The following is a 288,358-nucleotide window of genomic DNA, read 5'->3' on the forward strand; positions in this document are numbered from 1 at the left end:
TCATTGCCCTCTACAACTACCTGAAAGGAGGGTGGAGAGAGGTGGGTGTTGGCCTCTTCTCCCAGGTGAATAATGACAGGACCAGAGGAAATGGTCTGAAGCTGCAGCAGGGGAGGTTTAGGTTAGATATTAGGAGGAATTACTTTACTGCAAGAGTGGTCAGGCACTGGAACAGCCTGCCCAGGGAGGTGGTTGAGTCACCATCCCTAGAGGTGTTTAAGAAACGTCTAGATGTGGCACTTCAGGGCATGCTCCAGTGGCAGAGATTGTAGGTTGTTTGGTTGGACTCGATGATCTTAAGGGTCCTTTCCAACCATGAAGATTCTGTGATTCTGTGAGTTTGAGCTTAGTTATCTTCCCTGTTTTTAATGAGATACAGAATTTATTACTATTCTCAAGTTAAAGGATTTCTGCGAGAACATTAGGTTCACAACAAATGCTTGAAAATTTGAGGAAAATTTCTAGTAGTAAAAGATTCAGTCTGGAAAGAGCACAAATATGCATTCCAACAAGTCGGTTATCCATACTATCCATCTTTTCAAACTCCCTTACAGCTGATACAAAACAGAAAGATGTCCCAGTAAGAAACACAAAGTCTGCAAGTTGGATTCAATTTAGGTAGTTCACCCAGGGAACTAAGTAATCAGTTACTTAGCTGGCTAACTTAGTGAACTTAACTCCCTTTGTTACCTTAATCTTTAAACTAGGCAAAAGTGAACTTTAAAATAGGTAAACATATCTTGCTCTAGATACAGTAGCTGAGCATTTTTTTTGTCTCATTGGATAATCATTCTCCAAAGGGCATTTATTAATCTTAAGACACAGGCAGAGCTTTCTTGTTTTGCTATGCCAATGGCTTCAGCGTAAGGCTCCTGTTTACAAAATGCAACTACACTAATTTTTCCAGATGATCACGCCCGGAGAGGACTTTGGGAGAGCGGCTGAGGGCAGCACCAGAGTTTATCGACTTTTTTGCAGAAGTTATTCGACTATTTTGCAACTAGCGTACGTTCCGGAAATCCTCTTGCCCGACGCTTCTCCTCAGCCGCAGCAGGGCTGACGCCCGGCCTGCTTTGAAACAGCCGCCCCTGCCGCGAGCGCGCCCCAGGAGGCGGAGGAGGCGGCGGAGGAGGCGGCGGCGGAGGCGAGGCCGGCCACAGCCCTCTCCCTCACGGCCCGCCCCAGAGGAAGATGGCGGCGAGGGGCTCGCCGCGCGCGCCCGGCTAACGGCCGCCCTACCCGCCACGGCCCGCCCCGCCGCCAGCGCGCGGAGACGAGCGCGCGCACACCCCCCCACCCCCCCGTCTCTCCGATCACCGACTTTCTCGCGAGACTGGGAGCGGCACTCGCGCCTAGTTTGAAGCTGGGCGCGCGGGCGCGGCGGCCGTTGCTGGCGCGCGCGGCGTCGGCGGGCGGAGGACGGTGTGTGGCGGCGGCCCCGCGGCTGGAGCGGGAGGCGAGGAGCGGCTGGGCTCAGCTCGGCTGTGGGGTGGTCGGCTTGCGGCTCTGCCGCCGTTAGGAGCGGCCTTGCCGCTGTGGGGAGCAGTAGCTCTCCGCTTTCCCACGGCGGCTCTCTGCGACGCGAGTCTGGAGCGAAGCGGGAGGGGTGACCGTCCCCTTTCCCTATAGCCATGGGGGTGAAAAAGAGAGTTCTGCAAATCAAAGAAGCCTTTCAACTGGCCCAGAAATCTCACCAGAACCAGGCGAAACTTGTCGTGGATTTGAAGAGCACCTATAACCAGGTAGGGCCGCCCTCGGGGCGTGCCAGCGGCGGGGCGGAGCGGTCAGCCGCCGGGCTGAGGGGACAATGAGGGCGCTCAGGGTCTGCTCGGCTTTTCCTTCGGAGGGTAGGGGGCCTCTTCGGTCTTTTTTTTCCCCCCTAAAACAGGCGTTGAGGCCAGTATGACTAAGAAAAGCCCTGCGACTTAAAAAAACAAGACTCAACCCACACGCTAAACTACTATACACTCTTGTCTCCTGCGATCATGGGTGTAAGAACGGCCTATGGCAGGTATGAATGATGCTGGAAGGTGTTTGGGTACCCGACAAGTAGGTGTGACACAGGTGATAACGGACGAGAGTGTCGATTGCCGTTCTGAAACCTGTTAGCAGGTAAATGTAAACTCCATAGCGGAGCCCAGCGGCCAAGAGATACGCCTGCTGTGGAGTTAAAGCAAAATATTCAGTGAAGAGTGCACAACAGCGGGTGTGCCCTAGCTGCTGGCTTTAGCGCTTTAAAAATTTAAATGGAAGCAGTCAGTTATAAAACAATTTATTTTATTTTTCTGTGGTACTGCTTTAGAAAGATGAACCAGGTAGTTATCGCTTGTTGTGGTTTGATTTTTACTTTTTTTCAGTTGGAAGATACGGAAGATTTTAATGAAAAATTCATTCATTTCCTTAAGTATGCTATGATAATCTACAGACGGGAACCAGCAGTGGAACAAGTGATCGATTTTGTGGCTAAATTTGTTACTTCATTTTATCAAATGGAGAAAGAGGATGGTAGTGAGGAAGAAGAAGATGATAATTTGCTCCTGAATTATGTGCTTAACTTTCTGCTTAAGGTATAGCAACACTTACTGTTAAAGCTTTAACATAATAAATGGAAACTTCATGCAGCAGAAACTTACTGGCGCTGGAGATGATACCAACAAACTGGAACTTAAAAAGTGAAAGCAAGGCGAAGCTAGGGCTTTACGAGTAATACCTTCCCCCCCACCCCCGGCCCGCTGCCCCAACAACTGGATTTCAAAAGTTAGGCCCGTGAGAAAATGTTAATTGCTTTTTTATTTGGCTGTCAGACACGTTAGATGCTTTACTATAGGTGCATTTATAAATGTGAAATTCTGGAAGTGTCATGAAAATAAATTTATACTCTTTCTTTGATAAGTGAAAATACTAAAAGGTCTTTCATATGATTGGCATATGTATTATTCATTTCTGCCTATTGCAAGTGTTATATAAAAAGGAGATGGACAGTTCCAATAGCATGAAAACACAAGTAGAATTATATTTTCTTAAACTAGTGTTTTGATATGGAAAAATTATTGGTCAGGCCAAGATCACAATCATCATGTCTAGCACCTTTTTTTATTCCTTCTAATGGTTTATGGAGGGATAAGTTAGCTAATGTACTGTAGTCTGCATTGAGTGGTAAGCATGTTTCTTCCTTTGTGAAGATATGGCTAATTATGTAAAGTGCCACTGATATAAGTGATGGACTGTGTTTTCCTTAAATAGGAAGAGCTTTTGAAATACATATTTCATGTACTGTATAGAGTATTAACTACTTTAGCCTGGAGAAGAGAAGGCTGAGGGGAGACCTTATTAATGTTTACAAGTATCTAAAGGGTGGGTTTAAGGAGGATGGAGTCAGACTCTTTTCAGTGGTTCCCAGTAACAGGACGAGGGGTAACAGGCACAAGCTGGAACATAGGAAGAACATATGAGAAAAAACTTCTTTACGGTGAGGGTGACAGAGCACTGGAACAGGCTGCCCAGGGAGGTTGTGGAGTCCCCTTCTCTGGAGACTTTCAAGACCCGCCTGGATGCAGTGCTGAGTGATGTGCTCTAGGCAATCCTGCTTTAGCAGGGGAGTTGGACTAGATGATCTCTAGAGGTCCCTTCCAACTCTGAAAAATTCCGTGATTCTGTGACACTTATGTGTGCATGTTAATAGCCTTATGTTGTAAATGAGAAAAGTGTGATTATAAGAATGCTTTTGTTTTTTCTTTCCCTAAGTCTCACGATGCGAACAGCCATGCAGTTAGGTTTCGAACATGCCAGCTTGTTAATAAGATTTTGGGAAATATGCCAGAGAATGCCCAGATTGATGATGATTTATTTGATAAAATTAATGAAGCTATGCTGATTAGACTTAAAGATAAATTTTCAAATGTGAGAATTCAAGCTGTCTTGGCCCTGTCGAGACTTCAAGATCCTAAGGATGAAAACTGTCCTGTTATTAATAGTAAGTAGTATTGGATTTTTCTTTTGTTTAAGAACAACATTTGTTGCTTTACATTATTTTAAAACATTTTAAGCATTTTCTTAAGCATTGAGTAAACAAACTTAGAGGGTATTGTTGTAATAATTCATGAACTGTGGAGCTTCTTGCCAGAGGAGGTTATAGATGCAAGAGTTGTGTATGTTTAAGGGGAAAAGACAGAACTGCTTGAAGGAGAGATCCACTGTTGATTAAATGACAGACAAATCATATTGGGCTCGGGCTATTCTATGAACTGAATGTAACGGAGGGATGGTGAGAATAATGCCATGGGGATATGATACGTGCTTGCTCAGTTATTACCCTCTTAAGGACCCTTTTGTACTATTAATTGAAATGAACTTCTACAAAAACACTTAGAGGAGTGAAGGTGATAATAGAAAAACTAATTTTGTCTCAAACAAGGGCTGTTTGCTACATGAGAGGCAAACTGGTTATCGACATTGTTGACTTATAACTTTTTTGGGCCTTCTCCAGCCACCCCTCTCCCCGTCCCGAGTCTCATCTTGTTCATGGATCACTTCCTTTAAGAGGTTGGCACCTCTGTAAACCATGTTTCTTGATGCTGTTTTTGTGCCGATTGTGGGTTTCTTTGTGTATGGTATGACTCTTGACTAAGCCTCTACTTCCATTGCCTCAGGGTAGAGGGTCTGCAGGTTTGTGCCAGCACAGCTGTTATGTAAATTGTGCCCTGATTAAACTTTACGTACTTTCTTTTGTGAAGAGAGTAAGTTAGTTGAGGTTCTTTTGTTGTTAAGCAACCTTCTTTGAAATTATATGTTCTAAGTGTTTGTTTACAAGTTCCTTATTTAGGAGCACTTAAATTTCATAGTTAATCATTGTCTCACAGAGCAAGAAGGTGAATTCAAGTGTTCTCTTAAATTGTTTTTGTTGTTGCTGTTAATTAGGGTCAAGAACATAACAAAAAGCATTACATGAGATTGACTATTTGAGTTTTGGTAGGAGATTGCAGTTTTCCATCTATAGGAAAATTTGAGAATCTACCCCAAAGGTAATGAGGATGTATAGCCAGTGAATAGAGGTCTTAAGGAGCTGACATTTGGAAGCATTTTATTTTTTATTTTTATTTTTTTTGCCCCAAAAATGACAAAGTGGCTATTTATAGGTGGAGTCTAGGGTAGCAATTTTTGGAGTTATTAACTGAGGATCCTACTTATTGTTGCAAATATTATTTTTCCTAGTTGAATTTTTTTTGAGATCATAGCTCAGCATGTAATTGCTGTGAAATCTTCGGGTTGTGACCCTAAACTCTTCCCTAAATTTTTATGAGCTATGCAGGGGCAGAGGAGGGGTTTTAATAATAACTGCTGATTTTTTTTTTTTTTTTTAGTATTTTCTGGTTTTTTGTAATGTTTCAAACTCTTATGAAACTTTACTTTCAGTCTACAACATATTACTTGAAAATGATTCAAATTCAGAAGTGAGGCGTGCAGTGCTGTCGTGTATTGCTCCATCAGCAAGGACTTTGCCAAAAATTGTAGGCCGCACTATGGATGTAAAGGAAGCTGTCAGAAAGCTGGCATATGAGGTAAATTGGATCACTTAATATTCATTTGAAAGACTGACTTAGGAAAAAGGCTTTAAAACTTTTATTATATGTCATTGGCTAGACACTAAGAATGGTTAAATAATTTATTTTCACTTGCCATAATTTTGAGGGGGATTAATTTAATACAAGTTTTCAAGTTAAAATCCCTGAACTTGACCACAGAAATTGCTTGATAGAAATTACTTTCATGATAGAACTTGGATCTTCAGAATCAGACATTAAAAGTATATATTTTGTATACGATCTCTTTTTTCTATCTATGCATGTTGTGATGTTTGTGAAGTATTTTTTTCTTCTCTGTTATTACATATTAGATAATTCAGTAAAGTTAATATCACAGCAATACTAGTGTAAAAATTTACATATTTTGGTATTCCAATTTTGAGAAGCATCAGCCATTACTTATGCTTATGTGTGCTTATGTGTAGGTGTAGGGGCAAGAAGGTATGCTGCCATGTATATTTCTTGTACAGGCATCTTCAAACAAAATGTTTGGTTTTTTCACACAGACCCATCTTCTGTGCTTTCGTAATTTTGATTAAATTCTAATTTTTAACTGAATCTGTGTGTTAGTAGACTTTGAGAAAAGTACATACTTTAGTTGTTTCATTGCAGGTATTCATTGTTCTTGGAGCTTTAAAGAGAATAATTTTCATATCCAGGTGTTGCATTCAAGTGGAGCTGCCGAGCTCCTAAGCTCTTTGTTAACTTTATTCTTACTTTATTTTACATTTGCTTCCATGTGCAAGAATCTGCTTGCTAATGTATTGGTATGATGCCGATGGTATAGGTATTACAGGGTTTTGTTGACTTACGGTTTCTATGGATGGATAAAATTGAGAGTTTAAACCCACAGGTAGTTAATGAAAACAGTTGTTATAATTTGTAGAAATGTATTTAATGTCTTAATTTTTTTTAAGGTTTTGGCAGAAAAAGTTCACATGAGAGCTCTGTCAATAGCACAGAGAGTAAAGTTATTGCAACAAGGACTTAATGACAGATCTGGTAAGAGATCATCTTTCTCAACATCTTAATATAAATGCTTGAGAGAATACTTTCTAATGTTCTGGGGATGATTTATGTCTAAGCTGTAATGGCAATAATGGAAATGTTTATGCAGAAGAAATTCTGCTTGCTGCTTTGGTTTTCCAGTCCTTTTATAGTGGACAAACCAGAAAAGTTTTGCACTTTCAAAAAACTTGAAAGACACTGAGCTCTAAAATAGGACCAAATGCTATTAAAATTAAAAAGCAACAATGTAATTTAACACAGAAGTAGAAAAATGTAATTATTTAATCAATGTATTTTGAAATATGTTTCATTACAGTATTTTTGTAACTAATATATTTAATAATTGAAATATAAACATTAATATAATTTTGATAATTGTTTGAAAATGTTTCCTGTGTGTCTTCGGAGAGAAATCTTCTCAGCTGTTTAGTTTTTCATTTAACTAGCTTAAATTTTTTTTAATGAATTTTTTATTTGACCCTCATCATGAAGCAGCTTTATTGTTTTTGATGTCTTCTGTACTGTATCACTTTTATATAAAGAGCCATTCAGAATATATCCATAATTGTATGTGGTGGTGTTGCCAAAAGATCAAAAGGTCACATGCATCTGAGTGAGACAATTCTGGCCTGCCTACATAGAACATGGCTTTTTTTTTTTTTTTGCATGAATTTCACAATAAAAGCTGCCAGTTTTACTAAATGTGCTACAGTGTTATCCACATACTTTGTTTGGAAAATCTGTACTAAGCCCTGTTGAATTTTACTCTGAGAATTTTCTTGGCTTAGTGGTGTACTGCTTGTGAACTGTGAGAAATACGACCTATGCGGATATTCACTTAAAACACAAAAGTACTGTGTTCATTGGTAACTGGAGCTCTTACAGGTGTGTCTTGTATGCATGGGGTTTTTTTGATCTGCCTTTCTTTTTGGCTAGTTGGGGATCATGTTAGCAAAGGAAGAGAGGATCAGCTGAGTGCTGTCTTATGCAGTATCGAACTACAGTTAAAAGGAAGTCTTCCTTCTGTATAATAAGTTTTAATTAGCATTGTTCCCCACCTACCTTGAATTGTTCTGTACTAGTCTAATGAAGTTTGTCAGGTTTTGTTTTTGAAGTCCAGCACTGAAAAACTCATGTTTTGAATTACTATTTCTTATCAATAAACTAGTTTGCTGTTTGATGAAATAGCTGCTTCTTGTCTACTGGCTGCATCATTCTTAGGACCTTAGTTTACCTCTTTCAAGGCCTTTTTACAGTTCTCTTTGAACTCTTGATTATATTTAAGTCTTTATTATCGTAAGTTACATGTAAGAGGAAAGATGAATGTTGTCCAGTGTGTGTGTACTTTGTTTCCATTATATTGGATATTATTTTCTAAAAGGTTCTAAGAGCATACTTGTATTGCTCCCTAGTTATTATGGTTTTTTCATACACCAGAGTATTAGCCTTTCTACTTCCCTGCTTAAATCTGTGTGTATGTGTGAATGACATATGTATTCTAGATATTCCCATAAATACTTTTTTCCTTGATTAAATAGTACCCTACTGATCCAGAAACTGTTCATTGTGGCAGTGGGGAGGAGAGACTTAATGTATCTTTATGTAAATTTTATAATCTAGTTAAATAATTGAATTAACACAGGAATTCTGTGTGGCAATTCAGACTAAAGGTCTGTAGAGTAGTATCCTGCCTCCAAAAGCAACCAATTCCTAAATACCCGAAACAGAATAAGTATATAACAATGCTTCCCCAGAATATTTCCTGCTCTACAAGAGTTCATGGTTTGTATATTTTCTGGGTTGAGGTGCTTTCTTTAGATGTAACAGTTTTTGGATAGAGGTTGGTTGTTTTTTTTTTTTATTTTTTTTTATTCCCTGTGGGGAAGAATACTGCCTCAAAAATGTAGTAGTGCTCCATAGGTAGTTCTTGTTTAACTGTTGGTTTTCTTTCTTTTTTTTTTTTAAGGTAGTGTTAAGTTCAACTATATAATAACTTCTTTCCCAAAAGCTTTCTCTAGAAAAATGATTTATGAAAGTAAGTTGAAAACTTGGTATTTTTTGACATTTAATGTTTTAAAACATTTAAATTCCTGTATTATTAGATGCTGTTAAGGAGGTAGTGAAGAAGAAGCTGCTTCAAGCCTGGTTACAATTGACTGAAGGGGATGTTTTAGAATTGCTTCATCGACTGGATGTGGAAAACTGCCCAGAAGTGGCCATCTCAGTACTAAATGCTATGTTTTCATTATCTCCACTTCATGACTTTGTTCAGAAATGTAAAAACCTTGACAGCAGGTATGCAGATAGGTTTTCATTTCCAAAAGATGAATATTTTGTATAAGAATATTAAATTAAAGGCTATATCTAAATGGGGAGCAGAGCAACTATTACCTGTGATAAAAGGCTGATATTGTGGTTTAAGCCATGATGTCTCTGGTGTTTCTGTACATAAGTGCTTTGGATATGCTTTTTTTCTTCTTTAAAAGATCTGTGTTCACCAGCTGGAAACAATTGTGCCAGATAAGCAGGAGGAAAAAATGAAAAATATCTGACTTCTTGTCTCCTGAACACCCTAAAAACCACACTCTTAGAGTTTAAGAGGAGGCAGTAAATGAATCAACTAAACAAGCATTTGTTTTATTTCCTGTATTGTCTGTACAGCTTACAATAAAGGCAATGCTCTAGTTTACCCCCACAACTGTAATTTCCTCTCTTCTTTTAACCTGTGGGACTGAAAAGCTCCTTTTCTCCTGTTCCTCCTTCCTCTCAGTAGTGCTTCTGTTTTTTCTCACGCGTTTCCTAGTTCTCGTTGGCTTCCCTCTGTCCTTTTTGCTGAGATAAAGGCACCACAATTTGAGGCTGGTTCAGTTATCCATGAACTGTTTGGAGAATCAATCAGAATGGAATTATTGGGCTTGTGTTTCAGTCATCTTTTGGAGGTTTTTTATTTGTATTAACAGAGCTTGACATAAGCTGGTATCTTAGAAGCTTCTTTTCCTGTGTTAATATTTGGTAGAATTTGACTAAGTGAGTTCCTAAGCTACAAAGAAGATGGTGTGATGAATATTAAGCTCCATAAAGCAAAAATGAAGGGCAAAAGAAAAAATGAAATTAGAAGTTGTAGGAAATTGCTAAGGGAGGCAAAAAGGTGTGAGAAGAAATGGCTCCAGTTAATTGAGGCAACCAGAGTACCGTGATTATTAGCAGTTGTAGGAGTCTAATCTCAGATGATAAACTTAAATGACAAATTGTCACCGATTAAAAAGTGATAACAAAATTTTATTCTGTGTTTTTGGGGGAAAATGTGTAATGTCATTGTATGGAGTGTCTTGCATTCCAGTGGTAGCTTATGACAGATGTTTTGAAATCAGTAGATGCTACATGCATTGCACTCCAGAGCTATAGATGTGGGCCTGTGGCTTTAAAAAGCAGCAGTAACGGTGAAATAACTTTATTATAGCCTCTGGAAATGTGCCAATATCTTAAGAGGTTCAAAGGAAACATTTATATGGTTACAGACTTGTCCATATATTTGTATTATTTATGTATGTCCATATATTTTTATATATATAGTTAAGAGCTTTGATTCTGCACAAAATGAAGCTTTTTTGTTTTCTTTGTTTGCGTGTGTATGAAGGACCTAAAAGAAAACCATAATTGTTATTGATAGTTTGCAACTAAAGTGGGATTCAAGGGAATGAAGAGTGATACTCTCTTCTGTCTTGAGGTAGAATTAATGCACAACTTGATGTTCTGCTTCTGAAAACAAAGATTATATGCCATACTTAGGATGGAAAAGACTATGATTATAAAAAGGAGTGGGGGGTGTATGACAGGTAGACAGAGGAAGAGCTTACAGAGATGCTGGGAAGCAGTTCTATTACTTTTTGCATTTGACATACTATGATTCCTACTTAAATATTGTGTGAAGGTCTTGTATTAAGAACGGAAGAAACAATTCATAATCAGGAGCTGAAAAACAGTTTAATGCAGTTGTTGCATTTCTGCAGATTAATGGAGTTCAGTTTTCCAGACCTGTACAGTAATAACAGTGTTTCATGGAGTTGAAGTACTTGGGTGGTTGTGCTAGGAGGTCTGAAGGGCTGAACATAACCTTTCTGCGAACTGATATAAGCAGCCTTGATTTAAAATACTGAAAAGTGCAATGTAGTGAGAGGCTCAGGGAGCTCCGTGTCCTCACTTAAGGAAGAGGAAGTTATTTTTGTCGGTCTTTAAGTATTTCTGTGGGGAATAGCTTTGACAGGATTTTATTTTCATTTTAGGAAATAGTCTATTTCTGTGCATTTGTTGTCTTTGACCTTATTTTATTTAGCTCTATTTATTTTTGTTTAGAAAACTGATTCCACTGGAAGACTTAACAGCTGAGAATGTGTTGTACTGGAGATGTCTTTGTGAATATCTAAAATCAAAAGGTGAAGAAGGTGAAGATTTACTAGAACAGATGTTGCCAGAACCAGCTATATATGCAGATTATTTATTAAGGTACATCGCATTTAAAAATAAATCTAAAAATAGATTTATTTTTTTAGAGAAGAGAATATTTCTTTTATTCGACTATTCAGGTTTCCTCCAAAGCCAAAGTTGTGCTTGAACAGTGATTTTTTTTAATTTTATTTTTTTTTAAAACTTTTTAACATTTTTCAGAGGATTTACTTTGTTTAAACAAAAACTGTAAAAAGCAAATTTATAACTTGAAAACAATTTTTGGAATGTCCTTTCTCATGAATTATCAGCAAGATGGACTTCTAGAACAATAGCATATAATACTTTGCCATTTAAGGCAATAGAATAATTGCTCTGTAGTATGCAGCTATCCTTTGTCCATCTGTTACTATGTAGCTTGCTGTGTGTTTGCAAAGAGTTTGCAGAAAGAGGTTTTTAAAGGTTGCAGAAACCAATACATTTTTCAGTGTTGTAATTTGTGAATATAAAGTAAAATTCGGCTGCTGTCCCCAAGAGAAGTGCTTTTGAAACTGAAAGTTCATTCCCCTCGCTTTCCCCTGCTCAGGCAGGCATGCTTCCCAAAAAGTTATATTTGAAGGCAGTGTCAGCGCTGTTAAATGAGCCAATTACAGAACACTTAATAGGGGGAAAAAAAAGGAATGTTTTCTTAAGTCAATCTTTTTACCAAAGTGAAGAAAGGTAATTTTTTTTTGTCTTAGTGGGATATTTTACTCTCAACATAAAATTTTAACAGAATTTATGTTTGTGAGCATGGAGAATGCTGAGAAATCTTAACTAAGGTATTGTACTTGCAAAATGTAGCGTGAAGCTTCCTGAAATGGTTGTAAATCAGATCTGCTGAAAAATGCATTTTTTGATAGATGTTTCCAATTAAAAATATGTGTATTTTTTTCTCAATTCAGTGGGTGTAGTATTATAGTAGTACTTAGAGAAATCATTGCTACTTTTCAATGTAGAATGAGCTAACATGTTTCATAAATTTTTAATAAATGAAGCATCTGTGCTTCCTTAATTTTGAAATGTGGATTCAGTCTGGTGGGTGTAAATTTATTCGTTCATACTTAATTTAAGAATCCATAAAACATTTGTTCTCCAAAAAAAAGATTTTCTTTTTTCCATCCGATCTTACTCAAAATGCCTTCAGTTATCTTCCCCTTCAGGAAGAGGGAGAGTAAGATTGATTAGGTTTGCTGGTACTTTTCAGTATCAACTGTTAAACTATTCATTGGTGAGCTGTGCCACCAGTTGTTTCAGGTAAGATTTACAATTGTACAATCCGAGTCTCTGTTTGCACTGTGAGAGTATCAGTTAGGAGGAGCAAGAAATTGCAAGTCATTGATACTTAAGAAAAAATGTAACATTGTAAGCTTCATGTAGGTATTTCACTGTTATCTGGTGCAGGTAACATTGTTAAATGATCGGAAACAGCTGCCTACAGTATTGTAATTTCAGATGTTCTTAAATAGTAGCTACATTTTTTTCCTAACTTTGAAGAATTTTTTAAATTTTGCTAAATTTAATGAGCTGCTGATGAAAAGTATCTGGAAAGCTGTGGTGAAAATAAACATCTTTTTCACAGCTCATATCAGTATTTGAATTTTATATATTACATTATATTCAGTATTGAATGTTGTACACAATATATTTCACTCCAGATTTTCTGAACATGCATGTTCTCACTGATGGATAAAAGAACGATGACTCTAGGAAAAAAAAAAAAGGAGCAAACTGATTACAGTTTCCATGTGATGTGTCTGAGTGTATCTGACAACAGATTGTTGTTCTTCTGTGATAGCATACTTGATTAGATAAAGAATTATAAATTCACTGCACACTTTAATGATTTTCTTGTATTTTGTCTTATAGGCAATATAACACTTCTGAACATGTAGAAGAATAAATAGTACCTAAATACACAGAAAAATTCTAGTTGTAAATATGAAAAATGGTACATGTATACATTTATTCCTAAGATGCCGTCTTTATGCAGGCGTGCAGAACTGAAAACACATGTACAAGCATAACTTGTTATTTTCTGTTTCTTACTGTTTTGCATTCTCAAACAAGGAATTTTTTTAAAGAAGTGCATTATTTTTAAACTGTTCATTATTTGGTAAAAATAACTTTCTGGAAAAAGAGAACACAAATGTTAATTTTAAAGGTTTGTAGCTAAGGTAACCACTTGTTTATGCAGGACAGGAAAGTGGTAGGGGTTTGCAGTTGTGTGTTTTGGGGTGGGGGGATTGTTTGGTTTTTTTTGTTTTGGGGGCTTTTTGTTTTGTTTCTTTCCAACAATGATTCTGAATGTAATTATATCTGTTCTATTTGGATTCAGTTACCTTCAAAATATGCCACTTCTTAGTGAGGAAGAAAGGGAAGACTTCACTTGTTTTGAAAACCTGATGACAAAAGAATTTATAGGCCAGCAACTGATTCTTATCATAGGCTGCATGGATACCATGGAAGAGGGAGGAAGGTAAACTCAAATATAAAATTTGTGTTATTAAGCTTATGGCATTCATGCCTGTGGATAGACATAGAGTCTCTGTTGGGAAAATAACCTGATCAAACGGACAAAATACGGTTCTATTGCTAGCTGGAAAAAAAAAGACACAGTCTCTCTAATGGAATTGTTCCCAAAAGTGTGCCAAATGTATTGTCTGCTTACTTTTATGGAAAAATGAGTTTTAATGCAGATACAACATTGTGTGGGGAGAACAAATTCAGTTTTTTTCATAACGTATTTTTGAGATTATGAAGTTACAGGACTGTTCGTTTGGAACATAGTATATAAAAAAAAAAGGAGATAAATGGAGTAATTCTCAGCAGATGACTTGTAGTAAGTAGCATGTGTGTTTCTTATGTTTTTAAGTCCAGTCTGCTGAAGCCTAAAAGGTTACAGATGTTTTAGATACCAAGCTGAATTGCACTGTGTTAACTGTGTCATTCCTATAATTTGAACAGCCTTTTGACATGAAGAAATAAGAGTGAATAAATATGGAAGTTCATACCATCAAAGGCATTTTGTGAAAAATAGCAGTTATGCTAGTACAAACACAGCAATAATTTCTAACTCTCATTGGCATGCATTATATGTATGCCAAGCTGGCAGGATAGTTTAACTTGTAATTTCTTTTTTAGTTTCCAGACAGAGAATGTCTAGGAAAGCATTCTACAGTACTGATATTCTGACTGTTTTCTGCTGGTATGACCTTTCATTGGACAGTAGTGACACCTGATTAAAAGAGTCAGCATTTTATATTCAAGAGAAATCAGGTAAAATTAGGAAAAGACAAAACACTGCTAAGTAAGAAAATCCATTCAGCAGTTAATATAGCTATAGAGAAGTTTTCTTATAATGTATTATAAAGTCTTCAGCACACTAACTCAAAGTAGGTAAAATATTAACTCTTATGTCTTCCACTTTCTTGAATAAGCAAACAGATTGATTGGGTTTTTTTTCTCTTCGATGCAGAAAACATCTCTTAGTTACTTTACAAAAGACTCTCATTTTACCTGCAACTTCAACAGCCCTTGTATCCCTGCTTGCGGAAAGATTACTCGGTATCGTTAAGGATGATGACAGGAGGATTCAAATTGTAAGTAATTCTAAACGCTCATTGTTTTCTAGGCTCTGCCCTCCCCAAATATCAAACAGCCTTTATGAGACGTTCTAACAGAAATATCAGGAGTTAAAATATTAAAGTATATAAATTAAAAATATTTTATCTTGGAAAAGCATTTATGTTCTGTCCCCCCCCCCTTTTTTTTTTTCATAGCTGCATTTTGTGGTTATCTAAAGATCTTTATCTTTAGGAATTTGGCTGGTGTTGTAAATATAATTCTCAAATTAAGAAAGTATTGCACTTCGACCGCCTGTTTTAGAATCCTTTGTCATATTAGATCCAAACAGTTTTCACTAGAACAGAACATTCAAAGTGAGGATAATATATATTTCCAGGTTTTAGATTTCTCTTCATTCCTTTTAGCTGAGATAGGTACTAAAAACCTTTACAAGAAAAGTATTTTATATAGTAGAGTCTTTATATATAGCATAATTATTTAAACTTGACTCCTGAAAAATAGACACTTGGTTTTGCTCAAATATTTTAAAAGAACCCTGGACCTAAGAACAGAGACCACTTTTGTAAAACCTCAATCCAGTTGGTAGAGCTAGGGTATAGGTTTGTTACATGATCATGATGGAAGAGCTGTGGTAATCTTAGCATTATAGTACAATAGTATAGTAAATTGTGCATTTCTATTCTAGTAAAATACACTGATTCAATGCATTCTGTTGATTTGGTACAGCTTGAGAGGAAATTAAACTGAGGTGATCTGATACAAGATAAATCAAATTAAGGCAATCCTGTCTCATTCAGTCTTTCATTTTACTCATGTTTCATCTCATTTTTTATTAATGTAATGGGTCTGACTTTAAAGAAAACCCCTAACCAACAGAAAAACTCTCAGCCTAGTTCTGCTTCTAGTTCTATGCGTGTATTTGGCTTCAAATTAAATTACTTGCATGGCTTCTTATACTACACATGGTGGTTTATAGACCTTAAATGATAGTGTTCTTAGTTGTATTTTGATTGAAGTAGTAGCAGATGAAAAACTGCACTCTCATTATCAGTAATTCTTTTTAAAGCACGTGTTCAGATCTAGAGGAGATGGTGCCTGTGAACTGTTGGCATAGAAACTGCTTAACTTATTCATGGGTGTAGAGTCTTCTGTTTTCTCGCTTACCTAGCTAAATGGTAGAAAACACTAGACTCTATTGTCAAATTGAGAATTTATTTGCATTGAATTAGCTGTTAAGGGAAACTGCACAAACGTTCAATACTTTTTCAGAAGGATGGTATTTTAAATTTGGAAAAGATAAATGCTTAGTATCTGACATCTGAGCTGAAATTAATCACACTAATATAACGTTTGTAACAATAGATTGCAGAAATTATATCAGAAATTCGTGAGCCAATTATTACAGTCGACCAGCCTATTGATGCTGCTGAAATAAGAAAGCGGGAACTTAAGGTAAGCAGATTTTAGTTAATGAGAAAAATATTTTTTAAGCATATTCACCTAGTAAGAGTTTTATATAGTAGTGTATTATTGGCTAGTGTCAATAGTGTATTGTTGGCTAATACCATGAAGGTTATGGTATTATATTAATTCTCTTTTTACTTTGTATTTCAGTTGGCTGAAATAAAAGTGAAACTTTTTGAAGCAAAAGAAGCTTTGGAAGAATGCATTACTCTGCAGGATTTTAATAAAGCATCAGTATTAAAAGAGAAAATAACTGAGTTGGAACACAATAAAAGCGATCTGATAAAAGAAGCAGAGCAACCTGAAATTAAAGAAATGCGTGTGGAGAAGGTCTGTTCCCTTCCTGTATTCCCAAGTGCTGGTTATGTTTTGTTGTTTATTCATAGTTTTAAAAGAACTGTAGTTTGGCCTTGTATCATCTAAATTTTTAAAATTGAAAATGAACACTTATGATATTAGTATTCTCTTTTGTTATGTATAGAAGCTGATGGTATGCTCTAGCAAAAAATTAATTGCAGTTAAACTGCTCTTTTGTCCTTGAGTAACTAACGAATTCTTCAAGGGTCTTGTTTTTACTAATTTTACTCTTAACTGAAAACATGAACCTGAATCTCTTCATCATAGTTTATAGACAGATTTTGATTAATATTCTTGCACAACAAATGTGTAGTGGACAGGAAATGTTTATTTGGGTAGGGAAAAATTATTAATGTCCCCATTCTCCTTAACTCAGCCACCATTTGTATTAATAACATTTTTCTCTTTTCCCTGACCCACTTGAAGAACGATCCTGAAACACTGTTGAAGTGTCTGATGCTGTGTTATGAGCTTCTGAAGATCATGTCCCTTTCTAAAGGAATCGGTCCAACCATTAGAGAAATCATCGAATCTCTGGTATGTCGGAATAAATACTATTTACATTATAATAAAAATGGATACATCATAGCTAGGCCTTGGGTGCTGGTAGGCTGGTTTGTGATTATTTCACTCTCACTTTGCTGTATCTGTAGTGCTGTGGCTGGTGCTTTTAAGCCTTCCCAGAACCTAGTGTCTTGGAGGTGCAGTCCAGATATGCTGTTCTGAGCTCCTATGCCAGAACTGGTTGTGACAGAGAGATACTAAAATAAAACAGGAATATGGTAAATATTTGACTAATGTATGACACTGTTGGACAGTGCTGAATTATGCTGTTCTAATTGTGGTGCTTAGGCATCTGCTGACTGCCCTTGCTGGTACTTTAGTTACTTGCATTTGCTATCAGCTGAAGTTATAAGATTGCTAATAGAGAACTTTAAGATTTATTTTTTTTCGTTGATAGTCAAAAACTTTTCGTCTAGGAAAGACTGGAACTCATATAGACCTTTCTTTCACCCCTTCCATGTGCAAGGAAAGGTGGGAGCAGCAGTCAGGGACTCTGGGGCACAGGTAGTTTTTTCATCAGTCCTCCTGGTCAAAGGGAAGGGGTTTGATAGGGCCAGTCGAATCTGGCAAATCAAGAAATGGTGACAGGACTGGTGCCACAGCCAGGGGTTTGGCTTCTTAGACCATGGGACTTGCCCTGAGAAACTAGGTCTACTGGGGCCTGATGGGGTCCACCTGTCAGAGAAGGGGAGGAGCATCTTTGGTCAGAGGCTTGCCAAGCTTGTTAAGAGGACTTTAAACAAGAGTTGCTGGAGGAGCAGAACTGCAGTCCATCCCACTCCTACCAATATGATGCCAATACAAGTAACAGATGCCCAGAACGTGGAGAAGAGTTGCAGGTCATCAGGAGAGCACCCAGAGTGCAGCATAAAGGAAAACTAGCCACTCCATCCAGTAAGTTAGTTTCATCGAGGGCCCAACTTAAATATCTCTCTACAAATGCAGGTAGCATGGGGAATAAACAAAAAGGAGTCAGAGATGTGTGCATATCTGGTCTTACTGGCATCACGGAGCCGTGGTGGGATGGCTCCTATGACTGGAGTGTTTGAATTGAAGGATACAGGCTCTTCAGGAAGGACAGGCCAGGGAGATGAGAAGCGGGTGTTGCCCTCTATGTCAAGGACCAGCTGGAGTGCATGGAGCTCTACCTGGGAACGGATGAGGAGCTGACTGAGAGCTTATTGGTCAGCATTAAAGGTAGGGCAGGGACAGGTGACATTACAGTGGGGGTCACCCTGCGGGGGGCATCACAGGCCACCCAACCAGGAAGACAGAGCAGATGAGGCCCTCTATAGACAGACAGGAGCAGCCTCACTCCTGGAATGGCTTCCTGGAATGCATTGATGAGAACTTCCTTCTCCAAGTGATAGAAGAGCTAAAGAGGAGAGGTGCCATGCTAGGCCTTGTTCTCACCAACAAGGAAAGGCTGGTGGGGAATGTGAAGCCCAAGAGCAGCCTTGGCTGCAGTGACCATGATATGGTGGAGTTCAAGATCCTTAGGGTGACGAGGAGGGCGCACAGTAAGCTTGCTACCCTGGACTTCAGGAGAGCAGACTTTGGCCTCTTCAGGGATCTCCTTGGCAGAGTACTGTGGGATAAAGCCTTGGAGGGATGAGGGGGTCAAGAAAGCTGGCTAATATTCAAGCATCACCTCCTCCAAGCTCAGGAGCGATGCATTATAATGAAGAGGAAGTCAGGCAAAAATGCCAGGAGGTCTGCATGGATGAACAAGGAGCTCCTGAACAGAAGAAGGAAGCCTACAGAGGATGGAAGCAAGGACAGATAGCCTGGGAGGAATACAAAGAAATTGTCCAAGCAGCCAGGGATCAGGTTAGGAAAGCTAAAGGCTAGATAGAGTTAAATCTGGCCAGGGACGTCAAGGGCAAGAAGAAAAGCTTCTATAGGTACGTCTGTGACAAAAGGAAGACTAGGGAAAATGTGGGCCCTCTCTGGAAGGAAACAGGAGACCTGGTCACCTGGGACATGGACAAGGCTGAGGTACTCAATGAATTTTTTGTCTTGGTCTCCACTGGCCAGGGGCTCTAGCCCTTGGAACTTGAAACTGGGTGGTGTTTCTCTGCAAGAATGCTCATACCTTTTATGAAGAAATGCGTAGGTTTGTTGTGTTTGTTGTTGGGTGTTTGTTTTTTTATTTCACAAATTTCATAATGAGTGGTCAGTTCAATTTTGTTTGAAAACAAATATTTATTAAAAACAAACACAAAGCAAAACACTCGTGTAATTTTTGCCATTATTTTACTACTGCTTTGAAACGGCCTACTCAATCTGCTTCTGTTTGTATCTAGATAAACAGAGTATATAGTATCTATCACTTTCCAATCTTGTATCAAAACTAGGTTCTTTTTAGTTTCAGTAAGCACATCTTAGTAGTTGGTTTCTTATTTTTGACTTATGTATTTCAACTGTAAAGTCTAATACTGTTGTTTCCAGATACTTCCTGGCATAACTAATGTCCATCCAGCTGTGAGAAATATGTCAGTTCTGTGTTTGGGTTGCTGTGCCCTTCAGAACAAAGAATTTGCCCGACAACAGCTTGCATTGCTGTTACAGGTAAAAAGTCTGATGGGGAATGGAAGGGTGATCTGTGTGACTAAGTAAATAAAACTAGTCTTGTATCTGTAACAAGCTATTCTATGTAGTTATGTTATTTGAGCACCAATAATTCCTGATTTCCTAAAGATCTGGATCTGGAGACTGGTTTTATGTGGGTTTTTCTGATGTCTAATAATATTCAAGCTTATATGGTGTCTTGGTAGTAGCATGCCTTTCCTTTGTTGTCTTGAAAGTTTGTAGGAATTCTTTTCCTGTAAGGTCTCACTTTGTCTTATGGATTTGGATGAAAACTGTCATGTATTTATGTTATTAACATGGAAAAGAGAAGCTGTAGGATTCTGTAAGCCTTCCTTCCTTGGGAAACCAAACTAAAAATATGACTGTGATGGTTTGTTTTTAATTTCTGTTACATACTTACCTGTGATCTTGTGTGTCCAATTTAATTTCTGAATTATTAATTTTGTATGGATTAAGTAAGAGTTGTTAATTAGAGGATAAAGCAATATTCAAACCAACAAACAATAGCATGGCCAAACATCTATGAATATGGAACACATTGTGTGCTGTAATACCCACATCTCCCACCTTTTCGGTAAATGTTCTGATGCTGAGCTAATTATATAAAGGATGACACTACTGTTAACTTTTCAGACCCTGGCTTTAAAAGAAGTTCAGGGGGCCATTGTGCTTTATTAAGAATGTGTTCATGTACACGTTCAAGAGAACGGATAGCAGGCCTTGAGATTATATACTGGGCTCAGACAAGATGATAGAGCTGTCAGTCACCATAGCAGGAGAACTTCAGCTTCCTAAAAAGTTAGCAAATCCTACTGTTTTTAATCTGCCTTTGAGTATATCTCATCAAAAATCAGTTTGTTTAGGGAGGATTTCAGTTGTTTTAGCAGCTTAGTTTAGACTTAAGTAATTAATTTCTGTAGGTACTAAAAGCCATATTCTTTGTGTAGGCTGCCATCAAAAGCAGGGTGTTGGGCTGAACACATCTAGGATCTCATAGATCACTATGTATGGCTTTATTTGAACGTTAATTTGAACTATAATACATATAGTAACTTATGCAACTTTGACGTTTATCACTATCTTGCTCCCTGCTGTCTTTTTATATACTCTTTATTTTAATTAAGCTATACAGTATTTCAGTGCAGGGATTGTCTTATGTATTTTTTTCTGTAGTGCCTAGCACTATGAAGCTACTATAGGCAAATAGACTTTCTATTTGTCCAATGTCTGTTTAGAAGTTTGAACGATAAAATTATATCTCATACATGCACGCTCACTCTGTGAGTGAGAGTCAATTGATTTTATGTAATGGAAATTGCATAGGTGACTCGATAAATTCTTTCACAGACTGTATTATAAATCTAGGTTTAAACACATATCACACCTTCCTAAAGTCTGAAATTTGTCCAAAGTATTATAAAAAGCTTCCCAAATTAAACAATCCTACTAAAGCAAAAAATTTTATTATGCTTAATGTTAATGATGATTGGTGATCTACTGTAAGATGATGTATGTATTTTCCTTATTAAACCTAGGTTTTACAAATAGATAATATAAAGGTAAAGCTCAGTGCTTTAAAGGCAATCTTTGATCAACTAATGCTGTTTGGGATTGAGCCATTTAAAGCTAGAAGAGGCAATGACTCTCAAAGTGAAGATGCACACATTACAGCTGAAAATTGTGAGGAAAAAAGTAAAACAATAGAGGAGGAAGAAGAAGAAGAGACGGCCACGGTTCACAACCTCCTGCAGCTTCTTTCAGGTTTCTTAGACAGTGAGGTAAGAAATACTATAAAATTTGCTTTACTTCTGTTTTAAAGCAACTTTTGCAGAAGGTTTGCCATCCCATTAAGTTGCATGTGAACGTTACATGATGTGTAATTGATTAATGGTTTAATGTTAAAATAGTTGTCCTAGAAAATGACCAGAACTTTTTCACCGGTAAAGACTAATGTTAATCTTGAGTTAGCTTTGAATTCTGTTCAGGTGCAAATTTGTGAATGTAGGGAACTGATTGGCAAAATAGGATGTAGACTATTACTATGAAGTATTAGTGAAAAATGCTGTTGTTGCTGTGTTGTGTATATCATCATCAGTTCTTTCTTCAGTTTTCAGAGCTTAGGACAGAAGCTGCAGAAGGGATAGCCAAACTGATGTTCTCTGGGAGGCTGATTAGTGCCAAGCTTCTTTCTCGTCTTGTTTTGTTGTGGTATAATCCTGTGACTGAAGAGGATACTCGGCTTAGACATTGTCTGGGAGTTTTCTTCCCTTTATTTGCTTACGCAAATAGGTATGGCCTTTGTAGATTATGTGAAAATATACATTGGTCTAGCAGCTTTAGGAACCTCTTTTGATCTTGCGCAAGTAGAAATAGCACAAATGCAAATTAGACCTAATGCTGTAGTTCTCCCTCCTGGGCGTATTACTTTTGAACGTATATAATCTCAACCTATGACTATTCTGAAGACTTTCCATTAATTCCCTCTTACCCCTGTGGCCTTCCACTTTTTTTCTTTCCTAAGCCTGTAATTGAAACTGTTCTTCAAGATGCTGAATAAAAGATTAATTTAAAAAGATGTGCTTTACTTATTTATGCTGTTGAGCACTACAGGTAGACTTTGAAGTGTTACTAAAAAGTAGCTAGCAAGAATGCTTCAAAAGAAAATAATCGGTGCACAGCAGATATCAAAGCAGCAGGCTGGTTGGTTGTGGTTTGGGTTTTGTTTTTGTTTGGTTTTTAATGAAATAGTATTCCAGTCTAAATTCACAGGAGATTCAAAATCTCCTGTTTATTTTGGTAGTGGACAAAGGAGGTAGAGAGGTTATGTAAGGGGATAGGAGTTTAAATAGTAATTCTCATCTCCTTTTACTTGCTCAAAGGCAAAAAAATGTTTAACTTGCTTTTGTTGATAGTGGGTTTAGCTAGTCTGAACTACCTGAGTTTTTATCTGCTTTTTTATGGTTAAGATTTAATTTAGGTGTATTACATACTACCTTTTCTATTTTTCCAAAACAAATTGAATTACATTTTTTGTGGCTTATAAATTGCTCTGTTAAGAGGAGTAGTTCAAAGAGGAGTTGGTTTGGAGAGGAAAAAAGACCAAACAAATGTGGATTTTGATGTTGTCAGGAAAAAAAAAAAAGGAGGAAAATACCCAGTCTCCTACAGAATGGGGTTTTCCTTACTTAAATGCTTTTGAAAATAAGTAACAGAAAAACTAATTTTGTATGATTCCAGTATCTCTGATATCAAGTAATGAATTTAAGCTTTTATTTAACATTGATATTATTTTACCTATGAATGTTGTCTTCTGACCCAGTGAGTATATATTTTATTATTATTTTTTTTTAATTATAAGTCCTAATGATTGCTCATCTGAGTAATTCTATGTATTTCAAAATCACTTGCAAATGAGGGAACTCCTTCTGGCACTTCATTAGATTATCTTTTTCTTGAAAAGAAAAACAAGGTGTATGCTTTCAGCAAAAATCAGAAAAATGGTGAAAAAAAATCCTAAATCTTAGTCTGGCCCATTGATTTGGAGTCTCTGTTTAGTTAGGAAACCTCATTGATTTTTCTCTCTCAAAACATTATCCGCGTTCTGGATCACAAACGATTCATTTTAAGATGAATCATGGAGTGTCTTTGGTTACCAATGCTGTATTTTCAGACAAGAATTATTAATTACCATGTGTAATTCAGAACTGTCTGCAAAGTTGACATTTAGAAAAGGAAAACTCGGGTTATGATTGAGATTTTGCAGAGTTTCATACCTAATTTTGGTGCTGATCTCTCACCGAATTTTAAAATTCTGTTTGTTTTCTGAGTGTTGCTCTGTTAACCTCTTCATCTGGTCACAGATATAATCAAGAGGCTTACTTTTTAAAATTAAGTATTTGAACTCTGTGAGGGGAAAAAATGTTGATGGTGACTTCTATAGATAATCTGTCATGTCAGTGCAGTGGCATGGCACACTAACAACAGGGACAGGATCCTGTAACCAGGGAAAAATTCTTATTCATGGAGGGTTTTCTGAAGAGTAATAAACTTTGGCAGCTTAAGAGGAGAAACTTCTGCCTTCTTCCTGTGCCTATATGCTGATAGACTTCTATTTATTTATTTAATTTACAGGAAATAATCTGAATGATGCTTCAGTTATGCTTGAGCCAATCTAAAGCCTTAAAGCTGCTGAAGGGGAGAGTTCTTGGTCCCATTCTTTCTTGCCCCAGTTTTAGTGCTCAAAAGGTCTTTTTGTCAGCTGATCTGGCTCAATAATCCAGCAGTGATCAGTCTGCTTTTTTGAAGTCATTTACTTTCTTAGTTTTTTCCTGAATCTGTTTGGGTTCCAATAGAAGGTTAACAAGTATCAGAAACAAAAAAGGCTTAACTTCAGCAACTAGTACCTTGTACTTTTTGTTTTTAGACAACTTGCTGCAGAACCAAGTGTAACATGATTTTTAGACTTGCTTGGCAGGAGTTATTAACTCTTCTGAGAAAAGAAAGCACAAGTATTTCTTCCAAAAATTTTAGCCACTGTATTTTTTTTTTTTGCCAGGCTTCCTTGCTTTCTTACACAATGAGAAGTATCCCTAAAGAAAAATGCTAGCAGGAAGGAGGAATGAGCAGAAGAAGATTAATCTAAATAAAAGATTCATAGCAAATGTATTTCTGTCCCTTAAGAGACAATATATCTATATAGGTCGGTTAGATTTTCAGTAGTAAGGGTGAACTTTCAAACTGTTCAGAGGCAGTTAGTGTTATTTAGAACTTACTTGAAACACTGTGTGCTAAAACTTAAAAAAATTGGTTCTGTGAAGCAGTTTTGATGTCTTGTTCCTGCTGGCTGTCTCTACCTAGGTGGCTGCTCCCACTTTGCTTTGACTGATGTGTTGTAATGGGTTTCTGAACTTTCATCATAGAATAGAAAATTTAGAGGTGAATTGAGGTTTAATTTTGTCTCATTATGCTACTTACGTTTGACTCAATTGAAACAGGTCTAACCAGGAATGCTTTGAAGAAGCTTATCTTCCAACTCTGCAAACACTGTTAAATGCTCCTGCAACTTCACCTTTGGCTGAAATAGATGTCAATAATGTTTCTGAACTGTTAGTGGACCTGACCAGACCAAGTGGACTGAAACCTCAGTCTAAAAAGTCTCAGGACTACCAGGTACAGTGTGTTAAACTGGAGGAAAACAGTATTTTTGTCTAGAGATTAAAAACTAACCCCTTTCACTTACTGCTAACTATCTGAGATCCTGTGACTGTTCAGGTAATTAAATCTTTTATCTTGAACTCTTCCCACCACCCACCCGCAATTTCCCCTCCCTCCTACAATTAAAAAATGCTAGTAGAAACTTGCATAATGCCTAATTGTCTATATTTGGAACAGTATTTATAGTATTTATAAAAATCTGTTGGTGTATATACTCAAAATACTGCATTTTAAGAAAATGTTTACTCTCTGAAATTAGTCATTAGATGCTTAAATCAGAATTATCTCATTGTTGTCTTTTATAAATAGTTCCCAGCAAAATTTCTGATATCTGATTTCTTTCCTTTACAGGACTTAACAGTGCATGATAGTTTAGCAATGAAAATTTGCAATGAAATCTTGATGGACCCAACTGCACCAGATGTTCGTATTTATGCAAAAGCTTTAAACTCACTAGAACTCAGTAGTTCATCCACAGAAAATCTTCTGGTTCTCCTCAATGAGATTCTACAGGTAGTACATAAATAACATGTTTACTGTTTTAATCACTAGCAATCTAATATTCTGATAAGCTTAACGATTAAGTGCCTTTTGTTTACTGTGGCAACGTGACTGGAATTTCTCTCTTAACCAGTCTTTGAAAATTAATTTTCGATGAGTCATTTACAAAAATCTGAGCTGATATTACTGGGTGATTTATGTATTTCAGCTACCATAGATAGTAAAACCAGCATAAAACAGTGTGCCTAACTTGATACATTTCAGTAGAGTTAAGTTCTTTTGGTAGCTGTGGTGTAGTTAATTTTACTATGTTAAAACTAAATTCAATATTAAGTCTTTTTACAGTTTGGATAGCTTATCTTCAGTTAATTATTAACAGCTGAATTTTTATGCCTAAACTTACATAACTGTAAGATCATTAGGCAACATGAAAAGGGTGCTCGATTTAAGATAAGTGGGAAGGGATTACAAGGCTGATGTGAAAGTTTTTACATTGATGCTTTTATTAATATGAAAAAAATAAAGTAAAATTTGGGAGTGTGACGGAGGAAGGCAATGGTATATTGAAATGAATGCTGATCCACTATGGGCATATCATCCAGAGGAAGCAATGCTCTAGGAGTCAGCTGGAAATGTCCAGTTGCTTTAATGTTTTTTACGTTTCCTTTAAAAAAGAAAACCAAAACTTATTTTGGGTTTTTAGTGCCTGGTGTTGATGGGGAAAGTGTTTCTCCTTTCAGCTTGACTAATCATTTTCATGTCACACATTGTGTTCTTCATACAGTAAATTTAACTAATCCTATCAGTGGGTAAATTTAATGTATAAAAGAAATAGCTGTAAAATTAAGTAGCATTAAATGTTTCTTCTCCAGAAAGTGAAAGATAAACTGTGTCAAAGAGCTATTGAGAAGATCAAGATGAACTTGACCAAAGACCCTGATGTGTGCAAAGACCACTCTGAAAGGACACAGGAAACTGACATCACGTTGTCTGAAAATACTTTTCAAAATGAAGAAGGTAAGTCAGGACAGGTGTAGTTTAGTAGAAGGTATACAGTTGAGTGACTTGTTTAGATGTGTATGAAAATAAGTTTTAGTTTTCCTCTGTTACATTAATCTACTTTTTGAAAAAAACGGGGAAGGTAACTTCTAGTAAATATGCATACAGTTTAAAATATTTGTACTGTTCTTGTTCTCGATATTGCTGTAGTATAACCAGTGCTGTATTTTGAGTCTTAAGGTCTGCTCTGCAGCTCTTTCTTTTTAACAAAGATAGTATTAAAATGGGCTGGTTTTTTCAGCTGTTTAGCACACTCACGTGCCTGCTAAATGCTATTGCTGAATACCTCATCTTTAGAATATGACTCGCTATCTTGGAAGAAGAAACAAGTACTTTGTGGGGTTTTTAGACTTTGGAGTTACCTGGAGTTTGCCCGTGCTTCTTCCAGACTGTATTAAAGCAGTATGTAGCTGTTATCTTTAGTGTTGACACCGGTCTGTCCTTGTACCAGCTTATATGTTGGAGCCAGATTTGGTTTTATTGCTACTTAAGAGCTTGAAGTGGAAGTAGCTGGAAGACTTTCCACCACCTGCACAGTTTATGCAGCTGCACATGCCTTTGCAGTGTACATTACACTGGTGGCACAGAAAGCCTAACATTTTTCAGCAGAAAAGCAATTGGATGAAACTTAGTTCAGTTTGCTTGCAGCAGTAAAGCAAAGATATTAACATGCAACTGTTTCAAGCAATCACCTTTTCTTTTAACATTTCTTTTAATTGTTTATATTTTACAGTGGATTATTTCAGGGCTTTAGTCTGTTTCTGGATCTTCTATGTTTATATCTTCAAATATTGATTGGATGGGAAGTTGGAAGTATGCTTTTGAGAAAATAGTTGTACTGTTTTCTGTACACTGCTGACTCCTGTGGAGCCCGCTGTCAACCAGCACCCCCAGATCCCTTTCTGCAGGGCTGATCTTGTGCCCAGCATTACTCCATCCCAGGTGCAGAATCTGCCATTTGGTCTTGTTAAATTTCATGCTGTTAGTGATTGTCCAGTGCTCCAATCTATGTAGATCCTGCTGTGAGGCATCTTGGCCCTCAAGAGAGTCAACAGCACCTCCCAGTTTGGTATCTCAGCAAACTTGCTAATGGTGCATTCAACTCCTGCATCCAGATCATCGATAAATATTGAACACAACTGGCCCTAGAATTGAACCCTGAGGACCACTGCTGGTGACCAGTCACCAGCCAGATGTAACCCCAGCCCTTTGAGCCCTGTCCTTTAGCCAGTTCTTCACCCAGCGCACTGTGAAGCTGTTCATCCCACAGCTGGACAGCTTGTCCAGAAGGCTGCTGTGAGGGATAGCATCAAAAGTCATCCAGAAAAACTACATCTGCCGCTTCCCTTCATCCACTTGGTGGGTGATATAGAAGGATATCAGATTAGTTAAGCAGGAATTTCCCTTTGTGAAGCCATGTTGACTGTGCCTGATGATTGCATTATTCTTTAAATGCCTTTCAATAGCACCCAGTATAATCTTCTCCATAATCTTTTCAGGAACTGAGGTCAGACTAACCTGTCGGTAATCCAGGTCCGTAGTTCCCTGGATCTTCCCTCACACTGTTCTTGTAGATGGGAATAACACTGGCTAGCTTCCAGTCAGTGGGGACCTCCCCAGACTCCCAAGACCTTTGGTAGATGATTGAGAGGGGTCTTGTCATAACATCCACTAGCTCCTTTGGTACTCTGGGATGAATCCTCTCAGGCCTCATGGACTTAGAATCATAGAATCATTTAGGTTGGAAAAGACCCTTAAGATCAATTGTAAACCTGACATTGCCAAGTCACTAAACCGTGCCCCCAAATACTACATGTACATGTCTTTTAAATACGTCCAGGGATGGTGATTCAGCCACTTCCCTGGGCAGCCTGTTCCAGTGCTTGATAACCCTTTTGGTGAAGATATTTTCCTATTATCCAATCTAAACCTCCCCTGGCACAACTTGAGGCTGTTTCCTCTTGTCCTACTGCTTGTTACTTGGGAGAAAAGGCCGATCTCCACCTCTCTACAACCTCCTTTCAGGTAGTTGTAAACAGCAATAAATGTCTTTCCTGAGCTTCCTTTTCTCCAGGCTAAACAACCCCAGTTCCCTCAGCTGTTCCTCATAAGACTTGTTCTCTAGACCCCTGACCAGCTTCATTGCTGGTACTCATGGTACTCTGCTTTTTCTTCATTCTTATTAGTCAAGTGACTATCTTCAACAATTATCAGTCCAATGTTTGGGTTTGTTTTGGGGTTTTTTTTTTTTTTTTTAGATCTCCTCTTACTTTTAACATACTTTAGAAAGCCCTTCTTCCTATCTGACAACACTGGCCAGTTTCAATTCTAATTGACCTTTTGCCTTTCATGTCATCTCCCTGTGTACGTGAACCACAGCTCTGTAATCTTTCTCTGAAGGCTGACCTTGCTTCCAGAGATGGTACAACTTTTTCCTCTTGAGCTCCATGAGGAATTAGCTGTTCAGCCAAGCTTGTCTTCCACCCCTCTGGCTTGACTTCTGACACAGGGGAAGGGGCTCAACAATTGGCAGGAATAGTTTACATGTCACTGACCCATGTTGAAGGCAGGGTTATAGCCGCGTGGTGACATTTTAAGCTTCCTTCTAGCCTTAAGTTAAAGGAAAAAGTGGGGTTAAAACTGTGTCTTCTTTATGTAACAGCTAAAATTTTAATTACGGGTACTTAAGAGAAATTAAAAGTTGATTATGACTTCTGCATGTGCTGTTCTGTTTGACAGAAAATAATAAAGATGCTTTTCATACTCCAGTTAATGAAGTTAAAAGTAAAGCAACTGCAAAATCAAAATCCACAAGAAACAAAGCTGGCAAAGGTATGCACTAGCTTTCTCTGGCCATGATACTAGTTGGTTTTAATAAAATAATTTCATACTAACTTTCTGTGAACATATAGATATAAAAACCATTCAGTCTTCATACTCTGTAGTTTTTAAAATTTTATTTGTTAAAAGATTAAAATAGTTTATTTTGTCGAAATTTTGGGGCTATTAGCCTCTCCCAACAACACAGATTTAAAAAAGAAAAAAAAAGTTCCAACTACAGGATTTCAAGATAATTTGGCCACAGTCATTTACAGTAACGTACAGGTGTTTATGGGAGAAGTGATACATTGCACGTTTTTTGTTGTTGGTTTTGTTTTGTCACCACATTCTGTCTGTGGTGACTGCGTATTTATATGTTTCAATGCAATATCAAACACTGAAGACAGATACAAAACTAGTTTAAGAAAAGAAATGGTATCATGATATGAAAAGAGACTTTTGCTTATACTTAGGACCACAGAAAGCAGCAGCAGAACTGAGGTCTGTGAGCAGAAGAAAAACTGGCACAACTGTAAAATACGGTAGTGAAAGGTAAATCCTTTTCTCTCCACTATCAGAATCATGATGTCTGTTCTAGCAAGGAAATTTAATTCAAATGTTTTTCCTTCCCAAAACCTGCATCTTTAATATTCTGTATTGCTAATACACAGATAGATGTTTAAGGATAAAAAATATTATTTGAATTGGTACTTCTGAAACAATAGCAGGTTTGACAGCTTCACATTTTATCATTGCCTAAGAGCCTGTAATTCTTTTCTCTTTTTTTTCACATACCATTTGTGCGTAGAGTTAACATACGTTCTAGCCGACAAAAGTTAGGTTTTTGGCTTACATTATTACTCTTCCAGTCACTTTTTCCTGCTTTTTTAATAACTGTTCTGTGGAGGAATCAAACTCTTTATTTTTTATTTCTTTTTCCCCTTCCACGTTTTTGTTGCTTGTTTTTCAACATGCAGTTGATAAGCTTCTAGAAATGACTGATAAGTGAATATACGCAATGCATTCCTTCCCTTATGATCTTGTAGGATATAAGCGTTAAAATCACATTATCTTTGTAATTTTCAGCTGTGCTCACTCTTTCTCAAGCAAGTAATCCACAGACTTTAGGGAGACCAGGGTCAGTTGTTCCTGTTTGCCTATTGGGTGTGTTTGCTTTGGTACCACCTAATCTTTTGGGGGTTTTGTTTATTTTGCAACTACTAACACTTACTGATACCGCTATATCACTTGGAAAACATTTAATATATTCTTCTCAAAAAATAAGGAGTTTATAACTATTAAGAAGTACTTTTGCTTTTTAAGACCATGTTTCAAGTTTTTGGCCTTACTTTAATTTTTTTACGTTTCAGTGGTGATGAAATTCCAGAATCAGTCCCAATGTCAAGTTCAAGGCCTTCAAGACGAGCAAAAACAGCGGCACTTACAAGACTGAATCTTTCAGGACTTTTGAACAGGGAAGCAGATCAATGAAGACAAAAGGAGAGAAAGTGTCCTTTGCTAATGCTGGTAGTTCACATTAGACTTGAAAAATAAGATTTGGTTTTTTGTTATTCACATTTAACTTTTCTTATATTGCGATAATTTATAATTCTAGAATTTTTTTTAAGGAACTTTTACTTTTTTTAAATAGATGCTTTTGATGATTTTACTGATATGAAGTCCATCATTCATGTAATACATCATTCATGTAATTAAAATATTACCTGAACAAAACTTGTTGGTGGTAGGTACTTAATAGTTAAAGCTGTTTTGTTGCTTAACATTATTTGGACAGAATGTTTGACCTGGAGTGGTTGCTTGTGATGGCAGCAATTTTGAATGTGCCTATCTTTAATGCACCTCCTTTCTTCATTTATTAGCCTGTGCATCTGCTGACCAGGTTTTATTGCTCATGTTAATGTAAAATAGAATTCACAATTAAAATTAATTCTGCTTCCTGCAGGTATGTATCCATTTTATTTTAAGTAATGTCAAAATGGTAAAACTGAGTCACTGATTTTACAAACCTAAGTCTGCTACTGATCTTGACACTATTATATAAAATCAGTAACCTGCTTTTAGAAAAGCATAAAAATATTTGTGGTACCAAGTAAAATCCAATAAGGAAAGGAATACTTAAGTACAGAAAGGGCAAAAGATTAAATACTTTAAGGTTTGTGTGTACTGTCTTTTTAAGGTGACATATAATGTGATTTCTTTGTAGCTTTGAAGTTCACAACACTTTTTTTTAGACAGAGCTAGGAATAGTCATGAGTTTTACAAATAAAAGATCAACTTTAAACTGCATGCAGTAGTTGGTGACTGAGCAGATTCACTTTGGAAATGCTAGTTTTTTGGTTTGGAAACACTTCGTCAATCAATCTGTCAATTGTGTCTGTCTCTTACAACACAGGTAATTTCCAAGGCAGCCAGAGAAAACTCGTGTTGATTGCTTGACATGCGCATCTCAGCTACTGGTGCCAATGTAGCTTTCTAAGGAACTCGAATTTAAAATAGGTAAATGTACTGTAAATGATCTTTGGTAATTCTCAGAAATGGCTTAGGGCCTTTTCTTTCGCTTATGAAAAGTAGCCCTCCCAAAGTGTAATGCCCAAACTATTATACTGTTTTCAAGCTTGCGTATAGAAAACAGACAGGATTGTGTTGCTTTTCCTCCCTTTCAGTTTTTGTTGGTAACTTGTCAACCCACAAAATGCCGTGACACACTTTTCTGCTGATATTTGCTATTCAGAAGCTTATGTAACTGTGGTGAATTATTTTTATTCATCATTTTAAGCAGAATTTTGAAGCCGTGAGCTCCCTCTCTTGATAATTCTTTTCTTCGGATCACCAACTTGTGTTCTAGTGTGTTTGCGTACACGCAACCATTTGAGATCAGAGACACTGTCTGTTCCCTTGAATGCAGCCTGAACATAGTTCTAAAGGGTGAAGTATGTATTTCAGTTTTTCCGAGTTGATTGTCAATCAGAGCGTCCCTTGTGCTTTAAAGTTGTTTGGTTTGTTGCTTTTATTATTTCAGTTACAGGTTCCCCTTCACCCTCACTTTCATTAATAGTTTGCTTTTTCTGCCACTAATACACTTTCAACAACTGCTGCTAGTCCACTCTTATTTTTGGTTAAAATGAGTTCTAGGAAAAGCAAGAGCAATAAAATTTTATAAAGATTTCTCTGGGAATGCCTTCCTGAAAAAATTGAAGACCTTCAGTTTTGTCTTCTTGCTGGTCTGTCGTGCCTTGCCACACGTGCACATTCTGTCTCTGGCATCTCTTCAGGAATGCTGTACTGAAAAGATCAGGTTTCTGAAGTCACCTCTCTATCAGTGGATGTCTCTGCTGTGGATGTGGCTTCACTGGTGTGTATTAATCAAAGCCAGACACAGACAAACTGGAGTGAGTTCCGTGGAGGCCCCCAGGCTGGCCAGGGGGCTGGAGTGCTTGCACTATGGGAAGAGGCTGAGGGCGCTGGGAGCCTGCAGGTTTTGGGAGGAGCCCCACTTACCTACAAGGAGTTTGTTGAGGAGATGGAACCAGGCTCTTTGTTGTTGTGCATGATGGGAGGATGGAAAACGATGGGTGTAAGTTGAAACTCAGACCAGAATATAAGGAGAAAGGGGCAGCGGAAGAGGTTGAGAACAGTTGGAACAGGCTGCCCGGACAGGCTGTGCAGGCTCTGTCCTAGGAGGTTTTTAAGACCTGACAAGGTAAAGTCCTGAACAACCTGCTCTGACCTCACAGCTGGCCTGCCTTTGAGCACGATGTGGACCTGTGGGCCTCCTGAGGTCCTTCTGTGCCTGAATTACCCTGTGATCCTCTTTCAGGCTAGAAACATCCGAAGGTGATAAGGAGCCAAGTCTGGAAGTATCTTACTATCTGCAGTGAAAAATCTTGACTTAGTAGGCATTATTCTTTCTAGCTAATATAATGTTGCTGACTTTTATTGACTTCAGTTCTATCGGTTGAAAGTACCTAACTTCCTGGCTCCTTAATTAAGGAATAAAACTTTAATCCCTAAAATATTCTAACTGACTTAAAAACAGTCTCTTTGTTGCTCTAAACCAATTACCGTGCATCCTCTCTTTTTGCTGTCTAAACACAACAGGATGTCCAGAGTGCATGAGCCAAACAAGACCTAGACTAGATGACTTGATTCCGTATTAAATAATGACAAAATAGCAGTGGTCATTTGTTGTCGAACTTAAAATCATCTGGTGCATGTTCCTACACTATTTTTGTTTATTAAAACCAGTTTTGTGGTGATTTTTGTTTGCTTGCCTAACTGGTCTCTTCAGGCTATAAATGAAAAGATTTTTCTCTTGCTAAGAGTCTCCTTTGGCTGGTCGCTATCTCCAGATGAAGGGTGAGTGCTGCACCAAAACCATTTCTTTTTCTAGTTTTGTTGTCTGTTGTGTGACTTAGGGAAGTTGTTGGTAAGCTTGGGTTATGCCTGTGTCTGACTCCCATCTGAAAACTTTTGAACTCCTCGGCCAATTGAAACTCAATATGACACAAAGGAAGGGATCCTAATTGTTAAAAGCTAATGAAAACAGGCAGCTGCCTGGAGGTGAGACATGCCTGTAACAGAATTCTGGTATTTAAACCATCTGAAATGAGAAAATCCACATGGCATCTCCTCTTTCAGGCACACAAACAAGATACCAGCTGCATTAGTTCCACTGTTTGTAAGACTGTTTTTCTGTCCCTTTTTGGATAGCCCCGACTCCTAACCATTCCTTGTGCTTTGGTGGGGCTCCACTGAAGTAAATGTCAGTCCCTCTTCCCCAGGAAGCTTAATTATCTTTTTGGCTTTCTTGCCCTATAAAATCCAAATGCATTAAATTGTTGAGATACATAAAGACCCTCTAGGCAGTGTGGAGTGATGATGAATGTTCATTCTTTAATCATGTTCTGCGCTGTCTGACACTTCAGTGACTCAAAATCCTTGTGGGATCTTGTGAAACTTTGTGGAATTCACAACAGTCTTTTATTTCAGTTACTGGATTGCACCTGCAAACCAACAAACTTCTTTACAGAAGAACTGCATCTTCATTTTGTTAAGTAAGATGATAATTTTAAGTGAACCCTTAAAACCTTTCTTTTATAAAATACAGTATTCTAAGGACATTTCCTTCTGGAAAATTAGCTCTAGGCAAGTAAAGGACAGATACCATCTTAAGAAGTTGAATTAAGAAGCCTCTACTCTAGCTATCGAATGTATGACTCCAGAAAAGAGAAACAGATCATACGGTTTTATTCTAACAATTTTGTTATAGCTCTATTAATAATAAAGTTTTGATGACGTACATGAACCTTGCTAAAGCCGATCTCAGCATGGAATGTCTACAATGGAGTCAGCTACAACCGTTTACTACTTCTTTGAGTAGAGTTTAAAATTTTGATGTTTACATTGAATTTCCAAAGTACACGTAAAAAAAAAAAGAAATAGGAAGAGCATTTACATCCATTTTAATTGGTGTCAGGCATAAATTCATAAAAACAAAAGGGGAAGAAAGACCATTTAGCAGAAACCTCAAAAAGTGCAGATACAGGTTCATTGAATGACAATCTTTCAAGAGATTCTCCTGTAGGCTTGGCCTTTCTTTTAGACATTACGGTCATTAAACACTGTCACACAAAAGTTCTCAAGATAAATGAAGATGAAAGCATACTGCAGAAACAAACTGCTTGTTCAATACATTTCAATCCGTTTGTGAAGATCTCCTCAGATAATTTACCTTTTTACTGCTTTGCTTCGAGGTAGTCGGTCTCCACCTGTTACAGATTCGTTTGAATTGTTATTACCATAAATCTTTACATGGTGACCTATGCCACAAATTACATAGTATATTAACTTTCGTGCACAAAAATAAAATTGGGAAATAATAATTAAACTTAAAGAACATAGTAAAATCACAATACTATTAAAGGGGAACATCTGAATCTGATGTAAATTTGTACTGCAAGAATTTAATGATGGTCAGATGTGAAACTTTAAAAAAAAAAAAGAAAAAGTACATCAAAATGAATAATGCTAGTAGTAATATAAAGCCAAATCACACAAGATCATTTCAAGATCAATGTAATAAATGCTTATTGTTCAGCAGAAAAAAAAAATCAGGAACAATGTACAAAATAATAGTGCAAGAACAGCTGCAACCTATTTGTTCTCATCAGTTTTGAGATTTTGGTTAAAAACTTTACAGCTGGCGAGAGATGCTGCTGAAAAACTCAGATTCCACTCAGTGGGCTGATTAAGGCACATCTTTATGGACTTCAAATGTTCATTTTCTGTGTTCATGTCTATTGAATTCTGCGGCTCCGAGACTTTCACTTGTAGCGTGCTGTGAGAAAAGAAGGTGGGGGTGGGAGAGGGAAAAAAAATGAGAAAAAGTTTAGTACACTTCTCTCTTCCCCTGCAAGCAAGCAAACTGGTAAGAGGCAAGATGAGGTGGTGGCAGATTGTGTACGCTGTTGGGGTTTTTTGTTGTTTTACTGCGCTGTGTTCCAGAAACACCAAGATCAGAACCTGGCTGTGCTGCACTCCGTGCTGTAAAAGTCGATGGAGCTGAGGTCCTGGTGAGGCGCAGAGACTGTCCCAGGTCCCTCTCCTGCTGGCGCTATGGCTCTGCACAGGAAGAGGTGTGTTCTGCGGGCTGGCCTTTCTTAATTTGCGTCTAGCTGACTACTGTAAAAACATAGAGCAGGAACTGGGCAAGAATTTGAGGTTGGGTTTTTTGCTGACACTGTTAATTCAGTACAGCCATGAAAGGACTAATATATAGACAGTTTTTATTTTGTTTCAACTCAAGGAAAGTAAGTAATACAAGAAGGGAAGGAAACTCAGCCCTTTGTGGGGATCACTAAACAGACTAGGACGGAAGCGTGGATTGAATCATACTCTCATTGTCGCCATGTAGAATCACAGAATGATAAGGATTGGAAGGGACGCTTAAAGGTCATCTAGTCCAACCCCTCTGCACTGAGCAGGGACATCTTCAACTAGATCAGGTCGCTCAGAGCCCCGTCCAGCCCAACCCTGAATGTTTCCAGGGATGGGGCATCTACCACCTCTCTGGGCAACCTGTGCCACAGTTTCACCACCTTCAGCATTAAAAATTTCTTCCTTAATATAAAAAGCACTGTGATTGCACACACTCGGAAGACAAGAAGGTAGAGTTTGGAAATCCTAATTTCAAACCTCTCCATCCCTGCTAATGGTTTGATTGTTGCTTTTTTTAACTGCCTACCTCCTGCAGTGATCTGTGTCCTATGTGCAATTCATTGTTTCTCACCATCCTTTTTAAAGATTTTAAGAACTGCAAGAATGATACAAAGTTGGAAATATTTCTAATTACTGAGATAAAAAAAAATTGTTCTGTGTATTGTAACTAAGGGTAGGAGGTAACCATCATGCAATAAACTACCTCCACACAATTTCTTCTATAAAAGGGATGCTTAAGTAGCAAAAATCTCTCTTAATGGTTCTGACTTGCTGCATTTCAGGAAACCAGGTCCACCACAGGACTTGGGTGCAAATTCTCAAGGACTGAATCTGCTGAAGTGGGTGAACAGTCTAGCTGAGGACATTCAGTAACTATAAGACTATAACCTAAAACACATTAGCTTGTGTTACTGAAATACTATTGACTGACTTTGATTAAACCTTCCAATGTCATGGCAAGAGGGAAAGAGCTTGTGTAACACTGAAGTGACAATTCATTGTTACTTTTCGCAGAGCATCTGAAACACAATTGTCATTCTTTTACATTTTTATGCAAGCTCTGTAGAAGACAGTGTGCCTTTCTGACATGGTAGTAAAATGCATTTCTAACTTAGTGACCCTAGTTCCTAACCTGCAGTAACAGAGGTGCTGCTTCCATAACCTGCATTTCCTTGTGTCCTTATTCTTCTGCCTCTATCTTTTATCTTGTTTTTGCCTTGTACCCTTTTCCTTCATTCTCTTCTTGTTTGCACACACTCTTGTTGCTCAGATCTTTTCCTTCCCGTAGGAAACACAGTGCAAGTGGAAGTGACAGCAAGGTTACTTTCTGGAATTTACAGCCTCTTTAGACTTGAACCTTTGCCCTCACTTGCTGCGAGGAAAGTCAAAGCCTTTTCCTATGACCATGGGATGAAGTGTGGATATGAGATGGTGCTAGGGCTGACTCCTGAGGTCTTGCAGCTTTCCTCACCCCTGCTGCTTACGTGCTTTCCAGGCATGGCCAGGCAGCAAAACTTAAACTCTTGTCAAAGAACAGAAATAATCAACAGCTAAATGAAGAGATAGGGCTGGAATGTTGTTTTGTTTGGGGGTTTGTTGTTTGGGGTTTTTTGTTGTTGTTATCTGAAAGGAACGTAAATGCCTTGGGAATCAAGAAATTCCAAGCTATAAAGTAGTATATACCTGCAAAGTACTTTAAAGAACAGTACTTCTGCTGCATTTAAAGCAGTAGATACATAAACTGTGTTTAATGCTGGGCAAGTGCCAGACAGAAAAACCTAAAGGTTCAGGCTTCTGGAGTGATTTGGCATGTTGCTCCTGTATATAAACTAGGAATTGTACTAAATGGTTATGGCCCATTTTCCAAACACTGCTACTGGTAACAGAGTGTGTACTAGGATTTGCTGTAGTTTTCTGTACAAGGCAGGACTGAATTTGCAAAACTAGAACTGAAATCTTTGCTGGTAATTGTCATGTAGCAATCTACCTCTTAGAGAAGAACTCTAGGAGACTCGAGAGTTTGGCATGTTGAGAATGCATAAAAACAGGAATAGAAAAATGTTAAATTAATGTTTTTTTTCAACTCCTGAGCATGAGTAACATCAACATAAAAAGCCTAAGAATCTTAGGAAATTTTACCTTGATAAAAATCATAGAATGGTTTGGGTTGGAAGGGGCCTTAAAGATCATCTAGTTCCAACCCCCTGCCATGGGCAGGGACACCTCCCACGAGACCGGGCTGCTCAAAGCCCCATCCAGCCTGGCCTTGAACACTTCTGCATTAATATATTTGTTAACCAAGAAGAACCACCTAGTCTTTAATCTCACTTTTAATTCTTTTACCTGCAGTGATTTATTTTCTAGCTGTTAATGTAACAAGGTATGCAAATGGCGTATTTAAATAGTATTTTTAAAGCAGAGAATGTAATTAAGGTGTAAAATTAAATAGAAGCAGTTGAATTTCTCCACCCAGATGCATCAATAGATTCTACTCTAGATTTTGTTCCGCTCTGCTTACAAAAGGTGCACTGTGCATTAAGCATTCCTACGAAAGAGAGATGTTCCATACAACAACCCTCCTGTCAGGAAGAACTGCCGGCTACAGCCTGATGCTACCAGAAGCCATGAACTCTCTTTCGGTAGAGCTTGGAATTAAGCTGTCGAGTATCTGTACTCCACATCTTCCCAGAGTGCACCAGTAAGAGGACGGCGGTGCCTTTAACTTCCCAGACAACAGGCATTTACTCATCTTATATAATGGTCTCTAAAAAGGTTAAAATTTCCAATTCTCAAGCCATCTGTTTACTATTCCACAATTATAATCTATTTTGTTTTTATTCATTTGGGATTGATGCAGTTAAGCAGCTTCCGTGCATGTGATTTGTGGAAGTCAGCTACAGGTGCTTCTGTAACACGGGATATTCAATAGTTGTGCTTTCACTAGTGAATTTGAAGACAGACTAACACTGCTAAAAGCCTAGTAAAAAAGAATGAAGTAGTCTTTATTTTTTTTAACTTCTTTGTATCATAAACTAGTGCTATTTCTTCAAAATTCAAATGATTTTCTTCATCTTTAATTACACTACCCTCTATGCCCTTGTCCTCTTAACTGCTCTTCAAGTGCTTGAAGAATATTTACTGCTTAATTTAAAAGATTTCATATTTCAGAGTGTACAATAACTGGATTAACCATAACATGCATAACCGAGGCTATGGACACACTAAGGTCCTGTACAGCGCCAGGACACGCTGTTTTGTCAGTGCAAACTGAGGATGTCCTCGTGTGCTCTTGGCTTTCTTCGGATGCTGCTGCACCAAAACCAACGTGTCTGGACAACTGTCAGCGATGGCTCCAGGATTTTTTTCATGTGTCAACTCTCAATTCCCAAATCACCGTTACTGAATCATCTCTCAATTTACTATCTTTCAACAGCGTAGGAAGAAGAGGCAATTGCATATGTTATTCTAACAAATCATAGCAGCCCACTCAGAATAATGCTGATGGATGCTGAAGTCCTATCTAGTCTCCCCTGGCTAAGCAGACAACCCTATGTGTGGTAAAGTCTCCAGGCCTGCTAGGGCCTAAAAGGATCATCTCTCTTCATAAAATTTTCCTCGTGTCATTAAAGCAAAGGGAATTAAATACAAAGTTCTTTGAATTCAATCATCTTCTACTAAAACAAGCAACAAGGGCCCTTCCCATGCTCCAAAGAGCTAAAGCAAACCCTGCTCTTTTCCACACTTCCAGTTAAAACTGCTTGAATACAAGTATTGCTTTGTGTCATTTTGTGTGCGTTTCTGTAGTTTTACCCCAATCATTGTTATGATAACAGAAATACTGCTTTTTAATAGGAGGATGCGAGAGCAATACTGGATAAGTCGATAGGCTGCCAAGCACAAAAAGAAAACAACATGCTTTGAGCGTCTTGTTTTCTGTACAGTTTGAAACTGTATTCTTCAGGAAAAAGAGGAATTTGACACCTGTTTTATGAAAAGTACAAAGTTAAAAAAAATGTGGCTCTTTTGCTGAGTTAATCTGTGTCTACAACATGTCAAGGCCATGCAGAAAAAGTAGGAATAGGGATAAATGTTTCTTATCTGTCACCTACCAAAGTGATTGCCATCAAACATCGTGTGTTTGTATGCTGTAAAATTACTATGAAAGTACCACTGTCAGGTTTCTCTAAACCTTTTGCAACACTTATTTCATAGATAAAAACGTCTCCTTCCCAACCAGCTGAGAACTTGGTCAAACTGCTTTTTACCCCTCTGTCTGATAAAAATTCTGCAAACTGCACTTGTTAACCACCACCATCAATGATGTGCTAATGGATAGCTCAGAAAGCACAAGAGCATTCGTGATATATAGCACTGATTTAAGGCTTTTACAGAAAGGTTTCAAAAAAATACTGAGAAGAAATAATAAAACTTCAGCATCATAAAAAATTTTTTTCTGTACAAATTACTCGAACATTTCCCAGGAAGGGAAATAGTGGAATATATTAGGTTAAAGTCTACGGTGACTATAGTAGCCTCAGCATGCTTTCCACCAGAGATTGATTTGATAATGCAACATACATCGTTGAAATTAAAGCAAACCAAGCACGCACAGAAAGATATATTGTCTCTCAAATTTAAACTCATCTTTCCACAATGCCAAAATGCAACAACAAAGAAATCTACAAAGAAAGGTCTCACTTCCATTTATCAAATAGATTCTCTCTTCATAATAAGAAATAATATTTTTCAGATGAGTGGGTGGAATCCCATTTGGGAATCAGAGAGAAAAAAAGAAATGCCCTGGAAGTAGATGGCGTACTCAACTAGATCAAAGCAGCTGGGGAGATAAGCTATATTCAGGGAGTCTTTTAAAAATTAGACATAAGAGCTGGGATTAACACAGCTGGAACAGTAAAACAAATAAAACAGTCTGCAAGACGGAACCAAGAGAGGAGGTGGACTGAATGGAGACAAAAAGACAGGGTGAGGAGTCAGAATCAGCCACAGTCCCAGACTGAAATTATGGTGGAAAAGTTTCTTTTGCTCTTCACACTGACTCAGAAATGTTTTCCTGGGTTGAGGGGGAAAAAAAAAGGGTGGGAAGAAACAAGGATATAGGAATGAAATACATACATACAAAACACATGAGAAATGTGACTAAAAGAGGCTAGTAGGAATTTGCTGAGCACTTGTGGCACATCAGTGAAAGAGGATTACTTACTGGTCGCTATTTCCTGAAACTACATATTGAAATAGCCACACGCTGTTGAAGCTTTAAGCGTAACTTGCACAGAGACAAAATTATATAGCGGTGGATGCTTGTTGCACCTTTTACATCAGTAATTCCTTGTTGAAGAACACAGCAGTAAAACCAAACAGCACATAGCACGCATTTTCAGGTAAAGCTTTGGCAAGTGGAACAGATGACGACAGTTTCAGAGTCCAGTCACAGAAATAACATGACTTTCTCCCCCAAACCAGTCAGCTACAGAAAATGTTTTCGCTCCCTTATATATAACAGATCATAGGCAACATAAAAGGTTTAAATTGCAACTTCACTGCAGAAATGAGGAATTGAAACAAGTACTAAAAAAAGAAATTAATCAATCAATCAGACTTGTGCAGCCACAAAGTACAGAGTTCAGTGCTGATGGCTCCCCAGAATACGGGACAGATTTGAACGTATGTTGACAAGTTGAAGTATAGACAATGTTCCTGCCCCCTTTTAAAGTTACAATTATTTAAAGCAGCTTGACTTCAAAAGTTTTGAAGAACTGTGATCTTTTTGACAAATATCACTATGTTTCGTGGCAATAGAGATTATTTAGCAGTCCATAGAAGGCACAGGGTTCTTCAAGAACAAGGAAGCAAAATATTAATGTGGATGTGATAAAATTTTAGGGCATAATTTACTAGTGACACTAGTATTATACCTGTTAAATAAAAATATAGCCCTGTGATCTCAAATCGTTCATAGCATGCTGTCTTTAAAGATCTTGGAAACAAAAAAACAGCTAAGAATCTATCAGTTAAAAGGAAGCATCATTAATTTTATGATGAACATCATAATTAATTCTTAACATCTAGGCACCACCGTGAAACAGGTCTGCCTCTGACCATCAGTTCCATGAAAGAAAACTCCCTAATTTCTACCCATTATTAGAAGCTAGTAGCATGCAAATAAATTAAAAAAAACCCCCTAAACACCTGTTGTGCAGATGAGAAGTGTCGCATTTGCCTTAGAAACATTCTGTAACAGAAACTTTTTTTTTGCTATTTTTATTCTATTTATTCATAATTAAAAATGGTTTTCAATGAGGTACGGCTTGGAGGTTCAGAACCAAGTATGCTGGTTCGGGCTGTTCTCAGAGGAAACAGAATGCCACCGTCTCAATACTGTGCTGAAGACAGCCACGTAAATCTTGTCATTTGAGCTGAATTAATCTCAAATCTTCAATTCATAATAGTTTTTTGACATTACAAATGCAATCATATTATGGAGGGAGATCATCTCAGAAAAATGATGAGACAGTCCCTGGGAGGTTTATAAGCCACCAGACTTCTGAATTAAGGAAGGTCAAACAATAATTTGCAAATAAGTCATTTCCTTTTCTGAAATTTCTAATACTCAAATATAATTTAACAACAGCTGTGAGTAGTAAACTGATAAATATGAAATGTCTCAGGAACAAAGATGATATACAAAAGAATTTCTTCAAACACACAGGTCTCGAACTTTAAACTAGAAAGATGGGTAAGAAACACCACCACAATTTTAAGAATGGATACCTTAAGTATAGCTTTTAAATTTATATTTGTATTGTAAATAAATTTATTATAATTTAAAAATAAATGATTGGTACTGAATGTTTTGAAATTTATGCTAAGTAAGTGCCCCAATAAGAACATTGAAACGTAACTTTACTCTTTTTCTCCAAAATTTAGGCTCCATTCCAAATGGAAAACATGACACAGATAAAAAAGAACCAGCTGAGTGAGAATAAGACAATATTTTTGGGGATTAAGAAAAACATAAGTACACAATGACAAATATACAGTAAAAAACAAAAAAGAGAGTGGAACTGCGCTGCCCTCATTCCGCAGGGCTCCGAGAGCATACTTTGGCACGCACAAACACACAGCTTGGAAAAAAGAAAGCTGATGCGTGATCGAGTTTGATACTAAAGGAGAACAAAGTCTGAAGAGAGGATGCAGAGACGAGGATGTGGAACAAACAGAGCCTAATGGTCTGAATGGTGGTTCAGACATGGCTCTGAATAAAATAAATGCATAAAAGCAATGGTGTGAAATAAACAGTTCGGCAGGGACCATGGCAAAGGACGGATGCAGGTCAGGCAGTTCTGTAACAAAGGTGTAGGTGGCTGTAGTGGATCACATACGAAGCAAAAATCAGTGCTATACTGCTGGGATAGCTACTAACATTGGAAGACGTAGCCAATGACAACGGTGTAACTTTTATTGTGGGAGCTCAAGTGTTATGAGAAGTTAGACATCCTGTTTGAGCTCATCAGCCTCCCTGAGAACTTTCTAGGCTTCTGTGAGAGACCTGCTCTGGCAAGGGGGTTGGGCTAGATGATCTCCAGAGGTCCCTTCCAACCCCCATCATTCTGTGATTCTGTGTGAAAAAAAGGTAGAAAGGAAAACAGGTGGTCTGCCTTACTAAAGTAAGCATTTACATAAGAAAAGAAGTCGGTCAGATGAAAGCTGGCAATCCGATAAAGAGGAAAAAGAAATAACAGACGGAAGAGATACGAAAACTGAAGTAATTCAAGATGATACCTTAGGCATGGAAAGGAGAAGATGGAGAGAGATGTGTCTCAAGAACAGCATTATTTTATCGAGGTACACTGCAACCAATCAAAACATAATTTTGAGTCATAACCTGGTTAGGAACTTGATAAAAACGTGTGGAGTACATTTTAATTACTGCTCAGTTACAATAACTTCAATATTTTATTTGACTAGCACTGAAATAATTTATATTTTCTTTTCTATCTTTTTAATAAGGCGCTATGAAAATAGTAACTAAATAGTAATTAAAAATGCCAATTAAATTCTAAATTAGGACCTCAATCTAGGTTCTGTTTGCAGTATTTCAAAGAAGTGTTTTTCTCTTAAAATGGTACATTAGAAATGTTCTCGGTTCATAGGTAGCAGATACCCCTATACAAATACACATAGGTATAGGTCCATAAATCATACATTTCTATATACTTGTATTTGTTAAAAAACATAACTTGGGTTTCCAAACATTTTCTTCTGATTTATTTTAAAATATCTCATAATATCTTTTAAATAACAAGGAAGTAAACTTTGTTAATGAGGACCCCATAACCTTTCTTTGCTGGATGACACCCCCGAGAACACCACCATGTTTCCCATTTGACTGAGGCCACAGAGCGTGACACCACCTCAGTTACCACTGAGAGCAAAAGCGCCAGGCCAGGACGGTGCAGTGGTGCGTGCACGTGAATGCAAAATGCTGCTCTAAAAATCTTGGGCTTCCCAGATAAAACAATGTCCATTCAGATACATCCATCTAATTAGGTGTTGATCGTTGTAAAAACATCTGGCTTAATTGCAACCTGAAGGCTGTCGACAGCTTTCAGAAAGGCTGAGCGTGCCAGGGAACACCCAAGAGTCAAGGCTGTTTTGAAGGGCAGAGTGTCCTTCATGTTGACCATAGGAAACACCAGAGAAAAAAAAAAAAAGCCTTATGATAAGAAAATTCTCTTCTTATGGCAAAAATCTCATTTGTATTGAATTAATATCCTACTACCAAATGAATACAAGGAAGAAGGAACATAAAAAATGAAATATAATTTCTAACAGCTGCCAAATATTTACCTACATTTGAAACAAAATTTTTGGGTAAGTTCATAAGATTTAAGATTTAACACCACTCTGCAAAGCCCTACAAACAAATGTGTAGACTTTGTCCTGAAATACTTTAAAATAATGAAAACACGTCTATTAGTCTCAAATCTTATTTAAAGAATTACTCTAAGGCACAGCTGTGTAAGTATAGCAAAACAAACGGACACCGCAATCAAAAGGATAAACAGTGAATAAATGCGGCATTATATTTGGCTTGACAATCTGAAGGAGGTGTCAAATCATCAAAGGACAGGCTATAACTACCTTTTGATTGACTGAAAGAGGAATTAGGGAAGGAAATTTGGTGAACATCCGCCCCTTACTACTAGCTTTAGCAGATAGCAATAGAGGAACACAAAGTGAGGCAGAGTACACGCGCCTCTAGGAATTAAAGCATCTTCCTTGAGCAGGAATACTTTCCCAGAGCTCAACACCAAAATGTGGAATATTTCATAGTATAACTATAGTTATATAGTTATATATATAGTGTATATATATATACTATATATATATATATAGTATAACTAACCTGCTTTGTGCTGGTCAGACTACGTGAATACTTTATTTACAAGTTACAACACAGGCTGTATTGATCGACCTCTATCCTTTTCTATCTAACATCAATCAAAGCTCCTCTTTAAGGCAATAAACTCTTAACAGAAGAGAGGATTTTAAAAAGGATATGTACTTGTCGTATTTTCAAAAGCACTAGGCAGGCCTGGGAAAACTACCATTTTCTCTTCTAGAGAAAGGCTTAAGCAAAAAGACAGAAGCCTACATTTATATAGTATTATCAGTTCCCTAAAGAAAGCTGAAAAAATTAACCACGTCCTCAGGACTGAGAACAAATAGGAAAGCAATGAATATGAGTTTCTCAGTTTTTGAGGAAAAAAAATGAAAAAGAGATAACTAAACAATACTTAATTAAATGATGAAAAAACCCACCCCAGTTATGTATAAAACACAAAGGCAAAATGATCATGACACTACGCTACAGAAATTTCCTTGCAGGTAGAGAAAATGAAAGACTTCAGGGTTGAGTTCTTTGAAAGAAGTCTACTATTCAAAAAAGCAAAAGTTCCTTAGCTCAGAACCCCCAAAGAACACGAGGAACAGCATACCCACGGCAATATGTAAATGGCCACAGTTTAAAACAAAACAGCACCCAAAAGAGCGAAAGACAAGGGAAGGACAGACTACAGAACTGCGTTCGGCAAGTGGAATTCCAGAGTGTAACCAAGATGGAGTATCAGACTGTGGTACTGGGGCTGCTCTTGGGGCATTAAGGGGAATGAGGCAGAGACCATGAAGTTCATTAAATGGCTCAGGATTTATTATGCACGTATAGTCAACTATATATCAAGTTTACCTTTCTGCTTTTATACTTCTGCGTTACAAATGGCCCACTTACTGAGAACAGTCATTCATTTCAATATCATTTCTACATTTTCTATTAATTTTCTTACTTTGTTTTATGACTGTCTGTGAAAAAATAACTTCTTGTCTGGCAATTACAGTTATGAAAATTTCAATCTGCTTATTCTGCATCACAGGTGAAACTTACTCTGAACCCAAGTAACCTTCTGATGAAAAGCCTTTGCGAAAAGAGCTAAGACGTGGCTGTTGAAAAGGATTTCTCAGAATCAACAGATACAATGACTTACAGTATGTCTCTCTCGCATTTTACCTAACCCAATATTTTAAATCTGTTTCACGTTAGGAGTGTAGAAAGTGCTCCTTCAAGAAAGACAGAGGTGGAGACTTGCTAAAACCAATCTTTTTTTGTCACTAGGTCATTGGTGTGAGACTAACGTCTTCCACAGGAGTAGGAAAGCGATTCCTATTGTGTAGCCTTATCGCCACTGGATTGCAACAATACTGGAATATTAATGCCATATTAATGCCATACTAATAGCGATATGTAAAAAGAGATCGTAAAATTTTCCCTTACGATTTTAAGAAAATTTATGGTAACAGAAGTCAAGTTTAAGAAAAGTTTTGTCTGTTGTATTAACATAGGTGTTATTTTCCACGCACAACTGAGAGACCAATTAGACTCATAAAAATACCAACTTTTCAGTTAGATTCGTAACTCTTGTAGTAGTCAACTTTGAAATTATTACAAAGATTAGCAAATTCTCATTTTAAGACCTGCACTAATTTGATCTCATTAAGATAGCATTTAAAAACAGCATTCAAACAGAATGAAAATTTAAAATTGAATTTATATTCCCTGCCAACAAATACAATAGATTTTCTTCTAAAACTCCAGACTACTTGAAGAAAAGCCAAATTGTAAGGAAGAAAATGGAAAAGTTAATCTTAGATGAAGAAAATATCCTAGCTTCAAGTGATCGGAATTGATTGTTATTTTTAAAAGCTTTTCAATGGGAACTCCCACCCTGATACAAAGGAATGTCACGTCATCACAGCACGCAGTACTGCCTGCTACTGTAGTAGGCGCACAGCATCCTTTGCATCTCTGATAAATCCACACCCCTGAAGAAGATTGTTAAAACACTCATTACATTGTAAATTCCTAAAATGGAGTCTTCAATTGTGTCACATTTTATTGTTGGATAATTTCTTTTATTTTAGCTTGGGTCTTTGGAAGCCTTTTTGGATCTAGTTTGGCCAAGTCCAAAGCACGTGAATGTGATCTTCAGTCTTGTGAGGAAACACACTGAACCACCCTCATGGAGAGAAATACGCTTTCCTGAAAACACGTTTACGTAATTTTCTTTGACACCACAGACAGTAATAATGTTTCGGTGTTGCTAAAGAAATTAAAATGGTCAGAACAATGGTTTACAATAAAAGGGAACCGCCCCAACACATCAAATGCATTGTTGAAGCAACAGCTCAGAAGTCAAGTATTAACAAACAGCATACAGACCAACGGATCTACCATCCACCTTATCTTGAATAAAACAGGCAATAGGAAAAGGCAACTAACTCTCTTCTCTCGCTACAATGAGCACGACTAGTTTGAGTTGCTTGATACTACCTTGAGCTGTAAAAACTCAAATGCTTTATTCCCACTTGCACATTCTAACAAAAATTGAGTATACATGAAAATTCAATAACAACGTTCTGCCTACCTGCCACAACGCTTTACAATGAAACAGCATCACAACACCTCTCTCTTTGAAGAATATTTGATAAGACACCAAGATCAGTAAAACTTGAAGAAAAACTTTAAATATTGACCATAAATGTATATATAAGAACATCTCAAGCATGACAACAGAACAATGATATAATTTATGATACCACATCAACAAAAATACAGTCCAAAGAACATATGAATGAATAATGATGTTTTCATGTGCATTAAACTTCCAGATGCAAGAATTATGTTTGAAAATGCATGCATGCACAGCTAGAAATCATGTTCCTTCTTTTTAGCCAGTAGCTACACTGTAGACTAAAAATGTTTATATGATTTCCTTGGCTAGTGCAGACACTACACGACGTTGAATCAACCTGCCAAAACAAGATATCCTTTTCTATTTCAATCTCCCGATAGTGCAACAGCACCCCTAAAAAAGATTTGGGGTTACAAGTGCGGAGAAAATTCCAGAACCATCATCCTTTGTCTTTTAACATTTCCTTTATCAATGAATTTTTTGTCATATCTTTTCTAAAGACAACGACTGATATGAGAAACTATGAGTAAAAGGGAAAATAACAAAAATTATAAATGAAGTAATGTAAAACAGCAAAACAGTTATCAGATTTCCTAAGGATCCAAAACTAAAGGAGGAAAGTTATCAGGTAAATAAAACTGAGTCCCAATTAAAACTAACATGAGACCGTATCACAGTAATAGGTCTTAGATTGCCATAGCAAGAAAAAGCTTAAAGGTAAATATAATTTGAATGCAAAATTTTCTCAACTACAGTCAAAATTATGAAATAGAAGTATGAGAGAGCTCTTTCTTCATTTGCAAAAAAGAAACAGATAGATGTTACCCTTTCCTTTTCTAGTTCTGGCTTTTTTACAGCAATCTTGTGTCAAGTTTTGAACTCCTTAAAAACAAGCTTTTTATACTGAGCGTGGCCCCAAATCAGTGAATTTAAACACAAAATAATAGCCTAAAGATAAAAAACAGTGTATTGCAGAAAAGCAGGGTTACAGTGAATGAGCTTAATATGAAGAATTTCATATATCACATAAAGCACAAAAGAAATAAAGTATACAAGAGCCATAATATTGTTTATATTACAACTTAAATTAACTCTTCAGTTTATTATTAGGGATAGTTTTCCACAATATAGAATACAAAGGGGGACATAAGATTTTGCTCTGATAATTTGAATATTTTTTTTATTCTTCAGGCAATATAACCAGATTAGCTAATACAATATTGTTTCTAAAAATGAATACTTCTGCAGTAATTTAATTCCTATTGCAGAACTTTTTTTTTTTTTACTTGGTGAGTATTTCACACCTTAGTTATTTTATTGAAACGAATTGAGACTTCTGTTTTAGGAGACCGCTTCACCCAACAGAAGAAATAATTCCAAAAGTGTACCCTCTTTGTAAGTAATATAATGGCCTTTCTGAGATCACAGTTGTATTACAATGTATTATAAATATCTACCTTTAAAAATTGATTTAATTTCACACTAGCCTAAAAAGATTCCAAGCCAATGCACTTAGCATAGTAACCGTATATTGTACTTGTCTAGAATAATTTTGTATTTTAAATTGTTCCGTAAGGATTCAATGCACAAACCCTTTAGAGTCAGCAGATTTCATTTGGCATTGAATGGATACTAAAACGGATCTCTGAATAAATACTTCTCAGAAGTTCGTATTTTTTACTATAGAATTACAAAAGCATTACAGATTTACATTAGAAATCATTCAATGACCATTTATTTTTAAACAACTATATGTTAATACACTGATTTTCTGTTTCATTTTATAATTTATCCTTCCTCACAATATGAGAAACTACACAGTGGAATGAAATTCTTCCTTTTGAAGTCAATGACCAGCAGCAACTGACTTCAGATATGTCAGAACTTGATTTGTTGTCTGTCTGTTCTATATTAGTTAGCTCTTTTTCCTTCATTTTGGTGTGTTATAGCCATAATAGAACGTAACACACCCATTGCAGGCAAAAAATTTGTGTAAAATGTTATATATGTTTTGAAATGGCACTTTCTGCATTATTCTGATGTTATACAATGTTTAATTTCATGACTTCTCTGAAATTAAAATGAGTATCATGCAATTAAAAAAAAATAAAAAAATCCAAAGTGCTTAGTTGTTCGACTTCTCCAATTTTTTTAGGATTGCAATTTTAAGATGAAGGTGGAAACAGGAACTTACCTACTTGGTACTTTGGGTAATAAGTTGCCATTTGTCCACTACTGCATGATTGTCTCTTTAGCCTTTTTCTTATATTTGTATCAGTGGTCTCCCATTGTGGACTTTTTCTTTTGTTTATTCTGATAAGAACTTCAGAACTACCAGCAGGATTATCATCATGGTTTACACCACTACTTAATTTTCTGCCGTGGTCCAGCCTTTCAGTCACTTTAGAAGAATTAGATCCTTTAGATGTTTCCATTTCATTTTCTTGTTTCTTTAATGCATTTTGCTTAGAAGAATGGGACCTTAAAAGAGGATGTCTTTTTTCTTCCGTATAGGCCTGACTGCTTTTACTTTCAACAGCTTCAGGAGAATAAATGGCATTATTTAACTTAAATGAATTGTGCTGCTCAATATGGTTGATTTTTCTCAGAAATATTCTACAATCTTTAAAGGTTTTGGCTTTCCAAGTATTTTGAAACAGTTTATCTTGGCTTTGTTCTTTCCTAATGTTTTGTTGGCAACAAATTGTTCCATTTGTCTCTGCATGTGACTTAAGTATACTTGCTAAACCAGGATGTGGGTTAAAGTCAGAAGATCCCATCATCTGTTGAACAAATGCATCTCTGGCTTCATTTTCAGTTGGCAAGAGGCTACTCTGAGATTCTACCAAAGTCTGAGTGGGCTGGACTTCTACTGTATTTTTTTCCTGGAGCTTGAGTATTTCATCATTGGTTTCCCCACTTGTACTTTTAAACAACTGGCTTTGGCAAAAGAACTGTAAGTTTTTCTTTTTTGATTTCCAGCCTCCGGGAGCCTGATTATAGAGCTTTTTCGTTTGTCCCCACCTATCACGCGGTAACTTCTTAAACTCGTTTCTTTTTAATCTGGCTAACGAGAAATTGCTTTTCATATTTAAGACTGGAGACCTCACCATGTTATGCAATATTTGTAATTTCCCTGCTGGTTTTGAAGGAGAGGATAGTGCAAACTTTTTAAAGTGCTTTCTGAAAGGGCAAGTACTAAGGTCAGATTGTTTAGTTTCCATCTTTATCTCTCTCGTACTAACTACTTCTAAAGGATTGCGAGCATTTGCCTTCCTCACTAGAGAGAGAGACTGTGTTTCTGTAGTTTGCATAAACCAGGTGCAGAGTTCATTCATATTACACTTTTTCTGAAAAAGCATTTTTATAGGTGATGTTTCAAATTCTACAAGGCAGGAGTCTAAAGGGTTTGACATTTCAGTATTACAGTCTTGTTCAATGGGATCCCTTTTTTCACATATACATTTATCGAACTCATTTCCCCCCACTCGCAACCACGTATTAGTTATCCGTTCAAATCTATTATTTAGTTCTTCCAACAAAGTGTCACTTGAAGCGGAAGTAGCCCACCACCTGAGCGAGGGATTCGAGGAAAAAATGGGATCTGATGATACTTCATTGATGGGCCCAAGTTCACCATCCTTAAGATCCTTTTTTGCATTTCCTGAATTTCTCAGTTCTGAGGTATCTTGGGATGCTGTGCTCCGATTTGATTGCCTGCGTTTTTCCTTTCGATCTTTAGCTTTTTTCAAATGGAGTTTGTAAGATTTATGTAGTAAGGCACTTCTACAAGTTAATGCACTAGACGATGCTAATGAGTGTAAAAAATGCAGTGAGGGTTTTCTGTCTCTAGCAGAATGTCTCAATGGAATTTCACGTTTTCTTGACACTGTTGTCATAACATTGTTTGTTCCATCCTCTCTAGAATCTTTCTGCATGCTCTTTACTTGACCCATATTATTGCACAGTTGATTTTTTCTCTCCTGTGGTATGTTTTTGTCTAACACATTCTGCTGTTGTAAAGGAGCCAAGCAGTCGCTAATACTCACTTTTCTCTCCTGAGGTGAAACTCTATTAACAGTCACTGATATGCCAGAGATTTTTACTTTTGCTGGTCTACCAGGTTTTCGAATGGTGGTTAACGGTTTCTTAATTGGCCGTATGATATTACTGCAAGGATGTGGTGATGCCAGGTTACTCTTGATAGGTCTGACATAGTCATAACCAGAGACCTCGCTTTCAGTAGAAGAATTCTGTAAGGCTTTTACTATTTCATTCAAAGCATTTTCAGTTTCTGCATTGTGCCTCACTTTGCTGTGGTCATTGGCAAAATTAGAATTAATGTGTTGTGCGGGCAGAATGCCGATTACATTTAGATTACCTTCAGAAACATGTCTCTTAGTTCTTCTTGACCTTCCAAAAACTACTGTCACAGTAATGTTTTTGTTGCTGTTAACTTCTTCCATTACCGCTGCACCAGATTTGGTACCTTTACCATCACTGCTAAGTCCAGATCTACATTCTGTGCTTTCAGTCACATCTATTTTTGGTTTTGGAGGCCGTCCAATAGGTCTCTTAACCTGTTTAACAACTTGAGGACCTATTTTCTTTGGTCTGCCAGGTTTTCTTTTCAAAACCGATTCACTGCTGCTGCTTGATTTCTCCACAACTTTGTCATTTTGTTTCGAGTCAGTTAAGTTAGTTTCACCAACCGGACAAGAGCTTGTAATTGCTTCCGCATAAACACAACTCGACTCTTCCTTGGTATCATTTTCATTGTAATCACAATCTTTGACACAGATTGCACGAGGAGGATCTCCTGTGGCCTGCTTGTCTAACAAAGTGTTTGCATGCCTCTGAAACAAACAAATATCTGTGCTTCCTTTCGAAGATGCAGCTGCAGATGTCAAAGTATATTTGACTCCTTCACTACTACTAACCTCTGAAACAAACATAAGCTTAATAGGACTAGAGTAGTTTAAGGGAGATGAGATCTCCTCAGCTTCTGAAGTTGTATGCAAGTCCCCATTATTGGAAGTTGAACTGGATGAACCAAAGGTTAGAGATTTTAGAAGGCCATCATTAATTTCTTGATCTATAACCATTTCTTGTTTGTTTGTTGTCACACACACAGTTTTGGTTTTACTGCCACTTGGCACATGTGAATGCGGAAGGAAGTTTTGTCCTGTATATCCCATTTCACTCAGAGTGAAAGGTAAGCCTCTTCTAGCAGCTGGGTTCATAACCTGCTCATAAGCATTATCTTTTAATTTTTGGCTTATTTTGTAACTATCCAGCAATGAGTTATTAGTCTTTCTGGCTAAGTTTATTGTATCTTCTAAACGCTCTACAACAACTTGCAGATTTGTGTCTCTCACAATTTTGCTTATATTTATATCACTGCATCTTTCAGCATGAAGTTCTTTATTTATTCTCATTTTTTCCAAACTTTCTAAAGACTTCTTTGCATTGGATGACTTTCTAAATACAATATTGTTTGTTACATACACTGAGTACCACCCAGGAGGCACAATGTTACGTTTAGTTCTGCTCAAGATTCCATTACTCTCATCCTTTAGAGGAATCTGATCAGTCTCTTTTAAGGTTGCACAATCTCCTTGTGTTTTTGTGAGTTTCGGCTGGCTGGCTGCAACAGCACTGTTTTCTGAAAGAACTAGAAAGCCGGAGCTGGTTGGAAAATTAGTAAGAGGTAGTTTGAAAGACTCTGTTTGGCGTACTGGAAAGCACATTGGTTTGGTTTGGCAATTCAAGCATGGATTACTTTCAAGATGTTGCAAAGCCTCATCTTCTACCACAGTACAGCTGTGTCTTTTGCTTGGATATATTTTATCAAGATGTTTTGTAGATTTCTTTGCATTTCTCTCAGAAATTGACTTTTTTCTCACAAGAGTTTCATCAAGGCTTGCAAGCTCCCTCTTGATTTGCAAAGACTGTCGCCGAATGAATGGTGAATCAGGAGAATTATACATTGCAAATAAAGTTTCCTGACGCTTGCGAAATCTTGTTTGGATAATGTTATTTTCCATTTGTTTATCATGTTGGCGAAGTAATTCCATAAAGCTGTAATCACTTGCCTTAGCATTATGCAAAAGAGAGGTTATGAAGTCTCCTAATTTGACATCATTTTCTGGTGCCCTGTCACTGCTAGAAAGTTTTACAAGATTTGTTGCTATATCTGTAGTGTCTATTGATTTTAACTTTTCGTTAATGCGGTCCATTAAATCTTGAAAAATGGCAGAATGTTCACCTTTCTCAGACATCTCAGAATTTATATAGTAATTGTTGCTTTCTAGGTCTGTAGATAGCAACGTTCCATCTGAATGTTCGGTTTCTCTTCCTCTGCATGTTTTACCTGCATATTCCAATTCTCCTTCGCTTCCTTCAGCTGGCAAGAGGGATGGAGGCTGGTTGATGGATATTTCAAGCTTGTTATTGTCTAAAGTTGGAAAATCTATAACTGATCCATCCGATGATTCAAATTCTTTACTCTGTACAGGTGATAGTGGAGGCGGTGATGGGCTGCGAGATCTATTTGAATTTTTAATGCTGTTCAAGAGATCACAATCCTTAGTTGAATAAGTACCTGCTGCTGCTTTCCCAGAATGCCTGTTACAATTTTGCGACTGTTCAGCACAATACTTATGAGAACTACATGCTTTGTTCACCATTGTCTTAATACATCCAATTGCTACAGCTTGGCATGACAAAGAATGGAAATCTTTAATACAGACAGACAGAGGTGGTAAACAAGTGTTTGGTCTTTGATTTTGTAAACAGCACCTTTTTGTCAGCATATGTCCATTGCAATTGCAAAATGAAATGTTAACATCCTCTTCAGTAAGGGAACTGGGAGGTTCAGAGTGGACCAAATGTGTTTGCTTGCAACTGCAAACTATAGGAACGTTTTCATCTTGTATTAAAAATTTTAACATAGCCAAAGTCTGTTGCCAGTGATATGAACAAAAAGACTCCAAAACCTTGTTTAAGGTTGATTTTCCTTTTTCCAAATTAGCTGTTTCCTCTGAATTTGCATCAGTTGTTGAGCTTGAACTGAAAATGAAAACAAATCAAAACAAAATATAAATTACAGTAAAACACCATATCTAATGTTTGTTACAATGGTTAAACTCAAGCCTAAAAATCTGAAGTTTGCAAAACAGTTCTGTTCTATTTGCACTATTCAATCATACTTGCCAGTGTCACTAACAATGATGTGCATCTTATTTATAGAAGCGATAGTCCTACCATAAGAAAAATAATTACGAAGAAATTAAGGGACAAAAAGAATAGTCTGAAACAGCTTCTTGTATCTAAATGCAATTACAATAACGTTAACTTTCTGATATTTCAAACTACCTTAGTAATGAACGAAGGAAAACCTCACCGTGAACCTGGTACGCTTAGTGTTACTCCCATTTCACACACTGAGGCACAGAGAGGGTAAGTGCCTTGCCTGAGGTCACAATTCAAGGTTGTGGCAGAGGCAAGAATGGATCCAGCTCTCCTGAATCCCACCCTAAGATATTCATATACCAAAGTGTATCGAATGCTCTTCAGGATACTCTTAAAGATCCTTCTGAAGACATTTTTATTTAAATATTTATTTTTTAAAAATACTTAATAGGCTAACAGAAAATGGAAAAAATAGCCACTTACTACTGTTACTGTTCTTTGCAGATAAGTTTCCCTTCTAGTATTTAAATAAAATGCAGTGGTGCATCACAGGCTCTTCATTGCAATATATTACACACACATACACACACACGTGCGCACGCACATACACACACACACACACACAGATTCCCTCATTAAACAGAAACAGAGGTAATCACCACTGGAATAAATAACTTCTGTGATAAAGATTAATATTCTTTAAATCTCAAATACAGGGTAGGCCTATATCTAAATAAGACTTCTGAGCAGTTGTTCTCAAAGATATTAATTCAAAATAAAGGAACTTATAAAATACTACCTTAACTATTTAATTCTTATAAGTTATTAAAACTAATGTCACTACTTACCTAATCAATCATTTATATTGAAAAGCTGAAAATTTCCCATGGTAGAAATTAATACAGATATTTCTTCAATTAAATACAAAATCCTTATGCTGGATAGCAACTATCAACAGATAGTTAACATTTCAAATGTTTTACTGAAACCAATTGCATGCGCAGAAAATGTTACAAGAATTCTGTTTTAGAAAAGTATGTATTGTTTAAACATATCACCAAACTCTGAACATGACACTAACTTTTTGCCCTACTATTATCTCCTATAATTTTTTTGCATTTAAGCCTGTACTTTGGAGAAATTTCATTTTGATTTGGTTTACAACTGTATTGATCAAGGAACAAATTTAAAATTTAATATGTTGTATTTATATGAAGTCATCTATTCATTAATTAGATCATACCCAATGTTATTAGCATCAATAATAACTTTCAGATTCAGGTTTCTTACTGGAAGTTATACATTCAAATTTGTATTTTTGTTGTCCCACGCAGATTTTAAAGTTTAGAGCTTAAAACCAGCCAACTATGCTTAATAATTCCTTATGTTTTCTCCTTCTCCTCTAATATTTAGTATGAAATGGTATCTATTAAAAATCTAGCATCTAGATGATATTAATTCACAAAAGAGCAAGATAATTATATGATGGCGCTAGTTGAAACTGCAATTGTTTAAACTGAAATAACTGAAGCCTTAATAAGAAAAATACCCCCTTTTACTTGCAATTTACTTGCCATTTAAAGTAAAACCAGCTTTATTCAAGGGCATGTCATTGTCAGGATTTAACTGTTTTTGAAATGCCACTACACTGAGAAGAATCGGAGTGTTACTCAGTCCAACAAACTCAGGAGTCACAAAGTGTCGAAATGTATCGCTACACTTGTGAAAACAAAGCTTATCCTAGTAACACAGTTATGGGTAAAAACTAATTATCCTCCCTGCTACCACAACTTTAAATAAATAATGTTTTGAAAGGCTAGACAGAGAAAAAATGAACATGGCACTAGGTTTTCAATATTTTGTTTGTAAATCACAGTAAATTTGTTAAAATACTGACTTGCTAAAAAGATTAATATAGTACAGTCTTTTTAGACTGAATCTTAGACAGCTGCTGTTTAGACTTACGAGGTACGTCTAATGGAGCTTCACTGGAGAGCTTTAATTGTAGAGAACCTGTATCCATAACGCTATTTAAAATATGCTCACTGCTGGAAGAAACTTCCAGAGACTAAGAGCCTTCCTGAAGTCAGTTACCAAAATTTCCAAAGGCCTCAAAACTGCTTTGAATTTGCTATGTGGAGATCAACCTGCTGTATGAAGTGATATGCTGGTTATCACAGACATACTGGATGTTCTTCTAACACAATTTCTTTCCTGGTTATCTACCCTTGTGTAACATCTATAATCTGCTTTCCTTAGTGTGGGTTAGTTTCTAAACCTGACAGACAACTTAACTTCATCTATGCTATTGTAATAATACCACGCTCCAAATGATCTTCCAAGTTTGTGAAAATACATCAACCCTTTACTCGGTCGCCATTTGGGAACAGAACTTACTAGGCAAAAAAATTAAAGCGTTAAAGCAACATATTTTCTTTAAAGTGTCTCCCTATAGAGATGTTTATTTAAACAAACTACATTTTAGTAGCTTTTCAATACAATTATGGAATTATATTTAAGTTTTCTGTGACTCCTTCCTATAGAAAGCCCTTTAAATTTGTGTTGTCACACAGTAGTTCAGACTATCCTCAAAATAAAAGGCTTAAACAATAATTCCATAGAAGGAAGAGTTATCACTTTCACAACTGCATACTTCCTTCACAGAGCAGTCTTTCACTTCCTACAAATCACACACAAAGAGATGGCTAGAGTGCATGGGTAGGAAATGGAGGGGTTGAGAGGTGAGAGGATCAACGCGCTGCTCCCCCAGTACCTTTTGTGCACACTATCTCTGGAGACACAAGTTAAGCATGGAATGACATTATTTCCCTGCTGGAGAGCAGGGGCAGTTAATACCATGGAGCCGGGATTGACTGGAGTCCAAAATCGTCAAAAAGGCTAAGATGTGATAAAGTTACGTACTAGCCTTTCAGCATACCATTTTATGTCTAAAAAAGTAAACCTTTGCCTCCTCCACAAATCAAAAAAAACCAAAACACCACACACCAAAAACCAAAAAACCCCAACAAACTATCAGGAAAGAGCTCTATCAGAGGACTCCCAAAAGATTTCCTTCCCTAACATTCTACCCTCTGTTGCCTCAGGCACAGACAAGACAGATCAATCCAGCAACTTCTTTGCAGACTGGGAACAGGAACAAAACTGGGAACAGAACATCCTTTCAAGTACTCATATGAACAGCATAGAACTATTACAGAAATATGAATTTAGCTTATAGAAATGTTTGTTTTCTGAAGTTACTAAGTAAATAAACCCTTCAAAAAAGCTATTATGATCTGTAATATATAATAGATAATTTTTAGCTGCAAACTGAAGGATGTAACTGTTGTAAAATTAGTTTTCCAAATTTCTTCGCATTTATGAGTAATGCATCAATTCTGAGAAATCATCCTTCCTTAAAGCTGCTGTTTCTGATATATAAAATTCTCATAGTAACTTAATTGTTACGTGCTTAATTTGTACAGTTCTCGATCTTATGCCACTGCTAATGAACTTATGCCTCAGGAGTAAGTCAAATGAGTCAGTGTACAGGTTTTTGTTTCTTTCTTTTTTTTTTTACTGAATGAGCAAATCAATCACACATCAGTGTTGTAAATTTATGTGCAAAAGCATTGAAGTGCTTTACTACAAATTACAACGTAGAAACACGTTAACTAAACAATTAAATTCATACAATCAGATTTAGGAATATAACAACACAAAGAAGAAACAGAATTACAGTACATTTACAACACAAGACAAATACATGGAATTCATTAGAAAATATTGTAATAAATAATTCATGAATTATAGTGCAATTGATTTATGCATAAATATAACTAATTGCCTAAAAATCAGTTGTTAACAAAAATCTGTCAAAAATCAAGGCAGCCACAGAGTTTTACTAAATTACTGCGACAATGGAAATACTGCAATTAAAAAACAAATACAAGTATTTGTACTGTAAACAACTAAAAAAATCAGTCTCACTAAAGTTAATATACAATTTAATATAAAATTGTCGTTAGCTACCAGAAATGGTTTAAACAGCTTTACTGAGCAGTAGTTCTAAAAACAGAGGCACTGTTTTTTAATATAAAATACTTGAGAAACATTCAAATAAGTAGAAAGCATGTAGGGCTTGCTTTCGCCTTCATTTAAAATTCTGCTGAAACAGGAATTTTCAGAAATTGTCAATTACTAAGTAGTGACTGGCAACTGAATTTATAAAACAGTTCAAAATGTGTAATTTAAATGACATTTAATGGAATACATAGGGGTTGGGGAAGGAGAATCTACACATTTCCCTGCCTTTCCTTAGTTGTGTAATCAAAGGTTAGCCTAATAATTAGAAACAAATAATTCTGTTCCTTTAAACACTTACAGGTTGAGTATCATCTATAAACTATCAAAAAATATTTTAATATACTATTTCTGACCAAAAAATAAATACAAGTACTAAAATGTTGAAAATTAATTATAATATTACATACAAAACTACTGAGTACTGTTAAGTCAATAGTAAAATGATCCCTGATTTTATGAATCCTGTTAACTTTTTGGTCAGGTCATCTTTTAAATGATATAAAAAGAGTACTGTAACTTGCCTTCAGTATAAACTTCTGACTCAAATTTATAACATTGTCTGAGGAGTAGAAAACATCAGTATGGTACAAATATTAGGCAATGTATTGAAGCCCAAAATTTTTGCAAGTAAAACTGTATAAAGACAGATCTTGAAACATTTGAAGTTTTCTCAACTTCATTTTTCAGAGGGGGTATATTCATAAATTAATCCTTCTGGCCTTCACAAAATATGGCTTAATTCTTTTAAAATGAAAGATGACCCTGACATCTGCTGTTTTGTGACCTCCTTGTTATCAGGTACAGTTCTGCTTAAAAAAAGGATTCATTCTGTAATATGCAAGTAAACCTTAATCACTGAAGAAGATTCAGTATAGATCTGAGAGACCAAAGAACTGAGACACTGGTTGTGCAGTTTCAAAGGACTATTCCGTTTTAAAATGGAAGTTGTTATTTTTCAGTAGAGTTAATAAATACAGGCTAGATTTTGCCATCAGTATTGGAGTATGCTCTCCACTGAATTTAATGGCAAATTTACTTATGAATGAAATTACCCGATGTAGCCCATATGAATCTAATGTCCCGTTTCCTTTAGATAATTAACCTATATACATGCAAATTTAAGTGGGGGAAAAAAAAATGTCTTTTTCTATGCCAAATTAGATGCATACAGAAAAAATTACATTTTGAGAGGAAAAGGGCGTTGATGTTCAGTATTGAATGTATGAAGCAAGCCCCCATTCTTCATATGTAGACATATGCTTTGTGATATTAGACAAAAAAATTAAGTATGATATAAAGTCCAATGTGAATACTTTAAAATCACGTAAAAACTGCAATATGAAGGTAATTGGTCTCCCTTAAGTTCTATTAAAAGTTACGTATTTAAAGTGAACTGCCTAACTTCTAACTACCAAATTTATAAAGAATTTATATTATCGAAAGTTCAAAACAGCTTCATTGTTTAATATTTGTATTTCTATCAAGACCCTGAACTGCAAATTTGGTTATTAGCAAAATGATAATGTAACTTGGTATTCATTTTGATAAACTGAAAATGTTTTGAAATGTCACAGCAGCAAATACATTACAGTTACAGTGAGGTTTTTCAATAGGAGTGTGACACAATCCTTAAATAAATTTTAAGTAGTCATAACATCAACTAACCAGCACGTTTAAACAAAAAAACCCAAACAAACCCAAACCATTCTCAAGCTCATTCTGTGCATATTATGAACATGCTCTAAGTTGCATTCCAACTCTCTTTTTAAACCTTACAAGTCACCTTATTTGTCAAACTAAAAAGGAAAATTATGTTAAAGTTTAAATTATTTTATGCTCTTAGTACTCCATCTTATTTCATATTTAATAATTCTATAACTACAGTAATTTCTCAGATTTCATAAGTGTACACTTTGTAAACACCAATTTCTTTCTAAAACCAACAACAAAATTTTCTTAAAATGATAAAAAATGCAGTTTATGCCTGCTAAACACACATTTTTAGTAATGAAATGTTTTTCTTACTTGTATTGGATATTTAAGTAATGATGAACTCTTTTTTCTTTCACAGAATGTACTATATCCTACTAATACTTCACAAATCCACTTCCTCGTGAGGAACTAGCTTTTCAAAAAAATCCCTTGACTTGTATGATCTGAGTTACTTACAATTTATGGCAAGTATTCTGTGAAGTATAAAAGTCTGCTAACCCTTGGTTGTGTATTTCCATAATAAGATGGATTATTGAATGGGTACAGTGGTTCTTCACCAATTAAAAATTATGCTTCACATGACAAATACTTGTTTTCCCAAAACATCTTTATGCTATTGACTACTAAATAAAACCTGAATCTTTTCACCTATTTATACAAGGATTATATTAAATACACACTATCAGAATTAAGTGAGCAATTCTATAATTCTGTCCACAGTGAAAACCCTGAATAAAACTATTTTTCAAAAGGCATGTATGTGGTTTTTGAACTGTATAATTTCACGTCTTCTGTCAGAGTGAGCATATGTATTTCTCACACAGTGTGTGTATATAGACATACATACACACACACAAAACAATTCGCTAACAATTATTCTACACAGGCTTGCTACTATTTTTGCAGCTGCCAGTCCCTGAATCTGTCATATTAAATAAGCCAGTATCTGGTAATCGGAGTTTCTTCTTCGGCGGAGTCTTCAATGTTCCAGATCTTTCTTTTACTTTATATTCTAAAGTGCTGTGAGGTACCCCATAAATTCCTTGTGCTTTGGAAACACTCATTTTCCCACTCATTACCATTGCAATTGCTTCTTCCATTATTTCATGATCGTACTGCCGATAGCGGCCACGTTTTTTTCTTGGTTGCTTATTATCTTTACGATCCAAACTATCTTCTGTATTTTCTGAGGTTCCATCTACTGTCCCATTCTTAGCATTAAGACACAAAGGAGAGAGGTCCCCATGCAGAAAGTAGGAGTCAACACTTGAGTGAGTTACAGGTCCAGAACATTCAATTTTGTTCTGTTTAGGGAGTATATTTTTCAATTTTTGAAGAGCTGATCCTTCTAAGACTGAGGAGGTTTTAGAAACGTGGTACATAACATCCAGAAGACCGGCAGTATCAGACTGTGGTTTGGCCACAGAACTTATTCTTAGCTGAGGAATTTTTAATTGTACAGTAGGACTTGAAGTTTCATATTGTAGATTTTCACTTTTTTCTTTAAACTGAGTGACCATTCTCTGTAGAGTTAACTGGTGGAGGTAACTGGAAGCTGTTGGGAATTTTAATTCTGAGGTTTCAAGTAGACTGAGTTTACTTTTTTCTGTGCGCTCTGCTTGAGCTCTTGCCCACAAGGCTACTTTTTGTAGGACTGCACAAGTTTCTTTACTGTCTTTAAATGAATAACTATCATTGAAATCTCGAGTTTTGTTTTTAAAAGGTGCAGGCTTTCCTGCTGGTAAGGCTTCTAAGTGGAGAAGTAAAGTTTTTTGAGGTATGCCATAAAGTATGCCTGCTTTATTTATGTCCAGTGCTCCAGACTGAATGTCTTTCAAAGCTTTTGAGAGCAAACCATCTGCAAACTCAGCACTTCTTTCCACATAGTCCTCTCTGTGTCTGTGTAGTCTCCTGGATGGATGGAATGAAACGATGGTAAACTGATGTATGAGAGACTCTCACACAGCTATGGAAGGGAAGGGTCCACTCCTTTATTATACTCCTTGCTTCGGTAACATCACTGCTTCTGATACTTTTAAGCCTTTGAGATGTGGTAGTTAATGATTATCCTAGCAAAATGTTACAGTTCTGGTAGGACAGCGCGTCAAAAATCATACGGTGGCTTCTACAGCAGCCCTTCCAAGAACTTTATATCCTAGCTCAGTATTTGATAATATTCTCATGTGCTTGCTATATTCCCTTGTTCACATGCTTGCAGAGCAACACTGTTATAATTTTAATTATACAATTAACGTTCCATTAAATACCCAAATCCTGAAGGAGTTTTTGTTAGTAGAAACGTGACGTTACCGCTAAACAAGTAATAAAAGAGTCAACCCCCTCATAGAAAATTTGCAGCAATAAGTACATAACTACACACAAACATCCCAGACTTACACAAAACTAGGCTTACTACAACAATATGATAAAGTGCTGTAGTTAACAAGTCCATTTCAGCAAAATAAAACACAGTTTTAAAAACTTCTAGCCACTAATTCCATCTCTCTACTTACAAAGTCGTATTCATTTTAAAACTTCTTCAGATCAGCAAATTAGTGAAATGCAATTTTACATCATTCAACAAATACTGCTATTGTAGTCCTATTCATAAGAAGTTATTCGGTGAGACGTACAGGTGACAAAAAGGATCCTGCTATGGCTAGTGGATGGGAGGATGCCAAGATCATAACAAAATCCAACAAAACAATGCGTTTCACTAGTTTTGTGGTAGCTTTCAGCAGCTGCAATAACGTTTTTCTTGCTGAATAGAGAAATTTAACCATTTGCCACCACACACCATAGTCAGAACCATGATGTAAGTATAAGTGTGATGATTAAGAGCTCTCTCTCACGCGCGTTTGCTCGCTCTCTCTCATATTAAGGAATATTATAGATAATAGTCATTTAACTTGTTCATGTTAGTTGAAGAATATTTTAAATCTAAATATTAACATGGTCTTTTTTGTCCAAAATTGAAGTTTCCTAAATAAGCTCTGAAAGAATATATTTACATTTTCTTCTACTATCCTATTACTTTTAATGTGTTATGTAATCAATTTTCAGTTCATTTTTAGTAACATGAACTAAAGTTTGGTGATTGTTCTGATAACTTTTCTTTAAACAGAAAAAAAAGGAAAAAGACAAATGAAACATATGATATATACATAGACACACACTTATGAGTGACAAAAATTCTTTCAAAAGCAAAATAGGAACCACACGTGTGTGCCAGTATATACAAATATGTTATGAACATAAAATCTGACTTCAGAGAAGAGAAACCTGGATTGTTTTTTAGATAAGCCGAAGAGAGTCCTAAACGTTGCTTACCCAGACACTGAGTTTTCAGAACACAATGGATCGTATTTTGGTTCGTCCAACCTTGCGCTTTTCTTTGTAGAGAGATCTAGCACTCCATCCCCTGCAAAGAACGAGTAGGGATGACAGCAGTTGCTTAAAGATGATCTCAGAAATTTTGTTAGCAAATGTTTGTACCTGTGGCACAATTTTTAAGCAGTTACTTTATCTTGTAAAATTTCTGACATCTTATTCCTTTAACAATGTCAGCAAATGGTTTTATATATTTGATTTGTAACAAAAATTTTAGAATTAGAATCAAAAATAAACCCATCAGAAATAATAAAATTTAAAAGAAGAATCTGTCTTAAACAGAAACATGCATCTGCTGTCCTAAAAATCACATAAGCATATATATTGCACTGTTTACTTTCAAGGCAACCAACACAAAGTACTTCACATTATTATTAATATTACTATAAGTGTATTCATATTTACATACTGTAAACAAATAAGCCTGATACTGAAGTTAAAACTGACATAACTAAATCATAGGCCTAAAGGATAATTTGGACTACTAGGGATCTCAGGATGTCTCTAGACCAACCTCCTGGTCAAAGCAGGGTCAGCTATGAGACCAGACCAGGTTACTGGATGAGAAAGTAGTACCACAATAACTGGGAAGAGAGCTTGAGCCCAATACAGATTTTTAAGCATGAGACCTATGTCATTAAACGTTCTAACAGTATCTTTACACATATGCCCCTGCCGTCCCCACATATATGTAATAACAAAACTAGAGAAATAGAAAGACCTAAACTGAGGTGGGAGTCTGCTTTGTTAACTTGCTGGCAAATGTTAAATTCAAGATTTACAATTGGCTGTTGAAATCTATGGAGTACTGGAAATAGAAAACCATGTTTTTTTAAAATCCATATTTAAGAAAGTTGAAAATTAAAGAAACTAATTAGCACCTGAAATACTCCTTCTAGTTAAATTTTTTTCTTTTTTTAAAAAAAATCACATTTAAGTTATAGATAAAACCCCTAAATATATTTGATTTCATACCTTTCTTCCTTGGTTCTCTGTTTCAAACTTGGACTGTTTTGTGTGTCTGAGCTCTGTGAATCCAATTTTGAGTTTCAACATCTAGATCAACATTCAACTCTACAAATAACCTTATGCTAGCCCTTTTTACATTAGTGTCATTTTCATCTTAGTGTGTGTTATTTCTAAAACAGCAATCAACTGTACGTATTTTCCCACAGCCTCAGATGCAAACATAAAGCATTGGCTGAATAGTCCCAATGCCAACACTCAAGTAAGTCGTCAGAAAAATTGTTAGGATAGCTCTCCTTTATACCAATACTCCAAAGAAAGAGAGTTTTGTGCAATAATCAAATCCAGCTATTTGCTTTGGACTGTTTATAACAATTTTTGGCTGGTTTTCCCCAACTATGTTTTATTATTTAAAGAAGGGCAAAGAGAGAAAAAGTAGCATTATAAGTCAGCATAATGGGAAAAAATACTTTAAATATGCCACTTGTCAAAAATGCTCCTTTTCTCCTGAATATGTTCCTTTAAAAGTCTTCCTTAACCCTAAGAAAGTTAAAGGAAGGACTAGTTAATGCTAATCAACCTTTCTGATGCAGTGATGTTCCAGAAGGAAAAGACAATTAAAAACACTACAGAAATATTCCACAGGGACTATTTGGCCTACCCAGCTGTTAGGTATTCTGAATCCCTAAGCTCACAATGTCCCCGAGTCCTGTGCAGACAGATTTTGTCTGCTGTGTTCTGTCAGTCATACAAAGTACATCTCCCTTTCTTAAGTGTTTGTGTGTTCCCTTTCACAATAGTTTCTCCATCTTCAGTTGATATTCATAGGCACTATGATAAAAAAAAGTTTATAAGAGATCACTGGACAAAGTCACAGGAGAAAAAAAACACTTTAAAGTTCACAACTCATCAAGTTATGAAGAGCTAATCATCTTTCTGTATTCCATCTACAAAAAAATTGAAGCTAACTAGATTTTTAGGAAAAAAACCTCCCAACAAACAAACAAACCCCGAAGACTCTCACAAGATTCTCTAATAGAATCTAACTAAAATAATTTTCATTTCTAATATTTGAGAATTGACTTTGACAACACAAGGCCACCAATAAGTTGAAAAATTACTAAAAAGAACACAGAACGGGAAATGCTGTCTCCTGAAACAAAATAATTAGATACACTTTAGGCCTCTAAAGGGTAAGCAGAACTGAAGAGTCATTTCAGGTTCAAGACAGTTGGTGCTTCCAACACAGTAAATGTATTCATTCAGTAAGTATATGACGCTTCCCTAAAGACAATGCTTTATGGCAAGATGATCCTCAGTAAAGAGAGTGAAAGAGAACCATGCAAGAAATTTGATGTACATACAAAATACCATATAAAGTCAGAACACACCAAGCTTTTACTCAGTGATTTCACTCAAATTAAAAAAAACAAACAAAAAACAAAAAACCCCACACAACCCAAAACCCCAAACAAAACAACACAAAATTGATGCAGGAAGGGCTGATAAATTAAAAAGATTAATTAAAAATACACAGTAGTTCCTGGGTTTGGTAGATCTTCCTGCTTTGTAGTTAGTATCAATTGTTATTATTATAACAAAGGAGCAGTGGGAAAGTGAGAACATTTGCTATAAAACTTTAAGACATAATGAAATGCTACCTAATGAAATGAACATATGTATATATACACAGCAGAGACATTCACTTTGGTTCATTAGGTACAAGATGAAAAAGTTTGCAAAGAAGCATCCTACAGGTGGACAATGAACCTTGAAAAACTGTTACTTGCAAAGTATGAATAGTTTCTGTTAAACTGAGACAGAACTTTCTATTACTTCTATCAAATCACTCAAAATAGGTATTAAGAACTGAATGACATCAGGAACAGAAAAACCACTCTGTAAGGTGGTTTTAATAAAAGACGTGGAATTACTTCCCTTCTTCAGCTGAACCCATGACTACTAAGATGACAGTCTTCATAAACAATACTACCCAACATTGAATAACACAGAAAAAAATATTAGAAGTTTTTCAGGCCTGCTGCTTGATGGCCTCCTAATGAAGTTATTTCTGTGCAAATTAAATAATTTTCATCTTCAAAGAAATGGCTCAACCTCTGGCCTTTGCTTCGCAGCACCAGATCATCAGGTGCAGCAATACCAAGATATAACTAAGCGTAATCAAAGGTCATCTTCAAAATAATCAGGACCACAATCACTTGAAACTGCTCCAGAGTACTGATGGTAGAGAAGCAGGGACAGAAGAAAAAGTAACAGAAACTGTATGGGTCACCCTTGAGTTCCTACAACTGGTATTTCTGTACCTATTCTAGCAAACTTTTCAGGTTTTTTTCTGGGTTTCCGGAAACCTCTCACTATGAGAGGCTATTATGAACCGCCTTACTAGGTCAGACAATCCCCTCTACCCAGTCCGCAGTTTCCAGGCATGGGCAAAACTCCATTCCTAGCACAGGAGAGCACATCAGCCTGCACGCTACCTGCAGCTCATTCCCCTCCTGCTCCCCCAGTACTGGTATCATTGGATTAGGGATCTCAGAGATATATCCTTGCCTACTCTAGCTTTAGTTCTGGCCTTAGTTCTGTTAGCTGGGAAGTTGTGCAAGACCTATTTTGAACCTAGCGACACTGTCCATCTCCACAACTTCCTGTCACAGCAGTTTCTGATGTTCACAAACTGCTGTGCAAAAGCTGCCCCATATCTATTTTTCCCTTCCAAGAAGTTTCAGTGAGCCCTGCCTGGTTCTAATTTTGTGAGATTCAGTAAATAACAAATCTTCCTTTGCCTTATCCATAATACTGTGGTAAACCTTGATAAGATTTTTCATAGTAAAAAAATGACACTGTCTTGCCTTCAACAACTTTCCTGATGATGCCTTGCCTTTTGCTGGTTATTTCCTGTGCTGCTGCACACGGAAACAATATTTTCAGAAAACTGTTGGAAAGAATGACAAAACCTTTTATTAATTCTTAACTACTGCTTTGACTAGCCCCCTTTTGCTGACCAGATGTACTATTTTGTAAAATGAAAAACTGCCAGATGAAAAGTATATAGCTATATATACTATCTGGACTTCTGTAAGACCTTTGACACAGTCCCCCACAACATCCTGCTCTGTAAATTGGAGGGATGGACTTGATGGGTGGACTGTTTGGTGGATGAGGAATTAGTTGGATGGTTGCATCCAGAGGGTAGCAGTCAATGGCTCAATGTTCAGATGGAGATCGGTGACAAGTGTTGTCCCACAGGGGTCCTTATTGGGACCAGTACTGTTCAGTATTTTCATCAATGACATAGACAATGGGATCAAGTGCACCCTCAGCAAGTTTGCAGATGACACCAAGTTGAGCAGCGCAGTTGTTACACCTGAAGGGCAGGATGCCATCCAGAATACCTGGACAAGCTTGAGAAGTGGCCCTCTACTCTGCTCTGGTGAGAGCCCACCTGGAGTACTGCATCCAGCTCTGGAGTTCTCAGCACAGGAAAGACATGAACCTGTTGGAGCAAGTCCAGAGGAGGGCCACAAAAATGATCAAAGGGATCAAACACCTCTCCTATGAGGACAGGATGAGAGAACTGGGGTTGTTCAGCCTAGAGAAGAGAAAGCTCCAGAGAGACTTTACTGTGGCCTTTCAGTACTTAAAGGGGGCTTATAAGAAAGATGAGGACAAACATTTTTGCAGGGCCTGTTGTAATAGGACAAGGGGTAATGGCTTTAAGCTAAATCAGGGAAGATATAAAGATATAGACTACATGTAAGAAATTTTTTACTATGAGGATGGTGAAACACTGGAGCAGGTTTGCCCAGAGAGGTGGTAGATGCCCCATCCCTGGAAACATTCAAGGTCAGGCTGGACAGGGTTCTGAGCAACCTGATCTAGCTGAAGATGTCCCTGCTCATTGCAGAGCGGTCATACTTGATGACCTTTAGAAGTCCCTTCCAACCCAAACTATTCTATGATTCTATGTATTGGGTACCCATGGCAAGGTCTTGGCAGCATCTGTGAGGAGAGGCCAGGGGCTGCCCTGTGCTGGACACAGACATTTCTAGGCAGTTCCAACAGACCCACTGCAAGGCACCGCTAAGTCCAGCAGACATTTGGGGGGAACCTAGTCAAGAATGGGCAAAAAGTGCTGGATGTAGAGAGAAAGGGAAGGGAAAAAAAAAAAGGAATGAGAAAACAGCAGAGAGAAGCCCAATGGCAGAGAGAAACCATTAGGTACAGACTGTCGACACTCCACACTCCTTCCCCTTGGACCACAGAGGGGGTGGTGGTCACAAGGGAATGTGGAGTGAAGCTGAGCCTGGGGAAGGGGGGAAGGAAAGGTGGTGTTGTACTCTTTTTGTTTCTACACTATCTGAACTAATAATTAAATATTTATATTAATAGGCAATAATTTAAGTTAATTTTCTGCAAGCAGAGTCTGTTTTGCCCACAATAGCAAGCAGTAAGCAATGACCATGTCCTCATCTCAACTCACAAGCTCTCTTTCCTGTTCTTCCCACTTGCTCCCCATGCCATTGAGGGGGAAGCAAGCGAGCATCTGACAAGGAGCTTGGCTGTTAGCCACCATGGCAGCCAAGGAGGAAATAAACACCTTCAAGGAGGTAGCCTTGAACACCTCCAGGGATTGGGCATCTACAACTTCTTCAGTCACAGTGACAAAACTACAAGATAGCTGTAGAAAGTTCATGCAGCAAAATGTCACAAATTGCCATCTACCTTCTGATGTCTTCAAGTCTGTAACAGATCAATGAAACAAGAAAATCTACGCAAATTCTCTTGCATTTTTCTGCTATGTTTACACACTGTCATTGTTCCTAGAAGACAGAGCAACAAGAATAAGCTTGTGTAGCTAAACTAACAGATTATTTATTTGTACAGCCTATACTTCTGCCTCTTGTAAGTCACTTTGCTCAGCAGCTTGAGAGTGATCAACTGTCCCATATCTATCAGCGGAAAGAAGCCTCTGCACCTAAGTTAGCTGCTGCTGAGAACGCTCTCCAAAGATCTAGCATCATGACTGCACAAGAAAATAGTAAGTTGCTGCAGGATACTCCAAGACTGTTCCTCTCTCAATGTTTTATTTTGCAAGGATGCTGCTTTTCCATTGGCTTAGTTTAGAGGACAGGTAATGTTGCAAAAATACACAATACCACCCTTTTTTTGTTAAATGCAGTGCACACAAAATAATTTTTCTTTCACTAGACAGAGTGACCTTTTCAAAGTCTGAAAAGTCTTAAAGTTACATGGGTTAGGAAAAAAGAGTAAGATAAAAGCATTACTGGAGACAGTTGCTTCTAAGTGACTGACAGTGAAGTAACTGTCTGATTAGTTACCAGCAAGGTGCACAGGAATTAAAGCACCCTGCTAAGTTACCATACTTCCACATGTAGAAGAAAGCAGAACATAATTTGGGACTCTGCTATCAGTCAGATGCCAGCTAGACCTACCTGGATGCCAGTGCTTAAATACTCAGTACTAAATGATTCAGTACCAGGGGTGCCAGCAGCTAAACTCCCACCCAGCCCCTCTCTCACTCCTGCCTCAACAGGGGTGGGGAGAAATTAGATAAGGGTCATCAAGATATATACAGGGAGATCACTTACTAGTTACCATCACAGGCAGAACAGACTTGGAGAAAATTAATTTATTGCAAATTAAGAGAAAATTGGATAATGAGAAAGGAACAAAAATTAAGCACCTCCCCACCCCACCTTTTCTCAGGCTCAACTTCACTCCCAACTCCTCCACCTCTCTCCCCAGTTGTACAGTCAGTACAATTCCTCTCTACAGCTCCTTCCTCCTCACACTTTTCCCCTGCTCCATTGTGGGTTCTCCACAAGTCACGTTTCCTTCAGGAAATACCCAGCTGCTCCAATGTGGGGTCTTCCATGGGCTGCAGTGTGAACATGTGTTCCAGGAGCTGTACAGGAATACCTGCTCCACCATGGTCCTCTCCATGTGCTGCAGGGAAATACTTGCTCTGGTGCCTGGAGCACCTCCTTCCCCCTCCTTCTCTGACCTTGTTGTTTGCTCTGCTGTTTCTCACTCCTCTGCATGTCTGTCATTTTTGCTCTTTCTGAAATCTGCTTTCACAGAGGCACCACAAACCTCACTGATGTGCTCCACTTCGGCCTGTTGTGGGTCTGTTCCAGAGCTGGCTGTGCCTAGCTCAGGGCGGCCCCTGACCTCTTCTATAGATAGCCACCCCTGCAGACCTCCCCAACTACCAAAACCTTACCATGTAAGCCCATTACACAGGGGTACCAGGTCTGGAAGTGTCAGACCAGAAAATTTTGGGAGTACTTCAGAGATGTCCCACAGATACTGGAAGAAAGTAAGAAGCTTTCTTAAATGAAGTCAAGATCATTTGGACATCTTCAGTGGCAGAATCTTTTTCCAGTATAGAGCTAGTAGTACTTAGCTCGGATCTGCTCCATGCAAAAAAACGGTTCTAGTGATCTGAAAAGTAAAGCTTACTCCTTCCTCTCAACTTAGAGTCCAAGAATCATTGCCATAGCAAAGGAACAAGACTGTCTATTTTATTATTTAGATCATTCATTTTAAAGACTAATACTGTAAATACAAAGCACCTACCTAAACAGAAAATGAGCCTGAAGTATTTATATTTAGGTCATTATCTACTTCAAAGGATTTGAATTAAAAAGATTTCAACTTCAAGGATCCATCAGAGCAATGTACAAATTTGAACTTCCTACTCCGTTACTGCCACTTCATTTGGAAATTGTAACAGGAATTATAAACAGCAATTAATAAAAAGAGTTGCACGACAGTTAAAAGACTACTAAGAAGGGAACCACGGCATAGCTTTTATGAGTCTCCAGACTCTTAGACACAGCATAATGTATTTTTAAAAATTATCTAATTTAAAAATTTCACAATTTCCCACTGTAAGCATGTAACACTTCAATATACGCAACATTTTTTTTGGAAAAGGACAAAAGTGAAGGGCAGGTAGAATAATAATACATTTTCCCTGACAACAGCTAATTGAAAGAACTTTTAATGAATCACTGCACCTAGAACACAATGCAAATAAAAAGAGCAGGCTGACTTTTTCCATCTTGATCTTATTTGCTTGTGTTGCTACCACTACAGTAGAAAGTGAAGATAGCTCAAAATTGCTACGTTCGTGGGAAACAGGAAGTGCCATACAGCTTCCCTGGTAGATTAGAAATCTTTCTCCAGCTACAGTCTTGTTTCAATACTTCCTCTCAATTCAGTAGCTCTAAACTTCACAGTAAGACTAGTATCTACCACGCACTCCAGCAAACATGGCAGTGCAAGTTTTGAGAATCTACAGTATCTTGCACAGTATACAAGTTTTACATAGTAAACTATTATTTTAGCCTCAGATGTTCTGATGAAGACACACAGTTCTAAACTTGCCGTCTACCCTCATTGTAAGAACAATTCAAGTGATAAAAAAAAAAAGACTGAAATACCTAAATCTCTCTATACTTCAAGGTTTTTTTTGGACAAAAGATCAATGGATTTTTAAATAGCTGAGGGTGGCAGCAGAACTTTCTTCCGGTCCCTGCCCTATTCACCCTCTGCCTTGCCTTTCATTCCTCAAGGATTTATTTGGGTTCAATGAGGACCAGAACCTGTCTTTGGGGACTTTGCTCCCTTAGGAACATTTTAAACTAGTTCCTCTTTATAACCAGCTGTTGAAGTAAGCAACAGGCTACAGTGCTGATATCAGTAAAGTACTTTTTATTACCCTCGCAAAAAAAAACCAAACCTGCTTCAACCTGGCCTATTAGAAATCTCTAAAATCTGTAATTCATCCACAGCAGAGGAATGTCAAAGCACAACAGATATTTTCTCAGGATTTAATCTGCACAAGGTATTCGCTAAACCCAGGCATGAACTGGTTTCTGCTGACCACAAAGAATAAAAGCAGGAATTCCACAATTTCTTAATGCTTTTGCTGTCAAAGAGAACAAATGTTTAAAATTTAATCTAGAATAGGTATGTTTAGCAAGGTAAATCCATGCCAGAATTGTTAATTACACACATACAAAATCTGCTTTCTTCTGACCAAGGCACATTTTTTAAAAAGAGTAATTCTGCAGTTCTACCGTCTTTTAACTTTTTTAGTATGGTACATGACATAAATGTAAACTTTTCCCTTTGGTCTGCAGTATTACTGGATTAACATGGATCCTTGTATCTGTGAAAGACAAAAGCTTTTGCCACTGCTTTTAGTTGTGCATGACAGTCATAATCCTTCCTGAAAATTGCTGCTACTCCAAATCAAGTTCAAAGTTCAAAACGCTCTCGTGATTATAGTGTTATCAATTTTAGATAGCAATATTCTTCGAGGCAAAGAAATTATTTCCTTTTTGTAATTGATAGTGAAACAGGCTTTATTTTTCTTTTTCTAGTTTTACTCTCAATTAAGAAACTTGCACCGATCTATAATGACATGAGGTATGGAAATTTCCTCCCAAATTTATTTTCTCTTTCCATCATTCTAATCAGTCTGTATTTAAAGAATCAGTGTCCATGAATTGACACAGACAGAATGACCTTTGCTCTCTGAAATTCCAGTATCTTTCTCTTTTCTCAGAAGGCTTCTTAACAGCCATTTCTTCAACAAAATCTTGAACCACTGTTACCCGTGACAGAGACAGGTGAGGTTGCTTAGATTCAGTATTCTAAAGCTGAGAAATTCCAATGCCACTTATTTAACAGAGGCACTCAGAAATTAGAATATTTATCCACTAACACATAATATGAAAAGTTTTTTAATAAAGAATGTGAGGGTTTTTTGTGTGTGGTGGTTTGTGCGGAGGTTTTTTTGTTTATTTTTTTTTAACAGTTATAACATTTTTATTGGTGTTTAAATGAAAATGTGTGAGTTTATAAAACGTATTAAGTGTTAACCTGATGCAATGCCAATTTTCCTTCAACCTTATTTTAATCACATGGGATAGTTTTCTTTCCTATATACCGATAACTACTTTGGAAAGACAAAACATATAGATATTTGACACAGAATTTTTTTTTTTTTTAAGGGAATAAGATGTAATAAATGGCAACAAAACACATAAAGCAGATACAGAAGTTTACCTTGCTGAGTATTCTGTTCTTGAGTTCGATTCACAGTGAGGTCTAGAGGGCTATCCTGTTCTTCCTGAAGGGAGTTTTCCGTTTGGTTCATTTGGATGCTTTTACATATCAGACTTGGTTCAAACGATGAACCGTTTCTGTTCTCTTGAATTTTGCTACTTTTTGAAATGTACTCAATCGCAAACTGACGGATCATTTTTTTCATTAATTCCTGAGCAACTAGGGGAATGTTAGGATCACAGTTCTGAGGAAGATCTAGGAATAAAAAACAACAACACAGGCAACAACTGTATTAAAAAAAACCCACAAACTTAATTATTTTCTTCAAATAAATGTCTCCTATAAGCACAATAAATGTGTGTAATAAATACACGTGTAATGAACATATTAATTCAGATGTCTAGTAAGTTTTTTCTTGTGAGCATTCTTAACTGGACATCACTTGGAAGAACATGTTTAGCATCCATCAGTAATTTTTACCTTATTCCTCTGTCATAGCATGCAGTCAAACTATGTGGGTAGATAAATAACGCAAGTATGGGAGTCAGAATTTGTATTTATTGTTGGTAAATAAGTTGAATTTTCATTTGCAGACTGTTCATAAAAAAATGAAAGTTAAATAAAGCTATCCATTAATAAAGAAGTTACTTTCAAAGAACAACTGTAACAAAAATAATTAAAGTGCAGTTCTACAGATCAGTCCTGTTCATAACATAGAAGAGTTGGACTTTGGAGGAGCTAATGTTAAAAAAAAAAAAAAAAAAAAAGAAGAGAGAAAACATTTGTTTCACCTACATATTACATTATAATCCCCATCGTAGATTCAGGATTGCAATGTCAAAACTGATATGATGCTACTTGAAATGTCCCATACAAACTGTACTAATACAAGCCATTGAATTTTACAATAAAGTTCTAAATTTTTATTATAAAATCTTACAGGATTTTCAGGACATTTTCAAAGTTCTACCAATGAAAACAGCTGAGAGAAAAGCTTTATTTCCTATTCTAAACAGTACGTATCCTATTTTTTGTTTGTGTATGTAACAGTCCCATGAAAAGAAGCGTTTAATTTTAAAAACACAAAAATAATAGAAGTATCAAGCATGAGATATCTCTGACTTTATTTTACTATATTATCTGTCAGTTAGAAAAAAGTTAAACCTCTTATTAACAAGCATAGCTGAAACTACATTTGTGAATCACTAAAAAAAGAATCCTAACATAAACAGAAGTACCAGAAAGATCAACAAAATAAAGACATGTAACTTAGTATAAATAACAATGCAATTAAGAAACTCACTTAAAGTAAGCTGTGTTACTCATTAATGCAATACTGCATTAATGACTGCAATACCTCATTTCACAAGACAAGCACAAATGGCCCATACTCAAAGATCTATGTTCTTCCTTAAAGTGGCAGCACTAGTACTCATTTCACTATCCCACTCTTCCTTCTTTCCTTCAACTCTACACATACACACACACACACAACACAAAAATACCCTTTTCAGTGTTTTAACCACTGCCCATCCTTGAGTTCACAGGTAATGAGTGAAGCAGATTTCATCAGGAAGGGACAGAGATTTAAAGATTTAAAGTAAGCATGAAAGTGATACAAAAGAATCATCTTTTAGGTCAGCCTTGATTACCTGAAAGAAATGCCAAAGGACATAGTGGCAGGTACTTAAATTAGCCTGAAATGAGAAGACAGACAACAAATCGAGTTTTGCTTTCATGGAAGTGGAGAAACTAAAAGGACAGTATCAGGCAGATGTTTGCATGTAAAGTGTAAATTCCCTAATAGGTAATTTGCAGGATCACACAGCATATCTGCTCGAGCATTTTATGTCAATGAAGCTTTATCCATCTACTGGCAAGAGAGTGACCACTGAGACAGATCAAAGAACGCTGCTCAAGTTTAGGATGAATGCATATAAGATTTTTTTGTTTGTTTCATGTTTGTTCAAAACCTATTCTATTTTGAGAATTCATTTTCACCAACAGAGTATTGCAAGGAATTGCAAACACTCACATATACGATCTGCTGTCTAAAGCATACGAGAGGGCTTCAGATATCAGACTGTTCAGATGCTTCTTGTCAATACCTTTTGGTTGGCCTTTCAGTAATGCTTTATGAGATAAGGGGAAGTTCCAACATTTTCAAAGACTGACTATATGCTAGACATCTTGGCTTCAAGAGACCTTATGCAAGGCCTGACAAAATAAGCCTGCTTATGGTTGAAGCTCTATCTTCTGAAATATTTTTCAATGGGATCTCTACCAAAATTTCTAAAATTGATAGGAGTTTCTAGAAGAGACATACGAGGTGAAATTCTAAATGATGGAGGATACCCACGAAGGTATCCAACATGTAACACCCAGACACAGATATTCTTTGTTTATTGGTATTTCTCGATTTTTAAAGAATGGATCCAATAAATGTCCAACTGGAATTTTATCATCCTAGAGACCCACTTACAAAGAAAGTTAAAATTCAACAAAAGATATTGAGGCTGTAACGCAATAGGTGTAAAAATGCTAATGTATATGCAAAAATGACAGGAGAAGAAGGAAAGTTTAGAGATGGATTGAAAAACTGAATTATCTAGCAACAAAAGTAAATGTCTGCATGACAGAGAAATTGTATCTTTAGACAACAGAAACTAGTGATCAATATCTTAGCTTAAAAAAAACTAAAACAAACCCAAACACAAACAAACAAAAATCTGACAGCCAGTAATCAAGAAACTCATACAAAACAAAATACCTGGTAGACTGTTCAGAGTTGATTTGTGTATCTGGCCCGGAGGGACCCTGCTTATACAGAGAAATCAGTTTGTTGCATGTACCTATGAAAAGCTTCCTTAGAAGATTATTGGAAAACAGGTGATGGGAAAGATGGTTATTTTACATCCTGGTATGATCTACACCTTTAAAAAGCAAAAGATCACAGAGCACAGGGGAGGCTGTTTTCCATTTGCTGGAAAACACAACAGCCTGCAATAAATTTCTGCTTATTAATCTCCATCCCCAGCATCAATTATTATAAACTGCAAGACAGAACACCTTCAGAACTGCCAAGTTTCTATTGCCTTTCTATTCCATTTTAGACTCTTCACACTGGTAATATCCAAGCATGAATTGCTTTTAGACACTTGCAGGTGAAGCTTGCTTTTCCATTAGGAGCAAAGTCATCTTTTGACCTAGCTGGAATAACAAAGGATTTATTTTTTTGCTCTTATAATATTTTTTTTAGTATTAGTTTTAATTTTTTCCTCATAATTTCTAAGTGCTCCCTATGGAAGAATAAATGCAGCAAAATTTCTCACATATTCAACTGCTACAGCTACTGGCAGTTTACAGATTTTAAGTTCATTTACTCTGAAAAGCTAATACTAGGGAAAAATAAAAAAGGTATTTTGGAGCACATAATCTGGAAGATGTGCTCCAGGAGCGCATCTGAAGTGCTCTTGCTGCTAACGCATATTCAATCTACAGGGCTAGACCACAGTAAAGTCTAATTTTAACTGCCATAAATGCAAATAGTGACACTATCACATCTTCAATATCGACTGTTCTATTGTCTAAGTCATTAAATCTTAATTCGTGTTGGAAGGACCTTGAGAGGTCTCTAATAGAACTGCTTGCTTAAAGCATGGTTGACCGAGATCAAATCAGGTTGCCCTGGGTTTTATCCAGTTAGGTCTTGAATACTTCCATGGATTGAGACTGTACAACCTTTCTGGGTAGGCTGTTCTACTGCTTGCCTTTCCTCATTTTTTCTCACATGAAAAAGTGCCTCTCTTCTATGATGAGGAAAAAGTAATTTAGAGTACTTTGAAGTTAGAAATAATTCCCTACAGCTCTCCAAATGACATACGGAACAGAAATGAGAGATGTTACATAGTCAAAGGAAAGAAGAAAGAGTTATATAGTTTCATATACAATTTTCTTTTTGCACACTGTAGATTTTTGAAAGAAAATAAATTTTAAGGGTAAACGCAACTTTCATATAATGCTGTATCAATATAAGACTCCTCAGTGATCAGAATAGGGTACGCACACTTGAAGTGCATTATATAAAGTCCGATTACTTACATTCAATGGCTGTCAATCTGTATTATTATACAAGTATGCAATGAAAACATCTAGAGACCTGTAATTTTAAGTTCACGGTGCTAAAATTTCACTACACATGGAAATTTATAATTAATCATATAAAATTTTTAAATGTAATTTAATGCACTTTGGGGTAAGAAAAGTATTAGGTTTCCTCGATTAGCATCACTAGCAAATATTTCTTAATTATTATCAGCAGATGGCACCAGATATACTTTGTATGACCTAAAAAATTTTTATTCTAAGATGTTTTATTAGGAGTTATGACTATAGCTACTCACAGTTTTAAATCTACATGCTTATATCTGTTTAAATTTCTATTTTTCACATAGTTGATTTACAGCACAAGGCAGCTGTATTTACTCCATGGATCATGTACATATATACATACTACTTCAAACCCAGCAGAACAGTCTCTTGGGATTTGAAGTAAAGGTGGCTCTGATGTTCCTCTAGTTCCTCTCTGATCACTGTAGACCTCCTGATATTATTAGGATAAGAGAAGGCTAAATTACACGTTTATAGGATGTAATCTGATATTTTCTGCTTGTGATTGTGAAATTTCAGTCAGAATGCAAGAGAAGGCAGTAATAAAGATGATGTATAATCATGACTAATTGCAATAATTTATTTTCATTCAAAGTTAACATTCAGGATTAAGACTTCCTCAGTTTATGCACTGCACCACCTTGTAACTATTCAAATCCGTATTCTTAACTATTCTGCACATCAACACTATGTGTGATTGTTAGACTGCAATGCACAAAGTAACGACTGATTTAACTGATAGTTCAGACTTACACGTATATTTGTCCGGACATTGGACGAGGAGTTAAAAGCTCCCAAAATAGTGCTCCGCAATATTCTATTTCTTGAACAACAGAATTTTTTTAATTAAAAAGTGAAAAAAATAACTTCATTTCTCTTCTGATACAATTCCAAAAGGCAGTGGAAATCAATAGGGAATCACAACCCCCCTTGTACCTTACATGTATGAGTTGGCATGAGCAGAACTAAGAACACCCAGTTGCTTATCAGCATGTTTCCTGTAGTCACTCCAGCTCTTCTTGCCTCTTCACAAAAAAGCCACACGTTTTCTACAACGACCCCACCTCAACAGCCACCAAACTGTCACAGCAATATTCTTAGCTCTATGCATAAACTTGTCCAGCTCACCATCCAATCACCAGCAAGTTAAAAGCAGAATACAGCAATTTATTCTGAACCACGTATCATGATTAGTTTAGTTAACTTGACTGATCAACAAACAGAAGGAATAAGGGCCAAGTTCATTCTAGTTTTCTGTTCTTGTAAACATTCAATATTTTTCTTTTCTCTACTCAGATGGTAATGTGATTACCCTATATACAGTAATATCTCTAAGGATTTTCTTAAATGTAGTTGAAAATGGCCAAAAAATTCAGAAGTCAGCGAAGACAGTAATACTAGCAGGCAGGCAGTCAACACAAGAAGTATGTTTTATTTCCTTAAGAAAGCAGCTGAAATCCTAAACATTCTTTCCTGATGAACTTGAGGAAGAAGGATAGCAAGGATGTCATACAAGTTTACTGCACAAGCTTTGACAGAGTTCTCTGTTCTTACAGAAAATCTTTCAGATTTTGAAAGGATAAATTAGATTTCTTAAAATTATTACTAAAAAGGAACTGCATGTATTGGACCAAGTAGTTTGTACACCTCAAAACTACACCTCAGAAAATACCACCTTTTTTTTTTTTGTAGTCCGACATTATGCGTGCAAGATTACATTTTCATAGGTTGCCAAGTTATACATACACTGTCCAAGTAGCATAACCAGCTCATGATATAACTAAGCAAAGAACAGGAGAACTCAGAGAGTTACATGCAGGTATATGGTACGGTGTAAGAAAACCAGTTATGAACGTAGGTGTTTTAGAATACGAGACATACCTAGAAACAAGGAAGAACGTCAAAAAGGCTCACAGGGAAATTATTTTGGTATGGAAAACATGGCACTGAAGAAACTTGACAGAGCTGCACAGAGAAACTGGAAAGATTTGAGTCATTCTGACCCATTTTACTCCCTCTAATTTTGTGCCTCAATGCCTTAATTTCTACAAAAGCTTTACAGGTTTCTGTCTTCTCCTGGTGGATCATGTCCTGAAGATAGAACTTGATCACGGTTTACAACCGCGAATGTATTTAAATGACCTTTCATTTTGTTTTTGCTTAAAGAGGTCCCATTAGTATTGCATGGGGAAAAAAACCAAAACACACTTCAAGAACATACAATGTAGATCACTAGAAACCCAGAAAGTTAATAATCCATGATCAAAATGTCTGATCAAGCTCTCAAAAACCCCTACGGTTTTGCCATGTAATCATGATCACATATGCCACATTCTATAATATTCATAGTAAAAAAAAAAAAAAAAAAAAGAAAAGAAGACTAATGTATTTTTTTAAAGCACATCACTGTTTTTCCTTGTAACAACTTCTTTGACAAAAGAAAATTGATGTATTTTAATGTTATGTAGGTGGAAAAGTCTACTCTGCTTACAACACCAAATGGGTAAAAAGAGATGTCATATCTAGGAAGAAAGCATCTGTTTTTCAGAGATATTTTTTAATAGAAAGAATCAACGTTTGAGGACCAAAATTACTTTGAATTTACTGAGGTATCTGTCAAGGATAGTACTTTCCTACAGACAACCTACCAAACCGGTCATTCACTAACACTTTGTTACTTATAGGCTCTCAAGAGTTTACCCATCTTGGCAGTAATTCTATCATCCTCTTAAAAGGAAAGAGAAGTCATCTTTGTCTAATATTCTACAGACAAATCCTCACTGATGAATGCCTGAAGGTTGTATGCTGTAGACAATATAACATGGCTGCATGTTTCAAAATCTTCTGAACTAATTTCCTGATGTCAGAAAAAAACCAAACCACCAACCCTCAAAATCAGTCTGCAAATTAAAAAACCCAGTCATATACTAACTTGTTCTAAAATAAAAGGATAACAAGACCAATAAACACAACTCTCAAATGGGCTTGCTAGTCTTAGAAGTTGTTCACAGAGGCCCTAAATGAAACTGTGTTAATTACCATAGTAAGAGACCGTATATGATCTTGAGGAGTTTGCAATCAGAACAAGCAAAACAAGTGTTATTTACATTTTAAAGACAAACAACAAAGAATTCTAAATTTTTTTTGACAACAAAAGGGCATCTGTTTTAGTACCAGGTATAAGAACTGTTCCTTAGCTAAACAATTTCTTGAAAATTTTTGATTCCTTTTTTCCAAAGCTGATAACTGATCTCAAAAACTTACAAAAATTCAGAGAGCAGACTTCGTACTTTCCTAGTAAAAACCTCTTCACCTTGCTCCTACAAAGCCAATACCTCATCAATTGGTTTCACATGCCCTTTGCAGATAATTTTTTCCTTTTCGCTTCCCTTAATTTGCACAACTTAAGAGACTTAGCTGGAACCTGAACTGAAGCAATATTCTTAGAAAACTCTTCAGCAAAGTACCACTTACCCAAGTCCTTCAGAGAATCACAAAAACAATCGGAAGAGACTTTATTTTTGTTTTTCAATAGACAAAACCTTTTTAACCTAGCCTTACTGATTTGGCAGATCAAAAAGTCTAAGGAAGATGCTAAAAGCCAAATGCTCTTTGTGAGAAACTTCACAGAAGTCAGTCACGTTGGTAAGGTGAGGTCATGCCAAGTTTCACTGCTCCCATGATAAAAGTTCCTCTCAAGGAGAATCAAAAGACTGCATCTCTAGCAGAAACATAAAGCAGGTGAATGTTGAAAAACACTGCACATCAAGACCAAGAAAAGATCTGAGAAACTAGACATCCGAAGGAATTAAAATACCTGTCTAGGAAGATGCCATGTAACTGGGCCTATGACGAAAATATAGTAAGAATTTTAGAAGTGATGAGGTGGCAACTTCACTGGACATTTTATTTCGAAGGGAAAATACTTGGTTTTAAAGAAAGCTGAGAAAGAAAGATGGACTCAAAATGCTGTTGCACTCCATTCAAAGTTCTTTAAAGCCTCAAGCAAGAGGTAGGCTGAACAGACAAATGCCAGAAACAGAAAAAGATTCCACCTACTGGGTTCAAGGGCATAGTAATCTCTTCCTGCTATATCAAGGTAAAGGAGTGAAAATTAATTTTGTTTTCCTCCTAGCTATGCAAAGAGAATGTATCTGACTCTCTAATTCTTTGTTAGAACAAGAGAGCACTGTCACCCTAGTCATCCTCTGCTATTTTGACAGTCAAGTACATCTAGTAAACCCAAGAAAAACCTGTGGAAGTTGAAGTTACTGAATAGAGCTGCATTCATATTCCTTACACAGAAATTTAATGAGGAAAATGAGTATTTTTGCTGCTGTTGACAGTGACTGGCTAAGTAACTTATAAGAACCAAGCTGGCTTGTCAGTCACTCATGTACTGCTATAACTTGCTGAGTGCCAAAGAACAACGATACTGAAAGAATGAATGAGTTACTAAATCCTATATTTTGACAAGAAGTTTCAACCTCTGACTGGGATGTATTTGAAGTAGTACCATTTGTGCAAAAAGATACCAAATCCCATTTTGTAATGTGTAAGACACATTCTCTCACCTAAAATGGTCTTCCTGCTGAAAACTAAAAGTGAAAGTTTTGGAACATAAAATGTCTAAAAGCTTAAAATTCCACAGAATGGCACCTGAAGGTGGCATGAAAACAAAACAGCAGCTCATGGTAAAAAACCAAACAATAAAGTATAATGAATAGGGATTTAAGAGAACACACAACACAATAGCATTAACAGCAATGGCAAGTAGGAAGAATAGTGCTTCATTTGGCAATTCAAGCAAGCAAAGAAAGAGATTAAGGAAAACAAAAGGAATAAAGAGAAGCAGCATTCAGTAGATAAATAAAACCTACTTAAGAATCAAAATCAACCCTAAATCATTTGATTCTTCTAGATTTGTGTCAGATCTCTTAATATAAAAGACATGCTTTTATTACCTTTCTTTCGAAAGAGTGCATTTAGATAGTTTTCTGCTTGGCATTCAATCTTATCAGTGTTGGACTGGCCCTGAGATGACAGTTCCTCTGTAGGCGTTGACTGTGAAGAACCGATGACTGATGCACGATCCTAGAAGACATATGAAGATTATAACATCTTTCAGAAGTTAGTCTACTGGTAGTACTATATACAATTAAGTTACTGAGCGAAAAAGAACCACTAAAAATACATTTACTATAAAGCCAAACCACCTCATTCCCTCTCGTAGCCAAACCATCTTAAGTCAAAAAGCAGTATTAACCTATGTGCAAAATTCAGTTCTCTGATTCTTACTTTCATACCAAAAATTGGGTGTTGGGGAGTCATACTTGGTATCACGTTCATACTTACACTGACTGTTTCTTTGTGTAAATTACAAAAGGAACATTTCTCATCCATAGACCAGTCAGTTAGCTCTTCTGGCTCACAGTCTTAAAAGAAGAAAAAAAGCTAGATGTTTTAAACAAGTAAAAATGGATTTTGAGAACAAAATACACATCCTACAAGTCTCTTAAATAACTTCCATCATAATCCAATAAGCATTTATTAGTACAACGTAGTCAGCAGTATTCAATTCTTCAGATATTTCTAAAGTCGTCTGGCACACGTGGCTCAAATTACAAATAGCAGAGGGCACCTTTCTTAAAAGGAAAGGTAAACTCATACATTTCAGTTGATTACTTATCGCAGTTACTGGGGGCATCTGAATACTGTAAATCAAGCTCTGAATTCTGGTCATCATTCCTTTTAACAAAGGTGCACAAACTTGTAGCAAACTAAGCTAGGAATTAGTATACAGACTCCTCGCCGTTTGAGCTACATGTGTTGTACTTAGAATACTTTAATTTATTTTATAGCATCACTACAAGTTAACTAAAAACCTATACTCACTTGTAAAACTTCATTTTTTTAGAAAACTTTAAAATAACTTTATATGTTTTATCAGAAGACATAATTTGGTGTTGAGGGAATACAGGATTTCAACAGATTGCCTACATCAAATCTGGTCTTCTCCTAGTGAATGGAGACACGCCATAATGTCATTATCTCTCCTTTACGCTTCATTTTGCTAGGCTAATCTAGGCCACCCAGTTTTCTCTAATGAGATTCAACTCCACCTTTTCTGTACCATTCTCATTTGAACACCCGTTTCCTGAGCGCAGACAACTGAGATCTCAAGATGATGCCTTACTTTTACAATTACATCAGACTTCCTTAAACTGTAGACAGTACTTTTCCTACAGTTTCCTAGTTGTGCATGAGTCTATCACAGCTGCAGCATTTTGGCAGGTGAATATGAACCCCCGATTAACTACAACACCAAGGTCTTTCTCCATCCCATTCATTTCCAGTTCATGCACTTACAGCCCAAACAACTTCTTCCCCCCACTTAATAACCGCCAAACATATTTCCTCCTTTTCTCTGTCCCACTAAATTACAATCGCAGCTCCATTAAGAAGGTTCTTGAGGTTATCTGCTTTCAATAACACACTGTGGTGGGTTGACCTCGGCTGGCTGTCAACCCCCACCCAGCCTCTCTGTCACTCCCCCCTACTCAACAGGGTAGGGGGAAAAAATAAAATGGAAAAACTTGTGGGTCAAGATAAAGACAGGGAGATCACTTACCAATTACTGTCACAGGCAACCCAGACTCAACTTGGGGAAAATTTATTTCATTTATTGCTAATAAAAATTGATTTGCATAATGAGAAAGGCAAAACTAAAGCTACCTTACCACCCCTTCTTCCCTGGCTTCAACTTCACTCCTTCATTCCTGACTCTTCTACCTCCTCCCCCATCCCAAACGGTGCAAGGAGAATGGGGAACAGGGGCTGTCCTCAGTTTATAACAGTTCCTCTCTGCTGTTCCTTCCTCCTCATGTTTTTCCCCTGCTCCAGCGTGGGGTCCTTCCCGTGGGCTACAGGCCTTCATGAACTGCTCCAGCGTGGGTCCTTCCCACAGCTGCAGTTCTTCACGAACTGCTCTAGCATGTGTCTTTTCCACAGGGCACAGTCCTTCAGGAAGGCCACAGTTCCTGCCAGAAAACCTGCTCCTGTGTGGGATCTCCATAGGTTGTAGCTTCCTGCAGGGCATCTCCACCTGCTCCACTGTGGGGTCCTCCATAAACTGCAGCGTGGTTATCTGTTCCAACGTGGTCCTCCATGGGCTTCAGATTCTACCTACTTCACCACGGTCCTCTCCATGAGCTGCAGGGGAATCTCTCCCTCCAATGCCTGGATCACCAACATCTCCCCTCTTCCTTCTCTGACCTTGCTGTCTGCGGGGTGGTTTCCCACTCCTCCCCCCAAAACTGCTGAGCTTTTACTCTTTCTTAAATATATTAGCACAGAGGCACCACCAGAAATAAAACGAATCTGAAAAAAAATTAGGTTCTTGAGCATGAACATAAACCAAGTAACTCTGTATTATTACTTAAATCTATTTTACTCAGCTCTAAAATGCTAATTTGGAACGGAATCCTGCATTAACAATGTGTTAATATTGCTTCCAGGGATGCAAACCAGCAGTTTTGACAGGTTGGGCAACTGATGATCAAAAACAACAGGGGATTTTCCTTGACTGGACAAAAAAAAAAAATTAGTTATTTTTGCTGAATTAATCTAGCTGTCCCAGCCTGTTTGAGCTATTCCTTTAAGATGTCCACAGATGAAAAAAACCCACACTATTCTTTCATAGAAAGTTCATGTTTTCATAGTTTTCCTTGCAACCAAAATAAATCTACTTATGAATGCTGGCATTCTGCACATAACTACAAGACAGGTTTTATATTTTCAGAGAAATTCTTCTGCCTTGGAATCCCAAAGTTCCACTGTTAAAAGTCTAGCTAGAGAGCAATCCTTGTGTGTCACCAAAAAAGCAAACCTTGAGAAACATCATCTCTAAGTAACACCAAATTTATTCAAAGTATAAACCACGTAGAACTTAACATATTAAGTATGCCAGTGAGCTAAGCAAAACTGTCATCAGATAGCAGATATATACCAGATACATCAAATGCCAGGCATCCAACAGTTTCACCTCACCACCACAGGAAACATACCAAGACCAGTATTAAGTTTTTAACTACAGATAGACAACCATACTCTCAGAAAGATCAAAGGCACGGATGGCACTTTAAGCAGGACAAGCTTTTTCTTAGCTGCACTCAATTTAGGATCACGATCATCTCCCCTCCTGGTTTTATCTTCCTTGTGGTCAGCTGATGAAAGATGTGCTGACAACCTGCAACACTAGCCAGCCCATGAGGAAAAAGTTGTTAAGACTGTGCAAAGTGCATTTAAATACAAAGCATGGTACAGATTATTACTTGAAAACAGTCATCCACTTAGTACAAAGCTGTTAAACCTATTTCCACCTTTTAAGAATAAAACAGTGAACTTTGACAAAAACTACTACCTTTTTTAATTTCTTAAGCCATTCAAATCTTCATTTCCCCAAACCATTTTTCCCAGAGTCATGCTGAATTAAGCAAATTAATAGACATCTGTAGTACTGAACACTCTTAAAGTGTGAAATAACTGCCTAGTAAATCTAAGTAAGAGATCACTTAAAAAATTGAACCCTTACTTTCCAGTATTTTCTGCATTATTATGATAATGTCCTAATAAATTTTCCAGCTATTTGTCGCAATTTTGAGCAAATAATCCCCTTCCATTTTATATGGCATCACTGCTTCCTAATAAGTACATCAAAATACCTAAGGTGTTTTTCATGTTCCTTCATTTTTTTTAACTTCATAAAAACTTGAACAATATAGAGATTCATGTTTCTAATACAAGTTTTCACCCAATTACTTTATATATGAATAAATATTCCAGAACAACCTAAAGAAAAATAGAAAACACCTGAAGTAAACCTTTCATCCTGTATGAAGAGGCTTTTTTGCTGGCAAAGAAAGAATGAGAGCTCCTTTTCTCTCAAAAGACACTGTCTTCCTTCTGTCCACACAGAACCAGTGTGTAATCCCCCCCCAAAATACACACATACCAGATGATTAGAGGAAAAGTTTTCTACCAGTTTAGCTAAATATCTGTAAGTAGAATGTAAAGAGTAACAATTTAAATGTGAATCTACTTAACTGAAAACGGGTATAAGTAAAGGATTAGAAAGCCCTAAGGATGCAATGACACAAGAAGCCTCCAGCTTGTTCAGAGCATGACCAAGGTCAAATGCCAAGCTACAGAACTTGACACCTTCACAACCAGAAGCTGCACCATCGAAGCAGTCGGGGAAAAAAAACCTGGTGCTGAATAACAGAGATGATGAGAACCATTTAAGCAAGCCCAAGGTAAGTCCTACATATGCATCATATAAGAATTTCAAGATAATGAAAAAAATCTTGCCATCTTCAGGTAACTGTTGTTTGTGGGCGGCTATTATAAGTTAATTAGTTTGGCTTCTCAGCAAGATCATTTCTGAGGTTTACAAGAGATCTTCTTTGAAAAGTAAAAAACGTAGTAAGACTGAAGCGTACCTTTTACCATTTACATTTGTTATTACCATTTATTATTCTCTCAAGCAACTTTGAGAGAATACAATACAATAATTTAATCTATACTTCAAATACTATTTCAAGACAGAAATAAGGAGGAAATATATCAATTAACACACTCTTGTTACATTTTTTGCACATTTTTTTTTTCTACAAACAATACATAAAACCAACAATGTAAGAGAAAAAACGGTATTGTAGCTAAGTGGCATGTACATCAGCAGAATCTCACACATTTCTGGGTAACAAAGCCATATAATTTCTTGAGCTATGTTCAAAGAAATATACACTCCTCCTAATGATGCATAACACTGCATGTTGACAATACTGGTTCAGTGGTTACGATGGGAAAAATGGACACCTTACAAGATGCAGTGATTTAGGCATGTTGCTAGTCTCAAAATTTGGGTTCTCATTCTACCAACTTCATATTTTGTTAACTAAGGCAGATTATTTACTTTGTATCTTAGTTTCATTATCCTTAAAGTAAAAGTAGCACTTCAATTCAGACCCAAATTAGAAACAGCCTTGCATACTATAAGATCTACCTCTACCATTGCACAAAACATGGCAAATTCAAACAGGATTATTTAAGTTACAGGTACTATATCTATAAAAATTAACCAAAAATAGTAAGGTAAGGTGGGCATCCCAACCTAACCCTCCTTCATTTCTTCTGCAGTTGCTCCAGAAGTCAAATCAATTTTATAGATGTGTCAAACATGGAAATATGCTTTAGCCGTTGAAAAATTCAGGCACATGACTGACAGATATTCTTGCAAGTTTGAAAAAAATTAGGTTTAAAACTTTACATTTTATATAAACACAGATTTAATTTGCAGGATAAAGTCACTGGGGCATCAGATATCAAAGACCTTCTGCAAGCAATGGAAATCGCAGATCTTAACAAGTTTACAAGAAATCTTCACTTGCATGAGGCAAATAAGCTAAAAATTTTCTTGTAATACAGCTCAAATATACAATGCAGGAACTCTAAAGAAGCAATATAACACCTTATTGTGAACTATCAGGTTCCTTTAACTGTAACACGTATTCTGGTCATTAGCTCAGTACTTTCTGCCTCCTTAAACAAAACAAAGTGTCCTGAATTCTCTTTTGAAATGTAAACCCTTTGATGCAAAGGAATAATAAAGCTGTAATTGCTGATCAGTGTAAAGCCCAATACATAGCAATCCAAAAAAACAAACAAACAAAAAAAAGATACTGTACACTACCATAACAATGCCCCATTCCCTTTCCAGACCAGTAATGTGCTTGTATATCACATCCGATTCACTACTCATGAAAATAAGCTTTAACCCAGATTTACACATTTCTTAAATGTTTTTAAGCCTCACTAGTAGCATGCTGAGCTTTATAAGCGTCAAAAAAATATTCCTAAAACACCAGTAAAGTACTATTTCAAGTTCTCTCCCTTTCCCTTGAAAATATTGTGTTATGCCTATGGTACAGGCCAAGGAACTTGCACAATATTAATAAGACAAAACCATAACCAAGTTAAAGCAATCATTCCAAACCTATTCTAAGCAAACATAAACATCTTATGACGCTCTGCCTCATGTACTACCAGTATATAAGTTACAAATTTTACAAATTATACTGTCAGATAATAAATTGTAAATAAGTTAAATGAAGCATTTTGAAGGTTCGATAACAGAAAGAACATTTTTTTAAAGCCATGAAAATTAACTCGATAGAACACTTCAAAGCAATTTTGTGCTGGATTTTCCTCCTTTGCTTTCGCTAAAGACAGATGAATCATTTCTTACTTAAACAATTAAAGACTCGGGTGTTATTGACAGTTATTCCAGCAAAATCAAACCCATTTGGAATAAGGCTAGGTCTTATAAGGGTAACGGGAAAAAAATAATTTTTATATATATATATATATACACACACACACTCTCTTAAAACATAGATATATTTTTTATATATATATACACACACTTATATAATAAATATATAAAAATAAAAAGCTTAATTTACATACATAAAGATGTAAAAAAAAAGAATAATAAAAAGCTTAAGTTTTCTTGACAACTGCAAGAAAACCAAACTAGCAATCATTACCTTCCTTTTCCCAATTAATGTCGATAGGAAGCTGAGCAGCTTGTCTTCCCTTTCTAATGTCCAAAAAATTAAGTAGGAGATGCAGTATTGCAGAAAAGTAAATCTTTCTCACGAGAGTTCCCCAGGAAAGCCTAAGTAATCCAAAATTTCCCTGCATAGGAACAAAATCTATGTACCATTTTACCTAGTGTTTTGCCTATATTGACAGTATTGACAAGAACACGATGAGATTAATGTTAGAAAGAAAAAACAATTGATTATTTCCTTTTTAGAATTCAATATATACTTTAAACTACCTTTAAAAACTAGTAAATTAAGGTCATTGCACTAAAAGCTGGCTCGTTTACCTTCAAATAAACTGAGGTCTCTTCGTAGCCTTGGTCCATAAAGCCCTTCTAAAATACTTTCAAAACCTGGAGACAAAAGAAACATTTAAAACAGTAAATCAAAAGTTTCTTAAAAGAAATCAAATTGGAGAACACTGGCAACAAGTATTCCCAAATTCTGAGAGCAATTCCAAGAATTGTTACATTTATCACACAAATATTTACTCCTTCCACTATAGTACTATTCAACAGAATCAGAAGATAAAAATAAAACAAGGCAACTGCCATCTGCACACAATCAGCCTATTAAGCCATGGCCCAACAACCTCATTAGACTTAAAATAACTACCACAGTATCTTAAAGGTGGGAGGATTAGCCTCATAGCTCTACACAAGTGTAGTCTCTCTTACGCTGAGAATTAGAATCGTGTATGGAGGGCAAAAAAGATAAAAACAGAAGGAAACCTTCAAAATCAGAAACTTCTCATTTATGAGCACCTGAAGTTACATAATCTGCGTAGGCTAGTATTCCTACAAACATAAAGAAGAAAGCTTACTTTGCTTCTGATATCATAACAGTTCTCTCTAGCTCTCCGTATCTGTACAAAAACGTTTTAAAACTGAGGATTAGATAAATCCAATTATTTTCCAGATTTACCAGCTAGTCTGTTTACGTTTTTGGTAAAATCACTTACTGTAACAAGGGAGAAGAGACACAGAGCAAACCAAATGATTAAGAAAACCCCAAATCCCCCAAAAACCCAAACAAAAAAAAAACCAAAACAGAACAGGAAATGCATGACAACTGATGAAATATGGTAATTTACATCCTCATCAATATAACAGAAGTTTTGTTCAACACAGAAACAGTTTCCAAGTGCCCCCTCTTTTCTCCTTACAAATAATAAGCTTATTTTCAACTAAGAGGATAATTCAAAGCAGCATTTGAAGATCCTCATTCTTCATACTCGAGACCTGCCTATATTAAAGATGTAGCTATTTTACAGTACTTTGCAGAGACTATTTTATCATCATGCCACGTAAAAGATACCAGTATCTTCAGGAAACAACTATCATCACCGAAGAACATTTAGAATCAAAAGTTTGCTCATCAGCTGTGATGCTCTCTAAGACAATAAAACATACTGCTCTCTCATCAAAAATGACACATACTTTTTAGAGCGTATGTACACTAGTATAAGGAAGAATAAATATGTACCATATCTTAAGTAGCATGTTAAATAACACTGGAATCCTAATGTAGACTAGAGAAGCTATCTTAACACACAGAGCTGTTCAGCTTGACAGGTCACATTTTGCTAAAATTTACCTTTCAATTTTGTATTATTTTATAACTTTAAGATATGAATTATATTTATATTATCAAACACAATTGATTATAATTATACTTGCTATAAAACTATGCTTTGAGCTATAAATGTATTTATATCTGTTTTAATTTTCCACTTTTCTTTGTAATAAATACAGTCCTATATGAGAACACAAATTAAGGGACAAAACCACCGTCCTCTCACAAATACATATATACACACATGTTTTAAACACAGTCTACAAAACCTAGAAAGCAAAAATCCAAGGCCCAAGCATACCATAAAAATTACCTTAAAGCATTATCCACCGACTCTTAGATTCAGTGTAATATAAACTCACATCATATTAGCATTGTCCAAATTCCCAGTTCTTTTGGCTTCAAAGAGTTGTGGACAGAAAAAGCAAGAGAGATGAAGAAGTCTGAAGTTAAGACAGCAATTCCCCAAACACAACAGTCTAGAAATATAACACACACTGTGTGTACTACTATGATCATTAATGTTATAAACTGCAAGCCACCTTATCTCAGCAGCTAGCAAATACATAGGTTCTTGCAAGTTATGGTCACTGGGTAAAGACAAGAATGGAATGAAGTATCTCTTGGAGACAGCTGTACTTATTCCAAAAGAACAAATACTTATCTCCCCTTTCTTAGCACTTTGTAAATCAAACAACAGGACGCTTCTTTACCATTCTAGTCAGTACCCAAAACTACCTTCTTTTTTGGACACCTACCTCCCCCCAGGGCATGGAAGGCATTACTGGTTTCTGTCTTTACATTTGTGCTTACACATATCTCCTTGCCCTAGTGCCTGCTCCTGCCTATGCAAAAACGTGAGCACAGAAAACCCAGCTCTGTGAAACAGCAGCTTGTTAAGAATGCAATTTCCAAACAGACTTCTATACAGCTTGTATTAAAGATGTCAAATAGCACATTGTGGGTTTTTTTCCCCTGAACCCTGGGCACACCAACCCACTTCTCTGCTAATCCTTCAAACTTAGTTCCATCCCACCCATTCAAAGTGACACTTACAAGTCCTCCAAGAACTTCCCCATGGATCCACAATTTAGACTTACTCAATGTGATCACTTCCTTCCTCACCTTTGGATACTGGATCTCTTTCTTTTAAAAGGTTTACTTGTACAACCTAACAACATAGAGAGGATCTTTTTCCAGCCCCTATTCTACTGTTTTCCCAGAAAACACATGTACTACTTCCACTTTGTGCAGTTTTTTTTTTACAAAGTTGTTCTGCCCCTTTTCAGCAGGATTGATACAATTTTAATTTAGCCTAAACAGGAAGATACACTTCAGTTTCCATTACAGCTACTGATAAATACGTGCTGGCACTGTTTCATAAAATATAACCACCTGAACCCAGGCATTTCAATAAACCTTTGTTTTATTTTATGAGATAGTATGCATAAACAAATAGTAGTAGTAGTTTTGGAACTCTTAAGAACCTGAAAAGCCTACAGATACCAGTCAGAAATATATTTGCTTATACCTCTTGTGATTCACCAATAAAAAAAAGTTTGCTCTAAATTCATTTTACAGAATTTTTCATGTCTCTTGGCAGCTGATTACCTCCTTGATTCCAAACTACCTTTCAAAACTACTTCAGCAGTCTTCCAAAGCAGAAAATTATGATACAGCTAGTCTCTTAACCCAGTTTAAAATTTCCACAGTTTGCTTTCCTGAACAAAGTTGGGAACAGTTCTTTTGCCCACTTCAACACTCACCATCCCCACAACCACCCTCTACCATATCTATTGCTTTCCTCACTTAGGGCTTGGATGAGGACTCCCAGACAGGACAGGCTGGAAGTTGTGACCTCCTGCAAGAGGAAGGAGGCCATCTTTCTCCACTGCTAACCATTCCAGTGCTGAAATGGCATGCAACCCAGGAAACAGGTGAGGAGGAACAAATTCTGTCATGTTTGGCACCTAAGCCTGATCCATGGGTCACAGCAATGTCGCTAAAAGGAAGCAACGGGTGACAATAATTGCAGGCTCCCAGGGCAATAAAGGCTTCTGCACAGCAGCCAGACTGGCTGTCTTAAAAGCTCTGCTGCCCATCTCTGCCATCCATCTTCATGGACACCATGATATCACCAAAAGAGATCTTCAGCAGATCAAAGCTAACTACAGGAGTTCAGGGACAGTGGTGAATGACACCAGAGCCCACGTGTTGATTCAGGGGAAAAGCTTTGACAGGAGCAAACACATCCTGTGGATCAACATCTGACTACATAGCAGGCAGGACTTCAGCTCTTAAGACATTAAGATCCTCTGAGAAACAAAGAGTGCTTGAGAGAGACAGGATCTATTTGATAATGCAAATCACCATTGCTAACAGGCTTCCCTCATGAAGAGGGCTGCAAAGAGAGGGACAACACAACAGTGAGGAACTTACTGTCATCCTGGAAAAGTGGCATAAGCAGGGACACATGTTAAGTAGCTGTACGTGAATGCATTCAGCACAGGAAGCAAGCACAGGGGATTAGAAACCAGAGCACATAACAATCTCACTGGGAATATGTGTTATGGTGAGATAGTTCACACAACTGGAGAACTGCAGTGGATGGATACTGGCTTTTAAAAACGCAGAAGTGAGAAAGTTAAGGAGGACAGTGCTTAGACTTTATGCAAAGAACTTGAAGAAATGGAGATTTAGTGTGGAATGGGATACAGAACAGCTGAAAATCCATGGGTCAAGATTCAACCAGGGGAACATCATGGTGAGCATCTGTTACAGACTGCCCAATGAAGGGTAAATAGATGAAGACTTAAAAAAGAAAAAAAAAAAAAAAAGAAAACATGCACAATCACAGGCCTTAGCTCTCATGAAAAGTATTCGTTAACCTGACAGCTGATGGAATGCAACATGGCAGCGCACAAGCAACCCAGGAGATTACTACGGTGCTTGAAGGACAAACCCGATTGAGGTGGTGGGACAAGCTCAATAGGGAAGGCACTCTGCTAGACCTACTACTCATTAAGGACGAACTGATTGGTGGTGTCACAGTTAACAGCGGTCTTGGCAACAGCGGCCATAAGATGGAATTTAAGATCCCAAGGGAAGCAAGGAACTTGAGTAGCTGAATAATGACCCTGGGCTTAGCAGTCACTGATTTACAGGGGCACAGTGTAATGAAGCTAGGACTGCTGTACTACTGTCTTGTCAAAACCAGGTAAGTCTCAAACAGTCCAAGGCCCTATGGCAAGATTTTTAGAAAGAGTTAGCAGGATAGCTCACCAAAGTCAAGGAAATTGAAAAGGTAAGAGTAGTTACCACTACTGAGCAATTGGGAAACCATTACTTTGTGAATTATTTCCAGTATGTTATTTAAGTGTCTCTACAAGTTTACTCATATTTAGAAGAGTACTACAACAGGATTATTAAATACAAAATAAGTCTTTAGACTGCCTTCACAACTTTTAGTTAAAGTCTTCTTAAAGAAAAACTACCCTTCAAGTGCTCATAGAACTTTATGATTTAAGTTTTCTGTAACATCTTATCACTGTGAACTGCATAGTGTCTGTCACACCTTAAAAGCCTATCTACATTAGAAAGTGTATGTTGCCAACTATCAACAGTACAGGCTGTAAAAGTCTTTGTTATGAATAAAACAGAATAAAGATTAAATGGATACATTCCATGGAAGCTTCCCAGGTTGGGCACTTTATACAGACTTACAGAGGTATTCAAGGAACACACGAGGACTCTTCCTCACTGCGTGACCAAATACAGCCATTTTTCATCTACTTTTCAGCAATAGTGTGGCCATATATTATGACGGCCTCTTCCATCCAGAAACTAATAAATTGCTAAGCTGGACCTGCCACTGTGAAAGCTATCTATAGAGTAGATTCTATGTTGCACCAAGCCTAGAGAAAAATCACAAGGTGCAGACTTAGAACTTTTAATACAAGGTTGGCCTAGGTTAACTTTGGACAGATGTAACTGAACAACTGTACAATACAGATTGAGGTCAAACAGGTTTAGTTATAGATTGGCTATGGTTTTTCCAAAAGCTGCACCTCCATAATATTTCCAAGAGGAAATAAGTTATTTCAGCCTCACAGTTGATCCCAATTCAGTACCTTCACAAACCACCCCTGCCCTCCTTCCCCCCCCACATTCTCTAGGTGATCACAACTGAGACTGCAAGGAGGTTTTCAACAAATTTGTCTGAATGACTCAGGCTACAGGTAAGGAGAATAGCCAAAAAAGAATAAATATAATGTATTAAATGGAAACTGACATTTGAGTACTGCTTTCAAATGTACTACTTGGCAAGTTTGAAGATAGGAGAGGTAATTACTATACAGTTGGGAAAGAGAACAGTATTATATGCACAGGTTATATGAAAATGTTTTTGATAGGTTTAGCACATTCTACATCATACCAATTTCTTGATTACCCTAGTCTTGTTTACAGCCATATTAACTGCAGTATTTGTATCTTCTTTTGAAAAGAAAGTCCATTTGATAAAAGCAGATATATTTCCATTCACCCTTGACCTTTTTTTTTTCCATTTACATGTTTCTGTTTCAGGAGTAATCCAATTCTAGGGCTTTAGCTACAAGTCTTTTTTCCCCCCTTTGTTAAAGTCACTGTATTTGAGACCTTTTACTAAAATTTAATCCTTTTTAGTAAAATAAATAAATCACTTTTTCTTTGCGCTCTTCCTGAGTGCTAAAACACAAAACCACTAAATCTCAAGAAGGGGTCTCACAAGACTTAGGCAAACTATGATAATTACAGTTGATGCAGAGGCATATTGAGGTACTCGTCTAGCCACTCGTAGCAGGACAACTGGGAATCCACGTAACTAGCTACCACACTGTAGCCACTGAGTTAAAAAAAAAATTGGTGAAGAAAAACCCTATAACTCAATTTCTCATCACACCTATGGTCTCACAATAAGCCACCTAGAAAACCCTTCACTTATACTTGCTTCCCTCTCCCCTGATCTCCTGCAGCTTTTTTCAGTTTAGGAAGGTATGAGCTGATGAACTGATAAAAAGCTTTCAGTGGAAATATTTCTAAATAAATTCACTTTTTGGTTTGATATTTTTCCAAGCCATGAAGACTGTTTTATTCATATCTCTGGATACATACCAGAAACGGCAGATGAATGTTCCTTACATAGATAGACAAAATTTAAATGGAAGAGGGAAATCTTAATAATACTGCTCATCTGATTCATATTTACTGCTCTATTTTTCATCTTAATGCTGAAAGGCTCCCATTAGAAGGGATCACATTGTTCTCTCCAACTATGTGTTAAGGAATTTGGAAAATAACGGGTGCATGCAAATTAAGTTCTGCTTTTTCCCTTCTTCTCCAGCATATCCTCAGTTAGTCACAGGGTAAGACCGCTGCACAATACTTTAAAAGGACGGGGCATGCATGTGTATTTTTACTACAATGAAATGAAACTTTCAGCTTAAAGCACTACAGTCTGTGGAGGCACTGCAGGAAAAAAAAAAGAATCTTGAGGCTCTGTAAAACATACCTTTGTCAACCCACCTAACAAAGTTAGCAGAACCAGGTATCAGAATCTTCACAACTTCCACATGCCTAAAAATTAACTTATCACAGGGACTTCCATCACCCTCCACGTTGTGGCCTACTATACCTAGAATTACATCTGAATTATGGTAGTTCAAATTGTTTTACTTAAGTCCAAATCACTTGTTATTAATTTATTCTTAAGTAAAATCAGGCCTCACCCCTCCTATTTAAGAAAAAGATGCTGTTAATTAACATACATCAGCAAGGAAGATTCATGTCTCCTTGTTTTTTGCAGTTATTCAATATTCTAAGCAGAGCAAATGGAACGAAAAGTTACAGTAGTAAAAAACTGCACATTCTAAGCCCTGTGGAGTCTAGACCATTAGTGCTGCTTTTTAAATCAAAACTGACGTGAAAGTAGGTTCGGAATTGCTGATTTCAATTCTTAGAGAATTGTAAACTTTAAAAAATGGTCTTTAAAATGTAATTAGGAAAGTCCAAAGAATAGGATTACATTTAATGAGATTGGGCATAGTACTGCCAAGACATGGCATTAAAATGAAACTTCCTTCTTTTATTTTTTGGTGTTCTGTAATAGTAGTTAGTGTTACTTTACCTCATTGTTAAAGAGACTTGCGTACGAGTTCAGTTCCTGCTTCTGCATTTTCCTTTGACCACAGGAACATTGTTACCTAGTTTTCGTATAGATTCTGCTCCCATTCTGAAGTCACGCAACCCATATTTTGAGGTGGTGTTTCTTAATTTATGTAATTCTATCACATTGTATGAGGAGTCTCAGAAACTAAAAAGTCACAATGGAAAGAAGTTATGGACAAGTAAGGACCAAAATACAGATCCTGCCCGCACCAGTTTATTGCCCTAACCAACAGGCTAATCTCTGTAACTGCTAGTCTCCTTTGTCCCATACACTTTTATTTAAATAGCAGTAACTCCATGGCAAGGTACAACACACAAACATGCAGTTCAGAGCTAAAACTCAACAATGTAACTGACATTACCATGAGAAGTAAAAGTTTCCCTTTGTATGAGAAAGAATATATAAGCAGCTAAAAACTAAGCTTTGTTCTTCCACACCAGACCAATGACTTAAAGGATATATTTTTCCCCTTCTTTGCCCTCTTTCACTGAACTAAAAAGTGATCTCTTCTGAAAACTACGTGTAATTCGATAAAGTATTATATATAAATGGCAAACTTCAGTTCTACTTCTCCCCATCTATACGGTTTCACAACTGCATTATTTAGTTTGGCTCAGTACAGAAGTATATCTGAAGGAAGTTTTGTGGTTTGCATTACTAAGTCAGCTATCTTGGATTTAAACAATCATACCACAGACAGAATTCAGCTTCATTAGTTTCATCAAGCATTAGAACCGCTTTTAGTGTTTTGGTTTTGTTTTTTAACAAGTAACCCAGGCAGACAAAGCACCAAGCCCCTAATTTCTCTGAAAAAAACCCTTCTGCTTCTCTTCGTATTGTCTCTCAGTAGTACTTCAATATTTATTTTAAAATACAGGTGCAGAAGTTGGAAGCAGTATTTTGTTTAGGCTTAATTAAGAAGGCAAAGAAGTCACTTGCCTTTCTCACAAATTATCCCTTTCTAAAGAAAGGAGCTCACGTTCAGTCACCTTTTATTTTCTGATAATATAAACTTAGAACCTTCTGAAGTATATGCCCCCATTTTACAGGTGCAGCTTGCACTCTGTGTTCCACCACGTTTGACACTGTAAAAGGTTACCGGTTCCCCTGAAAAACGGCTATCTGCTTGTAAGTTTTGCAGTTTTTTGTCTCCAGATAAAGAAATGGTCTCCTGCTTCCAAGTGACAAGAAAAAAAATTAGTTGCACCAGAAACTCAATCCCCTTTATACTATCTGTGTTTATTACTCAGCCATCACCAAGTTTCTTTGATATGTCAGACCACTCTCCATTGATTTAGAAAGCATCTTAGAAGTTTTTTTGTAGCACTAATTCAAAATTTTGAAAAGCATTAAGTAGTTATCTCAATCTTTTTATTACACCTAGCTACACTTATCCCACCACTACGATACAAGCAGCAACTCCCTCACAACTTCTTAAAGGAGACTATTCTGTAGAGAAGGCAGTTATTTTCTTATTTATCAGAGTAGAACAGAGCGCTTAACAGAATAACTTGAATTATGCGTTAACTTCTCCGTCTGTTTCTTCTGCTGCTCCCTTCATTCCACAGGTCAGCAGCTGTCCTCTCTGCCCCTGTCGTCCTGTCCCCCCCACCTCAGCCATAGACAGATTCATAATTCATTAGTCTTGTTTATATATTGGCATCATTCTCAAAGTCCCAGGGATTTTGTTTTTGCTGTTGGTTTGTTGTTGGGGTTTTTGGGTGTTGTTTTTTTGTTTGGTTGGTTGGGGTTTTTTGTTTGTTTTTGGTTTGTTTTTTTGTTTGTTTTTTTTTAAATCTACTGTAACAACAATTTGGAAAGGATAGACCAGGTTATGAAACCTCTGAAGCACCGAGTTAAAAACCAAACAAACACTCAAACAATCACCTTTTTGCCATTTATACAAATGGTAAGAAAAAATAAACTAGCTAGCTGGGCAGAATACTCAAGATATGGAACATGACAACAGAAGCAAAAATTAATAAATCTTTATCCAATTGTTATCTTTTTCCTGTTTGTAATGTCACTACAGAATATCTATTCAGTAAAATTCATTATTTGATAAAATGCCGGCCAGATTATCAGGTGAAAAACTGGTCCATTTTTCTTGGAGAAAAAAATCTTGCGACATAATTTAGAACAGAGTTCACATATGGGCAGGGTAGGTAGGGGGCTTCTGTTGATTATCTTGTCTAGCTTGAATCTACTTTTTGCTTATAAGACTCAAAAAAAAAAGTATTCTCATAACAGAAAGTTCTAAACATTTAACTTAATACACTCATTTTCTTTACCATATTAATTCAGATGCCTGAGCAAAGAGGAACGAACATACCAGAGATTCCAATGTGAAAGGGAGGAAATCCTCTATTTAGACTCCAGTGCAAATTCTGAGACATAGCTAAAAAAGATTCTTGTCCTGCCCTAATGCAAATCTCGAGTCCAAGAATTAATGTAGTTGAGGACACTGCTGCTGCCACTGAGAAGAGACAGGGTGACCAAAAATTGAAAGGAGACTACAGAAGAGCTTCAGTTCTAATTGACTGCTTTTCACTTAGGATAAAAATCTGTGCTTTCAACTCTCTACGCTGTGCTTTATTGAAGGGATGCAGACAGCAATGAAATATATTTTCCAAAACGAACGTATACATCAAAAGAACTAGCTATAACATTAAGCAGTTATAAGCATTAAGCAGAATACAAAGAGGGAGTAATATTCCAGTGCTAGGAAGACCAAAATTGGCAATACCTCAGTGGCAAAACAAAAAGAGGAAATATCCTGCCTCCCCCCCAAATTGTTTAACAATTTTAAAGAAAAGGGTGGCAGCCAACAGGGAAAAAAAATAAAAAAATAAGATTTGTAGGTTAAGTAAAGACTGAGGTTAGCACCAACTCAGAGTTCAGGTCTATTTTTTCACGTACTTATTTATATAAGTAACAGTATGAAAAATAAAGCTCAATAAGAAAGGAAGTATCTCACACTCCAAAGTAATCTTCTATGCCAGTAAGAATCCGTCCTTATAGACTTGTAAAAAGGAGAGCCCATGTGACATCTTTTACCGCAGCTTCCAGACACTGTCAAAATTAAAATTAGATTTCTAATGTAGTAGCAAGATATTTTGAGAGATTTGTGTTATTTATAATTTAAAAGGCATAAGGAAAACAATTCAGAAGTGACTGTGCTGCTCTGTGGATAGGGGGAGAGAAAAATGCTTCTAAGTGACAGTTACTAGAACTAAATTTCTGTTCTCTCTAAAAATTTCTGTCTTTGAACAGTGATGTAATCCCAGCTGTCACACAGGGACATTTAGATATGGAATTGGTGTGAATATTGGTGTTCTTCAGACAATGAAGTTTATCCTACTGCCTTTCTTTTTCAAGATACTACATCAAAAAGTTACCTAGATACCAACTGTTACTCAGAACAGTTCTGGCTATAATTTGGGCTAATTTATAGTTTGTATCCTTACAGAAGAAAATTCAGAGGGAGTAAGTCACTGTAAAGGAAGATAACATCCAGCTTGGAAAAATGCTTGCAAGTTCCTCACATGGTATCAATTTACCATTTTACAACATGAGTAGAATAATGCCCAAGACGAAAACATAGAAACAACTGTCACTTTCAGAAGACCATGTGCCTGAACCATATTCTTGTTTCTTAACTATAATTTTAAGATGTACAAGAGGACTGAAAAGTTTGGCTATTTTACCTAAAAAGTTTGGGATTGCTAGACAAAGGCTGCTTTTCTACATGAAGCCCTAGTCAGATGTTCACTAAATCATGGCAGAAAAGTGAAGTCCACAGCAAATCTGTAACAATTAATAGATCACAATATTGATTTACTATTCTGTAGTCTCACACACTTAACCAGCACCTAGGAGAAAGTCTAGCAGTCAACTAATGAATAAACAGGACTGGCACACTTCACAGATTATCAGAATCAAAGAACATGAAGTTTTCTGATAAGAAGGGAGAACTAGCTGAAAGATATTAGAGAAAAATACTGTTATCAGAAAATGCCAGTTCACTGACCCAAAAGAACATTTAATTCAAAACATTCCTAGCCTGATGGGCTTTTAGGAAACTGAAGCTTAGGATTCCGTAGTACTGTGCGTCTACTACAAGCTAATGAAGTTGCAAGCCTTCAGGAGAGTTCCATGAAACTAATGCCCGACAGTAAGTTTAACAAGTAAGTGGAATTTCCTAAGAGATTCAAAGTTTCATGGGAATTTTCAAGAGGTTTCTTTTCAATTATCATTTCTGTGTCATTCAAACAACCTGTCTATTTCCCGGAAACTGGAAACTGTTTTGAAATGATGAACAAGAGAAAAGTCATTCTTATCTCCCAGTGGATCCAACTCCTTCATATTCAGAAACTGTTGGTTTCTATTATTTTTTTAAAAACATTTGAAATTGAATTAAATCCTGCATCTAGACTGCACTAATACAGTGGTTCCCTGAGACCATTTGACATTTCTCTCTTACCTGCTGAAACTACAGAACAAAAGGCATCTTGTGTGTAGATGCCAAATTATAACACAGTAAGTGAACTATCAACCCAATAAACCTCAGTGCTGCATTCTTCACAGTACTTATTTCCAAACACGTTAACACAAATGCTGAAACCAGTTCACTAAAAAAAATTTTAATAATCCCAGGTATATCCCAATTTTACCAAGAAATGTGTGCAACATACCTTTAAACTATCAGTTAATTATTTAAGTTTGTTTTAAGTTTACTTTTCTGCATTTTATAATACTTATGCCATGTAGTTTCACCTTTAACTTACAGCTTATTTTTATAAATACCTCATTTTAAAGAAATAAACCGACAAAACCAAGACACCCAAAAAACATCCAGACAGACATAATTTTTGTATCCAGCCAAAACTTGGCTTGGCAAATCAGACCAAAGTTAGAGCTGGCAACATATCAACTAGGTCAACAAGAACTGGATACTCTTATCTATGTAAAAACTTCACTTGAAATAAGAAGTATTAACCATGCCTCCTTTCTCTAAAAGATTTTCTGGAATTCAAGATTAAAATTGCAAGTAGCTCAGATGCTCCAGTTGGGTTCAAAGAACTCTAAATTCAGCTGAACTATGATTTCAAATCAGTTTGTAAGCATGCTCGGTGCATGAAAGAAAAGATTACATTGTTCGAAGTAGGCAGGTAGTGTATCTCAACTTATATGTCACAGACAACCAACCTGTATATCTACATGTTCTAAGCATACTTCTATTGAATTTGCATAATATACTGAAAAGAACACACATAAATTTCTAATCTAATCCAATCCTTTGATTAAGAGGGTTGAATTCTCTCATTTCCCACTAGAAATTGAAAAAGCAGAAATATAGAAACAGAGACTTTGAATACAAATTTTAGCTTCAAATTAGGCACTCTCATCAGATAAAAGATGTCAAATATAAGAAAAAAGTTAATTAGTCTCTTGTTTTTGCTTTTAACAATTGACACAATTCAAAGATTAATCAGCTGTGTTCGGGTGGGTTTTTTTTTTTTGTTTGTTTTGTGTTTGATTGTTGGTGGGTTTTTTTAAAGTGATTAGCACATATCTGTACAAACTTTTGAAAAACTTCCTCCCAATCATTAAATGGCAAAAGACAAGGGACAAAATAGTAAGATTCTAAGTGTGGGACTCAGACTCTTATCTGCTGTAGAACAGAATTCATATATTACTCAAATGAAGCCATATACCAGCTCTGAGAATTTATTAGGAGATAATAAATTTTTGTAATAATTCTGTAATTAATTTCTGAGTAATGTCAGTTTTATAGAACATAATAACAACCTGACTTGGGGAGCAGGAGCTGGAACACCAGAAAGGAAAAACAGGTATGTATTTCAAGCCCCTAGTGGCAAGATTCTGAACACATTAGTCACATGTAGAAAAGACAAGAGCTCTTACACAAGACAGACAGGTTTGAACAGAGGGCTATCCTGTCTTAGAAACACTCTGTTCCTTTTGTATTCCAGCACTGGCGCTTCCTTAGCGAACATTCATTATTTCCAGACAGACATTGATTTTCAGTTCTAAATTTGTTAGCCTGCTTTAAAAATAACGAGAAGAGATACCTCTTCATTTTATTTTTACCATTTCATTTTCAAAAAAAGAAAAAGGAAAAAAGTTATGCCCCCATTTCAATCCTTAAAACAAACAAAAACTCGGCACAAATTCTGTCCTGAGTTTACACAGATAAAAAAGAAAACATTTGAATCAGATAGGTTTTTGTTGGCTTTTCCCCCCCCCGCAGAAGAACCATGAATTTTAAGATAAATAGAAAACGGTAGAATCTTTACCAGACTTCACTATTCCATTCACAATCTAGTGAGTTTCTTTGATCCAAGACAGCCATATCCTATTGCTTCCCACAAGTCTCAAGGAAGGCAAAACAGGAAACTTCAGTACTTTGAGCCGATCTGTAAGTAGGGCACCTTTTCCCCTCTTAATGAAACAATTCAGAAAGACAACAGCAACCACTTAGGGAAGCCAATGGAACTACAAGGTCAAGAATACAGGAATAGTATTTCTTAAAAGAAAGGTGTGATTACAGTCTGCATTTCCAGCAAGAGGGAAACTCCTGCAGGAACCAGATAAAATCTTGCTTCCAGCGTTCTGGAGAACTTCATATGAAGTTACTTACCTGGTACCAAACTTTTTAATCAGTCTCATAGGTCAATGTCACTCATACCCCACACAAAGAGCATAACAGCCTTTATTCCTAATCTGCAAGGTTGAGAATGAAGGAGGGAAAAATGCCAGAGTACCACTAGAGATGTACAACTGACGGAAGCTGTTGAGTATCCAGTTCGTAGTTGTTCTGTATGCCACATAATCAGGTCAGCTGGTTGTTAAAGGGCAGGTGGAGAAGTACAGCAGCACACAGAACAAAGGACAGTTCACAACTCTTCACCACCCAAATCACTACCAAGTAGCTACTCTTGCAGGCAACAGTAGATGAGGCTGCTCTGGCTCTTTTGAGTTTGCAATGCTGGTGGTCAAATGAGGCAGCCAAGGTGTGCAGAAGGTGTGCAATCCATTGTTCCTACCTAGGAAATTAACAGCAAGGCCTAGAGAAAACAAGCAGTTACATGAAGTACTCAAAATGCTACTGTATTTGACAAACTGAAGCAAGGGCCTTACAAAAACCCCTTTCTGAACCACCAGACAAGTATTCTTAAAGTCACCAATTAAGAGGCATATTCATCAAGTAAGACCACAGGTTTCAATAACTGACATTATCACACTAAATAAGCAAGTTTCCTCAGGACACAGTGCAGTGGGTTTCCCTCATGGCTTTTTCTCCTGCAGAGTCACTGCAGAAAGCAGACTAGTTAAATAGGAAATCCATGATCCCTTGAATTTTCAGTTCACTCCCTAAAGGTCTGTGGGACGAAGAGTGCTTGCCAGAGATCGCAAGAACAATTCAGACATGACCAATTTACAAATGCTTCCTCAAGAACTCTGGTATCTGTAGGATTTATTAAACAGTTTCTCTCTAATGTGAATTCTTCAGTGAAACCCTCGTGTTTTGTTGAGAAGCCCTAGTTTTAAGAAAACATCCCGCTCTGTGCAAGTTGTGAGGTACTAAACACTGAAGTATCCAGTAATCTACGATTGTTTCTGAGGACTGCGCACAAAAGTTGATCTACGGTCAGTGCTGAAGTGCAGTTCTTCACAGCAGCACTAAGCTCAGAGCACTCCGGACACTTCCAACATTTCAAGATAAGAACTCCTGATGCCACAAGTTATAAATGGAGCATTTCTTACTAAATCTCATTTCCCTAGGGTAGAACAGACTTGTTCAGGAGACAGTAGACTTAGGCAATAGTGCAGACATGAAATAAAACTACTTTCTGATATATCCTAACCAGTCTGGTGGTCTTGCTGAAGAAATTCTCTCCAAGAAGGTATAACATTTGGCATTCCAACAGAGAAGGCCAGTATAATTTTTGGAGTTTTTTGGATGTTGCCGCTTAAAAAGTGGTAAGAAATAAAAATAAACTATGGTAAGGCACCTAGTGAAAAAGGGAAAATCAAGAGCCACCTCACATCTCTCAGCTCCATGTTAAGACAGCCGAGAGGAGCTGATGACATGGAAGAGGAGTGCATGTTTTTGGAAACCGCTATAGCGGACTGGTATCAAGTGCCTATGGCGTATACATCAGTTAGAGTTAAGACAGACATATGAATTGTCATCTCAAGAGAAAGCTTTGTCAAGCCCGAGGGGAATTTGCACAACACATGTAAAACAGTCATGGAACTGACCAAAAAGGAAGAAAACAACAAGCAACGCTGAAGCAGATGGTCCAGCCTAGAAAAGGGTTATTAGATCATTACCTTAGGAGTAAGTTTTACCTTGCTAAATGCATTTTACCAACAATCAAAAGAAGCGTACCACTATACCTGAATTTCTGACTGATTGCATCAGCGCAGAATGTGATGTGGCCTTCAAAGTTAAACACATGACATTTCATTTCACATCTGATTACATGAATTGTAGGAACATACACCTGGAAATAAGTAGAGAACCTACTAAGAGCTACACAGTTGAAATTACTTTGACCAAAGGCTCTTGTTTACTGATAGAGCACAGGACAGTTATAAGTCATCAGTCAGACAATTGCTCAGATTTAGGCATGAACAGAAAAAGGTGTAGCAAGACCTTAATCAGGAGAGATTTGAAACAAAGCCTTCTGAACGTCTTCCTTATAGCAAAACTCTCTATACGTCACCAGAAGATCTCTGACCTCAAAAGCCAGGTACCACAACAAAGTAGAACACACAACTTAATGGGTGGCAGAATTCCGAAGCGAACAGGAAACATGTTTCGCCAGCAGACATTGTACTATATCACTTCCAAGCTTGTTTTCAGTCAGCTAAATATTACCTGCGAGTTCTGTACAGCCTCACCTACAGAAGTTCTCATTTTCAACTCCTCAGGCCAAGCAGCCAAACCTTCTTTCTCTCCAATCCTTTTCCACCGTCCCCATTTAACTTGCTTGTTGCCGTGATCATCTGCTACATCTTATAGCCACTAGGACTTTCCCTCTGCCAAGCAAGTTCAGTTGATGCCAGGGAAGGAGCAGCCTCTCCTGCTCCTTGGAGGGCCTACCCGATTTAGTCATACTCAACACCAAAGGACAGGAAAGGGACAACACAACAATCGACAAAAAACAATCAGCAACTGTGTATTCCTATCTTGTAGTGGCCTGTACATGCCTACCAGACAGATGCCTGCTTAGAATATATGCCAGCAAAAGCATACATAGACTCATTTAGGTTGGAAGACCCTTAGAGATCATCGAGTCCAACTGCAAATCTAACACTGCCAATTCCACCACTAAACCATGTCCCTAAGCGCCACGTCTACACCCCTTTTAAATACCCCCAGGGATGGTGACTCAACCACTTCCCTGGGCAGCTTATTCCAATGCTTGACAACCCTTTTGGTGAAGGTATTTTTCCTAATATCCAATCTAAACCTCCCCTAGTGCAACTTGAGGCCATTTCATGAGCCAGCAAGTCAAATGTTCATAACTGGGCAAATAAAATCCACAGAATAAAATTCCAGATGCATAAAGAATTGTAATGTATTACTGAAGATCCAATACAACTTCTGTGAAGGGGGAGTCATACTTCAAACATGACTGAGTTATTTGAAGATGTCAGCAGGCATGTAGACGTGGGACACTAATAATAAATCAAGATTTCAAAAGAGACACCTATTGACATCCATCTCCAAAAGCTTTAAAAACTTCACATGCAACAGAGAAGTCCTTCCATAGATAAGTAACTGGTTAAAACACAGAAGTAAATGGTTAGTTTTCACAGCCGAAAGTCGCAAACAACAATGTCCTAGGGCTACCTCTGCTCTTCCATTCAAAGAGGTTATCTAATAAAGTGACAATCCACTGCCCAGTACAGTCTAGTATTAGCAAATAAAATCACGAGAACATCAAGGGAACTTCAAAATATTGAAGGTGGTAAAATTGAAGTTGATTACCAAAAGCAAGTAAATACTAAGCTAAATAGTGAAGAAAGCACATCTTCATATTACAGAGCCAACAATGGGCTCTGAATTGATTTATCACTCAAATTTTATTTTGGGGTTAAAATACATAGCTCTGTGAGAGGATGAGCTCAGTAAAGTGCATCTCAAACTCTTTGACTTCTTAAAGGAAGATCTTCTGTGTTGTTCCCTGGTCTGCCACCACATAAATCCACACTAATGTGATCTTGAATACGTGTAGTTCTAGTTTCCCATCTCAAGAACAAAGCAGAATTAAGAAAATACAAGAAAGGACAAAAGAATGATCAAATTTAACAAACACCCTTTCCACAGGTAACACATAAGAACTCTTCAGCTTGAGGGATGGCCAAAGGAAGATAGGTCAGGTCTTTTGAAAAAAAGAAAACTGGAAAACCCCCACAACCACATGAATAGGAAACACCTTTGCCATCCCTTGCCTTTTTTAAGTAATGGTTTCATATGGTGCTTTCAATTCTTGTTTTAAGACAAACAAAAGAGTGACGTAACACAATATAACCAGGGGACACCAGAGACCCACTGAAGTTTATGTTGCTTCAAAATCACTCACTCACACAAAATCAACAATAACATAGTAGAATAATCTAGTAAATTAATTATAAAAAGCAAGAACACTGTTTTTCTCCCAAGGATCAAGACAGGTGTCACTGAAGGCTGGAAGATATTTCAGAAACAAACATCATTATGTATTAATATTTTTTCCCTAGCAGTCCATCAACTGGCTGCAGACAATACATCCCAGACTAGACAAACCTCCTCTGATCTAATAGAGCTGTTCTTATCTGATGATGCAAGGACAGATTATTATGACCCTCATTCAACACGGTCCGTTGTTTGAAATACTTTGTTTGAAATACTCTTTAACATGACTGTGTAAAACCCATTCAAACTGGAACAGGAGGAAAGGAAAATACAGATCACAAGAACAGAGAGCTTACTATAGCGTCTACACTGTAACTGGGATTGTACCACAGTGCAGATAGTAAACTTTGCACAATAACTGCTATTAACTGTTTGCACTAGCTTGTGCATTTGTAGATACATTTTTTCCCCCACTTGTCTGTGAACCACTTGTTTAAAATTCAAATCCACTACAGCAACTTTTGAGCCGTTAGTGCTCATTATCCATTAACACTCAGTTTTTACTACATTAAATAAGCAATAATATCTGAATAGGAATAAACATAGAAGGGGAAAACATAAGGAAAAACCCTAAATGACAGTGTTGGCACAATATATAAACACTGTGGATAAATTAAGGCTATAAATTAGGACACTTCTAGCCAGACTGAGTTTGGGATACATTTCCAAAGAAGAACAGTTAATGGCTACGGATTGTCCAAACGGCTACTGATTAGCATGTGAAAGTCTGATAACAAGGTAGTAGACTTCTTGATCTAGCAAGACTGTTGGAGACAGGAGACAGACATTTCCTGAATAAGGTGATAGAAAGACACATACACCCCCCCTTTTCCTCAAGCACCATGAGAGGGGATACCTAGCAGCAGTACATGTAGAAAGATGGGATTAGACACTGAGGAAGACAGCACACAAGTCTCCCGGAGCGAAAGATGGAAAGTATAATTTGCCTTGGTGAGCATGTTTGTGATGTAATGCAAGTCAATTGTGAAGACACTCCATATAGAAAACATATAAAAATCAAAAACTAAGAGAAAACTATTTGTGGGCACAGATAAGGTTGTCAATATTGCTTTAACATCACTGACAATAAATAAAAATAAAGGTTTGAAACCAAAGACAAATGGGTGGTTATAAGGAGAATTCAAAGACAGAAAATGACCGCTTATGAATGTTGAAGGATGGAGAGGATAGGGTGGTCCATAAAGAGTAAGAAAATTGAAGGAGCATGAAGCAGAACACAGGTAAATCCATAGTCACCACATTGTTCAGCTGGTAGTACAGGAAACTTTTGAGACAGTTTGACACAGTTAGCACTAGAGCCCTTATACAGAGCAGTCTAAGGCAGCAGTAGACCTTAAGCAGATCCTATTTTTCTTCCCCCTCATCAGATGGCTAACACCAGAATGACCTGCAGCTGAACTACAGGTCACAAAGCAGTAGCCATTTGATAATCCTCCCCCATACTCAGATTAGGAGGCTTAATAGCTACACTTAGGTGAAGTCAAATGCTCACATTTAACTGGGCCTTGCCGTGGCACACTTTCTGTTCTGTGAGCCAAACAGCTGCAATCTCAAATTGGAGTCCTTTAAAGCAGTCTTCTATAATCTACATCATGTACAGCAGCAAAATTCATTATTAATCAAAACATGTGCAGCAGTTTTGCACCAGTATTTTAACCTGACATTATAAACTTGTGTAGTGCTTTCAGAATGAAAAATAACACTTTTAAATAATATGCACAAAGCTTTTTGACAGTAGTTATGAAAAGCAGCAGCATATTCAACCCTAGATCAATTGCACTGCCCTCTGACCTATTAGTGGCTCAGCAGACTAGAAATGCACTAAAGCTAGTTTATAAGGCAGTGGAATTATGATGGTGAGAACTATTATTCATACATAAGATTTTAACTAGCCTTTAATTAAGATGAAGAAGCTGGGAATTGTGGAATGAGGAAGATAAATATTTATAATCTGAAAATTAAGCAGTTTTAAAAGCAGTTGGTAGCATTTTAGAATAAAACACATTGCAAAACAACAAATATTTCCACAGAACAGCTCTTTAAACAGGAGTGATCAATTCCCCAGGTGCCACAAAAGCTAAGATGTCTCATTGGAAAGCAGGACCCTACCAAGTTATACAAAAACTGAAAGCTGAGGAACATAGTTAAAGAGGTCACAAATTCAGTGAGCTTCCATTTACCAACAGACATTAAAAAAAAAAAATTAAAAAATTCACATGTAGTGACATTTACCCAACTCTCACTCCTACAAAAACAACACATGCTGCTATGGAGATGCAAGCCGGGATGGATGTTGAGAACCAAACACAATTAAAAGCAGCAGCTGAGACTCCAAAAGAATTTTGCAAAGAACAGAATGTTTATCTAAGAAGGAGTTAATCCAGCTTCTCAAAATACTACACAGGAACCTAGCCTGTGCCAGAAGTGAAAACAAAAAGAAAGATGACAACCTGACACATGGGTCTTTGATCTGCATGCTGCTGACCACACCCCAAAAAAAGGAAGTGTACCTCTCAATGCATTTCTACAGATTCTAAGACCCTTTCTCTGCAATACATCTTCTACCCCTTCACAGGCTCAAACAGATGAGCCACGACCATCCATCTTCCCTTCCCTTCCTACTCTCTCCTCCCTTCTTCCTGGCTTCTCCATGCCTCTAGTGGACGGAGGATAAAGTGATAGATTAGCAGTGGAAAAAAAATTTTTATCTATCTCACATAATAACTTCACACCCTCAAACAAAGTTGGTTTGGTTTGATTTTTTTTTTGTTTGTTTGTTTTAATGTATGGTAGCTAAATTTGTAATGCCATCTATTTTTCAGGAGGTCATGCTAGACATGAGAATCACACAAATTCAGTTCCATTCCAGCCTCTATCAGTGTTCCAAGCTATCTTATCAGAGTTCCCTCCAAGCACATCAAAGAGAACAAGGTTCAAGAATAACACAAAAGACAGTGGTCCTAACTTGGACAAAAAATATTAAGTTAGTGAAGTCTATAAAGCTCTGGCTGACCTCTACACTTTACCATAAACACACTGAACTCTAAAGGTTAGAATAACAACCTTGTTTGAAGCCCTAATACTTGAGTCATATTCAAGAAGAAGGGATCCGTTGGAACTATCTATTCAAAACACCCATATAATACAGACAAAAAATAAAAGAGGCAAGGGCGGATAAGGGGAAGAGGTACTAATTTTTCCCATTTTAGCTGTAGGCAGTACAAGCCCTGGCTACTTGCTGCTATTGGAGTACAGCTCCTCAAAAGCATACACTGATCTAATAAATTGATCAGCACACCACATTCCTATTACTCTTTTCCTTACACAACTACTAGTACTTATTATCTCATCAAGACAGTTCAGGAGACTCAACTAACAGAAAACCAACACAGAGCAACAACAACAAAAAAAACACAGTAGGCCCCCCAGACTAAATTAAAAAGGGCAGTTCACTGTTACATCACACAAGTTCCACTACAAAGGGAGAACAAGTGGAAAGATGTTTTGTTATTCTTACTCTTGTCAACAATCTTGTTGATTAGGATGCTGTTCAGCCAACTTAGTTTCCAGCTCACTTAGAACCCCCCAAAAAACTGTTCTTAAAATAGGCAGTTACTAAAAATCAGAAGCCTTGTTCTCTCCAGTAAAGCTACTTACACTTGACTGAGGAGAAAAAGCAGGTATGTAGTAAACCTGATTAGGAAACTGATCCAAGTTAAACTAGATCTGACCTTTTCTTTCCTATTCTTCCTCTTGCCACGTTCCCCCTGCTGTTTTCTAGGTTAGTTTTCAGCTAGATTAGTTTTACAGTCTAGTTTGTTGAACTGTTTAATAATAAATGAATGCTCATACCAGTCCACAGAAATCATCAGGGTAGCTACAGCGAGTCCAGAAATAAAAAAGAACAAAATTATATTATGTATCAACAAAAAAACTAAAAGTTACCAACCTCAACCATTAGTACAGTTACTGAATGCCAATTCAAGGGAAGAACTGAGACTGAGTTGCCGTGACAATATCTCTACTCATGGTTTTGGTTTACACAAGCTCCAGCTTAAGTAACTCCTAGTGCCTACAAACTATCAGAGTTTAAGCTTCTCAACTCACTATCAGCCACATAAAAAGTAAACAGCTACCATATAAGAACATACAATAAGAAAGTTCAAGCTATGCCTAAAAACATTAACAAAGATTACAGTAGTTCCTGGAACACTTATAAATTGAACTACTTCCATATACCAGTATCTAGACATAAAGAGCACCAAAAACAATCACAGATTTTATCAACACTGCTGAAGATACGCATATCTACTTGTATGCTCTGCAACATGTTTCTGTTCTGATTGCAAAGAATTCAAACACAGTATTGCTTGCATCCCACACGGTCCATGAATTAGTCTGTGTAGCAGGTAGTTTTATCTTTCATAAAATTACACTACATGCATGCTTACAATTGCAGATTCACAAGAGAACAGTGAACTAGTACTGCATCTAGGGCTAGACACACAAAACTTCCTCCTTCTGCCTTTTAAACTAAGTCTCTGAGTGTCATTACTCTAACTTTTCTTACACTGTTTTCCCAAGTAAAAATTTCTCTCAGGAGTCAAACATAAGATATCCCTTCAAAAATACATAATAACAGCAGTAGGCAATTACTTCGTGGAGAAAAGCTGATGAGTTGAAACGGATTGTGAGAGGACACGGAAAAGAAGCTGATTTAACACTAAGTATTTGAAACAAAGACAGTCCAACATAAGCAAAACAAACCCCATGTGTTTTCTCTTATTTCAATCTAAAGACAGTTAATGTGATACATACACCGCAGCAACTTCCAATGACACATACTAACACACTGACCATTTTTTCCTCTTTTCTTAACCCGCTTAGTTCAGGGGAGATCAGGATGGTATGTTTAGGGCTGCGTTCCATTCCTGGCAGCTGACAGTGCCATAGGCAGCTAAACCAATCCAATGGCTTATTTCTGCTAATACCCATCCTGCTTCTGTCATGCAGTCCCACCCCCGTCCTTGTGCTAGTACCAGCATCCACTAGATTTTTTTTTTTTTTTTTTTTTGCAAGACCCTACCTCTTTTCAACAGACAAGTGACCAGCTACCGAGTTAAAGCAGATCAGAGAAGGGTCTGATCAGTGCTGATGCAAGCATATGAGCAGCAGGAGCATGCAGTTATGATTGTGAATTCTCTATTCTGGTAATAGCTCTGTGAGACTTGATGATGCAATACGGCACTTCACTGTTTTCTTAGATTGTTGGTTTCATATTAAGTGTTCAGTGCTAATGCCAAGTTGAACACCTGCCTCTGTAATGCTAGTTTGAGCTATTCCCTTACACTATACCATCTTTCCCCATTGCAGCAAAAACCACCTGTGAACCCGTGCTGTGATTCTGATCTAGATTTAATTTCTGTTCTTCTTCCAACATTTACAGTAACACAGCGATTACTTCCCTGATCTGTTTTACACTGGAATCACACCAAGATTTTCACATCACAGCTCAAAGCATGACAGATCCACAAGAACACATTACACCAGTATTACTGCCCATCATATTGGATGACGGCACTATGGCGATAGCAAGCTTGTTTGCCGTTTAAAAAAGCTGGAGTGCCTAGGAAGCAAAAGACTTCAAAGCATGTATAATTTTGAAATCATTCTTGCATACAGTCTATTAGTGGCTTGACAGGTAACAGAGCAGAGACATCAAAACAATCACAGACAGACAAGAACACTATAGACGTACAGTAAAATAACTAGTGCTGACACTACTACTGTGCGACTATAGAAAAATCACCTAAACCAGCACCAGTACTACAAAAAATGTGACACTAACGTACTGCAAAGTACTTACAGCCACAGTGAAAGTGATAACACTTCTGCATATTGTGGGAATAAAGATACGAAGTAGTTAACGCAGGAGCATTGCAAGCCTGGGGATAACACCAAATGCAGTAGCTACAAATCTTCTGTTTGGAGGGGAATTCCTCTTCCTGGAAAAGTGCACTTGAGAGACAGATGGTTCAAAAATAGTAAGCTGGAGCAGGAGTTCAAATACTTAAAAATAAAACTGAAAGTCTAGATCCAACAAAACAGAATTAGATGCCCCAATGTATCCTAGTTTAGCGGGAAAAATGCCAGAAAAAAATATAACACAAGTAAAGGAGTATTTGTACACTAGATCTCACAAGCATACAAAAACGGATTTTCACTTTGATGAAATTTCAGTTTTCATAAGAAAGCCATACTGAAGCTATTTCCTGTCAAATACGTGCCCTTGAGCTGCAGCAGAGGAACAGTAAAACTTCTACTCTTCCCCTCCCCCAAAATAGCAATGCATTTATTTTTTTTAAAAGTAGTTGAGATAATATTTTAAACTTTCATTTTCACAGCAAAAGATTTATTCAGAGTCTTTTATATTTTCACAATATAATGCAAGGTCCTAGCAAGAAGATTTCAACTTCCACAACTGGAGTTACCTGGCACTTCCCACTAAAAAGCCTCAAGTTACTGCTCCAAACTTTACCCTAAGGATACCATCATAACATAGTAAAAAGCACCACCTCATGCTGAAGCTTTTTCTTGCACCCAAGCAACTACTAGGTCTCTCCTCTGTGCCTATTCATGAAAGTTATGCGGACTCAAGGTACTTGCCAACACTCTACCTGTAAAGTTCAAATGAAATTGGTCAGTGGGATCAATGACTGCTTGGAAAAACTACATAAAACCTGTTTCTTAAGGCTGACCACAGTATGAATCTGGACTTTTATAGCTCCATACTACCAAAGCTGCTCAATCCAATGGAATGCATTTAATAAATTCACATTACAAAGTTTTAATCAGAGAACCAAAGAACCAATTTTCAACCATTCTAATATTCACCTCTATAAAATAACTTCAGTTTAAACCACCACAGAACTCAGTTGCTGGCTAAGGTACTTCAACTCTGAGCTTTCTGCCACTTTCCCATAAACACAGAATTTAGAATTAGGGTATTTTGTTTGTTAGTTGTGTCACAAAGACTATCCCTAGGACAAAACATACCAGTAAGTGCTGCTGTAAACAGTAGTTGTTAGCACGTATTATGCATGCTGTAAGAACAACAACAGAATCAAGATCTTCAGGTGCCTTCTAAGAGCATCTAGTTTTGAACACTGATTGAGTCATGCAAGAGTTAGGTACATCCATAAGCACAAGTCTAGGCATCTTAGGAATATTAGCGCTCAACATAACACACACAAAGATTACCATCTGAACAGCGATTTTGTGCTGAACACCTATTCAGAAATTCTGTGAATATATTCCATTCATTTACAATGCAAAGTCTTTCATACCTTCAAATATGTTTAGATAACAAATAAGAGAATTCTCAGTAATGCCAGTGAAATTTTATCGCTGTTTTTCTTCTCAAATTCTTTAAATGCTTGAACATTTTGACACGAGACTTTAAATTATATTCCACAGGTCACAAATTAACGTAACAGGCTGGCAAAACCCCAGCTTTTAATTCTAAAGCCCATGCAAATATTCAAGTCTGCAACCAGGTTTTGACAAACAATTCAGCAATCAAGCCCTCTGAGCAGAAGTCCCTAACCATCACCGACCCTCAAGAAAACAGTACACTGCAGGCAACTGAGTGTTATTTCTGTCTCAATATTGAGGATATGAACAATCTATTAACTAGAAGCCTCAAGCTGGACAATCACTGTCTTGGAGGTACTATCTCTGTCTCAGTTTACCATTTCCATAAAATAAAGTGAGTGAGAAATCCTTTACAGATAAAGGATTTTAAAGTGCTCAAGTGATTATACTACAGAAATGCAAATATCAAATCTAGTATCAACACAGTGATACAATACAAGATATCAAAATAAAGTTATTAATCTGAAAGGTTTAGCAGAAACCATATAACATGTTCAAGGAGTCTGTACTTTCCCAGTTGACGCTCTGAACATAATGCTTGACAAACGATAGTCCACAGAACCATATCACCTTTCAAAAAAATTTTTTTTCTTAATTAAAAAATGCTAAGGGTAGAATGATACAAGTTTTTTGTCAGTGGTGGTTTTTTTGTTTGTTTTAGGTTTGACAGCAAGCTAGTTCAAAAATTGGGGTGCTACTACTTTACCACATGGTTTTCCTCACTTCACTGCAAATGTATGATTCTTGGGAAGGGCAGAGAAAGAAAAAATAAGTTGTGCCTACTCCATCATATTCACTACTCCTCCCTCCCACCACGTTGCTGTTTCAGCCATCAACCGGACAATTGCTCAGGCCTTCCAGTTAATAATAACTTTGTTAGACTCTTTGAATCCTTAGGAATACTCTTCCAAATGAGAACAATTAACCATTTTTACTTTGGAAGTTAATTTCAGCTAATGTAGGAGGCTATTTTACAGAAGTTAATGCTAAGAATTTAAAAAAAAAATAAAATCAACTAACAACAACAAAAAAAACCAAAACCCAAGCCAAACCTGTTAAGCGCACTCTATTGTCATTATCCAGACTACTCACTTTCTTGACACTTTGTTTACACTTTCTCTCAGATAAGGGCTGCTCAACAGGCATGCCAAGTAACAGTTCTTAACTCCTGACTATTAAACCAATGTCTTTCCTCCTCAGCAGTTGCTAATCATTTCATGGCTCCTTTCTATTAACTGAATTTTGCCTCATGAACACATAAAGAAATCATATCCTAAATAATTTTTATTCCAAGGGAAAGAAAACTGAGCATGAAGCAACACCACAGCGCAATCAGTGTAAAATATAAGTCGTATCTTATGGTTTTACACTTTGAGACTCTCAGTGAAAAAGCAACCCAAAAAACAACTTTGAAGAAGTGGAATTTAAGTGAAATTTTGTCTTACGGAGCATTCATTACATTTCCTTGCAGTCCGTGTCAGCATTTGTCATGCTGCGCAACTGTGTTTCCAGAACACATCTGGCAGCATATCATTACCACCTGTACGTCCTTTCAGCTATTAACTGTCAAGCAAATGTTTAGGATTTTAGTTTAAATTTAACACTTAAATACCATTAAATAACAGGTAACCAGAGGAACAGCCATTTATATCTTTTGAGTGATATCTGTCAATCGGACTTAACAGTTTAACACAGCATCTATGCCAATGAACTAGTTCTCCCTATATATTCTAATTAAACTGCATTCTTTCCACAAGAAGTGTTACATGGTGTATTAGTGTATGGAAATCCATAATATTGTTTAGGAAAACAACGTTTATAACTTGAAGGATTAAAAAGACAGCGCAAGCATACAGAGGTATCGCAATATATACACAGGTGTTACAACAGATGTTTCAAAGTGTTATTGGGGCAACACCGCAAGAACAAGAAGTCTGTGTGCACAAAGAAGCTACAAGGCTACTGAAAATATGTAAACACCCTGCAAATCCGGACAAAGCCAATCGCCTGTAATTATAAGCGCACCTACTTGTCCGATATTTACTCCTCACTGCGATCTCGCCTCAAGCAGAGGCAAAAACACTGAATGAACAGCTGCTGATGCTGCTCAGCCTCCCCGTTACACCTGGATGCGCTTCCAGCGCTCAGCCATCAGGGCGGGCAGGCACCGACCCCACCGCGCTACTTGAAGATCGAGGATTTGATCTCTTTCCCCGAGAAGGGAAACGTCTGTTGAAACGATACAAAACGAGCGGCTCCCGACAGCAAAGCGTTCTCCCCCCCACACCCCGCGAACAACAACAAAAAACGCCCCCGAGCCCAAGCGTCCCCCGCCCTGAGGTGGCAGCGCGGCGGCGCACGGTACGGAATGCCAGCGCTGGGAGCGGGCACGGCCGGGAAGGGGCCGGGAGGGAAGGAGGGAGGCCGGGCAGAGACGCGGGCCGCTGGCGCGGCTCCCCACCCGCCCGGAGCGGCCCCGTCCCCCTTCCCTCCCCAAGGTCCCCCCTCCCCCGGGCGGGAAGGCCGCCGGGGACCGCGCTCCCCCGCACCGGTACGCGGGGAAGTCACGTGACCCACCCCCCCCCCCCCCCCCAGGAGTGGGAGGGGGAACCCTCGCGGCACGCGAGACACCGGGGCAGCCCCGGAGGGGGGAGCGCGAGGGGAGAACTGCCGTCGCCATGACAACTTCCGCGCGGGGGGGCGGGGGGGGGGGAGGGAAAACTTCAAATCCCAACCGTCAGTGCAGGAGCGGCTCCCTCTTAAAGGCGCAGACACACACATACACGCACAGGCGGGCTCCCTCCCCCCCACCCCCCTCCGCCCCCCAGGCGCTGGCGATGGAGGAGGAGAGGAGGGGGGCAGCCACCGGCACTCGCCGCGCCAACGGCGAGAAGCCGAGACAAAAGGACCCCAAGCCCAGAACGGGGCTCGGTCGGCGGCGCGGGGAAGGGACCGGGCGGCTCCAACCGAAGCCCCGAACGCCCACCCTCCGCTGCCCGCGGGCGGCTGGGCACCTTCGCTCTTCCCCTCACAGACCCCTCTCCGCTTCCGCCCTCCAAGAAAGCCGCCCCCCACCTCCCCACCCCATCCGCCCACCCGAGAGACCCGGGCTCGGGGCGCCTCAGACCGCTCCCCCGCCGCCGACACCCCGCTCCCCTCAAGGACCCCGCTGCCCCTCGGTTCCCCCCCTGCTACAGCCGCCGTGTCCCCCGTTTCCCCCGCCTCACCACTACCACCACGACCTCCTCTCTCTTACCCACACAGTGCATGAGCCGGTGCCGCCAGGAGTCGAGTTCTCGGCGGACTCCCCTGCGCTCCGCCGTGCAGCGGGGGCTCCGGCACTGAGAGGCAGAGGCGGCGGCGGCGGCAGGAGGAGCGGGAGCCGCGGCGGCCATTCTGTCTGTTCCCTTTTCCATCTGCCTCTGACCTCACGCCCGCTCATTTACATACGGGCGCGCGCGCCACCCAGCACCGCCGCGCGCGTTTCCCCCCCCCCCCCCGCCCTTTGCCTCGTCGAGCGCGTGCACGCGCACATCCCCCCCGCCGCCCCCCCTCTCCATCAGCATCCGGGGCGGGGGCGACGCGGGGAGCGGGGACACGTGTCAATCACCCCGCTGATTGACACGTGTCCCCGCTCCCCGCGTCGCCCCCGCCCCCATGGACTACAAATCCCATAGGGCAACGCGCTACCTCGCCCCGGGCCTGCCAGGGGCCGGCGGCAGCAATGCACGCCGGGAGTTGTAGTTCGCCGTGGGGAAGGCGGCCTTCCGACGGCCCCAAACGGCGTACCTCGAAGGTAAGAGCATTTACATTTAAAAATAAATAAATAAATAAAAAATTGACGTCTCGCCCTCACCCCCGTGGGGCTGCTGGGAGCAGGGCTCCCTCACAGCCCTCCTGCTCCCCTGCCTCCGCTCCCAGCCTTCTCACCCACACCTGAGCCCCCATCATAGAACCACAGAATGGTTTGGGTTGGAAGGGACCTTAAAGATCACCAAGTCCCAACCCCCCTGCCCTGGGCAGGGACAGCTTCCACTACACCGGGCTGCTCAAAGCCTCATCCAGCCTGGCCTTGAACACTTCCAGGGATGGGGCATCCACAGCTTCCCTGGGCAACCTGTTCCAGTGCCTCACCACCCTCACAGGAAAGAATTTCTTCCTAATATCCAATCTAAATCTACCCTGCTTCAGTTTAAAACTGTTACCCCTCGTCTTATTGCTCCACTCCCTCATAAAGAATCCCCATTATGGCAGCCCATTCCCCACTTCCACCCCTTTTTCCATCACCGGCCATCACACAAGAGAAGGCGCAATGCCTTCCTAATTAGCTCACCAAATCAATTTTCAGAGTTCTCCTTAGCTACTGCTCAGTTCACCAGACTCTTTCTAATGGCTTTGCCTTCAGCCTACTTTTCTATAAGGGCATTGATCCCATGGAGTTAGACATGGAGGTGACCTGGGAGCTGGCCTCACACAAAACACAGTGTTGTCTCCCACCCAGCCCACCCTTTGGAAGCGGCTGGCCTGGAAAACAGGAGCACAGTCGGTTCAGTTCAGTATCAGGGCACGCGCCTGAGAAAGCTTACTCTTGTACTGCGAAGGGCTTTGGAACTAAAGTCAGATTCAAATCCCACCGAGAAAGTTAACACAGACGCACACGCACGTCAGACGGGATTACGCGGAGCCCATGGCGCTGCTCGGCCCACACAGTCACCCCCGAGCTGTGCCCCCGCGCTCCAGCACAACACAGACATCCCTCAGCACCCGCCTAACGTGACAGTCGCTACCCGGGCCTTGCAAGAGAGCAATTAGTAGTCTTGAATTCCCCAGACAGAAAAAAAAATAAATTATGAAGATCTGGCAGTTTTCTCAGATCCTGGTGTGTCTTTGAGGGCTTCCTCCTCCCCCACAGCCCCCACCTCCCAACAGTCTTTGTGTGCAGCGTTACTTCAGCAAGAAATGGCATTTTCTGTCCCTATTTGCAGGTCGTGATAGAAAACATCATTTAATAAGGCTGTAGAAAAGACACCCTTGTTTCTTTCCTCCCTCCCCAAAAGAGCTGAAGGAGCAATACTGGAAAGAGTCGTGTCACCCCGATCTAGACACAATTTTTTTTTCTTGTGCTAGAGGATGAGCAGAGCTAGGAACAGCGATACTGTATCAAAGCTGCAGAGGGGCTTCAACTTGAACAAAGAATGGGAAGCCATTCTCCACTCATTCATCCCTCTCCATATCTGTGCAGAGCGTCAGTGCAACCAGACGCAGGGCTATTTGGGAATAGAGCCCTTACCACCATTCAGCGGAGCATTTCAGGAGAATGGCAAGACTGGAAGTGCAGGTGAACAGGCTTCCTCTAGCTCTTCATCGCAGCAGCCAGCACTACGTAGCAAGCAGCAGCTTCTCAGCCTCCTGGCTTCCTCCTTCTTCACCTCAGATCTACTGTGAGTACCTTGGCTCTCTTATTTGCACTCGACTTCCAAAAAGCAATAAAGATTACCTGCCTTATCTCAGAGAAACAGCAAAAACCAAGGCAACTCCAGTAAGGCATTGTCAGAGCCCACACAAAATAAAATGGAACCTTATTTGGATAGAAGGCATCTGTTTTGAACTAGTAATAGACTCCATTAAAAATATTTCTTTTTTGCCACAAAATAGGCTTAAAAAAATAAAATCATGGAATGGTTTGGGTTGGAAAGGACCTTAAAGATCATCTAGTTCCAACCCCCCGCCCTGGGCAGGGACACCTCCCACTAGACCAGGCTGCTCAAAGCCCCATCCAGCCTGGCCTTGAACACTTCCAGGGATGGGGCATCCACAGCTTCCCTGGGCAACCTGTTCCAGTGCCTCACCACCCTTACAGTGAAGAATTTCTTCCTAATATCTAATCTAGATTTCCTCTCTTTCAGTTTAAAACTGTTACCCCTCGTCCTATTGCTCCACACCCTGAAAAAGAGTCCCTCCCCATCTTTCCTGTAGGCCCCCTTTAGGTACTGGAAGGCTGCAATAAGGTCTCCCTGGAGCCTTCTCTTCTCCAGGCTGAACAACCTCAACTCTTTCGGCCTGTCTTCATAGGAGAGGTGCTCCAGCCCTCTGATCATCTCCATGGCCCTCCTCTGGACTCGCTCCAATAGATCCATGTCCTGTCATGTGTTTGTTTCTCCTGAAAACCTTCCATGGTGGATATTTCCTTCTGACATTCTTAAAGATATTCTTTTTTTGTGGGTGAAGGACATACTCAGGGACTGCCTGTAGAGCACAGCCCTGAAAATCAGTTCTTTATTTTCATAAAATAAACTTTGTCACTTCTGTAAAACAGCTAATTGAATTCAACGAATTCAACACACAGGAATTTTAAACACTATAAATTTAACTGAATCACTGAGGTTATCTGACGTGAATCAGTTTTGTAGGGACACAAATGCCCTGCATCGGAAGAGTTTTGAGATGTCTTTGATTAAATAAAGAGAAGAAACTACACCACCCCTTCATTTTGTTTATTTAACACACTTTTTTTTGTAGTTTCAAGGTTCCTTACATTTGAAAGACTTCTCCATGCATGAAAGAAAAAATAAGTAAACCTGGTGAACAAAGTTGGTGTGCAGATTTCAGGGAGCAGGAGGAGGAAAGGGGAAAGAAAGAATTTCAAACTGAATTTTTATAGTTGCTTAGAATTTGAACTCCTAAGCCTTCTGAAAATACTGCCTAGACATCAGATGCGCTCTAGAGACTAGGTTTTGAACCACTCTCTCCGTTTGAGATTTTTTCATTCTTCTAAACTTAAAACTGAACCAGGCAACCCAAGGATCCTCCTTTGTAAACCACTGGGGTATTATTTTTACATTAACTTTACTGGTTTTTCTTTATGAAAATGACTTTCCAGCCAAGAGGTCACTTCTTCTGTGGATTTGTACTTGATTTTATAGAAGCGATTCCACTTTTCTGAACAAGGGTTGGATCAAAACTCCAAGGCTGATTGAGGGCAGAACCTGGAGCAGTGAGAGATAACTTCGATTTAGTTAATTTTAGCTGCCTCTCCTAGCTAATTTTTATGGGATCAGAGATTCAGTTACTTAGAAATGGCTCTGGAGGCAAAGTCCAGTACAATTTTGTTTGAAGCTACAGGAATTATTACTGCTGTTCTTTCTGTATGTTTCATCTCTTATTAATTTTGAGGTAAAGAGAAATTCAAATAGTCACAGATGCTTAAGGTTTGATACCACAGCCCCATCAAAATCTGACATTTTGAATTAATTTTTTTGAACACACATTGGGGAGATTTAACTATCTTATTGAAACATTGCAAAATTGTTCATCACCAAAACCTCTTTATAATTAATCCCCAAAGGTGAAATTCAGTCCTGTACAGACAGCTTTGCACAGTTCTTTGTCGCATAAGTACTGCTGTGCGGAAACTGGGGGTAAGGATGAAGTGTAATTAAAACAGTCTAACTCAAACAGTCAAAACCCTGTAGTAAGCTTTTTGCAGATGCTATCTTTAAGTGAATACATCCTAAAGTGGTGAGCAGCTCCCTGTCTCACATGAACAGTTTCTAAACCTGGAAATTGTCACTGTTCTTGGTAAAACAGAAAGATTTAAATGATGAACTGTGTGATAGCTTTATGAGTGAATATTGCAGAGAATCATTCATACCTGAAAGAGATACCACGGCAGAAAATAGAAGGGTAAAAAAAATAACACTAGAGGAGATTTCACTGTAAACACTAACATGATCATTTAGATAGAACATGTAGCCAAACTGAATAAGGGTTATTTAGTAATCGGTGTGAATACTGGATTGCCAATATATGGCTACTTAAACTTATTTGCAATATCCATTTTCTAACAATTTTTCACATTATAAAGAATTTAGAGCTCATGCTCATAAGATATACCACTTTCTTTTGGAGTGTCAGATGTAGGAAAAATGTCATTTTAAGCAATCCATTATATAGGCCATTTTCCCATTTGAAAAAAAATAAATTAATTTTTCCTCACTGATCACTGAGGACTTAATCTTAAAAAATGCTAGGGGACTTAGCACATAGCTTCCATAGAAGAAGCTCCGAGAAGCAAACCCTCCAGTTGTGTTCAGCGATCTGCATACGCTTTTATTCCTGCTTTGAAGGCAGAATCCCTGTTGTCACTCCTAAAGGTGCATTCATACAAAGTATTTAAGTTGCTCTAGAGTTGCCTGCATAAAGTGATCTTCAAAGTCAGGAGCTGGGAAAGTACACCTATTCAAAAGCAACAGGATTTTTCAGGCACAATCTCACCCTTAGATTCAGGCCGTGATGAGTGGACAGCCAGCATACATAGCAGTTCTGTGAGAGCCTGGCAAGATGCAAAAGAGCACAATCCCATCAGCTAGAATACCGTGAATTTCAGAGATTTAAATGGATACACTGTACTGTAAAATGCTGTGGCTGAACAGGTTGGCAACCTCTAAAAGAGAGGTAAGCACAGAGAGCTATGGAATGATAATTATTTTGCCACTGCAGCTGGATTTTTACGGTTTGAGGCATTACTGCTCCACCTACTATTTCACCTGCTGCCAGCAGATACCTCCACTGTTCCAAGTTTGATATACAGCCTATTCTTTTTCCTCCAGTGGAGGAGGAAGGTAACCTCCAGCAGAAGCTGGAGTAGCAGATGTAGTGCAGTACAGCAAGAGAGCTCTAAGAGCGGTGCCATCCTGCTATGTACTTCTTCCCCACCCATGGTGGCAAGTAACACAGCCCAGCCGAAAAGATTATGCCTAATCAAATAGTTTTGACTTTGAATTTTCATAACGGCCTCAATCAATGTTTTGTTTTGTTACACTAAAATACCTTTAAAAAACAGAATTATTTTAAAAATGGCTAAAATCCTTCACAGTTAGTTGCAAACATCTGGGTTAAGGGCTCTGTGAGCCTTGAAACTTAAACCCAAAACATTTCCTTGCATTGTCATCAGTTCTAGCAAGGAAAATGAAAGCTCAAGCTCAAATAAGAACAATTGGAGAAGTTTCCATTTCACACACAGGTGAAAGAATGATCTTTTTAACAGGGCAGAAAAGTCAGGCAACTTCAGGTCTACTCATTGGCTTTTAGATCACCAGGAAGAAGTAAGATTTGCAAATGTTCCAGGTTCCTGAGTTTTAGGCCTTTTATCTCCCTGTGCTCCTATAAAATTCAAAATAGCTCACAAATGGTGATGTGTGAAGTTGCTATAATTTAATACCAAATATCTTACAGATGAAGAAAGAAAGGTCACTTTTTTACATCTGAAATCTTGGGGTATAACATTTGGTGTTCAGTGACTGCGTATTTCAGCAATATCTGCAATGAAAAGTACTCCTGTCTCTTAATTACAGGGTCTGCTTTTGTGAATCTCATCAGCATTAGTTGATATCACTGTCTTTCAACATATGTGCACAACTGTATCTATGCACAGGTTAACAGAAAGCTAGCCAAAGTGAATTTCTAAGTAAGTGCACAATAACATTTTTTTTTAGCCAAACCCTGCTCCTTAAATCTCTACCTAGAGAAAAGTACCAGGAAATTAATGAAGTTTTCCACAAGTAGAAAGGCAGCACTAAGCCAATCAAGTCAGCACTGTATTTGCATCCCTGTTATCGACCTAATTCTAAGTACATGAAACATATTATGGCAGGCACATGACCATTTCCCACAAATATCTTTATCCCTTGTACAGGAAGGTAAAAAATGGGAGAATGCTTCTTACCATATGTTCTAGCAGTAGTGTTCTTAAAGATGTGAGGATCTAAATAAGCAGAACAAAGTTTTTATCCAAGGGGATGTTTTCTTATCAGACCATCTAATTAATTTAGCAAAAAGCAGCCAAGCTTTCAAGAACACCAATATTCTTCATGTCCTGTCTACATTAACGATACTAGATGATTTAATAGAGATGTCACTTCCATGTATCAAACTAGCCTTGTTTGTAGCAAGCAAACATTATAATAAAACTCTACAGTAAATGTTTATAAAACAGATGCACTCTGTTTTACATGGGTAACTAAAACGTGCATAGAGCTTTCAGTTCATGCCATTTTAGGATACACAGTGAAATTTTCATAGGTTATTTTCAGATCTTTGTTTATCACTGCTCTTTAGAGATTAAGGGTCTGCTGATACTGTGGCCAAAGGGCCGTGGTCTCAACACACACATGATCTGCAACACAAGAGCGCACATGTATGAAGGCTCCATTACATTTAGACAAAACTCTAGGCTAGAAGAAAAAAAAATAAATCATGCAACTTTTATGGTGGGCTGAGCACATTTGATCAGGTGGAATCCAAAATGTTACTTTACAGAGTCACTCCACAAGGCAGAGCTACATTTCAGTGCACGGTAAGGTAGAGAAAATACAGCTTAAACAATACAGGCTTGTAAGCTGAAATCAAATGCTAAACTGCAAACTACAGGAAAGACTCTATGGTTTTAGCTTATAAAACCAATATTTTTCAACTAGAAATAGAGAAACTTTTGTTCAGTAGTAATTTAAAACATTTATTATTCTTAAAATGTTCTTATGAGGATGATACATCCTATGTTTCAGTACTAGCCAGGCAGAAAAAGGTGCGTAAGTGAAAGGAGCCAGCTTGAAATGCCAAAATATAACAAATTAGTCTTCTATAGATTAGACTGCTGTTTTAACATGTCATTATTTGACTATTAAATTTAAATTTAGAGGGAAGGTAAAATCCAATATATACTCCTAAGTGATGTCTCCATGGCCCTATCTGTCAAATATGGCTGTTTTTTCCTTCCATTTAAACTGTTATCCTATGTTCCACACAGCTGAATAATGTCACTCACTCTCTCTAAAGTTTCCCAAGTGGCCAAGGAATTTAAGTATGCCATCACCAGAGCAACTCTGCAGCTGAAAATATACTGCTATTAAACCCAGAGAGAATAGATCACTAATTGCAGCTTAATATTAGAGATAGACATGAAATACCGAGCCAGCCATCAGAGCATGCGCTGGTAATCCAAACTTACTCTATTATTGAAAAGACAAAGAACTGTTTACTGTCTTCATGAATGACTTTCACAATTACACTAGCTAAGTACTTGCTGAGCTAAGTAATACAAGGGCTGCTAGTTCTGCTATAGACCACAGATTAATTACCATGTAAGCTAAAGAAGAAATTTTTCCCCCCAGTACTGCTCCTCCTTGTGTGGAATGCCACACTGGGTGGGTTTCCCTGCATGACAGTAGTGCCAATAGAGCATGTGACAAGATACAGCCCACATGGAGCATCAGAGGATGTGGTTCCTTCTCCCAGAAGGACTGCAATCTAAATAGAGAGGGAGACTATCGCATAAGTAACACCCAGTTCACAAGCTGACTGCTCCAATTGAGTCATTGCCCGGGAAGCAGAGCACAGGGTACCACCTCCTGGGTCTCTAGCATCTCCCCAGGAGGGGATGTGTGTGTGATCCTGGGAGGAGGAACGTGTATGCCTGTAGCAGGTTTGGGGGGGGGGGGAGCAGGGGTTGTCTTTACTCCAGAAATTCATGTTTTGGACTCCTTGGCAACTGTTTCCAGCTGTGGTTTCCAGCATAGGCTGGAATTTTATTGCCAACCTAACCAACATCCACCATGGAAGGGCGGTAGGAAATGAGACTGAATGGCTCATCGGTCACTTGAGCAAAACAGTTTATTTCCTGTAACATCACTTGCAGAATTATTGCCTCTTGAACTAGAGCTCTTCATGGTTTGGTTTAGAACAACCATTTTTATTACATCTATAAGCTTCATTTTATCAATTTTATCTATAACCTTTCTTTTAGCAGAGTTGTCTGTGGTTTAGGTTATGTTATTTTCTGAACCCCCCACTCAACACCCTTCTACCTCCTCTCCCACCAGTTCCATCTCTTCCATTTTCAAGCTAAACATCTTGAATCAGGAAAAAAAAAAAAAGGAGAAGGAAAAGAAAGGAGGAATACTGTGGATGAAATTCACCACCCTTTTAGCAAAATAAGTGAAGAGCAACAGGATTTCCCAGACACAAAATAATTTGAAAATAAGGACCTGGTTATGTTTGAAATGCAGCTATTTTGCTAGATCAGTGCTGGGGGGTTTAGTTTGCCATGGCCTTCTATCGCTTCACATAACTGCATTCTTGAAATGTTTGGGGTTTTTTTTTTCTGCTGGTTCTCAATAGGTATCTTTTCATGTGGTTTTAATCAATCTCAGTAGTGCTGCAAAAGGACAGAAAATAACATTTCTATTTTGCAAAGGCAGTTAATTCAACATAACCAAGATATTTTCTTATTGTACCTTTTTTCATACTTAAGTTTTAAAATCAACCACATGGAATGATTTTTTGGTTCATGTTATTTCTCAAGTAGCTTTTTTAAAACTTGATTTTATTATTTTCTTACACTGTCTGACCATTTTCACATTGTTTTTTGACTATGTATTAGGTTAATGCAGACAAATTAACAGAATAATTATAGATTCTTGTAAAGCATTCCTTTTTGGGGCTACATGAAGTAATCCCCTCAGCTAATAAAAAAGAAATTAAGTCACAGTAGGCTGAATACGACAGACTGAACAGTTCCTCATTGGATTCCTGCTGAGAAAAGCAGACGGCAGTGTAGATCTACTGCAGATCATCATAAGAAAAAAATGTAACATTACTGTTGTCCTTTCCCATAATTTGATCATCCCTGGAAAGGCCTTTTTCATTCCAAGTATTCATGGGTCCAGATGCAAGCAGAATTAATCTTCTCCTTCTGTACCTTTCTTAAGCAAGTCCACTTCCTCTAAACCCCCAAATATTTGTTTCTTCCCTTTCCTCCCCTTGTTTAAAATTTAAGTGGTTAAGGTCCCACCATTTGCCTTGAAGGATGCTTTCACAGCAAGCTAGCTAGCCATATACCCTGGCAATGCCTCCCCACAGCGCAGAGCAAGATGGCTAAGAAACTGGTGTGGATCTAAAAGTGCTGTAACCACTTCAGAGCAATGCTGGGATCCTGCTCCTTCAAGTTTGGGCACGGTGCCACAGTGATTCAAATATATTCCTTCCCTATCCCGTCTCTCTATTGTATTACTTAACCATTGTGCAATTTTTCTTGCCTTTCTGCGTAGGGTTGAATCAAGGTATGTTTTCAACCTTTTCTGCACTATTATATGCGTAATTTCTTTCAAAGGAAAGCCAAGAGGCTCCTGTTTTCACTGATTCTACAGTCTTGCGCTTAAAGAAACAATAGAATTTATAATACAAGTGTGAGAGCGGACAATGTTTTGTTCTTTAAGGTAGGGACTTTATCTTAACTGTAGTGTTTTACTATTAAAAATGAAAAATTAACCATAGACTTAAGTTTTATACAAATATTGTTACAAGCCAAGGCTGTACCACCACTTCATCAGATTTGGTTGACAAGGTTTCATACTGAGTACTTTTCATACCCTATAACGAGCCCTCCCCACTTAGATTATTTCTCATCTTCTTAGGCTTTAGGCATTCTCACAATCAGCTTTTCTCAACATTTATCAACCAGGTGTTGCTGCCATAAAACAGATTGCAGTGTGATTCAACTAGTCATTCACACTGGAGAATCAAAGGAGGTGCTAGGAATGGCTTAAACCAACATCGGTTGCTGATGATTAAAGCAGGCTCTAATCTTTTATCATTATATCTACAGGACTATGAAACTGGAATAGATTTAGCTACAAACTCATTGTAGAAAGCACATAAGCTTTTAAAATCTAAGGCAATTTTGATCTTGATTTTTGCCTCTTTTAAAATTTTATTTATTTTGAAGATAGCAAATCTCTAGGGATGCTATCTCCAGTCCTCAGATTCAGAAAAGCTGTGAGGTCATACACTTCCACTAGTAATTCAGCTATTTCAATCTGGAATTCTTTTGGAACTCTAGTGGTTACTGAAGTCTTGGTGATTTATTTTTAGTGTTTATTTCAGCAACTTGTTCCACAGCTCTTGCATAGCCACTTTGATTTCAAACAACTCCTCTACCAAGTTCCCTCCTCCCAGAAATAAAAGGTCCAGCGTAAGGATCTCCCTAGCTTCTCCCACCTCCAACACTGATGCAAAGAACTCATTAAGCTCCTCAGCAGTGGCCTTGTCCCCTGTGAGTTCTCCTTTTATACATGGAGTGCTACTTCTAAAATAAATCTCAGCTCCATTTCCACATTGACCTTGTACAACTGTTTTGCATGATTATTGGCAACAGATTATTGGAAATAGCATCATTTCACTGCTCGGATCAATATTTCTTATCAGTGAAAATATTATATTTTAAAACATCATGCATGTCTTTTGTAGAAAAGGAAAGGATAGGAAGAACATACTAGCTGGAATATAAATAGCGTCTAAGTAACAGAATTTTCACTGTGCTTTCAGGGATATTAGGACTTTCAGTGGAGATGTGCTTCTGTTTGGTGTAGCCTTACCAGGTGTGGCCTGCAAGAGAGGAGCTTGGTCTGCTGCTGGGGAATTCCTCTGTAGCTCTGTATAGATCTGTAGGTCGCTAGACAGGAGCTTGTGCGTATGTGAAAAATGATCTCCCCAAAACTACCTGATGAGCCAAGACAGAACTTGACTTGTCAGGTAGAAACCAGTCAAGGTCAGCATAACTTGCTGTGACGCGCAAGTAACTTTACGTGTAAAGTGCTACGTAAGTGTACAAGTTCATCAGTGCAAAATCCCCGCTCCCTGGTATTCTAGTGCTTATGAGGTTTCCCTTACCACAGCTTATCATGCTTAACCCTGGCTATCACCATCCTCCCCACAAAGGGTCCCTGGCTAGATATGTCAGAGCTTCAACAAGGTTTGCACACTCCAGCACTAGAAAGGTTGTGCAAGTAGAAACTAAAACTCCTCTCCCCTTATTTGCATATGCAGGCAATCAGTTGGTAGGGGAAACTGATAGAACATGTTATCTCCCAAACATTTAAGCTAATTCTGTGCTCAGTGAGGGGATAACAATAACGAGTTTCCTACCTCTGTGCAGTTACAAAACATTTCTCAAATTTGAGCAAACATGCCAATTCTAATCTTGCTGTTTCTTGTCTCTGCAGAGATAAATTCAGCCACAGCATTCTGTTTTTTTTCCTATGACACATGCTCTCCTGTTATTCTCAGCTGCTGAAAGCATTTGCTCAAAACCCCCATACTTTCTCATGTTAAAGATACCTGAGAGCACTGTGCTTAATGTTTAAACAGCTCAATGTGTACCCAATTATGAAAGCAATTAATTTAGACAAAGACTAGATTAACTGCCATCTGTGGCCTTATTGTTTGTTAAATTTGAGTACTTTTGATCAAAACTGCCACAAACTAAGTCTTATATAGCATGTGACCCAGTGACAAATCAATGTTGCCCAAGGACATCTTGATATGGAGAATCCTTGTATTAAATTATATAAATTAAATAAATTTATAAAAATATAAATTAAGTGTTAAGTATTATTATACCACTTCTATCACCAATTTGTACAGGGCATATTACTTGGGATGCATTTTATTTGTTTCACAGAAGTGAAACCTTGGAGTTTCCTAATAAAATAATGCTGATGTTAGTGATGTGATAGATGATACAAGAACCATGTCTACAATAAGATGAGAAACATATACACGGTAGAGGACAAAAAGCTGAGGGGAAGGTATGAAACAAAACCAAGCTGGAGAAACAAATGAAGCAGAAGCCTGAACTAAGATCAGCCCTCATGATAGGACCTTACACGGATATACAGCTAGTCACCAAAGTGGTCAGCTGTAAAAAGAAAGAGCACAAGAGCCAGCAGACAAAGCAAGCTTTGCCCCAAGCCCTCGGTGATACGCTAGCCATTAGGCTCTTCTCAGTACTCAGATATGTCTACTCTAACTTCCTAGGGCGGAGGATAACGTGCTTTGTGTCTCCCGTGATCTGGGTGAACATCATAGACTATTTAGGAGGGAAAATATGACCAAATGACAGAGCTGCCCTTTCCCCTCCTACCCCCTTGGACCAGCCTTTGTTAAAAGTGCACAAAGATGTCATTTCAGGAACAAAATTATTCAGTAAAGATTCCCTATTAACCACTATATTGTCAAATGCTTCACATCTTCAAATGAGGATTAAAAAAAAATATGCTATGTTTCTAATAAAACAATGTAACTCAAGATAAAATCAAATACAAAAGTATAAAGTGTCACAATTTATAAATTGCTCCCTTCTTATTTCAACAGTCAATAACTTTATCTGTGGTTTAATGTAGAGAGAATAGTAGTTAAGTAAGTAGAGCATTAAATAGTTTTCAAAATGTAAAAGACAAAAATGCTTTAGTGTAAAACACATGAAATTTCACTCACCATTGCAAGTCTGGGCTTCTGGACTTAATAATACTATGAGGTAAATAAATTCAATATCTGTTAAGACCTTCTCCTTTAAAGGTATGTGAAGTTTCTTCTCCCCTTTATTTTATCTCTCATTTGTCAAAAACTTTTGATGTACTCGAGATGTTTAAGGCATCACATCTGATTTGATTTTGTTTTTCTCTTGTGCACTTCACAGTGACCCTTTGTACAGTGTCTGATGCAACTGTTTTAGCCAACACAGGAAGTGGCTATACCATCTACAGCTAGAATTTACTCTTGGAAGCACAGCTATGCTTCCACTAGAAACAGAAATGATGATGTAGTAGGTCTATCTAAAGATAAAAATTTAAGTAATGGTGGCGACTCTGGATATGGGAAACAGTCATCCTTTTGGTCATACGTAAAGACATTTCCTCTGAGTTACAGAGGTATTCAGTCAAGCAATAACATGCCTTAGAGCAGGGAAATGCATTTAAAATAAATCTTCAAGAGCCAATATGCGTCCTTAAAATGCTAGTTTGTAACATTAAAAACAAACAAACAAAACAACCATAATGGTGAAGAAACATTTCAGCTCCATGCAGAATCCAGGTGACCTGTAACACATTTTTCTCTTTCAGAAATAAAGCCATATACACATATATACACACACACATCCCTATGTACACACACATAAACCAGTAGCAATCCCTCATCATGCAAGCAAAGTTCAGTGTGAAAACAAAAGTCAAGAGAAAGGAATATTGAAACATATTATTAAACAGTTTTTCCACTTTCACATTACTTCTTATAAATACGACAGAATTAGAGAGAGAAGGGAATATGCTCTTACCAATTCAGCAAAAGTATATAAAGAAAGGGTCATTATGACAACTTTTTTTCCTTCTGTATATCGAGAACAAATTTTGCTTCTTTGTGTGACAGGCAAGAGTAGATAGAGGAAGAGGTTGTAAGGTTTCCTGGTTTGAGGTAGAACAGAATCAGTTTTTGGTTCAGTAATTTTACTTTTCAGTTAAGCCTAAACCACAACATAAGGAAATTGTCTTGGTACAAGCTACACAAGCCTCCTAGCTATATAAGCTTCTTGAGATTTCATTTTAGTGAACTTTTTATTTCATTTTGATATAGCTTGCTTGAGGAATGACGACTTAATAATCATCTTTCCTCAAAACATTAAGTGATCTGGTAGCTATCTTGCTTCTTTCCCTGAGGAGGGGTAATGATCCTGGAGTATATGGAAAGGTTGCTTGAGGATCTGCCAACTTGCCTCTAACATATCCAATGCTCCTATCTCCAGCACATGCTGTCTGCCCTGTAGGCCATACCAGATCTTTGTTAAAATTAAAAAATAATAATACAGAATCAAAAAATTTTAATGTGCTATCTTCAAAGGAAAAAATATTAAAATACTCACCCAGTATGTGCACAGAATAATGCAAAACACAAGCTAATCACTCCCTAAACGAGGCCTATAAATCAGCACCTCTTTTTCTCTGAGATACGTTTCACAGCAGAAGACAGGACACAAAGGTTATTTTTATCTAACCTGCTCACCAAAACTTAGAGTTATAACCAGTCCTATTACGAGAGTCAATTGAACTTTCAGTTCACAGCTTATTGTGTGTTGTGTTTTGTTAATAAGTCCGTGGCTGGGCACAAAGACAGTAGCTGCCTACCTGTACTGCTCTGGCTGTTGCACTCTGAGCAGGTGATGCCCACAGGGGAGAGGGAGATAGTTCCCTTGGGAGCAGTTAACTGTGTTCACCTGGGAGAAGGTTTAGGTGTGAAAGAATAGGTTCATTACAATAAATGATTTCTTTACTACACAATGAGAAAAAAATCATGCCTTTTCTAGGAGTGTGAGAAGGAGTCTGAGGAAGAAGACACAGTGAATTTGCAACTGGAAAGAAATTTGTGAAAGAGTTAGGGTTAAGTTACGGTAATGTGAATGCTCAAAGAGTTAAGTCTTGGAAGGAATAGAAAGAGGTTGGCTTTCTTAAGGAGATCATGCAGAGTTTATTCAGTTTGGGAAACTTCTGTGTAAGAAAAATGGCCTGCAAGAAAGGTCATAGCCTCTAGGGGCTCAGCAGGTAGGGGACAGATTTGTTCTCAAACCATTTTTTAAACACATGTCTCAATATTTCTGAATTTGCTCTAGTTACAGGATTAGTTTGTTCTGCTTCATTATTATTTGTCCAATGGAACCTCTTTTTAGGGATTATAAATCTATAACATCTTTGGGTGAATTTATCTTTAAAAAACTGAAATTGAGCTTCTGGCTGAATTTGGGCTCATTTTTTGAATAAGTTTAGGCCTTGATCCTGATAGACAATTTATGTTGATAAGTGTTTGCACTTATACCATCTTCAAAAAATTCCATCCTAGTTTACTGGACCACAAATTGATGGATATACACATAGCTGAAAAATAAAGATATTTGTATTCTCATTTCATTACTCAGATCTGTATCTGCAAAATAATTATTTCTTTTGTCATTCTGTAGCCTTTTTTGTGACTTTTTCACAGGTGAATTTTTAGTAAAGCTTGGTTTAAAAGATGCAAGGCTGAGGCTATCTATGGTATCTTTTGTTCTGGAGAAACGAGTAACACCAAATGTGAAATATAATCTGCACAGGGATGGTTTTCCTATCCCTGAAATGAAACGCAGTGAGTATTTTACAACCTGAACAACAATTTTGGAGAATGAAGATCAAACTTTGGACTAACAGGTACCCTTGCTGAGGTTAGAACTGCATCTGGCTTGATTCTGGTGTGAGCAGAATAAACTGTGTTTTACTGAAACCTGTGATTTTTTCAGAATAGCTAACTAATGTTGTCTACTAAACATTCCCCACCATACCTCATAAAAAGCGGAAAGACAAAGGTGTGGACGGGGTTTTGTATGAATTCAGTGAACATAAAATATTCTGTACTGAATGATTATTTTCAAGAATAAATGTTCTGTTGTTTACAGCGATCAATAGGATTATACTAACTCTGGCTCATGTTTTCTTATTTGTTTTGCTTTTTTCATTTTATTTAATCATATCATCTTTATATATTTCTCATTCTTTAAAATTAACATTTTAATTAAACTGTACTGAAATTATTTCTTTGTAAATATTTACTCAGAAAGCTGCTTCACCAGGATGAGGGACAGGAAACAGCACTCTGCCATATACACTGAACAGTTACGGTTGGAATTATTGCAAACCTAACAACGGTATCTATTTATGAATAGAAGTAAGAAATGGTACAAATTGTTATAATTTGAGGGAAAAAAAACCCAGAGGGGGAAAGGAAGAAATGTTTTTCTTTCCAGAAATAGTCTATTGCTTAGAAACATATCAATCTCAAATGAGAAAAATCAGATTTTTAAATAAAGGTCAAACTGGTGTGACAGCATTAAGAAAGCCAACAAAACTAGCACACGTAGAATTTACTCAGCTTCATTCCCCTTCCTTTAATCTGAATACTTTCCTTCTCTGCTTCTGTATAGAATTATAAAATGGAGTCTACATAAAGATACAGTTATCGGTTATACCAGTGTATGGCTGTAATTCAGGAAAGCACTTAAGTAGGTGATTAACTTCAAGCATCCACTTACCCACTTTCCTAATTAGAAATGAACTTAAGCGCATACCAAAAGTTCTTTCCTTGATCGATTTTTAGGCTCTGCCTGTTGATTGCAGCAGAGCAGGTAGCTATCTGAGCTAGTTTGAAAGCAGCTTGCTCAGGTGCTGGGAAGAGTCTCTAACCACAGCTGCCTGGCGCTTGGGGGGATTTCACTGACTTGCTTGCAGAGCTCAAGCTGCCTTGGTAAAGCCTGTTAAATTCAGGAGCTTGCAGTGTGCACCTCCTTCTGTTGGTCTGCTCTGCTTTCTCCAAAGCCGTTGCCTCTCTTTGTTTTCCTAAGATCCTGCTATTTCTTTCGTAGGGAAAGTACTAATAGACTTCAAAATCAGAGGAAGCATAGTAGCTCAGATAAAAGGCTTATGATCATGAATCCTAAAATATGACACCAAAAGACCTCACTCAGTAGGTGTTTCACTCTAGATGCGCTTGAATGTCTGTCTTTGCTTCTTTGCCTTTAAATGTGCAAATGTGTCTAAACTTTTGTTTCTGTGCATGTCCAAGAGTGCTGGGGGCTTGCCCGTGTTCTACCTCAGCCTGGCAGCAATCTGGGAACTGTTTCTCTCCCAAATCCTCTAAGCAGCTTGATCTGGGAGGCATTCTCAGAGCATACCTAATACTCCTCTACGGGATTAGGCCCTTAGTAAAATGCAGTTGTAATGTTTTTTCAAAATCAGTTCTAGGGATCGCTTTCTGTAATGGCAGCTACAACTGTCTGCAGACTGTCACCGAGTATTCCTGTCTGTAACAGAAACGTCCTATTCAGTAAGTTAGAGTTGAGCTCTCTCTTTCCTGTCCAATTTATCAGAAATTCCTTTCTGCGTGATGTCACAGTGTCAGTAGGATGGATAGAGAGCACCTTCTCCCCCAGGTTGCCCACCAGTTTGTGGTTATACATCTTTCTTGAGAGGGAGAGGTTTAAATCGCTGCAGATGGAGGCAGGAGTAGAGTTTGGATCACCTTGTTTGGTTTGTTATTCAAGAGGTGAAGATGCATTGACAAGAAGGATTTGTCACAGATAACCTGGAAGCTTAAGTCTCTGGGATGGCTTATCGCTGGATATTTTGGGAAACCCATGGAGTTAGAAGCCGAACCATTGGCAAGGGAGGACATGATATTGCACTGAATTGTCATATACCTCTTAAAAAGAGAAAAACTTGCTGCTAGCTGTTTTACTCACCATAATGCTTATGATTTCTCTGAAAAATCTTGTTTTTCAGTGATTTATACATTTAAGCATCAAACCTCCCTGTGGCGTTTTTCTGGACCGAATGGCTATGTTCATATCAGCAAGTGGCTTCGCCCATTGAACCTGTTGGAGATACAGACTGGCGATCAGGTCTGATGTCCCCATTATTTATATTTTTGGAGGTTTAACTTTGGACTTGCTGTAGTCTGGCCCCATGGACTAGTTGTCTGGTCAGGAGTGGACACTATTGGGTGTGCTTCTGGAACATACCTTCTAGCTTGGTTTCATCTGAAAGTAGTGCAGTTTTTGCACTCTAAAAGAACTCTGTAATGTGAAGCAGAGCGTAGTACATGGCAATGAGTGGGAGGCGTGCTTGAAAACGTGCTTGAAAAAACTAACTTTTGATTGAACTAAAATGCTAATGTAGGTGGTCCGAATATAATTCTCCTTCAGTAAAGATAATGTTACAATTCTGATTTATTAATAGCAAAATAACTTGTCTGACAGTGTTGAAACATGAGTGTGATTTTACTTATAACCTCAGGCATCACTTTGATATGTCTGATGGTAACTCCATGCTATCTCAGAGCAAGTCGTGAATGAAATGACTAGAACATTGTTTTTTTTATTAGATGGGTGCTTATTTTCTAACGAAATGAAGAGACAGTCTTTTAGCATCTTTCAACGCACAAATACAAAAATATTTTTTTCTAGTAGATGTTCCTGCAAAAAAACCCCCACTCATAAAACTTTTGGAAAGCCTTTTTAAAGGCTTGTTTATGGCACTTAATGGTTATTTGGTTTATTCTTTGTTTTTTAATACTACACCACAATGGAGTACAATGTCAGCTGATTACATTTCAAACTAAATGACTCTGTCCCCTCAGAATTTGTGCCTGAAAATGAACAGTTGAATAAGATGTTCTGGATAATCTTTTCCCAGTTCCAGTGATCTGTCACCGTCTTCATGCTTGGCAATACTTACAAGTAGAAGGAAAAGCAAATTCAGGGCCATGTATTACTGCACTCATTATAAGTGGGTGCTTAAATCTACATTGGATTCAGCTGCACAAAGCATATACTTAAATACTCTCTTGAACGGGGATGTATTTAGCACAGTTAGTTTAGATGCCTGGCCAAACAGCAGCTAAAATGAAGTAGTAGGATTTTTGACTTCAATAGGATCAATAGGGTCAATGATGCTTGCACCAATCTTATATTAAAGAAAGATTCCGAACTGGGCTAAAATAAGACCAGTGCCCATCTGTTCCTGGCTATGAACACGGACAGTATTTATGTGAGCTTAATTTTAACCAAGTTATTTGTAGTCTTTTATTTCCATATTCTTGCCACTCTGCAAGAGCGAAGTGAAGCAAGCAAGTGAAACTTAAGTTTCACTTAAGTTAACAAGATATTTGCTCAAATATCCTGTTAGTGCAAACCCTACAGCTGTTAAAACCCACATCTGCTGTTTGGAATGGTAATTAACTCATTTAAAGCATTTTAAAGACACATAAAAAGTGGAAACTCTGAAGTCTGTATAGAAGTTTGACATGAGGATGGAGTGTCAGGATTAAATGTCAGATGGGTTATTGAAGATTTTGATCATATAATTGGGATTGTTTCAGTGCATTTTATTGTAGTAAATACGCTAGGGCATGCTCAAGTCAGTATGAATCATCAGTGTACTATCAGAAAGATATAAAGTAAATAAATACTCATATAAGTAAAGCTATAACTCACAGAAGAGACAGGTAATCGTATACATAAAAGTAACATCCTTGCTGCAGATTTGTCCCCTAGTCATAACTCCATTATTTCTCTCTCCAGGTTCTCACTAAAGTTATGAGGACATTAATTTTGCACACACTGTGCTCAATAATGCTGTTATTGTCTTCACTTGTATCAGATAATTGATTTGATTTAAAAGATTTCTGCCGTATTGTGCCGAAGAAATAGAAAGAACTTCACTTCCTATATTCTTGCTATTAAACTGATGCCAATGTAGTATGGGGCTGTTTACTGTTGCTTCCTCACTTCTAGTTTCAGTTCTGATAACTAGCAACTACTGTCTTTCCACACAAACTATAAAGTCTTGATTCTATCACTCATCTTGCATGGACTGTGTCTTGGTCATTCAATATCCCACTATATTTTTTATAAACATACATGATTGCATTTACAATTTGTGGAATATTACTTCGATGTTACAGTTTTGCATTCCTTTCTGATTTTTATTATAGGAAAATTCAGACAATCTTTCGAAATTTAATTGATTGGTGTTACAGACTAACTGAATTTGCAGTTAAGAAAAAAACCCACTATTAAGCTCTTGAAATGTGAGAATATGAATTGAGGATTTTGTTTGAGTTTTGGGGGTGTCAGTGCTATGTATAAATGAAACATTGGGTATATATTAAATCATTGACTCTCTCTTTAAAAGTATATTTAATAAAAAGGCACAATTTGTGTCTTAGAGCCATACTTTCACATGGGGAAGTTAAGTGTCAGGTTATGCCTGTCTGGTTTTCTGGCTTGATCGTAGTGCAATTTAATATAGTGCTGTGCACAAGCCAGCATATGAGTCTTTAGGGACCAGGTATTAATTGGAGATTGCCAGTGTGCAATATCACTCTCCGTCAGCCTCCTTACTTCTTTTTCTATCCCTGACAAGACCTACACATTTCGGCATCAGTGGTGGAAGGGGCAGAAGGGGCTAGAATGGAGGGCTGAATGGAGCTGACCTGGTCGTCTCTGGTTCCCAAAACCTCTTCCACGTTCTCCTAGCACGTACCAGGAAACTTCCAATGCATTTGCAAAACCAGGCGGCAAAGACCAAGACAGCGAAATGGCTGTTTATTATGTAAATTTATCTTATTTTTAGATATTCTTGCATCTTGTTAGGAGCTAATTCACAAAATTTTATTTGACATATGTCATTCTCGTTTAATCCATTAAACAATTAATGTTTGCAGAAATGAAGTTTAATCTGGAAGTCAAAGCATTTTATGTTGTGTCATAAACTATTTTTGTGGCAAGTAAAATAATTTTTAAAGATTCACGACCGTTGTTGTGAAATAATAGAATAAATTACTTATTTTATCTTTGAAAATAAGTGTAGCATATTTTACTGTGAGACTTCACCAAAAATTAAGCTTTGTAGATAGGATTTCATAGATAGTATTCTACTTCTTAAAAAAAAAAGAAAAGAAAAGAAAATACAAATTAATGCAGTATTTTGAGCTCGGTGGTTACGCATTATATTCTAATAATATTTTACAATTTTAAAGATGAAAACTGACATAAGTTGTTAAATACTTTAATTTTAACTGCATTTTTTGTGTCAAAAATAATTTTAATAGTAAAGGACAACTGTAGACTTCTAATGACTTGAATGCAGTTTGACTGTTTTCATGAAGTGCTCTGTGGGATGTCAGAATATTTAATTCAGGATGTTAAAAACATCCCAAAATGTCACAATAATTATATCACAGCAGGCAATTAAAACACTGGAAAATGCCAACTGACTAAGTGTGTTCTCTGTTATTTAGGAAACTAATGAGAGAGTGACACGTAAGGCAGAAAATACAAATTATAACCACAGAATCCAATATACATTATAATTAATTTTAATATAAATGTATATTAAAATAAAGCAACCTGTCTTAACAAAAGCAAAGAAATACTTATTTAAAGCTGCCATTTTAGCCTTAGGCTCTATAATTCCCCAGGCATAAGAAACTGTTTTTATGTTTCCCCTTCATAATTTAGTTAATTAGTTATATGTTTATATTATGATACTGTAATGTGGGCTTGCTCATGAAGCCCTTAGTAACTACAGTGGTTCCATTCACTGCACTGTAATAGTCTCTGCCCAATTCTCCACGTGTCCTTAAATTAGTCTAAGGGCAGCTAGGGAAGATCTGTGTGCTCGCGGGGTGGAAAATACAACTCCCTTCACAGTAGGTCGGAGGCACTGTAAAATCTGCATTGACTCAGGGAAGTTACAACACAAGTAAGGATGCTGATTCCTAGACAGAAAACAATAGAAGCTTGGAGGAGTTCTAGCAGAATTGTTGCATTTGAGTGGCAATGGGTTAATCAAAGCAGCAATGCAATGACAGAGATGCTTTTGATTTAATTTGGACAGGGATTTAATCCATAATTATTAAGCCAACATCCTATTCTAGCAGATGCTATGGAAATCAACTCGTCCTATTCAACTTAGGGGAAAGAAGTACTGTAAGAAACATGACTGTTTAAAAAAAAGAAGTAAAAGGAGGGATTTAATAAGGATGAGAATAGGCAATTATTCTCATTAGTTAATGAGACTGGAATAACTGTTATTACTGCAACTGGATAAATAATGGGAAAATATATGAACTGTCAGATAGAAAAAGAAACTGTGAGAGGTGGCTGAGGAGTTACCATCACTGATCCTATGCAAACCTACAGTAGGCAACAGTCTGTTTACTCCATGTTAAGGTTTTCTGTGGCAACCACTACCTGGGGATCCGACAGCAATTTAACTGGCATAAATCATTGTTTCTACTGAAGGGCATAGCCTTAGTTGTTTATTCTTGCCCCTTCCCTTGAGCAGACGTGAACATTCATGCAGTTGCAAGGTAGGCTTGATCCAGCACTGATCTGGTTAGAAACTAACTCCCCAAATGTAATTTTCACGGAGGTGAGATCTCTGTCTGGTGCACCATGTGTCTTCCTGAGTGCAAGTGCTAGCACAAGAGAGGGGACAGGAACTGGGAAGGGGGGAAGGAGACAGGCTCAACCCCTTCAACAGCAAGTGTGGATCTACACTGAATTAAACTAATTGGGGAATCATGACATAAAGCGTCATGTTGCATTCCTGATTGCAAGAGTTCAGACCGAATGAGTTATTGCTGCATTGACCTGAGCACTGGAAATGTCAGTACTTAGCACTCTGTTAAAATTAGTGCCCTTTTACAGTTCCTTGACATGAAATAATCCTCAGATTTCTGTAACAGAGCTTCATGCACTGAATGCCTGAAAGACATCTCAGGGAAAAAAAAAGTAACAGTTAATCTGTTTTTTGTAACCCCCATTGCTTGTACTTAAAAACTTCAGCAGTATTTTGCACTTCTTTGGTTGTTTTTTGAGTTTCAGCTGTGGTTGGGGATGATCCACTTTGCAGCTGAGTTTCATTTTTGTATCTGGCATCCTGTGGTGGTGAGTGATCACTTATCCCCTAGATCGCTTGCATTGTGTTATTTTGAGGTGCATTACTTTGCTTCCGGCTGTATATTCATGTCGTTCCTTGGGCAGGTTGTTGAGGGCTGATATCTGGCTCATTACACAGCCTTCAAGCACCACTTGTTGCTGGCAGGCCTTCAGAAGCAAGATTTTTGGGCCAACTGATTACTTGTGCTACTACTTCTGGGAAAAAAAAAACAACCCATGCTACTCTTCTGCCTAGTTTTGAGTCAAACTGAAGGGAAAAGATCGAAATCTCGTCTTACCTTATTTGATTGCTGTTAGATAAGTGTACGTATCACAACTTCCTCAAGGGTGATTCCTATTCTCATTGAAGTCCGACCCAGTGCCCTGAAAGAGACACCGGTACCCTGCGGGTCTAAAGGCTAAGTAGTTGAGGCATAAAAAATTATGTTCTTCCATGTCTTTAAGTACAGGCTAAATGAACTGTTTTCAGTGTGTCAGCTCAAATAAAACTGAAGCTCCTAATTCTGTCACTTTTATCTGTATAGGTCCTTTTTTTTGGTTATTAACACCTTCAGGAGCATTCTTTTTGAGTCATCCAGAAAGGTCTAGGAGTAGTTTGTCTCCTGGTGATAGTTATCTTCAGTAAGGACTTAAATAAATATATATATATTTAGCTAAGATACATAGAAAATGCTTAGAGATATTTATACAGCTATATCTCAAAGAATTTTTGCTTCACAAGAAAGGAAAGGTAGAGTGAGATAGCCAGTAAGACTACTGGCTAACTCCATCCCAGTACACCTTTTTGTTCCACAAAGGTCAATGTATTTCTCTCTCCGCTAGTTGCCACAAAATAACATTTTTACAGCTCAGATTAAGAAAGGGATGGTAATCAGAAATGCCCAAATGCCCAAACAACTCCAGACCGTAGGTGTTGGGAATTTAAGCATTTTGGATACACCTTACTCTGATTTACTAAGCTCCATATTTCAGTGTCTTGTTTGGTTTATTGCATTAAGGAGAGCACTATATAGACAGAGAAATACATACTCCATGTGATCTCTTAAAATGGCAGATGAGATGCACTTGAATGAGAACTCTGCAATGTCTTCAACTTCACTACCTGTTGGTAGTATTATAGATTTCATATAAAAACTGCTGAAGACTATAATTTTGAGAGATACGCCAGGAGCTTCTTTCGTCCTTCAGGATTTATTTTACATCTGTTCTGGTGTTGGGAACAACTATGGGTGAGGCCCACCTAAAGAAACAATGAAAACAGCAATCCTACCTGTTAATCTGTTTTTCCTATGTTTCTCTGTATTAATCAAGAAATGTTTCACTTTGTTTCACTCACTGAAGCAGAACTGACTTTCTTCCCCCTGAAGTCTGTCTTCCTGAACTCTTTTTTTTTGTTCCCCCTGCAGATAGTCTTTCAGTCTACTTTGCAACGATGCCAGCTGCTCCTTTTAAACAGGTTTATTTTTTTTTCTTTGCTATGAAAGGATGAATCTTGCAGAGCACCTGTAAAGAAGAGAGTTAAACCAATTTAACAGGTAGAAATTACCAATTTGTGATTTCCTTGAAAAAGAAAATCTGGACAAAGATTATAGCCATTATTATGAATCTCTTTTCAGTCAGAAAGGCATTAAAAAAGGTATTTATAGCTGACCTTTGAAGATTCATAATTCCTTTCAGTGGAGAATTATAGAATTTTGTACTAAATGTTTTATTACACTCTTATAGTTAAAAATGACACATACTTTTCATAAAAGAAGTTCTAAAACAATTTTTAGAAGACCACTGAAGCAATATCACAGTACATGAACAATTTCTATTGTTTAAAAAGATGAAAGAACTCTGAGGCTATTTTTATTCCATATAAGGTAGAAGATAAAATATTATAAATAAATAAATAAATATCATATGTTTCTGAGCTTGAACTTTGTACTTTTGCTACACAATAGAAATTTCTTCTTGTTGTCCTGAGGGAAGCAAAATGTTTTCTTTTCTTATAAAAATGTGTCTTCAAAGGTTTCTTTAAAAAAAGTATGGAAGCAGGAAATTATAAAATAATTATTGTTTCTGAGTAACCGTAAGAAATTTTAGCCTCTTTGGTTTAAAGAGCGCTGTGAAAAACTTTGATTTTTCAAAAGTGAACTTTTTTCCTTTATATTTTTTTCATATTTTTCCTTAGTTGAACCTTCTTTTCTAAAAACAAAATCAAAGTAGAGCACTGTGCTGCAAGCTGGTATTCTGCAAATGCAGATGAACAACTGTACTCACAGTAACTAAACCCCTTTTAGTATGAACTGGGTTACTCAATATAGATAAAATTATAGCCATTAGGCTAAAATAATATTTTATCAATATCCCACATACTTTTACCTCTCAGCCTAGGTGGCTATAAAGTAAAAATAAAAGCAAAAGCCCACAAACATTTCATCAGATTTACTACCTGCCTTAGGGAGTTTCACTACCTAAATGATTGGTACTTTACTATCTTTTTATCTGTATTAATCTTCTATGGTATAAAGAAATAATATGTAAAAAAAATTAAAACTGTCCTAAAAGGTTTTATAGTAAAATGTTCACTTACTGTTAATTATTTTTAATATAAATTCCCCAAATTATTTCCAGTTATTTTTACTTTATTTTCTGCCAAAATATCTATTAAAAAGAAAATGTTTAGCAGCATTAGACAATGCAAACAATGGCTCTAGTTCTTGAATTCAAAGAAATACATTTTATTAGCAATGTTGAAGCTGAAATTTGCAGTGAACTCCCCCTTTTCCTTTTCTCTGTATGGTCAGAACACTCCAGAATAAAGCATCTATATTTTAAAATTATAGATGAAATAAAAAATTGTATATCTATTTCTGTCATCTTCTGAAGAATTATAGTTTTCAAATTTGTGATTATTAAACTGTGAAACCAAGTGTGTTTAATCTAGGTGAACGTCTAACAGTTCATACAACGTTAACCATGGACGTGAACTGTATTTCAACTTTCCCTTTCATCATCGAGCTGGTTTAAAATTTGTCATCATAGTATTTTCCAATTAAAAATATTTCATTGAAATTACCACACCCTTATTGAAAAAAAAAAAAATAAGTTTTTTGGGAGATTTGGTTGGTTGGTTGGTTTGGTTTGGTTTTGCTAAGGGATCGTAAAAGGAATATAGCAAAAGAGAATAGCATTTTGGGAATATATTATTTCCAATATTGATGGCTTTCTGAAAGGTAAATTTGCAGATAAGAAAAACAAAAATTAATTTATGAAAAAAATATAAAGAACAATAGTACAGGTGCTGTTATTTCATGGTGTTGGGGAGCATGCAGCTCCCCAGGAAATCTCAGTGTAAGAAGGTAGAGCTTAGACAGTTGGAACATGGCCTGTAGGTTCCTATGGTCATAATTGAAATGCACAAAACCCAGTTAGCCCTTTTAAGGCTGAAAAATCAACACTTTCCTTAAAACATGACGACACAATATGTGACTGGGAAGACATCTGCATGTTCTTTGACAGACTTGACATTCCTACCAGTTTTACATCAGTCTCAGTCCTGATGTAATTTTCAGTGAGGACTAAACTGTTCATCTCAAAGAGGCAATTAATCCCTATAAGCAATGTGTTTTGTGTTTATTAGAAGCAAACATGGAAAGGCATGATACCTGCCTTTAGGAACCATAGACACGGAGCAGTGCTGTCAGTAGCTTGTTCTACACTTGGGCCACGGTCAGAGGATGCGGATCCTCAGAATTAAGGCAGTGTAATTAGATGTCAGGTACCTCTCTTCAAACCCTCCTAATCATTTGAAGTATAGATTCTGGATCTCTTTCATGTAGCTTGTACCTGAGAGTTTATTAATATTTAATTAGGAGTGTGCAAATAGTGACTACTTCATTTTGGGGGCTAAATGGAAAAATTTGATGGGGAAAAAGAAGTAATGTGAACAGTAAAACTAGTGGAGACTAGCTTTCAGTTGATCTCTCTCTCATCTCCCAGAACATCCTGATGTGCTAATGCTCCTGTTCTCTCTCCCTCTATTTTTTTTCTGGCTTCTAAATCACTTCCGTGTTTGGCTGGGCATGTAGCAACTCATGCAGAGGCTGGCTTAGTCCATGGATATGCTGCCTGGCTAACAGGCAGCTGCTGGAGCTACACTGTCTTCCTTCAAATAGGGACACGGGTCTGTCTTCTCCAAACAGCTGTCAAGTCTCATGTGCATTTATAGACATTTGTATCTTCATATAAGCTATTTTAAAGTGGTCAAAGGGATGAAAAGCTATTGGGAGACATGGGGTACAGATGACAATTGACAGTGCTATTACATAAACCTCATTTACTTGGGAAATTGGAATAAAATTGATGTGGGAGAGCTCAGGATAGAAACTGGGACATATGAAAAGTTTCTTAGGGGAAAAAAAAGCAAAATGATATTAGCTTGAAAAGCATTCTTTTATGTTTTTCAGGTCAAGTAAAATAGCTGAATTGAAATGAAATGTATGATTTCTGGGTTATTTCACTTCTTATAAATTGCTTCCGTTTCAAAACAAATACATCCCTCTTCAACAAAAATAACAATAATTCTTTCAGAAAATATCTGATGTACTCATTTCCCCCCCTATTTCTGATGTTTCATTTTCCAACAGATCTATTTATTCCATTGTCTTGATTAACTTTTTGTAGAATTTAGATTTGATACTGTAAGTGGTATAGTAATTGTTTCAGACATTACATTATCCATGCATAGATCATTTACTTGGACACTTTTTGGTGATTTATGAGACATACTGTATTTGCAATAATAATGTCCTTTGACTTCATCCTAATAAGAGTAATTGTCTGCTTATTTAGGGAGTAAGTCTCTGAAATCTTCCGATCTCATTTGCTATGATTTGCCTTGGTCTGGCCTCTTAACCCAACCTGCCTCTTCTGTTCTTCCACTGCTCATCTGTCTGTTGGCAGGGACAGAGAGATATGAAAGGCAAGAACATCGAATTAGCGATGACCATGGAAAGTAGGTCAGAAAGCAGTGATAGATTTCTAGTGTTTTTCGGTCTGAAAGCTATTCGACTGTGAAAACCTTTGTGTATTAGTTTTTTGGGCTAATTAATTTTTTAGTCAAAAATCAACCCTCTAATTTAATTACCGGTTCTTTCACATTTTGACTCTCATTCATTTCCTGTAACTAAGAAATCATCACTGCAGCTGTACATAAACAACAGGGAAAAATACATATAGCTGGGATTTTCCCTCCTGTGCACTGATTCCCTCCTGTTATTCCTGAGAGACTGTTGTGAGTTCATTACCTATTAAACCAAATCCCTTTCTGTGTTTTCTCTTTAAGTGATTTTAAATATAAAAAAGTCATAATTTTTCTGTCTATGAACTCCTGTTACAACTGATGATAATACAAATTTGACAAGCACTTATTTAATGTGGAAAGGTAAAGTTATTAATCTAGCCTTGAGAGGTTTCAAGAACCCTTTTCTGCCTTAATGTCCTCTCCTTGTGAACTGAAAGACTTCAGCCGGCTTCGGTAGCCCTGTTCTTAGGCATGATCTTTCAGTAGGGAACTAGCAGGGTTGCTTAGGAAAATGGCACAAATAAATAACTCTCACAGTTGGAAGACTAATGGCATACAGTGAACAATCATGAGAAAAAAAATCTAGTGTCAAGTTAATAACTGGAAGAAGCAAAGACAGTTTAATCCATAACTTCTGGTTATTTAAAAGGACCGTTTTCCCAAACTTTCCAGCAAATCTACTGGTATCCAAAGCATTACTTAAGCACTGAAATAATTCCATGATTTTCAGCACTAGAAGAACTAGCTCTGATTTTCTGTGCTGAATAACCTCTTCAGGCTTGATTTGTTTCTACTGTCACAAGCGATATTTCCTTGGCACTGCAAACTGTAAAACTGGTAAATTGCTGTCATTAAGTAATTGTGCTCTCTGTGTGACCAAGGCAGTCAGTTTCTAACCTGCTCCGGTCCCGTGCCCTTTCCCAGCTCTGTGTGACACGTGTCGTGCCAGGTTCAGTGATGGGAGCGTTGTCTGCTAGAATTTGGAGAAAAAAACGTCACTTCTTTCACTCAGGATAAATAGACAATCATTGATCTGCCCTGGATTCAAAAGGAGAACGCACACAAGGCAATTTCTGCCTCTTTCAAGCAGCCTTTTGAGACAATGAATGCTCGTGAGATATTTTAAAATGACAGTGCAGCAAAAAAGTGGAATGGCTCCTGCATTGCTCCTGGCAGGTTTGTGCTCCGTTCCTGAGCCTGTGTCCTCGTTACCCAGGGAACCGAGGCACAAGGCATCTCTGCTGGGCACCCACTTGGGCTGCCAGGTTGTTTGCAGAATTTAGTGTGGTGTCTTTTATAGTGATTGAAAACTTCCATAATTATTTTTTTTTTAATCTGTAGAAGAGGTTAAATGCGGCTGCTTTCAAGTAGTTTATGGTTGAAGAGTACATTTTGGAGTGCAGTTAGAGCAGAGTGGCTGGGGGATGGATGTGGTTTGGGTTGGGTCAATCACTGCGCGTGCTCAAAAGCACACCGAAACTTTCCTGACTGCTGTGAAAAATATTGAAATGCTATGTCCAGAATGCAAGTAGCAATGAAGAAGTAACAGTCTTTCACCCATGTGTTATTGTGGTATATATAGGAAAATTCCTTTACATTTGTAATCTTATAGGAAGCTTTGAGAACAGGCAATAGAGAATCTATGTGGCAGCGAGGGTTTTGTTGGGAAGGCTCTGAGTGCCCCAGTGCCTTTTGCTTGTGGCTCTCGCTCCAGTGCCATTATTAATATTTACAAAAGGCGGCACCTGCAACTTTCAGACTTTATAGGAGGCAAAGTCTTTGTCTGAAATTTATGAGCTGCCTCAGAGGAATTCACCTGTACTGCACATAATCTAATAGTGTAACTAAGAAATACTGTTTAAGCTTTTTTCAGCCTTGTAAATTTGTTTAGGTAGCACTTTTGTCTTTTCAGTCTGTGAAGCTATAGTACTTTATCAATGTAATAAACAACAGAATACATATACTGGCATTGACACAGTGGATCAAACCCATAGCCAGACTTTTTCAGTAGCCAGTGACCAGTAGTATAGCTAGAAGACAGTACAAAAAACTCCAATAAGTAGCTAGAGTAAAAAATTTTCCTATACGTTAAATGCCATCCTAACTTCGAATACAGAGTTATTGGTTTAAGCCAAAAATTTAGTTTTTTTTCTAGGTCTTTCAGTTAAAAGGTTTAGAGTATCTTTAATTAAGATATATTGGAAACTCTATCCCCAAATATCTAATCCTTTCTTGGATTTTTTTAAGTTGTACCTGCTGTTGTAATAAGCTCCACGGAAATGTCTGACTTTATTCTATCAGTTTTGTCATTGTTCTGATCAAGAAACCCCTTTCATTTTGTGACTTTTATTTCCTCTTTGAGGGGAGGACGGGGCAGGGGAAGAAAAAAAGCACTTACCCTGTAAATCTGAAGTGCTCTGTGAAAGAGAGAGAAACCATGATTCATTACTTTAGAGGAAGACACAGTGTGTGACAGTTAGAAATCTGCTTGCCTGCTCTGACCCAAGAAATCCCTAGCGAAATCTGCAGTACAGTTTGGCTGTTTATGTTCTGCCTTACTAAATCATGGTGTGCTCTCTGTTGTGAAATACAAAACTTCAAAATGGCTTATAAAAGGATTATCTCTAAAAATGCATGTTTTGATTATTTGACTGATGACTCTCTAACTAGGAGGTTTATTGCAAATGCTTTAAATGATTTGGGAGAGACTGGAATCCCAGTAGTCCAGTGCAATAATCTACAAGTTTCCAGTTATCCTCTTTTACAAGACAGTATGTTCAGAACAGCATGACCTAGCAGTGAATATTTCCAGACCTGACCTAAAATATTTTGAAATCTTTCTTCTGATACCTAGTGAAGGGATGGGGTAAAGAAGGAATTTACTTATATTTACATATGTATGGTATGTACACGAAGCTGTTAAAAGCCTCACCAGATACAAGATAGTGAATAATCTAGGTGAACGACAAACAGGCTCAAACTCTGAAAATGTAATAAAATACATTTTTCCAAAATATAGCATAAAAATTTGTGCTAGCATGTGTGTGGATGGGAAAGGGTGGGGAAGGAGAGGAATAAAGATTTTATTGGCACTTCTAAGAATGAGCTGTGTAACTTCTTTGTGAGGGACGTACTCTTCTCAGAATCACGGCTATAAAACCTTTTATTGTTATGTGTCCTGTACCTATTTGATGGTCCTTTCATGTCACTGTCTTTAATTGCATAAAATGGAAAAAGGTGGATGCAAAATAGGATGATGTAACTGTTCCACAAGTTACACAAGTTAATAGTTACACACTAGTTATACAAGCTCTGGATTAACAGTTTTATATAATTCATTGCTGGTGCCTGATTTGAGTTTCAAGAAAAGTCAATCTCAAATTATCCCATAATGTGTCTCTGCAGAAGAGCAATTGACAACTTGTCAGCTCAGTTGAAGAGCGAAGAAACCAACTTTGGCCAAAACTTTTTAAAGGAATTTGAATGGACAAAGAATTCCCGATGTGCCTTGTCCTACAGGAGCTGGTCTTTAGAAAGGGAGTTTGAGGCCTCCTGAAAATCAAAAGCACTTGATATATTTCAAGTTGGGCACCTGAAGATAAAGTACACTCAACCAGCTTTTGAGCTGTTTGTTGTTTGGTTGGTTTTTTTCTGATTTTTATTTTAGTTTTCTAAGCTTTTTGCATTTCTCCTTTTTGCTCTGCCCATTGCCTTTTAGGCAAGACGAAAAAGGTGTGGTTTCCACAAGGTGTCATAGCTGTTGTTTTGCACTAGTGAATTCCACATCATTGAAGAAAATGATTAATCACTATTTTGAAATATCAAGCAACATTTTGTCTTTGAATTGCCATGTTTCAGGTGTTCCTTGTCAGTTTACAGAGAATATAGATTATAAACCATCAGATGGTCATACTCATTTTCCAAATCCTCTTCCCTGCTGTGAACATAGTTTTGGAGAAAGCTCTGTTCTCCAGAAAGGTATGAGGACATTCTTTAAAATAAGCACGAACTTGGACTGCATATAAAAGTTTTTCTCGCTCAAGGTCTACAGACTAACAAAAAGATAATTCTCCGAGAGGTCATCAAGTATTAAAGGTGTTGTAAAGACTTACTAGAGACAACTGGAAGCCAAAAAATGAAGTATTTATTATGGGATGTAGCAGTGACAACTTTTCTTCTACCCTCTTTTTCTATGAACAAAAAAACCAGCTAGGCTTTTCCACCTGGCCTAAACTTTCTAGGAAAAAAAGGGCAGAATTGATGCTGAGGAAGGTCTCCAAGGTGATGCAGGGCAGATCTGAAAAGCTGTGATTAGGCAACATCTGGACGAGGTGAGAGCTTCAGTGAAAATGCTTCACCCAGGGAACAGCTGAGCTGAATCAGGATGACTGTAAGTGATCTGGGTGACTGAACTAGGGATCCAACCCTTTCATGAATTTGTAACATTCCTGGAGTAGGACTAAGGATATGAAAGGGCTGATTGTTTTCCTGCAGGGAACAATCCATGAGGTGCCCTTAAACATTGTGTTAGTGCCGTGTTGTTGGGGTTTGGTGTATTTAATTCTCCACAATGCTCTCTTCTGTTGCTGCCACTCTGTGGGACTCATTGGAGGCTTGTTCTGCTGAACTTATTACAGTAAGTTCAGTTTCCAGTTATGCTGAAAAAAATCATAATTTTATGTGCAGAGTGGTATTTGCTTATGGATTTGCTTTTTGCCTGACCTAAAGGTGTTGGGATGTGCAGGTTATGAGCAAGAGTCTTGTCCCAAACATCGGGAGGCATGCTTTCCTCAACCCACTTCCAGAACACCCCATTTTGCTTGTGGGAGTTTGTAAAACAAGGCCATAACTCTAATTCTATTTGAGATGATGTAATCTGTATGGACTGAATATACAGAGGCTATGAGTTTAAGCAATGACTTATGTATTTTCATAATGTGCTGATCATCATGAAGTAACATTTTCTGTGAGTACTTGCCTGTACCTTATTCTTCTCAAGAATCTTTCACAGGTGTACAGGATGAATATACCATATAAAATTTAGACAAGTGCCATCTGATGTCTGAATATACCTTAAGTAACTACAAGTAGAAATTGAACATCTACATAAAGCAGTAAACCCCTTTTGAACATAAAAATGAGTGCCATTAGCAGCTGGAATTTGCATAGAACCTTTTAAATCTAAAACCACTTTTGCTGCACTCAGAAACTGGCAACATATGGTGGCGGAGCACAGAATCAGGCTATATTTAGTCCTGTTTGACAGGTGTAAAAACAAATGTTTAGATGAAAGAGGATGGGCTTTTGTTGATACCATATCCTGAAACATGTATTTTTCCATAAGTGAAATGCTTGCAGATTTCTCTTTTGCCTAGTGAATATTTTCTTCCTTATAAGCAGAGAAATTCTGTGGTGATACAGAGCTCAATTTTTGCCTACAGCAATGCTCTTACTGAAGGTAGTTCAAAGCTTCCACGTTACCAAAAGCATTAGATGGCCCTTAACATTATAATAGAAGAAAGAAAGCAAATTGAAAAAATTGTTACTTTTAAAAAAATACATGGTAACACAGCTTAAATGTATAATTCTGTAGGCAAATACTGTGGAAAATCCATTACATAAAAAAAGAAGGAGTAGGCATGGGATCATTTCTGTGCTCTACTTGAGGTAAAAGCCTTCCTCGTGGCACACTTGAGTGGAATGTGCTGGTCCCTCCTAGACACTGGGCTCGGTAGGTTTAGTCTGACCAGTATGCAGTTCCTTATTTTAGTGCCGGATCAAGGCACCATTAAGAATTCAGACTGCAGTTTTACCTAGTAAGGGAGAGACAAAGGCATTCAGGTCTACAACACTGGCCATAGGGTAGGCAGTTCCAAGCACTCTGCAGCTGTGGAGCAGATCTGTAAATAACTGGTCTACATTTTGGTTTCTAAGCCCACAAGTTGCACCTGAGTCATGCATTCAATCATTATTTCGATTACATGAAAGCTGCAAGTCCCATTTCATGGCATCAGTTTGAGAGCTAAGGCTACTGAAAGTTTGTGACTTGTGGCAAAAGTGGCTGTGAAATTGTCAGCAATCAAGATCCTGTGCAAGCAGTGTATTGTGATTTCCATGGTATATTAGCAGTGGGGTGCAGTCTTGCATCTGGTGCTTGCTTTTTGTATGTTTTTCGAGTAGTCTTGCATAGGGTTCTTCAAGTGAATGGGAAAATTCAGCTGGTCTGAAAAGCAGTGTCTCTAAAGTTCAGTGGGAAGTAGCAGCCATTTTCAGTGTGCAGGTCTGGGTACTCTACTGAGTGTCAAAACTGGAAAAAAAAGCAAAAAAGCGCCTCCAAACCCATGCAATATAGAACATTGTGATGTTTCTCATAGAAATTCCTTGTGTTTGGTGGTGGGTGGAAAAGAGGGGCTGAATATGTCCACAGCTGCCACTAAAAAAGCCACTACAGCTGGTTACCCTGACCTGCCAGGTGCTTCCAGGCTCGTGGGCTACAACTCACTGCCCAGGGTCTGCCTCAAATCCCAGCTCTCATAGGGACCAGATTTTCCCAGCCTTGCCCAGCCACAAAGACTGACTGAAGTGGCTCAAGGCTGACCTGGTTCACCTCTTGGGTTTCTTCATTAAGGCTGGATGGCAACTGAAAAGGATTGAGAGTGTTTGGTGCTTAATCATCACCAGCACCACAGCGTCAATTGTCCAGAAACTTGAAACAAACTTACACCTCCCCTTCATAGATGTCTAATCAGTTCCTTAGACAAAATCCTATAGATTATAATTTTCATCGTGTGCCTTTTTAATTCGTTAGTTAATATATTAATATGCAAAACATGTACAAAAAACGTAGTCATTAGTAGCACCACACGTTCAGTTCAAGATATATATGTTTGAAAGCTATTTCTGGTATTTCCCAGGCTGCATGTCTTTCTCCACACAGGGCTACAAGTAGACTTTTACTTCTCCTTCAATGGAGTATGGACATCTTTCCTGCCAGTCTCCACTTCAGCTGCACAGCTATGATAATTAGACTTTGAATTTTTCGTGTCTTCTTATCATTGTGTTAATGACCTTTACCCAGCGTCACTTGAGCATTCATCTGGTCAACAGGAATCTCTTTACTCTTGGGATATAAGCTGGCAGAGATAAGGACCTTTCGTTACATATGTGTACAGTGCTTAGCACAGTCCTCAATCTGGAGCCACCAGAACCCTACTCCTGAAGTGTTTCAATAGCATCTGAAACTGGCAGCAGAATTTAACACCTCCAGTTTGTATCCAGTTGGCATTATCAATCTGTTTCGGTATGTGCCTGAGTGCTGTTTAAAGATCTGTAATAATCAACAAATTTCTATCATTAGAGAGCTGAGACTACAGCACTTAATTTCAAAATAGCAGCACAGGCTCACAATTTAAACAGGAATCACTTAGAAATAAGAATAGTGTTTCTGATTCCTTTTCTAGAATATGCCCATCTATTGTGATTTGCATTAAAAATAAATTATTTGTAAGCTAGGGATTCTTTAAATTATAATACATGTTAGTGTTGTGTATTCGCTGTGTGCAATTAAAAGTTTAGTGACATACTGTGACTGGAAATAAATACTAGAAATAAATAAAAAGTCCAGTTTTGCACAAAAAAGGACACAGTCCTGCTCTGCAAGCCACACAAAATCTCACTGTTGTGAATTGGGCATTTCTCTATTTGCACATCACAGTGAAAATCAGGGTCCTAATGACAACTGATAATTATTGTATGTACTATAATTAAATTATAGACAGCTTCCATTTTCTACTTGTCTCTCACTGCACGTGGGAATAGAATTGTATTTAATAATTTAAGCATCAATTTTTGCAAAACGCATGCCCTGATCCCAGGTTTTTTCCATTAGTACAAAAAGAGCTCAGGTCACAAAATGATCTGTAGTTAAAAAAGGAAAAAAAGTCGTAGTAGCAAAAAGTCAAAGACGTGAATGAATAAGGATACCTATAATAAGATATCTGGAATTAGGGTAATTTATGACATGCATATGGGAGGGAAAAGGAGAGGAAAACAGCAAATACACTATAGCAATGAATTACAGCATTTAATGACAGTCTTGGTTACTAAAGCATTTTACAAACCTAATGGTGTTCAGGACATTGGAATGAACTCTAGTTATCTAAAAAGGCAATATTTTAAAGCAAAGGTACCGTTACTAGTCCAACCACAGTATGATAAGAAGAGGAGAGCCTTCAGGTGCATATCTTTATTTTCCACACAGACTTTCAACACCATCCTCTGTTCCGAAGCGTTATTTCCCAAAAGAGCTGACTCTTTTCCAGCAGTTTGTCAATATATTCCAGTAAACAAATTATCTGCCTCTTTGAAGAATTATATATTTGTCATAAAATGAAGTGCTACTGCTAACTTTCAGTGTACAATTGGATTCAATTTGGATCAGTTTGGATCACAAGAACATAAATATATCATACAACTATTCAGGAGTATTTTGTTACTGCCTCCAAGAGGCTTTCCTTACTAAAAGCCTTGCTTAATATATTTGTGTTCCCTCATTTTTGAATTTAATCAGATTTCCGAATCAAAGGCTATACTGGGTGTACTCGCTGAGGCGCGGGCAGCGGGGCCCGCAGGGCGGCCTCTGTGAGGAGAGGATGGGGCTGCCCCGGGCTGCACACAGCCGGTTCCAACCGGTTCCAACCGGCTCCAACCAACCCACTACAGGGCACGTCTGAGCCCCTTGGTCATGTGTGGGGAGCCTCTAGATAAAAGTATTTAAGAAAGTGGATAAAACACTGCATAGATGGGGCAGGGAAGAACGTGAGGAACAGCCCTGTAAACACCGGTGCCAGAGAAGATGGAGGGGAAGAGCTGCTGCAGGTGCTGGAGCAGGTATTTCCCCACAGCCCATGGGGCACCCCATGCCAGAGCAGGCGGATGTTCCCTGAAGGGACTGTGGACTGTGGAGGACCCATGCTGGAGCAGATGAAAAGTGTGAGGAGGAAGGAACGGCAGAGATGAACCATTATGGGCTGAGCACAACCCCCCATTCCCCTCCCCAGGCCACACCACTCAGGTGAGAAGAGGCGGGAGTGAAGTTGAACCTGGGAAAAAGGGGGGAAAGGTGGAGTTTCAATTTTTGTCTTTGTTGCTCCCTATCCAAATCTATTTTAATTGGTACTAAATGAAATTAATTTTTCCCAAGTCGAGCCTGTTTTGCCCATGATGATAACCGGTAAACGATCTCCCTGTCTTTATTCCAGCCCATGAGCACTTCCATCTTATTTTCTCCCCCTGTCCTGTTGAAGAGGGGGAGAGACAGAGTGGCTGGGTGAGAGTTTGGTCCTTGTCCAAGGTTAACCCACTACAAACACTTTTATTTTCCTTAAGACAAGTGCGCTGTAATTTAGCTTTCCATAAACTGTAATCCAAATGTACATATAATTTCTGATTTGCTATATTTCTATATTTTTGCCTTTTAGTAAGAGAAAGCCATCATAAAGTATACTTTGTTACTGTATTTTATCTTTTCTTCTGGAGTGGAAGCTCAGAAAGAGCTGAGCAAACATGTCTTCACATTCAGTGATCCAGTTCATAAAAATGTTTTCATCCTAGTCCTGTTTTTCCTGTTTGCTGCACGGCAGAGTTCAGTTTCTCTGTGTAAACAGAATGTTCGATCTACTTTTTAATTTATGATCTATCATTATTTTATTAACATTCTGTTATTCGAAGAGTCAAACTGGGAGCAAAAAAAGAAGAGGCAAAAGTGTGTTCTGATCATTGCAAATGCCTGCAAGAGGGCACAGCTATTTCCTGAGGAGCATTTAGCCATTATCAATCTGCCCTCTGTACACCCTTAGGGTCATTGGAAGAAGATACCTTCCTTGCTTCTTAATTGCTGAAAGCCCTTTAAAAGGTTTTTCCCGCTCCACCTTTTTCATTATTATAACTGCTACTAAATGCGATTACTTAAAATAAATACATTTCTCCTCAGCAACGTTTTTGAATAGGAGCGTAGCCTGATCCACTGCCCTGTGAAGGCAATGTCCGTTGCCTCCGGCGGGCTGCGGAGAGGCACATTGTGTATCGCTCTCTAAAACCCGCCTTGGCGACTTTCCCAGATCACCCTTCATTCACATCTGAGTTCTGAATGGTTTTCAATTAATGTAACAAGACTAATTAACTGTATAAGAGTAGGGATTTTCTTAGCGTTACTGACAATGCATCTATTTAATACTACCTTGGAAATTCAGTGCTTCTCATTCTAAAAGAAAAGTACACAAAGCCAGTGGGTTACTGGGGGTGAAAATAAGGAACACGAATTTCTTTCTTTGCCTCTGAACCTGAACAAATTACAAAGTTACTAGAAAAAAGTAGTTTAATCACAATGAGACACCTTTTTGACTGGTTCTCCATCAATTGAACAGACAGCCTCTGCTGAAATCAGTATCCTATAGCATTGCTGTTTGGATTTCATAGCTGAAGATTATCCCTGTACTGGTACCTACCACGCAAGAATAAGAACTGTTAAAATGAGACATCATGTACAAAATAAGACTATCCCCTGGGCTTTTTTTCATGGCAATGTAATATTTTCGTGATGAAGTTCAATACCAGACAGCGTTAAGGAAAAGTTTCCTGTATCATTTTGTCATTTTGCCAAACCCCTGGTTTGGGGTAGCACCCCAAATGTTGAGAGATCAATTAAGCCCCTATTATTCAAGATCCTTACCTTGAGGTTGTCACCAAGCATGCCAGTCAGTATCTCTTTTTGTTTGGGGTGGGCGGGTGGGGTGGGGTGGCAACAGAGACGGACATCACTTGCTGCATGAAAGTGAAGTGTGACCCGGATTATATCAGCTATTAAACACCATCAGATGGTAACAAGGTCTGATAACCACAACCTTTTGACACTTGAATCATGTACATGAAACTGATAGAATACGCATCGATTTGCTAATCCTCTGAGACAACTGATTGCAGGTTGTAGGGAAATGTAATTTAAGTAAAATGTTTGAAGTATAACCTTATAAGGAAAGCATTTTAGTAACATACTGTACTGGATACTTCATACATGATTCTGTGCCTATGATGAGTACAATATATGGTATTGCAGTAAGTATGCTATCCAATTAATGATTCCTTACTATCATATTTATACATGTTTCTGGGTTAGGAAAGAGTTACCTTTATTATGAGAGCTAGTTGCTAATCGGTGAATAGGTTATTTTTTTTCTGTATTAAAGAATGCTCATTTTTTTCATATGAAACCTGAAAATCAGTAGTAAAAGAAGGAATGAGAAGATGAAATAAATACTAACAGTTGTTTATTTCATCTTATTGAATAGTAAACATCAAGATCTGGAAGGAACCCACTTTACTAAGAAGAAAATTTATTAATATCCAATAATATGTATCTTTCTAAAAATACTAGTCTTAGCTATTGCACTAATGTGTTATACTAGTATTTTATTTTAAAACCCTTCTACTTAATACATGAGTATTTTTTGTCTGCAAACAAAGAACGATGCCCAAATTATAAGTAGCTCCTACAGTCCAGACTGTTTAAGTGTGAGGAGGGAATTCTCCCAGGAGTCTGGACATATACAAACTACAGTCCTCACTGTGGGGGTTGGCTGGTTGTTTTTTTTTCAGTTGAGCTGAATCCTGAATTTTGTGGTCAGCAACTAAGAAGTATACTGTGGTAATGGTATTTTCAATTATTTCTTTATCATTCTGCAGTCTCATCTTTACAGTTTTCTACTTTTCAAAAACAACATTAGAAGTCACTGGGGAGTCACTTCTGCCTCTTAGAAGAAAGAGATTTCTTTGACTATAATGGAAGCCAGGGCTATTCAGGGTCCGATCTGAAGTTTATTCAATTAAATAGAAAGATTCCCGCTGATTTTACTGAGGTTTGAGTCAGACTTTTAAGTGGTGCACTGTGATCCCATGTGTTTTTAGTGGCGTTTATCTGAAGGAAAAGGTCCTGACTGTTTTGTGATGTTGACAATAGGTAGTTACTTTTGTCTCAATGAAAGTAACAACAGATGCAAAACATTACTCTTCTGATTCTCTTCTTTGTGCTGAAGTAAATATTCTACAAGATTCAAGGCAATGAAACATCAGACAAAGGTAGGATCAGAGAATAGTTTAAGGACAATAAACTGGCCAATGGAGACATATCTACTGAAGGGCAGAGCTCCTACTGATAATTAACAGAACACAAATCAATAAATCACCTCTGAAATGTAGCAAATAGCTCATTAGGAGCCACCTACTGAAACTGCTTACCTGATTAAAGATGTATAAGTAATGTGTTGTATATAGAATGAGGCTGTTATTAATGCTCCATTCATGTAGAGTATATGAAAACTTCAATTTCTTTTCAAACCACTTCTGAGGAGAAGCTCACAGAAAAAACTTAAACGATTCATTGTTGATCTATGTGATTCTTTTTTATTTTCATTTTAGAAAATCAGTTAGACAGAGATCAATAAAAGTATCTTGCAATCTGTTACTCTAAGTTAAAAAACATTGGCACAGGAGCCAAAAATTAGAAAAGTGGTATCAACAGCTTTGCCATTCCTGTCTTCAGGAACACAGCAAGCCATTAACAGTACAGGGGAATGACAGCTTAGGGACAAGAATGGGAAATATGAATTAAAAAAATGATAAATGTTTATGTTGCTGTCTTTCTAACAGCATTTCATCCCTTATCTTACACTCAAGTTGTCTATGCACTTGTTTTCCATCTTCCCTTTGTATGTGACAAGAGCTGTACCTTTTGTCATATAAAAATGAAACTCCTCCGACTGTAACTTCTAATTCTTCTGACTTTCCTGGATTCCTATAATTCAAAATCCTATAATTACCAAAATTGTTGTTAGGACATTAGACCTATTGAATACCAATGCCATAATTACTATTGTCTATTTTTTACATGGAAATATCCTTAACCGCACTTAAGACTTTAAACACTCAAATGCTCTAAATTAACTTAGACAAGTATTACATTTGTGAAACAGCATTTTCACATGTGCTGGTGCCTCTTTACATGAATTGTCGACTTTTTCTAGTTCTCTCAGTAATCAGCATTTAGGCATTTTCCCAACCATTACACACTTCACAGCATCCAAGAGTCACAGAACAGCAGAAATTGGAAGGGACCTCTGGAGATCTAGTGCAACCCCCTTGCTCAGAGCAGGCTGCTCAGCACTGTGACCAGTTGGGTTTTGAATATCTCCAAGCATGGAAATTCTGCAGCCTCTCTGGGCAACTTGTTCCAACGTTCAACCACTCTCACAGTAAAAATGTTTTTTCTTATATTAATAGTTTTTTATGCTGTTTAGCTAAGACCTGCTTTACTTAAGTGTCTGCATAGCTACCAAACACAGAAGTGCTCTTCAAGAACAAAAGTAAAAGAGGAAATCTACTGACAAGTTTTTTTCTAGGGCAGGACAGATGCACAACGATAAGGGTCAGTGAAGGCTACTAGTGAAAAATAGTCATCTTTAAACATAAATAAATTTCTAAATTTAAATATAAATTTAAATTCTCAAGTAGTTAAGGAGCATATCCATTACTTCAAATGAATAAAAAGCCAGATCAAGCCATTAACTCATAAAACATGTTGTTTTGGTATTTAGTGCCAATTGGGTGAAGGGAGGAGGAAGTACTGTACAAAATATTACTGGGTGTATTATTATGACAGCATTCCCATTATACTTATACAAGGCTACTGAAAAAACACATAGTTCTTACTGGCCGTGCTTTTGTTTGCTAATATTACGCCTCAAGTGGGTAACCACTTTCTTTGCAACTACCATGCAACAAAACTCTAGAAAGGAAGTGTCCTTGCAAGTCAGAGTTCATAACTCCCAATTCCCATCCTGAGGATAAGAAGTGTGCTTTTCTTCTGTTCAACTTCCAGATTTACCCTGGAGACCCTAAATGGTTCTGACTTGAGAACAACATTGTCCTTTTGTCACATCAAGATTTAATTTATACCCAGTCTTAATTATTTTAGTTGATTTCCAGTGAGACTGTTTGTTTTGAGTTTGGTTTTGCTTTGTTGATTGAAGAGAAAATTTGGGATTTTTTCACTCAAAGTTTCAGAGGTTTGTATTCCATTTTAGACCCCCTCACACCCTTTCCGACTGACACAAACACATGAATGCTCTCAAAGGGGTTACTAAGGAAACCAGAAACTATGGTAACCTAGACTAGAAGCACTCTTATTTGTCCAAGGAGATGGAAAGGAAAATTCAGGCAATGCACACTGCAGTCACACTGAAGGTCCTGATCTTTCCTTTTCCCTTCAGCTGCACCAGACCTTCTGTTTCTCATATTCCCCTTCCAGCAAAGCTATCAAACCAGAATTTTTACTTAGATAAAAGGAGAGAAGCTACACTGCAGTAATGTAGATGAAAATAAATGAGGGTAAATGGATTGGGGCAGTATTACTACACCAAACTGGTAAATGTATTTAGTTTTTCCTTTTACCGTTAGGTCTACGATGCCTCTAACTTCAGTTATTTTTCTAGCATTCCCGTAGCAGCTTGGACAGCAATGCACCACATTGCCTGCCTTTGCTCTGAGAATTAAGGTATTGTGTTAGCAATACTCTTTGCAGAACCTCTTGTCAAAGCCATCACCCTGCATGTGTTTATGCTCACTTTTAGGTCTTGCTGTCATAAATACTCTCACCAAATAAAAGCTATAAGAGCTAGTAAATACTCTATCATTGCTAAGTAATGGTACTTTATTAGAAGTGAAGGGAGCTCAGAAGCTCATCAAACTGGTCAGGAGATATTTCAGTTGTTCCTTGTAGAAACAATCCTTTTACCACTGAACTCATCAACAAAACATTCTCTGCAGTGCACCTAACAAAATTTAGTAATTAATAATGAAAAAGTAACGGATGTAATAATGAAGGAAGATTTTAATCTTGACTATGTTCATTCCTTTAAAGCTCTGTGGAAAATAAGAGCTGTTTATGGTACAAGATAAGCTCATTAATTTAGAAACAGGGAAATACAAGTTGCCTATGGCTGAATACATTTGTGTATCTTTGCTAATGGTCTGATTCAGCAAGCCGGAGTAGAATACTGAACAGCACCAATGCAAATAGATTTACTGAAATTAGTGAGATTATTCCCATGAGGTCATTTGAATTAGGGTTACAGGACTGGACCTTGTGTTAGCAAAAAGTATAAGTTGTGTCAGAAAAAATTAGCTACGGTGTTACACATAATGCTTAATGTATTGGTGCAAGAAATTGATAGCATCAAGTATTTTTCTGAGTGAAGCATCCAGAGAAGAATGTGCCTTTCTTATTTAAGCAAGAATAGCAAGTAGATTTGTAAAAGTTCATGCTCTTTAAGCATGGCTTATGGAAAATTAAAAAAGTGGGAAAAGAATGTCTGTATGTACCATACATTACTGAATTAGGAAAGAACATGAAACAGTCTAGTTATATTATTGATAGATTTTTATTACTGAGTAGATATGGTCATCAATAGCAAACTGATTAGCATCACACACAAAATGGTTGTTGCTGAAAAAACATTCTGAGCAGAACTGTGTCATTTTGTGCATGTAAGCCAGAGAGACAAGAGATGATGTGAAATGCCTCCCATTTAGCATATCCACTTCAGAGGTAGCCAGGATTTTGTTGCTATGAGAGAGGGAGGAAGCTGACCTGTGCTGAATGGTACACAGAGCTTTTTAGTCACACCAGCAAAAACACAAGAGCTAGGAAAAAAAATATGTCTGAAACTAACAGCTTTAAGGAGTTAATTAAATGGGGAAGTCACATTATAAAATGGCATGAAGTTCTCTTTGCTATCTGCATGAATTATGACCTGAGGCTGGCAGTACATATTTTGTTAGGTTAGCAAATATTTACAAAGTAAACTACAGTTCAGAGGACATGAAATGTGTGAACTAGGTATTAAAAACATACCTGAAATTTTACTGCTATCATTTGCTAATTAATATTTTAATGGGAGGGTTGACCATATCATATGGAGAAATATTTTCCGTAATCGCAATTTAGATGAATGTTACTCTGACAAATACTTTGACTGGAAGAAAAAAAGCAAGCTAATGCATATATTGGCTAGAACAAATTATTTTATGCTCGGGCCATTTGTACTACATGTGATTTCCGAATATGGACCATTTGAATCAACAGCATCACTCCCTGTTTGCATTTGCAGTTTAAAACTTGTTTATGCAACCGTGGGGCACAGATTACAAAGGAGATGTTGCTCAGTTTTTGTGCTGCAAGCACTGCAGAAACCCCACAAAATCCGCTTCCCTATGGAGCCCATGAGTTTTGATGCAAACAATATTAAGGACAGAGAGCAGAAAGTGGAGAAGGCAACTTAAAAGTAGGAGCATTTCTCTCCTCCAGAATCCAGATGTACCAAAGAAGGAGGAAAGTCTCACTTTCAGAGAGGAGGGAGGAAGAGAGGAAGGAAACGTGCTTTGCTACTCAGCAAATCTGTAGAGGGACAGATGTGGGGAATGCGTGTATGAAGGGAAATAGTCAAAGTGCTCTTTCTTTACCTGCTCACAAGCCTGCAGACAGATGTAAAAAAGTGGCTAATAGTCTGCTTGATGACTTGTCAGGCTTGAGTAACTTAACTGTCCTCTTCCCTGTAAGTAGAAGGGAAGAAACAAGATACAGATATAGAAAATAATGGCTTTGCTTATATCTTCCTTTTTTATCAAACCCCTCTACTGTATGTCTCCTATAGCAGCATGATAGGACCTGCAAGTCCTGCCTAAGCTGTGTTACCTATTATGACTGCTTATTCTGTCTTACTCAGTGTTTATGCTGTTGTGCTTTTGCTCTGTCATGCATGGTAGCTGTATTTTCTCAGGGCGAATTGTTAAGAGCAGCTAATCTGAAAAAAGAGGGAGAATAACTTACTGCTGGAGGCTTGCCTTTGTTGCCTTATGACTAACCCAGTACTTCAAACTTTCAGCAGTGGTGAAGAACGATTGGTCATAGGGACATATTATATCCTTGAGAAGAAAGGCTGTCTTTTGCTTTAATTCAGCCTACTAGTATGGCATCACCAGATCTTCATAACAAATTTGGCTCTATAAGCAGATATAAGTCTATGCCAAAAAATAAAAACATTGTTTGGTTCCTGGTTTTGGCTGTATCAATCCACTTTAAATCCATTCCCTTTGTCTGACTGATTTATCTCAATATTTTAAACCAGGCCTATTCCCTAACTCATTGCCATAATTTAGGTGGCTCATTGCAGTTTTTCAATACATAGATTTCATCTTCTAAATTTCACCACTTGATTTTCAATATGAAACTCTGAACAAAAAAAATGGGGAAGAGGGAGGAAAATAAAAACTGATGGTGAGGATGTGTACACCTTTTTAATTTCTAGCATACAGAAAATTCAGTCTCTTTCCTGGGGAATAACAGGAAGATTTAAGAGCCCAAACAGTTTATGACTGTTAAATAGAATTTTGTTACTTATTGGTATTCATGTGTCCAGACATATTTTTCATTTTAGATTCCCTATTGCTTCTGGCTACAACTACAGAAGGTAATGAGGCTACCAGCCAGTCAGGTGTGGATAACTCCAGTTTCTGGAGCATCTAAAATATTCACCTATGTTTAGGCAGCTGAATTCTTTTCAATCTGCCTACTATACAGAATAAAGCTTACCTGTTGAATCAGTTTTTTCCATTAAATATCTGCTGTTAGTGATCCAGTGGTCCATGAAATTCATTCTATGGAGCACTCATTCTGCCTCTGAGCCCATGATTCCATCACAGCTGGGTCTGTATTTCTGTTTTATTTTTCTTCTGTGTTTTAAGTTCTTGGCTGTTTCTTTAAGTAGGGAATATGCAAGTCAGATTTTTCAGCAGATGAGTTTGCCAATGAATACCATTTAATTACCTAGTGTGACTTTCTGTATGTTAAAGGCTGTTACATTGCATACTGATCTACTCCTATAATCCAAAAATTTCTGTTAGTGAAAACCACTCCAAATGTCAGGAGATTAAACAGTGGCATATTCGTTGTCCTGGATGATCTGTTGCAAGTAGCAGCAGAAGTTCACACTTTCCAAATCTAGTGATGGAGGTATGATTACGTGAGCTGAATACTTCAGTCAGATATACTAAGAAAGCGGACTGCAGCAAAGAAAGCAAATCGACCTTTTCTGTTGTTGACCAATATCGTAAGTCTTAAGAAAAAAGCTGTCTCTCCCTCTGAATGCATCTCCCACCTGTGTGTTGCAGAAGAAAGGAAGGAATATCTTCCTAATGTAATCAAGGGACTGACTGAATTCCTGAAGCATGAATTTTGATAAAGTACTACATGAATGCCAGACCAGCCTTACTGTTCTCCAGTTCACTTTAAAATTGGCAGGTGGGAATTTACCAGGGGCTAAGGTGACCCCAGGCCCTCATTCAGATCACTCTCCCTTCCAATTGTTCCCATAACGGATCCAAGCGCGCTGCTTTGGCTTTTTACCATTTCCTGGGACACCGACTTTGTGGACGAATGTGCCTGCTGCAGCTCCCTTGCTGGCGAGAGCTCCTTGCAGCACTTGAGATGCTGGACCACAGAATCCCAACAAAAGCATCTGTACCACTCCCAGGGGCAGTCCGTACCTGCAACCTCCTGCTTACACACTGGCAATGTGAGCTCTTGTACAGCTGGGCATGGGAATCCTGCGCCGCAGGGGGTGATTGCTGGCCTGGGGTCCCTGATTCACCCTCGAGCTTGCCCATGACTGACATTGGAACTACAGCAAGAGTCCTCCACTTCTTCAGAACAGCCCTAGACTGCAGTGAGCTCCCCAGCTAGTTTCTGTGGGGATCTTGGGTATAAGATACTCAGCTTTAACTGAAATAATTAATTTTAGCAAATGCTCCTTCGCATCTTTCTTTGTCAACAGATGGTCAACTTTTATTGCATCCTCAACATCATATGGGATATAACATCCCCTTCTGTTTCATTACAATTAAAGAATAGAAATAAATAGTGGATAGTTCTGTCAAATATACATCACTTCTTGTGACTTTAATATCTACATCTAGCAACAAACACAGTAACGGACTTTGCTTTTTTTGGGTCTTTTGGCCATAGTCAGCTCTGGATTCTGCTGGAGAAAGGTGACTAGGAAGCTCTGGGCTGGTGGAAAAATCTGGATGTTTTGAATATTATGAATCTGGCTGAAAAGCAAAATGTTTTTGTAGTTGGAACTTTGGACTCAATGAAGCTTGCTTAGCTCCTAAACTCAACATTGGCTTTTCCAGGTACATGCTGGCTTCGTGCATTGGGTGTCTTTTGATCATATCCCTGGGTAACTTGGGTGCTGGGCTTAAGCCTGCTCACATTCTGCCATTCAGATGCTGCTGTGCCCATCTAAGAAGCTCTCCTGGAATTAGGGTGCTGCGAAGTGCAATCCTAAGGCACTGAGATAATTCTCCAGGAGCAAAATGAGGGCTGCTGTTTTTACAACCTCAGCGTTTTTATCACGTGAAAGAAGTTGAACTGTTTCTGGGCAAGAGTTGTCCTGAGATTAATGTATCTCTGTTTTGTCATTTCTGAGGTTGAGCCAGCAAGCTCTGTCAGACCCAGCATGTTCTACATCCAGAGCAATAATAATTCACAGTCTCGGTAAACGTCAGCTGACTGTGTGTTTAAGTAAGTAATTCCATGAATAGTGGAACTAATGAAGTCTGGTTTCCTATGAGTTTGTATCTTGTAGTTAATTGATGTTTTAGCTATATTATACTAAACCACTGCATGATCCCACCCTTCTTTGACATCAAATAGCATAACTAGAATTTGTATAATCATGTTTAATATGTGAAGTACAGTTTATATTTTTGTGTCCCTTTCAGTGCAAAGTCATCCTTTTTTTCAATCAACTGCAACCTTTAATATGCTTACAAGGATCAGTAATCAAAAGCTGATGAAATTTCCAGAAAATATGACAACAAACCCAATTTTTTTTATTACCCAGGTTCTCATAACACTAGAGTTTGGAATGGGAATGATTAAAAGAGTTTGCAGGGGGAGGAAAGCACAGCATAATTAAGCTTAGATTTTGTTTACCTGATTGCCTGGGGTGAGAGGAGAAGACGTGCCATTTATTTATAAATCTAAATAACTAATTGAAATAAAATGTGAGTATGCAAGAGCAGAGAAGCATTAGAACCAGATCATAGAGTTTAATTGTGTGTTGTATTTGCCAAAGACATGCTGTTTCATTGAGATCAAATTAATAGCTGAAGTCAGGCAGGTGAAAACAAGTATGTGTGGGGCCTTCATCATACATTTTATCAGGGCATTCAGTTTTTAATAAAAAAGTAAGAAGAAAATTGTGCACACTATCCACTTTTATTAAAAACAAATTGAAGTTCTGGTCTTCTGCGAGATCATAATTTTTGGCAGAGGCGAAAAGGTGAAGAAAGAATAAAACTCTGTACTCTCCTGTGCAAATGATGAACTAACTCTTACATCAGTATGAGCTCTCAGAAAGGTTTCTCAAAAATTCTCAAAAACCAGAAATCAAAGTGTAATGAACATCAATATATTCTATTTTTGTACAAGATCTGTTAATAGGGCATCTGATTTTACAGTCAGTGAAGTGACACCCAATGTTTTTTCCCTGCTTTTCCCTGCCTAAGAACGAACATGGTTCTTGTGAGTTGCTATTCTGTACAAGATTTGTAACTTAAGTTATATTTAAAATTAATGACAAACAGCCATTGGATAGACACAAGCTATGATAAAGCTTCCTCAACTGTACTAAAAATGTGTTTAAAAATATGGAGCCACTGCCTCCGCTCCCGAGATGTGAGGAAGGGACATTGCCCAATTAAAAACCTATTTACCCCTTTTCTGAATACAGATATTTTTTCTCTTAAAATTCCCTTCAGTACTCCCTAGAAGTAAGTTCTCCCTCCATTAAGAAACCAGAATAATTAGAGTTGAGGTTTAAACCTGACAAAGGCAATGCTTTTGAGAAGGATGTGGTACAACACGTGGAATGATGTGGGATTTCCAGTCCATCAACATTATGAATTTTCAATTTCCCTTAGGAAACAACATGCAATATTTACAAGCCCTTGTCAAATTTTAGTCTTGAAGTGAACAGTTTAATAATGATTGCTGAATAATTATTAGATTTTCAATCTGATATTATAAAAAGTAAGAATTGAAAACCATATTTAGGCACCTGAAAAAACAAAACCCCTCAGTTACCGATCAGTGCCTCCAAGAAAATCATATTGCTTGTGCTTAGCTCATTTTACACCATTTATTCTGGTGCCTAACTTTATGCATCCATGTCTGAAAACTGTGGTATGGTAACTTTCACTTTCAAGAGTGTCTGCACACAACACCTTTCCCTCTGCTTTCCACTTGGATTACTATTTGAATTCAAATAGGCACACTTTGGTGTATCTCTAACATAGTATTGAGAACTCCCTGTAAGGGCTAACAAATACAGCTACAAAAGGGAATCTAATAAAGACCATTTAATAAAAATAGAAAACATCTGACTGTAAAGTGTGGACAGGAAAATTATAATTACTTCTAAAAGCAAGTGTAGGAGAATATATGAATCAAGAACCTCTAATCACTGTTAGAGGTTTTAAAATCAAACGCAGTACTTTTTTTAATACAAGAATTCACCATGAAGCAACAATATTTTGAACTCATTATAATGGATAAATTTGACTGAACTGGAAGTTTAATAAATTTGTCTCCTTTAGGAAGTTATTAGAAGGTAGGGGTTCTGATTAAATCCAGAGAATTATCAGAATATCTTCAAAGACATGATTCTGTATGAGGAAAGAGACTAATTTTCTTAAAAGCTCACCCTAATTCAGTGACGCAATGAAGATAACAGAAATAGAAAAACAGTCTGTGAAATTGAAGAAAAGCAAGAGAGTGAGGAATGAGCTTCAATCTAGGGCATAGAAAATTGGTAATGAAATAGGAATTGCAAAAAAGTCATGGCTGCCAGTAAAAAGGGTAATAGAAATTTTTTTTCAATTACATTGGGAAGAAAGGAGATCCTACTAATGGGATAGGCCATTATGAAATTGGACATGGCTAAAGTGAAGATAATTACTCGGGAATTGTTCAACAACTCTTCCTATTCCCTATTTGGAAAGGTTGATATATAGGAGTTACATAAGAACAAGGAAGAACTTGATCACAGAAGGAGAGCTGATACCAATGCTGACGTCAATAACTGGACTCTAGAGTTTGAATAGAGTTGGCTAAGATATCTAGTCTGCTAGTGTTAACTTAAATAAACATTTGAATAGCAGGGAAGTACCATACAGTTGAAAACTACCCCCATTTGTGCCAGTAATTCAAAAGGGCAAAAGAGGTAGCTAGGTAAATGTACTCTGGTTATCCTGAAATCAAAACCAAGTGAAATAATGCGAAAAGTGTTATTTGATAAAAACATTAGGAATACAATTTATTGTACTTAATGTGACTTTAAGGAAATAGATCATTTCAAACAGGCCTGATTTTTTAAGTGCATTGAATGTGAAGTTTGGTGCCTAAGTTTCCCTGTAGATATAAAGTACAGTGAATAGTACTCTGGTGAAAAATTAGATTTATACCACAGCAAAAAAGCAACTGATAAATGGACTAAGAATTAGATATCTGACAGATTTCAAGTGCTTGCCAATGGTGAATCATCATCAAATGGTGGATTTCCTAGTGAGATACCACTCAAGTTGATATTAGTCTCATTGTTTTTTCAACATTTCAGCAACGATACGAGTTTTTTCTCTAACACAGTCTACATTTCTATATCTATAAGTATAGCCCAGCAATTCTGGTCCTTTTCATAGATGTTCAGATCTTTTGGCCATGATTTTCTTACACTTTTCTTACACTTTTCATGCATGAAAATATTTCTTGTGAGGATCTTGGTATCATCTGTATGATAAAGTGTACACACAACACACATATATATGTGTCTTTTGAACTTTCAGCATGTTGGCTATGGAATGTAATGGGAAAAGCAGTGCAAGAGTCACCTCAAAGATAAATTGAACATACACAGATGTATACAGCATTTTTGGAAGGCTGGCTACCAGTACATGTGCAATGTATTTATAACATTAAAAAAAATTAACCTTAGCCTTCTCTCATAAAATCTTTCTGAAGTACTGGAAAACATCCCAAATTTATGTATTCTGCTATTTAACTTAAACAATGCATTATCTTTAGTGGGTTTTTTGTTTGCTTGCTTTTGTTGTTTGTTTGTTTTTTTCTCTAGCAGTGGCACATGCAACTATTCTACTGGTTCTTTTGTTTGTTCTTTGATTCCCGGAGTGATGAGTCTCTTTTGATATGCATCCTTTCCCTTAGAACACAGTGCAAGTTTAGACTCCTATGTTCTATATACTATATTATATATGAGAAAAATATCTACCTGGAAAGTTGCCTTAAACTCTCCCTCAGTTGTTTTAACCCCCTTTTCCTTCAGTAGACATACTTGTTCATTTAAAAATATACTAATATTTTTTTCCTGAATTCCTGAAGTACTTTCCCCTGAAGTACTACTCAGATTCCATCTTTTCCAGTTTATTTACTCTCAGATTAAGTTCACAGTTTTTGTTAGCCTGGGCAGTAGTTTTTATAACCCTGAGTGCTATCAGTATAAGTTTTAAAACATGAGGCTTTTTTGAAACTAATGTGACTGCTCTTGGCACCATACTGCCAATGCACTGATTGAAAACTAACACATCTTTTGCAGCAAGGCAAAAGGTATTATCATCTGCTCCTGGAGTTCTGTACCTCATGTCTATGAAGTGACCTTTGAGCTAAAGGGCTTTCTTCTCTTTGCTTTTATTGCCTTACATCTTCTTTCAAATATTGGATCATAATTCGGTTTGTATTGCTTGGCCAAGTGGCTTTAGTGCAGCTCTTGAAGACTCAGTTGAAGTATGTCTGCTTGTCTGCTTCCAGGTTCATTTCTTGTGTTATTTTGTGTTCTCCATAACATCAGAATATCATCTAGATTTCATAAACCTTACTTTGATTTGGGTGACTTTGCTTGGCAAGTCCCAATTACAATTTTAGGGTAAATCTCACTCCACAGATTTTATATCCCAGATCCCAATTATGATTTTTTACTTTAGCAGAAGCTTAGTCTCCCACAATTGCAATATTAGCTTTTCAGTTTTATATCAGTCAAAAAAAATAGTTTCCTTGTTCCTTGAACTGTTACATAAAACATATAAATTGTGTTTTATTTTTAATGTGACGATGCAGAACTTCTCGGATTTCAAAATCACAACTTCATAGCTATCCTCATCTGCCTGAATTAACTGAAATCTATTCAAAGCAAGTACATTAGAATAATTGTGTATCAAATTGCAGCTGCTCCTCATTATTCCTTTTATCCGGTAACTATCTAATATTATGGAAAGTTTTAGGAAAAACACAATGCTAGTTTAAGACACACTTGGAAAGTAATTGAGGTTATTTGTTTAGAATTCTGTAGAAGAAAATGTGAGCTACACCAAGCTAACTGTGGCTTTTTTAAATTTCTTTTGAATTTATAAGAATCATGTATGTGCAAGTGCAGGTGGAGGTAAAAAATGGAAAGAATACAAGAATATTTGTAAAAAGATGTGACTTACAGAAACCTGGTGCAGGTCCTGCAGACCAGCATAGAAGGTTTGGAGAAAATTTGAAGACTTTATATTGAGGATATTGACCAATAAATTTTAAAATACGGTAGCTGCAGAACTCTGTGAATGAAGAAGGATATTACCTCATGTTTCTATACAATCATGGGATAGAAAAGGTAGAAAGCGTTCATTTACTCTCTGTGATTTATGAAAGCAATGATTTCTGACAATTCAGATTCGTAAGAAGGAGATAAAGAAGTTCTTCAACACCCAACACTAAGCCATGGGTTGTCATACGATTGCAAGCACGTGCCTGCAACTCCACTACCAACAGGAATCTCAGACAAGGAGGAAAATCAATGCTCAAAGAATTATTTATAGCTGCTCCTTCCTTGTGTCCAAACTAATCTGAATTAGTTGTCTAAAGGGAGAGAAGATGGAGCTGAACAGTTTTTGTTATATATTTGTGTTAAGAGGAGTCTTAGATCTGCTGAACATAAGTTTACTTATGGAGTTTATAAATACAATGGAAAAATTTAGAAAGAATCTTGTGAAAGTACATATAACTACCAAAGACTAGTACATAACTGGCTCTTGATGAATGGTAAAGCTAATGACTTCTTTGGGTCTATAATATAATACTTAATGACTAATTTTATTAAAAACTGTGTTTGTGGGAAAAATGAGTAGGCAAAGGTGTGAAGACATATGTCATTTCTGTAAAAGAGAAGTAGGAGGAGAACAAGAAAAAATTTTATATAAAGCTTAACAGAGAAGATGAGAGAATATCATTGAAGACGGTGTTTTCTGAGGTTATTAAGTTTGTTCAAAGCTTTTATACTTGTTAAAAAAAATCACGGGAAGTAATTTTCCACCTGACACAGGACAGTTGGTTGTTGTTTTTCTTTATTATTACGTAGACATGTCTTCAGAAATATTGACCTTTGTGTACACTTGATTAAGAGTGTGACTGTTTCAGGATTCTTTGGAAAATGGGTCCATAAACTTTTAAGGCTTTCTGTGAAGATACTAACTTCAGTGCTTTTGAAGGATTTGGCTTATGATTTAAAAAAGGAATAAGTAAATGTATTATATTAGATATTTTTACAGTTGTGTTTTATGGAACATTTAATACCAAATTATTGAGTGTCTAAATTATGAGACATCTTTTCTTCACCAAAAATCATTTGCAAGTGGAGGTTTCTGGAGCTATCCAGTTATTGCTGTCATTTCACTTAGAAAGGGTGGATTGCTTTATTCTCAAAGGTTATATAAATTTATGTAGAGGACTTTACCCTTTAAAAGCATTTTATTTTTTATGACATATACTTACACTTATTTTTCTCTTAGATGTTTTATATTGTAATTGAGGTGAACGTGAAACTTTCAGTTACAAATTCCACATATTTCTGTGAAAACTAGTTCTCTTGAGGATGACGTGAATTATTTGCAAATATGTTTCATAGGTAACAAGCAATTTCCACCTTTAAGGAAGCTAATAATATAGTTTAGACTAGAAACTTAATATGGTGATACAAATCTTTGGGAACACATCAGACAAGACATTCTGCGTAATGTTGATAGCATTTGCTCTAACCATGCATATACATCTTTTACTAGTTTCTGATCATCACTTCAATGTATTTTCTACACTTTCAAACAGACTGTCTAGCATGAAGTTCACACAAATTTGGGTTAAAGGATCAAAAAAGAAAAAGCCTCTCTGACAGAACTTCCTCTCTAGGACACAGAGGAAGCTTTCTATGTGTATAGCTAACACATATTTTTTAATCTGATGGATGGAAGAGATTATATGTGCCCTGGGAGAAGTATTACATCATCAAAGGCTTCCCTGGAATGTCAGCATATTTTTCCTCATACAAAAACCTTACCAAGCTATACTCTACTGGGCAGCATACTATTAATTTCCATCTGTACTTAGGGAAGACAAGTTACAAAATGAAATGCTTCTTAGGGTAAAATTAGTAAATGAATTGTTAAAATACAGTTTGACCTATTTTGCAAAGAATGAGGTGGAACAACAACAGATGTTGCAGGTAAATATGGCTCGCACATTGACATGCTACATTTATTTTATATACACGCTCTTTTAAATTGATTATTCATTTTCCTTTTTTTTTTTTTTAATTTCCAGAAGGCAGAAAATCTGAAAAATACAGAGTACATAATTTAATAGAGTTCAGGATGTAGGAAACCAATTAGGTCTTGAACTCCAAGGTTGAGATTCATTGGTTTAAGTAAATGATTTGTTTTCTTTTTCCATTAAACCACCAGATTAGTGATTGGCTTGGCATGATCACCAAAAGATTTATAGATCTGTACTTAAAGGAGTGCTACAGGCTTTTATCGTGCTACAAGAGTACTCTCACTAGAATAAGCAGCTGTTACTAAAGTAAATTAAAACCATAGTTTATATTCCTATGCAAAGCAAAGCTTTCTTTGAAGTCTGTGATTATTAACATGTTTGAGGTTAAGCAGTTATTTATATAAAATGGTGGATAACATCTAGTCTGTTCAGCATTTTGGAGAATCAAATTCAAATGTCCTGAATCAACTGCTACTGATTTAATTTCTATGGCTGTGAGATTTGTCCCTGTGGACTGTAGGGGAATAAAATAAAAGGGTGGTGGTGGGGGAAGAAGCCCTTCTTCATTGATGAACGCTTTAGCTCTAAAATTGAGCAAAGTGCTGTATGATGAGCCATCTCTTCCACAAAAGTAAGAGATGTGCGAAGATACAGATCCAACATGAAAAGAGAAGTGCACAGGAATGGAAGGCTGGAAATGGTCACCTGCATCATCAGATCTAATTCTCTGTAATCCTCTGCAATCATACCCAGTTTGAAGGGTCCACGGTATCATTGGTGCTACACGCTATCTATACATCTCATGGGCCATAAAACACTTCTGCATCCCATTGAAAACATGAACTCTGTAATAAAAGATGAAAGCGTTAGCTAGAATGTTCCACAGGAAGAGAACAGGAGAGATTGCGGTCATAGTCAGTGCACTAGCAGGATGTTTATTAAATAACTTTTCCAGATGATCCAGGAAAAAAAACACTCCATATGAACAAAAATCCCAGTGACTCTTGACTCTCTGACACAAGACCAGTCCCAGATCTCGTGGTCTTTTTAAAAGTAATAATTAACTGTAAATGGTGTATTTATCATTTTGTGTTAACTTTACAAAGTGAATCCAAGACAACTTCCAGTTTTACATATACATTGATGGATGTGGAAAATTCTTGAATACAGTACTATTATAGTGTCTACCTGTAAACTAAACTGCTTTAATTTGCTAAATATAGAAGTTGTATGCTGGCCAGAACATAACATCAGTAAAAAAATCATCTCCCTTCTTTTTCTCTAAGAAAAAAGGCTGATGTCTATAAGAATCAGTGAAAATCAAACTAAATTATCTGTGTAGTATCAGCCAAGTAAGTATCATAAGCTGATACCGTAAGTATCAGCCTGTACTAAATGTTGCAAGCACATGGGTGCATGTTGTAGGTGTATCATCCAAGTCTTAATGTCGATTTAGTCTGATTTCCCTTGTTGCAGATGCAGCACTGGCCTGCAACATTTGATGTTCCTTTTATATCGAGAAGCCAGGCAACCACATACTAAATACAGTGGCATTCTAGGCCCATCTTGCTCTTGTGAACCTTTTCAAATAATTTAGCTTAGCCCAACATGCCGCAGAGCTTTCTGTTAGAAAGGAACTTGTAGAGGATTGAGCTGATGCTGGGAACTCCCATGTGGAATTTGTGGCATCAAGGTAACACTTGGGCATGGATCTTGGTCAAATTGCTTAAACCTGTTGTAGCGTCTACTGAAAACCTGCATCTCAGCATAGTCTACGCAATCTTTAAGTCCCTTTGAAAGATGTGGGAGCTAAGTATCTAAATAATAATTACACTTTTGCGGATCTAGCTACTAATAGATAATAAATTTTAGGCTCCTAATTCAGTTTCACATCAACCAGATTAGGGACCTCCCCTTCCTAGAAACCTTCATAAATGTCCATCTGCATTTTTATCTCTGTCAGTCTGTCCTTTAGCATCTTGTAATTCTGTTTCTTATCCTTTCTTAGCCATCTTCTCTAGCATGTTCACATGATAAATATGTTAAGCATCACAAGGCTGGGGACCACTGAGGTACTTGCTTAGATAGTGTACGTACTGGTCGATTGTACCTCTGAGCCATGTGATATTGTGTTTGCTTCATCTAGCTTCATCCTTTCAGAAAGAACTAGCAGATCAATTGTTTCCAGAGCTGTGAAGCAGCAAGGTTAGGCCTTTTTGCTCAGCATCCATGTTAAAAAGAAAATGTTATTGTAACCTTCATTGACTGAAGAATACTTGAAGCACAAAAATAGTATTCTTTATAATTGCTTTCGTAAAGCAGTCTTAAACAAAGAAACTGGAGAGCTTTACACGGTGAAGGGCAGAACAATGAGTGTCAGGGAAAGCTGGATGGTTCTGAACACTGCAGTACAATGGACCTCCACAGAGCATTTTGGTAGTCCTTCACCAGGCCAAGGAGAGACAGCTATAAGGTTTTTCCCTAAAGTATGAATTTTCATTTAGGATAGGAAGGATTTTTATTTGTTTGCTTGTTTCCTGCATAATTTTTTTGAGCCTGAAATGGGTCCTATTCAAGAAAGGAATGCAATATCAAAGTCTCCAAAATGTCTTCACAAGGAAAACTGAGGAATATAGTCAGCTCAAGTAAATTGAAACAATTTATTTACTAGCTTCAAATATTTTCCTCTTTTTGACTGTGATTTTTTTGAACCTTTTTTATTATAATTATATTCTAAAATTATTTTTAGTTCTGGAAAAGCAATTTTAAAATTTCAAAGCACCAGGATGAAATGTTTTGGTGTTTTCTGAACTTTCTGTGTGTTGCTTTCCAGATCTTCTGAGGTCAGCTCTTTGCTGATTCAAATGAATAGGCATTTTCTGATTAAATATATCTAACTCAAAGATTCCACTGCTGTTTTTAAAGGCTCTTTTTACAGCAAGGAAACAGCTATTACTATTTGATACCTACATTACATGTATTCTAGTGTCTGTAATTAGTGCAGAATGTTTTCATTATCAGCTGAATTTTGGGACCTCCTAATGACTATCTTTTGTTTCTTGGAAAGCTTCATTTTGTTATCATTTTTCCAGTAGGATTGTCAGTGTCCTGTGCAGACCACTAATGCAACTACTGGACATGGCAACCTTATTGTCTATAGTGTTTCCAATATAGAATATAAGAAGTGTATATGAAAGTCCTTAAAAATACTGAGGTAGTAGTCTGTTGTTAAAGTGATTGGGAGCCACTGCTCCAGATACTTGCTGTATTCTTTTATCTTAGGGAGGAGCCACAGCTTAGTTTCAGAAAGATCAAGGGTAAATTATTCAGCGTTTAAGCGTTTTAGGCGTTACAGAAGCTAAATGGATCACACTGTTGTTCTGGCATCCTAAGTCAGTTCTGCTGTGACTCACAGAGGTACTAACAAAGTTACCTGGGTGCATTGCTGATAAGCAACTGTCCCTACAAGTCATTGCTGGTTCCTGCCCTGCAGGCCCCCAGCCCCTGTCTGCTGTGAGGCCGATGCCCAGCTGAGACGGAGCAGCTGGGGACGACAAGAGCGTGAGCCAGCACACACAGCACCGTGGCTGCAGGTTTACCCTCCTGTAGCTAAGAACAGGCCTTGGCTCAAACTCCCCAGGATGATGTACTGGGGCAACAGATGAAGACAGAGCAAATGCTGAAGGCCATGAGGACTTGCCAGGCACTAAGCTTTAGACCCAGGAGACTCACTGCACGTTCAGCTATGTCGGTGGGGATATGTGGTCAGAGGAGAGGGAGGAACTGGCAATGAAATACAACAGGAACAGTGAGGTAGCTCTATTTTTTGGTTCTCAATTAATACAGAGAATTAATGTAGCAAAGTGAAAGAATTAATTTTAAGTGAAAATAACACAAGTTCACATCTCACAGAGCTGTGCGGGTATCTTGTTGTACCTGAAACTTCTTCATAAAAGATGAGAAAATGCTTAATTTTTGAAACCCAGTGAGTCATCCTTATGGAGGAAGTCCTGCTTCAGTAAAAGAAATGCAGCTTGAGAAAGTGCAAATGTTATCCTCCTTAAATGTAATTTTTAACACACAAGTTAGCTGATGGAGCTTGGTGTGATTTTGCAGGCGGTGTAGAAAAGGACAAGCTCTGGTAGTAATCATATCATACACTCAAATTGAAGCTGTATTCTCAATGAGTTTAAGTACAGCTAGCTGTCATGATGCTGAACATGACTTGTCCTTTGCTATATCAGCTGCAAAATCAGCATTATGTTTGCAACTGTTAAAAATGGAATAGGATGAAAATGTCCTGTGTAAGCAGGACTGTTGAGCTACTGTGTAAATAAAGAGCTTTTATTACTATTTTATTATACTCTCACACATAATGGAAAATACTGTTACAATATACAACATTGAGCTCACATTTCTAAAGTAATTTTGAAAAATGATGTGATAGATGTTAACAAATGTGCTTTTGGCTTTGCTGCTGTATGAAATAATATATCATATGATGACCAAAAGATAGAATACCTTGGTCGATTTCTTAAGCAATATTCTGTCAGAAGGTTTTCCTCTCCCTTCCATAAAGACTCATACAATAAACATATTCATAGAGCTGAGACTTCCATATTCACACTTTACCAACCTCTGCATTAAAAACGTATTTATAAAAAAGTATTAAATAGTCTTTGTGAATATTTAATAAAAAGCACTATGCTTCAGTCAAATCTTATTTTGTGAAGAATTCGTTGTACATAGAAAATAGTTTAGAGGACATTTGCTGGAAGAGTATTAAGGAACTAACCATGAAATTAAATGAATTTATATTTATGTATGGTGTTTTTTTCTCTAAACTCTAATGAAATGGTTTGGGAAATATTTATGTAAATTTTGAGGTATGACAGAATATTTTAAGTTGGTTCCAGTACACTGAGCAACAGAATTTCATTAATAGCAGTGAGACCTCCTCCAAATCAAATCAAAGAACCCTAATTTTCATTTTCATCTACAAGAAAATGCCATAAATTTCACACAAAGGAATGTGCAGATTTGGATTTTAAAATTACTTGGTAGAGTTTAGTGACTGACTTCAGAATACCCCATCAGGAAGTTTTTGCTTTGCAAAATCAGTGTCAACATTTCAGTCCGCTAAAATCTGTTCAAGGCTGTAGGAAGCACAACATTAACACCCTAATCAGAAAGCTGGATCAGGAATCTTTCCCTCTCCTTTTTGTCATACTCGCATACTCTTCAAGCTCCAGCTGTCTTTAATTTTCCTCCTCTTCTCCTTCTTCCAAAGAGGACAACCCGATCTGCTTGTCCCTTCATAAATGTGAAGACCCTCATACTGCTGCATCATGTCTCAGCAGCCTTTCTGTCTTCTTTCTGCTCTTTCTGCTTTCACAAGCGGACTGGTCTAACTTTTCTAACACTGCTCTCAGTACTGAGAGAGCTCTACATATTGCTTTTTTACCTCTTAGCCCAACATTTCCCTTCATTTTTTGTCCCCTGTTTGATCTTTCAGTTTTATATTTGTGGTCCTTATTTGTAGTCCCCTTTGAGTGAATGCAAAGAGCTGAATATGGTTCCTCATGATTCAAAAGCAGAACAGCAGCAGATAAGCAGCGGCTTTGCCTGTGTATATCATTATTGACACAGCCCTATCGGTCATGCTTAAGCTGTTCCATGGAGAAGTGGCATCTTCATGTATTCTCTGACTTTCTGTTCTTCAAGCAGCTATTCAGGCTGCTTGCTTTCTTTTAGGGAGCTGTCAGGCTCCTTTACATGTGTGTCGGGGTTAGCTATGCCTCTGTGGATGTCCCAACCTGACAGGCACTTTTCTACAGTTCCCTAACAGTGGGGGAGAAACATCTATCAGAGGTCATATGTGCTGGGCTTCCTCTGGCAAGGGAGCAGAGCAGGAATTACCCCTGTGGAGCCTTCCAGACTGTAAAAACAAAGAAATGAGCTACTGTAGCACTCGATCTTTTGATGTTAAAGCAATAGCTCCCTGCCAGGACTTCAGCGCCTCATTCCTCCTCCTGGGGCCAACCTCCTTTGTAGTACTCACATCAGATGCTGATGCCCTAGGCGCTGCCTGATCCCTCTCACTACTTCCCTTGGCATTTACCAAATCACCCACGCTGTTCATGTTCATACTGGGAGTCATACCCAGACATGACAGTCACTTTGAAGCCCTTAGGCACAGTTTGCTCTCCCTAAATGTTCTGTGGTGACCCTCTTTTCTCCATCAGCAGAGCACATCCATGTGCTGCTGCATCCCTTTTTCTCCATCCCTCATCTTCCACAAAGCACCCTGAAGATGGTCAGCAGGCAGTGAGAGCTCCAAGTTGGAATAGGTGGTCACTGCTGTGAGTCTGAACTGTTTGTGTCACATTTTTAAATAAAACAGCAGGTAAACTAGCAAACATCAGGAGGAAAGTTCAGAAGAAAGGCACCTGCAGCTTGGTCAGGCTGTCTGCCAACCTTAACACACAAAAACTAGTTTTAAACTGAAAGGACCAAGGGTTGCTAGATTTCTAGCTCAAGAACATTGTCCTTGTCTTAGAACAAGTCCTAGTAGCTGATTTTAACCCTTTTTTACAGGAGTCTCTACTCTGGATAACTCCAAGTGCCCTGGAAAGCTCCTTCTCAGCTCTTGTGTGTGAACACAGAGGAGCTTGTGTGTCTTAATTCCTCTGTATCACACCAGGACCTTTGAGGATCTGTTGTTCTTCCCTTAAACTCAGTGTTATGACTAAGTCTTCTCAACCTCAACCTCACAACTTGTAAGTCTTTCAGGATTTCCACTTTGGGATTATCTGCCAATGAGTGTGGATCTAATGAAGCCCATCTGAGTAATAAGGTTGAGCTAGGCCAAACTCAAGGGAGACAGTGGTGGCTTCCCCTGAAAACTATGGTGCTTAAGCTGCATCTAGCTCTAGCAGCCCCTCATCAGCACTAAGACAACTCCAAGAAAGGCAAGAGAGGAATTTAGAAGTGTTCCTGTAGCTCTAATTCTTGATGAGACTGATCCAGTGATTTTTTTTGAGAGAGATCAACAGATACATGCTGTAAGATGAGTATGAAAGGGTCTGCAGGATTCAGGACACAGCAGTAGGAGAGGAGGCACTGGATGTAAGGCTGGCTCTTGGTCAGGTGAACATCTGCTGTCCTAAGTCTCCCATGACAGTGGGTTGTGAATGGGTTAGAGCTGTCAGTCGCATGAAGATTTCCTTTTAGATGGTGTTTTTCTTGACCCTGAGACACACCAAAGGCCTGTAATCTGGTAGTGTGCACATATGTGTATGTCTATTGCCAGGTTTGCCACTCACAAGTGTGGACATGAAGAAATTGGTATCCCTGGGTAAGTTTTTTTCCTTCAGCCGTGTATGACCGGCAGAACAGATGGGAAACTTCACTTCACTTACTAGACCAGAGGGGAAGGAGAGGTATAGCAGCTCTCTTCCTGTGCCTAACATGGGTCTTGATGGTAAGGACTAGCTTGACTGTCTGAAGAAGGAGTTGTTTTGGAGTCAAGAAGACGAAGGAGGAGAATGAGGAGCAACAACAATGTATGACTAGTCTGATTCCTTCATTTAGCTCATACCCTCTGCTGTTATCAGTCCTCTGGCTGCACAGGTGTCATTGGTTGTGAAAAGTGGGTCAGACCATGGCTTTAAGGCTCTGCAAGTCTGTGCTTAGCTATTCTGGTTTTAAGTCTAGCCATAAATCAAACCTGTTTAATTAGTCTTACTATATATTTCATAAGTATTCCAGGTTTGAAATATCTTAGACCTTAATTCTTAACCATATACCTTAATCATAAACTGTACCCTTCTTAAAGACTGCCCTAAAATTTCTGTTTCAAGTCTGTATTACGCATACATATTTTCAGAATGGGAAGATAGGAATAATTTTGTTTGAATAAATTGAACTGTACATTATTTTAAAATAATTTTATAGAATTACAACTTTGAATTTCATTTTGCCTTGCTTTTTAAATATTTGTCTTGCAGGAAAACTGTAGCATTCTCTTTAGATTTCTCCTTTCTATCTTGTGTGCTGTTGATTGACAGATACAACCTTAGAAGCAGATTAGCAGTTTTTTGACCTGGGATCTCTGTCAGTGTAGGCTACTCTATTGAGCTTTTCACCTCAGCTAGAACATTAATAACTTGTGCTTTCAGGAATTAAGCATCATATTCACAGTTTCTTTGATTCTTTTCTTATTGGTTTTCTTTGAACAAAAAGAGCCGTTGTAATGGTCCATGCTCAGAGTGATAGAGACCAGAGGACAATTTTTTTCCCCTTTGGATTATTTTTTGACAGCCTTTCTATTTTTGTCAGATTGTTCAATATATCATTCTCCTCACATGAGAGAAAGCAGTTGTTATGTTTTGCTTGCCAATGGTGCAGAAAATGACACAAATGTTTTGCTTACTGAGCATTCTTAAAAGTTCTTCCTGAGCATTAGGAATCTATAAAAATAGGGTATTACTTTTGATTAGTACGAAGAGATTTTCTTTTTGCCTTTAAAATGCATCTATTTTGGGTGCAAATAACTTAGAACAGTGTCATTAGCAAAATAGAAGAGAGATACTATTGATCAGAGACACATGTATTAAGTATTCTGGTGTCAATATGAACATAAGCTTGTTACAGAGACCTCTTGTTGGCAAGCTCATTTTTAAAAAGTCATTATTATAAATTGCTTCAACTAGTCAGATCATATAAAATCTACTTGTACTGTAATATTCCAGATGCTTGATTACTGTTCTTCAGTGTAGTGACTTGCCAATTTCTCCCTGCTGAGAATGTGTGACAGATTGTAATACAATCTGTTGATGTTCTCGATTGTAACTAAAGTACATCATTGTCACCCATGCTGAAAAGCTGGGACATATACTATAAATGTATAAATTTGTGAAATGTATGCTAGTGTTTTTTGTTCCAGCAATTTCAAATGGTACATGACAATATACTTGATCCGGTGAGGAGGAGAATCAGAGGCAGAGGAAAACAAAGCAGATAATTAGGGCAGCAAAATGTAGTGGATATGCTAATTCTTCGAACAATACAGGTTAAATTGTTTTTGGTATTTGTGCTGGTGTTTGGGGAAAGAGAGACGAAAAGAATAGAGGAAACCATACTTGTGTTGGTCCCTACCCTCCATTTTCTGCTCCAAAAGGTCCAGGCACAACAGCAATCCCAGCACAATGTTGAAATGGCTTCAAAGTGAATAGCAGAAAGGAAGGAAGGTCACATGCTTGTGCTACACCACCTCACTGAGCTTTCACAGAGGGGCAGAGGCACGGCATGGTGTGTACTGTCCCCTTGTCTGCTTTGGTCCATGCAGGGAGGAAGAAGAGGCTTTTGCTGGCTGATATGCCTGTGCCGTGGGGTCAAAAAAAGAATTTGTGGCAGATTAAGAGAGTGATAAACATTACAGCCAAGTCAATGACTGGCAATAAATTGGCAAATGCGTATTGTTTATTCCCTCCCTCCCCTGTGGAGGAAGATGAGGGATAGAAGGGCTTTTTTGTTTTTTTCCCAACATGATACTTTCTTTCTGCATCTTCCCCCCTCAACTTCCTTTCCCATTGTAGCCTTTTTTCATTGAAGTTCATTAAGGTTGCAGCTCAGGAAAGCATTTAAACATTAAGCACATCCCTGCTCAGCAAATGACCTAGCTGCCTAGAATATAGCTGACTTGATTAGGTCCCCTTAACACCTCACAACTGCCATTGTTGTAGTTTCCTCTCCCAGCACTTTGGTCATGAGGCTGGAGACCTAGACCTGCACTAGCTTTGGGCACTGCCACTATGTCATACCCTGGTAGCTCTTATATCTCAGCATGGGTTTCACATGTAGCTCCATCTAACGGTGACTGGCTCTGAAAGTGGCAGTCCTGCTCCCCCTACCCATCTTTGGCGCCTTCCCCTTGATTGGACATTGCAGTTGTGCAGCTGCAGGGTCAGCTGGGTTCAGCTGGCTCATACAGCAGAACATCACCCTGCAAAATCATACTTTTTTTTTTTTGTCTCCATCACCTGCAGCTGTGCATGCTCGGGGTCAGACTTAAGACAATTTTAGGAATGTACCCCTGCAGGTAGAGCAGGTGTTTTGGGAGTGGGGCTGCCTACTCCAGGAGTGCCAGTTCAGATGGGATCCATAGACCTGTAACATGAAACTGTGCCCTCAGATTTCCCAGTGGAGATAGTGGTACTTTCTTCCTTCCTGCACATAGTGCTTCTGTGTTTGTGGATGCAATGTGCCTCACAGTCATGACATACTAAAGCTTGGTTATAACAGCAAAGAGAAAGAACCTGTGTTTTCCAGATTTTAAATGCATAAACGTGGGTATATGATGGGAACTCCTCTGTGCTCTCTGTAGACCACACATATACCTGAGTCTTGAAGTAAGAAAGAAAGGAATAAAATAAGGAACAGTGGTTTTAAACCTTTTTTCTTTTGACCACAATTTCTCCTCATCTGCTTTATCTGACTATTTTCCATTGCTTCAGGGTTGGTTTTTTTAATTTATTTTTTCCCCTCTCCATGTTACTTTTGAAATACCTGGATTAACAGAACAAAGAGGAAAGCTGAGTTGGTGGCTTTACTGTTAGTCTTCTACTAAATATCTTGGACAGATACAATAATCTGACAAAAACCGTGTCCCTTGGAACTGTGTGTGTAAGCTCAGGCTCTGACATAGTGAAGGGCATGAGGCATGGCCGCTCTACTAAAACTCTAAATAGGGCATGCACGTTTGTAAATGTACTTTATAGAACTCACTGGAAACAGCATATAGTTATCTCAGGCTATAATTTGGTCTGAGGAGAAAAATAACTTGATGTTAATTCACCGCTCTATTAATTACACTGAATGTGTTATTTTTTAAACACATCACTTTGAAAACAGCTTTTGTTCTTAATTGTATTTGATTCCAGTAGTGAAGCTCTGTAATTTCCATGGTCTATGAGGTAGCTGTGATACACACTGAAAGAAGAAACTGTCTTACATAAGGTGGATATATCTGGAAGGAATTATTAGGTTCTGAATGCATCTTTGAAAGGAGCACATAAAGTCAAATAGGTAGTCCTGCTTCCCTAGCGGTTTGTGAAGCCATTCAGTGGGAACAAGATTAACTTTTATGTAAGCACGTTGCTCAGGTCATGTTCTCCTACCTTTGCTTGTGCAGAATAATACCTCTCACTAGGAAGTCAATCATTCCCATGTTGTGAAACCAGTAATTGTAAAGGTGGTAAAATTGGTGGGTTACTGTACAGGCAAATATTATTTACATGATATTTTTAATCTTAGGAGGACTAGTAGTGCTTTTAGTCTTAGGAGGATGGATATAGTTTCTTGGGTAGTATTCTAGAATAGTATAAACTACTTACAGTAAATATTGCATAAAACACAGTAAGCAGCTGTTTATTTACTACCAGCCAATATTCAAATACATAATATTAAATTCACCAGGCTGTGGGTTTTCTCCTTTCTGAACATGGCCAGTCCTATCTATGGATTAGGTTACTTTACCAAGAGGCAGTATTAACTGCATATGAAGAGTTGAAAAATATACATGTACGTACTTGCTTTTTCTGGTAGCAGATGGTGCTGAAAGAAGATCATCTCTAAGGGGTCGTTACAGGATAATATGGAGATCAAGCAAACAAATTTATGTCTTAAGATAAGTAATATTCAGTAATGTAGACTGATTTTAAGGTGATACATTGCTCATAGCTTAAATATTAGCTAAAAATTTTCTGTGGTGCCCAATACTTATGCATGCAAGCAGGTCTGTTAATGTCAAAAGTTTCCAGGTTAATGCCCTTCATCTGTTTGTTATTTTTATAATGGCTGTTACCTTAAAATTACTCACAAGATGAGCTAGTGATAGTGTTATTAAAACTGAACATAATGAAAAGAGAAAACTGAGGCACAATCACCCATTTTCTGCAGCAATATCCATAAGAGGTTATTTCTAAAACCCCAGTAAAATGGTGTCATAAACTTTGTTTTGGATTCTTTTCAAGGGGTTTTGTCTGTTCTTACACCAAGCTTAGCGGATCCATCTGGCTTCTAAGTATGCATTTCTGCTTGGACTGTGGTGAGTTTGGAGGCCCTGCCTGCTTTTTTTTGGGGAGTAGCCCCTCCTTTGGCTACGTCTGCTCGTTGGGGTTTTTCTGTAAAAGAGCTCCCACAATTCAAGGATATATTTATATATATATAAAAAAGATAATGTCAGCATGCAAAATGTTTAAAGTGATCTGAATTGCCATGGGAAAATTTTTAGGGATTCTTCTTAGCTGAATGCTGCTGAGCTGGGCTGACCCATTTCCCGGTGTCTCTCCCTGCGGGTCACTAGCCTGTGATGGAGGGATCTCTGCAGCAATGTGGGACTAGGCCATGGAGATGAATGTGCCCTTTCTAGTCTGCTTAAAAGTGGGATGAGCCCTAAGCGTTAGGGTGAAAGGCAAAACTCCCATAATGATGATAACATGTAACACTGAATAAAGGGAATAAAGGGTGTCTGCAGTCACCCTTCAAGCGGCCATGTAATATGACTTACAAAATTGGAAATATTGCTTCTCTTGTGTGAAACATTCATTTAAAACCATTGCATAGAAACATTTGGGCTTTGTTTTGATTTTTTATTATTTCAGAGAAGAAAACAAAATTAATGATGACAGACTTCGTATGTTTATGTACTCATTTGTGTGAAGAATGGTCTATAAACATAAGCCATATTTTACTGTGTGTTGAGATATATCACATTCTCTTCTACACCAGGACCATTCCTTTGTCCTCCAACAAATAGATGTTTCTCTTTAAAGGTTAAGAAATGAGAACCATGGCAGTAGGTCAGTGGGTAATATATACCTGCTCTCACTTGTTTAAATTATATTTCCGCTTTACAGTGTGGCTCAGCAGTATCTGGAGACTATTGTTCCCTAGGCTAATGCAATCTTTCCACACGAAAAGCTCTTGATCTGTTCCTTATCTACACTCCAGTTGCTGGCACCAGTGTTTCATCCGTTTGGTGCTAAAATGCACAGAAAGCAAATACATATAATTTCAGTGTTGAGGTATCCTTCTTCTAGAATCTTTAGCTCAGCTTATTTTCATTAGGCTAGGTTTTTCCTGTCAGCAATATACATGCCCTTATGTCCTTCACCCTAGAGAGGGAGTGAGAAATGAAGAAAGGAAAAGGTCTATGAGGCTTCAAAAGCAAAAATGCTTGGAGCCGTGCTGCCTTTCAAACAAAGATCGTGAGATTTACCTTGTGTATGTGAGCACATACAAAATGATTATATCTTTATTGTTGCACATTTTTGCACAGGTGCACATGCACGCATTCACTCATTTCACTTGAGACATAACCGATATTAACAAACTGTTTGATGCTAAAACCTTTGTTTTGCTATTAGCACCAATGCAAGCCCATGCTGCACATTGACAGAATTAGTTCAATTTATCATGTTCTTTTTTATTTTATTATTTATAGGTATTTATGAATGTTCATTACAAATGCACATCTGCATAAAAGATTGCCTTTTTTTTAGAGAAGCAAAGGCTTGTTTGCTCTCATTAGCTTGAACTGGTATTACTGGGGACTCAACAATTCTGAAAATCAGATTCACATCAATCTACGAAAACTCATTACACTTTAACTTACAACATGACATTCTGAAAACTGAAATATCTCTTAGATATCACTCAAGTAAACTCAGAGGTTATTTTATGAATATGAAAAATAAAAATATTATAAAAAATATTTTGTATACAAAACAAGATTTGCAAATATTTTAATTGATTTTCCCTGTAAAGCTCCACAAACCTCTCCACATCAGAGATCATTAAAAAAACCTGAAAATTACAGAGGTGATGAACTGCCACAACAGCTTAGCTGTGCACAAACTATTCAATTGCTAGATTACCAACTGAACAGAAAACTGTAAATCATATAGTTGAAAAAATTCGGTTACTTGTGACAAGACATGTATTGTATCAGTCAGAACAAAAAGAAAGTAAGAAGGTACAAAAAGCAAAGCCTGTAATTAACTGATCGTGTAGTAAAAAAATTAAATATTGTAATATTTAGTTATAAGCTTTTAAATGAATAATTTCATAAGAGAAAGCAGGATCTTATAGGAAGGCAATCTTAATACAGTAGAAAGTCTTGGTTTTCATATGCTTCTTTTAATTTCAGATTATTGTTAATTATAAATATGAATACTTCTAAGTACCTTCACATGTAATATTTAATTATCAATAATTTGTAATTTATCATCTTTGCATAGTCACCCTGTATTGGTATTATAATCACTTGTTTTTAATTAAAATTAATACAAAACTTGACATATGTAAAAACCCTAGCATTATATAGAGAGAATTATTTATATAAAAAGTAAAGTCTCTCATTACCCTGGGAGATAAAAAGGCCTTTAACAGTAGGAATGTTATCAGCCTCTAGTGACCAACTGTTTTCTCCTCAATAATTAAAGCAGCAAGTAAATGTACCCAAAATTTAGCCTTTTTAACCTCTGCAGTTATGCAGACTCTGTGCTGACTGTAGACAGTAGTGAAAGATACAGGCATTTTGCCAGGGACATTTTTCTCAGTCTTAAATAAATACCATAGAATTGTAATCAACATATTGTGTGAGGATCCTGCTGAGCTATATTTCTTTTCATAATGAGTGTTCTTAAGCATTTGAAATAGAAATAAAAATCATAAATCATTTTTAGAAGGGATTAAAAAAACATGAAATACTCAGATATTTACCTTTGAAGGTGGCTTTTGTAAAGAACTGTGGTCAAAACCAACCTCTGAGAGAAGGTTATTTATCTTTCATTCTGTTGAATCTTCAAGGGAGATGGGGGGAGTTTGAATCAGTGGTCTAGTAACTAATGGGTCCAATTCCCAGAACTATTTCACTATCATTTTGGTTTACCAGACTTTTCCTTATACTACGAGACAGTCATTTGCAGCATCAGTCCCTGGGGAATGGGCATAAACGGGGTTTTAGGCTTATTCTCTGAAGAGGATTCAGGTTTACTTATGTCCAGGTGGGGTTTCCATTTACAATTGCTCTGGAGCCCAGTGGCGTGTCAGGCTGCAAGAAAGTTTGCAGGATTAAGACTGTTATGGTGAGTATATGTCTTTATTTTCAAAACGTGTCCTGTTTTGTATTATTTTTGAGAGGTTATGCAGAACAACTCAAAATGAAACTAATTGACCAGCTGGCCTAAAAGATTTATCACCAGGAGGTTCATTAGCATCTCTATTTCGGTGTTATGTCCAGTTCCCTAGTATTGTTGCAGCTAAAAAAAATACAGCCCATTTGAGGCTTAATTCTTCCAACATAGCTCACCATGAGTGGTGTTAAATGACCTCAGAAAGCATATAGTCCAGATTTTGAAAGAAATGTGTAGATCTCAAGACATTGAAAAGCTTCATGCTCATTAGCTGAGATGGCAGTTGACTGAGTAAGTGCTTTGGAAAATTCTTTAAAGCATGTATCTATGTCGCAAAGCATCTGAATACCTCCTCACTTAAGTAAATAACTTATAATGTCTGTATGAGCTAATATAAAATCCTGAAAAGCAAAGGCAAAAGAAGCATCAAGTGCAGCATTTGAACAGCCTGTCAATTAGGGCAGCCTGTGCAAGTCCAAGGGTTATACAGCCAAGATACTTGGTGGGAGAGATTAGAACTGGGTGGCTGTACTCATATCTAAGTACATTCCCCCATTTCATCAGCTCATGGCTCTCTGTTCTCCCCGGGGCGGACAGCTTGTCACCTCAGTTTAGGAGATAGCAAAGCGTCAGTGAGATTTGGTTCAGTGAGACTTGCCCATGTCGATTCAGTTCTTGCTTTGGGGACTTTCTGTTTAAATGCTCATTAAGAAGATTTTACTTGTTGCCTTTTTCTCCACTTCAGATCTATTACAAAATTACAATACTGTTTGTGATATAGTTCACTAAGTAAATTATCACTTGTGGAGCTCTGCCTCCTCCCGCCCACCATTTTGTCTACAGCTATTTAGACATGCCATTTTTCTCCATTGGCAGCAGCCACGTTAAGGTCATAATTTACTAACATTTAAAATGTTTTGTCATCTCAGGTATCTCCCCGCGTTTCTTTTAGTCAATTGGGTGTTGTCAGAATTCTGTTAGAGTCGGTTGAACCCTCGCTTCAGGATGTCATGTTTACTAGATGATAATAGTGGTGGTTGGTTGTTGAGAACAAAGGCTGCTGAAATCAGCAGAAAGAATCCAATCCCTCTGAGAAAATGAATATTCAGAAAGTGGTGTCTTTGTCGTTAATTTGTTAGAAGTGGAGTCAACATGCATTATCTACTGTACGCAGGCCAAGACTGCTGTTCGACATTTACCTGAGTAATAAAGGGAAAAAGATCTAGCTAGGAAAGTAAATCATTGAAAGTATTGTGCTAAGAGTGGGAGGATTCCTACCCTTTTAAGCCATCTAAATTTTTTTCCCTAAATAAACACAAGTTAGAAATTAGCAGAAAAAACATTGAGTAGGAATTTCAATTGCAGCAGGCTATGAGAAGAAATTTAACAATTTATTCCAATCGCAAGTCAGCACCAGTACTTCTTTCTTCTCTTTGTGTGACACTGTGCAATGTTATCTCTAACAGACACTGTAACAGACACTGTGCAGCAGTGGTAAGGGAAGACTCCCTTCCCAGAAAAGCTGTGATATAAATGTGGCAGTCCCAGTGTGACTCTGGGACCTTCTCTGCTGATCAACCTGGTGGCAACAGCACCAGCCATGTGGCACAGTTGAGGGTGGCCCCACAGAGGAAACACCTTCATCCTCCTCCTCCAGCTGTCACACGCATACTGCCTGTGCAGGAGGTGCTCCTTCCCCTACCTCCAGAATGTGCTCGGAGATGGTAATAACCCTTGATGCAGGAATGCATCTCTCCAAATCCCTGTTGGTGGTCGTGGGGCAATGGCATGTCACTCCTCTGTATGCCACACACCTCCGTGCTTTTGCTCAGAAAGGTGGAGGCAGGTGACTTGGATGCTGTTCCCCACCCCTTATTCACAGCAGATTCTCTAAGTCCTACGTGGGCAAAAACCTGCCCCCTGCCTTGTTTTGGATGAGGTAGCAGCTTGGTTTGTACTGGTACTGCACAAGGACGAGCACAAGAGCTACTTTCTTGGGGGAAAGAGTCATCGTGGGTGAGATGGAAGAATTGCTCAAGATGAATTTTGCTTGCAGTCAACGTGTTGGTTTAATCTGGGCTAAGTGAACAAAATACAGCAGGTGGAAAAAGAAGCCCGGAGCAATGGAGTGACTTACTTCAAAGGCTGAAATTCAGTTCCTATTTAAATGTAATCTACATTTTTCTTAAGCTGAAGGTGACTGTTGTATCATCTAATAAAAAGGTCATGTTTTCTCCATCAGCTGAAGTTTCAAAATCAAGATGTGAGGTCTTTCTAAAAGACATCCTAGCTGAATTATACAACCAAACATAGAATCTACGATCAGATTCAGAAGATTATCACAAAACCTTTGTGTGGGGCCCTCAAAAACGGCAAGTCTGTTATTTATTCAGTGTCACAGAGGAGAAATTGTGGAGGAGAGAAGAAACTTCATGTTGAATACCAAGGCTGGCTGATACCCTCAGTGCTAACCTGCAGATCCTGATGGGATCTCTTGTGTTTTATGTAAATACACTCTGAGGGCAAGTTCTATAAATTAAGCATAATCACATAGGAAATATATAAATGCACCTTTTTATAGAAATGCTTCTTGCCTATCTTAAAAGTATACCTGTTTATAACAATATACTCTGATTGAATTTAGTAAAATAGGGCATTTATCAAAGTTGCATAAACATGTGTTTGTCTTTCCAGGTGAAAGAAATGTGTTAATAAGGGTTTTGAATGATAAACATTGTGTATAGCACATTCTGTAGACCTCAGGGTTATAGAGAAGCAGCAGCTTTGTTTATGGGCACAAAAGCTGACATTCTGCTATCAGCTTTGCCCTCTTTTGTGAATTTCTTCTAAACCTTGAAGTTTCAGCGCCTTGAATATTATTTTGTTTTGCAAATAATTTGTTGGAATTATGAGGACTGAAGAACAAAACACTATTCAATGTGAAAGGAAGGGTATGAACTATACTTTACTTTCTTGCAAAATAAACTTCTCGAAGTTTGGATCCCTAGCCATGATCTACATAGCCATGATCTACCCCTGACTTTGATACAGCTGTAGGATTTACACCACGTAAAGATTTGTAAAAGAATCTTTTTGTCTTTTGTTTTAACATCCAAGTTATTTCCCTTTTGGTATAATCAAACACCTTGATTCTATTGACTTAATTTGTCTTTTTGTATAATTAAACTGTGTTTGGTCCCTCAGGATTATCATTACTTCACTTTTCCAGGAAATTCTGAGGGGCTGCCTTCTGTTTGCGGTTGATGGTTACGCTCTTTTTCTGCTGATTTTACTGTCAGTTTAATTGCTGTTGAAAACAAATTGTAGCATATATGCAGGTTGGACAGGTTTAATCTCTATTAAAGTCTCATTTTTACTGGAGCATTTACAAATCCAGGCTACCTATCACAGAGATGGGTTTACAATGATTACATGTTTGCTAGTTCTTCCATCATTTCATATACTAACATTTATTTCATCAATTCATGTGATGCAGTCCCCCATGAATTAGTTTAACTGAGCTAATGTATAATTAGTGTTTCTCTCCACCCCCATGTTTGCTACCTTAACCAGCTGGGAATTCTGCTTGTACTTTATGTTCCAGGGAAATCGGAGATTATCAGTGTTCAAACCATTTTCTTTATGTATTCTATTTCAGAAATGTGATTCATTTGTAAATCAGAATTTCAGATCCCTTTTGTTTTTTAAATACTGTAAGAGATATGAACAAGGGTATTTTTAGTGCCTTTTAAGCTTAGCCATTTACTCTTATATCTTCCCACTTTTGTGGCCTCATCTAAAATTGCTGCTTTTATGCAAGTGGCTCCGTACCTTTCTAGGTTGCATAGTTACCGTGACATTGCAGAATATGACCTCTGAGGTCATCCCTTGCTCAGTGAAGGTCTTTGCAGTTGACCCAGTTGCCTGGAGCCATATCCAGGAGACTCTTAGATGTCTCCAAGGACAGAGACGACCTCTCTGGACAACTTGCTCCAGGGTTCAACTTTGTTCATTGGGAGATATTTTTTTTCCTTGTTGTGACTTGTGTCCATTGCTTTGCATCCTTTCACTGTGCCTCTCCAAAGGCAGTTTGGCTCTGTCTTCTCTAAGATCACCCATGAGGTAGAGAGCAGTACGGTTCCCCCTCAATCGCCTCTTCTCCAGGCTGAACAAACCCACCTTCAGCTTCTCCATGTATACCATGTGCCCCAGCCCCTGCCTGTCTTGGCAGCCCTCCATATCTTGCAAAAAATGCTGTTCATGTGTTACAATACTGCATAGCACATATTTAACGAATCCTCACTACTTTGAATTTTGGCAGCCTGGTGGAGAGAATAAAGGAAAATGGCACAGAAGACCAAATGATTTTCACTTTTCACCTTTCCTTTCCAAGTGCAGATGACAGGCAGTATACGTACAGTATATAGCAGTGAGGATCTCCCTAACTACACCTAATGGACACTGTCTTTTTGGGGATTCATTTTTTGTGTGCTGACCTTTAACCTAAGGATTTTGGAAAATGTAAAATGTGCAAACTCAACAGTTTTTCTTTTAAGAATATCTTACAATTATGTATTAATGTATCAATATTTGCTTTCTAGTTTGGTAACTGTAGCACCTGTGAAAGCTTTAATAAAAACAAAATATCTAAAAAGACAACACATTAGGATTCATGCTCCCTTGTGGGTATGTGCTGTGTATTTCATGGGAAATTCTGTAGATTTCATATATTTTCCACTTTTATTCCTTCATATGATTGTGAATTTCATTAATTACTTAGATGTTATGATGGCGTTTTGTCTTCTCACACTCCTATTTGAGCAGTATTACTTGTATAGTGGTGGATTTTTAGGACTCGGCTCTACATCTCTGCTTCGGGGAAAAAGACTCCACAAGACCTAGTATTTTCTATTTTGTCAACTTTTTTCTCCAGGACTGTGATTCAAGAATACTGTGTCAGTATCTCCATAACCCCATGAATATACTTTAGCCAAATTTGTGTTCAAAGGAGGACTGTAAAGGGAGTCCTGCTTATCTGGTCATTTTGTGGCAATAGAAATTGAAAATTACTTTCTGTCAATTTATCTGCATTTAGGAGCCTCCTCCTCTTACTTAACGTACGCTACAAGCTGCTGACCCTACCTCATACCAGTAGTTGCCATCAGTGAAAAAAAACGATTGGCACGTGATCTTTTAAATGAAAAAATGTGTATGTATCGTAGATGTGGTTTCCCATTTTCCTAAACGAAAATGCCTGTCTATTAGTCCTCTGGCTTTTACTATATTATTAGTATGGCATCTTTATTTATTCCTCCTTCCTCTCAATATCTTTGTCATGCATTTTTTCTACAAATATCTGGAATTTTCTCACACCTTCCCTTTCTTTGTTCATGTATATATATACATACACACATGTGTATATGTATATGTGTATATATATGTATATATACATATATGTATATATACTCATATGTGTGTGTATGTGTGTGTGTATATATATGTGTGTGTATATATACACATATGTATATGTATATACATATACATATATATATATATATTTGTATGGGAGTGTGTGAGTGAAAGAGCCCTACAGGAATAAAGGAAACACTCTAAAGCTTGCCCTGATGACCTAGGTAATGACTGAATGCAGGGGGAAAACAAAGCCATTTCAGAAGCAAAACAAAGGTGTAAAGTCAAATACTTCACTACCTGGCCCAAGGACCCTCCTAATGCACTTTGCTTTTGTTCAATTTGACAAAAGACTATACTGGCCATTTTTGTTAGTACATGAAACTGGCAGCCCAAAACACTAATGACTATGTAAAGGACATCTATGAATCCTCAGACCAATCCCTCAGACCTAGGGGGCTGGGATTTGCTGATGTTAATCCTCCAGGATTTCAGGTTTTAATTATCCTCAGGAAATCTTTTCCAGGGTGCCATGAGTTAAGTAGATACAAGTTCTCTGATAAACACAGTGGTTAATGAATATTATAATAAAATTCCCAGTACTGGTGACAAGCATAACTGCATTTTTAACCTGCCTTTGGTGACTTTTTTTAAATCCTAGTTTTCCACAGGACTCATCTCAGAGGTGCTTCAGTATTGTTGTAAAACGCAACATACTTTTCTAAATGCAGGATATCTTCCTGAGGCAGAACACTTTATTTCAGTAGTTACGTGTTTTTTGGTTTGCTAAGGCTCTCAAGATACTTAATTAGTTTATAGATAGGGTTTTGTCTGCCGAGCAGTTTACAAGGGGAAGTAAGCAAATGGCAGCAGCATGACCTAATTGTGTGTTCAAAGGGGATTTTCAAAGAGGTAAATTTACTGCAAACATGAAATTTTGCCTCGTGAGCCTGTATACTTACTCTATGGATCAAAACACTTGGTTATACGCAGGTGAATTATAACCTGCTCTATAGAAATCTGTGATGCTATTTGATAATTTTTCAAATGAGCTTGGTACCACAACATGCTGGCTTATTTTCAACTTTTTGAAGGACTTGAGCTTTTAGCTAAACTGTCCTTGTCCTTGTACTGCCCCTGTGTTCACAGCAGCTTATTTCTCCCCAGAATGAAAGAGTGAGAACTGGCTGTAAGGACTGATCTTATTCCCTCTACGTTTTACTTCCTCTACCTCAAGTATCTGAACTGCTATCAGCAATTAAAGGGAATTTGCAATTCCCTGGATAACGTAAACATTTGTAGTTAGTAATTACAGAGACTTTTCACTCTCCTGGCCCTGAAGAAAATGAGCCACTGAGAACAAATAAATACTGTTTCTATGCTTTGTGATATCCTTCCCCTTGCCAATTCCCTCTTTAAGCCTTTTCTGATACTTCCACCAACGATGACCTACAAAATGTCAATAGTGTTAGGTGTCTATGAAGTCAGTGAGCTCTCTCTGGCTAAAAAAATTCCTTTTCTCTTAATAAACAAAATGGCAAGTAAGCATAATTCCCAGACCTGGGGGGAGTGCAAGGTCCAAGAGAGAGGGGGAGAAGGATTCGCTATTCCTGCCTTGGAGTTCTTCAAGGGTCAGATGAGTATCATCCTAAGCCCTTGCACATCCTAAGAGTATCTTGCTCTAGACAAATTACCAGTCAGTGAAGCAGTGCTTGAAGTAGCAGCTGAGCAGGACAAAAGCACTGCACCGAAGCCAGAGACAGGACCCATCCTTCTTGGCATTGTGTCAAAACACTGAGTCCTAATTTATTCAGTGATTAATCCCTACCTCTGAGCAGAAATCAAACTGCTGCAGCTGAGCATGAGCACTAGTTATTAGGGGTCACAGTCGAGATCTGAGGTGTCGGTATAGTGCACCACCTCAGACTGCAGTGGATGCCTCATCTGTTCCTCCATAATAGTTGTGCTGTGGAGCGGAGAAGCTGTGGGGTGCTCAGGGCAGACTGTGTTATCCCCAGCAGTCATTTGACGTCTGAGTACTTATATCCACGCTGGCTGAACTAACAAATTTTTCTGAAGTCCTCCTAATAGGGCTACCACTAGTTTGTCAGCAGGCTTTGGAAAGGGGATTCCCAAAGGTCCTCACAGCCCCATGTGTCACTCTCTCAGTTTGTGAGTCTAGAGACGAATCTGCACTTAACACTAACTCTGGTGGGCCCTTTCCATAGAGGTAAATATGCTGCAGAGGGCAGAGTGGAAACCTTTTAGCAGCTGATGAAAGACAGAGTTTACTACAGCAATTGCTGTAAAATATTCCCAGAGGGGAACGTTTTCAGAGCTGCAACGTGCACCTGGTAGGACTTGAAGCTAAAAGCGGGGAAACCTCTCTTGCATGAGTAGGCAGGGACTGTGTGACTGCAAGGTTTCCCAGTGCGCGGGAGTGAAAAACAAGAATGATCAAGAACAAAGACCTGTGAAAAATCACCAAACTCTCAACAAAGGTACAACTGCAATTACTTTTGAGTGTGTGCAATGTGTTGCATTCTTGAGAGTTTTCAAAGAGCTTAAAACAGTTGTTCTTCGATGCATATTCTTCTGAACTTCTTAAAATGTGTTATCTCAAAAGCCAATCGATGCTTTATTTGCAATTTAGATTATCAAGTGGCTTATTGCAATTGTATATATACTTGTTTGTGTGGTTTAGCTTTCAGACTGGTTGCTGGGGTTGAGGTTTTGACATAGAGGACTCTGATTTATACCAGAGAAATAATGCTATTGTAATATATTTTCACGATATAATTTTGGCCTCAAACTGAAGCCAAGTCAGCGGATATTTATTTCAGAAAAAAAAAAGAAAAAATAGCAAATGACAAGTGGGTGTGAGTTATTTAAGGACTTCACTGTGGAAAAACGGATCAGAGTCTTGGTAAATTGCAACCACCTTTGTGGAATTTCAATCTCCAGTGCCACAAAGCTGTTTTTTTGTTCCAGTTATGACTATACCTCTGTTAAAGAGATATTCATATTGGAAACATTTCTAATTCCTTATTTTGATTATGACCCCACTTAATTTTGGGACATTTATTGTTTTTTTTCAAGCTTTCTAGCTTCATTAGTATGAAAAGAGGCTACTAAGGTGTTACCCATCATCTGTGACTATATCCATCAGCAAGGTCTGTTCTACCCAGAACTTGATTTTATCTTTGCTACTTGATCTTAATAAACTGATTTTATAACTCTTCTGGCTTAATAGAATTCATTTTGTTATCCCGTAGCTGCCCATCTATTGTTCAGATAGATCAAGCTTTTCTAGGCCTATTATGCAAACTTCAGTTTTAACACTTAGTCCCATTAGTTCATAGCTTGCACTGTAGCACATGCTGTAGCAATGGTGTACTTTCAGATGTTACCCAAATATCACACTGCAATATAGGCAGCTATTTACTCATTGAATCTATAGAAAAGGAGAGGAAGAACCTTGTGATGAAGAGAGACAAAATCTTCTAAGAGTGCCAGCTCATGTTAACTAACTTTTAAATCTTATTAAAGATTTAAACCGGTTATCTAGTAGGGCCTCATATTGTACCCAGTTTGAGGTAAGTCTTTTCAAGAAAGGGGCAAAGTATTTGAAAAAGTACAAAAAAGAGCAATGAGTTCAAACTTTATGAAGATGGTGTTGTGGAGGAAGAGTGAATGAGATAGGGATGTTTAGCGTACTGAAAGGAAGACTGTGGGAAGTTCAGATGGGATGTTAGAAAGGATTTGCCAAGGCCCCTGAAACACTAGAATGGATTTTCCAGGGAAGGATATGAATCTTCATCACTAGAAGACTTTAAGAGCAGGCTGGACAAACTGGTCACGTATGATATATAATTGACTCTGGCTGGGGTCATGGGCACTTTCTAAATGTCTGAGATTTCCTTCAACCCCATGATAAGATGTTTCTATCATAAGTGATGCTGTAGCATTCCTTTCCTTGGGACTGCATACATGCAGGCAAAATTTACCTTAAATTACCAAAAGAAAAGGACAACAAAAGAGTCTTTGTGGCTTCAGTGTCTGCTCTCGTTTATATAATTTTTTCAGGTCACAGCAGATAGTGAAAGTATCAATTTATTCCAGCTAACGTTTAAAACTAGAACTTTATAGGTGTTAAATGCCCAATAATTAAACTTACTGGCTTTGGTGAAAATAAACCAGGAACGTGTCTAAAAGAAAAATTAATATTAATAGAATATTAGCTCCAGAATCTAAGTTGAGTCACAAGCACTGTTTGGCCTTAATTTGACTGCCTTATAGTAGGATAATTTTTTTCCAAGGCTCTTCCATCTATGCTGATTCTTATGATAAATCCTGACAATTGTAATTATAGGATAATTTACATTTCACTTAAGAAAATAATTTAAGTGGGATCAATATAAGTATAGGCAATTCAGAAGTTCAAGTAATGACTTAAGATGCCAGTCTGTTAAATAAGCATCTGTCTTGATTTGGACAGTATGTCAATTAAACCTTAGCCCAAGTAATACTTAGTAAAAGTTACAGCACTGGTTTTAATGCTGCTGTCAGATATGCTAAGTAAAGGGACTACGTTCACCTCTGTTTTAAGCTTTAACAAACCTGAATGACTCGGGAATGGGGAGACCATGAATGTATGATCGTACTCTCCCTGGACCAAATATGAAGGTACTATGCCCTGCCATGACTCAGGGAAGGAGTGGCAGTGGAAATGCAATCTGTCATCGCAAAGTGATTTATTTCTCAGTGGAGCAGGAGACCTTCCTGGCCCACAAAACAGCCGTTTAATTTACACCTCATTGAGCCAGCAAGGATCAAGCCAGCCAAAAATCACTAAAATATGTTTGCTTAAGAAGAAAGAACTGAAAAGTGCTTCCAATGCTTGAGTGAAAGCCTAAAACTACCAGTAATAAACACTGTTTGTCTATTGCCATGGCAATACAAAGACGTTCCCACCTCTGTGCTGTCATATTCCATTATGGTAGCTATAATGTCACAAGCATACTTGTATTTTGCAGGCGAAACAGAAAGAGGAAAGGGAGTGAAAAAAAAAGCACTACTACTAGCTTTGGTGCTAAAGGGATGTGCAGAAAATATGCACTGGGTCTTAATTTTGACTTAACTTTGTCAATAGACTCCAAAGCCATTTTCTAGACACAAAAAAATTTCAATAGATGGAAAAATAGAAATGTTAGTGAGGAACGAGACATCTTGTTCGCTCCACCCAAAAAAAAGAAACTAAGAAAATACTAAGCTTCCTCTTGGCTTCTGTGGCCTATTTGAAGTGCTGGTTATGTTGGAAATTTTCAAAAGCACAGATGCTAGAGGTGGAAAAGACTTATGAGGTCACCTAAAGCATTACCTTGCCAGCACAAAAAAGTTTTGTGTTGTCAAGATTTTTTCAAGAGCAAGTCATGTTCACTGTTAGCTTTCTTCCTCAGGTTAGACCTGTAGGTAAGTGTTTATTTCCTTGAAGTTGCTACAGGGGACACTATCTCTCCAAAGCTAAGGTTTACTCTAGATACTTATTATAAAGATGATTTTCTGCTTTTAGTAACTATACTTGAAAAAAACTTAATCTTTAGAATAGGTAGATTTTGGGGAAGAATTTTTCTCTTTTATAGAGAAACTGTATATAAAGAAGTTTAGTTTTTGTAGATAACAGTTGAATTTACTGTCAAAATTAGTGCTTCACTAAACGCAAGGGATCTATTAGCACCCATTGGAGATCTGGTCCAGAATGTACGAAGGAGTAGGAAGGAGGAAGGCGTACATTTTTGTCCATCTGCAGCACTGGAATGTGCCGGAAACTGCGTGTTTGCTAAAAACATTCAATCACTGTTTTTCTCTTTTTTTTTTTTTTTTTTTCTGGGTGGGCTTCCAGCAGCTTTCAAGTTGCTAGCCTAGCAGAAAATGTATTAGATGATAACCAAGGAGGTGATGTTTCTTCTCCTGTTCTCATCCTTAAAGAATATCTCCTTCCCAAATGTTTTTGTTTCCTGTGTGTAAAATGCAGATAATGGTAGTCCTTTGTAAAAAGCTTTGAAATCTACATTTGAAACATGCTGTTCATAGCAATAGCCTGCAGGCTATTACTACATTCAAATGGACTGCCACCCTGATTTGGCAAAGGGAGGTGGCGTTAATCCTGAAGCCTCTTGGACTGCAGGACGAGGTTTCAGACTTGGCTTCCCTACTCACTAATCTTTCAGGCATGTGCAAAGATCATCTCTTTTTTCCTTTGAGGAGGCATAGTCTGAGATACCAAGCAGTGAGAGCACCAGTCTGATTCTCAGTTTGGTGGTGCTAATAATAAATATTGTGATTGTTTTAAAAAGAATTGTACTGACCTTTAAGAGGGCTGCCAGAATCTGGGCTGGGCACTGCCAGAATTTGCTTTTTCAGTGAAAGTATTCAATGAATGATATTACAGAAAGGTTGCATTTCCTCCCTACCAAAAGCCTAAAATATAAACTAATTATGCATTAAAGAGAAAATAATGTAAGTATCATTTATCATCAATGAAGTCATACAATTACATTGTGCACTTGAAATAAATTTACCCACTTTTACTATAATTGCCAAGAATATTCTGGCCCTTGTCTCTCAAAATCAGTGTTTTTTCTTATCTCTCTAATGTTTCTGAGGGAGGAATGCAGGGGGTCCTTAAGGCTGAGAAAGATATTGATGTTATTCCATAAGCCTTTCTGAATAAACAGCAGCGATTTTTTGCTCCATGAGTGTTTACAATTTTATTATTTTTTTTCAGTGGGAAAATGATTTAATCTGTCTCTAAGTTGAACACACATCTGTGATTCCAGACTCTTTATCGTCCATTTGGATGATAGAAAAGCTGGAGAAAAAATTAAACATTCATTTGGGTGCCCCTTCTCCTTTGCCTCTGTTGCTCCCCAAGGACCTCCTACCATACTGGCTGCCTGTGAATTGCCATTTCGGAGGGTATTGTGGATTGGAACAGAACCACATAGCCTTCCACGGGCTTTCTCTTTTTGGTGGTGGGATATTAGGGAGAGATTGATATAGAAATTGCTTTTTGAGTCTTTTCTGCTTTTGATATTCCTTCCCTGCAAAGTAGAACTGTGCAGCACTGCTGCAGAAGGAGAAAGGATGGTGCCCAGTAGGCCTAAGGTGCATTCAGAGTATACATTAGAGCTTGAAATAGATTTTCCTCTCCTCCTCCCACCCCCCGTCTCTGTTTTAATTGTGTTCCTTAAACGACTGGAGAATTGGATACAGATGGAGAGGGCTCTCCCACATACAGTGTGGCAAACAGTATTAAGGCACACTCAAGGGAGATGGTGCTGCCTCTTAGCTTTTCTGGGTTCTCCCTGAGAACCAGTGGTTCAGGCAAACAATATAATGGCAGACAGGTGGTGGAATGGCCTAAAGTTCTAGGGAGCAGGGCTTGATTCTTATCCTGCAGTTTTGGAAAAGGCCAAAAAAGATCCTCTGACCAAGCCATGCTGTAAGAAGAACCGTAAACTAGCAGAGTACTTTGTTTCTGAGGTCTGCACTCATGCTTTTTGAGAGTTCAACACTTTTGATTATGCACTATAATTATTGGGCTTAAAACCTGGTCGAAAACACAAAAGGACTGCTTGCTATAAATATCTGTGTCACTTTCCATGTGCTGAGATGTGTTGATGAAATGCAGCCTAGGATATTTTTTTCCCCCATTTGTTCTTATTTCTGTGAGTCATGTGAGTGCTATTTACTTTGCTGTTGGTTTTTTTTGTTTGCTTGTTTTTTTGTTTTTTTTTCTTCTCCCTTTCTTGTTTCTACCTCTGGCCTGCAGTAGCAGTGCTGCCTATTGAATTTCGTACCACAGCACATTTCACTAGTGATTTATCTGAGACCAGTTTTTCAATATGTGGTCCATATAGGATGTAACAAAATGATGTGTAAAATGTTTGTGTTTAGGTAAAACCCACAAATCCACAAGCACACACTCATATACAAAACAGAGCAGAAGCATAAAATAATTGTCTCCTGAGCTTTCCAGGGAAAGAAACAAGCTATATCTTAATTTATGCCGAACCTACCTTGAAACACAGCCTTCCTTTACTGACAGGGACAAGGAATGAGTAACGTTGCTTACTTTTAATGCAGAAGCATTTTGTGCTTGACGACCCATTTTTGGATTTAAACATATGGAATCTGAACATCTTTTATATTTCTATACAAAACTGTCAGGCAAAAGTTGTCAGAACAAAACAACAGATTTTGGGACTGAGAAGTTTTCCTTCTGCCTCCTGATGCTGTATTTGGTTTCTACGAAATTGCATGGAAAGAAGAATTCTTACATGCACACAGGTTTAATTTTCATCATAGTATACTCACTGCTGGTGCAGACTTTTGGCTGTAACATAATCCTGACCTTTTCTCTGAAATCTATGAAAGTTTGTAAAGTTTCGAAAGGCAAAATCTGTGTAAGAGTGCTGTGCATTTGAAGTAAAGGGACTGAAAAAAAGAAAAGCACAGCTTTTCACCTAGCCAAAATTAATTTGTCATTCTCATCTCATGCACCCTTTTGTTAAATCAATGAGCTATTCATTGAGTCAGACGTCCTTACTGTTCTAAATTGTGCCCCATGGAGACCTTATTCAGTTTAGCTTACACTCTCAGTGAAGAGCCAGCAGTATTTATTATGAGGTCTGAACAGCAGGATAATCATTTACACTGTTTGGGAGATTCAGAGGTAACCCTTTTACATCTTGTGATAGACATTACCATTCTTAAGCAAGAATGTCAACACAGAAAGCAAAGATCACTCTTTCTGTGAACCTAGCAATTTTGTAACGGAGTAAGTTACATAGGACTGGTTACAAAGAAGTTGAAAAAATGCATAAACTACCATTGCTTTTATGGGGCTTCACCCCAGAGTTAGTGTTTTAAATTTGAACTAAGTTGTGTATGCACACATACACAAAACATTACAAAATGTTTCTTACCTTTTTGGTGTTTCTTATAGAATTTCTAATGCTTTTCAAAATCCAAATGAAACATGACAAAATATTTGCAGAACTGAGGAAATCATTCCCAATTCTCACACATGATACCTGATGTAACATGACAGTAGAGAGTAGAGATGTTCTTTCATATTAAGTAAAATATCACTTATGTCAATTAAATAATTGACCAGGTGCCTCTAACAAACAGGTATACATCAGTGGAAATGTCATGTCAAGAACATTCAGTTTGCATTAGCAAAAGCTTAGAAACAACTGAGGTAACGGAAAAAAATGTAATGATATTAAAATGAGCTTATTACATCTCTAGAAAACACCTTCAATTGTTCAGAGTCATTTTTACATTATCCAGGAGAAGAATGGAAGAGCATGTACTAATATTTGTAAAGAACTATGAGTGCCAAACTGCTAGTCCTAAAATAAAGTGCATTCAGATGTAAGACTTTGCTTTAATCTACTGTACAGAGAGGATACAACTGGGACTTTCAGATCACAGCTCAGCTTCTCTTCTAAAAAGCAGTTCCTCTTTTATTCCCTCAATGCTTAAGGCAGCCATTTTGGAAAGAGAGATTTGTATTAGGAGAGTGACTAATTTCTAAATGTTATTTTAAAAGTTGTAGGCAAACACTTTATGTAATTTTTTTAATAATACTTTAAGGAATTGTTCCTTTGGTTTCTGCTTTTGAGTCAGATTCCTATTTCCTTTCCTAAATAACTCACATTAATTTTCCAAAAATACAAATGTTCAACAGAGGAAAGATAAATTGATTTAAATTTTTCTCTAAACAGCATCATAATTTTAAAAATAATTGCCAAAAAAGTGAATTGATTTGAACACAAGGCTATCCCAAGCCTGTTTAGAAATGTGGATTTTAAATTATTAGTTTTGACATCTGCAGTCATTTTAGCTTATTGATCCTATATCAACTGGAATGCTTTGGCTGGCACTCCAAGTATTAAGAATGACTCTGAGTTGGAAGCAAGCTAGAAAATGACACTTCAAGAACAGCACGAACTTTTCTCCATATTCTTTTCTCTTAAAAAAATACAAAATAAAAAGTGTTGTTTTTGGGAAGACTCCTGCAATCCTGACTCTGGAGAGACAGGCCTGGATAGAGTTTTGCACAGTCAAGTACTTTATGGTTGTCAAGTTATGGCAAAGGGCGATTTATGTTCCTTCTTACTGCAGCAGTGCAGTTCTGTTACACATCATTCTGTCTTTAGCTTAACATCTGATGACAACTGGCAATAAGACAATTAGGAAGATGCTACTGCTGACTTGAATTATAAATACTCTATTAAATGCAAAACCCCTTATGTTCACTGTTGAACTGTACTGTTGCATTGTGCACTCAAAGCCAGGAAATGTCAAAGTTAAAAGTGGCCTTTACTCTGCCCCCTGGTGTATATGCATTACAATACAGTCTTTAATTACATGATTTCAACAATTTTTCATATAATAGAGTGCAAAAACATCCTATAGTTTTGAATTATAGCTAAAACCACAAAGCTTACTGCAGTATTTTTTTTTGTACTCTTCTGTACAAATTAAATGACCATGACAGTTCAAAGCATGCTCCCTAAATAATGTGTTAAAAAAACTTCAGTAGGAAAGAAAAAGCATGATTAAAACAAATATTCACAGCAAATAACACATATATATGTGAAAAAAATCTTGTCAGAGTAAATGTTCCTTTTGTAATTTATATTTTAAAGAGCTTTTATTTAATTTTTAACAAACATTCTTAGGAATGGTACAAAATCTTGTTTTCCTGAAATGTCTCTCTATGAAAATGTTGTAACAAAAGCTGGATTTTTTTGAGCATTATTACTGCTATGTTATTACTGTAATTACTGCATCTCCTAATCTCTAAGTTACTTACATTTTAGTGTTTGGAACACGCACAAAAAAAAGGGGAGAACTATGCTCCTTTTGTGAGGTGGAGACTTAAAGCACAAAAAGATAGGTCCCTAAATGGTTTTAGTACTCACGCAGCCTTCTGGACTGCTGTCACAGGCATAGCTGGAGCTCAAGACAACGTACACAGGTTGCCTTTAAAAACTAGACCAGGTGGACACTGCTAGTGGAGAAAGCACCATGGACTGTGCAAGTGATCAGAGAAGAATCCTCTCTCAGGTGCTAGTCCATACTGAATTCTGTGCCGCTGGGCCCATGCTAAGTGGTCCATGCTTTCTTCTCTGATAATATACAACATTATGCAACAGTATGAAGTTGTGCATAATGATACTGCAGAATTTTTCCCTCCAAAAATCCTCTTTACTTTTCCATAAAGGGCCAATGGTATTCACATGGTTGGTTGGCTTAATCAGAAGAACAAACTTGTTAGAGAAATGCATGTCACAGAAGTGCATCACAAATGACTGAGAGTCAAAAAGATTGCTTTCATTCTGTTGTGCTGTAGTATTTTTATACTATACTTTTAAATCTGCTGCCATAAATTGATTTCATTTGAGTACTGGAGTATTCTGCTCTGTTGAGGCAAAATTTATTGTCCTTGTGATCAAGACTTTGTCCAGTGAAAATTAATTAAAATATACTGAAAGTGTGCTTACAGCCCTTATTTTTGCTTTTGCCATCTATGTTGATTGCAACAGGAAAGCCTAGCTTCTAGTCTTAACACAGCACATAGAATGGTTTTGAATAATGACTAGGTGAAATATGAAAAAAAAAAAGGAAAACTAGTTTTACCTCTGAAAACAAAAGAACATTTTAAAGGACAAGCTATTATTCTTAGCATCTACTTGTTCTAATTCCAGAATGCTTCTGCTGAATTCATTTCTACCTAAGAAACCCCCTGATCAAGGATCACAGTTCTTCTACATATAGACAGAGTTCTACTGCACTTCCTAGAGAATACCGAAAACCCTCTCCAAGCTCAATTCTGTGTTCACATCTCTTCCTGAGTCTCTGGCCATATGCATATTAATAATATGTACAAATCAAATGAATCTAGCTCAATTACATATTTATCCCTTTAAAATGTTTTCTTGGTGGATTTTATAAGCTCTGTTGAGATGGGAATTGCTAAGCCAATGTTAGAACTAACAAAATCAGTTAATAATAAAAAAAGACCCTTAGCATCATTTCATCATTGAGAACTGAAAGAAAATAGGAAAACAAACTTACTTTTGCCTTTTTTCTAATGCTCCGGGTTCTCATCTGTGTATGACAACACAAATCCAATATGTCGTAAACATGTTGAAATGTTCTGGCCTTTACAGTTTCCCAGCCTGAGGTAAGAAAAAGGGTTATTTAATCTCTTGTCTGGATCAGACTCATTAGGACTGTGGCATGTCTTCCTCATTCACAAATGGTGAGCTGAGACCTGATGTCTTGTTTCTCAAGGGCTCTTAATTGTGTTACATGCTGTTTTCTCAAAATAATCTCTTCCTTCATTGTCTGTGCAGTGTCAGGCTCCCTTCCTCCTAAGTACATACATTGTTATCTGTACTTTCACTGGCTCATGTGTACTGTGAAAAAGCACCTTTGAAGGCTATTCAGCTTCTGATTATATTAAGTCAAACTGTTTGGTACAGATTTTGTGTGACATACCTGTTTTCCTTATTGAGGGGCTCAATAACAATTTCCTTGAAACTAGTTAAGATGTATCTTAATGTCAGGTTGTGCTCTTCAGCTTGGGGTGATTAAATCAAGTGGGCCATCCAATGTTCAGATCTCCAAATTATACAAAATTGTACCTTTCTCTCTGAAAAAATTCTGTGAATCTTAGTCTGCTTTACAAAATAATGAAAGATAGCAGTAGGTATTGAACAAGATACCAGATAAAGTATTTTAAGAAACAGAACATCTCCTGTCTTTTAAAATTTAGGTTAATAACACAAATCAAATCCTTAGCAGTTATAGATCTTGACCTGCCCTTCCTGCCTATTTACTATTTCAGAATAAATTAGCAACGTACACACCTCTAAACTGAAATTATTAAGCAGAACCTCACACGACTCCTCAGATAACTGAGGCACACACATGCACATGTGCGTGTCTGTGACTGTTTAACTTAATACACACTGTGCAAATGCCACAGGAAAACCAGTTTTGCTTCCCAAATTTGTGATGAGTGTTAGCCAGATTTGTGGTTTGTTTTATTGGGCTAGGTCATGGAGTAAATTATTACTCAGTGTGAGTAAGGATACCAGAAGGAGGCCCTAACTAATTATGTAGATGTAGTACGATTAATAAATAATAACCACAATTATTGAGGAATGGCTTAACCAATAAGGTCTTTAATAAATGTTTAATAGTTAAAATCCATGATAAACAAAACCAGATGGCAATATAGCATATTGCCAAGTCCCAGTTGTGCAGCACAGGGTATACAGCCTTATTAGTGTTGAAAGCCCAAATGAAAAGTATCTTGAATGAATTGACCTTAAGAAAAAGTAATTGGAACGTATTTTTATTCTTTTTGATTTTGTGTGACTATATAGTGCCCATATAACCCCAGAGCAGAAGTGTCTTTTTTGTATCATTGATTGGTTTATTGAAATTATCCATATGCTCTAGACAGGTTACTTTGTCTTATTTCTTTTAATTGCTTGTTTCAGAATAAAACTCAGTAAGAGAATGGGAATGAATATGGCCTATGTCTATACCAAAAACTTTTAATAACACATGGCTTTTAGATGAAGTCCATAGCTACCATCCTGCTCCTTGCTTTTCTACAGAAGAGAAATATCTATTTTATTTTTCATTGGAGCTGTGGTTAACCTGTCTCTGTGTAGATGATCTTGGTCTCTGTTCCATGTTCTCAATGCATTACATTTAACGGGACACAAAAGGTGTCCCATTTGGACTTGGATCATCTTCTTGAGTTTCTTGTCTGCCGTACCTAAAGTTGTGATCCAAAAATGACTGAAGTTAGTAGGTGCCTTTACATTGATCAAACAGCTTTGAGGTTACCTTTTTACTTAGAGTAGCCCTGTGATCATGACATCGCTGATCATTGACAGCTAAAGAGCTGCTCTGTAGCAGGGTTCTCAATGTTCTCTCTAAATTAACTTACTTGTCTTAAGTCTGGTTTTGTTGGGCCTGCTCCAGTTTCTTGGAGACATTATTTTCCATTTTTTTGCATTTGTTAGGTCCTTCCTATCGTTCCTGTTGTTTATAAGGTAAGCATTTAACCTACGAGAGTAATGTTTGACCTTTATGATGAAGGAATAATGTAAGAGTGGATTCAGTTTTAATGTATCCTGAGTATTACCTGTCTGTCCCATGTAACATACCAAAATACACTCAGAGGCAAGAAAAAAGCTCCTCCTCATAAGGCAGCAAATGATGAGAATCATTTATTTGAAGAATATATATGCATTGACACAACATCAATAGCCTAGTGACTAAGGTCCTAGGTACAGATTTCAGCGTAGCTACTGATTCACCTAAGCTAGGTTTTGTCTTTCCTTTTAAGAAAACAGGAAAAGTATACCATTAACTTGAATTTGCTTTTAGTCAAGATCTGAATAAAACCAAGACAGTTTGTAATTATTATGAGTTAAAAGCTTTGTGGTATAGGCTGGTCTTTCTTCCTGCTAGCCAGCTCACCAAATGCTACAGCTTTTGATGTTTATAATTCAAAAATGTCTTTTTCCAGCAAAAAAGAGGAATGCAACAACTCAACTCTGCTCTGTTAACATCAGCAAAAGCGAGGAACTTGATGTGGCTCCAGCCAAAGCACTTAAGCACCTTCTGAAAGAAATAGCTGCTCTCACTTCAACAGCTTACCCTTCCTATACTGGGAGGCTTTTAAACCAAGGAGAAGGGAATAACGCCCTCCCTTTCTCTTCATTTCCAACAATTGTCTTGCTTGCACAAATTTTATCAATTAGATCCAGCTGCCCTTTGGTGTTTCTTGCAGGGCTCATGCCCCTTATCACATGGGAAAACTAGAATTCTTCTTAACAACAGCAACAGACCGCTTTTCATCATCTGTTCTCTGAAGTTAGCTTTCTTGCATTGGTAGTCTTGGATAAAATGCTGTCCTGTCCAAGGTGAAGACCAGAACCTACTCTTTTCAACTAAAGCTGTGTGAGCAAACTTTAAACAGGGCCAGGACCAAAAAATGTCATTTAACTTGTTGCAGTGTTCGAGTCTTCTCTGTTGTGCTTTTGGTCTTTGCTAACCAACATCTTCCTAAACAGCTCTGGGGTTTGCTTTGGGAGTGAGTACAGGCAGAAGACCATGTCTAAAAATCAGCTTTTGTGGGACCCTTGTTTAAAAATATGAGGACAAACTGTTTTGGTCTACACGGCTGTAGTGCCAGAGAATGGCTGCAAGCGTGTTCAATTTCCAAACATGGATTGACATGGTGTAGACATAAACTTTGTGTCTTGGTTCTCCTTTTGTAAACAAAGGTAAAAGTACTCCGATACATAACACTTCCAAGAGCTTAACAGAAAATACATTAAAGATGGTGAAGCACTTATGTATGCAGCTGTCCATAGTTATATAAATATCCCAATTAGAGGCCACAAATTACTGGATTTATATAACAGTATAGGCTATGCAGAGCATAGCATTGTTATAGAACAAGAAAAAGAATATATTCAGTGGCAATAAAATGCTAGAAAAATAAGCCTGATTGATAGAAAATAGTTATTTGTATGGTATAAAATTAGCCCACGGAATTAAATGTCTCAAGTTTAATTAAGATATTTTGCTCAGTAAAATTCAGACAGTTAGGATTTATATGAATAAATAACTAAATGGAACTAGGCTACCTTGGTTAAAGTGTCGCTTCAAACCACCATGTAGTTAATAAGTAAGTCTATACATAGTCCCTTAGGACTTCTTACATCTTGTGCTACTGAATGTTTGCAACTGATATGAGCACAAAGTGACTTAGAAAGAGACATGAACTGGAATTCGAAACAAAAATCCAAAATGTTCTTTTGGATCTTTTTAATCTTAATTCGTAATAGTACCAAAAGGCTAAAAAGACATTTTTTTAATGTCTGGTGGAAAACTGTGGAAGGCAAGGAAATGCTTACTTCTGTTTACATATGAGTTGCAGAGACAGAGTGGGTGAGAGGTGAAGAAGAATGAAATGGGAAGAGGGTGATGTCCAAATGCAAATCCTCAGAGACTTTAGTTCCTTTGAAAATAATTTACTGAAGCACTAAATGCAGGGATTAAGTACTGAATACTAATGATGAGTACTGTATACTAAAATTAAGAACTAATTTTAATATGAAACTCTTTGCATTTCCTTACTAGCTAGAAAATTGAATATTTTTTGCTGAGTATTTTCCCAGTATTTTGCAGAAAAATTATTATGATCTGACAGAAATTTTTTCAAAGCAGAACAATGGTTTTTGCGTGATTGGTGATGCACTTTTACCAACCTCCAATTTAAAGAGGACAATTTAACTAAATGTAAAAAATTTAAAAAAATCTGAATTAACTGCACTGGAAGGCAATTTTTTTCAGCAGCTAGAAGTTTGGCTAAGTGCTTGACTAACAGAATAAAAGAGAGACTATGAAGCAGATGGAAAATGACAGAAAATACATGTTTTCCCCTCTTTCCTGTTAACTTCTTTTTAAATGTAATTTTCCAACTATCTGCATTGTCTTTTCCTTTTTTAAATGCCATTTTTCTCCTCCTTTCTTCTTTCTCCTCCTTTTCAATGTATTGCCTCTTATTTTGTCTGTTGCAATCTGTTTTTATGCTCACTGGTCCTCATATAACCCTTGCTCATCTTACTCCCAGTATGAATTTCTCTTTATTTCTCTTTTTTCCTTCCTAACTCTTCCCACTTTCCTCATGCAAATAAAAGGTTTCTCTGTGACTCAAAAATTTTCTTGCTTGGAGAGGTAATAGTGACGTATGGTAAGCAGGACTGACTTTAGGACTAACTTTTTTTTCTGAGTAATTCCAGACCGACTAATTTGACACAGTGAGATAGTTATGGGTTAAGAGAGAAGGTAGTACCTCAGCCCATTAAAAGGATTTCTACTTGCAGAACAGATGGCAGGTACGACCGAGCTCTCTTGCTTCCATTTATGAGGTCCTATGTGGAAATAAGTGGAATTTTTTCTTGTTCTGCTTAGAGAAGCGTTAAAATCTTCAACAGCGATGTGGCAGAGTAATAAAATGCTGTCCAATGCATGTATGATTTCTCTTCTGCAATACATTCGTCATACTAATTCCTAAGAGATGATGAAATTACAGTTCAAAGATACAGAATTACATAACAAATACTAATATTATAATTCCAATTACAATGGATTATAAATGTATTCGGAGAAGGGCTCTAGAGAGGTAATTTGCACTGTAACAGCTGGATTGAAACTGACAGTACTTAGAATCATAGAATCATAGAATCGTGTACGTTGGAAAAGACCATTAAGATCATAGAGTCTGATGTTAACCTTTACACTGCCAAATCCACCAGCCTAGGGCAAAGGGGCCAAAGAGAGATTTGTGTGTGCTGCGTGTTGAGGGGCTGGGGGCAGATTGTGTTGTTGTTGTCTGAGATTTTTACTAACCATGCTGATTTTTACTAATGATGCTCATCAATCTATACATTTGCAATGGAACCTGCACCACATAATCATAGAAACAGCAGCAAGAAACTAAAAACACAGGTAGATGTTTTCACTCCTGTTGCCAATACGTTCTTTGCATTACATTGTGACTTTATAGAAGCCATTCCCTTTTCCAAGAGGCGTTTGTTGTCACTGTATGACCTAAGTTAAAGTTAATTAGTCTGACTTTTCCCACTACAGAGCTTTTGTAATGTTGACTATGGGTAATCCTTTCTGGTAGGGACTGAGAAGCCTCTAAGAATGCTAAGTGTTGTTAAAACCATAAATGTCTACATGTATACAATTTCAGAATGTTCAGAATGGGAAAGAAATGCCAAAAAAGATATAATCTAATTAAATATGGGCTTCCATATTGTGGCATTAAAATATATGAAAATAAAATTTATACTTTTATTGCCAAATTTCTCCTTGTTGCGAATAAGCACACCACCCTCATGTTGGAAGAATGAAATGTGACATCTCAAAACTAGAGCTTTATTAAATAAAAAAACCTAAACCCAAGTAGATGTTTATTTCATAAGCAGCTATCTTGCCAGCGTATCAATGGTCTATGTTAACAACAAACCTTTTGTGAGTTTTTATAAAGTGCCCTGGGTATGCAAAATACTGTATGAAAAATACCATAAACAGTCTCTGCCCCAAATGGTTTACCTTCTAAACATGACACAGTGTGCCTACAAGTGGGAAAGATGATACAGAATGTAATTCTAAAACAGACATTTGCAAGTATTTTTTCCTCGTCTTATTTCCTGGAAAGCCTTTAGTATAAATGAGTTAATTGCTGGAGAGGTACAAGAAGCAGATTTTGAGGACACCAGTGAAGTGGGAGCAGACTGGACGGTGGGCAGAGTCACTAAGGCAGTTTGGCAGGAGTTGTAACATCCAGGTACTCCAGAGGTGTCCATGCTGCCATCCTTACCTGCAGGCTGGGGTCTATTCCTTAACACACTCCCCTGAAACTGGTCACCCATTTTCTGCACAACACTTGACTCTTCTGCTACATCTTGTTGGCCATCAAAGTGAGTGAGGCTTGAAGGAAAACCTAATAACACCCCCCACACAAAACCAGCTGTAAATAGCAGCATGGAAACGTGACTGCGCCTGCCATGGAGCCATCCAAAACAGTCTCTGTGCTTGAGTGTCATTTCTCTTCCACGGTGCTCCCACACTAGTTCTGTTTTCAAGGTCACTATGACATTTTTACAGCTGTCACTCAAAGAAATAACACAGGAACTAGCTGCGGTTACAATGGCTATAGCAATTTCAGTTGTTTAAAAGAACTAAAATAACCAAAAAGTTCAATTGGTGAACAGCCTATTTATCTTGTGATTCAGACATCATTTGAAGATAACGTTTCCTGGAATTGGTGCGTATCTGTGTATGTGCTGAATCCAGGAGAGACCTTTTACTTTTTATAAGAGGGCAATCAGCTAAACCCTACACTTCTTCTATCTGATCTGTTATCTTAGATACTAAGTTAAGAGTTTGGAATTTTTCAAGACGTAGATTTTAAAATATAAAGTATTTCGAGGAATAAAGTAAGTTGTTTTTCTCATTCATTCGCTTTCGGAAGTCATGAATTAAATAGCTGACATTCCATTCCTTGTCATTCACGAGACTTCAGTTAGTAAGGACTTCTCCCTATGGCTTTACTCAGTGGAGGGTTTGTACATGAGTAGTATTTAGTCACACGTAGATGTAAATATCATTAATAAACCTCAGTATCTCAGTCCTCAAAGCTGATCCAACAACTGCACTGAAGCTAGTAATTCTAGGGCAAAATGATGAAAAACTGCACATGCTACAAATACTACCATGGCACCATTTTAGATTCCCTTTATACTGCTGTGGATGACTTAATGAAGTGCAAAGAAAGAGGGGATCATTAACAGAATGAGAAATAGGTTTCCCCACCTGTAAAATGGGGATAATCATTCTTACTTTTCCTGAAGAGTATTAATAGCCGCTAGAAAAATGTGCTCTGGTTTTGTAATTATTACTGTTAGAAGACAAGCTAAATGAAATGATTTATAATATGCTTTTAAATGGATATCCAGACTATAGAACAAATACTTTTTAGGGCTGTCTGAGCACAGTTTGAACACTAATTAACTGGATTAGAATCTGATTTAATTAAATTCTCTTTGTATGAAAAAAATCTTTTGGACAAAGGATACTCTATTCCTTTAATTTTTTTTTTAGTGATTTTTATTTACTGCTTAAACAAAGCAGAAAAACGGAATAGTAAACTCAAAGTAAGAATGCTTGTGGGAGGAATATATAAACGTTAAATAAAATTGGTCTTTGGACCAATTCACGCTCTAAAAATAAGGTCATCTAGATCTGTTACCTACGTGTCATCTGAGCTGTGACTGTTTATGTGCATATACCCACACAGAAACTAGAGCAGACTCCTCAGTCTAGATTACCGTCAATCTCTTCTATAAACACTCCTTTCACCGAGCAGTTAATTGGGTAGAGAAAGGAAGATTTTTCAGCAGAATGAAGACCCTCATTTCAGTTAACCTGATTAGAGGATTGTTCACATGCTGGGAAAGGCTAAAGCATCTATGCGTTAATCTTTACAAAATAAAATCTATATAGGTCTACCTTGATGGTACAGATAATAGTAATGTATTTACTTGGCCTGTGCTTCAACGCAGCCCACTTTGGTCTTGGAAGCCATTTAAGCATGCTGTCATGATAGTATGCCCAAATTAGTAACTCCTGTAAGAGGCAGTAGGTCCAAAGTAGCTCTGTTGTGGCTGCAGGGTTTCTGACCTCCTTCTGGTCCCCCTTGAGACCAGGTGCTCTGAGGAAGGTGGTGGGGCACTTCTGCATCAGGCATCCCAACACTCACATACCCTTGGACAGTTACTCTCCAGATGAGGTTTAGATGAGGTGTCCTCTAAGTGTTTTATGAACAACAAACATGCAGTGCAACTGCTCCTGATCAATCATGGTATTTACCACAGGGATGTAAACCAACTGTTAAATAGACAACCTGAGTATTTCTCAGGGTCTTAAAAGCTCGCCCATAACATCTAAAAATGCTTTCAGGTTTCCTTGCTCCTTTTTCATTTTTGAAGTGCTGTATGAAAGAAACGTGTGGATCTTCATTTTTTCGTGACTGCAATAGGCTTCGAAGTGTCCATATTCTTCTCTGAAACATGTATGTTGCCTCCTCCACCGACTTCCCCTGGAGCTGAAAATACTCTGCATCTTCAGTGCTCTTAGACCTTATAGTCATAGTAACTGCTTATTCATTATTGCATGAAAGCTCAAGTATTTTGATAACTTTAAAAGGTCTTCTATGAGTATGTATTTACATGGATATACACATATGCACACGTGCATTCATGAGCATAAGAGGTTCTGTATTGCTTTCTTAATTACTGTGGGATTTTGAACAATAATCTTTAAATAGGTTTTTATTTTGTACTTTCCTCACCCAGAAAAGAAAATGAGAATGTTAAGCATATGATCTAAAGAATTACAAGGGCATTTGGAAGTGCTGTTTTTACCATATAAGGCCTGTGATTTACAGTATTCTAATCATGAAGTGCATTTTCAAATTACAGAAGGCTTTAGTGGGAGATGAGAGAGATTGAAGTAAAAATGAAGCTACAAAAACACACTGCTTTACTTAATTTAGGTAATTTCCCAGTATGTTTGAATTATATTGTGGTGTTCAAATCTAAATTGCATTTCTGAACGTTATCATGTATTAATTCACATCATAGTTATTTGTGTAATTATATTTACCGGCCTTGTAGCAAATTGCTTTCGGAGCAACCTAGTGATTGCAATATAGTTCCTAAAAAGCACTGTTCACTAAGCCCAGTAAATATTCTAGATGTCTTGATTTCAACTGATTAACTAGACACTTGTATCACAGGAGAAAGAACTTTTATTTGAAACGGCTTATAGAATACTCAGTTTGTGGCATATCAACAGTTTACCCCACAGAGACACCCATAGTAATATTTTTAAAAAGCATGAATAATGATGAAAAATTTTATATCATCTACCTATAAGTGAGATATTTTACTTGCTTATTTAAAAAATACAATACTTTGAACATTATAATTTGTGCTATAATGCTCTTTCACTGTATGTTCTTGTTTACAGAAAACCAGGTGTTGCTGAGTTTATCATCTGATAGTCACACTGAATTAAGTGGAAACTCTGGAATTAGGAATATTTCTGCAGTAGAGGTAAGAGGGACAGGGTAACAGTGACCCTTTGTAAGGAAGAATGTGATACATAGCTGGATGTGGGCCCCAGCGTAAACACGATGGTCTGATTTTCAGACTATTCTCACAAAAGATTGGGCTTTTCTCTGGTTAAAGTCCATGGAAATGTGGAGTCCTGGTTTATTGACATGACCCTAGGAACCCTGGCCAAAAGCTGAAGGGGCACACTTGGACCTGGTCTTCTGAAGAGTCTTGTGCTTGAAGCAAGTCAGAAGAGTCCTCCAGGAGGACTACACAGCGGTCAGAGTGAATGGGCTGGCTCAATGCAATGACCTGCCAGGGTAACCTTCTGCTTTAAGTAGTCTCAAAGGCCACATCTGTATTAGTAAATGAAGTGTACTTGAGAACAGCCCTGGATATGGTGGCCAAGGGCAGTGGGACAGCCCACATCCCTGCAGCTAAACGCCCCTCCGAGGTGCCTCCGGGGAATGGCTCTGGGAAAGTTCTGCCTCTTGAACTGTGCCCAGGAACTATTTGGGAAATTGTTAGCTGGCAAATAAGAAGTATGCCAAGGACCATTCTAGAAATGTATTAGTACGTGTAATTGTGTTCCTGTGTCTGGGAAAGGTTCTGGCCTTTAGCTGAGCTGACTATTGTAGGCACAGCCTACTTTTTTAGCAAAGGTGCTTCTTCCTAGGAACTGTTAAGTAGAGGAAGGAGGTGCTTTTGCTCAATTTATGTACCTGCATCTCAGATACAAAGTAGATCATGGATATGTTTAATTAAGCTTTTGCAAACACTGTTTTTTGTGGGACTCTTTTCTGAGAATTTGATTCACTTATGGTTCAAAAGCAATGAAGCCACGCTTACTGAGCCAGTGGATGCAAGCTAATAAGTTCTGCTTATTAGAAGGAATGTCTTTAAATCGTGGAGATTTTGAGGTAAAGAGCCTTACTGAAATGTATTGGGCTAATGCTCATGGCAAAATTTTGGTTCCTCTGAAGCCATTTTAACTTCCATTTAAGTGGAAGTGGGGTTTGGCTCTGCTGCAACTTATTGTAATTAAACCTCTAATCTTCTAATGAAAGAGATTAAAGACAAAGGCTTTTGTGTAAAGATTTCTTTTTTTTTTTTTTGGTAACTGTAGTTTCCTGCTGTGAGGGTTCTGCAATTTAATTTAAGCATGAACTACCTCAACCCTTTCTGAAATAGCAGTTTAGCTCTGGGATCCCTGCAGACAAGGCTCCCAGGAGAAAAGGCCTGAAATATCTTGAGGATAGATTAAAAGCTTCAGTAATGTTCCATTAAACCTTACTGCTTTTAAAATAAATGGACACTTCATTGCTATAAGACATTTTACCTGTAGACATTCATTTGGCATCTCATGTTTTTAAATGACTTTGCCCCCATATTGCAGTCAAATCTTAAGGTATTACAGGAAAGAAGGATTAAGAAGAAATACATATAATGACTGGTAAGATCAGTAATGATAAGCAGACTGACTCAAGCTCAAATTTTAATTTCATGTGATGCTTGATGTGGTTTCAGGCTGTTATTGTTGTTGTTGCTTCGTAGTATCAATTCATTAAAATAATTAGATGTGGCCTGGAAACTAAAACCATCCCACCTATGTCTTTTAGAGATGGTCAGATTAAAGTGTTTGGGTTTTTTAATAAGCACAAATGGGTATGTGCTAAGTATTTTAATGGAAACCTGAAACCACAAACCATTTTCCTGCCTGTATGTTTTATAAGCAAAGCACTAAAACTTGGAATAGATTTAAAGCTCTCAAATCTGTGATTCTAACCCAATTCCCATTTTAAATGAATTTAGGTGAATATATGGTTTTAACCTCAGGACTAAATCTACTACAGTAACTCTCAATTTCATCAATGTGTATGTTAATTATTAGTGTTGTGGTAGCAGGTGTAGAACATTTTAAGTAATTAATATATCATTGTCACAGGCAGTGTGCACCTTTATAAGAAGGGGTGTGAGCCCTATTCCACAAAAAGTAAAAGTGTGTTGTCTTAGTATTTTTAGTAATACAGAAAATAAATAAAACTTGGAAGTCCTACTCCAGCTGTTGCTCTGAAGCTTTGGGCTCCTATGATCCTGACATTAGAGAAACAGGGATGACTGAAATCACAGCAGGAGTTTTGCAGGAGGTTATAATACACACAGTATTAGTGACTGTGTAGGCTTACTTCTATACGTTTGAGCCACTCGGGTAATATTCAAGAGTCATTTTTTCTTCATTTATATATTGCTTTTTCTACACACAGCAGTCAGTTATTTTTTTAAGTTTCAAGTAACTGATTTTGGCAAACGTGAAAGGCAATACCATTTCTGAAAGCACTGAGGTCCTATGACTACTTTTATTTTCTTCAGAAATTATTTCCAAAATCTCACCTAGTATTCTGTAAAGTCTTGTCTCCTCACTGTGGCAGGTTTGTATCTGTCAACCATTGCCTGTGCCATTGTGGTTCTGGGGGGAAGGAGCAGCTAGAGAAAGCAGTAGTCACAGATAGAGAGGTGATCTCAGAGATTTTAAAGGTCAGTCCCATGACGGAGTCCAATTAGCTGGGATGCACCTCGCATTTGCCCATTTTTAATGGAGAGTCAGTGCAGAGATTGGAGCCATGCTGTGATATGCTCGATGATGGCCTCAGCTGGTGGGCAGTTGCGCTTGTATCAGACGGAGGTTTCTCTTCTGGGTGCAGTAAACCGGCACAGGAATCAAATATGCGGGTACTCACATCAGTCAAACTGTTTCTAAAACTGGGTGTGTTTGGATGTTATGAATGGACTTGAAACACTGTTAGGAGAAGCCCCTAATAGAAAAGGGCATTGTGGAGAAGATAGTGGAACCAGATGTTTTCCATTTTGCAGATATTCTCTTTACCGGCCCAACTGCTGACCTCTGCTAGTCATTTAGCAACCTACGAGATGTCTCTGCTTCTATATGATAAGAAAGCTGCTATCCACAGGTGGGTACAGACACTCAGTGATAAGAGAAAAAAGTCTTTTTTCTCTTTAAGAAGAAGCTGCCCCCCAGATAAGTGATGAAAGTTTAAAAATTAATAACTGATCTGATAAAATCTTCATAGCAATAGCTGATGTACTCTGCCTGGGCTCTGTGGGTATGTGCTGTATCTAGCATTTTAGCATACTTACACTCTTTTTAAATTTTTTTTTATTTAGACCATGGATGTACAATGGACTCCTATTGACCTTTCCAAAGTCAGACTTTCATTTGGCCTTTCATTTTCCTATGTTTTTCTTTTCCCCTAAAACTAAGACAAAATGTCGGAAGTAGAAATATTTATGAGAGCCATTTAGAAATAGAGAAGAATTCATCTCAAATGAGTTGTGATTGAATAGTCTTCACAATTGTTGTAGCAGGGAAACTTAATACAGGGTTGCCATGGAGACCAGTTCTTTGGCCACTGGTCGAACACATTAAAGCCTTTTAGTTCAGCAATGTGCTGTTTGCAGATGATGCCATACATGATATTAACAAGTGGTTTGCCTCCATTAAGAGCAAAATGTCTCTAAAATTACAGCACTTCTCTTTAAAGGGGAGATGTGCAAAACTCCTTGAAGTTGTTTGAATAATCAGTGACCTGCATGATATCAGTTCATAAAAATACTGTGTTCAATAGGAGCGAAGCATGTTTATTGCATCAAAACTTAGCCAGCTATCCCAGTCAGTGCTATGGAAATGTGAGATTGAATGGAGGCTGGCAAGATGTAAGTCTGACAAACCAACCTCCTTCCAAGCGAACTCTGCGCGGTTCTAAGGTGATCTGACCTTTTCTCCCATTAGCCTTATTCCAAGTAATTCTTCTTTTGAGTGCAGGGCTGCTTTGAATACCAGGCTTGTGCTATACCAGGAAGAGTTCATTTCCCTCCAAAAGATTTATATTTATCACTGTCTAATGAAATCTTGTTTTTATAAATGGCATGCTGTATTTTTACCATGTGACTGTCGCACACGGTTCAGTAGAGTGTGTTTAATGGAATAAATGGAAGCACACTAAACAGAAATGCAGAAACTCAGCAGAGGTAAACCACTTAATAGCAGTGCCTGTAATGAATTTCCTAACTAAGTGGTCCACTTCATAAACTGATAACATAGACAGAGACTTAGCTATAAAGGCCCTTGATCAAGCAATGGGCAGAAACAAAATGAGAGGCAGAGCTGTAGCTATCAAAACCCATTCTGGTTAGGCAAGAGCCTGGGGCACTCTCTGTAATGGCCTATTTGCTGGCTAAGTCAATATTTCATTCCTGCAGTCCAGCTGGACTGGAATGCTAAAATACAGAGTTCCTCAGTCCACCAATGCTGTTTCAAATAGAGCCTGAATAACACCAGGATTCTTTAACTTTTACAGAGATTTAGCATGAGGCTTTCTGCAGAACAGCTATCAGGCACGGAGGTGACTCAGAGAGGCCAGAGGCTGCTGTCATGGTATGCTGTTATTTCACTGGTATCTTGTACTGGTCATTCCCGCTAGAGTGTAACAGCATTCACATTAGTTAGTATTTTTTAGGAAGAAAGTTTTAATTTTAATTTTTAATTTTCATTTTCCTTGTTTGTCTGCAGTTCATTTAAACCCCAGCAAAATGTATAAATAAATCAAAATGTTCCTTTCACTTTGTCCTACATTACACTGATTAATAGAGCTAGTTGATGTATTTTCAGTTTGTCACAATACGTCATTTTGCTGAAGTCAAACAAGAATGGGAGTCTGATACTCACTGCCATGCATGAGGATTAGTAGTAATATGTGAGACACCTACATTCAAATCCTGAGGTTGTGAATGATCTGGGATGTAAAATTCTGATATAAAATAAACAGATTGCATCTGTGGATGATTTTTCAATAAATGTGAAAAATACAGTTTTTCCAGAAAATGGGTGGTTTTGACTATGGTCTGTCTTTGAAAGAAAGACTTTCAAAATCTTTAAATGTGGGGGAAAAACCCAGAGCTGTCGCCTTCTATTCAGCTCTAGTAATCAGTAATGAATTCCATTGCCATACTGAGTTTTATTTTCCTAGTTACATGAGGTTTCTCTCAAATTCCCAGAAATTTTCCTATATATTCCTTAATATAAATATAATTCATATCTGGCAGGGGTCTATTCCCAGTAAGCAAAATATGCTAGTACTCCGGGCTTTAAATTGGGCCTCAAAATATGGGGAAGTGATCAATTTTTTCAATGAGGTCCTGCTCCTGAAAAAACTCTCAGAAAAATAGTCTATTGCTGCTCTTGTGAGACACAAAGAGCAAAGCAATAATTTTTTTCCTTTGATACAGTGTTTCTTATCTGAAGTCTTCAATTCTAATGAAGGCCATAACTCATACTTATTTAAGTGTTACTACATTAGACACAATTTCTTTAAAAGAGGTGATACTTCTTATTTGTTAGCATCTTTGGAATATGCTGCAAAGCCTGCTGAATCAGTAGCAGTACAAGGATTTTTAGTAACACATGGAGATAAGTGAAGTTCATTGTTGTAATTTGGCATGCAGCTGGGTGGAAAAAATGCCTGGATGGTGTGTGGGCAAGGTGAGAGTGAGGAGGCTCAGAAGCAACGTTTTGCTGCTCCTGTGGCTGCTACTGGAGGAAGACGGGGAGGCTCTGCCTCCGCTGCAGCATTGCCCCGGGCGTCCCGAGGGCCTTGGGGAAAAGGAGATTTTGTCTTACTGCTGAATACGTGCAAACAGCAAAGGGAAGTTCTGTTTCCCAGCGTCACCCCAGCTGACAGCCAAAAAAGAGGGTGGGCTTCAAGACTAGTGATCAGCTCTGGTTGCTCTTTATACAGCACTTACTGCTGCAAAGGACCATGACACCCAGGAGGGACATCTCTTGTATGTTAATCAAAGAGGTGTAACACAAGTGCCCTGCCCTCTGGATATTGGGGCCCAATACTGCAAATTGCTTTGCGCATGCTGGGGAGCACTCAGCACTTCCCTGACAACTGGCATCAATGAGAGTCAGGGCAAGGGGACCTCAGTAGCCCAAGGGACCTCAGTAGTCCCAAGAGGTGCTGAGCAATTGGCTCGATGGCTACCTGCATCTTCAGGCCCAAGGGAGCATTGAAAAATTCATATTACTGCAGGGAAGATCAAAACCTTCAGATAGAATAGAAAAAGTTATTCAGATGCCTAGGAAAAAAGACAACCTTGAATGGTTAAGAACTGTGTGTGTGTGAGAGAGAGATATTAATAATCACATGACTGAGCATAGTATCCGATACAATACATAATTCATGAACTCACAGAAAAGAATGATTCACCTCTCCTTGAAAAATAATTAAGAAAGATGCCTGGTGATGCTGAGAATTCACCAAAGTCCATCATTCTGAAAGAGAATGAAAACATGTCTGTATTTGTATTCTACTAAAGCATTCCAAAATTCTTATAAAAGGAGGAACGAAACAAGATCTCTCAAATAACTATCAGTCGCCTTTGTAATTGTCAGAAAATCAGTTTCCAAAAAAAAAAATCAGTTTCCAAAAAATCTTAACTTACATAAGCAACAAAAGAAATAATACAGCCATAAAGCAATCCACAAATCAGGCAAGAAAAATTCACAAAATTTTTGTGAAATAAAGCTTACTGTTCTTGTTTTTCAAAAGAAGCTAAAGAGGTTCAGTTTTTTGTCAGAAATGGTTGGCCAGTGCTGTGTTCCTTGTACTGAATTGCTTTGCCTCTTTCCAGAAGGACAGGAAACTTGTTTCCTTATCAGGTTATAAAACAATACTGGAAAATTTGCAATTGTAATTAATGGTGGCTGAGGTCATTAGTTCAGTAATGTGAAAAGCTAAATTTGAGAGGTATTGGAAGCATTTTGCAATGCACTTGCCCAAGAATATTTTCATTTTCTTCTGTGCCAAAGCACATTAATCTGAGAAAAGTCTCTCCCGGATCATATGGTGAATGAAATACATAATTTGGAAGTATTAGGGATAAAACACTATGTTTTTCTTATTAGCTAAAACACTTCTTCTGTCATGAATTTCAGTGTAATGCATCAATTATTTCAGAAAGCTAAACTTATCAGTGTGATTCCATGGTCTTTGCAAGGGACAAGCAAAAGACAATTGCAAATAAGTCTGAACAACCCAGTGCTGGGAGAAGGTCCTTTCTTTGCAGACCATGCTTGCTACCAATGGGAATTTTGTGGTGTTTTGCACCTGGTCAGGATTGTGTTATTTCAAGGAGAGGGACTGTCTGCACCAGTACAAGCCATTTTCAGCCTGGGCATTTCAAGTGGGACCACGCTGGGAGTGCAGGAGTCACCAGGTGTAGGACAATGTTCTGAGAGGTGCCTTTAAAAGCAACTGAGATATGTATATAAATATGATAAAATGACTGTGGGATCTTGTCCTTCCATGGGCAGCAAAATATCTCCCTATAGCTCTGGAGGCCCACTTATAAAGGGCAAAAAAGCTTTCAGGTAATAAGCACTTTTCTCACCACTTAGTATCATAGGGGACAGGAGATAAAATGCAGTGTGTTCTTCAGGTAAGGGAGAGAAACATTTCACCTGCATGAAATTAAAATTTCCTAGGGAATTTTTTTCCTAATATCTGTTTTAATGAGCTTGTTTGTGTGAGTTTGTGCATGCATGTTATTATTATTTCACAAGAGTGTTGGAGAGACTTGGTTATAGCGCTCACCCAATTTATTTTGTATGATAGCAGCTTAAACTCCTTCATTATGAAACAACAGATGAAGGTCCCCTTATCAATATCACGCAGATGAGATACTTTTAGGTGCATATAGGTAGTACTTACAAAGGAATTGTACATGTGCTAAAGAGCAGGTGCTTTTGCTTCGAATTTATGGCTAATGAGAGACATCAAACATATGATGTTTGCCCTTCTAAGCATTGTTTGTCAAGAAAGAAAACATTACTAAATATTCACACATGCTCTAGCCTAGCTGTGAGAATACACAGGGGTCAAGACCGTTGTCTTAACAAAAGAGCACATCTCTTGTGGAGAGCGAAGACTAGCTCTAGTATTGTTGTATTTCCTCCTGATAATGGTAATTACTTTGCTTTGTCCACTTTGCATTGCTTTTTGTGAATTTAACTAGATGAAAGCCTTCAGCCAGTAATGATAACCAGCTTTGCTTTGGATTTCTGCCAGCAACCTATAATTAAAGTGTTTTCTTGAGAGAGAACCACTGTATAGTACCTATTGTGCATTATGTCCTTGGAACTTGACTGCAGTAATTGAAAAAAAATCTCCAATTTATACCTCTTTCTGTAACTGGTCACCTCATGGGACTGTGGCAAGTGAAATTTTATAACTGTATTTCACAGGAATGCAAAAATTGACATAATAAAATATTTTACAGTGAATTAAGCTAAATAGAATGAAGGAACTGCTCCCAGAATGGAAGTGTTCACACATGAAATTATCAGGAGTGCCTACTGAGATTTAAGCACACACCCACCATTAATCTTTTATGTTTTCTGGCATAGATAAGACCTAAAAGTTCAAATCTTGTTCACTATGTAATTTAATATTGCTGAGCAAAAGGATTTCGTAGTGGCTTCAGTCAGAGACCTTTGAGAAGCTGCTGTATATAGAATCATAGAATTGTTTAGGTTGGAAAAGACCCTTAAGATCATCAAGTCCAACCCTTAACCTAGCACTGCCAAGTCCACCGCTAAACCATGTCCCTAAGCACCACATCTACATGTCTTTTAAATACCTCCAGGGATGGTGACTCAGCCACTTCCCTGGGCAGCCTGTTCCAATGCCTGACAACCTTTTTGGTGAAGAAATTTTTCCTAATACCCAATCTAAACCTTCCCTGGCACAACTTGAGGCCATTTCTCTTGTCCTATCACTTGTTACTTGGGAGAAGAGCCGAACCCCACCTCACTACAACCTCCTTTCAGGTAGTTGTAGAGAGCAATAAGGTCTCCCCTCAGCCTTCTTTTCTCCAGGCTAAACAATCCCAGCTCCCTCAGCTGTTCCTCATAAAACTTGTTCTCTAGACCCTTCACCAGCTTCGTTGACCTTCTTTGGACCTGTTCCAGCACCTTGTCGTTCTTGTAGTGAGGGGCCCAAAACTGAACACAGTATTTGAGGTGCAGCCTCACCAGTGCTGAGCCCTCCTTTTGTTGCTAATGTATTTATAGAAACATGTTTAAGTTTTTTTTTTATGGCAGTAGGCAGATTAAGTTCTAGTTGGGCTGTGGCCCTTCTAGTTTTCTCCCTGCATAACCTCACAACCTCCTTGTAGTCCTCCTGAGTTGCCTATCCCTTCTTCCAAACATCATAAACTCTCCATTTTTCCCTGAGTTCCAGCCAAAGCTCTCTGTTCAGCCAGACCGGTTTTCTTCAGCACCTGCTTGTCTTTCGGCACATGAGGACGGCTAGCTCCTGTGCCTTTAAGATTTGTTTCTTGAAGAATGTCCAGCCTTTCTGGACTCCTTTGCCCTTCAGGACTGCCTCCCAAGGGCCTCTGTCAACCAGTCCCCTAAGCAGGCTGAAGTCTGCCTTCCGAAAGTCCAAGGTAGCAGTTCTGCTGACCCCCCTCTTTACTTCTCCAAGAATCGAAAACTCTATCATTTTGTGGTTGCTATGCTCAAGACAGCCCCCAACCACCACATCGCCCACAAGGCTTCTGTTCACAAACAGGTCCAGCAGGGCACCTTCCCCACTAGCTGTGTCAGGAAGTTCTCTTCCACACTCCAGGAACCCCCTAGACTGTTTCCTCTCTGCCGTATTGTATTTCCAGCAGACAGCTGGTAAATTGAAGTCCCCCATGAGAACAAGGGCTAGTGATTGTGATACTTCTCCTAGGTCCTTATACAATGTTTTGTCTGCCTCTTCATCCTGGTTGTGAGGTCAGCTCCCTCAGGAAGATGGAATGACTTTTTGTTTACTAAGAGCCAAATCAGAAGAAAACACAGTCCAAAGCCTGGGCCGTCATGATAAAGCTGGAAAGATTTTCATGTTGTGGTGTGCAGGGTTTTGATGACCTCTATCTCCTGCCAAAATGAGATGTACCTGGAAGTCAAGAACCAACTTGCAGAAAGCATTATTATTGGTCGTAGAAGAGAAACAGTGCTTTTAAGTTACATGGGTTATGAAAAAAGAGGAGCGTAAAGACTATGAATAAGAAAGTTACCTTCTACATTAATTACTACCAGTCTTACTGTTGGTATTTTTTATTGTGGATGTAAGAAGCAATACTGTTTGTACAGTTTAAGGGTAACCGGATTTGTTTACACTGCTTGCACCGAAGAAATACCTCGGTTATTTATAACAACAATCAAGTAAGGATCCCTACTTAGAAATTTTTCAGCAAGGTCTGAACATTCACTAAATTGCTGAGGTCAAGGGCCAAAAATATCCATAGAATATTGCTCCATACTTGGTGTGCCTCAGTAGAGATGTAGCTATAATTAACTGCTCCTGAAGCAGAAACTATTCTGCAGAAACTAGCAGAAACTACGTATTCATAACATAGTTCTTTTCCAAATAAAAGCTGGGAAATTTGATGCAGATGCTCTGTTTAAAACCTTAAATATCTTTTTTTGTTGTTTCTTATTTAAAGAAAGAAACTAAAAGCAAATTTATTAAGTTACAGGATGTGCGCTTTAGAGCTGTGCACTTTATTTTTGTGTTGTCTCAGTCAGATATCTGTGGTAAAACAGGTTAAACACCTTGCTCCCGGTGGCTTTCTGATCAGCTTTGTATCAGACACACACAGAAGTGCAAAGTCAGACTATGCTTCAGGAACTGTAAGGAAACAGAAATTGCTTTTTCAATGTGAAGAAGTATTCAAAAGCTTTCTATACATTTTCTGAAGTGAAGCACATTTTGATAAAATTCTTGGATGAAAATCTGGATGAATTTGGATTAACAAAATCCATCTTTCTACATGGTCTTTAAACACTATTCCTTGCAACGTTATTATTGAAATGAACCTCAGTATACTGATCATCTGCATAAAGTTTATACACCTCGTTGTTTGGGAATTTCTTAATTAAACATGCAAACTCTGCTGTCAATACTGTGCTTGTCTTAATTCACTTTAGTTTCTTTACTGTTGTGTTGCATTAAAATGCCAAATGATGGTGACATATGAATGATGTTAAACTCTGAAGATCTTTTATTCACATGGAACCTGCTTTAACAGAGGATTGATTATTCTCTTGAGTAAATCAGGATTTCAAGTGTCATTGTGCTGGAAAAGTCTATTTATATATAGGATCTGCCAACATCCCAACATCCCATTTCTTTCCAGCAGCAATGCCAAATAATCGTAAATGATGGCAGAACTCTTCAGCTTGTTAAAAAAAAAAAAAGAAGAAAAAATTTCAGAGAAATTAGTTTGAGACCTATGTATAATCCTCAGTAGGATGTTGTGCATTCCAGGTTACATGGTTATCTAAGGAATTCCTAGGGACAAGAGTCTGATTCCTTTGCCCAGAGGAAAAATAGATCCAGGAAACAAAAAACATTTTGGAGTATGTTTTAAAAAAACACCAAACATAAAAAAACTTCAATTGTTTATACAACTCAGAGTACATTCTGAACTTATTTCTTACATGTACCAAAACATATGGTAGATAACTTTCACGGAGAGCTAGAATCCTTGGACATAGGAGGCCTCTAAGATCAGCAAATTTAGTTTTACAGCAGAGGCTTTTCCTCGAGAGCCTCTCCTTTGCCAATTACAGATTCTGCAAGGCCAGCCTGTTCAATACGCCGCAAGCAGATGAGCTTACTGTCTTAAATTCTAGTACTCTGTCCAAATCATATGGCAGACTACTGCCAGGCATAATCAGGTCTGAAATAACTCTCCTCCACAGGAAGGAGTGGGGGACTCCTGGCTGACTCTCTAGAGTTCAAGTATGGGTATTCATTTCCTTATCAAGGTACTTTCCTCTTTACTATTTCTGGTCCAATGGGAGAGAAGACCAGAGATTTTTCTCCCTGTAGGTGAGTAGGTGAGTGCCTTGGTGGTCAGAAGATCTCTTCCACCTTTTTGAAGTCTGAAAGATGGTGTTTAGATGCCTTTCCCCTTGGCTGAGGCTGATGCATTGCAAACCAGAGTGAAACTTTTGGGAGTCCAAGGCATGTTTCCATGCAGTGCCTGAATCTAAAACTGGGGCTAGGCAGAGACCTTCTCTGAATGTATGATTCCTCTTTGCCCTTTTATTCAAGCAAGTATTCACCAGTTTATAATCTCATCACTTTCTTCTGTACTAAATCATTAAACTTATTTAGTATTTTAACCAGCTACTTATAAATTTCTGTTGTGGTTATGAATTTTAGACTTCTATATTATAGTAACGTAGTTAGAGCCCATTTCAGGTAGCTTTTGTGTGATCTTTTTCCCAGCTAATAACTGTACCTGGACCCATTGTTTATTCAATTTTTTACCCTGTGTTTGTTTTACGGTCCATTTAACTGATTTTTTTTTCTATTGTCCACAATCAGATGCACTTCTGAATGCTTAAATAGGTTTTGCCCTCAGAAAAAAAAAAAAATCCAAATAATTTCCTGGCAATCAGACATCAGTACAAAGGTTTCTTTAACCCGGAGATATTAATGATATATGAGGTAAAGTAAGCAAGTTTGGAAGCTCAAGATTCCCTCTGGAGGTTACTATTTCAAAATTTTTCGAACTCCATATCACTGATCCAGTGGAATTTGGAATTGAAGTTTGTAAGTTCTTTAATTGTAGTATTCAAATGAAAGTGGTACAGGAATGAGGTAACATTTGCAAAATGTAATTTTGATCTGATTCCAAGGAGAACATCTTGTTTTGCTACAGATGTGCTTTAGTGCTAATTGATTATTGCTTTAGCAGAAAAGCTATTTAGAAGTGTTCCAAGATACAAAACTGGCACTGCAACACAAATGGTATGGCATCAAGCTATACTGTGTTCTCCCTTTGTTCATCTTGCTGAAATTAAATATGGCCAGAAGGAGTGATACAACTTCAGTGAATCTTATCCTAATGCTTTCCCAGAAAATGTTTTCTTTTCTCCCTAAATTATTGATTGAGCTATTAGAGGTCTGAAATAAAACTTTAATTAGTTGTTAGAGGCTTCACAAAGTATGACCTGCTGGAACGTATGAATGGAGTTGAAAGAGAGCCATCCAACTACAGGAATTGCAGCCAGCAGAACAAGACACTTACATGGGCAGAAACTTAACATCTGTTGCAGATTTCTAGTGTTTTGGGCAAAATGATTTTTAGCTAAGAGTTGACTGATGATTTTTAGTTGACTGCATTATGAAGCGTAACGAAATATATAAAACACTGTCTTGAATCCTGTGTACTGTCATTTTGGACTGATAATTTCACATTGGAGTGTCCTTGTCTGTCCGCAAGCTAAAATTCATCAGTTTAAGGGCATATATCATGTAAAACAGTGCCTGCCTGTAAAACAGTTGTCTGCTCCTGAGATTGTTATTTTCAGATGCTCTTCACTCTGTATTCTATAGCTTTTTGCTTGAAATAGAGAGAGAAAAGTGGGCTGGAGTTTTGAAAGCAACAGAAGGAACTTATGTGCCTGCCTGTCACTAAAAAACACTCCTGTAATATACTTGAAATAGAAAAAAAATGCTTCCTGCTTTATGTGAATTCAGGTGACAGTGAGGCTCAATAATTCGATGATCTGTCATCTTGTCTGTCTACTTGGACAGAAACACCTCTTTGCCCTATCCTATTTAAGTTTGTCATAGTTGCACTATGTGCACCCATCTCAGACTGTAGTGTTGCTCTGGTGATTTCATTTCAGGATAAAAGCTTGGACTTAATTATCAGTATAATTGTTTCAGGAAAAGTGACTTTCAGCAAATAAGAAAATAACAGTATTAGCAATTATCATGATTTTATTGCAGGATTTGCAAAGTTTGGTAAGGTTTATTAATGATTCTGAAGCCAGATATATTGTCATATCCAAAATACCCGCCACTTCTTATTATTATCATTGGGACTTAATCTTTCCTCATGGTGTACAGGGATTCCAAAAAACCCTGGTGAAGAGCTGAGAGCATGAAATCCTGTGCAATAATAATAAACTTTATGATAATTGAGTAAGGGCTTATGTGACACTTCAACAAAGGGGGATGGGGGCTGGTGTTCTCCAGACAGGTAAAAGAAGACACAGATAAAAATACAGCAGTCCTCACTAATCATCTTCCAGTCTTCTGCTTTTCTCCCCAGTGAGGTTGAGGTTAGTTTACAAAATACAGGACACCAAAGAACAACAAGGACAGCAGTGAGTGGTTAAGAGAATAGAAAGCTGCCTAATATGAAACTTCAAGAGCAGTAGGAGTGGGGCAAAGGTGTCGTTGAATGAAAGAGGAAGACTCAAGAGAAAGGAAGAATAGGAATCAGACTGTGGTGGCACCAGAGCGTTTGGAAAAAACCAGTATGCCACAGCAATAGGGCTGGCTGAATAGCAGGCTTTACAGTTCACAGATTTATATTTTTCTTTTTAATTTGGCTCAGTTTCAAATTGGAACAAATCCATTTTTTTAAGAAAAATTTCTTCAGAAAAAAAATTCCAGGAAAATGTTTTGGAAACACTAACATACTGTGTTTCCAAAACCACACATTTCCCCCTGACCCTACAGCTGCTAAATGGAACTGGCATTCACCGAGCAGCTCCGTGGGAAGGTGAGGTATGCGGCTCGGTTTAGGGCGCTCTGGTTTTGGGTCAGCCACCATGGATGGGCAAAAAATAATGGGTTTAAACTGAACTATGAGATGCTTTAGGTTAGGATTTATGCTAAAAATTATTTTTCTTTTTTATATGTATTTTACATGTGTTTATGTAGCCATTTTATATATATATGTATACATTTATCTATTTTTCTGGAAAAGTTTTTCTAGAAGGAAATGTGGAATTGCATGTAGAGGGTTTGTATGTGTTTTTTGAGTTTTTCACATCCCTGCATAGCAATTCTAAGCATAATAACATCCGACTTGATTTTGTTATTTTGCTTTTCACAATTCATTTTAAAAGAAATCCATAGGTCATCAAACATTTGCAACCCAAAGACTAAAAGAACTGAAGTAGGTAGATGACACCCTGCAATCTCTTCCACTCATATTTATTGTGGTTGTTTGAGTTACCTGGGATATGTCAATGTAGCCTGGAAAGATAACGGTTAATTTTTTTTGTGATGTTCCTTGAATCCTACTTTTTGCAGTCTTTCTCTAAACACTTCCTTTCCCAAAATGTTTGGCTTCTTCAAGCCACTGTGTGATTATACTTTTAAGAGACAAGAATAGAAACAACAGCCCTTTTCTTTCTTTTTTTGTGGCATAGCAACTAAGCAACAGAGTTTGAATTTGTTGTGTCCCATACTCACACTTTCATGATCCACTTGTACAGAAAAAAACCCCCAAAAAAACAAAAAAACCAACAACTTGCAAAAACATGGTTAGATTAAAACGACAAATAAATTACAGTCTGCTGGTGGATACCAGCATGCGGCGGAAGTATGGATAGCTCATGTCAATTATTCGCAATGAATCATTCACTCAGACTAACAGTGAAAGAAAAAAAGAGCAAAAGATATGAAAGAATAGAATTGGGAAAAATACAGAAATTAGAGAAAATACAGAAGGCCTAGATTTTTGTATAGGTGTGAAATTATTTAGAGGTATTATAAATATTGGCACATATATTTTTCTATGATTTTTGATTAAAAGCTTTACTCTAATTTTTTTATGTAAAAAACTCACTGAATGTCTTTTACTTTAGCTAGCAAAAATCTTCATGTTGCACACAAAAGTTCTTAGCTGATCAGTGTTTCCAAAACATCTCCTAATACATTCACATTATGTGCAGAGTGTTCGTTTTAAGTCTGAACAGTTAAAATCATTGGGAAGAAGTTAAACTTCTGATATGACTTGATATATTTAGGAGAGTTTTCCTGGCTTTGTTCCTGTTTTATATAAATAATAAGGTTCATTATTAGTATTTCATTGATTAGATTAGGTAACTGAAATAAATTGCATATCAGCTTTTCCAATGATTTAGCTGTAACATAAGGTCTTGATAACGACGGAGATATGTTTCCCTTGAACAATGATGTCTTTGCTGTCAGTGGAGGCCCAAATGCCAATGAAAGACGCTTCACAGCTCTCTCTGAAATGGGCTCAAGTATTTTTGTACTTAAAAAAATATGGCATGAAATTGAATTCCAAATTAATACATTTTGGATTTTGCAAAATGTTTGAAGACAGAACTGAACCCACATTTATGATGCTTTCGTTTAGATATTTATCCATGTCTGTGTTTAGGAGGAGAACTTATTTTAATAGAAATTTTATAGCTTTAAAAGATTCCTGCAGAAAAATTTCTGAGGTGAACAAGTACACAATTCCACATAGGATTTTGATCTCCCATTTTGAAAAATGTATACACAGTCAGTATTTGTGAATGTGTTCTTTCTTTGTTTTTTGATTTTTTTTTTTAGGTTCTTTTTTAATAATTTGCTCTCACAGTTTGAATAAGTTTGGCTTACAGCTTGAAATTTGAGCTCTCTTTCTTCATTACAAGACTGATCATGACAGGCACAAATTATTTCCTTGGATTTCTGGTGAGATAGATGTAAATCTTGTAACCCAGTTTATGCTGAATATGCTCGTAGGAAAAGAACAGTACCTTTATCTTCCGCATGTTTTTGAATGCATCTAAGGAAAATTCACTTTTCTTGAGCATTCGTACTGAGAATTCATGAATTTTTTTGAAAGTAAAACCATAAGAAATCAAAATGCATTTAAGACAAATTATCTATGATGCCAACCGAAAGATTTCTTTGCCTTTAGCAGCGTGTCAGTAACATACTTGGGAGTAGAATTCTGGCATTTTAACATCTTTATCCCAAGCTTAAATCAAGTTTAGATGAACAGCTAATGACAACTACTAAATATTATATATAATTGCATTAAAATAACTTAAAAGAGCAGATTCAAAGCATAAGAGTTCTTCTTGTATTTCTGTGTCTCTATATAAATAGATAAATATATATTAAGGAATTGAATATAGATTATTTTTCAGGGTTTGACTCTACTTTTAACTTGGCTTAATATTCACTTTAAAATAGGTTATTCCTCTATTTAGGGAACTCATTACAGTTTTAAGGCCTATAAACTCTTCTACAACCCACTTTGCTCTGTATTCTGAGAGACTTCGTACATTTTCAGCAGTTGGCCCTTTGCAATTTTTGCTTACTGAAATATAAAACTGAACAGTTAATCTTGAATAATATTTATAGATAATAAAGCTGGCATGTAATTTGATACTTTTCTCAATTTAAAGGAAAACATTTGGTGAACTCTTGGTTATATTAATTGTGAATAACTTGGCAGTGTTCCCATTTTTTAAGGTGTCAGTTTACAGTTGCATTGTAACATAATCTTATCTGAACTCTGTACAATCTGTTCCAAGGCTGGGGAGATTAAAGAATGAAAAAAGAAAGGGAAAAATGTGTTTTCAATCAATAGCTAATGTATACATACGAGAGATATTATTTTTAGTTTTAAATGCATGTTGTTATATTTGGAAATACTTGGTTTAAAATGAAATGTTAGTGTGTAAGAGCATGTAAAGATATCTCATTACATTAAAGCAAAATCATGTTCAAGGTCTTCATTTTCAGTGGTTGCCTTTTCTATAGTTACACCAATCTTGTTCTGAAAAATCTCTTGGTAGTACTTATTTTTGAGAATGTATTCAGGTAATTCCGGTTGGGGTATTTTACCCTAATGTCCCCAAATACTATGCAGTATAATATAACTCAGTGTGATTAGAAGATGTGTTGTGCTGCAGTTTGACATGAGTCTTACTGCTTTCTCCCTCAACAGAGATACTTGGCCTGGGACACAGTGATTAAAACCAAGGGAGAAGCTTCATCTGAACCAGAATCATTTTTCCTACTGAGAGAAGATTTCCTCATTGACACTAAAATTTGAGAAAAGGCAAAACATCTGGGCAGAATCGTTACCTTAGTTTCCCTCGTCTGTCTGAAAAAGTTGCTATTGGTCGTTCCTGGGTTGCTCAGGCAACCTGTACATCCCCATACCCCAGACCTACTTCTTACTTGTGCAAGTGAGTTAGAGCCATATTTCTTTACTTGGTAATGTACTTCACTTTTTTTTTTTTTTCCCCCCTGGCTGTTGCCATGGAAGCTGCCACTTTAGTTCTGTTATACTCCCTTAAACACCTGTTAATCCTCTGACCTTTTCTGCAGACTTGATCCTGTGATCACCCCCAGTGTTGGCAGCGACAATACAGAAAGATGGCAATATTCATTGTTGCAAGGCCTGCAGGGTTCCACTCCCCAGACGTTTAATTATTCTGTGACTTTACATTCCAATAACATTGTCACTTATTTCCTGGAGAAATGCTGCCTTGTTAGATTAAGGAAGATTTCTTCGTTTAAACTTGATTCCAGTTCCACAGAGAACCTTTCCTCTCTTTTGAAAATCTTTAAGGTTGCCTTAATGAATCCTTTGTTCTTGAGCACGAAAATGTTTTTGGCTCGCGATTTTTGAAATCAAATTGGCTTGGCATACAGTAAGTCACTAAGGTACCAATATGAATTTAGTCTGTCATTGCTCAATCCCCTCTGATATTTTTCCGCACATACTGATGCCACCGACTGACATGAATCAATTTATTTTCTCATTCAGGATATTTCTGATCTTGAGATAAACCCAGCACAATTTTTAAATACCGAAGTTCTGGAAAGATGACAAAAAACAGAGCAGTTTTTAAAAAAAGTGTCTACAGGATACCCTGTTGCCACATCTTCCCTGCCTTGAAGAGTCATCCTGAAAAACATTATCATCATTGCCTTTTAGTAAGTTTTAGAAATCCCAGCTACACATTCAGTCTCATAACGATGACTCCAAAACACTACTTTTCATTGCCAAAATGAAGACTACCTGATATGCAAAGTTTTTTATATCCATCTTTATCTGCATTCATCTTGACTGGATTCTCCTGGTAGTCTACTCTACCTAATCCCCCCACTACTCAGTAGATTTACTTTGTAGTCAATGGAGTAAATGAATCTAAAGTTCTTAAGGTTTCTTTTTACACCACCGTGTTAGGAAACCAATGGCTGATGCCAGCTGCTGGGAGTAAGTTAGTGTTGTTGAGAGCAGTGTGTATCTTTAACTGCGTTTACTGGTTTAAGTGCTGGTTGAAATTATGGGATAATTAATAGATAAAAAACCTCTTAGTTCTTTGGCTCAGTTTTCTTAGTTTTGGTTTTTAGGACGTCTTGTCTAGGTGCTTACGCATTTCCAAATATTTGATTTTCTTTTAAGTGTAGTCTTAACTCAGAATTTCCTGGTATCGGCAAATAAACATGGGAAGTAACCTTCCATTTTATATAGATGGAGAAAACAAGTTGCATCACAAGTTTTGCACTGCTTGGGCCTCAGACTAGTAAACCCTCTTAAAATCAACATTGACTTGGTATTTGATTTGATATAAGTCAATTAATTGACTTAATTAAAAGTAATTCTGTTTATGCTCTTTTTAATTTGGGTTTGTTTTTTTTTTTTTTGTACAGCTGTATAACTTTACAATACTATCTCTAGTGCAGCTATAACATATTGTGTTAAAACAAATACTGAGTACTAGCCTTCCTTTCCCCTCTCCACTCTTCCCAAGCCCTCAGGTAGGTAGGTAGCAGCCAATAAATCTAGTTTCTAGGTTACCAATGAACCAGATGGTAACACACAGAAAAATAAAGAGAAAAACATGTTTTTGCTGCACTTATTTAATTATGTTTTCATATTGTTCATTAGATAAGTTAACTTGTGCTAAAAACACATTTCATTCTAGGAAAAATATGCCGCTTTTCAAAATGTGACTAAAATACCTGAAAGAGTTTAGAGATGTAAGTTCCTAATTGTTAAAATATGGTGTCGTGTAATATAACAACATTTAATACATGCAACCATGTAATAATGCATAATAACTACTCATCATTGTGTATGCTGATAGGAAGGATAAGAAGGGGGCTGTTGTGTATTTAGCTGGTCCTCTGCACCTGCAGAAAGCAGACAACTCTTCTCACTGTGGAGGAAACAAGATAATGACAGTATGATATTAAATGCAAACATTAATTCTTTGGGATAAAATACTGTGAAGAAGTCTGTCAATTAAGGTTTGTTATTGTGAACAGCAAAATTATGTTGCCTGTCAGTTTAAAGACAAATAAGAGACTAGTGGAATGAAATCCTTAATTCTCTGTTTACCACATAGCTGCTAAATCTATTATTACTACTTTGGAGAAGATTTATATTGGCTATTATATTGGCTTCTGTTTGTGATAAATTCTCTCTATACATATTAAACTCTACTTGGGTTCTGAAGTAAATAATGAAATCGTCAGCCTGTGTGATCTAATATTTTAGACTAAAAGAAAAACAAGAGACTGTGAAGACATAATTGTACTAATACTGGGATTCTCAGCAGGTCTTATTAGCTCAGGCGTAGTCCTGCATTAATGCAGCTAAATGGCTTTTGGACACGAGGTGGCTTGCATCCAGCCGATTTGGAGTGTGGGTGGGGCTAGCCCACAGCTTTCTACATCCAACAGTATAAGCACACACTACGCTGATTGGTTATTTATAAAAAGCAACTTAATGTGTTTGGGAAAGATTACATTCTGCTGAAATATTTGTGCTAGTATAGGGACATGGATACCTGCCATCTGGGGCTGGTGAAAGCTGGTAAAGACTTCTCCCAGAGATAAAAATGACTGCTTTCTGAGAAGGAAGCACCCCATACTGCCGTAGCTGTCAAGAAACCAGTATGTGTTACCAATGTTTTCTCCATGACTTTCCCCAATAAAAGTCTCTGGAAGAAGAGTAGTTGGAAACTACTTGAATTATTAAGACTATTGTGTCACATCCTCTGTACTCTGAGCCTTGGACTGGAACCGTAAGGACAATTCGACAGCGCTGGTGGGCACGTTCCTTGTGGCATCTCAGAGGCCACTTCTCTTGGTTTCACAAGTAGAGCTGTTGCGTGGTGATGTTAAAGTATAGCAGATACAAATATAAGACAGAAAGCCAGTCCTCAGTCCTCATAGTTAGACTTCAGTCAGTCACAGTGGCTAATCTTTCCTTATTGAAAAAAACCTCCACGGGACTTGTTAACAAATTAACTACTCTTCAGTAATTAGTTTGGCTTCCTTATGCACCAAACTTTTTAAAAAGTATAATGGAGCCTATACGGTAGCACTGGCAATGGATAGTGCTAGCAAGCTTTTGTTGCGGTTGGTATCAGCACTGTCACCTAATTGTCACAGTAGATAGCTGAACAGAGTCTTTCATTTCAGCATAGTACAGATAAGAGGGCAATGAACTTACATGCACAGTTAGTGCTTTGAAAGTAAGGTCAGCTGAAACTGGCTCCAGACAAATCCTGATATTGTAAGGTTAGATTGCAGCAGAGGGTCTTATGCAGTTACTGTTTAACATTTAGTCTGCTGAACATATACCAACAAGTGCATCAATAAGATAATTGCTTGTTTGCTGTTCAGCTCTTAGAACATTCCTGCAAACCCGGAATACCCCCACTGCAGCCAATTACGTTGCGTTGGATTTAAATCAGTAACTACGTGCAGAATCTCAACAATGCAATCCTAACTCATCATATTCTGGATTGCTGTGATAGGTGCAGGGACACAGTACAAGAACGCTTTGGTTGAACAGCCCATCTGCTTCTAATAAAGAATATATTAACGATAATTAAATACAGTAGAATCAAGAGGGAGAACACAACTCATCTTCATATCATACTAGAAGAACATTACTATATACTTAGCATTAGTGTGCAATAATCATATTCACAAACTGACAATTCCAATCAGCGCTGTAGAACTGTACAATTAAAGCATCAGTGTAATTAAGAGCAAAGCTTTCTGATAGCCCACATTACAAACAAATGGCTATAAATTTGAATAATGTGCTCATCATGAAATTGGCCGTTAATCAGATCATAATCAGCATTATAGTCAATCATAAAAGAAATGGATTGTCTGGCTTAAGAACAAAACACTACCCTTCAGCTCCTCTGCGGTGCAGGTTACATGTGTGTGTGCATATTGTATCTTGGCGTCCTTGTTTCATGAGCCTCTGATTTCCTCTCTCTACAATTTTGTGAGTTTTGTGTGCAGTTGAGGTAATACATGTCAGAACTGGGTAAATGGAAGTGAGAAAGTCATCGCTCAATCATTCTAAACTCATCAAAATGAAGAAAATGTAAAGAAGTACAAATGAAGGCTATTGACATTGCTTATTTCTTTCCCTTCAGGAAAGCTGTTTTCAACTGTGCAGATTTCCATTAGCGTAAACAGAGTTAATGGTGACATCAATTTCAAGCTTACTCTTAACAGAATATTTTCACAAATGGCTTGAGAGACTTAACTGTCACAGATGACTTCTAAAACTATATTACTCCTACAAGGAAAGTGAACATGCTTGCCTACTTGTCCCTTGGCATTATCTTCAGCAGTTTTGTGGTGAGATGTATTAGTTTCTTGGTCTGACTGGAAGCTGCTCTTCCCAGCAAAATGTTTTCATTTGGATAAATCAGCTGAGCTGGTTCACCCCAGAATCACCACAGCGCAAACAAAACAGCAGGGCAGGGAGGCAAGATGGGACCAGGGATTTAGAGCAGCTTAAGCAAACCTCGAAACTCCTTTTGAAGGTGGTCATTTTCATGATTTCTGACTTGCACCAAAGCCTCAGAAATCAGCCAGAGTGGTTTAATGGAATGCAGTAGGCTTTGAATGGAAAAAACCACCAGGTATTTTCTCTGAGAGCTTTCAGTTACTGGTATAAAAGAAGATTGTAAGGCTTGCAACTCCAAATGCTATTTTATTACAAATAAATAATACCAATATAATAATTGTAATGATGGATTTTGACTGCTTGCTTGTAACTAACAACCTAAAGACTAATTAACAATCTGGAAACTAATTCTCGTAGCTTCAAAGTGTGAGTTAGTGCTTCAGGGTATTTATCTATTAATAGCATTGTTGTTTTTATACCTGTGATAATAAAAATAAATACATGAGATTAGTTTTGTAGAACAAAGATATGTCTCTATTAGACCCACTTGGTACAGCTGTAAAAGATTTTTTTAGTCACGTAAGTCTTTCTTCCAAGGCTGAAAACGAAGCAAAATTTTTCAAGCTGAATATAGTTGGAGAATAATTGCTTTTAGTTTAATGTAATTTCATTAAATAATTAGACAATCTGAGAGAAAATGTGACGGGTTTGGTACTTGTGAAGCAAAGGGTAATGTTTTCAAGCACAGAAGTGATAAGACTACTGGCTGGCATGGAACAATAATTAATAGGTTAAGGTGATTATTATGTTAGAGCGAGGCCCTAGAAATCTCATTCCCTGGAAAAATCATGCAGCTATTGGAATTCAGTCCCGAGCACCTGAATAGCAAAGACATTAATCAAGAAACTCAACACAGATTTGCCAGGGCATATTATGCTTGACCAAGCCGATTGCCTTCTTTAATGACATGACTGGTTCTATGCATGAGAGGAGAGTTGTGAATGCAATATATCTTGACTTTTATATATTTTTATGACGTTTTGGACACCATCTCCCATAGCATTTTTTTTCTAAGCTGAGGAAGTATGGGATGGATGATGGGATTGTTAGAAGAAAATTGGCTGGACCAACAAGTTTGAAGGGCAGTAATCCATGGTCTGAGATCTGGCTGGTGGTCAGTAATGACCATAAGACCTGGTCTTGATGTTGGAACTGATACTGTTCAATGACCTTCAACAGCGTTATGAATGATGACACAAAGTGTAGCCTCAGCAAGTCTGGAATGGGAGAGCAGCTGACTGAGAATGGCAACGCCTCAGTTTGGAGAGACTTGAATAAATCTGATGATTGTGCCTACAGAAATCTTGTAAGCTTCACCATGGAAAAGTGGAAAGTGCTGTTTCATGGGCAGAATTACTGTGTGCAGACTGGGAAGTGACTGGCTGAGAGATCTGCAGAAAAGGGCTGGGATGTTACAGGTGATGTCAGGCTGTACAAGCCAACAGCATACTCCCACTGGGAATAAATTGCGCAAACAGTGTACTGGGCTGAATTTTGAGGAGTTGGCCACCAGCCAAAACTTACCATCCTCTTTACTTGTCATTGGCAAGGCCACTCAGGAAAAGTTAACCCCATTCAGGCCCCTGAAACTCAAAACATACATAAAGAAATGGGAGAGGATTCAACTGCTGGGCTACCAAGATGCTCTGATGCCTGGTGAACATCTCCAAAGAGAAGCTGAAGGATCTGGATTTGTTAGTCTGGTGGAAAGGAGACTAAGGGACAATCTAACATCTGCTTACAACTATTTCAAGGGCAAATATGAAGATGACGGGGCCAGGTTCTTCTTGGTAGGACAGATAATGTAGCAAGGGCAATGGCCACATATGTATCTCAGACATTACGAAAAACATTTTCACTGGCAGGAAGATGCAGTACTGGAACAAGTTTACCAGACAAGTTATAAGATCTCCATCTCTTGAGGTATTTGAGGTTTGGCTAGACCAAGCTTTGGCCTACCTGATCAAATGCTGGCTGTAGTTCTGCTTGGAGCAGGATGCTGTGCTAGCTGATCTTCAGAGTTCCTGCCCACCAGCATAATTCTGTGCTTCTCGGCTTTGAAGGCTGACGTGTCCGTTTCAGACTTAAAGGAGTTTTGTGCTGCAAAATTTTGCCTGTTTCTTATACAGTCAAGTGAGCAAATAAAACACACCACTTCCATGGTATTTCCTTTGTTGATGAGGCTAAGCTTGTGCCTGCTGTCATCAGTATCCTGTCACCCCCAAACCCTCTTCCAATAGTGTCATTTTTGATTACTGTCTTCTTTTGGGACTCGTGTCAGTCAGACTGTTGCAAATGGATATGAAACTTGAGTGGTTTCATCTGGTCATTTATTCACTTCTAGTTGATGCTTCTACAGAGGATAACTGTAGAGATTTGAGAACTCAGTGGATATAAAATCAAAATTAACGTGTCAAAATTAGTGACTCCAGGGCTGCATAGATTTTATGATCATGCTTTCTATTACATAGGATTGCAAAGTTATCATGAGGTTAGAATTCAGGATTTTTGCTTTTTAAAGTCTTGTGATAAAGACTAACTACTTGGAAGGTGATAATATTTTAGGAAAGTTGGTGAAAATAATTTCCATGTGCAAGCAATATTTATTTCTTCTTAACTTCTGATAGTCAATACATATATAAAACTCTTGTTTGAAAGAGAGGAGATAACCCCCACCTGTGCTCCTACTCTACTGCATATTTTGTTCTAAATCATTAATTTTTTGTAGACTGTATGTGATATATGTCAAACATACTGTATGTGAAGTTTAACAGACAATCATTGTAAGTGACAGGAATCTACACTATGACAAGACAAGGATGTAACTCATGGGAAAAGAGAGAAGTATATTCTCATGATCTCTTCCACAAACTTCTTTTTTTTTTTAAAAAAAGTATTTAATATAACTGTGTGAAACAGTGAACTTTTTTTCCTTCCTAGTTGTGTAATTTCAAGGCAATAAAAAGAAGCATAATAATAACATATGGAACATGGACTTACAAAAAGAAACAGTTGGCAAAATTGTGCTTCAGATTGCTGTCAGAATATCAGCCTTTCGGCAAGCTTGGAGTAGAACAGATGGGAAAAGTCAAAACTGGTAATCTTTTTCCACGCTTAACACAGGAGAGAAAGTTAACAGTCTAATTCATCCTTAGCATAAGATAATTGCCTCTTCATTTTTTCTTTTAACAGTATTTGTGGCCAGGGTCTTTTTGTTCTCTCTATTTCTATCTAGGGCCAGAGAATCACTGTAGGTTGTACATACGTGCTGAGGCTTATGCACTAGACTATGAAGACTGAGGTAGGACATGAGGTCTCTCACACTGTGGATGAAATATGATGAATGGGAATGGGATGAATGGCTGTGCCTTGCTCCAGCACCTGTTTCCACAGGGTGCCTAACTTTGCCAGGCTTCATTTTAACCATTTGGATAATTCCTTTGATTTCAGAAGCCTTTTTTCTTACGACTGTTCCACATTTACACGTATGCTTTCTGGTTTGAGCCTTTTCACCATGGTGGCTCCTATGATGTTTTCAGGCTCACATGAGGAGAAAGTATTTTCAGGAGAAAGAGAGATAAAGGGAAATACGGTGATATCTTTTTTTTTTTTCTCTTATTTTCGCAAAAAGTGTCGTTGAATTGTCTAATTAGCTGATAATTTGTCTGAGTCAGAGATCATTAATTTTAATTTTTATACCTGTATGAGAGTACATAGAATGCCATATCAGAGGTGGAAGGTAACTGATAAAAACTTATTGGTGTTCTTTCTGGCACTGTTCTGTTTCTTTCTGTGATAACTCTGAGGACAGTTAGATCTGACACAGCTTCTAATCACTTCCCATTGGAAGCCCGTATGAAGCAGCACTAGCTCTATACGCTGTGTAGCTTTAACCATCAAAACATCTAATTTGAACTAGTAAATAATAGGACAGTTCAGTGCATAACATCTTCTGCACTCCCACTGCTTATATTCTTTTCTCAAACCTTTGTGGAATCAGCAGGCATGCTGTGGTTGCTATGAATATTGTGGTGCAACCTGGAAAAATAAGGCGCGTATCCTCTTCCTTCTCTACCTTGCTCTGTTGCTGTGTCACATAGCTTTTAAAATTTTCCTGTCAGAGTGATGCTCTATGGCCAATTATGAGGTACTTCCTAGGAAAAAGGATCAGTAGGACTAGCCCAAAAGTGCTTTATTTAGCTCAATACATCTTTCAGAGCAATTTCTATTAAACAGGTTGAATTTCAGAAATGCCATTTAACAGGTAAATATCAAAGGATTATATAAGAACTCTGTGATTTTGCAAACATGAATAGTTGTAATGTCATCCCAAAGAAATAAGGCCATGTGGCAATGTGTAAATTGAAGAAGGAAACTCAGAAGCTGATAGCTTTGTGAAACAACATGCTTTTAGGGAGAGTTCACACTTTACCTGAGCTTGACCTTGAAAACAAAGTGATTCAAACTGTTCCAGCATTTCTAAAAGACATAAAAGGAAAGCACTGATCAGTAAGAGCCAAAATATGCTTCAATAATTAAGTTTCTAATGCTATGTTTATTTAATATTTTACATTATGCTTGGTTCTTTTGGGAACATTTTACTTAGTTTACTGTTCCTTTACTCTGTAGACTATTTTTTTTGTAGTTTATTTAACCAAGAAGCTCTTGAAAGTACATGAGCAATGACTTGCTAAACAGACACAGAAAAAAAATTCTCAAAATATTTCAGTGCCTAAAGTGTTGTTGCTGAAATGGATGTAGGAACAAATGGAATTCTCTGATTTTATACATCAAAGTCAGACTTGAGGTGTGGAAAAATATCTAAATACTCTCCGTGACTACTTAAATGATACGAATTGTTTTTCCTGTTTTTCCTTTGGAGTTTGAAGATAAAAATACCTTTAATTCATGCTGGAAGCAACTATAATAGCAACTGTGCACAAACTGTGCACAAACATGCATTTTTACCTTCATATGACATTTCAAATTCTTGCATTTTAACTCAGTTTCTTGTAGAACAAACTGAAATGAACACATCTCAAAGGAAATGAAATATTAACAGAAAAAATAGATCTGTGCCAGATGATAACATATGCCACAGAACAGGTAAGTTAATGATTGACAAAAGAGTCATTTATTTAACACACTGAATCATATACAGTGTATGATTGTTAAAAAGGAAATGTTCTAGTTTCAGGCAGTACTGACAGGTGACCTTAGTACTATTAATTTAAAAAATTAAATTAGATAGATCTGTAACCAGAGTCCATTAGTGACTTAAGTCTCCAGAAGTTAATATTGAATGAAAAACACTAAGAAGCGTTGCCTTTTTTTTTCCCCATAGTTTTTGAGATTTGATACAAGTTATTGGCGTGTTTATTGTTTTGGTGATCAGTCAGGCAATATTTGGAAAAAACAGGGAGAAACCAGGATCTATTTTTGGATATGCTGGAGGCTTACTTGTTCTTAAAGATAAGAAATGAATTTTCTTTTCATAAAATGAGCTAATACAAAGTCTTGAAGACCATTGCAAAGCTATTAAACACTCACAAAATTTACCTGGTCCTAGGTTGCTCTTATAAAATGGGGTTAGTTCCAGTCTTAATGAGGATCACCCACCTGGATGGATCCATTTCAGGTGTTGTTATGGCATAATAACTTGCTAAAGAGCAGGCTTGAATTCTTTAGGTAATTTCTGTCATGTATATATTTTATTTTGCTCTGCAGTAATTGAAAACATTAGTTTTTCAGTGCCAATTTTAGCTCAGTAAAGATCCTTCTTGAATGTCCACTTTGTGTCTTAATTGTATTTGCTGTTGTGTGGCCACAGCGCTTGTAATAGGAACTGCTGAAAATATTGCATTCTATAGTAATATAGCACAAATGAGTATACTGATTACTTCTTAAGAAAAGATAACTGCTTTTGCAATATCCAGCCTCAACTGTTTGCTCCCTTCAGTATCACCTGCAGTATCATCTATTTGCCTTCACCAGGAAGGGCTCTTTTGTGTGCAAATCCAATTTTGCACTGTCATTTACTCCAAGCATTTGTTTACTCATTTACTGTGAAAATTTCTTTAATTGTGGCTGGGTTTAAGATCATGGCAGCCATACATGTAGCCTAAAATGCAAACATTCTTGTCAGGTCAACAGAACTCAAGTCTGTCCATGTAATTAGGAGGTGGGCAAACCTGCATATTTGTATTTCTGTGATGCCTTCTATGGGGGCTGCATCAAGGGTGACAACGGGCAATGTGTAGATGGACTGCAGCTCCTCATTATACTGAAGACAGAGCAAATCATGATCAGGCCAACTAGTTTTGACTCTTTCAGCTTTAGTTTAGTGCATAAATCAACTTTTTCTCTTCAGAAAAGCTGAAAAAAGGTCAGTTTTTTTATCTTCTCCTTACTGGAGGGACTTAGTGGGACTATTAGCTATTTTTGGGGGTAAAGGATCTGAGAACAAGCTCCTAACATTTTTATTACAATGTTTACAAAAAGCCAGGTGTGATTAGGAAAGGTTTTAACTCCTCTCATTTAATAAGTTTGGTGATTGGAATATTATAACTTCTGATCTTTGAATTTTCTTTCAAAAGACATTTTCCTCCATTGGATTTCTCTTAGATGACTGAAGAATTACTAGAGGCATTTCATGGGAAATGATTATTCTCTACCTTACGGTGAAATGAGAAAGGCTTTATGTCTTTTTAACATCCTTGGCTGAGGAGCAAAACAATTTATGCAATACAAGACCCTTAGCAGAATTCTGTCACCTGAAGTTATCCTTACAGATCAACAGTAGCCTTCATAGATCTATAGTTCAAATAATAAACTTAATGTGTCGATTTGGGTCTTTGATTGACGCTTAATACCTGTGTGAAATGTTTGTTCTTTGAAACGTTATCTGCATTTTACGACTTGGAGGAAAAGCATGTAATAGAGGGATATGCTCTAAACCTACAGACGTGATTGCCTAAAAGTAATTTTTGCCTTGCTTATTTTGTTGGTACCAAAAATAAAAGGAGTGGTCTTGAAGCCATCTCCATGCTATGGCTTTTAAGCATGCTGTTAAAGCAGCACATGATCTTTTCATTATGGTATGATATTTCCTTATTTACTATACAATATATATCTTATTCCATCAAATTCCTGCAAATGCATTAAGAAACAAATCTTTTAGTTAATGACTGAGAATGAGGTCGCTGTCAGACACTGACGAGGTGTCATTGCTGGTACTGATTAAAAAAAGTGCTCCATGCTTGCTAGCATTGATTTTTACAGGTAAAGTTGGCTTTTAGGCCTTCCGTGTCCCTGTGGCAGACTGGCAGACTCTGGGGGAGTGAAGTACTACCCATGTTAGAGAAAAATTAAGTTAGGGACTGCTTCAGCAAGAAGAAAGGGAAGAGGCTCAATGGACATAAAGTTGTAGCATGGAAAATTCTAATTAGATATGAGGAAAAAAAATGTCACATTGAGCTTGAGCTCGTTCAAACTCTGGAGCAGATTGGTTTTGTATACATCCAGAAATCACCTGGACACCTTGGCAACATGGTCAAACTGCAAAATTGGGTCATGCTATAATCCTGCATCGTCAGCGGAGGCTAGACATCAGAATTGGGAGCTTTCTGTCTCATTCTGTTGTCAAGCAGTTCAGAGTAGCTGCTTGATTTTTATCTGTTTGAGACACAAGACCTGATGGGAGAAGGCGATGAGAGCAAGAAGCTTAGTGAGACTGAACGGGGAGCCTGTAATGAGTGCAAGCGAGAGAATCAATTAGTTGCCAGGGTGGGATCAGAGACGGGAACAGTTTGGGGAAAAGAGACACAGCGACACGCTCTTCCGGTCCCCACAGCGTGGAGCGCTGAGAAAGGTGTTGGGACTAGGGATGAATAATATGTGATCAAGTAATTAAAAATCTATCTTAACATCTATTCAAAAGGGAGGTGAAGTAAATTTTTTAGAGGAATCTAATTCCGGAAATTTTAGTTGTTTGCTCAATGATGGAGCTTTATTTTTCTTTTAACATGCTTTGTGTGTGTGTCTCATTTGAAGTATTCTTCAGTATACAGAAAGGTCATTTTAAAATGTTTTTAATTTGAATTACAGCGGACCTGAGTTGAGGGTCTGGTTTCAGTTGAAGAGGGGTAAAAAATAGTAAACAGATCTAATTTAAATATACATTTTAGTGGAATTGCTTTCCTGGTAAAGATTATTTCACACATTACCATTCCCCTGAACTTTTAAAAATAACATAAACAGACAAACCACACAGTAAGGGAAATTTGCCCTTAAAAATAAGCAAAAAATCTTTCCTCAGCAGGCTTGCAAAAATGGTATTTAAAAACCTCACTTCTTCTCCACTGTTTTAAAGGCTAAAACACCGGGCACAGATCTGTTTCTGATCATTTATGAGCTAATTACTGCACTTTGTACTGAAATAGCTCTCTGGGAATAAAAATTCTGGTTGCAGCTGTGAAAAGAGAAATACAGAATATTAATGAAGCAAAGATTTTTGTTATCTTGAGTATTTTTATTCAATTTTTTGTATTCTATCCTTTTCCAGTATAAATGGCAAGAGAAATATAGAAAAACAACTGCCGTTTGATTTTTTTATAAACTTGCATAACAGAGAGCAGAAAGATATATACTTTATATTATTGCATGTTAAATACAACTTCACCACCTTAGTATCACTGGAATAAGAGGAAGATACAAGTGGGGAACAGCAAAAGAGGACAAAAGCTCTGCAAATCTGAGACCAGCTTTTCATAAGGGATATTTTGTCCTTTTTAAGATTGCAAGACATAATGCAAATTAAGATAATTATTTGAGAAGATATGCAAAGTATGAAATGATTTTTTTTCTCCCCCCTGCAAAGTATTTATTGGGTCAACACTGCTACCTAAAATATCTGGACATTTGTATTTTTTTTTGGTATGCGTGCCTGAGCAGAGACAATGTCCCTGTGGCGTTAGGCTTCCAGTGCTAGACTTCAGCCTCGGCAACCATCCATGCGCAAAGTAACCATCTACCTCCAACTGGAGATGCTGCTGCTGCTGCTGAGACACCTTGATTAAAACTGGTGGAACATGGCTAAGTTACCTTGCAGGAAGAAGCAGACCACTGAAATCAAATATTTCCACTGAACCTTATTCCTGTAGTATTATATAGAAGAAGTTCTTCCTCTCAGCACCACGACTCATCTCTGTGGCATTTGATTTAGAGCGGATTTATGACTTGGTAGATTAACACATGTAGAGTCTGACCGGCCACTTCTCCCAGGTGCTCCTCACACCCAGCCAGGAGCAGCTGGGAGCAGGTTGTCCTGCCAGAACAGGTTCTGCTGCTGGCAAAGCGTTTTCCTGGGACCTCCTCAGATCGGCGCAGGAGCAGGCTCTGCGCTGGCTGATCTTGGCATGCCACATCCCGGCTGTGGCAGTAGTTTGAGCACGGCGCTGCAGACAACCCCCTAGTTCCTAAAATATTTTTCTCTTTAAAGTGGAATGAAATTGCCACTAGACTGCTTTTTACTTCTGTCACTTGTCTTAAAAGAAAGCTTTCTGAAAATGTACTTTTTGAAGGATAAAAAAGAAAAAGAACATTATTTCAAATTTGTGACTCACAGTGTTATTGGTGTGAGTCTTAAACTGTCAATAAACTCAGGCTGACAAAAGCGGTTCCCCATTTGTTGATAATAGAGGGAGCTGTAAAATATTTCTTGAGGTATAAAAAGTATTTGAAAGGCCATTATTTTTTCTTGGCAATGTTTTCTTAAAAAGAAAAGGAAGAAATATTTTTAGTGGCATTAACTATTACACTTTTGCTTGGGAATCTTAGCTTTTTCTCTAGGAAGAGGCTTCCATGAGGTTCGGTGTTTTGCCTGCTTAAATCCCTATCATTTCTCTGTATCCCTTTGGGCTTTTGATGCGGACAGAAATGAGTCGGGCTGAGCTAGCTTTATGCAATGGAATACAACAGAATAGCACAACGAGCCCAGGATAAGTGTTCTCAGCAGCTGGACCACATGCTTGCAGAAAGCTTCCCCATTGTGCAGCGACAGAGCGTTACACATCAAAAGTTACAGAATAGAGGCCTTGTCGACGCATGCGGTTATTAGAAAAATCATAAACAGTTTAACCACAGCACTCTGATTAAACATGAATTAAGGAAAATGGTTTAAAAACTGCTTTGGTATGCCGTTTTTCCGGAGTAAAGCACTTTTTGCATGCATTTAACTTTACTATGAATACTCCCTTTGATTCCAGTGGGACTGCTCTCAGAAATAAATTAAACACTTGTTAAAGTTTTCAAGATTAGCCCTTTCCCAGTGGAATTATTTTGAGTATGTATTGGCTCAATAAGAATGGGAGTAGGTCTAATTTATCTAAGAAGTGTTTCTCAGATAAGGTGATACATAGAAGTGTACTTTTAAACATAGAGTTCCAAGACTCTAAACGTCAGTCTAAATTTGGGGTAGGTGTGATCCCACTGTGCTTCAAAGACTCCACAGGTCTGTTGTCCTGAATGTGAGATCCAGGTTCTAAATGATTTAAGATATAGTGATGATCAGGCTGTAATTCCATTATTTGTGATATGAGAGCTTTGGAAGCAATGCTATTTTAAGGAAGACCTGTCTCTCTTCATCATATCATTGTGCGTATATGCACGGGTGTCTATATATAGCTATGTATAAATATATATATATGCATGGATTAATTCAATTTTTTGACTTGGAGAACAGCTCTACAAACAGCTGTACTGGCACAACATAGGAGATGTGCTATGGTGGGAAGTCCATGAGCTCAAAATGCAGCTACAGCTTCTCCATTATAGAATTACTGCTTCAGTCTTACCATGCCTAGCTAAAAATGAATGTGATTTCAAGGGTTTTTATGGAAATACACTAAAAGGATATTAGAAAGAAAAGAAACCAGTAGAAGTAAAAAAGTTCCTTCATGCTCTGCAGTTGGCCTTTACAAAGCAACAAAAAAAGCAAAAGTGCATGGCAGTAATTAAAAATATATAGTATCATCTTTCTCTTTGAAGTATTGTCATCAGAGTCAGTGAAAGCCTGTTACAGGGATCAGTGACAATTTGTGACTTTTGAAGAACAAAGAATACCTTTAAATATTCCGTAGCTGCTGATAAAAATCTGGTAAGGGGATACTTGGAAATTAGCACCTGTTCTCTTTCCCTGCAGAGAGAAAGGCAGAATTTCTGTACCTAGCTGCTGTCAGCTTGATTGATATAACTGTGGAGAGGGAGTTCATGCTTAGTTTGCTTAGCAGTTGTTGTTTATTAAGAATGGATAATGGTACCCCATGACAGATCTAGCTCTATTGTGGTAGCTGCAGTCCTTCCCAAAAAGCTGACATTTACACAATAATAAATAACGATAAACAATGAACAACTATTGTATGGCAGGAACCTAAAGAACATTTGTTGTTTGCTTCTTCTGTGGCGTCTCTCGCTGCTTTTGTGCTTGTGACTTTCCCAGGTACAGCATTTTGCACTTGCTTCAAAGAAACTGTTTCGAGACAGCATCTGCTTAAAAGCCATTGTGCTGCTAACTTAAGAAATTGCATCCTCAAAATATTATTAAGCTGTTGTTCACAGTAGTTGACTTATCCTTGGTTCTCTCTTTTGCTTGCTGTTAGGAACTGCTTGGAATCACAAGAGAAAATGCTTGGCAAAACCCGACAGCCTCAGTAGATTTCTGAATGGTGATTTTTTTCTTTTGTTAACCTAAACTTAAAAATTGCAAGCTGCAGTGTAAAATTAACCAAATACTAAAATATATTTTAATGTAAAGAATACCCATTAAAATAAAGGAAAGCAAATAGCAAACATCTATTAATGACTGCATGTGTAATAAATCTAGCACGGAGGAATGAATGATCATGCTCTTGCACACATACTTGTTTGCATTATAAATTAATGTGGAAGCCTTTCATTGGTGAAATGGGAGAGCCAGTTGTTTCCAATCACATGCACAAGTGAAAGCAGGGGTGTAACTAATTATGCAGTCGCTTGTGTCTCAGATGGAAAAAGGATTAACTCTCTACGTGCTGCCTTTTTCCTCTCCAAATGCGGAATGGGGTCAACTAACGTTTTAAGTCTTCAGATACTCAATAAAAGACTCTTAAACTAGAAATGTGAAAGAAAAGACCTGTGGGATGTTACTTTTCTTTATGTGGTTATACAATGAATGGATTTCTTTGTTGTAAATTGAAACTATCCACTGATGTAAATACAAAAAGTATCATTTTAGAATGCTTTGTAAGTATCAAAATGTTTATGTATATTTGTGTAATCATAAACTTGATCTTAGGAATGTTGTACTTTTAGATTGTTGTATATGGTTTCCTTAGTAATGTATAAACATTACAAATGAAAATCTGAGCTCTCCTTTCTTCTTGCAGCCTGACTTCAGTTTTGGAATGAGTAAAAATCATCATTTCACTGTGTGGGGTTTTTTCCCATATTTAGTAAGGTTTTATTTAATATGCAGTTCTAATATGTATTTGCTTCACTATGTCTTCATTTCTTTATATCTTATAGTAATATATATATATCAGGAATACATAAGGAAATTATTCTGTACAGATCATTAAATATAATGTGAAGATTTTCTCTGAAATTATTTTATTTAAATCAGACCATTTCTGTTTGTTTGTTTGAGTGGTCGTGACTAGCAAAAGCACACTAGCAAAAGCTCTGTGCTGCGTGCTTGTTCGTATTTAAATGAATAGGAATCTCCTTTTGAGTCGTACGTTATATTTGCCAATATGTAATATTTTGTTAGAGAAACTTGTAAGAAAACCAAAGGCCAGGTAACACAGGTTACACTGGTTACTCCCATTTAGCATCTCGCTGAGTCTGAGAAAGTAGGCATGACCTGAAAGTGAATTTGAATGTGCTTTCTCATGTAAGTGTTATAGTCACTGGGCTACAGGGATCAACAGTGTACCTCCTCAAGTCTCTCCTGTGTGGTACTCTTCCATTTTGCACACAATACTTTAATGTTCATTAAAGCAGACAGTGTGAGATCTGAGTAACATTTTAGCCTGTGGGCTGCAGTCCCTGGTCTGGAAAATGTTTAATAATTTATGCAAACGGAACAGCCTCAAAAGGAAATACTGAGGAAGCCCATTGAAGAGGCTTTGCAGCTTCCAGTTCCAGAGTTAACAGACGTCTTTGTATGGAGGTTTTGTATGGCAGCTGTAAGCACTTCTTGCTCCTGAAAATCAGGTCTCTAGAGCTGTAAGATTTCCAGAAATTAACACAAAATTACTGACGCTTTCTAGTCTTGATCTAAGAGGAGGAAAGAGATTATGCTGCTTATGCTTATGCACTTAGCCTCAGTCAGGTAACTGTGCTCTCTGTTTTTTTGTGACAGTGAGTGAAAGAAGAGTAAGAGATAGTTCTCTGTAGGGTGATTTGGGATGTGAATCTAAAGCAGATGCTCTGATATTTCTCTTTGGAACTGTCTTTCTTTATTAAACTGGTTCTTGAGAGTCTGTGCCTCCATTTTGGCAGTATGACAGCCCCTACTATTGTAGTAACCAGCCTCTCCAAAGCACAACTGTACCATGGGAAGGAGTCATGTATTTAGGTCCCTAAGAACTGAGCAGAATATATGTCCAGTGGGCACATATAGAAGTATGTATATGATGCTTCTAGGCATTTGAAAGGTCTCTCTTATTAAACTGTTTTTTTTCCTAGCCCTAAAGAAATCTTTAGTTTATGTGTGCGTGAAAGAAAAAAAAAAAAGACAGAGAAAAAGAGAGAGAGAGATCACCTTCCTACTTTCCTGAGTCAGTGCCTGTACTAAAAATGCACATGGGCTATTTACTGATAAATTTGACTTCTCAGTTACAGTAAAACCTTTCTGCTGCTTTTATTTCAATAGTTTTTGTTGAGCCAGCTTTTGTGACTGAACTTTTCAGAGAAATCATGAACATAAGACTGAAAAAGAGCAGAAGGAACATGGGAGAGGTTGGAAGTATTTCTCACAGTGAAGGTTATTTCTCTGAAGTTACTTTTGTAGTATTTCCTGAAAGGCTTTCCTTTTTAACTGCTTCTCTGCTACAATAAACTATAATAAACTCCTGCTATTATAGATACCAAAACATATTTGGGGGAGTACAGGAAGGCAGGGATTGTATGATTAGCATCACTTTCCATATTCATTCCCTCTGAGAGAATCCAGTAGTTCTCAAATGGGAATTGCGTTGGCTTTGCTGAAGTATGTTTCCCAACAGCAAGAATTGGAAAACACTGCTATCTTGTGGCCGAAGGGCGAGCAACAACTGGAAAAGACGGTTTACTTCCTCGTTTGCCTATTAGGTCTGGCTTTGTATCAATAAAAATATGTTGCATAAAAACTGGAGTCTTGAAAAAACAGCTACTTTGTGAGACTTCATAACCGGAGGACTGAAGAACTTCCCCAGATAAACTCCGTTTCTCTCTGGCTATGACTTTATGTTACACTCCTAAATTCAAAATATCACCGCCAGGTTTTTAGTCCTGGCGTTTGCACACCTGTCTGGTTAAATGGTAGAATCCAAAAATTTAGGTGTTAATTTTGGTTATCAGTTAACACTTCACAATCTCCTATCAAGGAAAACTGTGCTTCCAATTTCTGTCTATTCTTTCCAATGTCAGCTGTGAATTCTATTTCCAGGATATGATCCTGTCTTAATTATGGCTATTGGATTTCGCTTCGTAACATCTGTCTTCTGTGACTGATAATCTGTTCTCTGTCTGAATCCCAGTGAAGCCTTCAATCCATTAAATTACTTTCTTAGTTCATTAATATCTTAAACTTGGGAGAAAACTAATGACTTTGGGGACAGAGATATCTTAAAATGAGATGTTCTAACTTACTAGTATCTTTACTACAACATAATGTTCTTTTTTTGTTTGGGAATACTCTCACTATAATGTTGGAGTTCCTAATGTTTAAATGTAAATCTTAATTATTTTTTTTCTTCCCATACATCTGACATCCTTTTTTTTCTAGATATATTGATAAATTTCTTGACCCAAAGAAGACAACTTCTGATTCAGTCCGTATACTGATCACACTAATCCACAAAAAGTGACATCAACGCAACGCGAATTCAAGTCATCAAGGCTTTCAAATGGTAGAGCTCATATAAAACTTTAGCGCTTTAAAACTAAGCTTAAAATATTTTTCTCAGACTGTTGATAATATCAAGCCAAAAAAGAAACAAGAAATGTATTGCCAGAAAGGAAGTAGTGTGCCGGGGAGTAAGGAGTGCCTGCTTTGCATTCAACCCTTCAGCATGAGCCCATCTGAAAAGTGATGACTTGACAGAATTGGTGTTGGCCTGGTTAACCGCATGTGATTCCTAGTGCTGTATAGTTGAAAGATCACTGTGATCCCTAAATACAGAAGGAAGGAATAACTAATAGAAGAAACAGGAAAACATGTAACGTTGTGATAAGAGACAGGATAGGAGTTTTGGCAACTGAATTTTGCTTGTAAATGGGTCAGGAGTGGCTTGGAAAGCTCTGACTCAAGGTTGAAGAGCCCTTTCTGTTCATGTACATTTCTTTGCTTTTATTCCTTCCAGCTCCACATTTTGTCATCACAAGATGAATGTTGAGTCATCTCAGAATTTGACACCTGGGAAAACGATGGACAGAATTCCCTCTCAAAAAGCCAAAATTCCTTGCTTTTTTTTTAGCTGCAGCATTTTTCATGTGTGCTGGAGAGCACCCTAGGTCAGTAGGAATAGCTGTGCGCACATTCTGTGCTCTAGTACTGCACAGCAGAGCACTTTGTTTGGATAAAGTCTGTGTGCTTATCTGAAAGGCATCCAACTGCTTTGCTTCCTTCCTCATTCCTCAGTATCTAAAATATATCAACGCTTACCTTGCAATCTTAATTTCTTTGATATAAAGATACAGGCTGCCCAGAGAGGTGGCAGAGTCTGCGTCTCTGGAGACATTCAAAACCCTCCTGGACGCGTTCTTGTGCAACCTGCTCTAGGTGACCCTGCTCTGGTGGGGGGGTTGGACTAGATGATCTCCAGAGGTCCCTTCCAACCCTTACCATTCTGTGATTCTGTGATATCCCTTAATTCTTAACATCCCTTCAAAGCATTGGTCATTCTGCATGCTGGGTATGGTGATGTAGATGGATCAACAGCGGGGGTTTAGCTAGTACTGTTCAGCAAAATGAGTTAATGACAGGTTTTGGCCCAGGTTAGTGCATTATGGTCTATGCAATAGATACTAAAGTCCTTTCTTGATAGAAGCATAGGCAATTCTTTTTCACAAATTATTCTTGTACTTTATTTAAATGGAATGCATATGAAATAGTGTTTAATGAAGGTTGACTTCCCCCTTTGAAGTAGTCTAACAGATTCTCTTGGTCTGTTTAACCTTTGTAACAAATTAAAATATATGACTAATGTACTAATTTTTTGTCTCTGGACTCATTAGTTAGAATGCTTTTATTTCAGGCCCTGCAAAAATCATTCTCTTCCTTCTGGAGCTTAGTTGCCTGAATGTACTGCATTTCAGATTAAATCTTCTCGAAACTTGCCTCTGTCCAAAGAAGCAAACCCAAAGTACAAAGGTTACTGGTACAATACTTTGTAAGAATTTAAAAGATCTCTAGGTAACGTTTACTGTATGTGTATTGTTTCTATGGTAGCAGTCCTTCAGCTGCTGCATTGCCGTTTTCCAGACCAGATATATATAAACCAGATGGCAAGTGGGTTGACATTTCAGTTTGAGTCATGCCAATTGAAATCGACAACCTCATGTTAAGTATGCTAATCCTTAATTGGAAAGTATATCCCATTTGGACTGCTGAATTTACTGATCTTTCATTGAAGAAGTCTCCCTGCAAATCTCTGTTGAAATCTACTAGGATGAAATAGACTATACGAGAGGGCAAATACCATCTTCTCTTGAAAAAGATTAATTGTGAGGAACTGATGTGATACTAAAGATCAGACAGTGGTTGATTTTTTTTTGTTTTGTTAGGGTTTTTTTCTTGTATTTTTTTAAATTTATTTACTTGTTTATTTTTTTTTTTTAAGGAAGAATGTCTTTTTGGACTTGGGGACAGTGTTTAATGAGGCCATAGGAGTGCTGGATGAACTTCAAAACCCTGAAAGTTTGGCTTATGTTAACACCTTGGGTTTTTGAAACTGGGCTCAAAGCCATACATCCAGAAGGCCAAGGGATCCTATAGGGGCTGCTCCTGCTGCTCAGAGAACTGGTCATTTCTAATGGTTCCATTACACCAGTTAGATTTTCAGGAAATGGGACAGAAAGCAAGCAGCAGTGATACCAAAGCAAAAAAAAAGTGCTCTTGATCAGCTCACCTGGTGATTTGAAGGGCAGGCTGCATCCTGTCTTCACATGGGAAATGTGATACTTGTTTAGGTTGAAGACACCGTTTCCTATGGTTGTATAGCTGGTTGACAAAAAAAAAAAAAAGTGTTTTTTCCTCCTCCTTTCTTTTTCTATGAAAACTCTCAAAGGACTATCAAAACTATCAAAATCAGATACATTGACTCAAATGTTTGGGGGAGGATTGAATCGGACATTTTAATGACATTTCTTTTCTGCATTTTGAATGATAAAACAAGAAACTGAAGCAAAAGTTGAGGTTTCTTTTTAAGGACTAACCTTAAATGATCAGGTCATCTCCTGCAGTTTTATCTTCTTAAGTTCTTGTCCTTTGCTCATCACATTTAGCATCCTCTCCAAATGAGAGGCAGGGGAAGACGAGGGAATGCTTTCAAAGCACTTGACTTTTACCATCTGAAATGAAATATTTATTTTGAAAGTTCAACCAATTTAATAATTTGTAATGACGTAATTTTATTTGGTTGAAAAGATACTTTCTGTAATGTCCCTAAAATGAAATCCATTACATTATTTCTTTTATATATTTCTTCTTTTTTTTTTTTTAAGAAAAAAAAAGGAGGAGAAAAAAGGAATTCCCTAACACATCCCTAGTAAATTAACTCTCAGGTTTCTTAGCCATTAAGTTTCAGGTGTTCATGTTTTACCTTGGAAGATCTGACATTTGAGGGAATCCAGCACTAAAGATTGAGTAAAAGCAATGAATTTCATAAGGTACATAATAAAATCCAAGAGTTTAAATCTCTGAATCTGTGGGGGAGGAGAGGAACGCTGGAAACAGTATGAGCCATGGTCTGGCCAAAGATTGACTATAAGTCTTTATTGAGGGAGTTTTGCGTTATTCTAGGAGTTTTGCATAATCAGCACTCAGGATTCCACAGATCTCTGCTAACGCAGCTACAGAGGGAGGCTGGCAGCAACTGACATGGTTTAGGCATAAAAAGCCCTTTGTTAAAATGCTGTGGCAAAACTTGACTTGTTACTTGTGCAGACACAGCAAAGGGTTTAAAAGGTCTACAATTCCCCACTAACATCTCCTGCTGTACAGTGTGTTTTTCTGATTTTTGTGATGCTGTGATTATTGCATGTCTGGCAAATTTTTCTCATCCATTCTTTGGCTGTACCCGTGTTGGCTCTGCATAGCTTGTTTCTCTTCTCTGTGGCTAGAATAAGCCATATGGATTAAAGCGTGTGGTTTGGCAGACAGAACCTATGTCTGTGCTGCTAGTGTTTTGCCAATGCAATATGTCTACAAAGTAGTCCTGGTGCTGGATAAAAAGCCGGTGTAACACCCTTATTTCAGATTGTGCAATGAAGATATGCTTCAAGTTTTCTCTGGTTCCTGTAACTGCTGCATGGGAGCAGGGAGTCAGAGAAGTCATGGTGTCACACAGGGACCGTTTGAATTCCCACTCTTCGGGCAGTCCAACAGTTGTTTGGTCTATAGATAAAGAAAGAGGAGTGTCAGATTCTGCTTGCCATTTCTCCTACGGAGCCTGCATCTGTAGGTAGCCCTGAAGCCTGTGTCTAGAGCATGTAAGCATCTCAGCCTGCCATAGTCTGGCTAACAGACATGAATCTCTGAGTGAGGACAGGAACAGCTGATAGATAGTCTGATGGGAAACAGCAAAGATGCAAATCAAAAGACATACATATTTTTTATTAGGCAAATGAAGCTTATGCCTCCGTGACTACATTTCTTGAGTTCAATCTCATCATTTAACAATCCACCAAAGAGAATTAAATTACATGTGTGCTATGCATCACTTACAGATGAGCAGAATGAGTCCTTCTTTACAAAAGTATTTACCATTGTGAGTGCAGCTGCAGAATTGGGCACATTTTCAGCTTTCAGATGAGAAGAAACATGGCTAGAAAAATAAATGAAACCTGGCTGAAGCCCCTTTGCAGAAAAACTCTTCAGTAAGTCGGGTTATTTCATATTTTGCTGTACTTTGTCAGACATTTACTGGCGAAATTAAGAATTCTTTAATAACAGAGACATTCAGTATCCAATTCCAGCCTATTTTAAATGTTTTGAGTACAATCTCATTCTACAGGTGCTATGTGAACAAAAATAATAGATAAGCAGTACGCAGTATTATTAAAGTGCCTGAAAAAGGCAAGCTCTTTTACTTAATCTTATTCCATTACATGGAATGATGTTCTTTATATATTATAATGCATACAGATTCATAGACCAGTCAACGTTTAAGCTTTCAGAGGATTTCTATTTTTGATGAATCAGTATTACATGCTAAACTAGTTCTGAATACAAATTGCTCTATTCACTTACAAGTGTAGTAGCTACATCACTGTGCAGCTTGTGGAAGTGTTAGGGATCCAAGGGAATCATGGTGTTCAAAATCTCATTTCTTATTTTGAATTTCAGCCCCACTTATAGCCCCATTTGTCATCCTGTAATTGCTATTTGGGTTATAGCCCGGTAAATTCTAAGACATATTTAGTGGGTTAGCTTTTCTATTTTCTATGCAGATGCATAATTTTGGCTGCCTAGAATAAGTAAGTTTTGCTATAGACGGGTGACTTTTATGGAGTCAAGAAGGGGAGTCTGAAGTAATCAGTTGCACCTACTAGCAAAAACATAAAAGTCTTGGACTTAAGCAGCACATGTAAAATTAGTTAAAAACTACTGTATATATATGATTTGATTTACCCATTTTGTTCAGTGAGATTATTTTTTTTTTAGAATCTCCAGAAAACACATTTTTTTATATAACCTAAGGTAAAATTTTGAAATAAAAGCACACATCTTAATTCAGACGTGCAAGTGCATAAAAACCTTAGTATATGGAAGCTGCAGCTAGAGCATGACAAGTGATGTCAGGGGAGGTGATGCCAGATTTGTATAAAGAAAAGAACAGCCAAAACTACAAAAGATAACAAGAACAAAAGTCCAGTGATCACTCGGAACTTCTTAAAAACTTTGGACTTAAAGGAACTGATTCTTCATGGCCCACTGAAGAGCCCAAGACTCTGAGGACACAGACTGGTGAGATTCTGTTTGCAAGATGATGCACCACTGCTCAGTTTTCCCTATCTGTACATGCACTCAGCAAAGCTCATCTGTCAGAAGACAGGTTATATTTGTCTTGCTTGCTGAATATTCAGTTGTCCGGTATCATGATGTAGGACCTTGCAATAGCCAGAAGTCTGTTCCATCTTTAGCTTAAAGTAAGTATATTAAAAGATATCAAACACAGGCATCTGAACTTCAGTGGTGAAATATCTTACACTAAAGACAGATTGCATCTGTTGAGTGGAAAATTTTAAAACAAAAGTTTTGAAAACAAATCCTTTCTCTGCTCTGCGCCAAACTCCACATTCTGGTAGAGTGTATTTCTTTATCCTTTTGGTCTGACTTTGTAGCTCAACAACTTTCTCTGACTTCCTTGGTTGCAGCAAACTATATACACCCCTGTCTGGGGCCCTGGGAAAGTTTCCTTCTTTCTGTCTTCTCTTGACTCTGGGTTTGCTCTGCTTACAAGCAAGTCCCCTGTTGCACCCAAACTGCTAGTCTTGCCATCAGTCTTTTTTCTGTCTGCCAGCAGGGGAGTTTCTCTCACCTTAACATGCTTAGTTGCTTGTGCCTCTCTAGAGGGTCTACCTGACCCGGGATGAAATAAAAAGAGTAGCTTCTTCCGTGCTGTCCTGTTGTGCCACTTTTAAAACATAAAATTTGAACTGCAAATAAACAAAGGCAGCGGTTTTTGCACCCCTCAAAATTTGCTGCCAGACACAAAGATTTGATCTGAGAAACAACTGGTATCACATTCAGACAGATTTCAGTATAAATTCTTTCCTTGCAGTGTACTTGTTTCATTATAAATGCAAATACCTTTGTAACCTTTGAACAATTGTAACCTCTGAAAAAAGATCATTTTGGAGTCATATCACGCAACAACAGCACCTGGATTTAAATCACTCAGCCGTTTGTTACTTGCCATTGATTAAAGCCGTTTTGTGACGCCACTGAGGGGAGCTATGGCACTCCAGAGGTGTTCCATGACTGGAGAGAGAAAGCAAGGTGGTACTTAGAGAGAAAGACTCAGGTTAGCTTGTTTCAGAATGCTGACACGGCCCATGTTTGTCCCTGTTATCCCACATTTCAGAAACTGGCACGCTTTTGAAGAAATGTTTGAGTGTGTGCCTGGTCTTAGCATTTCTCTGCCCTCCCTGACTGTCCCTGTCACCCCCCCCCAGGATTCCTCCACCCTGCCCAGGGCCCAGGACTCCATTTCAGCTCCCCCCGGGGCCATCAGTCCCTGCCTTGGTGAGGCTGCAGCAGGGCCGGGCTCCAGCTCCCCACAGCCGGGGCCTGGCCATGGGCTCCACTGAGCCAGGACCACCTGTGGGCCCCTGTCCCAGCTGGGCCCCGGCCCAGCCGTCACCACGGACTTGCCTGATGGCCTGGTCATGTTCTCCTGCCTGCCCGGCTCCCTCACGGTGCGGTGGGATGGGCCCTGAGGAAGGAGCACCCGAGCTCCCAGCTCCTGCATTGCGAGGAGCCACCAGCCACTGCTGCTCCCTCGCCTTCTTGAGGGTATGTCTGGGGTTTTCTTCAGGTTTTAATTTAAGCCATGTTGGTTTAGGTCTAGGAACTGACTGGTGCAGCCTTTAGGCATGCATGAACTGTTTCAGTTTTTAAATGCTCGTGATTCAGCTGTCGGCTAAACGCGCCTCGGACGTGTTTGTTTCCCTTTCTCAGCCCCCTGAGGAGCAGTGCCGGCTCATCCAGGATGCCCCGCAGTGCCAGGCCCCTCTCGGAACCACCGAGGCCGTGCAGTAAGTGCCCTCGGAGTGTGCCTGGGGCCAGGGGCAGGATCCCTCCCAAACGCGGTGGCAGCAGTCTGAGAGGTCACCCCAGCAATATGGCAGGGCTGCCACCGGTGGGAGGGAGCCGTCCCGAGGGTCCCTGGGCTGGGTGATGCCGGGTGGCCACACAGGGCGGCCCGTGTCCTGTGCCTCTCTCAGCCTCACGGGGCTCGGGGAAGGGAAATGTGCCGTCTCCGGGGACCAATTAGCTCAGTAGCTGGTGGGACCCCAGCTTTACCCCACCTCAGAGCAGTGGTTTCTGAGTATCTTTTACTGTGGTGACTCCACTGGGCAAAGTCGTCCCAGTTGGTCACGTTCTTCTGTGCGACAGCCCTCTGTGCCATCGGTCCAGCCTGGGAGAGCGCAGGTCCATGACTGACTGATGTCGGAGGACAGCACACTCACAGAATGTTTTGTCTCTGTTTTCTATGCAGAAAAGTCCGCATGAATGAATGAGATATCCCTAATAAGAAGGGAAATAGTTTTTTTTTTTTTCTTTTTTTCTTTCTGGCATCTCCACATAAAATATTAAACCCAAAGTGCCATCCTAGATTTGCTACAAGAAAACGCTCTGTCGGCAGGCATATTTTGGATTGCTTTGTAGATTTTGCCTAAGTTATTTCACATGTTTAATGACTAGGCTTAACTTTTGTGATAGGAAGTGCACAAGTGTTATTTATGCCTAATGATAGCTTACTATATTATTCTGGTTTGTGTGTTCTTTTGTATGTGCACGTATGGACGTGTATAAAACACAACATTTTTAGGCATTCTGGAATAGACTTTATATCTTCAAACAACTAATTTAGAAGGGAGATTTTTAAACAACAGCAAACCCTACTATTTAGAATTATAATAGAAGTCCTTTCTACACACAGCCCAAATATTGGGACATACTTTGATACTTTGGGTATTTCTGTGTGGCAGCACATGAAACAATACTCCTACGAATATTTATGGTCTTGTCAAAAGCTGCAGTTTCATCAGCTAAAACTGAACAGCACTAAAGGCAATTAATTCTGGTGGTGGAAACATTTTGCACTGTAACTATAGCATTTTGCAAATGCTTCCTTAATACTTTCTTGGTTACTGCCATGTAGAGGTTGGATAGCTCCACCAGGAATGTACTGGAATTGAAATCCGTATGGAAGAAACATTACCTTGTATGGGAAAAAGAATTCTGATTAGAAAACAAAAAATAATCCATCAATTGTTTTGTTCCTAACCAGGAAGCTGGTTTCATACTAAGGGAATCCTCTGTGTGACAATTAGATTTAAAGAAATGTCTTAAGCCTCCTGCTGCTTCATTGTCATTCTTGGATTTGATTAAACTTATGCAAATAAAGGCACCATGGATTAATATACTAGATGCAAAACAATACAGTAATGTCAAAGTTCTTTTGTCACAGTGGAAAGGATGGAAATCAAAGAGAGCATGAAACAAAACATGAACTAGGGGAAAAAGTCATAATAGAAATCACAGAAAATATATGAGGTACCTAACTGAATATGAATATACCTAACTGGTATGAAAGCTTGTCACCAGGATTAAATGCTCACCATAGCAATTTTTTCTATGGTTGTTTATACTTTCAAGGTTATTTTCTTAGTCCATTGTTCAAGTTTGTATCAGTAAACATTATTTACATTCATATTCATTTACCTTTAACTTCTGGAGAAAGCTTCATTTAAATAACATCCCTACTACTGAAATTGTGTGGGTGTGTGCTCTTCACATAGAAGATACGGAAGAAGATGGCCCCTGATCTTTAAATGTTTTATTTCTATAAGCTTTCAGGGAGAATCTGAGAGAAAGGAAGAGGAAGGTGCAGACTAAAAAATTGACTTAGAATTGAGACTAAAATTCAGGGTAAAATATATTACAGTACATTTGACTTCATCATCGACTAAGATAATAAATCCAAGAAACTTCAGAGTAGAGCTTTCAAATTATGGGTGTCTTAAAGTCTGATATTGCAGTTTAAATTTCTTGCATTAATAAAGTGGACTGATGACAGAGACAAACATTGCTGCAATAGACTTGATATTTTGAATAAACCGTTTCCTTAAAAAAACCAAAACCCTGATTGTCCTCCAAAACTCGTACTGACATTAGAGTGAACAGTCTGGCTATACTTTATCATAATAAAGATTTAACTCTGCTGTTAGTGAAATGATGAAATATCCATGGAGGATTTATAGAGCACTTCCTCTTTGAACCCCTTCATTGTGTCTTTTCAGGCAAAGTTAAGGTTAAAGGGATTAGGTGAGAACCTGGAACAGGAGCAAGAGGGAGGACAGCAGGAAGATAGCAAGGGTCAGAAGTTTGATTTATAGACTGGAGGGGCAGAGAATAAATGCTAAGAGAAAACTACTTCAGGTTAACTGGATGGGCTACTGACATAAGAAATGCAGGGCCTCTATAAGGGGGCTTATAAGAAAGATGGGGACAAACGTTTTAGCAGGGCCTGTTGCACTAGGACAAGGAGTAATGGTTTTAAAAAAAAAGACCGTAGAGTTAGATGAGATATAAGGAAGACATTTTTTACTATGAGGGTGGTGAAACAGTGGCACAGGTTGCCCAGAGAGGTGATAGATGCCCCATCCCTGGAAACATTCAAGGTCAGGTTGGACGGGGCTCTGAGCAACCTGATCTAGTTGAAGATGTCCCTGCTCATTGCAGGGGAGTTGGACTAGGTGACCTTTAAAGGTCACCATTATATGATTCTATGATTCTATGATTCCACTGTATTTCAGGCCACGGTGTTGACTAGCAAATGGTTACATGACTGAGGTTGGTTGAGAGATGTCTAGTAATGCACTGCTTGGAGCAACTGCATTGGCTTGAGGGTGTTAGTGTTCATCTAATAATTTACCACCATGGACAAAATGGGAGTGTTATTTGCCTGGCTTTTGAGGTGTCTGTATTCAGTAAAACATCGTCTCTATTATTTGGACTATCCCTAGGATTGAACCTTTACCTAAAAGGAGATTTGGTACGTAGTGAAGCAGTTGAGCCCTGTATCAGTATAAAGCACTGGTTTGAGGTTTCTCTTACACTGTGTTTCCAGGGGGTTAAATAGGAAAAAGCATTCTCATTTTAAACTAATGGATAATATATATTTATAATTACCTATTTGATTGTGCTAGCATTATTAATCGTAGTAAATTCCATTCGAAGTAACAGCTATTCAACATGAACCTGAAGAGTGAGGGTTGCCCATTAGTATGGGAATGGCTTTTATTCTCCATCCAGATGCCTGGAGAAAGGCTACATGTCTTCTCTTTGACATGGTCTTGGTTTTGGAATGCTGCGTCCGGTCTGAGAAATATCTGGTGCTGTGAATGGGGTTGGGTAGACAACAGTCATTGTTTCTTCTATCAAAACGTATTCATTCAGAGCAGGATTCTCTGATGTCTTCAATGTCTCTCACAAAGAAGTGTTTTTCTTTTTATGCATTTCTAGTGAAAACTATCATCTGCAGTCTCTTAAACTTCCGAACAATTTCAAGTGATGACAGTAGCAAGTTTGATGCTTTTAATTAGATAGGCTAATGCAGGAAACCGGTAGGTTGGTTTGATGAGTCAGATGACCTCCACTGAGATTTTGGAATTTGAAATGGTTCTCCAGATCCCACAGAAGTTCCTTCTTCACTTGGCAACTGCCAAGACTCTGAAGATGTCCATGTAGAGTTCAGGAGTTGTAGTGGCCTTCCTCCTACATCCCAGTTAGTCTTGCCTTTCACAGCGCGAACCATTACTGGCCATTAGCCACCACTGTGTCTCGTTATGCCCTGGAGTTATAATAGCTCCCAGCTGTTAAGGACCCCTTTTCTTACCTGTACACATCTAAGCCATCTGGCTAGGCAAAGCTGAAAGATCAGGAGGTCAGCATGGAAGTTCAAATTACCCTTACTGAGTCTTTGGAGCTGCTCAGGTCCCAGCTGTCTGGGATCTCAGCCAGTGCAGAACCCCTCTGGGAATTTTCTGCCCAGTACAAAAGCCAAAGGAAGAAACATGCTGTGTCCTGATTGATCTCCTGATAATTCAAAAGGTAGATGGAAAAACCAAATTACTTGTACATATAAAATAAAAAAACACATTAGTTTCTAGATTAGTCATAGCACATGGGAGGTCTGACTCATGAACACTTAAGGCTTGGAGATGGTAATACTGTACTCAGTGTGCTTTCTATTTTATATATAAAACTTGTATTCATACAAAGGCATGGTTGAAAAATTACCCAGCTTGAAGTCCAAATTCACAGTTACACTTGAAAGCTCAGCTTGAACATTGGCAATTGTGTTATGCCTTGAAATGAAGTGTTAGAGATTACAGGGTAACACAAACTCTGCTATTTCCCTCCTCAGAATGTGACATTCTGGTAAACCTCTGCACTGCCCATCTAGGGTTTCTCAAAAGCCAGGGACAGACTAGGATGCTATGAGACTGCAAGACCAAGTGGCCATCATGTGCAATGAATGGGCCGTAATGCAGAGGGATATAAATTATCACCACCACCAGCTAGGTAGTGCTGTTAACCTGTGTGGACTAGTGGGACACCATTTGTGTGGCTTTGAGCTGAAAAAGACTGCCTCTCGGCCATGCCCCACTGCCACTACTGTATCACCTGTGTGACCTTTGCAGCTCTTACCATCCCCACACTGTGCTCCATTGTAGAGGATGGGTGTATGCAGGCTCTTCCCTGAAAAACTGCCATGGAAAAACTTCCTGGGTGAGGATGTGTGGAAAGAAATGAGGAGTCAGACACCAGTTTTCCTTCTCAAGGAAAGATTCTAACTTATTTCCTTTCGGTCTCTTCCTGAGTCGTCTTCATGTCGGTGTATTTATCTGAGGCTGTCTGTACTTTGCATCACGGTGCCGTCTAAAGACACCTAAGCTGTGTCAGAACTGAAGTCTGGAACGGGAAGAGGCTGACCCTGTTCTGAAGAGCTTTCCACGGGAGCCCGAGAGCACTTCTCTGCTGATGCATTTTACCATTTCCAAGACCCATGCTCATCCCTACATCTGGACATGGGAACTTGATACTTTGTAGTAACTGTTGCTGCTCGTCACTCCGTTGGCTCCAAATGATAGAGCACTAGAGCTTGAGACAACATGCCTTTTTATTGACAGTCTGTTCAAAGGAGAATTGCCTAGAAGGATGACAGTTGTGGCTAATACCCCACCTATGTTCTTAAATATACTCATAGTGTTTGTGAATTTACTAAAAAAAAAAAATCCACAATATTTGGCATCTCTTTAGCACCTTTCTTAGTATGAGATAGACTACCTTTTAGAAGTGCACGCCTCTTTTTGTTGACTTCAGAGCTAAGACTATTAGCTGTGAGTAAAAGTATCAAATTTAGCGCTAGATATGAAACCTGCCCTGAACTGAGACATGAAAAGCAGTGAAAGCGTGTAATATTTCTGGGATACAATATCACTTTTCATATCTTTTTCTTTTTTTTTAACACATAATTTCCTAGGGTTCATTCACTGGTAAGCCAAAGAGCGCAGAGAAGGGAGTGCTGCCCATCACTGATTGTTTTCTGGGTATGTAGATCGTCAAAGTGATATTGAGCTTCTAGAATAGGCAGGCAAATGACGGCTTGAATGTCCAGTAAGCCTAGTGGCTTTTGTTTTGTTTTGTTTTTTTATTTTCCTCCTGTGTTCTTCCTGTGTTCCTCCTCACTTCATGAGTAGAGACAGCAATTCTACAAAAATTTGCAAGCATGAATGCAAAAAAAGAAACTACACATGCAAGAGAACATGGACAATTTGTTCATCAGTCTTTACATTTGCCTGATCTCTTTCTTTATGCAAATTCACTACAACTTGAAGAATAACTACTTGTAAATTAGTTATTCAGGAAGGTAGGAGACAACCTGAGCTACATCTGAGGTCGCACTATGCCTAGGTAACTAAGCTTTTTAGTCTTTAAAAAAAAAATAAAATCCCTGGGTATTCATAATCACTTGAAGATAAACATTATTAGCATAATGCCTGGTGGGTTGGGTTGGTTTTTGCTCTTTTTTTTCTTTTTTTCCCCAAGTGTAGCCAGTACCCAATATTTCAATTTATTTAGTGATATGAAAAGTATTAAGGATCTGTATTATCTCCTTACTAAAATATTTGGGATAAAGAAGAGACTGAATCTGATGCTAAACTTAAGTTTAAATTATTTTTATCGCTAATTAATGGGTTTACTTTTTAACACTTGTAAAACTCAGTCTGTACTTGAAAAAATGAACACTTATTTTTGGTGAAAATACAACGCAATTTTTAAATAAATCCCCAAATCTGAATTTCTGCTTTAGTTGCTGAATAAAATCTTGATTCAAGTATGCAGCTCCATTATTAAGAGTTAATGAAACAGTAGATGGCGCTCAATAATTTGCAGGATTTTTGATAGCTTTTTAGAAACAGTAAAACTTGTTCTTTTCAAATTAAATTGAGGGGAAATTTAGTGGCAACAATACTATAATTTACATCAGTAATCTCCAGTAAAGTGGTCTGCTACACAAGCAGCATGCTGATTAAGGATTAGAGGCCCACTCAAACAGTGAATTTTTCCTTGTTTCACAGTGCAAATGCTGTTGGGTGATATACTTGTCAGGTTATTGCTAAATGTGCTCCATTATATTCTTGTTTGTTAATCTGTTCAAACATTTGATTACTTATTGTTCATTGGCCTTGTTATCAACAACCTTGATATTCTCAACTACTCAATTTGTATAAAGAGGTAGAACACTTTGGTTCACTACAGAATGGTATCTAATTTTAATTTACTGTGTTTTGATGTGGAAACTGGTTTATAAGATGTTATCTTTTTGATTTTTCATGTTAAAAATATGTTTCTGCTGGACATTGCATTATATGGGCTCTCTCTATATGAAATGTAAGGAGATGAAATCCATCCCCTGAGGTGTTTTCCAGAGGCAAAACAATTCTCACATGCAATCTACTGTAGTCTTGTGGAGAAAGTCCCTTTTGGTGACACGGAGGATTAGGTGCTACTCTGCTTTGTAGTTCTTAACGTAACTGTTAAAACTTCTGAGCCTAAAGTTGGGACTTAAGAGGGAAGATGGATGAAAGGTAAAAATTGTAGCCTGGACTTCAGAAGATCAAGTTCAGTTACTTTCTGCCCTGAAAAACTTCCTGTGTGTTCTTGGATAGCTCTTAAATCCTTGAAGAATGCAGTGCCAACAGCCAGGCATCTCAGCCCGTGCTGAGGTTATGTACGTTAATCCCTCTGTTTCTGAGTTCTCCATTTGTAAAATGGAAAGAGTTAATACTACTCTACTTGCAAGGATAAATCTAGTATTTGTTACTGCACTATCGGCTAGGAGGTGGAGTGCCTAAAATTGATATTCAAATCAATACACTTGGAAGAGTGGTGATGGAGGGAAGCTCTGTACTGTAGAGCACAATGATTGCACGTTTGTATGCATATTCTAATCAGTTGTCTTAAAAAAACCAAGCAGCATGGACAAGAGGAACAAAGAAGCTGAGTTTTTCTGTGCTGTAGGGGGGATTTTTTTGAGACTATACAAAGTCGTAGTTCACTAAAGTTTAGCGGGAACTATTCTGTTACTGTCCTTTGAAAATTCTCTGAACATATAAAGAACCAGCAAAAAGCTGGTAAATGGATTTTTTTTTAAAATGTTTTGCTATAAATTTCTGTTTTTCATGATGAATCCAAAGCTTATTTATTGTAGTCAGTGAAATGAAGTCTTGATGAGTTTTGTATTGGGATGCTGATGGCTACTTATATAATTGTGCATCCAGTCTAATGTATTACAAAAAGTTTTCTAGCTGTGGTAATTTCTATTTAAGATTGCCCCGTTTCCCTTTTGTTTTTATATTCCACCCAATCTTCAACTTCGTGATGCCATTTTAGATGGCTACCAAATTCAGAATGGTTTAACCTTATGTGTGGTTAGTGCCAGTTCTTCCTCCTCTGAGATACCGTGAATCAGTTTGTGTCCTGTAACGGTGTCGTTTTCTGGGTTATTTCTCATGTGAGGTGTTTGCTTTCCAGGATCCTGTTACTGTCCAAGATGTCTGTTTTCTTTCTTCAATCAATGCTTTCATTGCAAAAACATCTGGGCTGGCCCACTGGTTCAGCTTCCAGCTAGAAGCACTGGAAGCGTGACTGTCAGACCTGTCATAAACTGGAAATGCTCCTGTCTTTATGTTGACATTGGCACTGAAACTGCTGCACTGAAACAATAAAAACTGAACCCAAAGGAAACAGGAAGTAAAACAGAGTATTAGAGCAAAATGAGAAAAGCTCATTTCTAAGAAACAGAGAATTTATTATAAAATGTCTACAGTTGTGTTTTTTGTGGGGGGGAAGAAAGCCCTGTATGAAAAACTGTTCTCTCAGTGCAAAGCCTTGCCAACCTTGGCAGAGAACAGAATGTCAAAATCTGTGGTGAGTTTCTCTTCTCCAAAAGCCAAACCACTGTGCTACTAAACACTGAATGACCATGACAGGGTCTGTCATCTCCTGGACTGCTCTGTACCTCCTTTCTTACCTCTTGTTTATCTTGCCATTTTTGGACTAGGAAGCATCTTTCCTTTTTACACCTTTGTGATGTAAAACTCCTTCTGGGTAGTACTGGAAATAAAACAAACAAAAAACCAAAGTGGGAAATAAAAGAAGAAAAAATAGTTCTGTTGTTGTAGTGGCAGTATCAGTTGAGGAATGTTAACTGGTACTCCCTTGGTGCAACTCAATAAAATAAAACAAATAGTGTTCTGACAAATACACAGAAGCTAGTTTGAACAGTTTTCCTTGTAGCTCTTAGGGTATATTCTTTTGCAGAAAAAACAAGACAAGCATGGCTGAAATCTTTTCAAACCTATTCATAGGGGAATATTAATCTCCAGGAAGCACAATAAACACAGACTTTGATTTCCTTTTCCTTCTTTATATAGACAACCCAAGAAATGCTGCAGAAAATGAGGAAACCAGAAGCCAGACAGGAAACAATATACAGAATCTGAAGCACTGCAGGTCTTGTTAGCATTAGATAACCATATGGCTCTACAGAAACCGTAGAATAACAGCCATCCTAATTATAGATCAGTGATGAAAGCAAGCTTAACCTTAACCCCATTAAAACAGCAGCTGAGGAGATCTCATCACAATGGAAAAATGAGTGAAAAGGATGCCCTAAGAATGATATATAAAGAACCATGGTAACAATCTGTATATGGTTTTACAACAGCTGTGTTAACTTACCTTGCTTTTAACATGCTTTGTTGCAACTCTTGTCATAGTAACGAAGATCCTGGTTCCTTGCATTGGACAGCATTTTTCAAACAGTTGCAAACTTTGCTTGTGGCTGTTCATGACAATTCCCTTAATTCTGCTGATGTGTGCTTTTTTTTCCCCCTGAAATTATGACATTAGCTAGCTCACTAAAATGCCAGATATTCAAAGTTTAAGCTGTTCGTATGTTTATTGCTGAGGCAATTCCCTTCCTTCTAGGCTATTTCCTGGGGCTAGCCACCATTTCAGTGTCTGCAGTACCTGAACTCCGGGTGTCCTCTTGGCTGACAGAATTCTTCTACTCTAGCTGATCATTGTTTGACAGGGATGAAGATCTTTTGTTTCAGAGGAATTGGGGAAACTTACTGATGGAAACTATTATGTGCTTTCAGTGCCTTCCACTTCTTGACTTTGACTCTTCACCAATCCAGTTCTGCATTGATTTTATCTAAGGGAAAAGCCTCTGGCCCACAATGCAGACTAAAGTTGCACAAGAAGTTTCTGGCACATGTAGAAGTATTCCTAATCTTACCAGTAGGAGTCTTAAAATTTTAGCCAAGAAGTAATAACTCAAGTTAGGGATTTTATTTTTGTTCTTTTCATGACAATTCTGTTTATTTTATGGTAGAAATCTGGACAATGGATGAATTTATCTACTAGTGTAAACCTGCTGTATGGAGGTCCATATGGTTACTCCAGTTTATATTATAAAAAAAGGAAACCAACATGCCTTCAAAGAAAGTTGTCTGGTTCTGACTGTTTATAAATGTAACTTGTGCTTTGCTAATGTTTCTGTAATATCCCTCACATTTCTTTTTGTATTCTGTGTTATGAGTAAGCAGCAAAGATATCACCAGCTATCACATGCTCTTACAAAATTTGTTTATTTTCCTAAAAGACTTGATCCTTTGTGATTTCATTTTTGTCAACACGTAACAGACCATCCAGTAATGTTGTTGAAGTACAAATTGGAGGTGTCCTGATGAGATGGTGTTTGGATCTAGATCAGGTCCACAATAAATTGCTATTCATGTTGTAGTAGAGAATGAATCAGTACTTTGGATTTGACAGAATTAATTCCCTAAGCAGTTTTAGATTTTGACTGTAAAATACCTAGAAAAAAAAATCTGAAAAATCTTTTGTGTATACTATTTAGCATCAGTGGTCATGAAATTGAAAAGTAGATTCACTTGTTGTGAAGATAATAAAGAAAATAAGAGATTTCAAGCAATTCCAGTTCTCTAATCAAATCCTGTTGTGAAAGAGTTTCAAGTTTTGAAGTAAGATTCAAGTTTGATTAGCTAATGACTTTTTGAATTCGTTTGCTGGAATAGGAATAGGTCAGAGTATATGGGTGATGTCATAACAAATCTCTGATTTCAGAGAGGTACATTTTCCCTTGTAAGCTGAGTTATCATGTTTAGGTGACCTAATACCTAAAGTCATACTAAATGGGTGTTTCAGTACGTCAGGGAATTACTGGACTGTTTAGACCTCTGCCAGGAATACAGTGACTAGCCTTCAACTCTGGTGCAAGGGTTATCTCAAAGACATTTTCCAGCCTGTATTTGTGTGCCAAAATATAAAATAATGAAGCGGTTCCCAGGAACTAGGGAAATTACTGAAGGTAATATAGTACTAGATTGCTGCCTGCTGGAATCTAACAGAGGTGGGATCTTGCAAAGGGTTTTCCTCCAGGAATTTTCCATCCAATATACCTACCAATGGAAACATCACTTAGAAAACAAGAAAATAGCTTCTTCAGTACTCTCGTGCGCCTTGCAGTCATATAAAGGAAACTAACCAAAATTAAAGGGTTAATATTCTGTGATCAACATCACATGATGACACGATGCAATTCAGCAGAATCACACTTGACCTTTAAAGGATTCTGTAAACAGTGGCTGAAAAATGTTAGCGGATGTTCTGTAACAGAAAAAGCAAAGTTCATCAAAGGTTTGTACAAACAGTTTGGCCATAGAAAACAAGTGAGCAACTGCTCGGTTGTGGCGGCCATCTGAATCTGAATCTGTCTAGGTTTCAGAAGCTTTGGGTGACTCTCTGCAACAGTGGTAATGTTGAGTGAATTGCTGATTCTTTTTCTTTCTGTTTGGTCCTTTAATATTTTTTATAGTGAAATTAATATTGTGAGTCTGAATAAGATACAGTTATTGTGAAGACCCTGAGGGCACTAATGGGGCTGATGGCCCTACCACCCGCACATGGGACCTTTATCCACACCCACTGCCTAGGGACGCAGGGGCTCCATTTCAGCTTCATGTTTGGTGAGAGGGCCACTGAATTAGGCATCTCTTTTTAGGAGGACCTAACCTATTATACGAAATAAAATTAAGTTAAATGAAAATATCCATCTTCAAAACAATCTTCTTTTCTTAATGCTTGAGAATTTGTGAAGGTTTTTTACCATTCCAGCTTCATAGAATATCTCAAGTTGGAAGGGACCTAAAAGGATCATGGAGTCCAACTCCTTGCTCCTCACAGGACTACCTAAAACATAGAATACAGCTTCACTGTATGCTCAGCTATACTACTACAATTCAGATACTATATCTGTATCGGGTTCAGTTTCCAATGGTCTTTGCTCATTTGTGGGTGACCTGTGTTTCTGGTCAGAGGATCATGATTTTTCTTAAGTGAGCAATGAGGGTAGTTTGGAAGACATCATGAAGTGTTACCTGAATTTCATTGGAAGTTTTTCATTAAGTACTTCAACTCAGACAAAGTAAAAATGTCATCATCAGCTGCCTTTGCACTACTGGCAACATTTCCTCCGTGACAATCTTTCTTTCTTTATGTCAGAGGGTCTTTGAAACTTTCGTACAAAGTGTTTTGGAGTGCTCCGTAAATACTAATTACTCTTTGATTACCTTATTTCATTACCCATACCACTGGACAGATGAACCAAAGCTCAAGGCAAAAGTTAGGAGCAGAGTGCCCCACAACAGCTGCATACGAAGGATAAGGCTATGTGTTTCCAAAACAGTGAGAAATGAGCAGGCAGCAAGAAATAAGAAAGCTGTACTGGATTCCTCTAGGGTTGCATTATGTGTTGGCAACTTTTTTAAAAATCAGGAAAGGTTGGCCTGTGTCAGGTGTCCTCAACATGAGAACAGAATTTAAGAATTTAATGGCTTCTGCATTCTGACTACTACATGACACTTCCTTTGGAAATTTTCCTGTTGAAATAAAACTGGAAGTTATTTCAATATTGCCAGACGTATCCATGAGTTTTTATTCAACCTCTTAATAAAAGCAGAAGACAAAAAACCCAACCCTGTTGCCCCATTGCCATTTTTATCAATGTATGTGTCAGTACAAGGTGTTGACTCAATACAGCGTATCTTTCCAATTTGCTTCATGCATACTTGTCATGAAGAGACCCTTATCTAGAGCGCGAGGATGGGCGGAATGCTTTCTTTCACTGTCCAGCCTGATTCATTGAGTGAAGTTAGACACTGCTACAGTTTACCATCTTTATTAATCACACTAAGATTGGACTTCATGTGACTTTCCTTGAATTCATGAATGGTCATAAGGTTCTAAGCTATTTTAAAACAATTCATTACTGCTTTCTTCCTAAATACAGACTGTGAATTGAAATTTTGACATTTATAATAAAAATTGTTCAAAAAACAATTTAGAAATGTCACAATAAATCCTTAAAAGAAGTATGAAGGGACAAAACTGCTATTTCAAGGAATTGTTTATATGCCCCTGGTTATGTGCCAGGTATAGTTCTTCTCTCTGCAGCCCTTTTGTGTAGTATTATATTTTCCTATCCCAGTAAGGACTATTTCCTGAAGTATGTTCCACTGTACCTTGTGCTTTTTGGCTTATGGGTTTTGATTTGTCATTTAAAGTTTACTACATTCCGTTCATTATACTGCTAATATTATGAAACACATCATTATACTCATACTAAGTGTCACAGCTCTGCAAGATCAAATCTCACCAGTCTTGTGCCTGAAAATCAGTTTTGAGTGAAACCAACACGAAGAGTATTTCTCCTACCTCCCTGCCCTTCCCCAGACTGCCACAAAAGATGCTAATATGGTTCTGTTCTTTTTTCCATTCTTTCATCTGTGGAAGAAATTTCACGCTTGGTTTCTACATTTGCTTGCTGGATTCTTTTCTGTGGCATGCAGTTCAGGAAATGTCACTTCCATGCGTCTTTGGATTCCTGTCTGAAAAAAACCCAAACAAAACATCTTCTTAATCTTCAGCATTGCTGAATTTCACCTCTATACAGGATTTTCCTTAATTGATACATAAATATTTATGTATAATTTTGACGAATACTGAAGTGAACACTTAAACTTTTCATAGTATTGCTGTGAAGGGAAGTATTGCTATACCACTAGTTAATTTTCTGTTGAACACACTTGAAGGATTTATGACAATTATTGTGTTTTAATTATTTATATTTTGAATAGTGCCTTGAAAAAACCTAACTTTGTGTCCATTCTGTATTTGCATTCTCATTCCAGAATATAGTCATGCTGCCAGTGAGTTATGAGAGTTGTTACTGAGGATAAATAGAACCATGTTAATAGCATGATATTGCCAGCACACTGTCTCTTGCTACATTAAAGAGAAGCTGGTACTCCTATGCTATATACTCTTACCTGTTAGAGTGAGGAGTGTGGATTCTTTTTCTATTCAATATGAATTTTATGAAGAATGGTATCTTTTATTTTTATACTTATATTGCAGTGGTTGCAGCTCATGTTTCCTGAATGAGCTTTAAATTATCTACTGGGATAAACATGACAGTACAGCATAGAGCAGCTGGATGCTGAGTGTGAGCCAGCCACCCAAAGTCCTACTCAACATGTCAAGTGTTTCTTAGAGCCCACGCTGAGCTCTATGCTTGTGCTGGCTCAGGCACATATATAAGACTATCAATCATGCACATATATCGAACTATTCATGATTCTGTCAGCAGAATTGATACCCAACCACTTGTGAAGGTGGAACATAGGCATTTCAACCTGTCAGCTTCCATCATCAAGAGACCATCTCAGATTTCAACCTCCATCCCAGGAAACCTTTATAGAGAGCTGGAGGTCTCATTCCTCTTCCCTGTAGTTAAACCTTATGAAGGAGCATGAACAGACCAAGTGCTGAGAGCTGTCCCTTTTGGGTCAGTTCTTCCACCTGCCTATGCAGGTGCATGGCTTTGCACTGTAAGCTGGTGGAATGAGTGCCAGTGTGGAAGGCATTGAACCTCCTATGTTGGCCATCAGATGGACAGAGAAACATTATTAGTCTCCACTTGTAACTGTTTCACAGTTGGTTAGCCCAGTCTATAGGCAGGATGCAAGTTCTGGAGCAAAAAGGCACGGTGTAAACCTCTCTGTGTATAGTATGTTAGGGTGGACCTTGTCTGACCCACAGCACAGGGCTTGGCCGTACATCTTTTACAGCATGGAGTCCTGACAAACAAGACTTTTCATATGTAGCAATTGGTTTAAGTTGCCCTTCTTGAGCTGTATGTAAACATCACTCTATGATGAGAACGCAAAGTATTTCAAATGTTATTTGTGGAAAATGTTGCAATTGAGTTTATTTCAGTATTTCTGACATTCTGGCAAGCAATACTGAACAGGTCCTTGTGCAGGCAAGTCTAGAGAAAACGTCTAACCAGAACAGACTCTCCTGCAAACAACTCTTGGAGTCATGATTACTTGCTGTGCTTCACCTTTCAGTAAACTGCATGAGTTCAAGGTGCTCAGCCCTACTCAGGGTTATGGCCAATAACTGAAGAATAGTCACCTGAAGATGCACGTCACTATATCCAACCCATAATTAATAACATTCGGATGACCTAACTCACTTCCTTTAATGAATGATTTAACATTCCAAGCACTTGCAACTATTTAGCATTTGAAATATGTTAATGTTAGGAACATTTAATGGGAGAAGAACATTTGAATAATTTACCATAAATATTTTTCAAACATTTTATTGTTGTTATCAAATCTGGTGTGGTCCGTTTGCTTCATCGTGTTGCCTAAAACTGCAGCTGCATACCACAAAAGAGGATTAAATCCAGAGTAGCACATTTCTGGATTTGCATATAATCTGTTTCACTTGCTGTCAAACACCATGCAGCTGATAGGTCTTTTGGGAAAGGTGTACAGTTTTCTTTTAAACTAAAATGCAGACTAAAACATTTGAAGTTATTTATTTAGTAATTTATGTTGGCACCCAGACACTGCAGTACTATATATCTGAAAGATAATCAGCAAAACTACTGATGAAATCTGTAGACCCTCCTGCATGTTAAATCTTATTTCCTATTTCCCACGAATGCAAAGGTAAATTAAAAGTTTTCAAATCAGAAATGGTTTTGCCCTTTAATATGATGCTCTGATGGACTACTGAAAGAAGCCTTGGCCTTGGTCACAAAAAATGCTTTGTCAAAAACTTGGAAAATTCAAGCCTAGTGTCACAGGGGTGACATGGTAGATCTAAATCCTAATGTAGGAGATAGAAAAGGAAGCGATCTCACACACAAAGGGAATTTTTTTAACAAATGAAAGGGGGAAATTCACACAAGGGGAAAATGGTTACACTCTTCAGACACACAAACTGGAAGATATGTCTATAGCTTTTGAAACCCTGAAGGTAATCTGATAGTTATGCAATGTAGCATTCAACCTGACTGCAAAATGTCAACAAGAGAAAGCTGAGGAATTAATTTTTTTTTTTATTATTCATTACAGTCATTCAGTTCATTCACTCAACATCTATATCTCCTTAAAGAAAGGAAAACAATGTCTATAGGTCCTTAAAGAAACAAAACCAATATAGAAATGAATTGATATTCTGGAAAAAGCTGAACCTCAGTATGTTTTGGTAAAAGAATACTGTGGAAATTTTCATGGAAAATTTATGGCAAGGACACACAGTCATTAAAGTATGCTAAATGTAAGGGTAAGGGTGGAAGCATGCTTTATCGTCAGTTTCTTTGCAAGAGTATTTCTGTTTTAAATGGTACCCATGTGCTTAAAATTGAGAATATACTAACAAATGATGACCTGTATAATGAAAATTAAGTATTTTAATGTGCTCTTTTAATTTTCTACCACTTCTGTCTTTCGCTAATGAACAGGTGTATGAGGGAGTGTTGGACAGAACACTCTTCTGGCTGCTGTTCTGCTGCAGGGTTTTTTTCCCCCCTTCTTAAATGTGTTATGATAGAGGAGCTACCACTGTTGCTGGTGGGCTTGGCCTTCGCCAGTGGGGTTTCTGTCTTGGAGCTGTCTGGCATTGGCTCTGTTGGACATGGGGGTAGCTTCTAGTAGCTTATCACAAAAGCCACCCCTGTAGCCTCCCTTCTACGAAAACTTTGCCATGCAAACCCGATCACCAGGCCATCAAATTCCATCCATTGATTGCATCCAGACCAACAATGTGCAGTGAATGAGAATATTTTTCTTGTTTCCTGGTATTTTTCAGAAAAGAATCCAACTTTGGTTGAAAGACCTAACCTATGGAAATTTGTTACAGTCAGTCAATAAGCTCTTCCAGGGTCTAGAATGGACTTTCAATTCCATTTTGAAGTCTATTGACTCCAGCTATTCATTATTGAAATATTTTGGTGTTTGGCAGATTAGAGAGTCCTCACATATTAATGTAGTCACCAGAATGCAGGGTCTGCCATGATAAAGACATTTTTACCTTAAGACTTTCCCTGATGGAGCAGGCCAGTGCTAATGTGTATTCAGACCTAGAACAATTCAGCAATTTTGGAAGAGGAAAAAGAGCAAAGAATCCTGAACTTTGTCTCCTGCTACTTGCTCCCATTCCAGATGGTGAAATGATAACAGAAAACCAAATAAGAATCTTACTTCTTTAAGGAGGGACTAGATTTTAATGACTTGACTGCCATAAAATGCAGGCTTGTTCCTCTTTACCTTTTTGACAGCAGCACTGCGATTTATGCATTTTTACTCATGGGTACATACTTAGGCCTATCATACATCACGAGTGTGCTGATCTTCCACACAAAATAAGCATACTTTTGCACAGGCAGAAATGCAAATAGAGTTGAATTTGAATATCAGAATCTATCAGGGAATTAGGACATTGTGGGCAGGAAAGAAAGGTGTGTCTCTTTAGGTGGGTCTACGAAGTGAGAGTTCTACTTTGGCAAAATATTAAAAAAAAAGAAAACAGAAACCAGAAAATTTTATCCTTCGTCTATAAGGATTTTCTTACAGCATTTCCTCTTCAATAGGTAAAACCAAATTAACGGTAATCAGTCAAATTTGGGTGCTCTGTCACAGTGTGATAACGATGCGAGGCCTGAAGGCAAGATTTAAAAGTTCCTTGGTCTCTTTTCAGACTTTGTCTTATGAATTAGTCAGAAGGGTTAATTTTCATTTTGAGCAATTTTCTTTATGTACTTTTTTGCTTTATCTCATATCCAGGTGTATCCTGGAGATTCTTACAAAAGAAAGAAAAAATCAATTAATAGTCTATGATCTGATAGCTGCTCTCTCGATATAAAACATTGCACAGAGGACAAGTAAACTAGATAGGAAACAGAAACTGTTTCTCTTTGTAATGTTTTAGGTGAAGTTGCAAATTGAATGAGAAGTCTAACTGCATGATTATATTCAGATGCTAAGCAAACAGACTTTAAGTCCCTTTGAATATTGTTTGGAAACTCCGTAAGTCCCAAGGCAAAGACGTATGGTAGATATTCTAGCAGTGTGATTTTGCTGGCAAGAAAAGCCTCATAAATACTAATGAAAGCCAGGAGTTATACTAATCATGAAGTTCCTGTACACAGTGAATCCGAGATCACGGGAGGTGCTTTCAGCTTCCTTTGCTGCGTGCAGAAGGTGTGTAATGAAACACACAGAAAAAATAACCCCTCTTTAATCACTGAATTGCAGCTGTACATATGAAAAGTGCCAAATGCTGTCACCATAGGAGAACTTCTTTGGTTTGCCTACTGGAGGATATAGCTCTAGCCATGTCAGCTACCTACTTTAAATGGCAAATATGCTTGGATCTGACCTCTTTGGGAAGGAATATCTGTTTCACTCTTGCACGTCTGAGACACTTGTGACATATCTAGAAACTATTCACAGACTATAGTTTTATTTTGGAATGGATATTTCTTCAAAATCTTAAATAATGTTAATGTGAAAAATAAGGGAAATCCATGCTTAAAGTTGTCATCTCACCCTTGTATTGTCACATTTTGTAGAAGAATTAGAAGGATTTGAGAAGAATGTCTGTGTGTGATACTAAGCAGATACTGCGAGATCTATCATGCAGAAATATTCCTGAAAGATAAAAATACTCCACAAGAAATTTTATTGGACGTTTGCAGTAGACTTGAGGCTCTTAGAAGACTCCATGTTTTAACTTATGACAGTGCACGAGGGGGTACTTTCTGAAGTACTTGAACGTCACATCAATCAAATATTTAGATGTGAGATTACTAGCAGATGCATCTGAAATGGAGGCTAGCCAATGGGTGATTTTCCCCTTTCTATTAATAACTGCTTTAAATAGTAATTCAAGATTAAAAAAAGAAATCATAGCTCAGCCTGCATCAACTACTTTTATTGCCATGCTACATATAAACATGCTGTGATCTGACCCCAGCATTTGCCCTGTGTACTGATTTAACCGCGTCCAAAATATCAGAGAAACATTTCCCCTGAATGTTTGTTTCATTTTCTTATGTGTGTGCGGATAAGAGCATCCCTTGAAAGATAAAGTGAGCTAAAAGCATTATCATCTAGAAGTACTTCAGATTTTCTGGCGTCATGGTAGTGTTTCTAGTTAAAAGAAACAGCAATTTTCAAATGTCATCTGCACTTTCTTAGGAAAAAAATTATTCTTTTCAAGTGGAGAATTTACATATTTGTTGTCTGGTTGAAAGAGAATTTTTTGGAAAGTTTGAGGTTTCATAAGTGAAAATGGTACTCCATCTACCATTATAATTTGTGCTAGTAAATGTTTCCCACTGTTGTTGTTCAGCCAGAAAGCTGCATTTCTTCATCCATCATGAGGGCAGAGTTGAGGTTAGGTCAAATGGTGCGTGCAAAGTGTTTCTCAGCTGTTGTTTAAGCAAGCTTTAGCTATTTCTGCAGCTGATTTAGAGTTCTTTGATCTGTCGCATTCACTATAAATATAGCGAAGATGTAACCATGATCAAGGCTGAAAGCAAAATATACTGACCTTAGTTACCTCTGTGCTAAAATAATGATGGGGGGCAGGAAAGAAAAGAAAGCAGGAACAATGAATTAAAAGTATAAAGAACCTGATTCTTCACTTATACCAGTTTTTTCCAGTGGATTCCACCTATATCAGTAAATTTACTTCTGATTTACAATGGTGTGTGAGAGAGCAAAAGCAAGCTTCATATAACTGCAGAGAAAACTAAAAGAAGATGTGATTAATGTTCTGCATTTCTCACGGACCACAAATAAGTTAGACTAAATACATTACAATAGATTGGACCAAGGAAATGTTTGGAGAAAAGGCTTCTTCAGGAAATCTAGGCTCTATAGAATAATTTGTGATCTTGTAAAAAACACTCCTGCATGAGCACTGAGTCTGTTTGTTGTGCGCTGCAGTGCTCATGGCCTTTTGCTGTCAGAGAACAGTCCAGCACTGTGGTAAAGTTTTAACAGGAAAATTTTACTTTCTTCCATTTCTCCATATAGTTTTTCACTCCCAAAGCTGATTACTATATTTCAGCCAAGAAGCAAATTTTTCTTTTGTTGGAAAAGCACTTTTTGTAACTTTGGGGTGTCTGGCAATAAATACTGTGGGAAGAGGTTGAATAAAAGACACAGTGGCCTTATGGAAAAAGGAAAAAAAAAACAACAAAAGCTTGAAAAGATCAGAAACATGTTTGAAAATGATCAGGCTCTATTATTATAGAAATCATAGAAATATGAAGTCAAGTATCTTCCAATGCAGTTGATTTTTTTATACCATATATGAGCTGTTCTGATCTTATGGGGAGGGGTAAGGGTTCACAACATGCTATTCAGTTCATTTAGTGCCATCCGGTCACTGGTGTGGTTCTTTTTGTTTACTTCCCTCTGTATCTCTTTCTAGATGAGGCACATTTCTCTTCCTTCAATGCTAACAGTTTTTTCTAAAACTGTTTTCCCTTCTTGTTCAAGACTTTCCCCTTTATATTCATGTGACCTCTAGACCAAGACTCCTGCAATAACCATATTTATGCCTTGCAGAAATCACTTTATAACACATGCCAAACTGAAACATCGAAATTATGAGCCAAGTACTTCAAAATGTAGAGAGTGAATTAATTTTTGATATTTTAAAAGTAAAAAATATTTTCTTGGTTGTTTTTTTGTGAGCTTGGAAAGTCATCTTTGCAAGCAGTTCTTTGTCAAGTAAGAGCATCAAAAATAAATAAAAATTGAGCTTAGATAATCTCATGAGCTCAGAACCTGGAGTGTTAAAAGGAAAACCACCTGAGCCTTTCTACAGGTAGTAAGCGGGCAATAATACATTAAATCAATCTTGAATTAGCCTTTTTCATTCCTATTAGATTCTATAAAGATTTAAATGATTTATATTTAAGATATTTTGCATATCAAAGCTAGTTAAAACGGTAGAAAAAAATACAAGAGGAAAATGTGTTTTCCAAATGCCAGCTTCTTCAATACAGAAGAGGCATAAACAGTTTCAGCAAAATAAAAGGCAAGTGCGGGTCCTCAGTATGCACCTTCAGAAAAAACATCAGAGATGCCCAGTAATTCTAATTTATTCACACTGGTTACACAGATTAAACAATAATATTTTAAATGGTAGGGGTTGGATTCATTGGCTTTTTTACATATTACAGTTAAGCATCTACTTAAAATTAGTCATGTAGGCTGCCTGTCTAGTCAGTCAATATGTGGGATTGTATATGATATCTATAATCCAAGTAATAATAACATTGTGTTAATCTGTCAAGCACCCACAAGATGTGCTTGAGCTATGATGGTAACTACCATTTTAATAAAATAAAATACAGTAAATGGAAAGTAGTGAAGAAAAGTTTGTGGTGTAGATATTTTCTAAAGAATTAGCTTTTCTCCATGTACAGGTTCAAAATATTTAAATAATAGAGAAGAGTTTGGAATGTGACATATATGCCTTGAGCAATGACCACAACACCTTTGTTACATGGTATGTGTAATAGGACAATTTTTGTCTTAGGCAGTTAATATTTCTTTCAGGCTCTGAATAAACAATATGTGTAAGAGCTTCTTGTAGATTCTTAAAGTTCTTGGAGCACATTGTGTTCTGCAGAGTTAGGAGTCACTGAAAAAAGAGGAAATGAGAGAAACTGAAATTTTGACCATGATAATTGTTGAATGTCCGTGGTTCTTGGAGGCACTCTTCATACTGTTGTAAACTTGGAGCCAAAGGGATTTGTGCAGTAAACCTGCCTCAATCTGGCATTACAGGGATGATAGAAACTCTCCCAGTAAACATCAAATTTAAGCTATCTCTGTGAGATAGCTTATCCTTTAGAAAGATGCTTAGTCCTGGGGAAAGGCTTTCAGTTGATAAAGAAATTGTTGCTTTCCTATCTAAGCCGTTCCTAAGGGCAAATACCACTGGGACTTCCAAAAAAGAAACACTTTATTTTGAATTTGCTTGGCTTCAACATACACTTCCAATACACCTTTTCCTACAAGATCAAGGCTGGTTGCTCTCAGAGTTCTCCTCCTGGTATATAGGCTTAGGAGTTCTTTGCAAAACTTTGCAAATTTGAGTGGAAATAAAAGGATTATGTTTATTTTCAGAAAGTGCTGATATTGGCTCTGTCTAGACTGTAAAGCGAGTACTCTCTGCACTTAGGCCATGTTCCAAATACAAATAGGAAAGGAAAGCTGGGTGCATAGCCAAAGAGAAACCTACAGTGTGCTTCAATGTGTCCCCCAGACTGGATCAATCAAAACTAAGGCTGCTGGGCACACTTTTAAAACATACCCTGTGGAATGGTTGCAATCAATAAATCCTAAGCCTTGTATTTAGTATTCACTGGGGAGGAACGGCTTAAAAACGCTAATTTGTTCCTTCATGGAATATTAGAGTTGCATGATGAAAAAAGCCACTGGGTTGTTTACTTCTGCAATCTATCAGCTCTGTTTCAGTCGAAATGCTGATGCTTTTGTTTTCATTATTGAAGTGTTCCAGCTCGTATATACTACGTACCTACCAAATCTAGCTTCTGAACAGAACTGATGTCTGCTTTTCATATTCAGTATCTGTTATGTTGTCTAGACTGTAGGCAGACTTACATCTTTAAAGCATCCGTAAACTCACCTATAAGTTCTCCAGCTATAGTCTCTTGAATCCTGATTTAGTTTTCTATGAAAGTTTCAAAATATGTTCAGAAATAGTACCAGTCCAGAAAAGGTACATACTCTTCAGCTATTCAGAAAATCAGACCATTACTTCAGTGCAAGAAAAAATAACAACTTAACTTTAAATACTGGGGGTTTTTTTTGTTTGCTTGGTTTTGATAATCTTGGAATATTTTTCTTATTCTGAGGCAATATGAATACTCTAAGCCTGAGCATCCAACACCTTATGTGACATAAAAGCTGAATTCTGGGCGGAGAACCAGGCAGCTCCTGGGGATGTTAGTGGTCTAAAACATTCACCTCTTTATCCATCAATGGCCAATTAACAGTTTATCCAAAAAAAATGCTGTTTTGGAAAGAAGGTACAGAAACAAGACTGGATTTAGTTGCAAGTAACTTTCAAGACAAACTTACAGCCTAAGTTGATTTTTTCTATATTCTTCTCTCCTGTTGGAAAAACAAGAAAAAAAAAGATTATCAGGTTCTCTTTGTCTTCTACTCCATGAATTTAATTTCTTTTTGATCTTGTGCTCTAAAAGCACAAGAATGATCAGAATGTTCATCTTGATAAATCCTATTGACAAATATTATTTACTTTCCATACCTGCACACTTTTCTAGGGGCAAATCAGTTGGATAGTAGATACTGGTAACTAGTGATTTCCCTGCAAGTGACTTATTAATTTTATCTGAGTAGATCGTAAGTGTAACATTTGCTAGTTGATGTAACAGCAGTAATACAATTTATAAATGAAATGCATTAATTTTGGGCAAAATGTAGCCATGGGCAACCACATAGTTGGTCGGAGTTCAGTAGTTAAAAAGAGGAAAACATTCTACTTGAATATGGCCAGGACACAGGGACTATTGCATTATATTTGTGAGCAGTGCTATTTGAAAATTAAATGCCTCTAAATATTCATGGCTTCAGTTTAATATTGCAGCAAAGGATGGCAGACAGTGGTTGATTTACCTAGCCAGAAATACTACAGACATTGCCAAGGTTAAAACAAATTTAGTTCTTTCTTATTCATTTACTAAGTGAAAAGTATGTGACTTTGATGCTAATGCAGTGCAATAAAAATGAAATCTGTGACAGTTTCCTACTGCCAAATGGACTACTCTGCAAACATTACGGAACCAACAATCAGGGTAAAAAATAAAATCAGTTTCTTAACTTTAAGAAAAATACATTGACCTTGTTGAGTCTTTGTAACAATTAAATGATGTATGAAATGCTTATGGTGCGCAGACAGAATATACACAATGCATCTCTCTGTTATTTGCAATAATGTTGTCCTCAAAAGTGGCTAGAAAACCTATCAAGCATGGAAATGCCAGCTAAAAGAAGGGGAGGACTATATGTATGAGGGAACTCATACATATGGGAAATACCATTCAACTCTTCTTTTTTATTTCCTACCCCCCAGACTACCCAGGTACCAAAAAAAGCCAATGTAGTAAGTTTTCAGGGTCATTAAAAGTTTTGCTAAAGTAAGAAGATGAGCAAGGACACCACTGTGCCTAAAATTTCCTGAAGTCCTTGTTAATGTAGTCATAGAAATCTCTCTTTTGAAATAAAATCTTGTCAAATTAAAATCTTTGTCTATAGTTTGTATAGGACTAGGAGCAATCAAACAAGGTGAGGTCAGGAGGAAATGGCTTGGGGATTTCAGGAAAGGTGAGTTTCAGGTAGAGAACTGTATTGGATGCATTGAAACATCAAGCTTATGGAATGAGGCAGAAATAGGTGGGAGTGACCTATTAGGTGTACATATGGCCCCACACAGAGATGGACTTGGAAAGCTGGACTGATCATCTGCAAAGATGATTAACAAACAAGGAGTCTGACAGCAACAGGAAAAAAAGTTGCATGCAGTGAGTATAGCAAATCAAAATGAGGGCCCTGATCCGGCGATATTATGTGCATGTTTAACTATACCCTTGGGACTTGTTGGATTTGTAGGAAGTACTCACATAAATAAGGTGAACCGTCTGCAGAGCTGAGGCAAAGGGCCAAAGCATCTGTCCTCAATCTTATAATACAGTTATGCAAAATAAATTACCTGAAAAATAATGGAACCTTTAATTCCAGTACTCTGAGCCTTTAATTCCTCAGTGTATTATATGTGGATTCATTACAGTGTATGCACTGAGTCTATTTAAACAGTTAATATAGCATGTAAAATAAACTTTTCTGATGTAGGAAATACATTCTCATCTAAGTGAAAACTGAACTCATTTTATTTCATAATCTGGTTTATGTCTTCCACATGACCCAAGTGATTAAGGCCAAGTGGAATATATATTTGGGTAATACTTGCTGTAATAGTCATGGTTTTAGTTCGTGTAAACCTGAAATGTTACTACTAATGAGGAAAAAGGATTTTGTTTTTAAACAGAAATTGTCCTTTTAAGTTAAGGTTGAAGAAACTGTAATAATTTTAGCACGATGATAATAACTGATCTTGATTTCTCTTGTTTGGTCTGTAGTGTTTCATACATAAAACATTGGGGATCGTATCTATGGCTGACAAAGATTATGTAGTTTATTATATCTTATTAGCATAAAGATAATATCTAGTATCAGGTGCAAATCTACTTGAGGGTCAAGACGAACAAAATTTAAGGGAGTTTATCGGTGAGAAATCCATTGGTTAACTTTTGATTAATTATTCAGGAAGGATTCAAAACATGCTTCCTGGAAAAAAGCAAAAATTGAATGCTAGACAGATATATTAAAGCATACTGTGGCTGACTGTTTCAATGAAACTGAGAACTATAGAAGTCAGAACAATGGTTAGAAAAATGACATTTCTTTTCCTGGAACAGCAGCTGTAAAAGGGGTTTGAGCTGCCTGGCTATCTTAAAGAGAACTAACCCCCAAAGTTCAGCAGAAAGAGTTTGAAAAATCAGCAGATAATTCCAGTGTGTGTGCTGTTCCATTGTTGTTGAATACAATGGGAAATTCTGGTTCAGAGAGAAAGTGGGGTATAATAGGCTAAGATCAATAGGATTTGTTTATAGTAAATCATCCTTTTAAAACAGATTTTGACAGTGTTGCTGAGAATGTAGTCTTCAATGTCCAAGTTTAAACCCCTTCAATAGTGTCAGAGATACAAGCGTGTGCATTTCACTTGTCTCTACTCCGCAGCATCTGGACCTCTGAGGCTTCCTTTTTATACTGGCTTCTTTATTTTTATTACTGTTTTAGTGTGTATTATGCTAGAGTTATTGCTGGTTTACTCCCTCACCTCATTGCTCAGCTCAGGCCTTTGCAATCCTTACAGTCTTTTAAAATTTTATTTCCATTTTCATCAGGTGCTGGCTCTTCTCCATACTCTGGCATTTTAGTTATTCAGGGATACACACTATAAGTGAGCTTAATAGTTTGGTGCCACAGCCTGATATTCAGAGCTTGCAAGGACATGAAATGTTTACATTCATTTTTAGCAAATGCTGATGGTTAATATCTGCTCTTCTGTTAAATGGTGAGAAAACTGATGCTTTACATTTCCCTTTTCTCCCAAATTCCAAAGGCTCTGCTTTATGTCCTGGGTTAACAGCCCTTCAAAATTTTAATTTAGAAATCATCTGGGCATTTGGACAGAAACCTGGTATAATTCATTCTGAACTGGCATGTCTCATGCAGTGGAATACCTGCCCTAGAAACATACTGCAAGACAGTCTATCTGGACCCACAAGTGAGAAGGTGGTATTGGTCAGCACAGAGGAAGGAGTAGGAGATGGTCTTACACATGGAGACTCCCATGAGATCTTGAGGCACATCAGGTAAAATTCTAGCTTTGTGAAGGTAGTGAAAAAAACTCTCTGTGGCTTAGGCTAGATTTGACCTGTGTAGTGTGTTAACC

The 288,358-nt window shown here is 37.7% G+C and overlaps 2 protein-coding genes and 1 long non-coding RNA gene across 8 annotated transcripts; 2 read left to right on the forward strand and 1 right to left on the reverse strand.

Annotated features, from left to right (window-relative positions):
* The first annotated feature begins 1,325 nt into the window (after positions 1-1,325).
* NCAPG (non-SMC condensin I complex subunit G) lies at positions 1,326-33,475 on the forward strand. 2 transcript variants are annotated; one of them, XM_063336911.1, is made up of 21 exons: positions 1,326-1,742; positions 2,358-2,567; positions 3,745-3,973; positions 5,413-5,558; positions 6,500-6,584; positions 8,693-8,885; positions 10,944-11,093; positions 13,411-13,551; positions 14,551-14,674; positions 16,023-16,112; positions 16,275-16,454; positions 16,908-17,018; positions 19,497-19,616; positions 21,173-21,415; positions 21,745-21,926; positions 24,632-24,806; positions 25,203-25,364; positions 26,225-26,369; positions 29,151-29,243; positions 29,705-29,783; positions 30,602-33,475. In XM_063336911.1, exons 1-21 carry the CDS (start codon positions 1,632-1,634, stop codon positions 30,720-30,722), a joined length of 3,090 nt encoding a protein of 1,029 aa, XP_063192981.1. In that variant the 5' UTR covers positions 1,326-1,631; the 3' UTR covers positions 30,723-33,475. The 2 variants fall into 2 exon arrangements, with proteins under 2 accessions (XP_063192981.1, XP_063192982.1); XM_063336912.1 differs by lacking the exons at positions 29,151-29,243; positions 29,705-29,783; positions 30,602-33,475 and having other exon boundaries at positions 26,204-26,299.
* Positions 33,476-34,696: 1,221 nt separating this feature from the next.
* On the reverse strand, positions 34,697-119,810 carry LCORL (ligand dependent nuclear receptor corepressor like). 5 transcript variants are annotated; one of them, XM_063335558.1, is made up of 8 exons: positions 119,533-119,810; positions 90,615-90,680; positions 84,014-84,093; positions 83,623-83,752; positions 74,489-74,743; positions 64,340-64,430; positions 50,211-55,087; positions 35,425-35,589 (listed from the first exon to the last, which is right to left on the reverse strand). In XM_063335558.1, the coding sequence occupies exons 1-8, from the start codon at positions 119,690-119,692 to the stop codon at positions 35,576-35,578; spliced, it is 5,673 nt and encodes a 1,890-aa protein (XP_063191628.1). In that variant the 5' UTR covers positions 119,693-119,810; the 3' UTR covers positions 35,425-35,575. The 5 variants fall into 5 exon arrangements, with proteins under 5 accessions (XP_063191632.1, XP_063191628.1, XP_063191631.1 ...); XM_063335561.1 differs by lacking the exon at positions 35,425-35,589 and adding an exon at positions 62,089-62,920 and having other exon boundaries at positions 54,943-55,087; XM_063335562.1 differs by lacking the exon at positions 50,211-55,087 and having other exon boundaries at positions 34,697-35,589.
* A 115,097-nt stretch (positions 119,811-234,907) lies between these two features.
* LOC134516180 (uncharacterized) lies at positions 234,908-251,331 on the forward strand. Its single transcript, XR_010071251.1, has 3 exons — positions 234,908-235,012; positions 244,569-244,668; positions 251,220-251,331. It is a non-coding gene; the product is annotated as an uncharacterized LOC134516180 (long non-coding RNA).
* The last annotated feature ends 37,027 nt before the right edge of the window (positions 251,332-288,358 follow it).

Source organism: Chroicocephalus ridibundus, chromosome 5 (assembly GCF_963924245.1).
Source record: "Chroicocephalus ridibundus chromosome 5, bChrRid1.1, whole genome shotgun sequence".
In the NCBI taxonomy this organism is placed as follows: domain Eukaryota; kingdom Metazoa; phylum Chordata; class Aves; order Charadriiformes; family Laridae; genus Chroicocephalus; species Chroicocephalus ridibundus.

Excerpts from the sequence above, each read along its gene's own strand:
- NCAPG (XM_063336911.1), top strand. The coding sequence starts at position 1,632 with ATGGGGGTGAAAAAGAGAGTTCTGCAAATCAAAGAAGCCTTTCAACTG. Across the intron at positions 5,559-6,499 it reads TCAGAAAGCTGGCATATGAG|GTTTTGGCAGAAAAAGTTCA; the intron begins GTAAATTGGATC and ends ATTTTTTTTAAG. Across the intron at positions 24,807-25,202 it reads AAAAGTCTCAGGACTACCAG|GACTTAACAGTGCATGATAG; the intron begins GTACAGTGTGTT and ends TTTCCTTTACAG.
- LCORL (XM_063335558.1), bottom strand. The coding sequence starts at position 119,692 with ATGGAAAAGGGAACAGACAGAATGGCCGCCGCGGCTCCCGCTCCTCCT. Across the intron at positions 90,681-119,532 it reads CCGGCTCATGCACTGTGTGG|GTTTTGAAAGTATTTTAGAA; the intron begins GTAAGAGAGAGG and ends TTTTGTCTCCAG. Across the intron at positions 64,431-74,488 it reads AGAACAGAATACTCAGCAAG|GGGATGGAGTGCTAGATCTC; the intron begins GTAAACTTCTGT and ends CGTTCTTTGCAG.